Raw genomic sequence first — 288358 nt, 5'->3', positions numbered from 1 at the left:
CTGCACCCATCCAGGCAAGTGGCGAGTATTCCATCACACTCCTGACTTGTGCCTCATAGATGGTGGACAAGCTTTGGGGAGTCAGGAGGTGAGTTACTCGCCGCAATCAGAGGTAGCAGATTCCTATTGCCTCCAGTCTTTGAAGAATCCCGGCCTCAAGAGTGGTTCCTGTTGCCTCCTGTGTTTTGGGAGATCCTAATATCTCAAGAAAGCTTCTACTGCTAGACTGCTGCTTTGAAACCCAAGCAGACCTGTTGCCACACCTTTGCTGAAACACCTATGTGATGCCTGCTGCAGACAAATTGCTTTGAACGCTTACCCATCACAAACTGTTCATCAACCTTGCCTGGAGAGACTTCGAGTGGCATCTGGCTATTTGACTCTGGGCCACCTCACCAAACTGAAAACATCCCACCAGAACGTGATAAACTCAATAATGTTTTTTTCTTTTTATTCCTAAGAAACAGCTGTAAACCAAAAATCATTTTCCTCGGTTAACTTTTTTTTAAATGGATGTGTGAGTGCATGAGGGCAAAGGAACTAAGGAGCTTTACATATATATAGATTTATCTCAGAATCACAGAGTCACAGAATAATAGAGTGCAGAAGAGGCCCTTCGGCCCATCGAGTCTGCACCGATGCATTAAAACACCTGACCTGTCTACCTAATCCCATTTGCCAGCACTTGGCCCATAGCCTTGAATGTTATGATGTGCCAAGTGCTCATCCAGGTACTTTTTAAAGGATGTGAGGCAACCTGCCTCTACCACCCTCCCAGGCAGGGCATTCCAGACCGTCACCACCCTCTGGGTAAAAAGGTTCTTCCTCAAATCCCCCTTAAACCTCCCGCCCCTCACCTTAAACTTGTGACCCCTCGTAACTGACCCTTCAACTAAGGGGAACAGCTGCTCCCTATCCACCCTGTCCATGCCCCTCATAATCTTGTACACCTCGATCAGGTCACCCCTCAGTCTTCTCTGCTTCAGTGAAAACAACCCAAGCCTATCCAACCTCTCTTCGTAGCTTAAATGTTCCATCCCAGGCAACATCCTTGTGAATCGCCTCTGCACCCCCTCCAATGCAATCACATCCTTCCTATAATGTGGCGACCAGAATTGCACACAGTACTCCAGCTGTGGCCTTACCAAAGTTCTGTACAACTCCAACATGACCTCCCTGCTTTTGTAACCTATGCTTTGATTGATAAAGGCAAGTGTCCCATATGCCTTTTTCACCATCCTATTAACCTGCCCTTCTGCCTTCAGAGATCAATGGACAAACACACCAAGGTGCCTTTGTTCCTCGGAACTTCCCAGTGTCAGGCCATTCATTGAATACTTCCATGTCACATTACTCCTTCCAAAGTGTATCACCTCACACTTTTCAGCGTTAAATTCCATCTGCCACTTTTCTGCCCATTTGACCATCCCGTCTATATCTTCCTGTAACCCAAGACACTCCACCTCACTGTTAGCCACTCAACTAATCTTTGTGTCATCCGCGAACTTATTGATCCTACCCCCCACATGGTCATTTATATAAACGATATAGATGACTAACAATAGGGGACCCAGCACAGATCCCTGTGGTACGCCACTGGACACTAAAGTCACTAAAACAGCCGTCTGTCATCACTCTCTGTCTCCTACAGCTAAGCCAATTTTGAATCCACCTTATCAAGTTACCTTGTATCCCATGTGCATTTGCTTTCTTGATAAGTCTCCCATGTGGGACCTTGTCAAAGGCTTTGCTGAAATCCATGTAAACTGCATCAACTGCACTACCCTCATCTACACACTTGGTCACATGCTCAAAAAATTCAATCAAATTTGTTAGGCATGACCTCCCTCTGACAAAGCCATGCTGACTATTCCTAATCAAATTTTGCCTCTCCAAGTGGAGATGGATTCTCTCCTTCAGAATTTTCTCCACTAGGGCGGCACAGTGGCGCAGTGGTTAGCACCGCAGCCTCACAGCTCCAGGGACCCAGGTTCGATTCTAGGTACTGCCTGTGCGGAGTTTGCAAGTTCTCCCTGTGTCTGCGTGGGTTTTCGCCGGGTGCTCCGGTTTCCTCCCACATCCAAAGACATGCAGGTGATAGGTAATTTGGCCATTGTAAATTGCCCCTAGTGAAGGGAGGTGATAGGGAATATGGGTTAGTATAAATGGGTGGTTGTTGATCGGCACAGACTCGGTGGGCCGAAGGGCCTGTTTCAGTGCTGTATCTCTAAATAAAAAAATAAATAAATAGTTTCCCTACCACTGATGTGAGACTCACTGGTCTGTAGTTCCCTGGCTTATCTCTACAACCTTTCTTAAATAGTGGGACCACATTAGCTGTTCTCCAGTCCTCTGGCACCTTCCCCGTGGCCAGAGAGGAATTAAAAATTAGGATCAGAGCCCCGCAATCTCCACCCTCGCCTCCCACAGCATCCTGGGACACAAATTGTCCGGACCTGGAGATTTGTCCACTTTTAAGCCTTCCAAAACCTCCAATACCTTGTCACTCCCTATGACAATTTGCTCAAGAACCTCACAGTCTCTCTCTCTCAGTTCCATATCTACATCCTCATTCTCTTGGGTGAAGACAGATGTGAAGTATTCGTTCAACACCCTACCAATGTCCTCTGGCTCCACCCACAAATTTCCCCCTTGGTCCCCAACAGGTCCTACTCTTTCCCTGTTTATCCTCTTCCAATTGATATACTTATAGAATATCTTGAGATTTTCCCTACTTTTACCAGCCAGAGCTTTCTCATATCCCCCCTTTGCTCTCCTAATTGCTTTCTTAAACTCCATCCTACACTTTCTGTACTCCACCAATGCTTCCATTGATGTGCTCTCCTTGTATTTGCTAAAAGCCTCTCTTTTCCTTCTCATCGTACCCTGAATGTTTCTGGTCATCCGTGGTTCTCTGGGCTTGTTGTTCCTACCTATTACTCTAGAGGGAACATGTTGGGCCTGTACCCTTCCCATTTCCTTTTTGAATGCCCCCCACTGCTCTTCTGTAGATTTCCCAACAAGTAACCCTTTCCAGTCTACCTTGGTCAGATCCTGCCTTATTTTACTAAAATTCACTCTCCCCCAATCCAAAACCTTTTTTTGCAACTTGTCTATTTCTTTCTCCATAACAAGCTTAAATTGTACCATGTGGTCGCTATCACCAAAATGTTCCCCCAACACATCAACCACCTGTCCGGCTTCATTCCCCAGAATTAGGTCCAGCACTGCACCCTCCCTTGTTGGATCCTCTACATATTGAGCTAAAAAGTTCTCCTGTATACATTTTAAGAACTCCACTTCATCTAAGCCCTTAATACGATGACTATCCCAATTAATGTTGGGAAAGTTGAAATCACCTAATATAATTACCCTATTATTTTTACACACCTCTTCAAATTGTGCACATATTTGCTCCTCAATTTCCCGCTGACTATCTGGGGGTCTATAATAAACACCTAGCAATGTGGCTGTCCCTTTATTATTCCTAAACTCTACCCATAAAGCTTCATTTGATGCCCCCTCCAAGAAATCATCTCTCCTTACTGCAGTAACTGACTCCTTAACTAATATTGCAATGCCCCCTCCTCTTTTGCCCCCTCCTGTCTCGCCTGAAGATTCTATATCCCGAGATATTGAGCTGCCAATCCTGCCCCTCCCTCAACCATGTCTCCGTGATGGCTACTATATCACAATTCCACGTGTCAATCATTGCCCTTAACTCATCCGTTTTACCTGCAATACTCCTGGCATTAAAGTAGAGGCCTTCCATCTTGGTCTTACTCCCTTGAAACTTACTTCCGCTGTATTCCCTCTGACTTGTTCGCTTTCCTATATTTAGCTGTGTCCCTATTCTGCTCGGAGTCTGCACCCCTCCCCCTGCCAAATTAGTTTAAACTCCTCCCAACAGCACTAGCAAACCCTCTAGCAAGGATGTAAGTCCCCCTCTGGTTTAGATGTAGACCGTCCCACTTGTACAGGTCCCACCTTCCCCAGAAACGGTCCCAGTGGTCCAGTAATCTAAAACCCTCCCTCCTGCACCAACTTTTAAGCCACGCATTCATCTGTGCTATTCTCCTATTTCTAAACTCGCTAGTACGTGGCACTGGGAGTAATCCAGAGATTACAACCCGAGAGGTCCTGCTTTTTAGTCTACTGCCTAACTCCCTGAATTCTTGATGCAAGACCTCATCCCTCTTTCTACCTATGTCATTGGTACCAACATGTACCATGACCTCTGCTTTATTACCTTCTCCCTTCAGGATGCCCTGCAGCCGTACAGTGACATCCCCGACCCTGGCACCAGGGAGGCCACACACCATCCTGGAGTCATGTTGACGGCCACAGTGGCATCTATCTGTTCCCCTGACTATCGAATTCCCTATTACTATTGCTCTTCCTCTCTTTCCCCCTTCCTGTGCAGGCAGGCTGCTTGCGGTGCCAGAAGCTTGGCTCTGTCCGCACTCCCTGGAGGAACCAGCCTCATCAGCCTCCAAAATGGAATACCGATTTGCAAGCAGGACCCCAGGGGACTCCTGAACTACCTGCCTGTTTCTCTTGGACTGCCTGGTGGTCATCCATTCCCTTCCTTCCTCAAGTCCCTTCAGCTGCGGTGTGACTACCTCTCTATATGTGCTATCCACAATGCTCTCAGACTCATGGATGCTCCACAGTGTTTCCAGCTGCCGTTCCAGCTCTGAAACCCTAGCTTCCAGGAGCTGCAGCTGGACACACTTCCTGCACACATGCTGGTCCCGTTGACTGGAAATGTTTCCAGATTCCCACATGCAGCAAGAGGAGCAAACTACGGCTTCAAGCTCTCCTGCCATGACTAAACCCTTTAAATTTAAAACTTTAGAAGATTATAATAAAAAAAACAACTAAGTTTTGCTGAAGCAATGACTTACAATTCAATCCACTTTGAAAAATACCCACCAGGACTTACTCACCAGTCAGCTGTGCTCTTTGGAAACTCTCCGCTCCCCTCACTCTGAGGACAGGTAGGACGTGAAAGGAGCTCCTCGCTCCCTCCTCACCGAACTTCCTCAGTCACCAAACTTCTACTTTAACACTCTAATGCAACCCAAGTCAGCACTCTAGTGCAAGCAAGGTCAGCACTGTTAAGATGGCCCACTTTTATACTGACTGACTCTAGCCCCTGAAAACTGGTTTAAGCCAATTCTCTAATGAACAAGGTGCAGCTGCAAGCACCGCCTGAGTGAACTCTGTTTAAAGCTGGTCTAAAACTCACCTTCTCCAACCCGAACAGCAACTGTTCAGTTAATCTGCTAAATAAAAGACAGACTATTAGTAGTTAAGTTAGTCGTTAGTAGTTAAGATGTATTATTTCTTTTCTAATAAACAGTTAATTATGTAGTTGTTTAAAGAAACCTGGTTTGGTGTGTTTTATTCTGGTGGACTACTAGAGTGTCTAATTTGGCTATTCTTTGGTAGGTGGAAAACTTTCTTGATATGCTGTGACCTGTGGAATAGTGGGACTGAATTAACAGTGCATTACTTCCCGCTTAGTCATAACAGCTGTAAGATTGTATGATTCTCTCATGTTTTCCTCCCATAGCTATTCCTTTTTTGTTTCTCTCTCTACTTTTTCTTGTTTCCTGTTGCGTGAGAAATATTGGGTGGATGGCTTGAAATATGGACAAAAGAGCCAAAATCTGGGGAGTCAGTAAAGGGAAAAATATGGCAAATTCCATCAAAGTAGAATGAGGTAATTAACTGTGTCTGCTGTTGGAGTGCCTTTAAGAGTGATATCCCTTTCAGATCTTAGTATGCTAATGAGCTAAGTACCAGGACATAGTCATGTGACTCAAAGCTAGAGTCACTCTGCAACTGTAATACCAAGAGGAATGTTCTGTAAATCGTTTGCTCGTACTGTATATACTTGTTAGCTGTTAATAAACCTGCTAGAGATCTCCAGCATAACTGGACTCCACGCATCTCATTTTTGTTGCATCAGACAACATGAAGAACTGCCTTTATCTCTGTGTCTTTCTCTCTCCCTCCCTTTGGCTCAAAGGTGTTAGAAATTAGAATGTTGGTCTTGCAGGTAAATATGATCAGCATTGGCCTACGGTATCAACAAAAGACAGGAGCTGGTTTCAAATTTCAAAATTTTTTTTTCTGAAAGCATACCTTTTCTACTTTTCAACCCTTCCCCTGCATCACCATGCCTCCCTGACCCACGATACCCAAGAAGTGCAGCCTGGTCAGACCATGGAGAAACAGCAAAGAGACAGTGATGATGAAAACTTAACACCCTCACTCGATTTGACACTCTCAGCTACCAGCTTAGATACTCACACTGCATGTAATTCAGAGTCAGGTTTTTCAATCAGGGATTTGTGACCTCCAAGGGGCCTGTGAGAAGGTTTCAAGGGGTCTGTAATATTCTGTAATTACTGGATATAGATCATCCTTTGTCAATGGCAATTCTATCTATTAGTCCCAGAATCAGTTGCACTTTGTCTCTCGCCAGCCACAGGAAATGTCTTTTCTTAAAAGCTTACCAAACTGCTATATTTCCCTTGGTAATCTTTCTCCAATCACCAGAAATACCCTCTGCAAAGCTGTTTAGATTGTTTTAATACTTGAACCCAAACCTTTTTTGTCCTCGCCTTGCTACGCTTATTTTTTCCTATAAGTTTATCAAAACACATCCACCTCTGCTTTTAAAAACCGAAAGGAGTTGGATGAGATGGCATGATGGCAAGGTTGTGCAGCATATAGCAGACCATGAAGAATCTTGACACACACTCTGCCAAGTACTGCAGGCCTCCTTCAGTATGGCCAAAGCAGTGGGAACCTTATTTCATTGTGCCAATGGTGAACTCTATCATAAAAAGCATAAGTACAAACTGGCTAATTACCATATCATCAGTCTACTGTCAATCATCAGCAAAGTGATGGAATGTGTCTTCAACAGTGCTATCAAGCAGCACTAACTCATTAATAATCTGTTCACCGATGCTCAGTTTGGGTTCCACCAGTACTACTCGGCTCCAGACCTCATTGTAGCCTCAGTCCAAACATGCACAAAAGAGCTGAATTGCAGAGGTGTGATGACAGAGACTTCCCTTGACATCAGGGAAGCATTTGACTGAGTGGGACAGCAAGGAGCCGTAGTAAAATTGACGTCAATGGGAATCAGGGGGAATGCTCTCCACCGGTTGCAGTCATACCTAGCACAACAAAAGATGGTTGTGGTTGTTGGAGGCCAATCATCTCAGGCCCAGGACATCACTGCAGGAGGACGGTAGTATAGTGGTAATGTTACTGGGCTAGTAATCCAGAGCCCAGACTAATGCTCAGAAGACAATTCAAATCCCACCACAGCAGCTGGAAGAAATTAAATTTAATTAATACATCTGGAATAAAATGTTAATCTCATTAATAATCATGAAACTACAGGATTGTCGTAAAAACCCGCCTGATTCACTAATGTCCTTCAGTGAAGGAAATCTGCTCTCCTAACCCAGTCTGGCTTACATGTGACTTCAAATCCACGGCAATGTGGCTGATTCTTAACTGTCCTAGAGCCGCTCAGTTGTATCAAACCACTACAGAAAAGTTAAAGAAGAATAAAACCAGACAGACTACCTGTCATCAACCTAGGCACCGGAAACAACAAAGGCACACCCTGCTAAATCAACCCTGCAAAGCTCTCCTCACTAACATCTGGAGACTTGTTCCATAATTGGGATAGCATAATTGGGAAAGCAAAATACTGCAGAAGTTGGCAATCTAAAACAAAAATAGTTCTTGATATATTCAGCAGGTTTGGCAGCATCTGTGGAGAACGAAACAGAGTTAGCATTTCAGGTTGATGACCTTTCATCAGAACTGGCAAAGGTTAGAAATGTAATAGGTTTTGAGCAAGAGAAAAGGCAGTGGGGAGGGGGAAGAAGAAAAAAAGGGAAGCTCTGTGATAGCGCAGCGGGCGAGAGAGAATAAATGAAAAAGATGTCATGGAATAAAAGGCAAAGGGACAGTCATACTCACCAAATCATGCCTTACAGCCAATGGCCCAGACTCCTCCAACACCATCCCTGGGCATGTCCTGTCCCACCGGCAGGACAGATCCACCAGAGGTGAAGGCACAGTGGTATAGAATCAGGAAAGAGTTGCCCTGGGAGTCCTCAACATTGAGTCCAAACCCCATGACGTCTCATGGCATCAGGTCAAACATGGGCAAGGAAACCTTCACCCTGGTTCAACTGATGAATCAGTGCTCCTCCATGTTGAATGCCACTTGGAAGAAGCACTGAGGGTGGCAAAGGCACAGAATGTACTCTGGGTAGGGGAATTTCAACGTCCATCACCAAGAGTGGCTCTGTAGCAGCACTAGTGACCAAGGTGGCCGAGTCCCCTAAGGATATATCTGCTGGACTGGGCTTGCCTGCGATAAAGGAACATCTGTAATTATGGGTGACTTTAAAATCTACATATAGATTGGGCAAATCAAATTAGTCACAATACCGTAGAGGAGGAATTCATGGAGTGTATACGGGATGGTTTTCTGAACCAATACACTGAGGAACCAACTGGAGAACAGGCCGTCCTGGATTGGGTATTGTGTAATGAGAGAGGAATAACTGACAATCTAGTTATGCGAGACCCCTTGGGGATGAGCGACCATAATATGATAGAATTCTTCATCAAGGTGGAGAGTGACATAGTTGATTCTGAGACTAGAGTCCTGAATCTTAATAAAGGAAACTACGTAGGTATGAGGCACAAATTGGTTATGACGGATTGGGAAACGTTACTTAAAGGGATGACGATGGATAGGCAACAGCAAACATTCAAAGAGCGCATGGATGAACTGCAACAATTGTTTATTCCTGTCTGGCGCAAAAGTAAAATGGGAAAGGTAGCCAAACCATGGCTTACAAGGGAAATTAGAGATAGCATTAGATCCAAGGAAGAGGCATACAAATTTGCCAGAAAAAACAGACCTGAGGATTGGGAGCAGTTTAGAATTCAGCAAAGGAGGACCAAGGGATTTATTAAGAAGGGGAAAATAGTGTAAGAGAGTAAGCTTGCTGGGAACATAAAAACTGACTGTAAAAGTTTCTATTGGTATGTGAAGAGAAAAAGATTGGTGAAGACAAATGTAGGTCCCTTACAGTCAGAAACAGGGGAATTTATTATGGGGAACAAAGAAATGGCTGACCAACTAAATGCGTACTTTGGTTCTGTCTTCACAAAGGAGGACACAAATAACATACCAGAAATGTTGGGGAACACAGGTTTTATTGAGAGGGAGGAACTGAAGGAAATCAGTATTAGTAGAGAAATGGTGTTGGGGAAATTGATGGGATTGAAGGCCGATAAATCCCCAGGCACGGATAATCTACATCCCAGAGTAGTTAAGGAAGTGGCCCTAGAAATAGTGGATGCATTGGTGGTCATCTTTCAAGATTCTATAGACTCTGGAACAGTTCCTACAGATTGGAGATAGCTAATGTAACCCCACTATTTAACAAGGGAGGTAGAGAGAAAACAGGGAATTATAGACCAGTCAGCCTGATGTCGGTAGTGGGGAAAATTCTAGAGTCCATTATCAAAGATTTTATAGTAGAGCACTTGGAGAACAGTAATTGAATCGGATAGCATCAGCATGGATTTCCGAAAGGAAAATCATGCTTGACAAATCTACTAGAATTCTTCGAGGATGTAACTAATCGAGTTGATGAGGGGGAGCCAGTGGATGTGGTTTATTTGGACTTTCAGAAGGTTTTCGACAAAGTCCCACACAAGAGGTTAGCGTGTAAAATTAAAGAGCATGGGATTTGGGGTAGTGTATTGCGATGGATAGAAAATTGGTTGGCAGACAGGAAACAAACAGTACGAATAAATGGGTCTTTTTCTGAATGGCAGGCAGTGACTAGTGGAATACCGCAGGGATCGGTGCTAGGACTCCAGCTATTCACAAGATATATTAATGATTTAGATGAGGGAACTAAATGTAATATCTCCAAATTTGCAGATGACACAAAACTGGGTAGGAGGGTGAGTTGTGAGGAGGATACAGATAGGCTTCAGGGTGATCTGGACAAGTTGAGTGAGTGGGCAAATGCATGGCAGATGCAGTATAATTTGGATAAATGTGAGGTTATCCACCTTGGTAGCAAAAACAGGAAGGCAGATTATTATCTGGACAGCTATAAACTGAGAGAGGGAAATATGCAACAAGACCTGGGTGTTCTTGTACACCAGTTGCTGAAGGTAAGCATGCAGGTGCAACAGGCGGTAAAAAGGGTAAATGGTATGTTGGCCTTCATAGCGAGAGGATTCAAGTACAGGAGCAGGGATGTCTTGCTGTAATTATGCAAGGCGGCACAGTGGTGCAGTGGCTAGCACCACAGCCTCACAGCTCCAGTAACCTGGGTTCAGTTCTGGGTACTGCCTGTGCGAAGTTTGTAAGTTCTCCCTGTGACTGTGTGGGTTTCCGCTGTGTGCTCTGGTTTCTTCCCACATGTCACAGACTTACAGGTTGATAGGTAAATTGACCATTGTATTAAAAAAAATTGTCCTTAGTGTAGGTAGGTGTTAGGAGAATTGAAGGAAGGTGGGGAAGTGAGAAGGAAAAAATGGGATTAATATAGGATTAGTATAAATGGGTGGTTGATAGTTGGTGTGGACTCGTTGGGCTGAAGGGCCTGTTTCAGTGCTGTATCACTGTAGGGCCTTGGTGAGGCCACACCTGGAATATTGTGTGCCTGAGGAAGGATGCACTTGCTATGGAGGGAGTGCAGCGAAGGTTTACCAGATTGATTCCTGGGATGGTGGGACTGACGTATCAGGAGAGACCGAGTCGGTAAGGATAATATTCGCTGGAGTTCAGAAGAGTGAGGGAGGATCTCATAGAACCCTATAAAATTCTAACAGGACTTGACAGGGTAGATGCAGGAAGGGTGTTCCCGATGGTGGGGGAGTCCAGAACCAGGGGTCATACTCTAAGGATATGGGGTAAACCTTTCACAACTGAGATGAGGAGAAATTTCTTCGCCCAGAGAGTGGTGAGCCTGTGGAATTTGCTACCACAGAAAGCAGTTGAAGCCAAAACATTGTATGTTTTCAAGAAGGAGTTAGATATAGCTCTTGGGTCGAAAGGGATCAAAGGTTATGGGCGGAAAGCGGGAACAGGTTACTGAGTTGCATGATCATAATGAACTGCGGAGCAGACTCAAAGGGCTGAGTGGCCTACTCCTGCTCCTATTTTCTATGTTTCTATGTAGTGAGAGAACCAACAAGAAGGAAAAGCCTAGTTAGTCTCGTCCTCACAAACCTCCCTATCTTCGATGCATCTGTCCATGACAGTATTGATAGGAGTAGCCACAGCACTGTCCTTGTGGAGACCATCCACAAAATTTGCCCCATCTTCAGACTAAGGACACCCTGCATCGTGTTGTGTGGCACTACCACCATGCTAAATGGGATAGATTCAGAATAGATCTAGCAGTTCAAAACTGGGTATCCATGAGGCGCTGTGGGCCATCAGCAGCAGCAGGATTGTATTCAATCACTAAAATAAAAGCAAAATACTGCGGATGCTGGAAATCTGAAACAAAAACAAGAAATGCTGGATTCACTCAGCAGGTCTAGCAGCATCTGTGGAAAGAGAAGCAGAGTTAACGTTTCAGGTCAGTGACCCTTCTTCGGAACTGACAAATATTAGAAAAGTCACAGATTATAAACAAGTGAGGTGGGGGTTGGGCAAGAGATAACAAAGGAGAAGGTGCAGATTGGACCAGGCCACATAGCTGACCAAAAGGTCACAGAGCAAAGGCAAACAATATGTTAATGGTGTTTTGAAAGACAAAGCATTAGTACAGATTAGGTGTGAATATACTGAATATAGAACATCAGCAAGTGCAAACCTGAAGAAAAACAACCTGAAAAAAACAGTGGGTAAGCAAACTGAACAAACTAAGATGAAATGAAATAAATGCAAAAAATGTAAAAAGGAATGCAAAAAAAAAGGAAGAAAAAATAACTAAAAATGAAAGTAAAGTGGGGGGCTGTCATGCTCTGAAATTATTGAACTCAATGTTCAGTCCGGCAGGCTGTAGTGTGCCTAATCAGTAGATGAGATGCTGTTCCTCGAGCTTGCGTTGATGTTCACTGGAACACTGCAGCAATCCCAGGACAGAGATGTGAGCATGAGAGCAGGGGGGAGTGTTGAAATGGCAAGCAACCGGAAGCTCAGGGTCCTGCTTGCGGACTGAGCGGAGATGTTCCGCAAAGCGGTCACCCAGTCTGCGCTTGGTCTCCCCAATGTAGAGGAGACCACACTGTGAGCAGCGAATACAGTATACTACATTGAAAGAATAACAAGTAAATCGCTGCTTCACCTGAAAGGAGTGTTTGGGGCCTGGGATAGTGAGGAGAGAGGAGGTAAATGGGCAGGTATTACACCTCCTGCGATTGCAAGGGAAGGTGCCCTGGGACGGGGACGAGGTGGTGGGGGTAATGGAGGAGTGGACCAGGGTGTCGCGGAGGGAACGATCCCTTCGGAATGCTGACAGGGGAAGGGAGGGGAAGATGCGACTGGTAGTGGCATCACGCTGGAGGTGGCGAAAATGGCGGAGGATGATCCTTTGGATATGGAGGCTGGTGGGATGAAAAGTGAGGACAAGGGGAACCCTGTCACGGTTCTGGGAGGGAGGGGAAGGGGTGAGGGTAGAGGTGCGGGGAATGGGTCGGACACGGTTGAGGGCCCTGTCAACCACAGTGGCCTGGTCCAATCTGCACCTTCTCCTTTGTTATCTCTTGCCCAACCCCCACCTCACTTGTTTATAATCTGTGACTTTTCTAATATTTGTCAGTTCCGAAGAAGGGTCACTGACCCGAAACGTTAACTCTGCTTCTCTTTCCACAGATGCTGCCAGACCTGCTGAGTGAATCCAGCATTTCTTGTTTTTGTTGTATTCAATCACAATCTGTAACCTCATGGCCCAGCATATCCCTTACTGTACCATTACATCAAGCCAAGGGAAACCCTGGTTCAATGAAGAGTGTAGGAGAGCCTGCTAGGAGCAGCACCAGGCATACCTAAAAATGAGGTGTCAACTTAGTGAAGCTACAACACAGGACTACATGCGTGCCAAACAGCAGAAGCAGCATGCTATGGACAGAGCTAAGCAATGCACAACCATTGGTTCAGATCAAAGAACTGCAGTCCTGCCACATCCAGTCGTGAATGATGGTGAAAAACTAAACAACTAACAGGAGGAGGAGGCTCCACAAATATCCCCATCCTTAATGATGGATGGCCCATCACATCGATGCGAAAGACAAGGCTGAAGCATTTGTAACCACCTTCAGCAAGAAATGCAGTGGATGATCCATTTTGACCTCCTCCTGAGATCCCTAGCATCACAGATTCCGGTCTTTTGCCAATTTGATTCACGCAACGCGAAATCAAGAAACAGCTGAAGGCATTGAATACAGCAAATGCTATGGGCCCTGACAACAACCCAGCTGTAGTACTGAAGACTTGTGCTCCAGAATTAGCCGTGCCCCTTGCCAAGCTGTTCCAGTACAGCCACAACACAGGCACAGTACAACACCCAACAATGTGGAAAATTGCCCAGGTATGTCCTGTCCACAAAAAGCAGGACAAATCCAATATGGCCAATTACTGTCCCATCAGTCTACTCTTCATCATCAGCAAAGTGATGAAAGGTGTCAGCAACAGTGCTATCAAGTGGCACTTACACAGGAACTAGCTGCTCACCGATGCTCCGTTTGGATTCAGCCAGGGCCCCTCAGCTCCAGAGCTCATTTTAGCCTTGGTCCAAACATGGACAAAATAGCTAAATTTCAGAGGTGAGGTGAGAGTGACTACCTTTGACATTAAGGCAGCATTTGACTGAGTCTGTCATCAAGGAGCTTTAGCAAAATTGAAGTCAATGGGAATCGGGGGGAAAACTCTCCACTGGTTGGAGTCATACGTAGCACAAAGGAAGACAGTGTGCTTGTTGGAGGCCAATCATCTCAGCCCCAGGTCATTGCTGCAGGAGTTTCTCAGGGTAGTGTCCCAGGCCCAACCATCTTCAGCTGCTTCAACCATGGCCTTCCCTCCATCATATGGTCAGAAGTGGGGATGTTTGCTGATGATTGCGCAGTGTTCAGTACCATTCACAACTCCTCAAATATTGAAGCAGTCCGTGCCCTTATGCAGCAAGACCTGGACAACATTCAGGCTTGGGCTAATAAGTGGCAAGTAACATTCTCACCACACAAGTGCCAGGCTGTGACCATCTCCAACAAGAGAGTTTCTAACCATCTTCCCTTGACATTCATTGTGGAATCCCCCACCATAAACATCCTGGGGATTAGTTAACTGGACCAGCCATATAAAAACTGCGGTTACAAGAGCAGGTCAGAGGCTGGGTGTTCTGCAGTGAGTAACTCACCTCCTAACTCCCCAAAACCTGTCTACCATCTACAAGGCACAGGTCATTAGTGTGATGGAATACCTGAATGAGTGCAGCTTCAACAACACTCAAGAAGCTCAATACCACTCAAGCCAAAGCAGCCTGTTTGATTGGCACCCCACCCATTACCTTAAATATTCACTTCCTTCACCACCAGTGCACCATGGCTGCAGTGTGTACCATCTCCAAGATGCACTGCAGCAACTCATCAAGGCTCCTTCCCTATCACCTTGCAAATCTGCAACCTCCACCACCTAGAACAACAAGGGCATGGGAAAACCACCATCTACAAGTTTCCTTCAAGCCACAAACCATCCTGACTTGGAAATATATCAGCATTCTTTCATTGTCGCTGGATGAAAATACTGGAAATCCCTACATAACAGCAATGTGGGTGTACCTACACCACACAAAATGCAATGGTTGAAGAAAGAGGCTCACTACCACCTTCTGTTGGGCAATTAGGGAAGGGCAATAAATGTAGGCCTTGCCACCATCTCGGAACAATTTTTAAAAAAAAGTAATGCAGCATGGCTTTCATTGTATGCAGGCTGCACATGTGTGTGGGTTACGCACTGGAGTCATCAGCCATGTGATCAGTGGCTTGCCCTTGTAGCTGGCAGAGCAGACTGCCACAGAATAAAGGCAACATGACTCTGTCAGGATATCAGGCATTGACCTGCATGATTCTCCATGTACAGTCATACACCAGCTGGACATCTTGGTTGCAGTATAGGTCCAAATTGATATGTGGCACCCGTGTGTGCAATCACTGACACCTTGCACCATGGAGAAACCTGCAATCCTCGTGAAGAAAGAGACAATGAAATGTAGTCAGCTCTCAATGAATGGAGAGCATCAGTGACTTCCCTCACACAACTACAAAATGTTGCAAATATCTCTAGCTTCAGCCTGGAAGGAGTCAGGTGCATAAAAGTTCATTGCTACAATCACAGCCACTGGCAATGTAGTCCTTGCCCTGCTTTGAGGTTGCAGTTGTGGCTGCAGCAGATGACAGAGTGCAGTGAAAATGTCCTTTCTGAAATGCAGACATCACACATATTGTTGCTTCTTGAGGTTCTTACCCCCTGAACACCTTGGGTGGATATGGCCTCCTGCTAACAGCTTTTCTCTCCCACCTCCTCTTCCTCCTTCTGTCTCTTCCAACAGCTTGTCCTGCTCTGCGTGCCTTCTGTTCATTCTCCAAGGCATGCTGTATTCAAAGCGGATTGCCTGCTACTACACCCATGTCTGGGAGCAAGTGGTTTTTGCAGAAGCCTTGAAGCCAGCAAACATTCATTGTACACCTGCCACACCACTCCCTGTAGACTTTGGCAACTTTAACCAACAATAGAAAGCACAAAGATGTAGAATCGAAGCAACAGCCCAAAGAAATCAACCAGCAAAAGATCTGTAAGGAGTTGATGATCCCTTTAAATAGCACTCCTGGGGGAGTTCTTCCTGCTGCTGAATGTGTGTTCAGCTCCAAAATGGCAGTGCTGGTGTTTCATCAGCTGCCATGATCTGCCTGCTGTGCATACTTCCGGCAGCCATTCACTATGCACACAAACACCCTCATCAATATGGCATTTGGTACAAAGCGCCTCAAAAGTCTGCACAGCACCATGGATGTAATTTCTGGACATCAAACGTCACCCGTAGCAACAGGTGCTACAATCCAAATTTTGTGTTGAGTATTTCTTAGTATAGATAATTGTATGATACGAATGCATCCTGAGAGATAAGGTAGAATGCACATGCTCAGACTCTACACTCCAAATTCAGCCAAGAGTGTCACAAGGCTGGGAAAGAGAACCAAGTCTAAGTCCAGGCTTTTGGAAGAGCTGAGGCCATAAGTAAATTCTTTAATGAAGCTATTAAAAGACACAAAAAATAATTTAATGGATAAATGTAATCATGCAATTGTGAAATATGTATTTTAATTTTGGTCAAACCCATATTTTGGACATTTGAATGTTCAGTTATTGAGGGAAGAAAAAGTGAATGAAAATAATACAGAAAACATTTTAAGAGAATGAAGGGAACCATGCAACTAGGTTGTACAATTAAAGTGATGTGTTCACCCTAAATATGGAATTTTTAATGGAAACGTTGACACAAAAAGTGACAAAAATTTGATGGTTTGATACAGACAGCCGGCGGAATTTAGTGAGGCCATTAGGAGCAGGAATGGAGGCGTGGGGGGGGGGGGGGGGGGGGGGGCTGGAGAATAGCTACGGGCCATCGTGGCGGGAAAGCTCCAAGGTGGCATCTCTGCCCCAATATGACGGGACTGCAATTTGAAATGTTGAACAGCAATGAGGATCAGTGGATGCAGGAAGAGGGGGGAGTGGAGGCCATTGTCGACCTGCAATGATGTGCACTCTGCACAGGTGGGCTTTGTCTCGGGTGGCAGTGCTGGGTCAGCTTGGCCATAGCACTGGGTGAGAGGGTCGCTGGCCATAGTACTGGGTGAGAGGGTCGCTGGCCATAGTACTGGGTGAGAGGGTCTCCTGGCCATAGTACTGGGTGAGAGGGTCTCCTGGCCATAGTACTGGGTGCTGGGCTCTTTGCATGGGTGGGTACTGAGGGCCATTAGCACATATTCCGAGGGGAGTGGCAAAGGGAATGGTGCCAAGGCAAGATTGTCTCTGCAAGGACCGTGCTCTAGAGGGTTACTGATCAACTAGCATGGGTCTCATATACCCTGTCTTTGTGGACCCCCATGATGCAATGCAGTGCCTCCGAAGCAAGGAAGACATGGAGGCAGCTGCACCCACCTGTGAAGCTCCAAGAGGAGAGCGGCAGCAGACTGGCATGCCAAGAAGGGCCTACTTGCACCGTAGAGTGTATCAGACTCAACTCAGCTACCTCCAAATGTCCAAGCGGTAATGTCAACGAAGACAGCGGCTCTCCAGGGAGGCTAAGACTGACTTATGCGCCATGCTGCAGGACAGTTTCAGGAGACACCCAATGCCTATGGCCCTGAAGATCACCCTGGCACTTTATGCATTTGGCTCTTTCCAGGGATCCACAGGGGTCATGTGTGGGGTCTCCCAGGCAGCAGCGCACCGCTGCATCAAGGAGGTGACCAATGCCCTGTTCAAGAGGGCCAGTGACTATGTGCGTCACCATGACAGTCAGGCAGAGAGGGTCATTGGCTTTGGGGCCATCACTGGATTTCCCCAGGTGCAAGCTGCATGCATCGAGGCTCCTATGGAGCAGCCATCCACCTTCATCAACAGGAAGAGCTTCCAATCAATCAACGTTCAATTGGTCTGTGACTACCAAAAGCGTTTACTGCAGGTGTGTTCCTGCTTCCCGGGAAGCAGCCATGATGCCTACATACTTCAACAGTCCCAGGTGCCACAGGTTTTCAGGGCCCTCTGCTCACCTTCGGGGATGGTTTCAAAGGTGACTCATTGAAGACATGTTTACTGATGCCTGTGATGAACCCTCGCAATGCAGCAGAGGAGAGGTACAACACTTGCCACGGTTCCATCCGAGTGACTATTGAGCAGGCCATTGGGCTGCTGAAGATGAGATTTCAGTGCCTGGATCAATTTGTTGGAGCCCTTTAGTCGAGAGGGTTTCGTGTATCGTGGTGGTCTGCTGTGCTCTGCACAATCTAGTACTGCCTTACTAGAAGACGTCATGATTGATCTCCAGTCCTCAGCTGTCGGGGAAGATGTGGAGGACCTCTTCTTGCCATCCCTTGGAAAGAGGACCTCCCGCCTTTCCCTTGCAGCCTGGAGGAAAATCTCCAGGGAGGCATTGCTAAACTGTGAGGTCACTCTTGCTTTGGACGTGGTCCCAGTTTGATCAGGCTGTGTTCCAACCGTCAGCAGTCCTGGTGCAGGGGTGTCCAGAAGTTGCAGTTCAAGGAAACAGCAGCAGCAGTAGTGTTGCAGGGGGATCCAGTAGTTCAAAATACCATTAAAATATCAACAGCACTCCAGATTCATTGCCTCTCTGAAAGGCAGCAATACAAGCAGGGCTGGCAGTGCTTTAAAAATGTGATACCACCTGCGTTGAAGTCATCTGATGCTGCAATCTGTAGTATAAGGATCTGAAAGGGTTAATCTTGAGAGAGTGTAAAGAATACCTCCTACCATGATGATGTAAGCGATTACATGGAAGAGAGATTCGAAGAGATGTAGTGTGGCTTTTTGAGGAGTCACACAGACTAGCGTGGAGAGTAAACAATTATCATGTAATAAAGATTAATGTTTAACTACTACCAACTAAGAATCTCTCTAGCTAGACTAACTAAGGTGGCAGCATACTGAACAAACATATAACACGGTGATCAGCGGTGGGATCGAGAACAACAGAAGTTCTTACTGTCTTGCACCCAGAAGAGGAATTTGAAGCAATTAGCTGAGAAGGCCTGACCTGGAAAATAGCACCTGATACGACCGCTCAGGACAAAGCCCCCAGTCAAAATCTCTGATTCTGATTGTGGTGAGAGTAATTCACTGCCAATTCAGTCCCGTTGCTCCACAGGTCGCATCATATTTCTTTAAAATTTCCAAATCGAAGAAAAAAAAAGCAGCCAAATTGATTAATCTAGTAACCCCCGAATGAAGTGAACAAATCCAGGTATATTTAGATATCAACAAATTAACTATTTATTAAAAAAACTAAAATCTTAAACATCACTAAGATAAACCAATATCTAAAGACCTTATAACGTCTTATTTAAAAAATAACTAACTCCTGCATTCGCATACATGTACTCGGTTTTAAATTAGCTGACCGAGAAATAGAAAAAAAAATAGTCTTTGCAGATCATGTTCCTTACGAATGGAGTTTCCCAATATAACACAGTCAAAGTTCACTTGCAGTCTTCCAAGGCACACTGAAACAGAAGGTCCTTCCAAAGATGGAGTTCAGCAATTCGGCTTTTGTGATGTGAAATTCTTCTTTTTTCTTATTTCTTTATGGAATGAATTTGGCTAGAAGCTTTGTAGAATTTTGAGAGAGAAACAACACAGCTTTTCTTCCTTCAGTTTAAATTGTCTCAGGGAGCTCTCCTTCTTCTTTCACTTGCTGGAACAGTCTCTCAACTGACTGCTGTTCAGCTACTTTTTTAAAAGTCAAAATTGCCACATTGAATCTCTGTCCTCTCTGTGTTATTGCTGCTAGGCAACCAGAATGCACGTTGGCTCACTCAGCTGTCGGAACTTGCTGCCTTAAAGATGCACTGATTCTTTTACAGTCTTAGAGATGCACTGCAATATTTCCGAGGAGAGAAAAAAAACACAGGACCGTGCCACCTCCGTCTCTGGCGAAATGAAACGTCATTCCCGAAATGTGTTTCATTACAATGCAAAAAATAGAAATTGAAAAAACACTAGCATTTTTTTCCCGCATTTGCACACCATTCACTCTACTAATAATTTACAGCATTTTCTTTACACCATTGCCATCGACATAAGTTAACATGGTTAAATCTGTGACAAAGCATTGGAGATAACATGATTTTCCCCGATACATATATACAATTTTCTAAAATGATAAGACTACAGCAATAAATTCCATCAAAACATTTTTGGCTTTAAATTTTTTCAAAGGTTGTCCCAATTAGCCCATTTCAACCTTCCAAACATAGTCTCCCAGTTGTTTCATGTTTTCCTTCCAAGTGTCCCTATTGTCCATCACCTCAGCAAGGTGAACTGCACAGCTCGGAACACTGGCCACTACTGGGTTCACTATTCTCTGAGAAGTTTCTCAACTACCCCTTAACCTGTGTGGCATCACTTGATACTGGAAAACCCCATCCGGTGTAACAGAAGCTGATTTTTCCTTATCTTGGGATGTCAAAGGAATTTGACAGTATCCCGTCAACACATTTGTCTCTTTAAGACACATGGTGTTGGCCACTCTGTCCATACAGTCCTTTAAATGAGAATTTGAGTAGGAGTCTGCCTTTGTTACTGCAGTGACTTTTCTATAGTCAATGCAAATTTGAGCTGACCCACCACCTTTAGGCATCAAGACCACCTGCAAATTCCAGCTGTTCTAACTAGGTTCAACTAAGCTGCCCTTCAGCATGCATTGGACCTCTGCTTCCACTTGGGCCTGTCTGTCTGGACCTAAGCGGCAAGGATGTTGTTTTAAAGGAACGACCCCCGCTATATCCACATCATATGTGGCGAAGGTTGTACATCCCAGCTTATCCCTACAAACTCTTTTAAATATTGTGAAAAGTCTGGTTAGGTCTTCACGTTGTTTTGCCTCTAAGTGCAAAAGCATATTGTCTAATTCTGTATTCATTAATTTGATAGTTGGAGGTTCAATCTGAGAATTTCCTAGGCCTACTTCTGCCTCATCCTCACTATCCTTTTCCTTATCAACAGCCCCGATTACCTAACATACCTGTACTGGCTTATCCTCCTCCCTGTGGTAATATTGCTTTAGCATATTGATGTGACACAACCAGTTCTTCTTCCTGCGATTGGGGTGTCAATCAAGTACCCACTCTTTTGATCACTCTATCCGGGCCACTGAACCATGTTTTTAATGGTTCTCCCTGCAATGGTAGCAACATTAATACTCCATCCCCTGGTTGAAAATTGCGGACTTTTGCATTCTTGTCTGTCCATTTTTTCATATTGGCTTGGGATGTTTTAAGGTGTTCCTGAGCTACACCTCAGGCTTTTGTGAGACTTTCCCGAAACACAGATACACAGTCGGGTATCAAAGATTCATTATTTTGTTCCAAGAATCTGCCTTTTATAAGTTTTAGAGGACCTCTTACTTCATGTCCATAAACCAATTAGAGTCATAGAGTTACACATCACAGAAACAGGCCCTTCGGCCCATCGTGTCTGTGCCAGCCATCAAGCACCTATCTATTCTAATCCCATTTTCCAGCACTTGGCCCGTAGCCTAGTATGCTATGGCATTTCAAGTGCTCATCTAAATACTTCTTAAATGTTGTGAGGGTTCCTGCTTCTACCACCCCATCAGGCAGTGTGTTCCAGATTCCAACCACCCTCTAGGTGAAAAGTTTTTCCTCAAATACCCTCTAAACCTCCTGCCCCTTATCTTAAATCTATGCCCCCTAGTTATTGCCTTTGCTAAAGGAAGAAGTTTCTTCCTATCTACCCTATCTATGCCCTTCATAATTTTGTATACCTCAATCAGGTCCCCCCTCAGCCTTCTCTGCTCTAAGGAAAACAACCCTAGCCTATCCAGTCTCTGTTCATAGCTGAAATGCTGCAGCCCAGGCAACATCCTGGCGAATCTCCCCTGCACCCTCTCCAGTGCAATCACATCCTTCCTATAGTGTGGCAACCAGAACTGTACACAGTACTCCAGCTGTGGCCTAACTAGCATTTTATACAACTCCCACATAAACTCCCTGCTCTTATATTCTATGCCTCACCTAATAAAGGCAAGTTTCCCATATGCCTTCCTAACCACCTTATCTACCTTTGCTGCTGCCTTCAGTGATCTATGGACAAGGACACCAAGGTCCCTCTGACCTTCTGGTACTTCCTAGGGTCCTTCCATCCATTGAATATTCCCTTGCCTTATTCTTCTTCTTCTTCTTCGGCTTCCTTGTCTCGAGAGACAATGGGTTAAGCACCTGGAAGTGGTCAGTGGTTTGTGAAGCAGCGCCTGGAGTGGCTATAAAGGCCAATTCTAGAGTGATAGACTCTTCCACAGGTGCTGCAGATAAAATTGGTTTTCGGGGCTGTGACACAGTTGGCTCTCCCCTTGCGTTTCTGCCTTTTTTCCTGCCAACTGCTAAGTCTCTTCGACTCGCCACACTTTAGCCCCCCCTTTATGGCTGTCCGCCAGCTCTGGCGATCACTGACAACTGACTCCCACGACGTGATCGATGTCACTGGATGTCATGTCGCATTTGCAAACGTCTTTAAAGAGGAGCCATGGACGGCTGGTGTATCTGATACCAGTGATGAGCTCGCTGTACAATGTGTCCTTGGGGATCCTGCCATCTTCCATGCGGCTCACATGGCCAAGCCATCTCAAGCACCACTGGCTCAGTAGGGTGTATATGCTGGGGATGTTGGCCGCCTTGAGGACTTCTGTGTTGGAGATACGGTCCTGTCACCTGATGCCAAGGATTCTCCGGAGGCAGCGAAAATGGAATTAATTGAGACGTCGCTCTTGGCTGACATAGGTTGTCCAGGCCTCGCTGCCATACAGCAAGGTACTGAGGACACAGGCTTGAAACACTCGGACTTTTGTGTTCTGTGTCAGTGCGCCATTTTCCCCACACACTCTCTTGGCCAGTCTGGACATAGCAGCGGACGTCTTTCCCATGCGCTTGTTGATTTCTGCATCAAGAGACAGGTTACTGGTGATAGTTGAGCCTAGGTAGGTGAACTCTTGAACCACTTCCAGAGCGTGGTCACCGATATTGATGGATGGAGCATTTCTGATGTCCTGTCCCATGATGTTCGTTTTCTTGAGGCTGATGGTTAGGCCAAATTCGCTGCAGGCAGCCACAATCCTGTCGATGAGTCTCTGCAGATACTCTTCAGTGTGGGATGTTAATACAGCATCGTCAGCAAAGAGGAGATCCCTGATGAGGACTTTCCATACTTTGGTCTTCACTCTTAGACGAGCAAGGTTGAACAAACTGCCATCTGACCTTGTGTGGAGGAAAATTCCTTCTTCTGAAGACTTGAATGCATGTGAGAGCAGCAGGGAGAAGAAGATCCTAAACAGTGTAGGTGTGAGAACACAGCCCTGTTTCACACCACTCAGGATAGGAAAGGGGTCTGATGAGGCACTGCTATGCTGAATTGTGCCTTTCATATTGTCATGGAATGAGGTGATGATACTTAGTAGCTTTGGTGGACATCCGATCTTTGCTAGTAGTCTGAAGAGACCACATTGGCTGACGAGGTCAAAGGCTTTGGTGAGATCATTGAAAGCAATGTAGAGGGGCATCTGTTGTTCGCGGCATTTCTCCTGTAGCTGGCGAAGGGAGAACAGCATGTCAATGGTGGTACTCTGTGCTCGAAAGCCACACTGTGCCTCAGGGTAGACATGCTCAGCCAGCTTCTGGAGCCTGTTTAAAGTGATTCAAGCGAAGACTTTCCCCACTATGCTGAGCAGGGAGATTCCACGGTAGTTGTTGCAGTCATCGTGGTCACCCTTGTTCTTATCGAGGGTGATGATATTGGCATCGCATATGTCCTGTGTTACTGCTCCCTCATCCCAGCACAGGCAAAGCAGTTTGTGCAGAGCTGAAAGTATAGCAGGCTTGGCACTCTTGATTATTTCAGGGGTAATGCCGTCCTTCCCAGGGGCTTTTCCACTGGCTAGAGAATCAACGGCATCACTAAGTTCCGATTTTGTTGGCTGTACGTCTAGCTCATCCATGACTGGCAGAGACTGGGCTGCATTGAGGGCAGTCTCAGTGACAACATTTTCCCTGGAGTGCAGTTCTAGGTAGTGCTCCCATTAATGCCATCATACATTCCTCTGATGTTTCCAGTGTCGGAGGCCAGCTGAATCCGACTGCATAGGTGTTGCCAGTAGTCATTTGCACAGCGCCTGGCTATTCTTTGTGCAGCGCTTCTGGCTGCTTTAAGTGCTACGGATGTCAATTCGCTGGGGGCTTTCTTGTAGTTCAACAGTGCAATGCGCTTAGCGGCTCTGACAGGTTCCAGCTCTTCAAAGTGAGATTGAAACCAGTCTGCATTCTGCTTCACACGTTTGCCATAGGTGGTCATTGCTGAGTCATAGATGGCACCTCTGATGTGGGCCCACTTGGTCTCTGCATCCCCTGTAGGAGTGTTTTGAAGGGCTTTTTCAAGTGAATTTAGAAACTTATGTAACAGCTGTGGATAAAAAAAATCTGCTAGTGTTGATGTGCGGGCGGCCCTTCTGCTTGGAGTGATGCAGCTTCTTTGGTTTGAGTCGAACCTTGCTGCACACCAGGGAGTGGTCAGTGTTGCAATCCGCATTGTAGAAGCTGCATGTGATTTGAACGCTGTTTAAAGGGGCTCTGAAACAAAAACAAGAAATGCTGGATTCACTCAGCAGGTCTGGCAGCATCTGTGGAAAGAGAAGCAGAGTTAACGTTTCGGGTCAGTGACCCTTCTTCGGAACTGCATCCGCAGTATTTTGCTTTTAGTTTAAAGGGGCTCGCCTTGTGACAATGAGGTCCAGCTGGTGCCAACGACATGATCTTGGGTGCCTCCAAGAAAACTTATTCGTCCTCCCAAAATGCATCACCTCACACCTCTCAGGATTAAATTCCATTTGCCACTGCTCTGCCCATCTTATTAGCCCATTTATATTGTCTTGTAATCTAAGGCTTTCCTCCTCACTATTTACGACACCACCAATTTTCATGTTATCTACATCTGCGAACTTACTGATCATAACTCCTATATTCACGTCTAAATCATTAATGTACACAACAAACTGCAAAGGTCCCAGCACCGATCCCTGTAGTACAACACTGGTCACAGGCTTCCAATTGCAAAAACAACCCTCGACCATCATCCTCTGCCTCCTGCCATGAAGCCAATTTTGGATCCAATTTGTCAAATTGCCCTGGATCCCATGGGCTCTTATCTTCTTCAGCAATCTCGCATGCGAGACCTTAGCAAAAGTCTTACTGAGGTCCATGTAGACTACATCAACTGCTTTACCCTCATCTACACACCTAGTCACCTCCTCGAAAAATTCAATCAAATTTGTTAGACATGATCTCCCCTTGACAAAGCCATGCTGACTATCCTTGATTAATCCCTGCCTCACCAAGTGGAGATTAATCCTGTCCCTCAGAATTTTTTCCAATAGTTTCCCTACCACGGATGTAGGTGAGGTTTTAAATGATTACTTTTCATCTGTGTTCACTATGGAGATATAGTTTCCCTACCACTGGCCTGTAATTACCTGGTCTATCCCTACTACCCTTCTTGAATAATGGTACCAGTCCTCTGGCACCTCTCCTGTGGCTAGAGAGGATTTGAAAATTTGTGTCAGAGCCTCTGCAATCACATAACAGTCTGGAATACATCTCATCTGGGCCTGGGGATTTATTCACTTTTAAGCCCGCTAAAACTGCTAATACATCCTCTCTTTCAATGCTCGTTTGTTCAAGTATATATTCAATCCCCATCCCTGATCTCTACACCTATATCGTCCTTCTCCATAGTGAACACAGATGAAAAGTAATCATTTAAAACCTCACCTACATCCTCCGGCTTCTCACACAGATTGCCACTCTGGTCCCTAATGGGCCCTACTTTTTCCCTGGTTATCCTCTTGTCCTTAATATACTTATAAAATGCCTTGGGATTTTCGTTTATCTTGCCCGCCAGTGTTTTTTCATGTCCCCTCTTCGCTGTCCTAATTACTTCGGGTCCGCAGCTCTTGCTGCTCTGCTAGATGTAGGATCTGCATGTATCAGGTGGCTCTGCAAGGGGACTGTGTGTATCTCATGGCTCTACAAAGGGGTTTTGTGTATTTGGGGGCTCTGCAAGGGCTTGAGTGTAACGGGTAGCTCTGCAAGGGGGTTGTGTGTATCGGGCAGATCTGCAAGGGGATTGTGTGCATTGGGTGGGTCTGCAAGGTGCTAGGTTGGGTTTATCGGCAGTGGAGTCAGTGGGGGGGACGGCATTAGAGGATATCATAACTGCTGTGTTACTGTGTGTGGTGTCTCACACCGCTGGAAAAGATAGTAGCCCAGCAGGAACCTTTAATGTTGAGGCATATCAGCCATTCAGATGAGCAATATTGATAAGCACAGTTGCCAAGGCAGGCTCATCTCTACATCTGAAGCAATCTGAAGGCCCCAGGACACCTGCCATGGGTCTCATAAACCCTGTGTTTTTGGATCTGCTTGGCGTGTTGAGGTGCATTAAATGGAGGCAGGTCCAAGAGGCAGCTGCACTTGACCCTGAAACTCCACGATGAGAGCAGCGGTAGCCAGCCAAGCCAAGAAGGGCCCATGTACTCCACAGTCTACAGGACTCACATCACCTACCTCCAAATGTCTGAGCGACACTATCAGCTAAGACTACGGCTCTCCAAGGAAGCCGTCACTGACTTATGTGGCCTTCTGCAGGATGATTTGCGACCTATGGGATTTGGGGGTCACCCTATGCCACTGGCCCTTAAGATTACCATGGCACTAGACTTCTTCACATCTGGATCTTTCCAGCAATCCACTGGGGACATGGGTGGGGTATCCCAGGCCACAGCACACCACTGCATCATGAACATGACCAATGCCCTGATCAAGAGGGCCGGCAACTACATGTACTACCAAACCGACCCTGACAGTCAGGCCAAGAGGGCCATCAATTTCGGGGCCATCGTTAGATTCCCAAAGGTGCAAGGTACATTAGATTTCACTCATGTGGCCATCAAGGCTCCAAACGATCAGCCAGCCGCCTTCATCAATGGTCAACTGGTCTGTGACCACCGAAAGTGTTTCCTGCATGTGTGTGCCCACTTCCCAGAAGCAGCCATGACACCTACATATTTTGATAGTCCCAGGTGCCTCAGCTTTTCAATCTCCCGCTCGCCTTCAGGGATGAATTCTTGGGGACAAGGGCTACCCACTGAAGACATAGCTACTGACGCCTGTGCGGAACCCTCGCAAAGCAAAGCAAGGAGGAGGGGTACTACACTTGCCTTGGCTCCACTTGAGTGACCATCGAGCAGGCCATTGGGCTGCTGAAGATGAGGTTCCATCTGGTATGGATCAGTATGCCCCGTCGAGGGTCTCACATACCGTGGTGGTCTTCACAATCTAGCACAACAGAGGGGGTAGGCCTTACAGGAGGAAGATATGCCTGAGTGACAATCATCCTCAAATGAGGCATATGCAGAGGAGAGACAGGCGCAACCAGCAATGGATGATGATAACACACGTGTTGAGCGACAAACAAAGGAGGCATAATGACCCACATAATAACCTCATAGTGACCTGTTTTCAGCCACCCTGATGCCCGCTCAATGGGAATCCAATAAAGACTCACCTTCATGCATGTAGCCTTCTGCCTCCTTTCCATCTGTGTTACCTGAATGCCGATCAGCTGCAATGCATACTAGTGCCCATGGGAGAGCATATATTAATGAGATCTGCAGTTACATTGCCATGATAATGAGGCCCGTGGTCACAATGGCACTGCACTAAGGGATAGGGTGGAATTCAGAAGCTCACAATTAAGGCATATTGAAACATAGTTTTCAAACAATGGTGGCACATGATTGGCACAAAAGATCGTTTAATTACATTCCAAATAACATATTTGCATCACCCATGAATACCAGTGTGTGGCTAGATGCTTTTCTCAATACGCCTGCGGGTCCTCCCACATGGTGTGACCCCTGTGCTAGCAGCTGTGCTGGAGGCAGGCTGCTAATCATGATGCCCCTTGGCCCAAGATTACTTTGACGGTTGTCCGCTTGGTGCCTGAGGCCTGGAGGGCCCTGGCTACCTAAGGGATTCCTGCACTGGTGCTGGACTCTCCTCAGGCATCGCAGCTGCTGGAGCTGGGCTCACTGGTGGAGGCGCTGAGGAGCCAGTGTCCACACTCGGAGTGCCGTGAGGGGAGTCCCCGGATGTGGAGGGCAGCCTCTCCTTTTCCCTGTGAAGGCTCACTTAAACCTCCCTCCTCACCAGAGAAGGACGAGGAGTGGGAGAAGTCTCCAGGCTCCTGGTCCTTCACTCACTTTGCCACTGCTGATTTGAGCTCATAGCCAAGGTGATGGTGTGCAGGTCCTGACGCATTTGTGGAATCTGGCTCTCCAAGACGGTTGCCAACCTCTCAATGGAGGAAGCCATGTGCTCACATGCCGGAGCCATAGCAGCAGCCATGGCATGGATGGATTCCTCGATTGTCCACTCATCGCAGTGCATTGCCTTTGGCATCTCTGCCAGATGTTGCCTTACATTATCCTGCAACTCCAGCATGTCATACAAATGGCATAAGGGGATATGGGGATTGTGTGGGAAAAAGGCATTGAAGTGGATGATCAGCCATGATCATATTGAATGGCAGGGCAGGCTCAATGGGTTGAATACTCCTGCTCCTATGTTCCTACGTTCCTATGTCTTGTGTTGCCAACAACAGAGGCTCCTCTGACTGTCTGAAGCCTTGGCTATTTCAGCCTCAGCCCGCTACTTGGGCACTCATGCAGTTCTCTCACCAGCCAGTGGCCTTGATTCTAATGTTGATCGATTACCCACCGAGGTGAAAGTATCTGCACTGGTGAGAGGTGCAGGAGAGTGATGGGACGGTGCATCCTTTGAGTGGTCCTCCTCCTCAGAGGTTGACAGGTGTCCTTCTGGGGCTGCAATCACATATGAATGCCGACCTGCATGTTAGGCTGCACATATTCCATAATGACAAACATGCCTTAGGTGGCTCTCTATCAGTCATTAATTGTTCGATGAATGAAAATAATCACTTCCTAGTGCAGGGACTCCAGTCTCCCTGTCAGATATAATGCATTTGCCTTGGCTCCCCACCTAGTTCTAAGACCTTTTCCTCAGCCTGGCTGAGAGAATGTATGTCAGGGACACCTTGACCAGTTCTGGCCTCCTCCATCCTGTTATGGGGGTCCTCTTCTCCTGCAAGAGGAAGGATGCTGAAATTATAAATTGGCATATGTTTCACCATGACAATTCTGCTACTATGGGCCCCTTGTCACCAACTGGAGGATCTGATGTATCTCATGCTGACACACAGGCTGTCTGGAATTTACTGGGGCTGAGCTATGAATGAGGGTGGCATGTGTCCCAGATGCAGCATGCATCTGGCATGATCAGGTTATAACCTCACTGTCATTGTGCTGGCAGTGGCAGCCTTACCATGTCACACACACTTTAGTCACATGCAAACCCCAGAAAAGAGCATCAGAACATAGCATTCACCTTGGATGAATGCTGGAGGTCATTGACCCTTTTTCTGCACTGGACCCAGTTGTACTGGGTGACCCCATGGCTGCTGACCTCCTCTGCGATTTCCACCCAGGCTTGACTGGTCAGGAGGAAGGACCTCTTCTTGCCATCGCTGGGGAAGAGACCTCCCACCTTTCCCTTGCATCCTGAAGGAGAATCTGCAGGAAGGCATCACTGAAGCGTGGGGCCACCCTTGCTCTAACTTCTGTCATCCTCTCCACTCTTCCTAAGAGGGTTGAGTGTTGAAGGAAACAATGCTGTGACTTTCTATGCCGAACAGTAAACTGACCTTCTGTAGATTCCGAGGCAGGAGTGAATACAGGGCTGGCAGGCTTTTAAAAATTGCGGCAGCAGCCGATCTGATGTCAGTCGACACCGTGATTGGTACCTCACCTGCCGACCCCGCCAAGTGATTGGGGGTGACCGCCGCCTCCATTATGTAATATGGCCACCAGCCACATAATTGCAGCGACATACCAAAATACGTGACACATGGGAACACTGCCGTTTTTTGCACAATCGATGGCGGGCTCATTAAATTCAGCCCCTGATGTGCAACCACAAGAAAAGGTTCAAGCAGGTCTGCACCAGATTCCTTGGGAACTGTCATGATGCCTTAATACTGCAGCATTCCAACATTCCATGCCTTTCCATTCTAGGAAGCAGGCTTAATGGCTGACTCATAGGAGATAAGGAATAACCCTTTCAAACTTGGCTCATGACATCTATGAGGGTCCTTACCAATGAGACGCAAGAAAGCTACAAAGAGAGCCACATGACCATCAGATGTGCCATTGAGTAAGCCATTAGAATGACGAAGATGTGCTTCAGGTGCCTAGATAGGTCTGGAGGCATCCTTTAGTATTCACCAGCCAGGATGCTCAGAATGATAGTGGCGTGCTGAGTCCTGCTCAACATTGTGCAACCGAGAGGATTGTGGGTGAAGAAGGACAAAGGGCCTCAGAATTCATTGCATGAGGAGGACATAGAGGAGGAACAGAAAGAAGAAGAAGGAGCAGGAGGATAAAGATGGAGCACTCATCACCTTGTTAATTTTGTGTAATTGCATGCAGGTGGTGGGCATTAACTCGGGATTCATTTGTGCCCCTATAAATATAAATGACTAAAACTGGTTGGTTGGGTTAGGAGGTGCGTGCTTGTAATGTGTAACTCTGTAAATTGATGCTTATAAAACCGTGTAAAGATTGGCTCAGTTCTATCCTTCACCAACTGGATTTCAGAATTATAACACATCAGAATCAGCTGCTTATACCCAGGATGCCAGGGATGCCTTAACATTCTGAAGGTTCACCTAGCACAAATGAAATCCCCCTGTGGTCTGCTCCCACCCTCCCTTTGTACCAAACAATTTTTCAGCCACTCACCCACCCACTGCAATCGCCCAATGGGTATTGTGTCACACATACCAGAAGAGTGATGATACAACAATCATGGACTAACTCTGAAGAGTTGTAAAAAACTGACTTTGCCTTTAAAAGAAAATGAACCTTTTTATAAAAGTGAACAATGGTGGAAAATGGCCACCGAAGAAAAAGGTTTGGCCTTTTATGTATTCAAACTGCCTGACAAAGACAAATGACAAATCTTCAAAGCTAAGTGGTGCCAATTGAAACCATCCTGTACCTATCCTAAAACATTCCAGAATTTAATGTCTTCTTCTGAAACAAAGAAGGTGTGAAGTAGCCATATCCTGGGCCATGTGCGATCACCATGGGGGAGACCAGAGCTTCTCCTAACAGGAGGTCAGGAGGTGAGAGATAACAGCTTTACTTTAAAAAAGACAGCGAGAGAGAGAAAGAAAGAAAAGCAACATCCTAACAGCTTGTGTTCCAGCCAAGCCAGAAGGCACATGCCCTGCTGCAGAATCTTACATCTACATTATACGAACATACGAATTAGGAGTAGGCCACTCGGCCCTTTGAACCTGCTCCATCATACAATAAGTTCATGGCTGAACTGATTACCCCATTACCCCACATTTTCCCCTACCCCCGATAACCTTCCACCCCCTTACAGTGAGAGCTAGAAGTAACCCATTGTCTTCAATGGAACCTTCAATCAAGAGAGAAATCTAAATCACCTCAGGCCTGCATCCATCGAGAACTTGATTTCAAACAGAATTCAACAGGTTTATCATAACCTTCCTCCCCCAACTATAAGTCACCTTCCTTTTGCCCTTCTAAATCTGTCTCTTCTGTGTGTGTGAGCGAATGCGTGAGTGAATGAAGTTGCAACAATTTCGGGATAAGGCATATTGATCAATAAGCAATTGATTTTCTTTTCTTTAAAACCTGCAAGAAAACCTGTCACTGTCTGTTTATTTGAAAAATAAAACATCAAAGGGGCTAAACTCTAATACAAATACACTTGCTGCGGTCAGGTGGAGAGTTGAACAGTGGGAAATACATTGCACCACATGGTCGTAACAATTGCCATTCACCATGAAACAAGTGAAAGGGCGAGTTGGCACTTAGGATGTAATAATGGTCAAGATTTGCAAGTGGTGTTTATCAATAAGTTTTCTGTGGCATTATAAAAAAGGAAACAACGATATAACAATTTGTCAAACAAGCATACACTTGGTGAATTACTGTTTCTTCAACATACCCTTCCTACCACTTCTACATGATAACTGCTGAGAAGTGTGAGTGCTTTGAGTAGAGTTCCCACTTCCATGTCTCTTTTGCCATCATCTCTCTTTTGCACCAGTGCCACAAAACTCCTACCACTGCTGCAGACCAGATTAATGAAGATCAGTGATGCATTGTAAGGTGTCTGTCATCCTGTTTAAGGCTGCAGCTAGGTTTGCATCCAAAGTCTGAATGTCATGGTCATGGCCTGCTTAGATTCATTAGAGAGTGGCGCTTGAAGCACCATGGAGGTAGCCAATCTCTCCAAAGCAGACATTCTTGCAATTCCCTGCACCATCAATCCATTAGTGTTTGAGTTGGACTCCTCCATCTTCTCTGCTATTGTGGAGAGTGTGTCTGGCACATCTGTCAGTATCTGGCTAAGTTGCTGTGCACCTCGAACATTCTCCTTCTCAATGATAACCCCTGAGGCTCAGTATCTGTGTCCACCTGAGCAGAGCTTGCAGAGGATTGTGCCCTCAGTGTAGACTTGCCACAACTGTCACTGCCACTGGTGTCTGTTGCTGCTCACTTATGAGGGGTGAATCACTAGGTAAAAATCCAACTAACTGTCTAAGTGGACCCCAAGTGTGAGTTTCTGACTGGTGCATGGCTCTAAGTCCTATGATGGTGTACCCTCAGAAGGAAGGGGGTCTCTGAGGAATTGTCCTCAAGGATGTCCTGTGACACTTGCTGTACAGGTGAAGGCCCTGGAAGACAAAAGAAACTGATATGATATAGTCATAGCAAAGTCACAATCTTGACAATCACCATGCTCTGTCTTGTTATAGTCCAGTCAATAATGAAATAAAGTCAACATATGTGTGTCAGAGATATTTGTAATTCTATCACTAGTTAGCTGCGAGCTCCTGGTCTCTCCAGCTCTGACTGAGAGGGATGCAAATGTACCCTTTATCTCCAGGCTCTCCTCCTCTTTATCACTAAGTTAAACTATTTGTGGTGGTCCACCGCCAGTCTTCTCCCTCTCGCTTATGTTTTGCACTCTCTTGTCCTACCAGGGCTGACAAAACAGACCTGAGTGAGTGAGTGAGATATTCACACAACAGATGCAGTCAATTGGTGAGGGTGTCTATGAAACACATGCATCACATTGCATAAAGACTGGGATCAGTTTCAGTGGTGGATGAATAAATGGGAATGCAGTGAAATGCAACTTGAGCTCCTCCAAAACTCTGCTATTCATACCCTAAGTCACATTGGGCTGGATGTTATTTTCCCGCCACTGAGAGTGTCAGCAGGTGAAAAAAAATGCTGCCACGATCTAGCGCACAGTGTTTCATTATAATATGCAGGCGGCCGTCCCTCGCTATCACGTGGCAGGGGCGGCCTCGGCGATGCCATCAACGACATCACCTATTTCTGCGCTGGCGCCATTTTTAAAGGGCTGCCAGGCCTGTGTTGACAGATGAAAGTTGACCCCACACCACCCCCCAACTGCAACAAAAAATAAAGTTTGACCCATACCCCCAACTACACCAGAAAAGCCCTGATTACCCTTTTTCCACCCCAAATGCACAACTGTGCAGAGTTGACCCCTTTCACCTCCACAAATTACCTAACCCTTCCCCCCCCTCCACTACACTGACAATGCAGATTTGACCCTTTCCCCACCCCCACTTCACTACAAATGCAGAGATCCCCTTTATCCACCTTGGTGGCGTCAGCTGTCCCTGGGCACGAAAGTGAAGGCACAGGAGTGCTGCACGTCGCTCGGAAGATCTGGAACTGCCAGGAAGATCGCTCTTGCTTCCATTTTAAATGTATTTAAAAAGGTGATTTTAATATTCAAATCCAGGTCCTGCTGCAGAGTGGCAGATGTGCCGCCACGGAGCTTCCCCACCGCCTGGAAGATTGGGCCTGGCATTCCCGGTGTTGGGCTCCATTGGGGGCCGCTGCCACTCCGATCCTCCGACACCCCCTGCCACGGAACCCGGCATCGGGAGCTCAACAAAATCCAGCCCACTGTGTCTAACAGTACCATCCATATTAAATTTAAACTTTTGCCAAATTGCCGTAAATCTTTTGTTTATTCCATCGATATTTATTGGAAATGAAATACGATAATGTGGTTTGCTGGATAAGGAGACTCTTTAGGTGACATCATAACAGAAAACATTATTCAGTTAGCAATGGGCAGTTTCTTGCTGTATCATTAGCACATAAGGGGCAACCTGATGTTAACAGTTACTTATTTATTTTCAACCAAAATAATAAAGTAATTAATGACAAATGTCTTTCAACAATGACTGTTGGATTAATGCGATTACTTTTTTCCCCTCAAGTTTTATCGCAACTGCATCCCCTTATCTCTCCTGCAGTCCTTGAGGTGGTGCATCATGCTGTGGCATTGAGGCACAAGCACCACCAGCCTTGTCTAAGTGGCCATTCTTCAAGACAGGCAGTGAAAGTTGGAGGTCACTTGGTTAAGGGCCAACACAGCTGATCCCGTTTTCACTTCTTGTTCACAGATGCGGGGGTCATTGAATAGCAATTATGAGTGGAAATTTGAAACAAAGACAGAGAATGCTGGAAATACACAGTAGGGCAGTCTGAACCTGTTAAAAAAAAGATTAGCGTCTCAGGTATAGACCCTCCCACAAAATCCTGACGACTTTTCCCCACTCTAGATCAATACTCAAGGCTTTCAGCAACACTATTAATGTTACCTTGGCTGCAATCAGCTAATTTAGAAAGACAAGGAATTGAATCTGTGACCTTCCTGGTCTATATGACTCTGCAATGGTTATTTTTTAAATGTGTAAAATTGAAATTGCATAGTTTTGAGACTTTGAAACTTGAATTTGTTTCACATGATGCTCAGAATAAAGTAAATCTTCATCTTGGGAACAAAAACTAATTCTGTTTTTTCCAACTACTTTAGCAGCCTGAGAGTCACTTGCCTTCAACTGAACCCTTGCACTACTTCTTCATCCATTCATTGCCCTCAACACTACATGACATGGTTATTTATATCCATGCGTCATATGAAAGGTGTTAGAAACATGTCAAATACAAAATTATAAAAACCACAAAGTAGGAAACAGCTTGGGTTTGTAATGTTGTCACTCACTTAATCCAAAAGGTCCTGAACTCTCTATTCAAGTTAGTCTCCTTTATCTGTGACTTCTTAATTTGTCAGGAGAAGGGAAAAGTTGGATTTGTTCAGCATGTGCACTTAACCATTGGCACTGTCAATATTGTTCTTTGTTGACTCAAGCTGTGTCACTCAAACAGCAAGGAAATAGACACCTAATGCATTCCTCCAAATGTTGAACAAATCTAGTATAGACTGAAAGTGTAGCTAGTTCTGGAAGTTAGACAGCAGTCTACGGCAGCAGCTTCATTCCAGAATCTTGATAAAACACTGTCCACACCACAACATAAAGTCTATTGTGTAGGCCGGTAAAATGTTAGAATGTTTGCTGGGTTTAAGAACCTATCTGAAAATCTCTCAACATATTACTTCAATTGCAGTATTGTGCCTTGACAAGGTGGGAGGAATTTTATCAGATACTTATTTTGGTAAAAGTTCCATTTTATCTTCCCTTTTCCACCATATTTCTCCCCATCATGACCCTCCTCTCCTGAAGGCATTTTTCTTAGCTGGGATAAGGTTCCACATACAGTAATTATCCTTTGTTACTTTGCTATACTTTATTTATGAACTTGGCTATTGAGAATTGGTAGGCCTTTTAGTAAAGCTTTATTTGAAATCAGATTGGGTTTCCTCAACCCCTTTGATGCCACAAAATTATTACTGGTGCAATTAGGGAGTCCTCTTCTAAGATTTGGGTTTTATGAACATCATTGGAACTGAGTGAGAGAGGATTGCTTTGAATCTGGCAGGTGTTATACCAGAGAGTTCCTAATGCCACAAGAAAATGGATTGGTTGGTGAGTTTTAACATTTCTTTTATTTTCTCTAAACTAGGACAGTAGCTTAAACTGGTACTGGGGAGATATGAGTATTGTATTAAATTTATAGCTTAATTAGTAAAACTACTTAATATAACTACAAATAATCATTGAGTGATATTTCTAAACTTGAAACCTAATTAGTTAAATAAAACACAATAAAGATGGTGGTGCAGGTGATGTGTTGTAGCTGTAGCATATGGGAGCTGGTGGACACCAGTTTGATCCACTGCAACCACATCTGGAGTAAGTGTCTGCAACTCAAGGAAATTCAGCTCAGAGCTGATAAGCTGGAGTCCAAGATTCGGACACTGCGATGCATCAGAGAGTGGGAAAGTTACCTAGACACCTTGTTCCAGGAGGCAGTCACACACCTTAGGCTTGGTACTTCAGATTTGATGCATGGTCAGGAACAGAAAGGTGTGAGGACGGGGTATGGGGATCCAGAAGATAGCAATGGAGGAGCCTCAGCCTTTGCACTTGTTTAACAGGTTCGATGTTCTTGGAGCCTGTGTGGACGAGAGCAGGGACTGCAGGGAGGATGAGCAAACTGACCAGCACTATGGTACAGGGGGCCATTCAAGTGTGGGTAGTAAAAAGGAATGTAGTTGTCGTATGGGACAGTATAGTTAGGGGTATAGATACTGTTCTCTGCAGCCGACAGTGTGGGACCCGAAGACTGTGTTGCCTGCCTGGTGCCAGTGTTAAGAACATCTCCTCAGGGCTGGAGAGGAATGTGGAGTGGGAGGGGAAGGATCCAGTTGTTGTGGTCCATGTGGATACCAAAGACATAGTTAAGACTAAGATTGATGTTCTGCTGAGGGAGTATGAGCAGCTTGGGACTAAATTAAAAAGCAGAACCACAAAAACAATAATCTCTGGATTACGACTTGAGCCACATGCAAATTGACATAGGGTAAATAAGATCAGAGAGTTGAATATGTGGCTTAAAGATTGGTATGGGAGAAATGGATTTCAATTCATGGGGCACTGGCACCAATACTGGAGAAAGAAGGAGCTGTACTGCTGGGAGAGCCCTCCACTGAATCACATTGGGACTAGTGTCCTGATGAATCATATAACTAGGGCTGTAGAGAGTGCTTTAAACTGAATAGTGGTGGGGGAAGGGTTCATGTGAAGGGAAATTTTGTAAGTTAATGAGAAAGGACAAGGAAATAGTGCAGGATAGCAATACAGGTAATGATAATCAGACAGTGACAGGAAGGGACAGAGTGTACAAGCATAAAAGTACATCAGCAAATCAGATCACAGTAGGGAAAAATGGTAGAAAGGCAGAATTAAAGGTTCTTTATCTGAATGCATGCAGCATTCGTAACAAGATGGATGAATTGATAGCACAAATAATAATAAATGAGTATGATATGATAGCCATTACAGAGACATGGTTGCAACATTACCAATGCTTGGAACTAAATTTAAGGGTGTTTGACATTTCAAAAGGATAGGAAGAAAGGAAAAGGAGGTGGGGTAGCTCTGTTAATAAAAGATGAGATCAGTAGAGTAGTGAGAAATGACCTAGGCTTAGAAGATCAAGATGTAGAATCAGTTTGGGTGGAGATAAGAAATAGCAAGGGAAAGAAATCATTGCTAGGAGTAATTTATAGGCCCCTAACAGTAGCTACCTTGTAGGACGGAGTATAAATCAAGAATTAGTGGGGGCTTGTAAGAATGGTTCTGCAATAATCGTGGACGATTTTAATCCTCATATAGATTGGACTAATCAAATTGGCAAAGGTAGCCTGGAGGACGAGTTCATAGTGTCATGCAGGCCCCCATCTGCCAAGAATGAGGCATATTAATTTTGCCACATGGAAATTAAATTTCAAATTGTTACTGGGAAGAAAAGAAGGCCTGATACAAGAGGTTGCCAAGCCCCTGGCTGAAAGGACATTTTTGCCAATTAACAGACACTGCTTGAGACAAAGGACCATTCCCTGACCCACCCAATACACAAAGCCAGAAGTGGTTATACCAGTCATGTGACTACCCTCCTGGCCAACTTGGGGAGTTTTAAATTGCAGAGACAGTGTTTGAACTGGAGAAAGCTCTAGGCTCCTGGATTGAAAAGAGCCTCTCCTGTCAGCTCCCATCTCTTTCTCACAGAACTCCAAGGCCTATTGAAGACACATGAACCCCAAGAGAGAAAAGTCTCCTACAATGAACAAGGTTTAAGAAGATTGGACCCCAACGGAAAGCAAGGCCATAGCTTCAATCAAGGACACGACAGCGAGCCCGAAGCACAGCAACTAAAAACCCTCCTCAGAGATTGCCTCAAACCTTTCTATTTTATTTTTTCTTCTGCTCTTCTCTGTCCCTATCTGCATGTGTGTATCACATATGCATGCTAGTGTGGGTTCGTCATGTATCCGTAAGCGTTAACCGAATTAGAGTTTAAGTTTAAGTTCAAGAAATTTCACTTTTCTTCCTTAAACTTAAAAAAGCCTGTTTGTGCTAATTTCTTTGCCTTATAATTGGAAAGCGGTGAACAAGTATTCACCAAGGGGGAGTTCAAAACACGGTGTGTTTAAAATTAAACTCTGTTACAAGAAGACTAGGTGAAGGCTGAGAGGGACCCCTAGATACCTTTCTCACCTTGTGGGAACATTAGAATGTACTCGGGACAGTTTCTTAGAGCAATACATTCTGCAACCAAGAAGGGAACAGGCTACTTTAACCTGGTAATATGTAATGAGACAGGATTAATTAATGACCTCATAGTAAAGGCTCCTCTAGGCATGAGTGATCACAATATGAGGGAATTTCACATTCAATTTGGGGGTGAGAAATTTGGGTCTGAAACTGGTGTCATAAACCTAAAGGGGATTACAAGGGTATGAAGATAGAGTTGGCTAAAGTGGACTGGGAAAATAGGTTAAAAGGTAAAATGGTAGAGAAGCAGTGACAGACATTTAAGGAGATGTTCATAACTCTCAACAAATATATATTCCACTGAGAAAGAAAGACTCTATGAGAAGGGTGAACCATCCGTGGCTAACTAAGGAAGTTAAGTATGGTATCAAATTGAAAGAAAAAGTGTACAATGCTGTGAAGATTAGTGGTAGGCCAGAAGATTGGGAAAATTTTAGAAAGCAGCAAAGGGTAGCTAAGAAAATAACAAAGAGGGAGAAATTAGAGTGTGAGAGTAAACTAGCAAGAAATATAAAAACAGACAGTATAAGCTTTTACAAGTATATTATCATCCTTATGAGAAGTGCAGTGACTGAAACTACAAGATCTCACCCTGGAGAGTTATAAAAATGAAACTTTCTTTTAAAAAGTGAACAATGCTCTCCAAAATGGCTGCCAAAGTTTTAAATACCTGGTTTTGTATATTCAAACTGTCTACTGGCTGGTATGATCAAAAGAATACCTCAAAGCTAAGAGGTGTCAATTGCATCCATTCTAAACCCATCCTGAAACATTCCTGAATTGAATGGGTTCTACTGAAACAAAGAAGGTCTGAAGTGAAAACATCATAACTGGATTATTCTCATCCAGGCTATTATGTGACCACCATAGGGGAGAGACCAAAGTATCTCCTACCAGAAGATGATTTTTTTATTCATTCATGCGATGTGGGTGTTTCTGGCCAGGCCAGCATTTATTGCTCATCCCTAATTGCTCTTGAGAAGGTGGTGGTGAGCTGCCTTCTTGAACCGCTGCAGTCCATGTGGGGTAGATACACCCACAGTGCTGTTAGAAAGGGAGTTCCAGGATTTTGACCCAGCGACAATGAAGGAACGGCAATATAGTTCCAAGTCAGGATGGTGTGTGACTTGGAGGGGAACTTGCAGGTGGTGCTGTTCCCATGCATTTGCTGCCCTTGTCCTTTTAGTTGGTAGAGGTCGCGGGTTTGGAAGGTGCTATCTAAGGAGCGTTGTTGCAGTGCATCTTGTAGATGGTACACATTGCTCCCACTGTGGATCGGTGGTGGAGGGAGTGAATGTTTGTAGATGGGGTGCCAATCAAGCGGGCTGCTTTGTCCTGGATGGTGTTGAGCTTCTTGAGTGTTGTCGGAGCTGCACTCATCCAGGCAAGTGGCGTGTATTCCCTCACACTCCTGACTTGTGCCTTGTCGATGGTGGACAGGCTTTGGGGAGTCAGGAGGTGAGTTACTTGCCGTGGGATTCCTAGCCTCTGACCTGCTCTTGTAGCCATGGTATTTATATGGCTACTCCAGTTCAGTTTCTGGTCAATGGTAGCCCCTAGGATATTGATAGTGGGGGATTCAGTGATGGCAATGCCATTGAATGTCAAGTGGAGATGGTTAGATTCTCTCTTGTTGGAGATGGTCATTGCCTGGCATTTGTGTGGCGCGGATGTTACTTGCCACTTATCAGCCCAAGCTTTGGATATTGTCGAGGTCTTATGCATTTTTACATGGACTGCTTCAGTATCTGAGGAGTCACGAATGGTGCTGAACATTGTGCAATCATCAGCGAACATCCCCACTTCTGACCTTATGATTGAATGAAGGTCATTGATGAAGCAGCTGAAGATGGTTGGGCCTAGGACACTACCCTGAGGAACTCCTACAGTGATGTCTTGGAGCTCAGATGATTGACCTCCAACAACCAGAACCATCTTCCTTTGGGCTAGGTATGACTCCAGCCAGCGGAGGGTTTTCCCCCTGATTCCCATTGACTCCAGTTTTGCTAGGGTTCCTTGATGCCATTCACGGTCAAATGCTGCCTTGATGTCAAGGGCAGTCACTCTCACCTCATCTCTTGAGTTCAGCTCTTTTGTCCATGTTTGAACCAAGGTTGTAATGAGGTCAGGAGCTGAGTGGCCCTGGCGGAACCCAAACTGAGCGTCACTGAGCAGGTTATTGCTAAACCTTTGACAAACGTTTGATAAACTTTTTACTTTATAAAGGCAGCCCTAGAAGAGAGAGAGAGAGACCCCCAAAAAGAAACATTACCGAACAGCTTGTCCAGCTAAGGGCTGGGAGAAATTCCAGCAAGCCATAAGGGAGGCGCCCAGCTGTAAATTCCACATTTTTAGCTTATGCAGCAGTGAAATTGAAAGTGATCCTCTGTCTTCAAATTGAACTTTCAAACAAGAGAAAAATCTACAAACACCTCAGGCCTGTAAGCAATGAGAACTTGACTTCTGAGAGAATTCAAGAGGTTTACTGTGAACCCCGAAACCCTACCTCACCTGAAAACCATTTACCCCCTTTCCTCTCCATCTGTCTCTTCTTGTATGTGCGTGTGACAATTTGGGGATAAGGCATATTGCTTAATAAATAATTGATCTACTGTTTTAAAGCTACAAGAAAACCTGTCGCTGTCCGTTTTATTTGTCAAATAATACACAAAGCGGTTAAACCTTAACAACAACAAAAAAGTTGCTGCGGTCAGGTGGGACTTGAACAGTGGGAACCACCCAAACCCCTCACCATGTGGCAGTAACAATATAAATAAGAAAAGACTAGCTAAAGTAAGCATTGGTCCCTTAGAGGATAAGACTGGGGAATTAATAAGGGAAACAAGGAAATGGCAGAGACTTTGAACAAGTAGTTGCATCTGTCTTCACAGGAGAAGACCTAAAAAGCATCCCAAGAATACTACAGTATCAAGAGACAAAAGGGAGGGAAGAACTTAAAACAAACATGATCACTATTTTTTTTTATTCATTCAGGGATGTGGGTGTCGCTGGCTAGGCCAGCATTTATTGCCCAACCCTAATGGCCCTTGAGAAGGTGGTGGTGAGCTGCCTTCTTGAACCGCTGCAGTCCATTTGGGATAGGTATACCCACAGTGCTGTTAGGAAGGGAGTTCCAGGATTTTGACCCAGCGACAGTGAAGGAACGGCGATATAGTTCCAAGTCAGGATAGTGTGTGACTTGGAGGGGAACTTGCAGGTGGTGCTGTTCCCATGCATTTGCTGCCCTTGTCCTTCTAGTTGGTAGAGGTCGCGGGTTTGGAAGGTGCTATCTAAGGAGCCTTGGTGCGTTGCTGCAGTGCATCTTGTAGATGGTAAACACTGCTACCACTGTGCATTGGTGGTGGAGGGAGTGAATGTTTGTAGATGGAGTGCCAATCAAGCGGGCTGCTTTGTCCTGGATGGTGTTGAGCTTCTTGAGTGTTGTTGGAGCTGCACCCATCCAGGCAAGTGGAGAGTATTCCATCACACTCCTGACTTGTGCCTTGTAGATGGTGGACAGGCTTTGGGGAGTCAGGAGGTGAGTTACTCGCCTCAGGATTCCTATCCTCTGACGTGCTCTTGTAGCCTTGGTATTTATATGGCTACTCCAGTTCAGTTTCTGGTCAATGGTAGCGCCTAGGATGTTGATAGTGGGGGATTCAGCGATGGTAATGCCGTTGAATGTCAAGGGGAGATGATTAGATTCTCTCTTGTTGGAGATGGTCATTGCCTGGCACTTATGTGGCGCGAATGTTACTTGCCACTTATCAGCCCAAGCCTGGATATTGCCCAGGTCTTGCTGCATTTCTACACGGATTGCTTCAGTATCTGAGGAGTCACGAATGGTGCTCAACATTGTGCAATCATCAGCGAACATCCCCACTTCTGACCTTATGATTGAAGGTAGGTCATTGATGAAGCAGCTGAAAATGGTTGGGCCTAGGACACTACCCTGAGGAACTCCTGCAGTGATGTCCTGGAGCTCAGATGATTGACCTCCAACAACCAGAACCATCTTCCTTTGCGCTAGGTATGACTCCAGCCAGCGGAGGGTTTTCCCCCTGATTCCCATTGACCTCAGTTTTGCTGGGGCTCCTTGATGCCATACTCGGTCAAATGCTGCCTTGATGTCAAGGGCAGTCACTCTCACCTCACCTCTTGAGTTCAGCTCTTTTGTCCATGTTTGAACCGAGGCTGTAATGAGGTCAGGAGTTGAGTGGCCCTGGCGGAATCCAAACTGAGCGTCACAGAGCAGGTTATTGCTAAGCAAATGCCGCTTGATGGCACTGTTGATGACACCTTCCATCGCTTTACTGATGATTGAGAGTAGGCTGATGGGGCGGTAATTGGCCAGGTTGGACTTGTCCTGCTTTTTGTATACAGGACATAGCTGTGCAATTTTCCACATTGCAGGGTAGATGCCAGTGTTGTAACTGTACTGGAACAGCTTGGCTAGGGGTACAGCAAGTTCTGGAGCACAAGTCTTCAGTCCTATTGCCAGAATATTGTCAGGGCCCATAGCCTTTGCAGTATCCAGTGCTTTCAGTCGTTTTCTTGATATCACGAGTAAAGTATTAGGAAAACTAATGGGACTAAAGGCTGACAAGATCCCTGGACCTCATGACCTGCATCCTGGGGTCTTAAAAAAATGCTTGCAGAGATAGTGGATGCATTGGTTACAATCTTTTTTATTTCCCTAGATTCTGGAAAGGTCCAGTGGATTGGAAAACTGCAAATGTAACACTTCTATTTGAGAAAGGAGGAAGACGGAGTTCACCTAACATCATTGGGAAAATGCTGGAATCCATTATTAAGGAAGTAGTAGCAGGTCGAGAAAATCATAATGCAACCAGGCAGAATCAACAAGGTTTTATGAAATGGAAATCGTGCTTGTCAAATTTATCAGCATTCTTTGAGGATGTAACAAGCAGGGTGGATAAAGGGGAACCATGTAGTGTATTTGGATTTTCAAAAGGTATTCGATAAGATGCTACGTGAAAGGTTACTACAGACGATAATAGCTTATGGTGTTAGGTGTAATATATTAGCATGAATAGAGCATTGGCTAACTAACAGGAAACAGAGAGTTGTGATAAATGGGGCATTTTCAGGTTGGTAAACTGTAACTAGTGGAGTGCCACAGGGATCAGTGCTAGGGCCTCAAATAATTACAATCTCTGTGTGTCTGTTCCTGGGACTGTCAAGAGCTATTATATAGAGGTCTAGGATGCATAAGCTTGGTGTGAATGGTCTGTCCATCTTCATGCCTATGTTTATTGCTCTGGTAGATACCTGAGTGTCTATCGAAAACAACCATGTGATGACTGACCATTTGCTAGAAGCCTATTGTAACCAGTGGGTACAGCAGGAGATTCATAGCATCCTAGATCCAACTGGACAAATATGGGTGTAACCCAGAAATGATTTCAGTTTGGGTAGATCAAATATACTTTGCTATTGGCACCCTCTGAAAAGAACAGTGCCTGAAGATTGATGGTGACATCCAGAATAAAACTATGTTGTCAGGATGTTGCCAGGACTGGAAAAATGCAGCTATGAGGAAAGATTGCATAGGCTAGGGTTGTTCTCCTTGGAACAGAAGAGGCTGAAGGGAGATTTGATCGAGATGTACAAAATTACCTTCTGGGAGAGCAGCGGACAGGAGTCCAGGTACGCTGGAGTTTGAAATAACAAGTGAACAGTGGCATCACAGGAAAGCTGTAAGGTAGTTGGTTGATAAGTAACTGCTGTTAGGGAGTATCAGTAAATAGCTGGGTTAGTACACTATTGTTAGGGTGCGTATGTAAATAGCTGGGTTATAGCATCTCAACAACTGGCAGACTAAAAATGAGTAAAAATTGAGTATTAATAATAAGGAACAAGTGAGTAGCTGGTGAGTTTTTTTTTGAGGAAGGTTTATTTTAACTCGTGAACTGTATTGATTTTTAGTAGGATTTATCAGTACTAGTAAGGTTTTATTAATAATTTTAAGATGTTGTAACATTGGTAAGGTTTCATTTTTTTAGCAGTAGCAAAGGGTCAACTAATAAATAAAGGAATGGCAGGGGTGCTTCAACATCGAGAGTGCACCTCCTGTGCTATGTGGGAGCATCAGGATGCTTCCTGTATCCTGGAGAACCATTTGTGCAGGAAAGTCAATCGCAGCAGCTTGAGCTCCGGGTTTTGGAACTTGAGCGGCAGCTGGCGACACTGCGGTACATTCGTTAGGATGAGAGCTACATGGATAGCACGTTTATAGATGTGGTAACCCCCACAGCTTAAGAGAATGCACGGAGAGAGGCAATGGGTGACAGCCAGACAGTCAAAAAGAATCAGGCAGGTAGTGCAGGAGACCCGTGAGTGCATCTCACTCTCCACCAGGTATTCAGTTCTGAATACTGAGGAAAGTGATGCTTCACCTGGGAAGTGCAGCCAGAGCCAAGTCCTTGGCACCAAGGGTAGCTCAGCCGCGCAGTGGGGTACAGGGAAGACTGGAAGAGCCATAGCGATGTGATTCAATAGTCAGGGGAACGGACAGGTGTTTCTGTGGCGGCAGACATGAATCCAGGATGTTGTTGCCTCCCTGGTGCCAGGGTCAAGGATGTCACTGAGCGGCTGCAGAGCATCCTGAAGGGGGAGGGTGAACAGCCAGCAGTTGTGGTCCACATCGGAACCAACGACTTAGGCAGAAAGAGGGATGTGGTCCTGCAGTCAGAATTTATGGAGTTAGGTAAGAAATTAGCAAGCAGGACCTCAAAAGTAATCACCTCCAGATTACTCCCAGTGTCACGCGTGTGAATATAGAAATAGAAGGAGAAGACAGATGGTGGCTGGAAAGATGGTGCAGGAGAGAGGGCTTTAGATTCCTGGGACATTGGGACAGGCTCTGGGGGAGATGGGACCTGTACAGGCCGGATGGGTTGCACTTGAACAGAACCAGGACTGAGGTCCTTGCGGGATGTTTTGCTAGTGCTGTTGGGGAGGGTTTAAACTAATTTAGCAGGGGGATGTGGACCTGAGGGTAGACTCAGTTGGGACAAAATCAGAAGTGAAAATGGAAGGCAAAAAATTAATGGATGAGTCTGGAAGACAGAGGAAACAAAGGTTAGAAAATAAAAAAGAGAGTTTGGCTGTGCTCAAGGGTATTTATTTCAATGCAAGGAGTATAGCAAATAAAGCAGTTGAGCTGAGGGCACAGATAGACACGTGGCAGTATGATATCATAGCTATTACAGAAACTCGGCTTAAGGAAGGACAGGAATGGCAGCTCAACGTTCCTGGTTACAGGATTTTCAGTCATGATAGGGAGGAGGATAAGAAAGGAGGGGAGTGGTAATTTTGGTCAAAGAAACTATTACAGCTGTGAGGAGGGATAATATGTTGGAAAGTTCATCAAATGAGGCCATATGGATTGAGCTAAGGAACAAAAAAGGGGCAATCACACTGCTGGGAGTGTACTGCAGACCCACAAACAGTCAGAGGGAGATAGAAGAGCAGATATGTAGGCAAATCTCTGAGAAGTGCAAAGTGCATTTGCAACAATCTTCAGCCAGAAGTGCCGAGTGTATGATTCATCTCGGCCTCCTCCTGACGTCCCCAGCATCACAGATGCCAGTCTTCAGCCAATTCGACTCACTCCACATGATATCAAGAAATTACTGAAGGCACTGGATACTGCAAAGGCTATGGGCCCCGACAACATTCCGGTAATAGTATTGAATACATGTGCTCTAGAACTGGCTGCGCCCCTAGCCAAACTGTTCCAGAACAGCCAAAACACTGGCATCTACCTGGCAATGTGGAAAGTTGCCCAGGTATGCCCTGTACAAAAAAAGCAGGACAAATCCAACCCAACCAATTACCGTCCCATCAGTCTACTCTCAATCATCAGCAAAATGATGGAAGCAGTCGTAAACAGTGCCATCAAGCGGCACTTGCTTAGCAATAAACTGCTCAGCGATGCGCAGTTTGAGTTCCGCCAGGTCGACTCAGCTCCTGACCTCATTACAACCTTGGTTCAAACATGGACAAAAGAGCTGAACTCAAGCGGTGAGGTGAGAGTAACAGCAAGGCAGCATTTGGCCGAGTATGGCATCAAGGAGCCCTAGCAAAACTGGAGTTAATGGGAATCAGGGGGAAAACTCTCCACTGGTTGGAGTCATACCTAGCGCAAAGGAAGATGGTTGTGGTTGTTGGAGGTCAATCATCTGAGCTCCAGGACATCACTGCAGGAGGTCCTCAGGGTAGTGTCCTAGGCCCAACCATTTTCAGTTGCTTCATCAATGACCTTCCTTCAATCATAAGGTCAGAAGTGGGGATGTTCGCTGATGATTGCACAATGTTCAGCTCCATTCGTGACTCCTCAGATACTGAAGCAGTCCGTGTAGAAATGCAGCAAGACCTGGGCAATATCCAGGCTTGGGCTGATAAGTGGCAAGTAACATTCGTGCCACATAAGTGTCAGGCAATGACCATCTCTAATAAGAGAGAATCTAACCATCTCCCCTTGACATTCAATGGCATTACAATCACTGAATCCCCCACTATCAACATCCTGGGGGTTACCATTGACCAGAAACTGAACTGGAGTAGCCATATAAATACCATGGCTACAAGAGCAGGTCAGAGGCTAGGAATCCTGTGGTGAGTAACTCACCTCCTGACTCCTCAAAGCCTGTCCACCACCTATAAGGTACAAGTCAAGAGTGTGGTGGAGTACTCTCCACTTGCCTGGATGGGTGTAGCTCCAACAACACTCAAGAAGCTCGACACCATCCAGGATAATGCAGCCCGCTTGATTGACACCCCATCCATAATGTTATGGCCAGGTTAGAAAGGTTTCTAGGGGTCTCTTTCAACCTTGCTGTAATAGGGTTTAATTTTTTAAACATACTGTTTTCTGAGCTGTCCTTTGGTGAATCCTTGTTCACCGCTTTCCAATTATAAGGCAAAGAAACCAGCACACCAGGTTTTCTCAGGTTTAAAGAAGAAAAGTGAAATTTATTTAAACTTAAACTTAAACTCTAATTCGGTTAATGCCTACGGATACATGCCGCGCCCCACGTTACATACATACGCGATATGCAGGTGAAAATAGAGACAGAAAAGACCAGAAGAAAAGTAGTGGAGAGGTTTGAGGCAATATCAGAAGAGTTTCTTGTTACTGTGCTTCGTGCTCACTGTAGTCCTTTTGTCGGTAGTCTTGCTTTTCGTTGGGGCCCAGTATTCTTCTTAAACCTTGTTCATTGTAGGAGACTTTTCTCTCTTGGGTTTCATGTGTCTTCAATGGGTCTTCAGTTACATGAAAAAGAGATGGGAGCAGACAGGAGAGAGATGTTCTCAGTCCAGGAAGAAAGAGCTTTCTGAGTTCAAATTCTCTGTGGCAAGTTCAAATTCAACAAACTCCAACTGCCAGTTAGTCATGTGATTAAACTGGTCTGACCACGTCTGTTTGTGTATTCGGCCATCTTAGCAGTTAACCTGGAATGCTAACCTCTCCACCTTCAATGTCTGGTAATCAAAAGTCCATTGTGGATTAAACTGGAACAGGGAGTGGCCCCCTTGTCCTTTCCAAGCACTGTCTGTTACTAACCAAATGCCTTTCCACTCAGGGGTTTGGCAACCCCTCCTTTTCTTCACAGCAACTATTTTAAAATTTAAAGTCCATGTGGCGAAATATCTGTGCCCCATTCTTGGCAGGTGGGGGGCTGCATGACACCCTCCACACCCAGGGGAATGAAATGTGAGTTGAAAAAAAAACGGCGCATTTCACTGAAAGGTTTGGGAGAAATATAAGATACAGAAAGAAAAACCATGCATTTCTCTCATTCAATTCCATTCGGTCATAACTCTTAAAGCTTATTAAAATTGTCTTTTCTGGGTGCCAGTGCTGCTTTAACTTCCCTTTTTTGTTTTTGGCATCCCAGTAGCCATGTGCTTCTGTGGGGAATCTTTTCTTCAGTTTGCCCATTGCCATGACTGCTTAGAGTTTTGTTGCTGTTGAGGTAATGATTTTTTCCTCAGGAGAGTTAGTAGTGCAGGGGTCTATCCTGAACTCTCTGAGTCATGCAAAGATCTTTTTGACTTTGACTTTACGGGATGGGTGGTTCCCTTTTTCTCTGACTGTGGGGAAGGATTCTATGTTAATCTCCCCTTTGTTCTCTGGGACATTCCTACCTGCAGGTATGTGTGCAAACTTGACTGCACTCTCCTGTGGCACTTCGATTAGGTGAGGCATCACCCTCGTGGTTTCTGTGCCCCCTAGTGGACTCTCTTTGTCTCTGCAGGTTCCTGTAAATGCTGTTAGCAACTCTGATGGGGTGCTTCTAGATCTGCATTTACATAGGAGGATGTGGGGGTCTAACGTTTCAAATTTTTTGGGGTGGGCTGACCAGACAGTAGGGGTTTTCATCTGGGATTCCTCCCGGACTTCCTTTAACCTGCCCTCTTGGTCACTTTTTCCCCTTCCCTGTCTAAACCTTTGCCAGCCTTGTGCCTGCCTGTCCCCTTTTGTTCTTAGTTTGGGTCTCTTACAGTTCACCAGCCCTCTGCTGGAGGGTCCTCCTAACACTGGTACAGGAATTAGGAGTGCAGGTTTCACTGTGGGTTGGGGTTTCCCCTCAACCAACACATGTGGCAACATCTGCAGTACTCCACCACATCTTTGTGGAGTTTTGGCCAGTCAAACTGCTCTCTCATGCAGGCTTTGGTCTTTCGTATACCGGCATGTACAGCCATTGTAGTCTCGTGGGCCCTTCTCAATATTTCTCTCCGGTGCCTCTGTGGCACCACTAACTGGTGAACTACTGTCCACTCCTTGCTCTCAGGTCTGTGAGGAGAACTCCATTCCCTCATCACTACCTCATTCTTTAAATAGTAGCAATCAGGGACTCCCTCTGGGCAGCCTGTGCTAATTCTCACGATACTGGGTTGGCTCGTTGAGCCTCAGCTAGGGAAAATCCATTTAATTCATTCCCTGGCTCTCCTAACTTTCCAAAGAAAGTCTCAGACAGGCAGACCTCATGGTCATTTGCCTACAGTGCCAATGAAGTCTCCTCTGGGGGAGTTGGTTTGATCATGGCCTGATCCATTACACATTCAGGGAAACTGCAGGAATCTATCTCCTGCCACGGCCCTGCCTCTCTGACCTCCTGAGGTCTTTCTTTCACTACTGGGGGGCTACTACCTTCACGCCCGCCAGATCATTACCTACGAGCAGGTTAACCCCGTCCACAGGCAAACTAAGGACAATCCCACTGGTCACCAGTCCCGAAACAAGGTCGCACTCCAGGTGCACCCGGTGTCCAGGTACAGGCATACACTGCCCTCCAATACCATTCACCGCCATTTTGGTGTTCACTGCATACTCTGGGGGAAAGGTCAGGCCTTTTCCCAGTAAAAGGGTCTAGTGGCCCCTGTGTCTCTGAGAATCACTATGGGCTTGCTTGCCCCACTCGAGAGGTATGGGGTTACTTTCCTTTCAGACACAAAACCCTGATAATCTTCAGGAATCCTATTAACTTTTCCTGCACTGACTGTAGTAAGCTTCCTGGGTTGCACTCTTACTGCAGTTAAAGCCACAGCTTGTTTTGCTGTGGCTTTGCATCAGGTCCCTATCTTCACTGAACGGGTGTGCCCTGATTAACCCTCCCGGTTTCCCCTTTAGTTTCCAGCAGTCAGCTTTTAAATGCCCTGCTTTATTACAATGGAAGCACACAGGTCTTCGGGTCTGACTCTTACTCACAGCACCTTCCTTTTTGCCTGGAGGAGGGCCCCCTGTGTCTCCTGCTTTCCTTTCTCTCCCAGGACTGCCTGGGCAGAGATCACCTTCCCACCCTTTGTCCTTTTCAGATTTGTTGGGGTGATTAGGAAAGGTTCACCCCTGGGAAACCGACTTATAAATTAAAGCAAACTCATTGGCCAGAATGGCCGCTTGCCAGACTCTCTGGACTTGCTGCTCCTCTACATGGGTCCTTATTGAGAGTGGGAGAGAGTTTTTAAACTCCTCTAACAGAATTACTTCTCTGAGAGTCTCATAGTTGAGCTATATTTTAAGAACCCTCAGCCACTGGTCAAAAGCCAACTGCTTACTTCTTTCAAACTCCAGATAAGTTTGATTAGCTTGCTTTTTGAGGGTTCTAAACTTTTGGCGATAGGCTTCGGGTACTAATTCATATGCCCGGAGGATAACATTTTTGGTCAGTTCATAATTTGATGAACTCTCATCTGGCAACAGGGAATAAACCTCTTGGGCTTTTCCGGTTAGTTTGCTTAGCAATAAGAGAGACCAGGTCTCAGCTGGCCATTTTAGCTGCCTTGCTAGTTTCTCAAAAGACACAAAAAAACCTTCCATGTCCTCCTCATTGAATTTTGGAATTAATTGAGCAAGTTTTAGCAATTTTGTACCGATCCCTGAATTCTGCTCCTCCATATTGGCCATGCTTTCACTGCGGTTACTCTGTCGCCCCCTAGTTAACTTAAGCTGCTTCAACACTCTTTCTTTGCATTCTTTCTGGAATATTCTTTCTCTCTATCTCTCCTCTCTCCTGTCTTTCTCTCTATGTCCTTTCTCTCTCATTCCATCTCCTGTCTTTCTCTTTCTCTCTCCTGCCTTTCATTTTCTTCACGTTCCTTTTGGAAGGCTCTCTCTTTCTCTCTCCCCTGCCTTTCTCTCTCTTTTTCTCTTTCTTCTAATTCAAGTTTCCTCTATTCCAGTTGTATCTTTGCTAACAATACCCTGTCGGATTCTGCTTCTAAGCCTGTTTCTACTTCTTCAGATTCAAGGGAAAAATGGTGGGCCACTAGCCTTATGCGTTCAGACTTCCTAGCCTTGCCACATACAGTGATCCCACACTGCTCAGACATTTTTCTCAACTCCTCTATTGTTAGTGCTTTCAACTTATCCCAAGTTACTTCACCCTGGCTTGGAGTGCTACCAGTTTCAGTTGCAGATATGTTAGTATTCAATCACACACAACTGCTAGAAAATCTGTATTAATCTTCTTCTTTTGAATTTTTTTTTTGATTGGGAACAATTTGGCCTCCCACTTCCAATTTCTCATCTGTCTATGGGTAAAATTCAGGACGCTAGCACCCAAATTTCTGTTACGACCAGGTGAGAAAGGTGTCTAGGGGTCTCTTTCAGCCTTTACCTGGTTTTATTGTAACAGGGTTTAATTTTTTAAACACACTGTGTTTTGAGCTTCCCTTTGGTGAATCCTTGTTCACTGCTTTCCAACTATAAGGCAAAGAAACCAACACACCAGGTGTTCTCTAAAGAAGAAGTGAAATTTATTAAAACTTAAACTTAAACTCTAATTTGGTTAATGCCTATGGATACAAGCCGTGCCCCACGCTTGCATGCATACGCGATATGCATATGCAAATAGAGACAAAAAAGAGCAGAAGAAAAATAGTGGAGAGGTTTGAGGCAATATCAGAAGAGTTTCTTGTTACTGTGCTTCAAGCTCACTGTAGTCCTTTTGTAGGTAGTCTTGCTTTTCGTTGGGGCCCAGTATTCTTTTTAAACCTTATTAACTGGGCAGCACAGTGGCACAGTAGTTGGGTGGCACAGTGGCACAGCGGTTAGCACCGCAGCCTCACAGCTCCAGCGACCTGGGTTCGGTTCTGGGTACTGTCTGTGTGGAGTTTGCAAATTCTCCCTGTGACCGTGTGGGTTTCCGTTGGCTGCTCTGGTTGATAGGTAAATTGGCCATTGTAAATTGCCCCTAGTGTAGGTAGATGGTGGGGATATAGTAGAATATGGGATTAATGTAGGATTAGTATAAATGGGTGGTTGTTGGTTGGCATAGACTCAGTGGGCCGAAGAGCCTGTTTCAGTGCTGTATCTCTCTATGAAACTGTAGGAGACTTTCCTCTCTAGGGGTTCATATGTCTTCAGTGGGTCTTCAGTTCTGTGAGGAAAAAGATGGGAGCAGACAGGAGAGAGATGTTCTCAGTCCAAGAGCAAAGAGCTTTCTGAGTTCAAATTCTCTGTGGCAAGTTCAAATACAAAAAAACTCTGACAGCCAGTTCGTCATGTGACTAAACTGGTCTGACAACATCTGTTTGTGTATTCGGCCATTTTAGCAGTTAACCTGGAATGCTAGCCTCTCCACCTTCAACGTCTGGTAATCAAAAGTCCATTGTGGATTAAATTTTATTTTATTTAGAAATACAGCACTGAAACAGGCCCTTCGGCCCACCGAGTCTGTGCCGACCAACAACAACCCATTTATACTAACCCTACAGTAATCCCATAACCTACCTACACTAGGGGCAATTTACAATGGCCAATTAACCTATCAACCTGCAAGTCTTTGGCTGTGGGAGGAAACCGGAGCACCCGGCGGAAACCCACACGGTCACAGGGAGAACTTGCAAACTCCGCACAGGCAGTACCCAGAATTGAACCCGGATCCCTGGAGCTGTGAGGCTGCGGTGCTAACCACTGCGCCATTGTGCCGCCCTTGGAGCAGGGAGTGGCCCCTTTGTCCTTTCCAAGCACTGGCTGTTACTATGCAAATGTCTTTCCAAACAGAGGTTTGGCAATCCCTTGTAATAGGCCTTCTTTTCTTCCCAGCAACAATTTTAAAATTTCATGTCCATGTGGCGAAATATCTGTGCCCCATTCTTAGCAGGTGGGGGCCTGCATGACAACAAACATTCAAAAATCAAAAAAGAAATTAGGAAAACAAAGTGATGAATATTGAATTTTTACTATTGAATATTGAATATAAGATTATTGGCAAGCATTATCAAGGTGAACACAAAGATGTTTTATCAATACATTAAGAGTAAGAGTAAGGGGCGGCACAGTGGCGCAGTGGTTAGCACCGCAGCCTCACAGCTCCAGGGACCCGGATTCGATTCTGGGTACTGCCTGTGCTGTGCTGTGACCGCGTGGGTTTTCGCCGGGTGCTCCGGTTTCCTCCCACAGCCAAAGACTTGCAGGTGATAGGTAAATTGGCCAGTGTAAATTGCCCCTAGTGTAGGTAGGGAATATGGGATTACTGTAAGGTTAGTATAAATGGGTGGTTGTTGGTCAGCACAGACTCGGTGGGCCGAAGGGCCTGTTTCAGTGCTGTATCTCTAAATAAAATAAAATAAGAGGATAACAAAGGAGAGAGTAGGGCCCATAAAAGACCAAAAAGGTAACCTATGTGTAGGGGTGGAAGATGTTGGTATTGTTCTTAATGAATACTTTGCATCTGTCTTCACAAAAGAGTGGGACGATGCAGATATTGTAGTTGAGGAAGGGGGGTGTGAGGTATTAGATATGATAAACATAGGGAGACGGGAAGTATTAATGGAATTAGCATCCTTGAAAGTTGATAAATCACCAGGGCTGGATGAAATGTACCCCAGGCTGTTAAAAGAAGCAAGAGAGAAAATACCAGAAGGTCTGACCATCATTTTCCAGTCCTCACTGGATACAGGTGTGGTGCCGGAGAATTGGACAACTGCTAACATTATACCTCTGCTTAAAAAGGGAGTGAGTGCATACACCGAATAATTACAGGCCAATCAGTCTAACCTCAGTAGTGGGCAAATTATTGGAATCTATTCTGAGACACAGAATAAACTGTCATTTAGAAAGGCACAGATTAATCAAGGATAGTCAGCATGGATTTGTTAAGGGAAGATCTTGTTTGATCGACTTGATCTAATTTTTTGAAGAAGTAACAAGGAAGATAGATGAGGGTAGTGCAGTTGATGTGGTCTACATGGATTTTAGCAAGGTTTTTGACAAGGTCCCACATGGCAGACTGGTTAAAAAATAAAATCCCACGGGATCAAGGGAAATGCAGCAAAGTGGATACAAAATTGGCTCAGTGGCAGGAAACAAAGGGTAATTGTGGACGGATGTTTTTGTGACTGGAGGGCTGTTTCCAGTGGCGTTCCGCAGGGCTCAGTACTGGGTCCCCTGCTTTTTGTGGTATATATTATTGATTTGGACGTAAATGTAGGGGGCATGATCAAGAAGTTTGCAGATGACACAATGATTGGCCATGTGGTAGATAGCGAGGAGGATAGCTGTAGGCTGCAGGAAGATATTGATGATCTGGTCAGATGGGCAGAAAAGTGGCAAATGGAATTCAACCCGGAGAAGTGTGAGGTGATGATTTGGGGAGGTCAAACAAGGCAAAGGAATACATGATTAATGGGAAAATACTGAGAAATGTAGAGGAAGTGAGGGACCTTGGAGTGAATGTCCACAGATCCCTGAAGGTAGCAGGACAGGTAGATAAGGTGGTTAAGAAGGCATATGGCATCCTTTCCTTTATTAACCGAGGTATAGAATATAACAGCAGGGAGGTTATACTGGAACTGTATAGCTCATTGGTTAGGCCACAACTTGAGTACTGTGTGAGGTTCTGGTCACCTCATTACAGAAAGGATGTAATTACACTAGAGAGGATACAGAGGCGATTTACAAAGATGTTGCCAGGACTGGAAAAATGCTGCTATGAGGAAAGATTGGATAGGCTGAGGTTGTTCTCCTGGGAACAAGAAGGCTGAGGGGAGATCTGATTAAAATGTACCAAATTTTGAGGGGCCTGGATAGAGTGGAGTTGAGGGGCCCATTCACCTTATCTGAGAGGTCAGTGACTAGGGGACATAGATTTAAAGTGATTGGTAAAAAAATTAGAGGGGAGATGAGGAAAAATGTTTTCACCCAGAGGATGGTGGGGGTCTGGATCTCACTGCCTGAAAGGGTAGTTGAGACAGAAATCCTCAACTCATTCAAAAGGAGTCTGTATATGCACCTTAAGTGCTGTAATCTGCAGGGCTATGGACCAAATGCTGGAAGGTGGGATTGGAATGTGTGGATCGTTTTTCGGCCGGCAGAGACACAATGGGCCAACTGGCCTCTTTCTGTGCCTTAAACTTTCTATGATTCTAAATTGTGAGGGGCTTGGATAGAGTGGATAGTGAATTAGGACCAAAGGGTAAACATTAGTAGATATAGCATTAGAATGCATTAATAATTTTAGAACACTGTAGTTGTGAGGGACCCTTTGGTATGATGAGATACTTGACCATTATTCTGGGATTGAACAACTCAGGTCTTAATTACCTCAAACAGTCCGTGCAAACATTCTATCCTCTCTTCACTAAGAAAAGAGACAAGGGGAAATTAGAGACTAGACAGGCAACAATAAACCAAGGGAACTAGCAGCGTCAAGGTCGGGGGCTGAGATAAGAGGAAACATCTGTTGGGGCCATACAATCCAGTTTATTGGTCAAGTTCTAAAGCTGGTATGCGTCGGGGTAGTGTGATCAATGAGTAATGGCAATTATCTCCTGTAAATGTGTTCTATAATCATTGAGAAGGCTTTTGGAGGGGGGGGGGGGTTGTTGGGGGGGGGGGGGGTAACTGAAGTCTTCTCCCTTGCATATGCTTGAAATAAAGTCTTTATTTGCTTTAATCCCATGGACTCAAGGGTGGTTAGATTTTTCCACAATAGATGGGAAGGACTATTTACCTTAGCAGAGAGGTCAGTGACTAGAGGACATAGATTTAAAGTGATTGGCAGAAAGTTTAGAGAGGAGATGAGGAAAAGATTTTTAACCCAGAGGGTGATGGGGGTCTGGAAATCAATATCTGTAAGGGTAGTAGAGGCAGAAACCCTTACCTCATTTAAAAGTTGTCTGGATATACACCTCAAGTGCTGTAACCTGCAGGGCTACAGACAAAATGCTGGAAAATGGCATTAGGCTGGGTGGCTCATTTTCGGCTGGCACAAACACAATGGGCCAAGTAGCCTCTTTCTATGCTGTAAACTTTCTATGATTTTCTATGTCACCCACACCGGCTCATCAAAGATGAGTCTTGAATTACTATTTAACAATATGCATCCTTTTTGCTGATTGGGCAACTTATTTGGTTCCAGTCGTGCCTTCCTCTGGAGGCAATTTGTTCCAGTGCACTGAGTTAACCCAATGTCACTCCATGTGCCCAAGCAAAATACAGCCACCTTCACTAGCTCATCCAAAATAAACTACTTCTCAACTTTTGGTTACATTTTAGCAACATGTTCCTCCTGTTTAGCTGCCTGGCTAGAGAAGGAGTAAGTCTGAGGACCTTCAGGTGGGTCTGTTACTTGGCCTGAATGTAACAGGTATTTCTATGTGCACGATGGGTGGGTTCCTGCTTTCGGGGAAATTACTCAGCTGCCTGCCTGTCTTCTGTGGTCTTGTCCGTGCAGCCCTGAAGAGGGAGCATGCAGTGTACCTGGTACACTCGATGCCTTCCAGCACCAGTGGGAACCACAGGGTAGAGTACCTTACAGGCTCAAATAACAATATGCTGATTTAATTGAGAATGTCACCTTGGATTTGTTGGGACTTCGTTGCTTATGTTGAGCTTTTAGTTTTATTGGACCATGTTTCTTCCCAAGATGAGTGGTGCCCTAAATTTTTTTTTACATTTCTAATATTTGCCAGTTCTGAAGAAGGGTCACTGACCCGAAACGTTAACTCTGCTTCTCTCTCCACAGATGCTGCCTGACCTGCTGAGTATTTCCAGCATTTCTTGTTTTTATTACTCCGCTGTCAATCATCCCGGGAGGAGCGGCTTGGCGTGACCCAGTGAACCTAAGCTGTCAATCATCCCGGGAGGAGTGGCGGACGTGACTGAGTCAACCTCAGCTGTCAATCATCCCCGGAGGAGGGGCGTGGCCTGACCGGGTGAAGTGAAAAGTCACAAACAAATATGGCGGCGGCGGTGGACCGAGTGTCGCACTGACTGGGGCGTGGGATCGGACTTGTCGGCTGAAGAGGTAGGTCAAAGAAAAGAAAAACAAAGCTTTGTAAGCGTGTTGTCAGTTGCGGGACGGCTGGTTTTGGCTCCGAGATCTGTTCGACTTTAACTCCCACTTGTGACGCTTTCTTTTTATGTTGCTGCCGAGAGGCGGCGGCCGCCGCGGGAGCAGGTGAGGGAGGCGCTTTATTGGCAGCCACTCGTCAGGCCCGGTGCAATATGTGAGGATCGTGGTTGACTGAGCGGATTGCTTCCGTTGGTTTTATTTTGGAGTCTATCAAGTTGTGATGAGTAGCCAAGCCCCGGGCGGAGGCTTGATGCATGTTCAAGACACCATGAGGGGTTTCCTCCGGGCGAGCGGTTCCCGGGCCACAGCTGTTGGACAACGTCTCCGTTTCCAGCACCAGTCTCTCGGTTACGCTCACTCACTCACTCCGGCACCCACTCCCTCCAATAGTTTAATATCCTTTTAATTTCTCCTTCAAGGATTCCGGTAGGTGAGATCATAGTCACTACAGGTGAACCAACCTGTTGGTCGCTTCGGCTCAGAGCCAGAGATGACACTCTGCATGACCATCTCGAGTCTTTTTTAAATAATCCAAGCCTTTTTACGCAAGGGTTGCGGAGGGTTTGCTTCTATTTTGACAGTCAAAATGGTACTTTTTTTTTATCTGTTGGGGGTAGGGAGTGTAGAGTGGCATTGTTCTGATTGTCAAATCAAAATGGGCAGACTGAAGACAACAAATAAAAACAAAATGCTGGAAATGCTCAATAGGTCTGGCAGAATCTGTGGAGAGAGAAACGGTTAACGATTCAGGTCTGTGACTAATCATCAAAATCAGATGAGGTCACAGACCTGAAACGTTACCTCTGCTTCTCCAAAGATGCTGCCAGACATGTTGAGTATTCCCAGCCCTTTATGTCTTTATTTCAGATTGCTGCATCTGTAGTATTTTGCTTTTTTCTTTGAAGTGAACAAATGTTAATTTGACTTTGTTGCTTCCAAGAGGAATATGAATAACACCTGAATTATAATTACTGCAGAGAGAATGTGAGGAAGTACTTTTTATACGCAGCAGATGGTAATGATTTGGAACTCTCTGCCCATCAGGGTGGTGGAAGCAGAGACGATCAATGACTTCAAGTGAAAGTTGGATGGCCACCTGAGACAACGAGGTTTGCAAGGCTACAGAGATTGAGCCGGGGAGTGGGACTGATTGGATAGCTCCATGAAGAACTGGTGTTGTCGCAGTGGGATGAATGGCATTCTTCTGTGTTGTACTAGAGTGTGGTTTTAAATGGGTGAAATTGCTGAAAGTTTGAATGTGTTGTCGTTTTAAACTTATAAGTGTAAGTGTTTCAAACATATTGTGGAATTTTGATTGCTGGTGCACTGCTGAAAGATCACAATGTTAAGTATGAATGAGCTGCAAAGTCCTTTTAAGATCGCCTTTTCCAACTTTCTCCTTTTTGCTATCCTTGAAAGTACTGAATCTTGCTGTGGTATGAAAACTGGAAAAATTCAGCCCTCTGGTACTTTTGCCCATGTGACTATTTGTGAGTTGTGCAGACTTTTGGCCATTGAGGTAGATAGGATTCTGTTCTGAGCAGTGTGTTTCTCTGTTTTATTTTTAACAGGGGGATCTACTTCAACTGAAACTGTCAACAAATCCTTATTGGTAGTTCATAAGATATTGTGTGTCACCACCACAAACTGGCTTGTAGGCTTGAGGTACAGGATGGACTTTATTTGAATACATATGGAAGATTGTGGCATTATGTCACATCACTGAAGATTGATGAACCTTGGAAGCATAATTGGGAACCATGGTATTGTAGTTGACCACTTATTTGTACCATCACTAAGACCACTTTCTTTCACCTCTAACATTGCCTGGCTCCTCCCCTGCCTCTGCTTATCCACTGAAACCCTCATTTATGTCTGTTACCTCTAAACAGTGCTTTCCAAGCTGGACTCCCATTATCCATCCTTAATAAACTTAAGCTTATCCAAAACATGTATGCTAGCTAACACTGTCCCATTCACCCATCACCCTGTGTTCACTGACTTACATGAGCCAGCAGTTAAGGGGGATGGTAGCATAGTAGTAATGTTAGTGGACTAGCAATCCAGAAGCCTGGGCTAATGCTCCGGAGACGTGAGTTCAAATCCCACTGATGCAGTTGGAGGAATTTAAATTCAATTAATAAAACTGGGAGAAAGTCATAGTTATTTACAGTACAAAAGGCCGCTATTCAGCCCATCGCACCCATGCCAGCTATTCACTGAACTATCCAGCCCTTCACTGAGCTTCCTCTTCAGGTCATTGATCGTCTCCGCTTCCGCCACCCTGGTGGGCAGCGAGTTCCAGTTACCATCTGCTGAGTTTAAAAAAAAAACATTGCTCACATTCCTCCTGCATCTTCTGCCCAAAATTTTCAGTCTATGTCCCCTAGTCCATGTACCATTTGTTAATGGGAACAGTTTTTCCTTGTCTAACTTATCTAAGCCTGTCATAATCTTGTACACTTGTACTAAACCTCCCCTCAATATCTTTCGTTTGAAGGAGAATAACCCCAGCTTTTCCAACCTAAGATTGTAACAAAACTTGAAATTGGAGAGTTTTAAATAATCTAGACGCTTCCAGATTGTTGTGAAAACCCATCTGGTTCACTAATGTCCTTCAGGGGAGGAAATCTGCCTTCCTTGGCTGGTCTGGCTTACATGTGACTTCAGATCCACACTCACTCTTAACTACCCTCTGAAATGGCCTAGGAAGTGACTCACCACCACCTGCTGAAGAGCAATTAGGCATGGGCAATAAATGTTGGCCTTGCCAGTGATGCTCGCGTCCCAAGAACTTATTAAAGAAAAAAGTTGAGCAATGCCTTGATTTCCTTGTTTTCAAATCCTTCCATGGCTTCACCCCTTCTTATCTCTGTTAACATATTCAGCCCTAGAAATTTGAGCTATCTGTGCACTTCCAATTCTGGCCCGTTGCGCATTCTTGAATTTAATTGTTCCAACTTTGGTGGCTGTGCCTTCAGCTGCTGAGGTCCTAAGCTCTGGAATTCTACCGGCAAACACCCCCACCTCTCCCCCCCCCCCCCCCCCCCCTCCAACCCCAACCCCTCTGTCCCTCTACCGTTCAGTAACTTGGGCAAATATGATGTGTCCTTGTGGCCTGTGTGGGCCACATAAGGCAAATTGAAACTTTGAAACTACCTGTGTGGGTTAAACTTGGTTTGGAGACTGAGTATGGCAATGGATTCTGACATATTTTAGACATCAGTTTAACCAGATAAGGCCATCAAATTACTTATTATACTCTTGTCATATTTTGTTTTATAATGCTCCTGTGAAGTGCGTTGGGATGCTTCATTACATTAAAGGCGCTATATAAATCTAAATTGTAGTTGAGTATGATTGTGTACTCACTTGACGGCTGTTCACTCAACACAGATTGGCGATACAAGTGGAGTTGTTTTGATCTGCTTTGGTTAGTATCACTTAATTTTATTTTATCCAATGGGGAGCTTTCAGCATGTCAGTTGGGCACAATTAATTTGGATTTTTAAGGAGTAACTGGTGAGTTGGAGCCAAGTTGTCAATAGCTTATTTGCAATCTTTAAGTAGAAATGCACTTCGTCCTTTTTCCTGACAATGTTTCATCCTTAAACACCATGATTGGCAGAGTTGTGATTTGAGTGCAAGATGTACCCATATTTTTCAAGTGCTGTACTTTTCTATGACACAGAACAGAAGGAGGCCATTCAGCCCATTAAGTCTATGCTGGCTTGATTGAAGAGCAATCTCGTTAGTCCCACTCAATGCTCGCTCTTCACATCCCTGCAAATTTTTTCTTTTAAGTATTTCTTTTATAGAACATGGCGAACGCTGACATAAATTTAAGTCTGGGAAGCTAATTGGCTCCGATTTACGTCTTAAAAGAAGCCAACCATGAAACACTTGACCACTGCAGCTCAATAAAAACTCTGAAGCCTTGGGGTGGCGTGGGTGGTGGAGTCCATTTGTGCAGTCCTGATGGCTTTCCAGTGGGGGGTGACTGGGTTGGGGTAGTGGAGCTGCAGTGTGCACTTAAACTGATGCATCACACATTCCAATACTTGAACAACCTTGCCCTGGCAGGGCTTGTTACTCCTTCAGGTCTTGGTCTTGCCTTCTGCTCCATTCCCAGAGCTTGGATTTTTAAGCTGACTCTTGTGTTTTGTAACTGATAGGATTGCTGTATTTTCAACAAATACAGGCTGTTAAACAATATATTTTGAAGCTTATTACTGTTGATGTACATTTGATGGCTTCCAGTAGGTCATGATGCCTAGCCTCTTCACCACCTGAGTTCTCCCAGGCCCATATGCTACGTACCAGTCCTGCCAATTGGTTTTATCCACCTGCCACCCCAGCACCATTTCGACTTCGCAGTTTGTCCCAGTCCCCACATATCAGAGCTCAGTGTTTCTGCTCAGCAAATTCTATGTCTCACTCCCAACCCTTCCAGTGCTGCCAGGTATGAGTCTTGGTGTCAAAATTTAAATTAACATTCTTAGGTTGGGTTTTGAGGGAATCCATAGTGTAAGGATTTTAACAAAAGAAGTACTGCAATCATGAAATGTAGGAATCCAGTTCATATTTGCATTCCCTTCGAAGTAAGCTCTTTTACAACTTGCCATTTGCTGTAAAGTTGTGTGCGTAGAGTTTTCCGTGAATTTAGAATATAGGGTGTTACGGCCAAGGTGGAAGGAGTGCACTGTTTTTTCTAGGCCTACTTCTCCACAGATCACAACATATATTTAAATTTTCACACTTAACGATATGGTCATAAACTCTACTTTTTCCAGATTAAAACACGCCAACTATGTTTCTTTAATGAACAGTTTATTATAAAACAAATCTTAACCAGTAATGATCAGAAAAATAAAAGCCTATGGGAGACAGGGGAATGTGGCAAATTGGATCCAGAATTGGCTCAAAGACAGGAAATAAAGGGTGGTGGTCGATGGATGTTTTTGCAAATGGAAAGTGGTTTCCAGTGGCATTCCATAGGGCTCAGTGTTGGGACCCTTGCTGTTTGTGGTATATATTAATTTGGATTTAAATGTGGGAGGTATGATTGGGAAATTTGCATATGACCCAAATATTGGCCATGCGGTTGATAGTGAAAAGGATAGCTGTAGATTCCAGAATGATATCAGTGGTTTGTTTGAGTGGACGGAAAAGTGGCAAATGGAATTCAAGTGTGAGGTAATGCATTTTGGGAGGGAAGACAAAGCAAGGGAATACACAATAAACGGAAGGATATTGAGAGGGGTGGAAGAAGTGAGAAGAAGTGCATGTTCACCTGATGGTGGCAGGACACGTAGATGGTGGTGAAGAAGGCATATGGAATGCTTTCCTTTATTGACTGAGGTCTAGAATACAAAAGCAGGGATGTAATGCTGGAACTGTATACAACGCTGGTTAGGCCACAGCTGGAGTATTGCATGCAGTTCTGGTCACCACATTACAGGAAGGACATAATTTCTCTGGAGAGAGTACAGAGGAGATTTACAAGAATGTTGCCAGGGCTTGAAAGTTGCAGCTATAAACCTTAGAACAGAGGAGGCTGAGGGGTGAATTAATTGAGGTATACAAAATTATGATGGGCCGAGATGGAGTAGACAGGAAGGACCTGTTTCCCCTAGTGAAGAGGTCAATTACCAGGGGGCACAGATTTAAGGTGATTGGCAGAAGGATGAGAGGGGACATGAGGAAAAGCTTTTTCACCCAGAGCGTGGTGGATGTGTGGAATTCACTGCCCGGAACAGTGGTGGAGGCAGAATCCCTCAACTCATTTAAGAGGTATCTGGATATGCACCTGAAGTGCTGTAACCTGCAAGGCTATGGATCAGATGCCGGAAAGTGAAATTGGATTGGGCGGCTAGTGCAGACGTGATGGGTTGAATGGCCTCCTTCTGTGCCGTAACTTTTCTATGGTTCTAAGCAAAGCAGAAACGCATGGATTGAAATATTAAAGCCCCTTATTTATCTTAGCTCCTCTCTCTCACTCACACACAAATGCACTGGTTAACTGGAGAAAAAAAAAAGGGATTTTTGTTTATAGCACTGTTACAAAGAAAACAGGAAAAAAAAACCCTTGGGCTGAATACTTGCTCGTACTTCAAGAAAAGGTATAGAAAGATGTCCTTTGTTTTGGTTTGGTGTCCCAAATGCATATAGATGGCTGTCACTGGGATCTTAGAACAGTTCTTTCCAGGCAATGTTGAAGATCAGTTTGGGTAGGCTTTTTGAGTAATGCAGCTACAGAGGCTTCAGATAGGTCTTACAGCGGCAAATACTGCAACAAGGGTTTCAGTTCCCACACATTCGATACATAGGTATTCTTCAAAACAGGAGGAGATAGGAATCTGACACACTGGAAATGTAGGGTTTCTTTTCCAGAGAATGAACTGGGTCATCTTTCAGGCAAAAACTTACTGTCTGTTGTAACAATTCAAATTGAAACTAAAATCATTCCAGAAGTCAAGCCTCTTGACCTCTATAAATCTTGACCTGCCAGTTCTTTGTAAACATCGCAAGTCAAAAACAACCCCTGCTGGGTGATTATCCACAGACAGGTGCCTTCCAGTAAGACTTCTTTACAAACCAAGTACAAGAACCTTCTGGTGACTTAAAAAAAAAAATCACCAAGTTCAGCATCTCCAAGTTTCCAGATGAATCCATGTCCATAATTCAACTATAAGTCCTTAAAACATATTTGACAAAGAAAATAGATGCACTCTCGTAACAAGGGAAACTGGGCAATGATGGAGTTGCATCTCTGTGCCTAGCGTGAGAATGGTGACTTTGAACAGTAAAGATGGGATAAAAACTTGAAGTCGCCTCTTAGGCGTATATGAAGGCAATTGTAGGTAATGGCTACCATAATGTTAATTGAAATAAATTATATAGCAATCTTAGTCCAATTTCCAATTTAAGGTCCTACATCTAATTATAGGCAGGGATTTGTGTGGTTTGGGATTACTTTGCACAACATAATTGCAGTCAGGCTATTCCATTGTGGGTTTTGTTCAATTTTTAAAAAATGTTGCCTATGCTTGAATGCAAGGGAGGATAATACGTGCTCATTTCCCATTCAGTCATAAATCTTCAAGAGGCATGTTGGCATTTATTGCAAGAGATTGGAGTACAAGAATAAGCAAGTCTTGCTGCAATTGTATAGGGCTTTGGTGATACCAAAGTATTGAAGTATTGTGTGTGGTTTTGGTCTCCATTTCTAAGGAAGGACATAAACTTGCCTGGGAGGTGATGCGTTTCACCAGATTTATTCCTGGGATGAGAGTGTTGTCCTATGAGAGACTGAGTGGATTGGGTCTATATCCCCTGGAGTTCAGAAGAATGGGAGGTAATCACTTTGAAACATAAAAGATTCTGAAGGGGCTTGACGGGGAAGACACCAAGAGGTTGTTTCTGGCTGCAGAATCTAGAACATGGGGCCACAGCCTCAGGATAAGGAATTGATTAGGATTGAGATGAGGAGAAATTTCTTCACTCAGGATTGTGCATCTTTGGAATTGTATACTCCAGAGTTTGTGGATGCTCCATCATTGAGCATATTTAAGACTGAAATTGTTAGATATTGATCTCTCAGCGAATTAAACCATACGGTGAGTGGACGGGAAAGTGAAGTTGAGATAGAAGATCAGCTATGATGGTATTGAGTGGCGGAGCAGGCGTGAAGGGGCGTATGGTTTACTCTTAGTTTACAGTATGAACGTGAAAAATAAGAACATGCACAAAATATACCAGGATGTACTGATGCAAGAGTGGGGCAGTTATCCCCAGTGTCCTGAAAAATATTTATTCAATTAACATGACAAAAACAGATTTGATCATTATCACATTGCTGTCTGTTGGAGCTTACTATGTGAAAATTAGTTGCTGCATTTCCTACAATAAAACAGTGACTACACTTCAAAAGTACTTCATTGGCTGTAAAGCACTTTCGGACATCTTGAGGTTCAAATCTTATTGTCACGGACCACAGCTGAAGGAAACTTGAGCTTGTTTTCAGACAATAATAGTTGCCATGTGGAATGGAGTTGTGGGACTGTAACCTACTCAGAGGATTACCATTGACAGAACTCCTTGAATCTGAGTGCTCAGCATCTGCTTGCTATTGAATTACAGCCTTAAATTTCTGTTTGGACTTTCATTAAACAATCTTTTGCATGTGAGGTGGTCGAGATGCAGTTTACCATGTTTAGGTCAGTGTTCAATAGAAATTGCTAACTAGACATAGGCATGACCACGATGATGCAGTTTTAGCTACTTTCACTTTGAAACCTTGTCGTTTTTCTCTCTTACTGATTACAATTCTACCATAAATTTATCAGACATAGCACATCTTGGTGTACCTTCTAGGTTTTTGTCCAGTTACAGTTGGTACTTGTCAAACATTTTGATAAATGAAAATGTTGGCTGTCTCCATGGTACTCCAGACGTGGCCCAGATCTCCATTCAGAACATGGTTGGATGCTATTTTTACCTTTGCCATGGCGTGCTGTGTTGGAGCGGCTCCTTATTGCTTGGGCTTGCACTTTTATTTCTGGTCTGGAGCGGCTGTTGCGAATGGTTAAGCTGACCACAGTGACAGTGCCCTTTCGCATGCAGTGTTGAAGTTATTTTTTTTTCACTTGTTATACACTATTTTTGCTGATAATCAAAGATGACTGGATTCAGATTGCTTAAGTTTTGTCTTGATCTGATGCCTGGATTGTTGTTGGGTCGATCTAATGTTTCTCATGGTTCTGTTCTTCACATCTAAGTTATTTGCAAGCCTATTTTAGAGTGGCTTCAGGAGTCAACATGATGTTGGACTGGATTCACGTAGACCAGAATGGGTGGGTGGCAGGTTCTCTTCCCTTAGGACATTAGTGAACCAATTAGGTTTTTACAAAAAACAGCCAACTGTGATTTTCCCCCCCCCCCCCCCTCTATTGGACTAGCACATAAGTTGGCAGATTTATTGAATTCACTTTGACAACTTGCTATTGTGGCGTATGAACTTGTCCTTTGGGTTGCTAGCCTAGTACCTCAATGACCATTACCAATATGGAAGTCTTTGGGAGAATGTCCAAACCAAAACATCTCATCAAAATTCGTCATATTGCTATCCATCACAACATAGTCATTGAAAAGAAATGCAATTTACTTTTGGGCCTTTTGGAGGCAGCTGAAACATGCACAACATGCTGATCTTGCTCCAGTTTTCTCAGTTTAATTGTATGGTTTCAGCATAAGATCCACCAACCGGTCTCTTCAATAAAATTATTAATTTATTGTAAAACAAGACTTATTCAATACAGATGCAAAGCTTATTAATACAAGTTGAAATATGAAAGTTTCCTTCTCAATTAACCCAGCGCGCGTGCGCGCACACATACACTGGTTAAAGAAAAAATAAAGACAGCTTCTCTGCAGGGATCTCTACAAAAAGGGCAAGAAAAATACTTCCGCCAAATTCTTGTTAATTCTTGAAGGAAAAAAGGATGAGCTATGCCATGTTCTCCACTGGCCTTTTTAGTCTGGTGTCCAGATACTCGTAGGCGGCTGTCACTGGGATCTTTTTGGAGCAGTTCTCTTCAGGCGACGTTGAGGATTAGACTGGCAGGCTTTTCAGGAGAAATGCGGCATCAGTTTTCAGTCCCCACACTGGATTCTCAGGTTCTCTCAAAGAGGTCGAAAAGAATGAGATGGTGGCTTCTGTCTTAGCAGACTTACCCCCAACTGACTCTCACAATATCCAAAATGAAACCAACTCTTGACCGCCATAAATCTTGACACGTCACTTCTCTGTAAACAGCTCCCCTAGTCACGAAGACTACTGCTGTTTACTTAGCTTAACACAAATGACTTCTAGTAAGGATTTGTTTTTAAACAAAATCTCAAGTCCTTCCAGTGACCTTTCTTTAAAAAAAAAATGTCCAACATCTATGAAATCTCTTCAGTCTTTCAAATGAATCCATTTCCATAATTTTTAAACATGCGTCCTCCAAAAAATATTTTTAAAAAACTTTCATAACATAGTACAATCTCCTCATTCTACGAATCAGTGTAATGAACATTCATTGCATTCCTAGGGCAAATATATCTTTCCTTGGGTAATGTTATTAACAGGTGGTTAAATATGACAACAAATTTCTCTATATTTTCAACAACCTGTCGGTAAGCACATTGTTATTTACATTTTTCCCTTTTTTTAAAAAAAACGCTGATAGCATATTTCTCCACTCCCTCAGTTTGTGAACCCTGACTTTTATAGGATCACAACAACACTGTTGTTAAACCCTACTTTTTTAAAAACTTTATTAATGCATGCTCTTAACCCCCTCCCAAGTTTAACTTCGTAATGCATGCTCACAAACATACAACGAAAAGTAAAGGCATCAAAAGGGCAAGGACATTTACCAAGTAGAAAATAGCTTAATTATAAACTGATTGGAGGTCCCAGTTGAAACCAGAGTCTGTTTTTTCCTAACTTAAAATGCCAAAGCTGGAATTAATCGACTGGAAATGCACAGTGGAGTAGATGTCGTAGCAAATCTCTTCTCCTTAACTTGCTTATGCACTTTTGGAGATAAGCTGAGGCAGCTTAGTTTCTGATTTCACCTTTTCTGACGAGAGAGAAACTGGCAGAGAGCAGAGGCAGATTTCTTGCTGCTTTTCAGGCTGTGGCTTTTTCTTGCAGGCTCTGGAGATGGTGAGGTGCACGGCTTCAAGGCAGCTGTTTGTTGTACAAGCTGTTCTCTCCAACTGAAACTGTTTCAAAAATAGGCTAAAAAGGGTGACTTCTAGGTCATGTAGAATTCTTCAAGTTGCTGTCGCACCTCCTGTTGAAGTGATCTCCCCACACGCTCCCCTTCTCTTTTCCCCCCCCCCCCCCATTTTAAAGAAGTTGAATACAGAAGTAAAACAACTAAATATGTATGTATAGAGATCAGAGAAAAAATGGTTGTTCTCAAACTCAAAAGATTTTTCTGTAAAAACATACTGTACCCAGAACAAAAGGGTCAACATGCACATTAAGAACTGAGTTTTTAACTTATTTGTATCCTAATTCCAACTATTTTCTCTGTCTAATGGCAGCTGACAAAAACACCCAAGTATGCAAAAATGCTATAACTTATAGTTGGTTTACATCTGTTTGTGACAGTTAGGAGACCAAAACTGTAGACAGCACTCCAGGGGTGTTCTCACCAAGGCCATATATATATTCAGTAAAACTACTCGACTCTTGCGTCAGTCCCTTTGTAATAAAGGCTAACAGTCCAATTGCTTTCTTAATTGCTTGCTGTATGTGCATATCCACTTTGATTTATGTACAAGGACACCTCTTATTACCAACATTTCCAGTTATCTCAACATTTAAAACAAATTCTGCTTTTCTATTTTCCTACCAAAGTGGGTAACCTCACACTCCCCTTTTTATTTCCATTTGCTACATTGATGCCCACTCGCTTAACCTGTCTAATTCACTGTGCAGCCTCTTTACATCCTTTCACAGCTTTCTTTTCCCCCTAACTTTGTCTGCAAATTTGGATATATTCCGCTTGGCCCCCTCATCTAAATCATTGAAATAGAAGGTAAATAGCTAATACTTTTCTGAAGGTTCCAGTTTCTGTGTCAGTTCTTTTGAGCTACATGTTCTCAGGTGGGCTTGGGCTGGTAGAGTTGACTTTGGGATTCCTAGGCAAGAGGGGAGAAAATGGTCAGTTAGGGTTCCTATTCCAATGACCTGCTGGAAAGATATGTGGTGTTTACAACCATATTTGTTGAAGACACGATTGTGATGGGTATGATAGCTTCAGAATTGAATTGTGTGCTTATTCTTTCCACATTATCATGAATGGACAATTGGGAAAGGTATAGGAGTACATATACCCCTGAGGACCAGTGCCGACAGGTGGGAAAGGAGAGAAAATTATAATTGAATCTCTCCTTTCTCGGCTGTTGTTTGAACTAGTATTTTTGAAGTAAGTGGAGTGCTTCATGTGAGGGTGAACTTTTCGTCTTTCACAGTGATGATTTGAAGTTGTTTAATTCAGCAATTCAAATCAGTCATTAACTTTGCACTTTGGAGAGGTGGTGGGTGGAAGCCTCCAGTTCTGCTTTATTTTAATAAACTTGAATCACTGGCTAGCTTTTAACCTTAAAAGGGACTTTGAATTAATAGGTGTATATTATTGCCATGAAGAAGGGATCATGTTTGTGGGATGCACATCTGCAATTGCAAGTGTTGTATTTTTAAGATTATATGGCCTGGCAAAGATCTGGGATTTGGATTCAATTTTTATTACTTTGAACTGTGCTTTTTAGTTTTTCATTTGAATGTTTGCTGGAATTCCTATTGGAGCTATTCTGTCAGTACTGTAAAGTTTTAAATTGCTGTATTATTGTCATTTGTTTTTGCCTATGCTTGGCATATTCCTGTTTGTGTCCATCATATGCATCTGGCTTGGAATCACTTTTCAAGACTACACATTTTATGCAAAGCAGTGTGACCTGTTTATGTAGATTGCTTCGTCTAAATAACTGATTTGGAAGCTTCCCTTGTACACTATAATCTCTCAAATTTACCTTGAAGTATTCTGTTTACTGAATTCCATGGACAATTTGCAAAGGTACTCTGTCCTAAGGAATTGTGTTGCATCATGGGTAAGTTATGTAACATGTTGAAGCATTGATCCTTTTTGAATTTGTGCCAAATATTTAACAAGTATAGATGTACTCTGTTTTTGATTTCCCAACACTGCTCCAAGGCTTCCTACATAACCACCAAAGTTGGGCATAATGAGCAAGGTTGCTTCCAAAATGAATGCTGCATTCCATGCGCATTGCAGTTGATAACTCAGAAAATAATTTAAGACTATTTTTGGCGCTCTATGTTCAAACATTCAGTTTTGTGTAATCACTTTTGAAAAAACTTTTTGTAATTAAGTGTTATCGAAGAATACCAACACATTTCTTCAATAACTGTCACGATTCGAGTGGGGCAAGATAACACTATTCATACAAAGCAAAATGCTGGAAATCTGAAATAGAAACAGGAAATGGTGGAAATACTCAGCAGGTCAGGAGTCCAGTCAAAAGGTCATTGACCTAAAATATTAAGTCTCTTTGTCGCTACACAGATGCCCCTATTCATATCCTGGATGTTTGTCTAATCAAAAAGGCAAACTCAAATGTGAAGATATTATAAAACTTTTACCTGCACCAGACAGGCAGAGGCTGTATACTGTATGGCAGAAACAAGATCTATCTCACTGGTAGTCATGGGTATTCATTCTTCTTTGGCCTCCTTGTCTCGAGAGGCAATGGGTAAGCGCCTGGAGGTGGTTAGTAGTTTGTGAAGCAGCGCCTGGAGTGGCTATCAAGGCCAATTCTAGAGTGATAGACTCTTCCACAGGTGCTGCAGATAAAATTGGTTGTCAGGGCTGTTAGATTGTTGGCTCTCCCCTTGCGCTTCTGTCTTTTTTCCTGCCAACTGCTAAGTCTCTTCGACTCACTTATTCTTTAGCCCCGCCTTTATGGCTGTCCGCCAGCTCTGGCGATCACTGGCAAATGACTCCCACGACTTGTGATCAATGTCACTGGACTTCATGTCGCGTTTGCAGATGTCTTTAAAGCGGAGACATGGATGGCCAGTGGGTCTGATACCAGTGACGAGCTCGCTGTGCAATGTGTCTTTGGGGATCCTGCCATCTTCCATGCTGCTCACATGGCCAAGCCATCTCGAGTGCCGCTGGCTCAGTGGGGTGTATATGCTGGGAATGTTGGCCGCCTCGAGGACTTCTGCATTGGAGATACGGTCCTGCCACCTGATGCCAAGGATTCTTCGGAGGCAGCGAAGATGGAATGAATTGAGACGTCGCTCTTGGTTGACATACGTTGTCTAGGCCTCGCTGCCGTAGAGCAAGGTACTGAGGACACTCGGACTTTTGTGTTCCGTGTCAGTGCGTCATTTTCCCCACACACACTCTTGGCCAGTCTGGACATAGCAGCTGACGTCTTTCCCATGCGCTTGTTGATTTCTGCATCGAGAGACAGGTTACTGGTGATAGTTGAGCCTAGGCAGGTGAACTCTTGAACCACTTCCAGAGCGTGGTAACCGATATTGATGGTTGGAGCATTTCTGATGTCCTGTCCCATGATCGTTTTCTTGAGGCTAATGGTTAGGCCAAATTTGTTGCAGGCAGCCACAATCCTGTCGATGAGTCTCTGCAGACACTCTTCAGTGTGAGATGTTAATGCAGCATTGTCAGCAAAGAGGAGTTCCCTGATGAGGACTTTCCGTACTTTGGTCTTCGCTCTTAGACGAGCAAGGTTGAACAACCTGCCATCTGATGTGTGGAGGAAAATTCCTTCTTCTGAAGACTTGAACGCATGTGAGAGCAGCAGGGAGAAGAAGATCCTAAACAGTGTAGGTGTGAGAACACAGCCCTGTTTCACACCACTGAGGATAGGAAAGGGGTCTGATGAGGCACCGCTATGATAACTTGTGCCTTTCATATTGTCATGGAATGAGGTGATGATACTTAGTAGCTTTGGTGGCCATCCGATCTTTGCTAGTAGTTTGAAGAGACCACGTCTGCTGATGAGGTCAAAGGCTTTGGTGAGATCAATGAAGGCAACGTAGAGGGGCATCTGTTCGCGGCATTTCTCCTGTAGCTGGCGAAGGGAGAACAGCATGTCAATGGTGGATCTCTCTGTTCGAAAGCCACACTGTGCCTCAGGGTAGACATGCTCAGCCTCTGGAGCCTGTTTAAAACGACTCGAGCGAAGGCTTTCCCCACTATGCTGAGCAGGGAGATTCCATGGTAGTTGCAGTCACCGCAGTCACCCTTGTTCTTCTAGAGGGTGATGATATTGGCATCGCGTATGTCCTGTGGTACTGCATTCATTAATGAATGGGTATTCATTAGAACCTTTATTATCCATTCTTAAGTTATCTACCTTCCCAATAATAGGGCAGAATTTTTGCTATGTTACGTCTTGTGCGAAATGTCACCTAATTGCACAGCCTGTTACTGGAAAATATGTTATGCTTTGAAATCGATCCTGCAGCCCCAGCATATACACCTCACTGAGCCAGCGGCGCTTGAGATGTCTTGGCCATGTGAGCAACGTGGAAGATGGCAGGATCCCCAAAGACTCATTGCACGGCGAGCTCGTCACTGATATCAGACCCACCGACCGTCCATGTCTCCGCTTTAAAGACATATTGAAAATTGTACTGCTTGAAGTTATGCAGTAACAAAAGCACTTTGAAGCCTGACCAATGGTGTAAAAGTGTTTTCTGTTTGCTTCCTTCAAATTGCTGAGTGATTAAATGGACCACAGTTCAAAATTTATAATTGCTTGTTTTTGTCTGAACTGCATAAATATCATCACTGTAAAATGTGTTGGTAAATAAGGTTTAATAAATAACACCTTTTGCATAGCTAGTGCCTTGCATTTAGTTGTAAGTCCAAGATTGCCAGATCTCCCCCTCGCTTCCCCAATGTTATCTGGCCAATAAATACATCATGAAGAATTAAGGTGCTCTTAAATTTTCTACAGGCTGTTAAAAACTATGGCACTACCAAAAATTTTTGTTTGCTGATCAGATTTGTTAAAATTATTTGAATAGTTACTTAGATATGTGGGGGAAATGTCTTATTTTTTTAAACCTAAGTATTTGAGACTTTCCTGAAGTTGAAATGCATTTAAGTGCTTCACAGTGGAATAGGTACTTTGAAGTATACTCATTACAATAATGTAGACAAACCTGGCAGCCAATTTGTGCGCAGCAAGGTCCTAAAGATATCAGTAATATCAATGACCAGATCATCTGTTTCAGTCATATTACTTGAGGAATTTTGGTCACAGTAATGAGGGAAACCCCTGCTCTTTGAACAGTGCTATGAAATTTATTTTCCCCCAGCAGAGAACAGATGTAACCTGCAATTTAACATTCCAACTGAAAGACAACACTTCCAAAAGTGCAACAGTACCTCAGTAGCTTGTGTTCAAATCACTGAGGTGGAACATTATAAACTGCAACATTCACTCCCTTCCCTTCCACCACTGGCGCACAGTGGCAGCAGTGTGTACCATTTACAAGATGCACTGCAGCAACTCACCAAGGCTCCTTCGGTACCTTCCAAGCCCGTGACTTCTACCACTTAGAAGGGCAAGGGCAGCAGATGCACGGGACAACCAGCGCCTGCAAGTTCCCCTCCAAGCCACACACCATCCTGACTTGGAACTATATCACCGTTCCTTTTTTAAAAAATTTGTTATGTGGTATGTGGCTGTCGCTGGCTAAGCCAGCATTTGTTGTCCATCCTGAATTGCCCTTGAACTGAGTGGTTTGCTAAGCCATTTTAAGAGTCAGCCACATTGCTGTGGGTTTGGAGTCACATGTAGGCCAGACCAGATTTCCTTTCCGAAAGGGCATTAGTGAACCAGATGGGTTTTTACAACTATTGACAGTGGTTTCATGGTCATCATTAGACTAGCTTTTAATTCCAGATTTATAAATTGAATTCAAATTTAACCTTCTGCCGTGGTGGGATTAGAACCCATGTCAACAGAGCATTGGCCTGGGCTCTGGATTACTAGTCCAATGACATTACCACTATGCCACCACCTTCGCTATGATTGGTCAAAATCCTGGAACTCCCTTCCAAACAGCACTGTTGTACCTACACCCCAAGGATTGCAGCAGTTCAAGAAGGCAGCTGACCACCACCTTCTCGAGGGCAATTAGGGATGGGCTGGCCGAGCCAGCGACGCCCATGTCCCATGAGCGAATTTAAAATAAAAAGTCCTCAGTATTTGTAAAAATTTTCTCAGACTAGAACCTCTTGTTAGCTTCTTCAGCTGGTTGGGACCACAAAGGGTCGAAACTCCATGGCTGCATTGTCATAATGCAGGCCTCATGCACTGGGAAAGTGGTAAATGACATGAATAAATAGAATAATAAGTTGGTTCCACAAGTCTTGGGATGTGTCAGGCACCCTTAACAGCTGTTCATTCTCCATAAACTTGGATACCTCAATGTACTTTTCCAGTATTTTATTTTTATGCAGTAAGGTTTTTTTTTTTTTTGCTCCTTGTGTGTTTTCTTTCTTCTGTTGGACAGTGGCTGCTTGGGTGCTGGTGGCCTTCTTGTGTCTCCCCAGGTGGTTATTAATGTGAGCTTCAACTGAATTGAGCAGCTAACTGACTGGAGAAGGTATCAAAGCCTAGTTTGATCCTGACCTATGTTTAAAAATTGCATTGCAGTTCGAATGCTGTTGGCTCCACAGGTCTGAGATGCCATGTGTATCTCCTTGCTTCAATCAATAACTTATGAAGGCTACTTGAAGATGCTACTGGTTGACATATCTTGGTGTGTCTGCTTGTTGGGTTCAAAGGTGCTATAGAATTTGAATTAAAAAATTAATTTCACTATGGATGCTCTGATCAGATGTTAATTTGCTCTTTAAAACAAGTGTTACATGTGATAATTTGTAATGCCTGTACTGTTTGAACATGTTGCATCTTAATTGCCTCTTTGTTTGGAAAGTTGCCATGTCAACCTTAATTTTAAAAAAACTATCCAAATTGTTTTCCCATGTTTGGCCAAAAATAGGTTTGTGTAAAGTTTGTCATGAAACAGTAGTTAAGTTTTGATATTTCATGTAATGTTTCTACTTGAATTACTGAAGAATAATTTAAAAATAGAGCAAATTCTTGGTCCCACACATCCCATGTGTGACTAATTGTACTGCTGAAACGACAGTCATTGGGCAAGTTACCTGATGACTGATTTGTATGATCTATGCTTTAACAGTTTAATGGATCTGTTGGTAAAATGTTAAGACAAGACAAAAAGCAGAGAGTGCTTTATTCCTGAGTTACAGAATGGTGGTACATGTTAAAAATACATAGGATTCACCTGTATTGAGTGTTTATAAGGTGTTTTCTTCTATAATTAGTGCATGTGGCTAAATTGTTGTCACTAGGCACACCTGTGGTTAGTCAACAATCCCAATTGGACAACATTGGTTTCAGCTGATTTCAACCTCAACACAGCCCATTCGAGACAGATTGGATAGCAAACCTCATATCTTGTAATGTCTATAGCTTAGCACCACACTACATGGTGCACTTACCAACAGAAATAGCATAATAGAATCGCTTTCAGGTTTCTATTTTAACCGTGTAAAATGTGCAGTCAAATTGCCCAAATGTCTGAGGAAGCGAGAAATCTGGTGTAACTATATGGCCCTACTATTGAATGTACTTGATATTTGGGTGAGCATTGTAGAGAGAGTGTATGCAGTAAAATGTTGTACAGTATTCCAAACATTTGAATTAAGTTGCAGTTCAAGATTGGAAATTCCAGTTTATTCAAGATGAAACCCTCATGGCTGGCCTCCCAAACTTCCATTCTCCAGAAACTTGAGCACATGCAAAACTCTGGTGCCTTATGAATTCTTTACTTCCTTTGCATCACCATTGGTGACCATAACTTCAGCCATTTTCCCCGAAGCTTTGGAATTTCCTCCTCCAAACCTTAGTTTACCTTTCTACCTGTCCTCGTTTGATTCTGCTTTAAAGCCTACCTCTTATGACCAAGTGTTTGGCCATATGTCATAATGTCTTTTTTAGGCTTGGTGTCAATCGATGCCTATTTTATGCGTCTGAAATGCGATGGGACTATATACTGTGTTAAAGGCACTAAATAAATCCAAGTTAATGCAGGAACGTTTGTGCAAGTATTTCAGATGCCGGATCCCTGAAAGCTAAATTTATAGGTCTACTAAAGAGCACTTTGTAATGAGTTGCAACACAGCTCATTATAAGTAGAGATTTTCTTCTTTAAAATTTTAGCTTTTTTTACTACCATTTTCTCTTGACCCTTGAGCAAGAGGTCAGTTACAATCTGCAAGCTGTAGTTTACTGTGATATTTAGCAGAGCTGTGACTTGAAGCTTAACACTTTTAAATAGCATTTTAAAATAGCTTATGTTAATGTATTGTTGCACTTGGCTACTAGAATCTTTTAGGAACAGCAGATATTTAACTTTAAGCTTCACACAACTAAATGAAAAGTACAAAGTACAAAAATTCAGCAAATACAAGTATGATCTGTCAGTTTCATCGAGGAACGCTCAATTAATGGAAAGGATCAATTACCCCTTCATAAGAACTCCTGAATAACTTGGTTTGAATAACTCTGTTCTGGTTGCTGTTGTGACTTAATTTAATGGATGTAGCCGCCTTGTGTACCAGGATATAGTTGCAAAAAAATTGATTCAAGTTATTCATTAGCGTTAAACTACTGAAGTTAAACTACCTTCCTTCTTGAATCTGTTAATTATTTTGAACTTGAGCCTTTACAAAAACTTGACATTTAAACCTCCTTCATATACTGAATATATCGACATAAGATCAGTCTTGAAGAAGCCTACTTAATCGGTTTCATGCCACCTGAACATTTGTGTACTAGGATTTCTTCAGTTGACATTTTCAACACACGTCTGTTGACCAAGGAGTAAACAGGCATTCACAAACAACATACAATTTACTTGTTTGGAATGCAGCAATCATTTTGTTAAATCAGTTATTAGCAAATTTAATCAGGAAACCAAGCTGATTTAAAGCAAAAAAAAAATCTTTGGGTGGGAGGAGGGGAAGTCTAAATTTACCATAGCCTATTCAGAGAGTAAACTTAATGCTTTGGGAGGTTTTAAAAAACTTTATAGAGGTTTCCCCTTTGCTCCAGATTATATTAAATCCAAGTTTGAATATCACGTAAGAGGCAGTCCTCTTGTTACGTAGAAGTATTATGCATCTAATATAAAATTTTCTTTTTAACTGGAGTAAGTATACAAATGATTCCTTGTAATTAAAAACTTTTGTGTTTAAAATTGAATTGGCAAATAATTTGGGCAGCATAAATAACAGTCAAGTAGACATTTAATGATTAAAAATTTCAATTATCTGGTATAAAATGTTTGAATTAAAAGGTGAAGACTACATTACATTAGAGGTATAATTATACTGGTTAAGTAGCCAACTCAACCATTCCCTAAAAAGGCATGATTTTCCACGAGTGTAACCTGGGTCTATTTTGACTAAAAATCCTCTTGAAATGATATTTGTACTGACATTTGTAATTAAGTGTTTGCTTACCTGAAATTAACAATTTGTGATCTGCACTTCCATTTCAACAGTTACCATATCAATTTAAAACCAGATGCATTTAGAAGAACTAGAAAATATAAAGCTAAGTTGGCAGTTTGCAACTGAATTTGTGAAACCTAAAAGATTGCAAACTGCAGAAATTGTTGTTAAATCTACCCTAATTGTAATCTGGCCTGAGCAAGAATCTTTGTAGTAGTTTCATATTAGTTCCAGCAGTACAGTGTTCAGGAGTTCCATTGAACTCCAGCAGAAGTTGGTAACATGAGGGGCATAATGAAAATATTGGTGCTTTTCATCCAGGAAATTATGGTATTGAAGTTGGTGTGTTTATTAACACCTTTTTAAAAAGAAAAATCTTTGCTTGGAGAAATCCATCTGCTAATGTAGTCAAGGAAGTTCTAAAGATCATGATTTGGCTCTGACAATCCAGCACATCAAAGCTGGAATGATGTATTACAAAAGTATTGGAAAAATGTGCACACAAACAAGATTGACCAATGTCCTTTAGTGCAAGCTTGAAAATGGAAAACTGAGATTTCATTGGATACTCGACCAGACACAGCTTGCCTTTTTTCTTGTGTTGGATTACTAATTGCACAAGAAATACTTATGAATATGCTATGCTGTCCAAGATGTATTGCAGACTCTACAGGAAACAGTTTTCAGTATTGTAATATTTTTGGAGAAATGAATTGTGAAGGCAAATATATTTTATAAGTTATTCTGTGGAGTCTGCTATTTCCTAAAGTTAAAATTTGAAGCATACTGCACAAGTTTTAACTTTTTACTGGCTTTTTTATGCATTAGGGTGGTTGTGCTTACTAGCTATTTACATGGTTCATATGAGTGATAGAAAATTATGGCTTTTGGGACATTAAGCTTGAATATTGACTACTTAGAGTCTACCCCCTCCATGTATGTTCTCTCGCTCACATAATGAAAGTTTGTTTTTAAGTTCTCCTTCAATCTGTGCTGATGTTGAAAAGTGCTGAATGCAGCATTAAAACACATTATTTGTTCCTTTTGATTTGCAGATTGTTGTACAAGTTTCCAACTTATTCAGGGAGTTGAGCTTTTAAATAAGCAGTGAAGAATGCTTTTGGAAGTTGATCCATTTTTCAGCTTTCAGTCTGCATACCAATCAAAGCAGTTGTTCATCGCTATTTGATAAGTTAAACCTTTTTTAGGTTGTAGTTATGGTTGTAATGGTCATGGTACTAGTTTAATATGATGTTACCTGGGAGGTATGTCCATTCTGAGAGGACTGTATATCACATGACCAGAATTACTAATTCGAGCATTTGCTTGCTCCTATTTAAAACTATAAGTATGAATACAAGTCAAGGTATTGTCAGTCAAAAATTGGAAGTACTCCTTGTAGGTCAGCCTCTCCTTGGATTTCCAACATAATTTATTTTGCTCTTATGTAAGTGGCTATAATCTACATATATACAGTGCCATTTTATATGCTTGCTGACTACATTGGCTCATTGTAAGGCAGTCCCTCAATTTTAAGAATTCTCATCCTTGTTTTCATGGCCTTGCACCTCACCTATCTCTAACCACCTTCAACCCAAGAACCTTCTAAGTTCGCTGTATTCTTCCTATTTGTGCCTCCCGATTTCTATTGCTGCACCATTAGTGACCATGCCTTCGGCTGCTTAGGCCACAAGCTCTGGAAGTCCCTCCATAAATCTTTCTGCTTTTTCCTCTTTTAAGGTGCTCTTTAAAATCTACCTCTTAGAGCAAGCTTTTGGTCACCTGCCCTAATAGTGCTTGTTAACTTTAGGAAAAACTGTTTCTAGATTTATCATTTTCATTATATTGCATATCAGTATCTTCCAGGGCAAAATCTTGTATGACAATCTAACTGATTTTGCTTCTGCATTCCATCTTCAACTTCAAACTGTGGAAAATACTTGTTTCAAGATAGCCATGCTGTGATGATGTGGTTGAAATTGAATGTATTTGATTTGCAATTTTAAAGACCATTGCTAATGAGAACCTCTAGTAAGTACGGCCACTGTCATATTTCTAACACCTCACTATCGTCCGTGACATAGTAAGCTTATTTTTTGTGAGGGGGGAATAATAAAAGCTGGCAGGTTTTAAGACTCATGTGGTGATAATTAATTTGTTTAATACCATTTGTCTGGCAGGCTTTAGATTTTTTTAAACTTTCTTCATTGTCCTGCTTTTCTTCCCTTTGGACTGCAGTACAATCTAAAACTGCAAGGTCATTGGACTGGATGGCATAGTCCACCCTGAAGAAATATTGGTTTAGCATTCTACAAAATGATCTCAGTGAGTGAAAAGAATGTGTGCTTTAGGCAGACCTGCAACTTCAAGCAACACAAAATGATGTTGTTTCTTCACACATAGTATGTGGAGCATTTGTGTTTAGTGTTTGTGGTACATCTTCCTCTTCTGCCCATCCAACTCTTAAACAGATAATGCTGCCCCCAGCAAGTGATAGTTTGCTGGAGCAGGTTGGAAATCTGGTCCTGTTCATCCAGTACAATTTCCAGGTCTTGGCAGGCTTTGAACAATTAATAAGGTCAATGGCTAGAGTTTTGTTCTTGTGCAAAATGACTCCCAACTCCATTTTGCTGCTGTTGTATCCGTTAGCCATTTTTGAACTTGGGTACAATTGAATTTAATACTCCAGTGTGGATTGCATGAATTTTGTGTCTTTTGAGTGGAGATACTGTCTTGCAGACTGAATTTGAAATGCTGAGTGCCATCAATTTGTGCTTCTGGACCGTTATCTTGTAATTAAAATTACAACTATTATGAAATAATACTTAAATGTGTATTGAATGAAAGAACTTCATATTAAAATGGTTTCATTACTATTGGTGCACTTTTGGCAAATTAACTAAGGACCATGATTGTATATGTGTAACTTTACTTGCAGTACTGCTATGCATAGGTAGTGTGCACTCTGTTGACTTGTGTTGCATCCACAAGCCACAGGCATTTCATTTGAAATAGGTGAAGGTACATAAGGCCTCATTTGCTAAGTTTAAATTTTCTAGTGATTTGTTTCTGTTGCAGGCATGGGGTGCAGTATGAAACTGTCTTGGTGTGCAGTATAGCCGCCATATTTATCTCCCTTTCTGTCTTTCACCTGCAAACCTGGACAATAGTGTAGTTGGTTGGCCTGCTTCAAAGTTTCTGTTTATCCTATTTGAGGCAAAGCAAGACAAGTGGGAAGTTTTGTTTCTTCAATGTTTGCCCCTCAATGTTAGATTACATTGAGTTTTTTGGTCTGTTGAATGCAAATTGGTGCTTCAGAACTAAATGATGAATGCACTCGCACATGCAATTTTAGTAACTGTTTTGTTGTAGAATTAGGTAATTGCACATCTGTTTTCTTTAAAATACATTTACACAGTCAAGATTTCTAAGTCATATTTTTGAGGTGACTGGTTCATCAAAAGCTCTCTTTTTTTTTTGTACTATTTTTCCAGAAATATAGAAGATTATTTTCACTCATGGAATGATTCACCTAAGTTGAGCTCTATATTGTTGGCTTATAAAACCTATCAATAGACTAGCAGCAATAATTTGCTATGAACTCATCTTTACTTTCTCACTGAGCAAGGCGGTTATTGAGGCTGTATGCTTGCAGTTGTTGCAGTAAATAGGAAAGAGCAGAGTAACCTGAGTGATCATATATGTAATCTGTACAATTTAAGTTTGAAATGTTGGAATATTTTAACACCCAGGTATCAATGTCGATGTTTTACTTTAATCTCAAACACTAGTTTTGAAATGTGAAGTACTGAAACATCATCCCTTCATCCTGAGCCTCTCTTCTGGTAACTCATACTGAAGCCTTCTTTAAACCCTTGCATAGACTTGCCGCACCATACTCTGCATCTTTGAGTCGAGCTTATTCACTCTGCTCTTCTGATGCTGGCATAGTGTGTGCCCCATTTCCTTACACTGAAATTTGGTTTCAAAGCCATCAGCTATTATGGCATTGCACTTGGTATTTTTCATAAAACCATATCTGCTGAATGTGAGTTAGTCCTTTTTTCTTCCCCACCCCACCCCACCCCCCAAACCCCTTAAGCATTTTGGAGTGTTTTGCCTTTAGTGAGGTGTTAAACTTTTGCAAGCCATTGCTTAGGCCACAATTGGGGTGTTGTATACAGTTCTAAGCACCCTATTCTGGGGAGGTGGTGGCATAGTGGTAATGTCACTAGACTAGTAAGCCAGAGCCCAGGCTAATGCTCATGGGTTCAAATCCCACCATAGAAGATAGTGAAATTTGAATTCGATTTACAAATCTGAGAATTAAAAACAGCTAGTCTAACTATGATCATAAAATCATTGTTGTAAAAACCCATCTGGCTCATTAATGTTCTTCAGGGAAGGAAGTCTGCCATCTGGCTGGCATGTGATGGTTGACTCTTTTAAAATGCCCTCTCAAATGGCCTAGTTCAAGGGCAGTTAGGGATGGGCAGTAAATGCTGGCCTAGCCAGTGACACCCACATCAAACAAATAAAACTATGGATAATATTCACCACAATTACACCAATGATGAGTGGTTGTAGTTATTTATAGCTGCTTTTCTTTTTTGGGTACAGCAGTAGAAGTTAAGAGACCTACGTTTTTCATATATAAAGCATGGGATGCTTTGCTAAAGGCTACTGAGGGAGTTGCTGCAACACCATTTAAAGAATTGCTAACTCTTTGAAAAGCAAGAATGGAAAGGGTTTTTGATGAAAGGTTGCTGCAGTTAGTTAGTATTGGCACAAGTGAGATGGATCGAAGGGTCTCTTCCAATGTTGTAATTTCTGTAAGCCAAATTCAGTTGCTGCTTTTTGAGATTCAGCAGTAATTTGGGGTGGAAAAGGAAGTCTGTAACTAATAATAAAATACTGCAGATGCTGGAGCTCTCCCGCCCCCACGTGCTCCCACCCGACCTGAGTATTTCCAGCATTTTCTGTTTCATCAATTAATTTTTTCAAGGAGACTTCTTAGACTATGCCTTCTTGAAGGATGTAATGTTTTGCTATAAATCACTGAAGTAGAATGTGTCAGCTGTCAAATTGTATTTTGCTCCAAACTTGGCTTTTGGCCCACTCAAGCTGGAGGCTTCCTACAGTTTGCATGCTTGTAGACTGGACACAATTGGTGAGGTGGATAACAGGTAAAACTTGCAAGAAATAAAACCTTGAAATTTCTCCCTAAAAACCTAAATTAAATGTAGTCATGTAATGTGTTCCAAACTATTAAACTCTTGTAATTTATCTTTCCATAGCTTCTGTTAATGAGTTGCTACAGAAAATAAATTGTCATTAATACTAAACACCTTTAAGTAAAAAAGCGTATAAATGGAATGCCCAGTTAGCAAAAGGTCTCGTGTTTCTTACTTCCGAATACAAAAGGTATGATGGTGATTAGTGCAAGTGATGTGCAACCCCAGACAATTGCATCCCTCACTGGCATTTTAAACCATGCTGACAATTGTAAGCATCTTGACCTGCTTTCTCTGCTTGGCTTATTGGCACTTGGTGCATTCAGGCATTAATTGTGTGCCAATAGCATGAGCAACTGCACATCATCTTCACTCCTAGGTTAGGCTGACAGAGGCAGAACACAGGCACTTCAAACAAGTGTGGATGTTCAAAATACTGTGAATAAAGTAACAAAACTGTGCAAGTTAACCTGTTGGTTGATTTGTCACAAGATGTTGTGCCCGAACAAGTTTTGTCCAAATGATGAACTCTCTTTTCATGCACAATGGATCAGTTTATGCTGCAAAGTTTTTGAAGATGAAAAGCCTTGCAACCACTTGAATTTGCATTATCTGAATAGTTGTTTGGTAGTATAGAACTTGAGTATTGCTGAAAAAAGAGACAATTTGTTGAAGTTTTTTGTCTTGCACTCATCAGGATAATTCGCTAGAATATTAATCTAAGGGAAGCAACAAATACCATGAGAAGAGAGTGCTGATTGGTTGACAAGTGGACTCTGGTAGAGGCGTTGCCATGGAGAATGCAGCAGTATATGGTGACTGTTAATTGCCAAGCTTTGTTTGAAATTTAAACCAGACAGTTTGGCTGTGGTTAAGGTATTGCCCTGAGGAATGAACCAGCGAATTGCTGTCACTTATTTTGTTGAGCTGAAACAGGCACCATGTGTGTCCATGCTCTTTCTGTCTGCAAAGAACAGGGCCCTGTCTATTAATATATGTAGCTTCCAGCACACGCAAATGCGCCACACTGCGAGCCCAACTGACAATCATTCTCCCTCTACAAGAGTCCACTACCAACACATCAACACTCTCTCTGCTCATACAGTATAAATTTGTTGCGTTCTTGCATTGGTATTCTTGAGAATTGTCCTGATGAGTGCAAGCTGAAGGGCTTCAACGAAACGTCTGTTTTCAGCAATTATCTGAATAGCTAAATATGAAAGTGAGTGGGTGCTTCTGGGATGATTGTCAACAAATCTTTTTATTAGTGTATTGGTCTCCATTCAGCACTTCCTCATGGTGATGTGGTTGATGCTGGGAAATCAGTGGAGTGGCAATCAGACTTTCATTGCAATATTTTGTGTTTTGTTGCTCCATTGTGCTGCTGAATTTCTTGGAATTAGTCATGAGTTTAGCCCACATGAGCCTAATGAATTCTTGCTGGAAGACAGTTGACCTAAAACTGCCTGCTGTGCTGCACTTATTGAAGAGCCAAATTAGTACGGCACAGTTGACATTCTCTAAACCACTGACGACTAAAAGAAAAAGTTTTGACTTTGCAGATAAGTTCTCCTGTGTTTGCCTTTTTTGTGTTTGAGTTCACATAGAAGAAATAGTAGAAATCTGTGACAGTTTTGTTGCATTGTGCCATATTGTCTTTTTCCCTTTTGAAAATGGCAGCATTTTCATAACTTTCTTTGGGTTAAGCTGTTACCCTTTACAAAATGTGTCATCGTGTCAGCCATGGCTTAGTGGGTAGCACACTCGCCTCTGAGTCTTGAGGTTCCGGGTTGAAGTCCCACTCCGGGGTTTGAGCATGTGAATCAAGACTGAGGGTGTGCTGCACTCAGCGGTGCCATCTTTCGGATGAGATGTTAAACTGAGGCCTCATATGCCTCCTTGGATGGATGTAAAAGATCCCATGGCACTGTTTCGAAGAGGAGTTATCCCCAGTGTCCTGGCCAATATTTATCCCTGAATCAACATCTCAAAAACAGATTATTTGGCCATTATCGCATTTCTCTTCGTGGGAGTTGGCTGTGAGCAAATTGGCTGCCACATTTCCTAGATAGCATTAGTGACTACGCTTCAAAAGTATTTAATCGGCTATGAAACACTTTGAGAAATTTGGGCGGGAAAGGTGCTATACCGATACCAGTCTTTTTCTCTTAACTTTTATAATGCCTGGAGTTACGTGAACCAAATTGCAAAGAAGCAGTGTGCTTTTAAGTTTTTTTTAATTGTAAAAAAAAAAGTAACTCCTTGGTGGATTGATTGATTCCTAATGGATTGTGATAGCATATGTTATGAAAATCTAGTTATGATATATACTTGTGCTAATCATTAATTACTATTCAGGGCATTGAACCCACTTGTGGCATAAAATCATGTACCCATGGGTTTTCATAATCTATTTAACTGCTTGTACCAAGCAATTTTAATATCTACAAAATCTTAATGGTTCCATGCGATTAATTCTTTCCTGGCCTCGTGTTTATGGAATTTTTTCGATTGTGTATGAGGTTTCTAATTTAAAAAAAAAAATTTCTTAAGTGGTATTGCAACCAAATACATTAAACTTCAAATTTGTATATCTGTATTTTCTGGTGTAATTTTTATGTAAAGTAGAGAGGTGTGGCATGCATCTGAAGAACTGAAAATGCTAAATTCCTCTTTCTCCATGCCCAGTAATATTGCTAAGTGGCATGTTTTGATAACTCAGATGCTGAGTGCATGCAGCTTTTGTCTCTAAAAATGTTTTTTTTTTGGAGTTGAGTGTTAACTACTGTGGATTTGTTCTTGCTACCAGTTTTGATACCCAGTGTTGGTATTGGCCATAGCCAGGTAACAGGTTCTTCTTAACCTTCCCAACAGTATGCATCCTTCTTGACCTCTTCAAAGGCACAGAGTACCAGATTGAAGTTGTTTACCAGGCCAACCATGTTAATGGCCTCTTTTGAAACCACCTTTTATGCCATTAGTTCCTGAAGTGTGTGTCTCATGGAGCTGCCAAGAGCTTCAATGTAATCTCATTCAATTTAACAAGGCAGCTTTTATTCAAAAACAGAAGTGCTGTCTTAGCCACTGGATTTAACAAATTGAACATGTGTATTTGAGTGTTGCAAGCTACACAATCTTTCCATCAAGGGAGCTGAACAGGTGGCAGTATTGTAATATAAAAGGCCTGAAGCCAGCACATCGTCAGCAACGGCTTCTCTTCCATGCTGTCACCTCTGGGAGGCCCACAATGTACCTTGTTTCACATTTCTTAACCTACATGCAGCCTCTTGGTCAATTTCCACATGCACACTCGTGACATCCAGCTTTATCTCTCAATTAATTTTTTCAACCCTAAAACCACCTGTGTTCTAAGACTAAAGACTAAGTTGAAGATTAAAGCTATTGTTTTCAGCCCTCACCATAAACAAAAAAAAACTTGTATTTATATAGTACTTTTAAAGTACGAAAAACACTTAAAATGCCTGATCTACACCTTAAGATTCCAAATAAAAGATTATGGATTAGAAATTGCGATGCGTCTTGTACCAATTCAGGAATGCAAAGTAATGCATTGAAAAAGCGAGCAATGCCATAGTGTTTGGGTGCTCCATAGGTGTCCCTGGCAACTGCCTTCAGCAGATAGTCATCGAGTCATGACAGCACAGAATCAGACACTTCAGCCCATCAGGTCCATGCCAGCTGTCTGTAGAGCAATCCAGTCAGTCCCAAAACCCATCCAGTTTCCTTTAAAAGCATTAATCGTTTCTGCTTCCACTGCCCACGTAGGCAGGAAATTCCAGGTCATGACCACTTGTTGACTAAAGCAGTTCTTAGTCACAAACCCCACATCTCTTGCTCAAAACCTTAAATCTATGTACCCCTTGTCCTTGTACCATCAGCTATTGAGAAGTGTTTTTTTCTCCCCTACCTTTATCTAAATCCGTCATAATCTGTAGACCTCTATAAAATTGCCCCTCAATCTCCTTGACTCCAAGGAGAACAACGCAGCTTCTCCAACCTAACTTTGTTGCTAAAATCCCTCATCCCTGCAACCATACTGGTCAGTCTCTTTTGCACCCTTTCCAAGACCCTCACATCTTCCTTAAGTGTGCTGGCCAGAACTGGATGCAGTGCTCTCATTGCAGTCTAACCAGAGCCTTATGAAGGTTCAACATAACCTCCCTGCATTTGTACTCCATACCTTTATGAAACCCAAGACCCCATATGCTTTGCCAACTACTCAATATGTCCTACCACCTTCAGATTTTTGCACATAAACCCCACAGGTCCCTCTGTCCCAGCAAACTTTTAGAACTGTACCATTTCGTCTGTATTCCTTGTCACTTTTTTTCCAAAATACATCACTTCATTTCTCTATATTACATACATTCTGCCAGCCTATCTATATCCTGTTGCAGTTGGTTTGTATCATCCTAACTGCCACATTGAAGTTTGGTATCTCAACCAATTCAAGTTTTACTCTATCCAAATCATTTATGTATATCAGAAAAGCAGTAGTCCTAACACTGAACCTTGGAACACCAGTGTCTGCCATCCTTCAGTCTGAAAAACAACCACTTACCACGACTCGCTGTTTTCTGTGCTTGAGCCAATTTTTTTTTATCCAAGCTGGCACTGACTCTCCTATTTCATGAGCCTCAATTTTGGTTACCAGCCTTTTATGTGGTAGTTTGTCAGACGCTTCCTTAAAATCCATATACATTTCTTTCCCTTCATGAACCTTCTGTTACTTCATGAAAAAAGTTCAGTTGATTAGATAAGCACTTGTTATGAATGGGTGAGGAAGGGGTCTCGGGCTCCCCTCTTGCCCCTTTCCTGGTTTGTCTGTGATGGGTTTTATCTTTTAAAAGAATGACTTTAGCTTTCGCCTCAGTGAGTCTTTGCTCACTGCTCTCTAATTGCAAATGAACCAATCAGACAGGTGTTCTTTGGTTTAAACAAGAAAGTAAGTTTATTAGCTTTATTACTCTAAAATTACTAAAATACACGATGCAACCACGCTAGCATGCATACGAGATAAGCACACACATACAAATAGATACAGAGGGGGAGAAAGAATTGTGAGGGGGTGTTGAAGTAGAGTTTGTAATAAATAGAATTCAGTTACTGGGTGACCGTGTCCACAGTTGAAGTTAAGATCTTGGAGTTCTCATTGGGGCCTTGTGCACAATTTCAAGCTTGCTTCTCTGGTACCAGAAAGCTGAAGATGCGTTGTCTGTAGTCTTGAGGTGTAGAAACTGCCAGCGTGGTTTTCCTGGGACTTTGCTGGAGAGAAAGAGGGAGACCTGTCTTCTCCGTTCTGTTCAAATTGCGGTCTGTCCTTTGTGTGGCACAATGCAAAAAAAAAACCCCAGTCTGGCCAGCAGTTAGGTCATGTGTGAAACAGCAGCTTCTGGGAGGGTGTTGTTTTCAAACCTTTCCGGACACACTCGGTGGGGGTTGGAATTCTGGCTCTTACACAAACAAAGAAGGTTGATTATCAGTGTTACCCAGATCAATCTTGTTAATTGAATCAGTGAGCACTCCTATTGTGTCTCTATTCAATTGTGTCTCAGAATGCAAATTTTCAACCATATTTTCAGATGTTCAGCTCTGTTGCTTTTTTAAAAACAAGTTATGTGCAATGTCCAGTTTAAAAAAAAAAGGTTGAAGTAGTGTCCCATATGAGAAAATTAATACGTTTCCATTTGGCAGGTGTGATTTCCATCACTCAGTGCTGGCTCTTATTTCCTCAAACTTCTCCTGGTGCCTGTTTAATATCATCCCTGATTGTTTCTAAAACCTAACCCATCATTGACATTAAACTGACTGGCTTGTAGTTACTAGGCATGTCCTTGCACCCTTTATTGAATGAAGGTGTCACATTTGCCACTGTCCAATCCTCTGGCACCTCCCCTAGGTAAGAATGTGGCAACCTAGGATGCAAGCCATTTGGACCAGGTGACTTTTCTATTTGGTGAGAGTTGGGGAGTTTCTACGTGGGCTATGGAGCTTATGAAGGAAGGAAGTTGAGAGTCCCATCAGGAGTGTGTTGGAATAGCCAAATCTAGAGCTAACAAAAGTAAGGATGAGGCATATGTGCTGAGGCAGGGGCGGAGTCGCTTGATATTAGAGGTGGAACTAGTGAGTCTTGGTTGTGCAGATGTGGTCAGAAGCTCGTCTCCGGTCTACTATTACACCAAGAATGAGTACAGTCTGGTTCAGCCTCAGATTGTTGCCAGGGAGAGGGTTGGAATCTGTGGCTAATAAGTGGAGTTTGTTGTGGGGGCCCAATCCAATGGATTTAGTTGGAGGAAATTTCTGCTCATCTAGTACTGGATGTCAGACAAGCAGTCTGACAGTTTAAAGACAGTGCAGGGCTGGAGTGAGACGATGGTGTGGTCAAACTAGGTGTCGGTGTACATGTGAAAACTGCTGCTCTTTGGATGATGTCAGAGAGGCAGCATGTCGATGAGAAAAAGGAGGGGGCCAAGGTTAGATCCTTGGGGCACACCAGAGCTAACAGTGGGGGAGCGGGGAAAAGAAGCCATTGTAGGTGATGCTGTAGTTGCAACTGAGCAGATGAGAATTAAACCAGGCAGGTGCAGTCCCACCCAGCTGGATGACTGAGAAGCATTGGAAGATGGTGTGGTATGTTAAATTCCACAAAGCTTGTTATGGAAAGATAATGCTGGAGACTATATTTACTCGTTTCACATTTATTGTGCAGAATGAAAGGATTACAAACATGTAGCTCCTCAGTCAAAACCTTTACCAATCCCAGTGAGTGTCTACTTATAAGTGTTTAACTAAAACCCCAATTAACACCTTCACCTGCATATAATCAAACCATTGACACACAATTAACATGGTCAATCGTGTCAAAATGTGTGGACACATTGAGAAGGATGAGGAGGGATAGTTTTCCTTTGTCACAGTCATTGAGGATGACATTTGTAACATTCATGAGCCATTTCAGTATGGTGACAGGGTAGAAACCCGATTGGAAGGAACACTGTGGGCTTGCCATGGCCATTTGCTCAGACCATGCAAAATCATGAGTCTTTATCATTTAGGTCAGCTTTAGACACCACATCGTATCTATTCTGCTTCCTTGAATTGATGATGGCTGATCTTGAGCTGAGTTCTGAGTTGATGTGTTTCTGAACTCTGGTTTGGAATTGAGGATGCCTCATGTTTCATGTGTAGTGGTTGGGCCATAAACCTACCACTTTTTGGTATCATGATTACTGCTTGTTTGTCCTGGCTGCAAGAAAAGCAGTGTTCACCAAGTACTTCAAGCTAATGGTCTGTTTTCATCTCCGTGCTTTTAATTTTTAAACTTGCCTTTCATTTCACTGCAGACGGTAATACAAACTAGAGGCCTGCTTTAGGTCAGGAAAAAGAATCCGACCCAAACCCGACCGCACCACAGTGGACCCGAGCCCAACCCGGCCCGAATCTCAGATTTTGCCCCAAGCCCGACTCGACCCGAACCCGCCACTACTGGACCCCGACCCAACCATCCCTTTACTTATCTTCCTGACACCGAACCTACAAGAAGCTGCAGCGCATGCACGATGACATTATAGTGACGTCACTCGCTCACTGCGCAGTCTCTGTTTCGTCCTGGACTCCCAGCTCAGGTAATTTTTTTAAAATTTTCATTGCCTGGGTCTTGTGTGGTGTGAATATTAGTTGCCACCTACCAGCCCAATCCTGAATGTTACCCAGGTCTTTCTGCGTGCTGGCATAGAATGCTTCAGTAGCTTGAGTTGTAAACCGTACTGAACGCTGTACAAACGTTAGTGAACATTCCCATTTCTGACATTTTGCTGGGAAGGTTATTGATGAAGCAGTTGAAGATGGTTGGGTCTTGACACTAACCTGAGGAACTCCTGCAGTGATGTCCTAGCCTCCAACAACCACAGCCATCTTCCTTTGTACTATGCATGACTCAAACCAGTGGAGAGTTTTCCCCGATTCCCATTGACTTGAATTTTACTAGGGCTCCTTGATGCTACACTCAGTCAAATGCTGCAAGGCAGTCACTCTGATCTCACCTCGAATTGTTTGGACAAAGGCTGTAATGAGGCCTGGAGAAAATGGGCCCAGGCAGAACCCAAACTGAGCATCGGTGAGTAGGTTGTTGCTGAGTAAGTGCCATTTAATAGCATTGTTGATGACGCCTTCCATCACTGATGATTAAAAGTAGACTGATGGGTTGGTAGTTGACTGGATTGGATTTGTCTTGCTTTTTGTGGACAGGACATATCTGGGCACTTTTCCACGTTCTCTGGTAGCTGCTAGTGTTATAGCTGTATTGGAGCAGCTTGGCGAGAAGTGTGGCTAGTTCTGAGATCATGGGAAACATGTTTTCTATCCTCACCAACTCTTTTTTTCTTGAGGCAGTGATTCATGCTGAGCTACAGTTTCGAGAGTCCTGTTAGCCTTTTGTCAAAATGGCCTTTACTAATGTGTGACCCCAAAGGAGTATGTGGTGTAGAGGGGGATTTCATTGCAGCCAAAAACAATTTTTACTTGTCTTATATCAATAAAGTTGCACTTTCAGTAGAGTTGCTGATTATAATTACGAGTAGAAATTGACATGAATTGTCCTTTTTGAGCCAAGTGATCCTGAATCCCATGACTGTGTCCACTTAGTTTGTGGAAATCTTCAGAATCATTCGATTGGGTTATGACCCATCTATATTTCTGTTTGTCACTGAGGGCACACTCTAAGTCTGCAGAAAAGAGCATGACCAAGTGCCTTCCCATTGCACCACAGGCTTGTACGTTTCCAGTGAAGCAATTTTGCGTTCTAATTTGACAGTCTCTCGACCAGACTAAAAGCAAATTGGTAATGTTGATGCATTTTTTTTTTAAGTTGATATGACTGCTGTAGCAATTGTTCTGCAAAATGTCTTGAACAATATAACTGGAAGAACCAAATCAGGAAATACTTTTCCATTGTATACGGGGCATGAATTTTGAGAGTTTTAACTTTACTTACTCAGCCATGGGGGGAGTAATAGATTAAGCCTATGCTGAATTTCATTAAATGCTTTTCTTCGTTTTTATTGATTTCTTTGCTTTTACATCACACCCCTCCTGGACAATTGTGTCCCTAATCGTTCCTCCAAGGGCTGATGTTAGCACAGGGATTATGTTGCTGGATGAGTAATGCAGATGCCCAAGCTAATGCTTTGGAGACTAGAGTTCAAAACCCATCATGGCAGCTGGGGGAATGTAAATTCAATCAATTAATAAATCTGGAATAAAATGCTAGTCTCAGTAATGGTGACCATGAAACTACCAGATTGTCATCTGGCTCACTAATGTCCTTCAGGGAAGGAAATCTGCTATCCTTAACTGATCTGGCCTAAATATGACTCCAGACCCACAGCAATGTGGTTGACTGAGTAAGCCACTCAGTTGTACCAAACTGCTACAGAAAAGTTTTTTTTTAAACAAAAAGCTGGTGGACCACCCGGAATCTACCCAGGCACATCCTGCCCAGTCGACCCTGTGAAGTCCTCCTCACTAACATTTGGGGACTTGTGCCAAAATTGAGAGAGCTGTCCCACAGACTAGTCAAGCATAGTCTTACTCACAGAATCATACTTGTAGAGCCAATGTTGCAGACTCCTATGGCTATCCCTGGGTATGTCCTTTCCCATTGGCAGGACAGACCCACCAGAGGTGACAGCACAGTGATATGCAGTCAGGAGGGATGAGTCCTGGAAGTCTTCAAGATTGACTCCAGACCCCTTGAAATATCATGGCATAAGGTCAAACATGGGCAAGTAAACTTCCTGCTGATTGCCACCTACTACCCTCTGACATTTGATAAATTCATATTCCATGTTTAACGCCATTTGAAGGAAGCACTAAGGGTAGCAATGGCGCAGAACATACTCCTGGGGGACTTCAGTGTCCATCACTAAGAGTCCCTTGGAAACACCACTACTGATCAAGCTGGCAGAGTCCTCAAGGATATATCTGCCAGACTAGGCCTGCGGCAGGTGGTGCAAACCAACAAGAAGGAAAAACCTACTTAACCTCCTTACCAATCTTCCTGTCGCAGATGTATCTGTCCATGATAGTATTGTTAGGAGTCATCACCGCACAGGGAGGCTGAGACCGTCTTCACGCTGAGGACTTAGCTGAGGGAGTCTGGAATGGTGGCGGACCTGCTTGGAGACAACTACCTCTACGTGCTGGAGTTTGAAAAAAAAAATCAAACTGTGACATCACAGGACAGCCATGAGTTGATTGGCTGGCAAGTATTGCTGTTTAGGGGCTGAGTCGAAACTGGGATTTATAAAAATTAATAAATCCAGTATCAATAACAAGTGAGTAGAGGGTGAGTCTTATTTAATAGATAAGATTTATTAATAAGGTTTATTACTACTATCGGTAACATTTTAGTATGGGTACTAAGTGTATTAATAATGCTAAGGTAGATTAGTATTGGTAAAGTTTAATAGCAGTAGTAAGGTGGTTATTACTATTGGTAAGGTTGTTAGTAATATTGGTAGGGTCATTAATAGCAGTGGGGTTTATTATCTAATAAACAGAGGATAGCATGGCAGGGCTGCTCCAACTTCTGGAGTGCACATACTGTGCTATGTGGAAACTCTAGGATGCTTCTCGTGTCCTGGATAACCATATGTGAAGGAAGTGTCGTCAGTTGCAGCAGCTTGGGCTCTGGGTTTCAGAACTCGAGCAGCACCTGGCGTCACTGCGGTGTATCCGTGAGGTTGGGAGCTTCATGGATAGCACGTTTATGGATGGGTCACCCCACAGCTGGTGTATGCAGGGAGAGAGGGAATGGGTGACCGCCAGGCAGTCAAGAAGAAATGGGCAGGTAGTGCAGGATACCCCTGAGTGCATGTCACTCTCTGGGGAGTACAGCCGGAGTCAAGGCCATGGCCCCATGGGTGGCTCAGCTGTACAGAGGGGCACAAGGAAGACTGAAAGTGTGATAGTGACAGGAGGGTCAATAGTCAGGGAACAGACAGGCATTTTTTTTTTGGCTGCAGATGTGAATCCAGCATGGTGTTGTGTTTCAACAAAAACAAGAAATGCTGGAATCACTCAGCAGGTCTGGCAGCATCTGTGGAAAGAGAAGCAGAGTTAATGTTTCGGGTCAGTGACCCTTCTTCGGAACTTCCGAAGAAGGGTCACTGAGCCGAAACGTTAACCCTGCTTCTCTTTCCACAGATGCTGCCAGACCTGCTGAGTGATTCCAGCATTTCTTGTTTTTGTTTCAGATTTCCAGCATCCGCAGTATTTTGCTTTTATTATGGTGTTGTGCTTCCCTGGTGCCAGGGTCAAGGATGTCACTGGCTGCAGAACACCCTGTGGGTTGAAGGGTGAATGCCCAGTAGTCGTGGGCCACACTGGTACCAATGACATAGACTGGAAGAGGGATATGGTCCTGCAGAAAGAGTTTATTGAGCTAGGTAAGAAATTAGCAAGTAGGACCTCAAAAATCACAATCTCCAGATTACTCCCAGTAACATGCACAAGTGAGTATAGAAATAGTTTGATAGTACAGCTGAATGCTTGGCTGGAAAGATGGTGCAGGAGGGAAGGCTTTAGATTCTGAGGACACCGGGGCTAGTTTTGGAGAAGGTGGGACATGTATAGGCAGGACGAGTTGCACCTGAACAGAGTTGGGAAAAATTTGTGGGGCAATGGGGTAGTTTTCAACTAACTTGGCAGGGGTATGGGAACCAGGAGATAATACAAGAGAAGAACACCAAGGGACACAGAGAATTAGAGACAGATAGCACTAGAGTTGGGAAAAGCTAAGTATTGGGTGGGATCAGAGTGAGAGTGTTGGAGAGGGAGTAGTTCCATATTAGATTGGAGTGGACTGATGAGGACTACGAGGAATGCAAAGACCGGATTACAATGCATGTGTGTAAATGCACAAAGAGTGATGAATAAGGTTGGTGTGCTGCAAATGATATGGGAACATGATGTAGCAATAACAAACGTGGTTTCAACATGGTGAGGACTGGGTGCTTTTCATACAAGGATATAAAGTGTTCAGAACAAATAGAGAAGGGAAAAAGCTGGCAGTCCTGATTAGGGAAGACATTGCAGTGCTGGAAAGGAAGGATGTCCTTCAAAGAGCAAGGTCAGAATCCATTTAGTTACAGTAGAGAAGCAAAAAGGGTATGATCATGATACAAGGGGTATTCTATAGGCCTCCAAATAGTGAGAGAGAGGAGCGAATCTGTAGAGAAATCAGGTGAACAAGATCTATAGAGTGGTATTGGAGGATTTTAATTGCCCAGATATCGATTGGGGTAATTTTAGAGTCAAGGGTGTGATGAAAACTCCACATGCCAAATGGAAAACATTAATTTCCTCGTGTGTAACTCTGCCTGAGTCTTCGACCAGAAATTGTTACAAATAACTTTTAAAACAAAACAGCTTGCAGCCAAGATGGCCACAAACATTTGCAAATGAAAAAAGCAAAGCATTAGACTAAAGACAGACATGGTTGATGCAACCTAGCCAGAACAATGGGATGCCCTCTGATTAAATAATCTGAGATAGCCTTGTCAATGTTGGTCATCAAAAGCCATCGACACCCATTGACTGCATAAGAGCCAACACCCCACCTTGTATGACCAGGCAGGCTGAGGGGAGAGCCTTGAATTTCAAAGACCATTCCAGAAGATTCTCGTTCAAATACAGAGGTGGTCATATTCTGTTAGGACCAGGTTAGAAAGTGGTCTAGGGTTCCCTCAGCCTTCACCTGGTCTTAACGTAACAGGAATTTTTTTAAGCTCCCCCTTAGTGAATCCTTGTTCACTAACTTCCAATTATAAGGCAAAGAATCGAGCCAAACAGGTTTTCTTAGGCTTAAAGAAAAAAGGTTGAACTTTATTAAACTTGAGCTCTAACTCGGTTAATGCCTATGGATTTGTGATGCGCCCACGCTAGCATGCATACGCGATACACGCATGCAGATAGAGACAGAAAAGAGCAGAAGAAATCAAGTGGAATAAAGGCCTGCTCAGTTTGGGGAAAAAGAACCCAACCTGGACCCGAGCCTGACCTGATCCGAATCCCTCCGATTTTGCCCCGAGCCAGACTCTACCCGACCGTCCTTTTACTTACTTTCCGACTTGGAACTTCCAGGAAGCTGCAGCACGTGCATGATGACGTCATAGTGACGTTACTCCCTCACTGCGCCGACTCAGTTTCATCCCGGACTCCCAGCTCCGGTAAGTTTTTTTTAAATTTTCAATACTTACTGGCAGAGCACTTACTGTGTGTGTCGGCCCGACCCGAACCCATTTCGGGTCCCTTCGGGTTCGGGTCGGGTAGCAGGCCTTTAAAGTGGAAAAGTTTGAGGCAATATATGAAGATGGTTTTGGTTACTGTTATTTGAGCTCGCTGTAAAGTCCTTGATAGTGGGTAGGTCTTGCCTTTGACTTGGCAGGTGAGGGCCTGCATGATAATATGAAAATAGAAATGCACTCAACATAAAAGGGAACCCAAAGATCTTCTACCAGCGAGTAGTGAGAGGAGGAGTAGGGCAGATTAGGGACAGAAAGGGTAATATATGCTTTGAGGCGCAGGGCAAAGCTAATATACATAGTGAAAACTGATACAAAGTACTCAATAAGGAACTGGAGGCTGACAAAATATCGGTAGAAGCAGATAGAGTAGGTGCAATGGATAGGATTAAAAATTGGGGGTATTACTAAAAAGGTTGGTTATGCTTTGGGTTGATAAGTCACCTGGTCCGGATGGCTTGCATCCCAGGTTGCTAAATGAAGTGAGTAGAGAAAATGGAAGGGCTTGCCAAAATCTTCACTGGATATGGGGGAGGTGCCACAGGATTGGAGAGTGGCAAATAACACCCTTGTTAAAGGAAGGATGTAAGGACAGTCTGAGCAACCACAGGCCAGTTAGTTTTAACATCAGTAGTGGGTAAGGTTTTGGAAATAATATTCAGGAATTATCAGGGACACTTTGGAGAGGTTTGACTTAATTAAGGATAGCCAGCATGGATTTGTGAAAGGCAGATCAAGCTTCTCTAATCTAATTGAATTCTTTGAGGTAATGGAGAAGGTTGATGAAGGGAATGTGGTGATTGTTCATTTGGATTTTAAGAAAGCATTTGATAAGGTATCACGTAAGAGTCTGGTTAACTAAATTGAAGCTCATGGAATAGGAGGATCAGTGTCCAATTGGACCAAAAAATTTGATTAAGAACAAAGCAGTGAGTCGTAGTAAATAGTTGCTTCTCAGACTGGAGGATGGTAGACTGTGTTGTTGCCCAAGAGTCACTGCTGGGACCACTGCTTTTTTGCTATATATCTTGAATCTTAGAATACAGAGTAGAATCTCAAAATTTGTTGACACCAAACTTGGAAGTGAGACAAGCAGTGAGGATGATATGAACCACCTTCAACAGGACATGGGCTAGCAGAATGGGCAGAGAGGTGGCAGATGGAATTTAATGCTGACAAGTGTGAGGCGTTCCATTTTGGCTGAAGGAATAGGGTGAGGCAATATATATGCTTATTGGACAGTTCGAAAGAGTGTGCAGGAACAGAGGGACCTGGGGGTGCATGTGTATAGATCTTTGAAGGACATATTGAGAGAGTGGTTAGTAAAGCATATGGGATCTTGGGCTTCATAAATAGAGGCATAGAGTACAAAAGCAGGCACGTTATGCTGAACCTTTATAAAGCTCTGGTTAGGCCCCAGCTGCAGTATTGTCTAATTCTGGTGGTCACACTTAAGGAATGATATGAGGCCCCTTGAAAGGGTACAGAAGAGAATTACTAGATTGGTTCATGGGATGGGGGATTTTAGTTTACAAGGTTAGGTGGGAAAATCTGGTGGTCTCCTTTAGAGCAAAGGAGATTGAGGGGAGATTGAATGAAGTGTATAAGATTATGACCGGCTGAGATAAGTTAGACAAGGAAAAACTGTTCGCATTAACAAATGGTACAAGGACTAGCAGACACAGATTGAAAGTTTTGAGCAAAAGATGCAAGGGGAATAAGAGGAAGCACTTTTTTTACGTAGTGGTTGGTAATGACCTGGAACTTGCTGCCCACAAGGGAGGTGGAAGCGAAGACTGTCCATGACTTCAAAAGGAAGTTGGATGGCCACCTCAGAGTAATAGACTTGTAGTGCTACAGGGATCGAGCTGGGGAGTAGGACTGACTGCGTCGCTCTGTGAAGAGCTGGCATGGACGCAATGGGCCCAATGGTTGCTTTCTGTGCCGTAAATGCTCCATGACTCTAGGGCATTCTCCATCGTGTTGTGTGGCGCTACCCCCATGTTAAATGGATAGATTGAGAACAGATCCAGCAGTTGAAAACTCAAAAACTGGGCACTGTGGGCCATCAGCAGCAGAATTGTACTCAATCACAATCTGTAACCTCATGGTCTGGCATATCTTGGACTCTATCCTTAGCATCAAGCCAGGGACAAACTTGGTTCAATGTGACGTGCAGGAGAGCATGACAGGAGCAGGCATACCTAAAAATGAGGTGCTAATCTGGTGAAACTAAAACACATGCATGCTAAACAGCAGAGCAGCATGTTATAAACAACGTTCAGCGATCTCGCAACCAATGGATCAGATCAAAGCTCTGCAGTCCTGCCATATCCAGTTGTAAATGGTGGAGGTCAATTATGCAATTAATGGGCAGAGGAGGTTCCATGAACATTTCCATCCTCTTATGGTGGAGCCCAACATGTCAGTGCGAAAGACAAGGCTGAAGTGTTTGCAACCATCTGCAGCCGTAAGTGCAAAGTGGATGATCCATTTTTGCCTCCTCCTGAGGTTCCCACATCATAGATGCCAATCCTTAGCCAATTTGATTCACTCCACACAACAGCAAGGAACGGCTGAAGGCACTTGGTACTGCAAAGACTATGTGCTTGACATCTTGACTGTAGTACTGCAGGCCTGAGCTCCAGAACTAGCCGTGCCTCGAGTCAAGCTGTTCCAAACTACCACACTGGCATCTACCAGAGAAAGTGGAAGATGGCTCAGCTATGTCCTGTCCACAAAAAACAGGACAAATCCAATTCGGTCAGTGACTGCCCCATCAGTCTACTCTCGATCATCAAATTAATGGAGAGCGTCATCGACAGTGCTATCAAGCAGCACTTATTCACCAATAACCTGCTCACCGACGCTCAGTTTGGGTTCTCTCAGGGCCACTTGGCTGCCGACCTCATTAAAGCCTTTGTTCAATCGAGGACAGAAGAGCTGAATTCCAGAGGTGAGGTGAGAGTGACTGTCCTTGACATCAAGGCAGCATTTAACCAAGTGTTGCATCAAGGAGCCGTAACAAAATTGAAGTCAATGGGGAGGTTGGCGGGTGGGGCGGGGCACTCCACCGGTTAGTCATGCCTAGCAGAAACAAGGTGGTTGTTTGTTGGAGGCCAATCATCTCAGCCCCGGGACATTGCTACAGGAATTTATCAGGGTAGTGTCCTCGGCCCAACCGTCTTCAGCTGCTTCATCAATGATTTACCTTCTGTCATGAGGTCAAAAGTGGGGATATTTGATGATTGCACAGTTTTCAGTACCATTCGCAACTCCTCAGATACTTGAAGCAGTTGGTGCCTGCATGCAGCATGACATGGACAAAATTCAGGCTTGAGCTGAAAAATGGCAAGTAATATTCCTGCTACAAAAGTGCCAGGCAATCGTTTCCAGCAAGAGAATATTTAGCCATGACATTCATTGGCATTCATGATTGTTGTTGTCATTGTATTCATCATCATCGTGTTCATCCACTGTTGGATGTAGCCCTCCTTCTCATGCCTTTTCCATCTTTCTCCATCCGTTGCTGTTCCCACCCATGTGGTTCTGAGGTATGTTATGTCCTCTCTCTATCATCTTCCCGGTCTCCCCCTTTTTCCTGTTCTTGGCTGCCACTCATTAGCCTTTTAACCATTTGTTACCATTTCTCTGAGCAACATGCCCAGCCCCATATCCATTTAGCTTCTTTTGTCTTCTGAATAATATCTTTAACTCTGGTTTTCTGGCAGATTTCATTAGACCTGATTTTATCATGAATTGGCATGTATAACATTTGCCTTTTCATTGCTCTCTGAGCTGTATGCAGTTTTGGTTCTATGTATTTTGTACTTATCCACGATTTCCCACCCCCCCTGTATAGAGTCATTTACAGCACAGAAGGAGGCCATTCGGCCCATGTCAGCGTCAGTTGCTCACACTGATCATCTGCAAAGCTTAAGTCTTAGCTTTTCTCCAATATTTAGTACTCTGTCCTCTCTCAGGGTATCTCCGTGAATCTGTCTTCCATTACTGTGAATATTTATTGTGAAATTGTATCCCCTGTCTCACTCCTCTTTCAGTGTTCTTCAACTGTGCTATGTCTTTGTCGATGTGTATTCTAGCTGATGCATCGTCACATATTTTTATTCATTCATGGGATGTGGGTGTCGCTGGCTAGGCCAGCATTTATTGCCCATCCCTAATTGCCCTTGAGAAGGTGGTGAGCTGCCTTCTTGAACCGCTGCAATCCATTTGGGGTAGGTACACCCACAGTGCTGTTAGGAAGGGAGTTCCAGGATTTTGACCCAGCGACAGTGAAGGAACGGCGGTATAGTTCCAAGTCATGATGGTGCGTGGCTTGGAGGGGAACTTGCAGATGGTGATCCCATGCATCTGCTGCCCTTGTCCTTCTAGTTAGTAGAGGTCTAGTTTGGGAGGTGCTGTCTTAGGAACCTTGGTGCCTTGCTGCAGTGCATCTGGTAGATGGTACACACTGCTGCCACTGTGCGCCGGTGGTGGAGGGAGTGAATGTTTGTAGATGGGGTACCAATCAAGCGGGCTTCTTTGTACTGGATGGTGTCAAGCTCCTTGAGTGTTGTTGGAGTTGCATGCATCCAGGCAAGTGGAGAGTATTCCATCACACTCCTGACTTGTGCCTTGTAGATGCCTCTGACCTGCTCTTGTAGCTGCAGTATTTATATGGCTGGTCCAATTCAGTTTCTGGTCAATGGTGACCCTCAGGATGTTGATAGTGGAGGATTCAGGGATGGTAGTGCTATTGAATGTCAAGGGGAGATGGTTAGATTCTCTCTTGTTGGAGATGCTCATTGCCCGGCACTTGTGTGGCGCGCATGTTACTTGCCACTTATCAGGCCAAGCCTGGATATCTGGATACAGGCAGCTTCAGTATCTGAGGAGTCTTGAATGGTACTGAACATTATGCAATCGTCAGCGAACATCCCCACTTCTGACCTTATGATGGAGGGAAGGTCATTGATGAAGCAGCTGAAGATGGTTGGGCCTAGGACACTACCCTGAGGAACTCCTGCAGTGATGTCCTGCGACTGAGATGATTGACCTCCAACAACCACAACTATTTTACTTTGTGCTAGGTATGACTCCAACCAGTGGAGAGCTTTCCCCCGATACCCATTGACTTCAGTTTTGCTAGTATTCCTTGATGCCATACTCTGTTGCATGCTGCCTTGATGTCGAGGGCAGTCACTTTAACTTCCCCGCCCCCCCCCTGGAGTTCAGCTCTTCTGGACAAAGGCTGTAATGAGGTCAGGATCTGAGTGGCCCTGGCGGAACCCAAACTGAGCATTAGTGAGCACATTATTGCTGAGCAAGTGCTGCTTAATAGCACTGTCGATAACCCCTTCCATCACTTTGCTGATGATCAGGAGTAGACTGATAGGGCACGAATTGGCTGGGTTGGATTTGTCCTGCTTTTTGTGCACAGGACATACTTGGGCAATTTTCCACATTGCTGGGTAGATGCCAGTGAATTAGCTGTACTGGAACAGCTTGGCTAGGGACGTGGCTAGTTCTGGAGCACAAGTCTTTTGTATTATTTCCGGAATGGTGTCAGGGCCCATAGCCGTTGCAGTATCCAGTGCCTTCAGTCGTTCCTTGATATCAGTTGGAGTGAATCGGATTGGCTGAATACTGGCATTTGTGATGCTGGGGACCTCAGGAGGAGGCTGAGATGCATCATCCACTCAACACTTCTGGCTGGAGATGGATGCAAATGTTTCAGCCTTGTCTTTCGCACTGATGTGCTGGGCTCTCCCGTTGTCGAAGAATGGGGATATTTGTGGAGCCACCTCTTCCTGTTAGCAGTTTAATTGTCCAACACCATTCACGACTGGATGTGGCAGGACTGCAGAGCTTGGATCTTCACGAGCATTATACAACAAATCTGATGCCGAGCCACCTGAGATGGGTCAGATGGTCAAAAGCTGGTCAAAGAGGTAGGTTTTAAGGAGTGTCTTTAAAGGAGGAAAGCGAAATAGAGAGTCAGAGGTGTAGGGTGAGTATTGCAGAGCTGAAGGCCGAGGCAACTGAAGGCACGGCCATGAATGGTGGCGATTAAAATCAGGGTTATTAACAGGCCAGAATTGGAGGAGCGTAGATATCTCTAAGGTTGTGGGGCTGGAAGAGATTCGAGCGAGAGAGAAGCAAGGTTATGGAGGGATTTGAAAACTCGGACAAGAATATTAAAATTGAGATGTTACATGAGCTGGAGACAATATAAGTCAGCGAGCACAAGGGTGATGGGTGAATGGGATGGTGCGAGTTAGGACACAGGCAGCAGAGTTTTGAATGAGTTTAACTTTACAGAGGGTAGAATGTGGGAGACTAGCCAGGAGCATGTTGGAATAGTCAAGTCTGGAGGTAACTAAGTTATGAATCAGATGAGCTAGGACGGATGAAGTTGAGCAATGTTTTATAGGTGAAAATAGGCAGTGTTGGTGCGAATATGAGATTGAAAGCTCATCTCTGGGTCAAATGTGCCACCAAGGTTGTGAACAGACTTGTTTAATCTCAGTGGTGCTAGGGAGAAGGATTGATTCGATTCAGTCGTTAGGCATCGGAGTTTGGAGCGGGGACTGTAAACAATGGTTTCAGTCTTCCCAATATTTAATTGACTAAATATACTAAATACACTAATACAATAAATGAAATGGATGTGGACCATTTCAGCTCTGTTCCATGTATGGCTAACTGTACTTAATTGCCAGACTTATTCAAAGTTGCTGCCAGGGCAGTTGGCATGGAAAGTTGAATTGTCTCGCCAATGCATTTTGGATTTGGTTTTGGTCTAGTTGGGATTTGATGTTGAGGAAACAATTACATATGTTAATCAAGTGTGGGGTGGAAAGAACAGGGGGGCAGCTACTGAAACTAGCGCTATATTTGAGTGGTACTGATTTGCTAAAATGAAGGAAGAAATATCCGCTCCATCATAGAGACCACTTATTTCCACCTCTATAATGTTGTTTTGATTCCGACCTGGCTCAGCTCACCTGCTGTTGAAACCCTCAACCATGCCTTTTGTTACCTCCCTGGTCTTGATTTATTTCAGTCAATGAACTTGAGCTCATCCAAAACTCTGCAGCCCGTATTCTAACTTGCATCAAGTCCTGTTCACCCATCATTTCTGTGTTCACTGACCTACATTGTCTTTTGATTTGAGAAACACCTCAATTTTAAAATTCTCAACCTTGTTTTTAGATCTCTCCAAGGCCTTGCCCCTCCCGTCTCTGTAACCACCTCTAGCCCTACAACCCTTAGATAATTGCACTCTTCAAATTCTGGTCTCTTGTTTATCCCTGATTTTAATCACTGCACTACTGGTAGTCATGCTTCCTCCCTGATTCTTTCTGCCACTTTATCTCTTTTTTGCTAAGATGGTTCTTGAAACCTAGCTCCTTCAACCAAACTTAGTCATCTGCTTGTGTGGGTTTGTGTCAGATGTTATCAAGACTCCTATGAAGTGCCTTGGGATGTTTTACTATGTTAGGCACTAAATAAATGCTCCTTGTTGAAAAGTGACTGCTAAAGTGCAAAATGCATGTTTTACAGCTGTACAATGTTCTTGAGCCTGATTTGGATCAGGATGTCTGAAGTGGAAAATATTGCTGTATAAACCACATCAGTTCCTGTTACCCATTAACGTAGACACAACCTTATAATCAAAATAAGTGGCCTTGTTTTTTTTAATAAGATGCAAGATTCTGGGGAAAATATTTGGGTATAAGCTGATAGGAACCCAGCCAGTTATGGGATATATACTCCATGTCCTTTCAAATCAATAAGGCTTTCTTAAATTTTGGCACAAGTATTGTAAAAACGCTTCATTTCAGCAAGTACTTTTTTTTAAAAATAAAGCTATCAAAACACAGTAAAACCACTGGCTCTGTACTGTTGATGACTCATAAGTAAAACAAAATAAAAGGGATAACATTTACAGTATAGTTTTTCAAGTCAGTGCAATAATTGACTTTAAATTGATTTTCTGTTTTTGGTTATTTGGAAGCTGCAGCTACCTAGCTCAAATTCTTCAATTTTATGAAGATGGATTCATTTAAATGGCAGTGTTTTCTGCAGTCTTTTGATCAGAATCTACAAAATGGAGTTGTCTGATTCTGAAAATGAGTTTAGTGTTGACAAAAAATAATGCTATCCATTTTGTACTGTTGGAAACAGTTACGCAAACTATAGTTGTTAAATGAAGTCTCATGTTTTGTTTGTGGCAACTGTTGGACTTTGTGTGCTTGAACAATTCCAGTCGTAATAACTGCAGGATTTGTGCTGAAAACATAGGATAAAATAACAATTGAAAACATTTTGGTTGCTATATCTGTTCACAAATGAACATGACCCCTTTTTTTTTGTAATTGGATATCTGATCTAGTTCAATTAAGACTTGGCTCAGTCTGGGAAGTACTGATGAGCAATTCTTTCAAAGGTTAGGTTAGCCTTTTTGGTTCCGTTGAGATGGAGAAAAACCGTTGTGTACTTGCATTTTACTTAACTCCGATATTGGTGCATCGTGATCCAATTCAAATAATACTCTAATGTCGTAGGAACTTGAACATAAGCACTATGTAGTTGAAAATCCATCCACTGCCCTAAACTAGCAGTGTTTACACAAAGTACACGTTCAATTTTGAACTAGCTGTTGGCTAACTCTGGCATTTCTGTCCTTTCACCAACTGATTTTATAGAAATGCGATCAGACTGCAGAGAGTTTTATTTGTAATATAAAGTCAATCCAATATCTTGTATAACTGAAGTTCTTAGTTGCATGGTTGGCTCAGCTGTTTAAGACAGTGAGCAGTTGAGCTGTAGGCCAAGGAAAGCATCATTTTCTGACTTGGGTAAGTTAACTTACCCAAGGGCGGCACAGTGGCGCAGTGGTTAGCACTGCAGCCTCACAGCTCCAGGGACCCAGGTTCGATTCTGGGTACTGCCTGTGTGGAGTTTGCAAGTTCTCCCTGTGTCTGCGTGGGTTTTCTCCGGGTGCTCCGGTTTCCTCCCACAAGCCAAAAGATTTGCAGGTTGGTAGGTAAATTGACCTTATAAATTGTCACTAGTATAGGTAGGTGGTAGGGAAATATAGGGACAGGTGGGGATGTTTGGTAGGAATATGGGATTAGTGTAGGATTAGTATAAATGGGTGGTTGATGGTCGGCACAGACTCGGTGGGCCGAAGGGCCTGTTTCAGTGCTGTATCTCTAATCTAACTGGTCCTGGGGAGTTCGCTGATGCAACCAGAGCAGGAATTCATTGTGTGGAATTGACCTCTGCACCCTTGAATCATGGAAGAAAAAGAATTGTTCCTGCTCACGATCTTAATCTAGCTTTTGGCCAATCTGTGGTTGTATTGCACTGTGTCCCTGAATGCCTTCGCCAAGCTGTATGGAGAATGTGAAGCTTATGTTGAAAACATTTTTCAAGCATATAATTAGGTGTCTCAGTCACGAGTATAAATCTCAAACCCCTCGTCTTTATATCTGTATGCAGCAGCCTAATTTGTAACTTGTATGCTTGTAAGATTTTCCCCCTCGTTTGTGGATCATGAACATTTAATTGAGGTGTAACCTTTACATGCAAGGGTTTTAGAAGGTGAATGAATGAGTCACGCTGGTGCATTTTTGAATTCCTAGAAGTGCTGTTCTGTGGTTCCATTTTTTGAAAGTCATTTGCTATTAACCCTTGGGGATTACTGTAATAAAGTTTTCTTTGATAGGCAGCATTGAAAACTTAATTTCCTGCACTATCAGTAAATGGCCTAATTTTAGTGTGTTTCAGTTACAGAAGCATGTATCTATCTCAGGTTATTCAAGCGTATTTTTCTAATGTCGCTAACCCAATATTGCATGACTGTGTGCTGCAAGTATTAATAGGAATGCTAACTTAAATTTCTGACATGTTAGGGACAGGTGGGAGGTCGTGTGGGTGACTTCGGTTTTTCACCTCTCAACTGGCCACAATAGTGGCCGGAATTTTACATGAACAAAGAACAGTACAGTACAGCACAGGACCAGGCCATTCAGCCCTCCAAGCCTGCGCCGATCTTGATGCCTGCCTTAACTAATACCTTCTGCACTTCCAGGGTCCGTATCCCTCTATACCCATCCTATTCATGTATTTGTCAAGATGCCTCTTAAACGTCTCTTTGGTACCTGCTTCCACCACCTCCCCCGGCAACAAGTTCCAAACACTCACCACCCTCTGTGTAAAGAACTTGCCTCGCACATCCCCTCTAAACTTTGCCCCTCTCACCTTAAACCTATGTCCCCTAGTACCTGACTCTTCCACCCTGGGATAAAGCTTCTGACTATCTACTCTGTCCATGCCGCTTATAACTTTGTAAACCTCTATCATGTCGCCCCTCCGCCTCCGTCGTTCCAGTGCAAACAATCCGAGTTTATCCAACCTCTCCTCATAGCTAATGCCCTCCAGACCAGGCAACATCCTGGTAAACCTCCTCTGTACCCTCTCCAAATCCTCCACGTCCTTCTGGTAGTGTGGCGACCAGAATTGCACGCAATATTCTAAGTGTGGCCTAACTAAGGTTCTGTACAGCTGCAGCATGACTTGCCTATTTTTATACTCTATGCCCCGACCGATGAAGGCAAGTATGCCGTATGCCGCCTTGACTACCTTATCCACTTGAGTTGCCACTTTCAGTGACCTGTGGACCTGTACACCCAGATATATCTGCCTGTCAATACTTCTAAGGGTTCTGCCATTTACTGTATACTCCCCACCTGCATTAGACCTTCCAAAATGCATTATCTCACATTTGTCCGGATTAAACTCATCTGCCATTTCTCCACCCAAGTCTCCAACCGATCTAAATCCTGCTGTATCCTCTGACAATCCTCATCACTATCTGCAACTCCACCAACCTTTGTGTCGTCCGCAAACTTACTAATCAGACCAGCTACATTTTCCTCCAAATCATTTAGATATACTACAAACAGCAAAGGTCCCAGCACTGATCCCTGCAGACACCACTAGTCACATCCCTCCATTCAGAAAAGCACCCTTCCACTGCTACCCTCTGTCTTCTATGACCGAGCCAGTACGGCCCCATCCCTAGTTGGACTATCTGTGTATTGTATCAAGAAGCCCTCCTGGATGCTCCTTACAAATTCTGCCCCATCCAAGCCCCTAGCACTAATTGAGTCCCAGTCAATATAGGGGAAGTTAAAATCACCCACCACTACAACCCTGTTACCTTTACATCTTTCCAAAATCTGTCTACATATCTGCTCCTCTACCTCCCGCTGGCTGTTGGGAGGCCTGTAGAAAACCCCCAACATCGTGACTGCACCCTTCCTATTCCTGAGCTCCACCCATATTGCCTCGCTGCATGACCCCTCCGAGGTGTCCTCCCACAGTACAGCTGTGATATTCTCCTTAACCAGTAATGCAACTCCCCCACCCCTTTTACATCCCCCTCTATCCCACCTGAAGCTTCTAAATCCTGGAACATTTAGCTGCCAATCCTGTCCTTCCCTCAACCAAGTCTCTGTAATAGCAACAACATCATAGTTCCAAGTACTAATCCAAGCTCTAAGTTCATCTACCTCACCTGTTATACTTCTCGCATTGAAACAAATGCACTTCAGACCACCAGTCCCGCTGTTCTCCGCAACATCTCCCTGCTTGCTCTTCCTCTTAGTCTTACTGGCCTTATTTACTAGTTCCCCTTCATTTATTTTACTTGCTGTCCTACTGCTCTGTTTCCCACCCCCCTGCCACAATAGTTTAAACCCTCCCGAGTGACGCTAGCAAACCTCGCAGCCAGGATATTTGTGCCCCTCCAGTTTAGATGCAACCCGTCCTTCTTGTACAGGTCCCATCAGTCGCTGAAGAGATCCCAATGGTCCAGATATCTGAAACCCTCCCTTCTACACCAGCTGTTCAGCCACGTGTTTAGCTGCACTATCTTCCTATTTCTAGCCTCACTGGCACGTGGCACAGGGAGTAATCCCGAGATTACAACCCTAGAGGTCCTGTTTTTTAACTTTCTACCTAACTCCCTAAACTCCCCCTGCAGGACCTCGTCACTCTTCCTGCCTATATCGTTGGTACCAATGTGTACCACAACCTCTGGCTGTTCACCCTCCCCCTTCAGAATGCCCTCTGTCCATTCAGAGACATGGTGGTGGTGGCCCTGCCCACTGGCTCAGAAGACTAGGGTGGGCCCATCTCTGTTGGGCCTGGAAGCCACGCAGCGATTTTGTGAGGCCCAGGCCATTAATTGGCCTTGGCCAGACTGGCAGCTTCTTCATCCCAGAAGCACCACTGAGGGAGGTGGCCACTGCTGGGACTGCACCCAGTGAGAATAGCATCTGGGACGCTGGCCCAGAAAAAGCTAAGTGGGGAATCGGGCCTCGCTGGGGTCTGTCGGCTGTGCCCCGATGAGGGATGCGGGTTTGATCAAGAGGGTGGGAGGAGATGCATCAACAGGGGCAGCTTGTCCTGCTGGTGGGGGGGGAGGGTCCTCTGTGTGGCATAGGGTGCCCGATCAGGAGGCGCCCCTCCCCAAGCCCACAAGGAGGCTGCCAGATTTAACTGGGCGGCCTCCTCAGCTGCCGAAGTACCCGTCCGCCACTTGTAATATACTGGTGGTGGAAGGAGGCTAATAAGTGGCAATCAGTTGGCCACTTGACCTCAATTGACATGGGGCAGGTGAACCGTTTGCCACCTCCCACCTTGCTGGTAAAATGGCAGTGGGGTGGGTAGGTGACAGAAATGGTAACCCCGTCCACCACTCTATTTTATACCCTCCCCCCTTCCCGCCTCTAGCCTGCTCCTGGGGGGGTGGGGGGGGGAGGCGGGCGGGGGCGGGTGCAGCATAACATTCTGGCCGGTGTTTTAGTCAGTGTTTTAAGCGTCAAATGAACAGACAAATAGGTTTTCTTATGTTTAAAAAAGAATGAAATGAATTGTACACAATAACCAGAAGTGTTGGTGACCTCACCCACTCACTTTTTCACCCACACACACAAAGAAAAGATATAGTGGTAGCATGCCGTTAAAGTGCAATTGTGGCAAAAGAGTTCGTTGTTTTAAGAAAACCTTCCGAAACTTTTGGGGAGGATTTCTTTCTATGGTGCATACCTGAAGAGGATGAAGTGTTGCAGACTCCTTATGGTTAAGCCTTAATCTGAAATCAATTGTGGAAATCTTGGTTCACCTTTGCAGGTGTTGGAATTCCAAAGTCACCTTATAATTTACTTGCTGCAGTAGTAAAAAGGTATTGTCAGCAGGACTCTTGCTTAGCTGGAACTGTCCCTCAGCTGTTCTGGCTGGCAAAAAACCTGTCTGGCTGTTCTGCTGTGCTTTCTCCTCTCTTTCTCCTCTTCTCTTTCCGCTCCCCCCAAACCCCTGTGCACATGTCTTCTCCGCCGCCCCCCCCCCCCCGCCCCCGTTCCCTTCATTAGCGTGACACTCAAAATAGCAAAAACATGAAATGAATGCTGGACACTTTTCAAAATTCCTTTATTACTATTTTAAATAGTAAATCTACCATTGACTACAGTATGCATCTTGTTTTATGGGCAGTTACCTTGTATTTAAATCCACCCCCCTCGGCCCATTCTCAGTTTTAATGGTACTCTTGTCAATTTAGGGCCCATATTGTCTCTTGCAAATGATTTCCAGTTCAGTTCTCAGCCTTATGAAACTCCCGACAAACACTCTAAAGGTAAAACAGAAGCAAATACAGAAACAAAAAAAAAATCCTGCTTTTTGCTGTTGCTTACTTTGAGAGAAACTGATCTAGTTTTGGGTAAAGTTTTCGTAGTTACTATAATAAAAGTGGCAGAAATTACTCTGATAAAGTATGTCAGTGCAAGATTGTGGTGTGATGGCTTCCAACTTAATAGGAAGTGGCAAATGCTCAGCGTGCATATAGCACTTCCTGTGATTTGAACCAGATATTAAACCAGTTTCTGTCATTTTAATGTGACTGCCTACTTTTTTTTTCTCTCCCTTGCCATCAAAATAATTGGTACAGTATAGAAGGCAAATTGAACTGTTTGTGTTCCTAAGTCACCTGATGTGTGGCTTAGTTTACCAAAGTGGAGTTGTATCATGTGACTTGCATCACTATGAATGAGGTGAGCAACCAACTCTAAATTGAGATAACAAATTGGTGGTAATACTCAGCAAGGCAGGCAGCATCCATGGCGAGAGAACGTAAGAAATATTTGGCTCTTCAAGCCTGTCCCACCATTCTGTCATGCTCACTAAACAGTTATGAACTAAAGTGAACTGGAGCAATTATGAACTGTAAAAATGAACTTGTGAATTAATCTCCAAAAGATGTACACATTTTGCAGCAGGTAAGATGGAGTAAGAGGTCAGGTGACCCCTCTTGTACTTTAAAATACATCCTGACTGTTGGAGACTAAACTCATCACGTCTGGACTAGTTCTGGGGAATTCAGTGCTAAATGGCTCCTCCCTTCAAGAATTGGGCTGACAAAGTCCTTTGCAGATAGTGACTTTGGATGCAAAGCTAAAGTAATGGGTAGGAAATAATACTACTTTAGCAAGATAAACCACATTCCAATCCCCATTGTGTAACCAAGGGCCCCAGGTTCAAGGGAATTGAATGGGCACTCCAGGGGAGAGCATCTATGGTCACCTGACCAGTACCCAGCCTGGTGAGGGTTTTTCTTAGATCTCTCAGCCAGCCAATGAAGAAGCTAAGGCATCCATTTCAGCCAAGACTAAGGTCCTGCCTGTAACATCTTTAAGTTACTAAGGCAGAGACTCCAAAGGTGACCTTGAAAACTATGCAACTGAGAAACTTGAACAAAATTGTCCACTGACTTTGTCTTAAATAAGGGAATCTGCAATACTTAAGTGAAGCAAGACGAGGAACATCAGGCCTGCAATGCTGTTTTTAAAAAAAAAAAAGTCCTCCTGGAAATCCAGCAAGGTTTCAAAGTGAACTCTTAAATAATCGGACTTAAATGCACGCTATTCTGTAATCTTTATCTTGTGTGTGCTTGTGTAAGTGGGTGAGGTCGTGAACATTTTCAGGTATTGTTTAATATTTTGTCTGTTTATTTGACCCTTAAAACACTGGGGACTATCATGCTTTTTTTCTTAAAATAGCACTATCTGAGGTCCGTTAAGAGGTGCAAAGTGGAAGTCATCCACGCCTCTCCCACCTGTCCATAACAATTCAATAAGGTCATTATTAATCTTTTATCTCAGCTGCACCTTCCTCCACTGTTCGCACATTCCTTGGTAAGCAAAACTCAGTTCGCCTCTGACTTGAATATAAAGCAGCCATAGCTTTCTTCAGTCAAGAATTCTAAAGTTTCTCAACCTTTTGGAGTGAAAAAATTTATCCTCCTGTTAGTCCTGAAATGGCTGACGTTATTCTGAGACTGACCCCTAGTTCTTTACTCCGCTGCCAAGGGAAACGACCTCCCTAATAAGCCCCTCAAGAATTTTGTTTTAATGAGATCACCTCACAAATGCCTGCTGTGATCTGGATAAGTTGCTGTCATTTCTGGTCAAGAGAGATAAGATCTAGCAGGTCTGTTGTGCCTCCACTGACTTGCTTTGCACTCTGCTGATTTGCATTTTTTTGGTGCAGTGACATGGAAAACAATGCTTGGAAATCCAATTCTCTACTGCCCAATAGAGTGTGTAAATAATTAGACAAAAATTTGTTTTTATAAAGCATTTTTAACTTAGTATTATGTTGTCCCAAGATGCTTTACAGGAACATTATCAAACTTCATTTGTCAGCACTACATACGGACATACAGGTGAAAAAAAGCTTTCTCAGAGGTTTTAAGCAGTGTTCTGAAAGAGTAGAGATTTAGGTAAGGTATTTTGGCTATTGGGCATAGGCACGGCCTCCAGTGGTGAAGTTATGAAAATCAAGGATGGCAAAAGAGGCCGCTATCAGGATTGCAGGGCTGGAGGAGACCAACGATAAGGAGGGGCGAGGCTATGGAGGGATTTGAAAAACCAGGGTGAGAATTTAAAATTTAAGGCATGGTCAGACCAGGAGCCAGTGCAGGTCAGCGAGTGCAAGGGTGATTCGTGAACTGGACTTGGGTGCAAGTTAGGATACAGACAGCAAAATGTTGCATGAGTTCAAGTTTATGGAATGTGCAAGCTGGGAAGCTAGCCAGAAGAGCATTGGAATAGTCAAGTGTAGAAGTAACTGAGGCACGGATGAGGGTTTGCATAGCAGTTGAGCAGAGGCTGGGGCATTGACATGCAATGTTAGAGGTGGAAGTAGGCAGCCATGGTAATCGAGAAAATATAGGGTCTGAGGCTTAGCTCAGGATCAAATCGGACACGGGTTTCTGCTCCTCGAATATTGGATGTTGGATAAGCGGTATGAAATCGTCAGACCTGACTGTTATACACTGTTCTCAATGAGGTTTAACAGGGATCAGGAATAGGTACCATCAGGTAAAATGGACTCTCTCTTGTCTCAAAAGTCACTGTGGCCAGGACCCATCACTTCTCCTGTTGCAGATCTCCTCTGGGCCAATTCAGTATAACAGGTTAAAGCAGGTCTTCTTTGGAGGAGCCTCTGAACCTAATCAAGACAGTCTTCTGACATTTGCAGCAAGGGTGAAGGTTCTTTGGGCTTGGGAAGGTCCAGTTTTTTTTGTAGTATTCTTAAGCAAGAGAAATTTGCATGATTATGGTCTATGTTTGTGGATTAATGCTAGTCATGTGCCAATTTTGCATCACCCTTACTGGGGCAGTTTTGTTCAAGTTTCTTGTTAGGACTGAGCTGGAAAAAATCCAAGTCCAGTTGAGATGTTAAGAATTTCTTGGGGGTTGGTGTATTCAAATCCCTTCACCCAATTTGATCTACAGCTAAATTATGAAAGACTTCTGTTTTGAGAGGTTTTTTGATTTCCCTTGAGATGACGCAAATAAATCCATTGATACTCCTTGAAACCTTCCCTTCCCCATCCTTGCAGGCCTTGTTAAGGTGCCTTCAGATTTTCTGGACATCCACTTTATCTTGCTTACAATGCATGTGTCTGTCTTTTTTACCCCGCTACCACCTTGCTGAGCTGAACTGAAAGTATAGTGTCTTGAAATATATAGATCAAGAAAGCCTCTGCTCTATTGCTGGTTTCTGCTGAGTTGCCTAATCTGAGCTAGAATGGCAGCCTAGCTGCTACAGTTGCCTATAGGCAGACGGCTAGGGAAAGGAGCATAGGTTGTGGTTGCCACTTCTGATTGCTATCCTTGCTGGAAGTGTGCCAGTGTACATGGATGGTTCAATTGGACTGTCCTCCACAGTTTGACTTGTTGATATTTAATTGAGGTGCAACATTAATAATGGCCTCTTGGCAGGAACATCTAATCGGAATATATTCCAGTAAGATTAGATGCCTTCAGGGCACCAGAGATAATAACTCTTGGTAGGAATTCATGACATGATTTTATAGCTGAAAACAAATGAGGTTGCATTGAAAAGAAATAAGATTTTAAAAAGAAAAATGTTGCCATGTTCATCTGAAATGGTCTAACAGATAAGTGCTCTGTGCAGTGCATTTTGTAGCTGTATTCTGTCTGAATATTACCTTCAGTTTTGAAAAAATCTTCACATCTGTACCTTGTGCAGTCTAGTCATGTACTGTGAAAAATTGCTGACTTCTACTATCCTCTCCCTTTTACCTTCAGGAACACCCAGCCATGATTGAAGATAAAGGCCCAAGAGTTAGTGACTACTTTGTAGTCGCAGGGCTAACTGACACATCTACACCGTTGGAGCAAGAAATTACAATATCAGAGACGAAGTCAACAGGACCAAAAGCACCAATAATAGATCTTGCTGTCATAATTAAATCGGCAGGAGAAAATGTTCCTGAAGGTTATACTTGCATTGAGAGCACCCCAACTGGACTTCAGGCAAACTTGAATTTTGGGAGCTTGAAAAGTCCGGAGATGTATCTTTGCTACAAAAGAGGGCGGGAGAAACCACCTCTTATTGATATCGGGTAAGTCACTTTATCTTTGAAAATCTTGGCCTAAATGTGGGGCTAAAATTTTCACTTTACCACTGTTCAAGTTCTGCAGATGACAATCCTGAGTCAAGGACTGCAAATTAGTGCAGTTTTTTGGTGATCTTGCTGCAGAAACATGATGCGATGATGAGTAAGTTAACATGCTTGATTTCTTCTTTTGTTAACTTCTTGATCTCAACTGTGCCACTTTAAGTGGATCGTGTTTTTGAGATCCTTAAGGGGGAGGGGGAGCAGCCCCAAGTCATGGTCCACATAGGCACCAACGACATAGGTAGGAAGAGAGATGGGGATTTAAGACAGAAATTCAGGGAGCTAGGGTGGAAGCTTAGAGCGAGAACAAACAGAGTTGTTATCTCTGGGTTGTTGCCCGTGCCACGTGATAGCGAAGCGAGGAATAGGGAGAGAGAGGAGTTGAACACGTGGCTGCAGGGATGGTGTAGGAGGGAGGATTTTGGTTTCCTGGATAATTGGGGCTCTTTCTGGGGTAGGTGGGACCTCTACAAACAGGATGGTCTTCACCTGAACCAGAGGGGTACCAATATCCTGGGGGGGAGATTTGCTAGTGCTCTTCGGGGGGGTTTAAACTAATTCAGCAAGGGAATGGGAACCTAAATTGTAGTGCCAGTGTACAGGATGTTGAGAGTAGCGAGGTCAGGGATATGGTTACAAGGACGCAAGAGGGCACTGGCAAGCAAGAACTTGGTTTAAAGTGTGTCTATTTCAACGCCAGGAGCATCCGGAATAAGGTGGGTGAGTTTGCAGCATGGGTTGGTACCTGGGATCTCGATGTAGTGGCCATTTCGGAGACATGGGTAGAGCAGGGGCAGGAATGGATGTTGCAGGTTCCGGGATTTAAATGTTTCAGTAAGAACAGAGAAGATGGTAAAAGAGGAGGGGGTGTGGCATTGTTAATCAAGGAGAGTATTACAGCGGCAGAAAGGACGTTTGAGGACTCGTCTACTGAGGTAGTATGGGCCGAGGTTAGAAACAGGAGAGGAGAGGTCACCCTGTTGGGAGTCTTCTATAGATCTCCGAATAGTTCCAGAGATGTAGAGGAAAGGATAGCGAAGATGATTCTCGACAGGGGCGAGAGTAACAGGGTAGTTGTTATGGGGGACTTTAACTTTCCAAATATTGACTGGAAATACTATAGTTCGAGTACTTTAGATGGGTCAGTTTTTGTCCAGTGTGTGCAGGAGGGTTTTCTGACACAGTATGTAGACAGGCCAACCAGGGGAGATGCCACATTGGATTTGGTACTGGGTATTGAACCCGGCCAGGTGTTAGATTTAGATGTAGGTGAACACTTTGGTGATAGTGATCACAATTCGGTTAGATTTACCTTAGCAATGGGCAGGGACAGGTATATACCGCAGGGCAAGAGTTATAGCTGGGGGAAAGGAAATTATGATGCGATTAGACAAGATTTAGGATGCGTAGGATGGGGAAGGAAACTGCAGGGGATGGGCACAATCGAAATGTGGAGCTTATTCAAGGAGCAGCTACTGCGTGTCCTTGATAAGTATGTACCTGTCAGGCAGGGAGGAAGTTGTCGAGCGAGGGATCCGTGGTTTACTAAAGAAGTTGAAGCGCTTGTCAAAAGGAAGAAGAAGGCTTATGTTAGGATGAGACGTGAAGGCTCAGTTAGGGCGCTATGGAAGTATGGGGTTGAAGGTGATTTAGAGCTTTGGATCAGAAATTGGCTAGCTGAAAGAAGACAGAGGGTGGTGGCTGATGGCAAATGTTCATCCTGGAGTTTAGTTACTAGTGGTGTACCGCAAGGATCTGTTTTGGGGCCACTGCTGTTTGTCATTTTTATAAATGACCTGGAAGAGGGTGTAGAAGGGTGGGTTAGTAAATTTGCGGATGACAGGAAGGTCGGTGGAGTTGTGGATAGTGCCGAAGGATGTTGTAGGTTACAGAGGGACATAGATAGGCTGCAGAGCTGGGCTGAAAGATGGCAAATGGAGTTTAATGTGGAAAAGTGTGAGGTGATTCACTTTGGAAGGAGTAACAGGAATGCAGAGTACTGGGCTAATGGGAAGATTCTTGGTAGTGTAGATGAGCAGAGAGATCTTGGTGTCCAGGTACATAAATCCCTGAAAGTTGCCACCCAGGTTAATAGGGCTGTTAAGAAGGCATATGGTGTGTTAGCTTTTATTAGTAGGAGGATCGAGTTTCGGAGCCACGAGGTCACGCTGCAGCTGTACAAAACTCTGGTGAGACCGCACCTGGAATATTGCGTGCAGTTCTGGTCACCGCATTATAGGAAGGATGTGGAAGCTTTGGAAAGGGTGCAGAGGAGATTTACGAGGATGTTGCCTGGTATGGAGGGAAGGTCTTACGAGGAAAGGCTGAGGGACTTGAGGTTGTTTTCGTTGGAGAGAAGGAGGAGGGGAGGTGACTTAATAGCGACATATAAGATAATCAGAGGGTCAGATGGGGTGGATAGTGAGAGTCTTTTTCCTCGGATGGTGATGGCAAACACGAGGGGACATAGCTTTAAGTTGAGGGGTGATAGATATAGAACAGATGTTAGAGGTAGTTTCTTTACTCAGAGAGTGGTGGGGGCGTGGAACGCCCTGTCTGCAACAGTAGTAGACTCGCCAACTTTAAGGGCATTTAAGTGGTCATTGGATAGACATAGGGATGAAAATGGAAGAGTGTAGGTCAGATGGTTTCACAGGTTGGCGCAGCTTCGAGGGCCGAAGGGCCTGTACTGCGCTGTAATGTTCCAATTCTAAAGTGTAGAGTGGAAGACAAATGCTTTCACAGGGAGATGTGTACATGAGTCTGGACTGTGTGCTCAAACCACAGTGCAGGCAATTGACTTCCCAATATTAAAACTCTGGTGTCACGCACCCCACTCTGAACTTTAAGTGTGTTTTATCTGACATGTTGCTGATTTTTGGCAGCTGAAAATAAACTGATGGAATCTTTAAAAAAAAAAATATTGGGCTCTCCATACTGGCACAGGAGCAACAATATTTCCTGGCTTTTTTTCCCCTTCTGTTTATTGCTCTAACTTCCAAACACACATGAACACACAGCATTTATCTTGCTGGCACAGAAAAACAAATAACGTTGTTAAGGAAGCTCAAATGCGACTTGATTAGCTGCGGTTCTGTTTTTTCTGAAACCCAGAATTGCAAATTTCGTAGTTTGACTTTCGCATCCTTGCATCTGTTTGCACATTCCAGTCTTGGTGCTGTGCAGTTTATAGTTGTGTAAGGTGCTAAACTGTGCGTAGTTTTGGTCCCTTGCTTGATTTAAGTTTAAATTCATTTCTTTAAATTATTTATTCTCTGACCTTCAAAATGTTGTTCGGGTCTTGGGAGCTTAAACGTCTAAAGAGACTTCAGGAAATGAACTTGTTTTTATTGAAGAATATTAGTTCAGGAGGGATGTAAAACAAGTCCTTAAAATGCCAAGAAGCAGAGATCATGATGAGACTAGGCTATTCAATATGGACTGGAGAACACCAATCCAAAATTCATCAGGCTCCAATGTAAGCAGAGCTGATGATTTTTTGGTTGTTTCTTCCAGATTATTGCATACATCAAAAAGACAATCAGTCAAATACCTGAAAGGACCAAATTTTCTGGATCGTACTTGGACCAAAATTACAACAGATTGTATTCCAGTTCCTGTGCCAATCTTGCTGAAGAGAATTTCCTGTTTAGTTAGTTTGTCTACCTTTTTAAAAAAAAAGTTGGAAAACAAGCGTAAATGCAGTATCACCCATCCATTGCCATTTGGGACTGATGGAACATCGTTCTTGCATTGGAGTTACACCAAAGCTTATGCATCTCAGTTTCATTTGCACCGTTTCTCTCATATCCCTTAAGACTCTTAACTAACAGAAAAAACTATTGATCTTGACTTCAATTGCCTCGCATTCCCAGTCTTTTGAAGGAACAAGTTTTAGATTTCCACTATTGCTGGTTGGAAAAAGTGCTCCCTGATTAGACTACTGAATGGTCTAGCTCTAATTTGAAGTTTATGCCTTCCCTAAGCTGGATTATGTATTAGAGGAAGTACTTTTTCTGTACCTATCCTATTAAATCCCTTTAATTATTTTAAATACCTCAATCTAGATCTCCCCTCTTCTAAATTCAAGGGAATAGAAACAAAGCTAATGTGACCTGTAATCCTAATATAATCCTTTAAACCCTGGTGGGATTCTGGCAAATCTGCACTGTACCCCGAAGGCCTGCTCGGGTCTGCAAATGAAATCTGACCCAAGCCCGACAGAACCACATCTGGCCCGAGTCCTTTGACTTTCTCCCGCACCTGACCTGACCACCGGAATATAATCAAATTTATTGAAGTGGTTGTGCTCTATCTTGGATGCAATCGCTCACTGCAGACTGGTGCAAAGTCCAAATGCTCGTTTCCTGCTTTGACGTCCTGGCTGTCACTGTGTCTGACCCGACCCGACCCCGAATGCCGGACCCCGAACAGCGATCCGACCCGAACCCAACACATCGCCTGGCTGGGTTCGGGTCGGGTAGCCATTCTCTATTGTACCCCTTTCAAGGCCAATGTACCTTTACTGAGGTTTGATGCCCAAAACTTGGAGTCTGACTACAATTGAAGCATCACATATTCACTTTGAATTCCAGCTGCCTTAAGATAAAGGCCAACATTCCAATAGTCTTTCAGATTTTTGGTATCTGTGAACTAGCTTTTAATTTATACACGTGAACATCTAAATTCCGTTGCTGTCCCACAGTTCCTATGTCTCAAATGTTGTGACTTGTCTTTCTCTTATCCAAAGTGGGTAACTGTACATTGCCTCAAAACTCCAACTGCAGTAGTTTTGCTTATCTATTTAGTCTATGTCCCCTTGGAACTTCGTCCTTCCATCCACGCAACTTACTGTGCCTCCTAACAATGCTACCTATAAACTTGGATATCGAGCACTCTCTTACTTTATCCAAGTCATTGATATTTGGTGAAAAGCTGAGGCTCCAGTATGGATTCCTGCGAGAACACCACTTGAGACGTACCACCAAAAGAGAACAAACCCTTTATCTTTACTCGCTGCAACCACTTAACGCCTAACTCCAATTCCACACATTTCCATTTTTGCAGCTATTCTTATGTCCAGAGTTGTTAAATGTCTTTTGGAAGTCCATGTAGGCAACAGCCATAAACATTGCCCTATCCAGCATGCTAGTGATTACACAAGAAGAAAAAATTAACTACATTGATCTGACATGATCTACCCTTCACAAATTCATGCTGCTTCTCTTTGATCATCTGATACTTGACGAAGTATCCTGCTTTAGTCACTCCGATACATTCCAGTAACTTCCCCACACTTGATGTTGAACAGACAGCTTTAGAGTTAATTGGTTTCTCTCTAGTGTCATTTGCAATGCAAAGATATGATTCCTGAATCAAGAGCGTTTGGAAAACTGACTAGTGTATTTTAAGTTTCCTCACGTATTTCTTTTAATAACCCATTTTGGAAACCAAGTCCTGGAGATTTGTTTAATGTTCCATTTTTCCTGTTGGTATTTTTAACATTGGATTCATTAAGTTCCTGCTTGTGACCTTTTATTAGCTTTGTTTGCACTGGTTGCATTTTTGAGTTCTGTGTTTCACAGGGTTAATTTTTAAATATTTCAAAATGTAATTTGGACAGACTTGATTAAAATGCCAAAGCACAGAAGATGTATTGCATTAGAATTTTCAGTAAAGTTTGGACATTTTGGGCTACCAGTCAAGATTTTAGATTTTGTTTCTGTTGGCTTCAGTGCTTTGAACAAGAGAATATTTTCAAAAAGAAAATACAAGCTAATGCTTAGAATGTGAAAGACTTTAGCATGCATGATTTGTATTTTGCTACATAGTACTTTTCCAGGTACTGCATTATAATTATGAAGTTTATCTTTTTCTGCCAGTTGTAATTATGGTGACAGCAGCTTACCATACACCATGACGCCTCATTTGCCAGAATTTAATACTAGCTTCTGATGACCCCCATTAAGAACCAGTAGATTGTTTCGAGGCGGCAACTTATCTTGGGGTAAAGTGCCATTAACTCCTTTCTGTACCACCTCGCTGCTTCCTCTGCATTGCCTACCTAATTGCGTACATAGTTGCAGTGAAGAACTAGGTGGCTTGCTTGTGCAGAGTAGAAAGTAGAGGTATGTATGTACGTCATAACTAATGTAACAAGTCTTCACAAGGAAATTGTGTATAAATGAAGTTCAAATTAGTTCGAGATAATATAAATATGAATGGGAGTAGGCTTTGAGCCCCTCAATCCTACTCTGCCATTCAATAAGATGGTCATGGCCGATCTGATTGTGGCCTTATCTCCACTTTCCTGCCGTCCTTGTAGGGATATTCTGAGAAGCATTTCTGCCCGAGTTAAAAGACATAAATGTTACGATGCCTATTTATTCTAGGAAATACTAATTATTTCACTTTGAAAGTAACGTGCAAGTATAAATTGCTAATTTGGATATCAAACACATGTCTACTCTACTGTAGCCAACTCAGGTCTTCTATGAACTGTGGACATTAAGCTACCTCAAACACCAAAACAAAGAGACTGGGGACTGTTTTAAATTTGAAGACAAAATGACATATGGCTTTAAATGGACCAAGAAAATTTTCCATTTAAGGCATAATAGAACTCTACTTCCATATGATACCCTTTACAGCCAAGACATTGGCTATGGTAAACGCACCAGGAAACAGACGTAGGTACTAACAGCGTGCACCAGGAAATAGATGTAGGTACTAAAAGCGTGAAGCAGGATACGAATAGTGAAGGTTGTGAATTGGTTGTTGCCCAAACTATTGCACTTAGAGGCCCTAATTACTCCTTATGTGGCTCAGTGTCAAATTTTGCTTTATAACACTCCTGTGAAGTGCCTTGGGACATTTTATTGCTTAAAGGATGTAGTATGAAGTTTTCCATTATGTAGCAAATGTAATTCAGTTCTCCTCTGAAGACTTGAACATTTGAAGCTACTTGCACATAAACAAATATGCTACTTTGTTTAATCAAGGCTCCGATCAGAAAATCTCCCACTATTTTATTTTATTTTATTTAGAGATACAGCACTGAAACAGGCCCTTCGGCCCACCGAGTCTGTGCCGACCAACAACCACCCATGTACACTAACCCTGCAGTAATCCCATATTCCCTACCATCTACCTACACTGGGGGCAATTTACAATGGCCAATTTACCCATCAACCTGCAAGTCTTTGACTGTGGGAGGAAACCAGAGTACCCGGCGAAAACCCAAGCGGTCACGGGGAGAACTTGAAAACTCCGCACAGGCAGTACCCAGAATTGAACCCGGGTCTCTGGAGTTGTGAGGCTGCAGTGCTAACCACTGCGCCGCCCATGACAATTTTGTCATAAAATACAGGTGGTGAGAATGTAAACTATTTAATTCAATTCAAAAAAAAGTGTCATTAAAAAAATCTTTAAGGATACAAAATTCATACCTCAATATAAATGATATGTTCATTAATAAACTCCTAACACTATTTCAATGAAAGGCTATTATGATAGATAATTGTACAAACTTACAAGGCATTGCACAATGATGTTAAAGCTATTGGTTTAGGGTTGTGTGCAAGTTGCTGCTGTCATCTTCTCTTCCTCTGGGTCACTGAGGTTTTGCCTCCCTAATTTGGCTGGGGAGGCTGTGAGGTAGCCATGGGGTGGGCTACACATGCAGGTTAGGGCTGGTGGACTAATAAGGAGAGTTTAGATTGCTTGATATTTCCTTACTTCCAGGCTGTAAAATATTTTTTTAAACATTTGCCAGTCAGAGCTGATCCATACGGGAAGGGCCCATGTTCAATCCCTATTATTAGAGGTATGGTACTGGAGTGGTTATGGTACTCTACAAGCACTCCAGTGATTAACAGTTCAAATCCCACTGCAGCAAGTTGTGAAACTAAATTCAATAAATCTGGTAATTTAATATTGTGGGCTAGCTATCTCAAGCTAAGTTCTTAACACAAATCAAATCCTTAAGCATAAAATAAAAGCATGTCCCTTACAGATTGTTTGAGTGCCGCTATCAATTTTGCCCAGGCATCTTATTGCTTAGAACATCCTTGATGAGATTGTTGAGAAGAAACCTGTCTGTGAGACTGTATCCTAACCCAAACTGCATCCCGATCCCGGTTGTGCGCTCAAGCTCCAACTTTGGCATCCTCCTTGACCCTGAGCTGAGCTTTAAACATTGCATCCTTACCATTGCCAAACCTAGCTTCCAAACATTGCTTCCTTCACTCGCTTGATTACCCTTGCTGTCATGGAAATTCACCTGTGTCTTTGCCACCTCTCCACTTGACTTCTTTCATTACTACTTGCACTTTCCCAGCACACATTCCAATATTTCCAATTCTGATATTGACTTTCTCTCCATCAAGTCCTCCATCCACCAACACATTCTGAAAAATCTTTGTCCTTGTGTGCAGATCCCTCCATAGCTTTCTACACTCGACTGTTGCAACTTCCTCAGCCCTATACCTCAGTTCACAGCCTTCACTATTCGTATCGTGTTTCACGTTGGTACCTACCTCTGTTTCCTGGTACGCTTAACATAGCCAATGTCTTGGCTAACAAGGATATCATATGGAAGTAGAGTTCTATTATATTTAAATGGAAAATTTTCTTGGTCCATTTAAAACCTCATCTGTCGATGTGTCTTCAAATGAAGCAGTCGCAAGTCTCTTTGTTTTGGTGTTTGAGGTAGCTTAATGTCCACAGTTCATAGAAGACCTGAGTTGGCTACAGTAGAGTAAACAATGTGTTTGATATCCAAATTAGCAATTTATACTTGCACCTGGTTCAATGAAGGGTAGCTGAATTATTAATACTCAATGTCTTGCAAATAATTTGTGTTCCAGTCTCCAGCCACAGAGAATGACTTTTCTGGCTATAAGCTGTCAAATGGTTGGAGAAGTAGTTTTCATGCTGCAAGTAATGCTGCAAGTGTTCGAAATAGCTAACAGTTTGGTGGGCATTGGCAATGGTAAGGATGCAATCTATTAAGCTCAGCTCAGTCAAACAGAATGCCAAAGTTGGAGCTTGTGCTCAGGTTGAGCGTGTGCAGCAGGAATGGGGATGCAATCAGGGCTAGTAGTCTTTCAGACAGTTTTCTTCTCAACAATTTCGTCAAGGATTATCGAGCCAATAAGGTGCCTGGGGAAAATTGCTCGCGGCAGAGCATGGCTACCCGACCGGACCCGACGACATGTGTCGGGTTCGGGTCGGGTCTCTCTTCCAGGTCTGGCATTCAGGGTTGGGCCGGGTCGGGCACATTGCTGTCTTTTGGTCAGGGAGGGAAAAGCTTCAAAATTTGAACAGGACGTCAAGGCGGGAAACTTGCATCCGGACTCCGCACTAGTCTGCAGTGAGCGATTCCATCCAAGGTAGAGCACAACCTCTTTGATCAACTTCATTCCGGTAGTCGGGTCGGGTGTGGGAAAAAATCCAAAGGGGTTGGGTTCGGGTTGGATGTGGTTCTATCGGGCTCGGGTCGGAATTCAGTTGCAAACCCGAGCAGGCCTTTCGCTCGTGTCACTCAAATTATCTGTAAAGGACATGCTTTTATTTTAAGCTTAAGCATTTGATTTGTGTTAAGAACCTAGCTTAATGTGGTGCAAAGTACTGTTGCAGAAAGTATGGTATGCTATCCAATTCATGTCCTATATAAGGTTGCAAGCTTTAGTGCCCAGAAAATGCAAGGCTGCTACAGAAATTGCCTTTTTCCTTGAAATGAGTACACGAAAAACCGTAGTATAAAGGAACAGTCTCAAGAGAATTAAAGGCAGTAATTCAATTTTCCTTATTTTTTGAGAGAAAATGCATGCAATTTTAACTTGACAATCAAGGATTTGCCCTTGGTAAACAGAAATAACAAATTTTCTCATGTTGCCTTCCTCCTCTTTCAAAGGCACCCAAACCTGTTTGACTTACTGGAAGACTGCAAACCTTCCCAGAGACGACTTTTCTTATGACCCTAGACAGTGAATTTTAGCTAGCTATTTGAATATGGTGGGCATCATTAGATGAATACAATCCTGTCTCATCTGAAGCCCGTACACATGCACTTTTAGTGAGTCACTGGTGATCAGGATTGATAACTGGCAGGCTTTTTATTCTGTGCAGTGGAGCTTGCAACCTTGTATAGAACATGAATTGACTAGCATACGCTACTTTTCACAACTGTATTTTGCACTACATGTGGGCATGGTGTTGAGATGAATTGTAGTGCCTCAATTGCTATTTTGGTCGAGAGGCAGTTCAGCACAGATCTCGGAATTGAGCATTTTACCCTCTGGTCTGTATGGCTTATTGCAGCATTGAGAAGTGCCTTTGCAAATTAGTATGTCAGTAATTTGGTATGTAAGTTAGTCTGGTTAAATCCATTGGTCTTGATGCAGGATATGGATTTCTTTTTGTGATCTGGGGTGGACCAGGGGTGAAAATGAATTGGGGTTGCATTTAAACATGGAAAGTTGTGGATGCGTTGCTGAGAAAATTGTTTTAGTTTGTGTGGAACTGCAGCCATGAAATGTGCAGTAATCTGATGTAAAGATCGAAGGTATTTGATTTTTGGATTAATCTGATTTGTTTTGGACATCAGGTACATAAACAACTGTTGTCCTAAGAATTTTATATTTAAAATTTAGTAATGGCTCCCTTATAGATTCCAAAGTGGTATTCCTCTTGGGCTTACTGATTATATAGCTCTACAGTTTTGCGTCTGGTACACGTCTTGTCTTGTATCTTTCAAAGACTTTGTGTCAAAGGGTTGCTTCTAAGGTCTTAATTTAGGATGTCACCAGTCTGTAGGCTTAAAAACTGTGGTTGAAGTGAGCGTCATTCATTAAATTACTGATCAATGTCCAAATGATGAAAGATGTAGTAATTAACAGAAGCTTGCTTCGATCATGAAATACCAGGTTAAGGAACATTATGCAGCAATCCAATCACCCAAATTCTTTCCCTAGTTACCAATCTTAGGGAAATAACAAACATCTGATAGAGGCTTAAATTTGTGTAACTTTGATTTGCCATCCAGTCATTGAAATTTACGGCACATGAAGCCATTTGGCCCATTGTGTCTATGCTGGCTGAGAAAGAGCTATCCAGCCTAATGTCACTTTTGTGCTCTTGGTTTGTAGCCTGGTAGGTTACAGCAATTCAGGTGATATCTAAGTACTTCTTAAATGCGCTGAGGGTTTCTGCTGCTACCATCCTTTCAGGCATTGAGTTCCAGACACCCACCACACTCGGGGTGAAAACAATTTTCCTCAGCTCCCCTCTAATCCTTCTCCAATTACTTTAAATCAATGCCTTCTGGTAATTGATCTTCTTGCTCTGGAAAATAGGTCTTTCCTATCCACTCTATCGAAGCACCTCAATTAAATCTCTCCTTGGTCTCCTCTGTTCCAAAGAAAATAACCCCAGCCTCTCCAATCTTTCACCAGAGCTAAAATTCTCCATTCCTGGCAGCGTCCTCATAAATCACATCTGTACACTCTCCAGTGTGATCACGTCCTTCCTGTAATGCGATGACCAGAACTGTAGACAGAACTCTAGCTGTGGCCAAAAATTGTGTTTTGTGCAGCTCCAGCATAACCTCCCTGCGCTTATATTCTATGCCTCGTCTCATCAAGGAAGGTATCCTGTATGCCTTCGTGAGCACTTGATCTATCTGTCCTGCTACCTTCAGGGATCTGCGGATGTGTACTCTGTTCCTTTAGACTTCTCAATATCCCTACATTTCTTGCGCATTCACTCCTGAAATGCATTACTTCTCACTTCTTTGAATTGAATTCCATTTGCCACTTTTCTGCCCACCTGACCAGTCCATTGATATTTTCCTGCAGTCTACAGTTTTGTCCTTCACTATCAACCACGCAAGCTTCTTAATCATGCCCCTTACATTTAAGTCCAAATCACTGATATATACCACAAAAAGCAAGGGACCAAGTACTGAGCCCTGCAGAAACCTACTGGAAACAGCCTTCCCAGTCACAAAAACACCCGTCAGCTATTATCATTCGGTTCCTGTCGCTTGCCCTTGGATCCCATGGACTCTTGCATTTCTGGCCAGTCTGCTATGTGGGACCTTGTGTAAACTCCATATAGACTATGTAAAGCATGCTACTGTCATTGCTCTTCCTTGTTACCTGTTCAAAAAATTGAATCAAGATGTTCAGGCACGACCTTGCTTTAAATTCATCTTGACAGTCCTCAATTAATCCTGCCTTTCTAAATGACGGTTGACACTGTCCCTCAGAATTTTTTTTCCAACAGTTTGCCCACCACTGAGGTTCGGCTGACTAGCCTATCATTACTCTGTCAATCCTTTCCTCACTTTTTAAACAATGGTACAATATTAGTAGACTTCTAGTCTGCTGGCACCATGGCTGTAGCTTGAGAGGGTTGAAACCTCTGCTTTTATTTTCTTGCTTAACAGCCTGAGTCAAGTCATTCGGGCCTGGTGGTTATCTACTTGGAAATTTTTTCTCATGTTTATATTTTTGTATTATATTATATGTTTAACATCGTACATTCCTTAATTGCAGTTTCTGCATCATACCCTTTTGTGAAGGCAGACCAAAGTATTCATTAAGAACCGTGCCTATGTCTCCTGCCTCCACACACCGTTTACCTTTTTGGTCTCCAATTAAGCCCTACTCTTTTTCTTCGTTATCCTGTTCCACATAAGTATTTCTACATCATCTTTGGGTTTTCCTTGATTTTTTTTTTTTTTACTTGCCAATATTTTTTTCATGCCCTCTTTGTGCCTAGTTTACTTTTTTTTATTTCACCCCTGCATTTGGTATACTCTAAGGCTTCCTGAAGTATTGAGTTCTCTGTGCCTGACATAAGCTTCCCGTTTTACCTTTATCATACTGTCTTTGCTCCTTGACATCCAGGGGGCTCTTGATTTGGGTATCCCACCCTCTTTTTTTGTGGCAACATTTTTGTTCTGAACCTTCACTATCTCTTAGAATGCCTCCCACTGCTCAGATGCTGATTTGCCTTCAAGTAACTCTTTTGCCAAATCACATCTCTGCTTAGTAAAATTGGCTGAGCCCCTATTGAGAACTTATCTTTGTCCTTTTCTATAACTGCACTAAATCTAACTGAACTATGATCGCGACCACCAAAATGCTCTCCCACCAATATCCCTTCCACCTACCCAGCTTCATTCCCTATGACTAAATCCAGAACTGCCCTTCTCTTATTGGGCTTGCTATGTGCTGGCTTAAAAACAAGTTCTGCTGAATAATTTCACAAATTTTGCGCTCTCTATCTTTCACACTCCTCCTCGCCTTGCAGTTAATTGGGTGGTTGTAATCTCCTATGACTGCCCAACTGTTTTTGCACCACAGCAGTTGGCCAATATATTTGCTCTTCTATCTCCCAAGACTGTGGAGGTGTTCCTCACTTCAACCCATATGGCCTCATTTGATCCTCTTTGCAGGTCATACCTCTTCATAGTTGTAATTGTTCTTCTAACCAATAATGTGCCTCCCTCCTCCATTTTTATCTGCCCCTCGATCTTGCCTGAAAAGCCTGTAACCAGGAATATTTAGCTGCTCTTCCTGTCCTTTTAGGCATGTTTCAGTAATAACTAATATTATACTTCCAGGTGTCTCTGTCCTCAGTTGATCTGTCTTATTGACGAGACTCCTTGCATTGACGCATATATCATGAAGTACTGCAAAATGCCTTTGTCTGTTTTCTAGCCTTTGTTTCTTGAGTATTCCACACTCACTAGCTTTCTGCATTCCATTCCGCATTTTGCTTCTCTCACTTCAAAATCTCTACTCAGGTTCCCAACCTTCTGCTAATCTAGTTTAAACCCTCCCCAAAAGCATGGTTAGCAAAACTCCCCATGGTGATATTGATCCAACCCCTGTTGAGGTTCCTGCACATGTAGTTGTCCAGACACAAAAAGCGTCCCGGAATTTTCACATGCCATAGGGTGTACATCTGACAGAATTGAGGTTCCCTGCCGTGCCTCTGTTAGACGACCGTCTCAACTTAACAAATAAAATTAAGATTTGTCGCTGATCAGGACTGAACAAAAAACACTCTAGCTACTCAATCAGTTATTTCCCTGATGTCACTTCAGTTTTTTTTTTAAAAACATCTCTTCCTAATGCTCGTGCTCCCTTCACTCTGGGATCTCTGATTGAGGCCTACTCTCAGGGACTCGCTACTTTTGACTCTCCTGCCGCTCCGCTGTTCTGTCCCTGAACTCCCTCTGGTCTATGCTCCCTTACCTCCAGGCTCTGCCATTGTTCGAAAGTGACCTCTGAAAGATTGCGATACTAAAATAGTAAGTTTACTAAAGGCATTGGAAATGATGTCCCTCAATCTAATCACAACAGAAACTACCACCAGTGAATTTCAACAAAAAAATGAAAAATTTATTAACACAAACCAACAAACTAATCTTTCCCTGTTATCAACCAATCTACTTACTCTGCAGCAATGATGTACGTCACTTTTGAATTCCTTGCTCAGTGTTCTTCAGCTCTTGCTTTGGCTTTCGCTTACCCTTCTCGCTGATTCTCTGCGACCATCTTTTTCATCGACTTTGAATTGTGCCCATTTAAGTCATTATTACAAGAAATCCACAAAAAACTGAAAAGTTACGCTTACCTGCTTGTGATTTCAAGTTGCTTGTAGAGTGTTGTATATCTCCAATTTTTTCTCAGAGGACAACTGCCATCTTGGGAGCCTAGGACTCAATCTAGACAGTTCGATTAGAGCTTCAGTTACTTAATTGGCTGCAGTCCAAGGCTTCAGAATGTAAGCCAAGGGCTTTCTTCCCTCTAGATGTAGCTAACAGCAAGATTGTTCTTTGATCGTGTACCTAGAGGCTTGCTGTTTCTAAGCTCCCCCATCCAAATGGAAATATACTGATGACTGAGGGCACTGAAGTTCAGAGATCATTATTAGTACTATGAAGCAGACTTTAATTTTTTGTATCAAAACAGTATAAAATGAACTTCATCTGAGGTAATTTGACAGTATGATATGATGATCCATGTACAAAAGTTGTCCTATTAAAGCAGTTTTGTGTTTTACTGTTTTAAAGACTGCCTCCTGCATTCCCCTGGCCACACTCATTTTCTTTCAAGGATACCATTCATTTATTTTTTTTAACACTCAATATGTAGACCTTCAGTCTTGTCTGATGCATGGGCTCAGTTATTCAACACTAAGTAGGTGTAATAAAAACAAGAAATGCTGGAACCACTCAGCAGGTCTGGCAGCATCTGTGGAAAGAAGGGTCACTGACCCGAAACGTTAACTCTGCTTCTCTTTCCACAGATGCTGCCAGACCTGCTGAGTGGTTCCAGCATTTCTTGTTTTTATTTCAGATTTCCAGCATCCGCAGTATTTTGCTTTTATACTAAGTAGGTGTATATCTTGCACACATGTATAGAGAAGTAACATACTGCTATTTCATTCTCATCTCCTCTGCCATTTCCCTGGACAAAAGAATGAGGTATCCTTATGATTCTGAATGCCTCCCACCCCTAAACCCTCCCTCCTAAGAGCAGACTATTTTCCCCCATGTTACACGTGTAGAAGGTGGTATGTGTATGAAGGCAACAAGCTTACTAGCTTAAATAAAAACAGAAAATGCTGGAAATACTCAGCAAGTCTGGCAGCTCTGATGAAAGGTCACAGACCTGAAATGTTAACTCTGCTTTTCTCCCCACAGATGCTGTCAGACCTGCTGAGTATTTCCAGCATCCTCAGTATTTTGCTTTTAATTAAGTTTAGTAACTTATTTGCAGCAAGTAAAGAGGAATTATTTGCTTCACTGTTCCTGAACAAGTCAAAGCTGTGGAACCTTAATGTATCTGATGTATCCTTGCACTATCGTAGAATGGTTACAGCACAGGAGCAGGCCATTCAGTTCATCATGTCGTGCTGACTCTCGGCAAGAGCAACTCAGCTAGTCCCACTTTCTTGCCCTTCCCTGTAGCCTGGCGAATCGTTTACTTCCTACATGTGAAAAAATATTTTGATTTCATCAATAGAGGGAGGAAGTAACATAAGCATTCCCACCTTAAGGCTTATCTTAAATTTAATATGCTTTTTGTGATTTGGTTTTTGTAATAAAGATACTTCAGATTTGCAAATGATTTTCGACGGCAAAATTCAACATAATGTGAGATGCATCTGGCAAGATTGTTGAACAAATATTTTAATTTGTTTGTATGGTACAAATTTTTATTGAAGATTTTAAAGCAGTTTTACATTTGGTTGTTGTGCTACATTAAATGATTTTTACCCCTGTTTTTCTTTCAATTCTCCCCGTTTGTGAAGACATTATCTCCTCGCAGTATAGTTGCATGGGAGCCTGTCACAATGCAGTAAAGCAAGATCTTTGTGCTGCTTTAGCATTTAAAAGACTCAAACTTTCCAAAGTGTTTCACAGCCAATGAATTATTCCTGACATATTGATCCTGTTATTTTATTGGCATACTTGTTAGCCAGTTTGCGTGCAGCAAGGTCCCAAAAAACGATGGTTGTCAAATTTTGGTTGAAGGACTTCTTTTTTTTCAAATGTATTAGTAGTCACACACGCTGCTCCTCCCCCACCCCAAATAATTTGTAATGCTCTCTTCATAGTCCAAATGCAAGTATTACATGCATGGAGTGTTCCAGTTTTCTTTTTAAGAGAACAAGTATTTACCTGTAGCTATCAGTGGGATGGATGTGCCTGTTTCTCACTGCACAGTCTGCCTACCCTTGGTAGGAGCTCCGGGTGAGCAAAGCATGCCTGCATCCCACTCACTCACTCACTCTTGACCATGGCACCCTGAGAGTTTGCCCATGTCATGGATCCCCGAAAGGTTTCTGTGGACCCCAGTTTGAGAACCGCTGCCATAAATGGCAATGATTTTTTTAGTTTGTTGGATGAACTTTGGTCGATACTGAGATACCCTACTTTGAGCAGCTGTCAGGAGAACTTTTCTGACCATTTGAACAGGTAGACAGAACTTTAAGTTAGTGTCCTATCTGATAATGCAGCATTCCCTGATACTGCACTGGTGTCAACCTAAAGTTGTATACTCCAGCCCTGATGTGACCCTGGATCCTTCTGATTTCACATGTGTGCGCCAGCTCTAGGCCAAGCCGATAGTTGGACCAGGAGGAGTACTCTTGCCTCTGAAATGGCTGAGAGCGCCAACATGATCATCTTTAGGGAGTTTTGAAGCTGAGCCTGATCTTGTCCACGTGTCAGCTTCATGGATGGACAGTTCCAGTCATAGTCGCAAGATAGCGGTCAGGTACACAAACTGAACTAGATTTTCCACTCCCTAAATGGGGTGCTCAAGGTAGTTGTAATGCTCAGGCTGGTGCCCAGCTGAGCTCAGTAAACTGTTGCCTATCCACCAACTCAAATCGTCCTGACCACTGTCTGAGGCTGAACCAGATTTTTCACAACCTCAGCATCCTACTTGCCTCTGAGATGAGCTTCTTACCCCATTTTCTTGCCATCACAGACCACCTATAACATTTCCCATATCCATCCTTGCCTCAGATCATCTACTGAAATCCTCATCCATGACTCGAGAGTTGAACATTCCAGTGCTCTCCAAGGCAACTTCCCATATTGCAACTTTTATAAACTTGAGCTCATCCAAAACTCTGCTTCATGCATCCTAACTCACGCCAAGTTCTGTTCGTTGATCACCCCGTGCTTGCTGACAGGTAATGGCTCACGGTCCAGAAAGACCTTTTTAAAAAAAAAAAAATTCTCATGCTTGTTTTCAAATCCCTTTATGGCTTCACCCCTCTCCAGCCCAGCAATCCTCCAAGATCTTTGTACTCCTAGTTCTGAGCATCCCCCGTTTTGGTCAGTCCTCCATTAGTGGCTATGCCTTCAGCTGCCTTGGTCTTAAGCTCTGGAATTCGCTCACTATGTCTCTATACTTCTCTCATTTTTAAGGCTCTGCTTAAAACCAACTTTACCTGCCTTTATCTTGTTAGATGACTCATCAAATTTTAATAACACCTTTCTGAAGCCCCTTGAGATGCCTTACGATGTTAAAAGTGCTTTACAAATGCGTGTTGTTGAACTGAACTTGTGGCCTCACTGGTCATTGACTTATTTTCTCACTAGGTAAACTCACTCACTCAGCCATCAAAGGGATTGTTTGCTTTTCTTCCCTGTCCATTGGGTAACATGGAGCATGTCAGTTATGAAGTATTGAACTGTTAGTGCTGCCACAATATTGTGAAATTGTATTCAATTGTACCCTTCAGGGAGCTGAGTTTTGTTTAACTGTTCATTTGTGTGAGCTGCAGTAAAGCTAATCATGCTTTATATCAATGTGCTGTTCTGCAGTGGCATGCATGAGTGATTTTAAAAGAAAAATCAAAAGCATCATGTTGTGGTGATGAATACATTTTGTACATGTCTTAAGATTCTCCTTTGCTCTCGTCTGCCTTGTAGTATTTGGGAATATTTAGGACGTTCTTGAACCTTGGTTTTTTTAACTTTATATTTTGGGGTTTTAATACATTCCAACTTTTAAATGACGTTTGAAGTACGGAACAACTATTTTGCCAATATCGTGCTTGATGTACATCCACAGATAGTTATTGAGATTACTTTATGGCAACATTTGCTTATCTATAACTTTCATTGAACTCGCTCAATGAAATTAAGGTACACTTGAACACTTGATGGCATGCATGTTGAAGTCGATCTGATCCATGTTTTCAGTGTATTGAGATTATTTTGGGAGGGCACTGCTTGACCTGTTAACAGTTGATTTTAATGTTGATTTACTGTGTCGTTAATTGTCAGCTTAAATTTTGTATGAGATGAATGTTTGAGTGTTAGTATCCTTCTGTATGAACTGATCTCTTTGGTAAAAGTGATGAGCAGTAATCTCATACTGATTGTTGTCTTCAGTTAGCTCGATCCAGATGTGTTTGAGATAAATTTGGAGCACATTGTGCTTACTGGCACAACTGAAATTGTAGAATCGCTCTGTTTTTAACTGTTTTCCAAATGCTCTGTACTTGTTTCACTGAAGTCACAATGATGGAATAATTCTAAACCAAGTTTTGCTTTCTCATTTTAGTGTTTTATACGAAGGGAAGGAACGTCTAATTCCAGGCTGTGAAATCTTGCAAGCAACTCCTTTTGGCCGTTGTGCCAATGTTAACAATAGTTCAACCACCTCTCAGAGAATCTTCATAACTCATCGGAGGGCATCGTTGAACAGACCTCAGAATTCTTTGGCTGTGACAGATATCTGTGTTATTATTACCAGTAAAGGAGAAACTCCACCTCACACTTTCTGCAAAGTGGATAAGAACTTGAACTGTGGCATGGTAAGGATAATATTTACAGTTTTCTGCATTATGGGTATCTGAAAATGATACAGTACTTATTTCATGGTAATGTGTTGTGCAGATGGACTGCAGCTGAAATTTTGCTTTGATGATCTTATTATTTGGTTACTATTTATTATATCTTTCTGTTTTGTTAGAGACCCTTGCATATAAATACAATTGCTTTTTATGATGGAAAGAAAAATACTTGTCTCCCTTAGACTTTAAGGTGTACAGGAGGTTGTGGGCACAAGCCAAAATTACACTAGTTTGTCATACATAAGGTCTTTTTAAATAATTTCAACATTTGTATTTTTAGTTTAAAGAATTCAGACTGTAATCTGAAAGTGCAGCAGAAGTGTAGCTTTACTGAACTAAATTTGCAAAAAGCCTGATTTAAAGACTGCAGTTTCTGTGATAAGTTCTGTCACAAAAATACTCTAATAATGGCCTTTTATATAATAGGATGTGACTGCCAGCTTCCACATTTCATAAAGATGCCATCACATTCCAATTAATGAAACTATTTTACTTTCCAACATTCTGTTCATTCTAAACCCACATTTTAGAATATAATAACACAGTTCATTCACTTCTTCTTTGGCCTCCTTGTCTCGAGAGACAATGGGTAAGCGCCTAGAGGTGGTCAGTGGTTTGTGAAGCAGTGCCTGGAGTGGCTATAAAGGCCAATTCTAGAGTGACAGACTCTTCCACAGGCACTGCAGATAAAATTGGTTGTCGGGGTTGATGCACAGTTGGCTCTCTCCTTGCACTTCTGTCTTTTTTCTGACAAATGCTAAGTTTCTTCGACTTGCCACACTTTAGCCCCGCCTTTCATTCAGTAATGTGCAAGTATACAGTAGGTTCAACATTTTTTTTAATGCATCCTGTTCAATCTAGGAATTTTTTAGGCTCTTCTCTGATTATTCTTCAATGCTGCAAAGGCCACTCTCATAAATAAGCCCTTGCTCTCTGCAAACAGGATTGTAACCTGAAATGCGCAAGAAGTCAAACCAAGTCTCCATTGCTATATTTCACATAATACTATGACTAGGAGAAGAGAATATTTTTCCAAATCAGACCACAATTAGGCTATATATTTGGGTACTGGCTTATTTCAAGTCATCGTTGTGATAATACATCGGCATGTACTTTTTCATAAACTTTTCAATTTGTCTGAGGTGACAAAAATACTAAGACGTGACACTTGGCTAATTCTACTGAACGCTAAGCCAGACCAACATTAAAAATTTATGCTTGGAGTCTCGTATGCCTACTATGGGCACTCTTCCACCAACAGTATATGAGCTGCAGTCCACTAGTCTGAGAAGAATAGGAAGCGTGTTGCCTGGAATGTACGTTTTTGTACTTTTAAAAAAAAAACTTTATTGGTTTGACTTCTTATGCATTTCAGGTTACAATCATGTTTTACTTTTTTAATGTGGAAGCATTTGAAAACTTAGTGATTGCTCCTTCTCCAAAGTAGATTAAAGATGTAGATGCTGACATTGAACATCTTGTGTTACTGTATGCGAGAGTTGTCTGAACAAAGGCTAGGCATTGAAGACTTGATTGGTGTGGGAAGGGTGAAGTAAGCAATTTTTCAACTATGGATACATGATTGCATCATGCAATTGTGTCGTCTAAAAGCTACTTAACAATGGAAGTACTATCTAATGGAGCTAATAAGCATGGATACTAGAAAATAATGAACCTTGCATATTGTGGCTTGGAAATGCAGAAGTTTGTTCATTTACAGAGAACTGCTACTGAGACGTTTGTCCTGTAACATACTGTGGTGGTGGATAAGCAGAAAACAAAAACTGCAGAGATGTTTAATTTTTTTTTCCAACATGATTTGGTTTATTTTGAAAACCTGTTTCTCTAAAACTATTCTTTCACAAGTTGAAGACTTTAATGTATGAATGGTATTGATCAAAAGCCATAAATATGATTGCGGACTTATTGAACAACTTGAACATTTCATTGAATTTATTCTTAACCAAACTTGGGAAAATAATTTCAGGGGACCTGGTTCCACTCCATGCAGTTGAAACAAAACTACCTGTTTGTAAATTAAAACTGAAAATGCTGGAAATACTCAGCAGGTCTGGCAGCATCTGTGGAGAGAGAAAGTCATCGACCTGAAATGTTAACTCTGTTTCTCTTAGCAGATTCTGCCAGGTCTGCTGAGTATTTCTGACATTTACTGTTCATATTTAAAATTTCCATCATCCGCAGTATTTTGCACCTGTTCTTAACGATCTATGTTAATGCATTGAACGGGTTAGTTTTAGTTTAGTTTAGAGATACAGCACTGAAACAGGCCCTTCGGCCCACCGAGTCTGTGCCGACCATCAACCACCCATTTATACTAATCCTGCACTAATTCCATGTTCCTACCACATCCCCACCCGTCCCTATATTTCCCTACCACCTACCTATACTGGGGGCAATTTATAATGGCCAATTTACCTATCAACCTGCAAGTCTTTGGCGTGTGGGAGGAAACCGGAGCACCCGGAGGAAACCCACGCAGACACAGGGAGAACTTGCAAACTCCACACAGGCAGTACCGGGAATTGAACCCAGGTCGCTGGAGCTGTGAGGCTGCGGTGCTGTGCCGCCCTGTGGGTTACTGTGGCAGTCCAGGGAAAGTTACTAGGAAGCATGTTTCTCTGCTGTCACGAGAGCCATCTGGTGATGCATTTGCAGAATGGTTCTGCTGCAGCTGTTAAAGCCAGAATGTTGGGTCTTGAGTAGACTGTTGGAAGTGATGCAGCATGAAATTAGCCCTGATAGATGGGAGAATAAATTTGAAGACTTGTAGGGAAAATTAGGACTGCATCTAGAAAAAGCTAAAACTCTGTTTTGTCTTTTGGATATTCTTCCAAATTGTTTATGAATCCTTGAACGTATGTTACTTAAAAGCCAGGCGCCAAAGCTTGAGAGAACAAGGTTATCAATAAACAGATAATTATAGGAAGCTGTAGAAAAATTTTCTTGTATATCCTACTACTTAGTATGCTGCAGGATTAAAACTTAGAAGTTTCCTTGTTGGAAAATCTCATTTCTGTTTGGTTTCTGTTGTTGACTAGTGGGTCAACTTCATTTTCCCCTCCTATTTACCCCGCCCCAAAATCTTGGATTAATGAGTATTGATAAGTTTTTAAGCAAGAATTTGATCTGAGTAACTTTATTTGAGGGCCCAAGATAATTTGATACACACAACTCAATTGAATCACCCAAGTGATAAGGGCGGCGCAGTGGTTAGCGCCGCAGCCTCACAGCTCCAGGGACCCGGGTTCGATTCCGGGTACTGCCTGTGTGGAGTTTGCAAGTTCTCCCTGTGTCTGCGTGGGTTTTCTCCGGGTGCTCCGGTTTCCTCCCACAAGCCAAAAGACTTGCAGGTTGATAGGTAAATTGGCCATTATAAATTTTCACTAGTATAGGTAGGTGGTAGGGAAATATAGGGACAGGTGGGGATGTTTGGTAGGAATATGGGATTAGTGTAGGATTAGTATAAATGGGTGGTTGATGTTTGGCACAGACTCGGTGGGCCGAAGGGCCTGTTTCAGTGCTGTATCTCTAATCTAATCTAATCTATTGCTGATCGAATTTGGCATAACAGTATACCCTCTGTTAAGACCAGGTGTGAAAGGTGTCCAGGGGTCTGTTACTATCTTTACCTGGTCTTATTGTAACAGGGTTTTATTTTAATCAGTGTTTTGAGCTCCCTTTTTTATGAATCCTTGTTCAGTCTTCCAATTATAAGACCAAGAAACCAATTCACATAGGCTTTCTCAGGTTTAAAGAAGAAAGATGAAATTTTATTAAAACTTAAACTCTAATAAGGTCCACGCCTACAGATATCCGACGCGCACACGCTAGCATGCACACGTGATACACACATGCAAATAGGGACAGAAAAGATAAGGTGGAACAGTTTGAGGCAATAGTGTGTATATTATTTTGTGCAAAATCAAGTCTATATCCCATGTAGGTAATAGAGGTTGGTTATGAAAAATTGCATTCCCTGACTGATAACAGAACCCTAACATTTTAACAGCCAGCCATTTGGTCCACGATCTATCTCATGTCCTTCTCTAAAGCAATCCAAACTAATTCCACTACCCTGATCTCCCTCTGTTCCTAATATTTTACCCCTTTTCCTTCACACAACATTCCTGATTCAACTGAAGGCAAAACATTCCGAACCCCAGCTTTAAAAGAAATGTCACCTTCTAGCTGACTGTAGTCCTTTTGTAAGTAGTCTTGCTTTTCATTGGGGCCCAGTAGTCATCTTAAAACCTTGTTCACGTAGGAAACTTTTTTCTGAGTTTCATGTGTTTTCACAAGATTCAGATCCGTGGGAAGGAGATGGAAGCAGGCAGGAGAGAGGTCGTCTTCCTTCAGTTCCGGGAGAGATCTTTACTCCATGAGCACACTGCTTTGTCTGAGTTCAAAATCCTTTGTTGGAAGTTCAAATTCTCTGCAACAGCCAGTTAGTCATATGACTAAAACTGGTCTGACCACTTCTTCTGTGTATTGGGGGAAGCAATGATTGGATCCCCATTGTTCCAACATTGCTAGTGCTATGCAAATGTCCTTCCAGTCAGGACTTGTAATTTTAAGTTTTAATGTTCATGTGGCGAAATAATGTGTGTCTCAGTCTTGGTAGGTGGAGGGTTGCCTGACCCCTCGTTATGAACTTTGAGTACCTGTGATTTGAAATATGCGTTGGAATGCTTTATTAGCTGCTGCGGTGCCTAGCATTAGAAACATTCAGTATCTGATTTAGCCTTTATAATTTGGCATGGTGTGGTTCATTGTACCAGTTTGCTTCCAAAGTTTGTTGCATTTAATTGAGATTAAGTTCTGCCTCTCATCCCATTTCCACTATAAATGTGCCCATAGGGCTGTGCCATATTAAGTAGGCAGCATCCAGTCCATCGGTCAGTCACCTCAACTGATTGTTTGACCCCCCAAGTAATTGATAAGCTGGTAACTGAACAGCGACGTGCTGTTCACTTACGTAAGGCAACTATTTCTCAATTCCTGGCTCCCATCAGTCTGGCATTCCTGATCTTGGGCCACCTGGTTTGGAGTGGGGTGGGCAAGTCGGAAGACTGTCTTGTGGGTCTGCTCCTGGACCTGGATAAAGTGACCATCTGTCCAAGTCGAAGAATAGCATTACCCGGGTGGGAGTTGAATGCCGATGTGGCTATCTTCCGCTCTTCTGCACCTGGTACGTTCCAGGCATTGCAACAACGAGCGTCTTTTATGACACCAGGAATAATGTAATCTTGAGTTTCTCTGTTTCCTTCAAAACTATTAGAGAAAAGTAAAAATTAGTTTGCTTAGGTGGCCTTAATTCTGCAGTGCTATGATTTCCAGTAGAAAATGCAATGAAAAGTTATTAAGCTATTTGCTGAAAATCTGAGACCATTTTCCATCGAAAGACCTAATGTAAAGCAGCTAACTAGCGTAATGAACAAGGTAAGCAATGCTTTTCCAGAGGTAGCACTATTTAAGAGGTCCTTCTCCATGTGGATCGTTTTATCCAGCGAGTTTTAAATATCTGTGGCTGCTTTATGTAGTCATTAGTCTTCAACTGCGATTATTTAACAGTGTAGTCCACTGAAGCAGTAAAAACATTTATGAAAGCTAGTTTGGGACCCACTAAGATATGTATGAAGACTTAAAGGGAGTCGTATATGATGGCTTTTAGAGTTTCAGCTTCACATACTGTTTGCAAACTTAGCCATATTTGACCCTGAAATGGGCTTCTGTCCACTGATCACATTACCCAGCTTGGCCCCTGCCTCTGCTCATCTGCTGTTGAAACCCTCATTCATGCCTGTTGTTACCTCTAGGCTTGACTATATTCCAATGCACTCATGACCAGCCTCTGACATTCTACCCTCTGTAAGCTTGAATTCATCTTGGACTCGGCTGCCGTGTTCTTCCTCGCACCAGGTCCTGTTCACCCATCACTCCTAGTGGTCGCTCATCTACGTAAACTCTCGGTTAAGCAGTGCTTCGATTTTTAAAAAATTGCATCCTCATTTTCAAATCCTTCCATGGCCTCACCTGAGCTAGCTCTAATTCTCCAACCCAACAACCCTCAGATATCTGTGCTGCTCTGATTCTGGCTTACTCAGCATTCCTGATTTTAATGGTTCTACTAGTGGGGGGGCTGTATCTTCATCTACCAAAACCGTGAGCTCTGGAATTCCCTCTCCAAACCTCTCCGCTTCTGTTTCCTTCTGTCCTGCTTTAAGACGCTCATTAAAACCTGCTTCTCTTTGGACGCAATGCCACAAACCTGGTCAAATATCGCCATATGCAGCTTGGTGTCAAATTTTATTTGCTCCTGTCAAGTGGCTTGTGACATTTTATTATGTTAAAGGCGTCATTTAAATATAAGTAGTTACTGTAGAAGTAAAAGATGACGCATCCTTAAGGAATCACTCAGTATATAAGGCTATTCCTCACTGGTCTAACAAAAATGAAGTTTTTTTTCTAGTATTGGCTTGGTACTTGACATAGAATCATAGAAAGGTTACAGCACAGAAAGAGGCCATTTGACCTAGCATGTCTGTGCTAGCTCTCTGCAAGAGCAACTGAGCGGATCCGACTCATCCGGCCTTTCCCTGCAGCCCTGCAAATTCTTTCTTCTTCAGGTGTGTATCCAATTCCCTTTCTGACAGCCCCAATTGTACCTGCCTCCACACTTGCCCTCATGATTTAGTCATTGAAGCCCAAGCACTATTCTAGCAAATTTGTGCTGTACCCCCTCAAGTCCAAGATACCTTTCTTGAGTTTCGGTGTCCAAAACTAACACAGTATACTTACTTGGGTGTGACCAAGACTCTGCACAACTTGAGCATTACTGATTTCATTAGCCTTTTTGGTTACTTTTTGTACCTATGCATTAACTTTTAGAAATTTATGTACACCTAGTTCTCTTTGCTCCTCTAGAGCTCTGAATCTCTCACCAAGAAAATATTTTTATTTGTCAAATTGAATGGCAGAGCAAGTTCAAGGGATTGAATGGCCTATTCCTGTTGCTGTGACCTCCTTTCTCGTACCTACTAAGGATAAAATCCGATCGCATTATGATCAGTATTTGCAAGATACATCTTAACTCGCGTATTGTAACTGGATTTAAAAGCCAAGTGCAGCCAGAATCTTGCTCTAAGTCTGACTCAATCCGAGTGCTTGAATTTTAGTTTAGCTCTCTGTAAAGCTTGCGGCAAGAGTCTGTGAATTATCCAGTTAGAGGTATAAGTTATTTTTAAATGTGGCCAACAACCCAGGATATCTTGCTAATTATTTTATAATATTTTATGCAAAAAAGGCTTAATAATGCAAACATAAAACAAGGTCTGAAGTTGTAATCCTTTGCTCATCATTCTATTGAAGCACAGGATAATTCCACTATCTAAATATTGAAGGAAAATTTGCTCTGATACTCTGGAGCACATTGCCTAAAGCTTGCCTAGACATCTGGGCTAGTGTAGATGTTTTTGATGGTGTAGTGTGTTGGGACTTGCCCATGAGTGTAATCAGCAATGAGGCCAAAATATAATGTTAAAAGTGTAAAACAAGGCCAAAAATCTAGCAGTCCTGCCTCAGGCCTTGAGCTTGAGAAAACCTTTTGCTCTTCTGCCCACTTAATAGGGCATGTGTCATTTAACATACCATATGTTCATTCCACGGAGCACACTGATGAATTGGAACAAGTCCAAACAGATGCCAGTAAAGGATGCAGTTGATGTTATTTGTACGTTCCTGCCTTAATCACATTGCAAGAAAAAATGCCTAGTCTTGCTGAGCAACAATTTGAAATCCATTTCTTATCCCTGGTTTTCCCTCTTGACATGAAGTTGTTCTGGACTACAGTTGCATCAGTGCATCTTTCTGCCATTTTGCCCAAGTGGCAATTCGTCATGCATGAACCAAGGCAGTGAGTGGAAGCAGCTCCTTTGAAAATGGGGTATTACTTTGCTAAATTAACTCCTGTTTGTTCTTGGTGTTTACACACTCTTTTGCGTTTTCTACCAGAAAACATAAAATAATGAAAACTGCCTTTCTGCCTCGTGCAGAATTCTTACAAGATGGAAAGGCCTTTGGACTTCCCCATTATCCAGCTGAGATTAGCTAAAACAAGATCTACAAAAGTAGGCATCAAATGTGTAACCTTACTGCTCAGTGCCAGATGCTGCCAATCTGGGCCACCTGGGTAGAAACATTTTTCAAGTGTACATGTTCAAATTTTGTTCAGTTGTTATGGTAAGTTAAACTACCTTTACATTATGAAATGAATACTTGAATACAATGGTGACTGGTAAGTCAGTACCATTTATTCCATAAGAGTATAAGAAATAGGAGCAAGAGTAGGCCATTTAGCCCCTGAGCCTGCTCTGCTATTCAGTAAGATCATGGCTGATCTGATCATGGCCTCAACTCCACTTTCCTGTCTGCTCCCCAAAACCCTCGATTACCTTGTAGGTGAAAAATTTGTCTTACTCGGACTTGAATATACTGGACCCAGCCTCCACCCCTCTCTGGTGGAGAATTCCAAAGCTGAACAACCCTCCAGAAATTCCTCCTTATCTCCAACTTAAATGGGAGGTCCCTAATTCTAAAACTGTGCCGCCTAGATCCAGGTTGCCCTATGAGGGGAAACATCTTCTCAAGTCCCCTCAGAATCATATGTTTCAATAAGATCACCTTTCATTCTTCTAACTCCAATGAGTAAAGGCCCAACCTGCTCAACCTTTCCTCATAAGACAACCCTTTCATCCCAGGAATCAACCTAGTGAACCTTCTCTGAATTGCCTTCAAAGCAAGTATGTCCCTCCTTAAAATGAGACCAAAATTGTATGCAGTCTTCAAAACTATTTCCCTTTTGTAAAACCATCTTGGCTGTGCTTGATTGTATGATGATTTTCTAAATATCCTGCTCCTACTTAATAGGAACCTAGAAAATAGGAGCAGGAGTAGGCCATTCGGCCCTTCGACCCTGCTCCGTCATTCATTATGATCGTGGCTGATGATCCAACTCAGTAACTGTTCCACTTTCGCCCCATATCCTTTGATCCCTTTAGACCCAAGAGCTATATCTAACTCCTTCTTGAAGACGTTGTGTTTTGGCCTGAACTGCTTTCTGTGGTAGTGAGTTCCACAGGCTCACCACTCTCTGGGTGAAGAAATTTCTCCTCATCTCCGTCCTGAAAGGTTTACCCCGTATCCTTAGACTATGACCCCTGGTTCTGGACTCCCCCACCATTGGGAATATCCTTCCTGCATCTACCCTGTCAAGTGCTGCTAGAATTTAATAGGTTTCTATGAGATCCCCCCCTCACTCTTCTGAACTCCAGCGAATATAATCCTAACCGACTCAATCTCTCCTCATACGTCAGTCCTGCCATCCCAGGAATCAGTATGGCAAACCTTTGCTGCACTCCCTCGAGAGCGAGAACATCCTTCCTGAGATAAGGAGACCAAAACTGCACACACTATTCCAGATGTGGCCTCACCAAGGCCCTATATAATTGCAGCAAGACATCCCTGCTCCTGTACTTGAATCCTCTCGCTATGAAGGCCAACATACCATTTGCCTTTTTTATCGCCTGTCGCACCTGCATGCTTACCTTCAGTGACTGGTGTACGAGAACACCCTGGTCTTGCTGCATATTTCCCCCTCTCAGTTTATAGCCGTTCAGTTAATAATCTGCCTTCCTGTTTTTGGTATCAAAGTGGATAACCTCACATTTATCCACATTATACTGCATCTGCCATGCATTAGCCCACTCACTCAACTTGTTCAAATCACCCTGAAGCCTCTCTACATCCTCCTCCACAACTCACCCTCCCACCCAATTTTGTCATTTGCAAATTTAGAGATATTACTTTTAGTTCCTTCATCTAAATCATTAATATATATTGTGAACAGCTGGAGTTCTAGCACTGATCCCTGCAGTACCCCACTAGTTACTGCTTGCCATTTGGAAAAAGACCCATTTATCGCTACACTTTGTTTCCTGTCTGCCAACCAATTTTCTATCCATCGCAATACACTATCCCCAATCCCATGCGCTTTAATTTTACACGCTAATCTCTTATGTGGGACTTTGTCGAAAGCCTTCTGAAAGTCCAAATAAACCATGTCCACTGGCTCCACCTCATCAACTCTACTAGTTACAACCTAGAGGAATTCTAGTAGATTTGTCGAGCGTGATTTCCCTTTCGGAAATCCATGCTGACTCTGCCCGATTCTACCACTGTTCTCTAAGTGCTCTGTTATAAATCTTTGATAATGAACTCTAGAATTTTCCCCACTACCGACGTCAGGCTGACTGGTCTATAATCTCTCTCCCTCCCTTTTTAAATATGGGGTTATATTAGTTACCCTCCAATATGTAGGAACTGTTCCAGAGTCTATAGAATCTTGGAAGATGACCACCAATGCATCCACTATTTCTAAGGCCACTTCCTTAAATACTCTGGGATGCATACCATCAGGCCCTGGGGATTTATCGGCCTTCAATCCCATCAATTTCCCCAACACCATTTCTCTACTAATATTGATTTCCTTCAGTTCCTTTCTCTCACTTAGCCCTGTGTTCCCCAACATTTCTGGTATGGCATTTGTGTCCTCCTTTGTGAAGACAGAACCAAAGTATGCATTTATTTTAGTTTAGAGATACAGCACTGAGACAGGCCCTTCGGCCCACCGAGTCTGTGCCGACCATCAACCACCCATATATACTAATCCTACACTAATCCCATATTCCTACCACATTCCCACCTGTCCCTATATTTCCCTACCACCTACCTATACTAGGGGCAATTTATAATGGCCATTTTGCAACCTGCAAGTCTTTTGGCTTGTGGGAGGAAACCGGAGCACGCGGAGAAAACCCACGCAGTCACAGGGAGAACTTGCAAACTCTGCACAGGCAGTACCCAGAACTGAACCCGGGTCCCTGGAGCTGTGAGGCTGCAGTGCTAACCGCTGTGCCGCCCATTTCTTTGGTCCCCATAATAAATTCCCCTGTTTCTGACTGTAAGGGACCTACATTTGTCTTCACCAATCTTTTTCTCTGCACATAGCTATAGAAACTTTTACAGTTAGTTTTTATGTTCCCCGCAAGCTTGCTCTTGTACTCTCTTTTCCCCTTAATCAATCCATTGGTCCTCCTTTGCTGAATTATGAACTGCTCCCAATCCTCAGGTCTGTTCTGGCAAATTTATATGCCTCTTCCTTGGATCTAATGCTATCTCATCGCCTTTGTAAGCCATGGTTTGGCTACCTTTCCCATTTTACTTTTGCGCCAGACAGGGATAAACAATTGTTGCAGTTCATCCATGCGCTGTTTGAATGTTTGCCATTGCCTATCCACCGTCATCCCTTTAAGTAACGTTTCCCAATCCATCATTGCCAACTCGCGCCTCATACCTTCGTAGTTTCCTTTACTAAGATTCAGGACCTTTGTCTCAGAATCAAATACGTCATTCTCCATCTTGATGAAGAATTCTATCATATTGGGGGGGGTCTCGCACCACTAGATTGTCAATTATTCCCCTCTCATTACACATTACCCAGTCTAGGGTGGTCTGTTCTCTAGTTGGTTCCTCAACGTATTGGTCCAGAAAACCATCCCGTATACACTCCAAGAATTCCTCCTTTACAGTCCTGTGACTAATTTGATTTGCCCAATCTCTATGCAGATTTTAAAGTCACCCATAATTACAGATATTCCTTTATCGCGTGCGTCTCTAATTTCCTGTTTAATGTCATTCCCAACATCACCACTACAGTTTGGGGGTCTATATACAAACCCCACCATCATTTTTTGCCCCTTACTGTTTCTCAGTTCTACCCATATATATTCCACATCGTCAGAGCTAATATCTTTCCTCACTATTTATTGTGTTGATTTCCTCTTTAATCAAGCCATGCAACTCCACCGCCTTTTGCTTTTTGTCTGTCCTTCCTAAATACTGAATACCCCTAGATGTTCATTTCCCATCCCTGGTCACCCTGCAGCCATGTCTCCATAATCCTGACTATATCATACCCATTTACATCTATTTGCATGATTAATTCATCTACTTTATTGCGAATGCTCTGCGCATTAAGGCACAAAGCCTTAAGCCTTGTCTTTTTAACATTACTTGTCCCCTTTCCACTATTTTTCACCGTGGCTTTGTTTGATTCTGGCCCTTGATTTCTCTGCCTATCATTTTTTTAAATTTTCCCTTACTGTCTTTTGTTGTTGTCTTTGATTCCTTGTAAAGGTTCCCATCCCTCTGCAATTTTAGTTTAAACCCTCCCCAACCACTCTAGCAAATACTTCCCCCTAGGACATCAGTCCCGGTCCTGCCCAGGTGTAACCCATCCAGTTTGTACTGGTCCCACCTCCCCCAGAACCAGTCCCAATGGCCCAGGAATCTAAAACCCTCCCCTTCACACCATCTCTTAAGCCACATATTCTTCTAATATATCCTGCTATTTCTACTCTGACTAGCACATGGCACTGGTAGTAATCCTGAGATCACTACCTTTTGAGGTCCTACTTTTCAATTTAATTCCTGTCTCCCTTTATTCTGCTTTTAGGACCTCATCCTTTTTTTTAAACCTATATCGTTTGTACGAATGTACCATGACCACTGGCTGTTCACCCTCCCCCTTCAGAATGTCTTGTAACTGCTCTGAGACATCATTGACCCTAGCACCAGGGAGGCAACATACCATTCTGGAGTCTTTTCTGCGACCACAGAAACGCCTATCTATTCCCATTACAATTGACTCCCCTATAACTAATGCATTCCCACACTTTTTACTCCTCCCCTGTGCAGCAGAGCCAACCGTGGTACAACCAATAATGGACAGCATTTTCCCAATGACCGATGCTAGGCTAACTGGCCTACAGTTTACTGCTTTGTCGTCCTCCCCCCACCTTTGAATAGGGGTGTTAAAGTTTGCAGTCTTCCAATCCACTGTGATCTTTACAGAATTTAGGGCATTTTGGAAGATTATAACCAATGCATCCACTATCTCTGCAGCCACTTCTTTTAAGACCCTAGGATGCAGGTCATCAGGTCCAGGGACTTGTCAGCCTTTAGTCCCATTTGTTTTCCTAATTAATACTTTTTCTCTAGTGGTAGTGATTTGTTTTAACTTCTTACCTCCCTTTTGCTCCTTGATTCTTTACTATCCTTAGGATGCTTTTTAGTGTCTTCTACTGTGAAGACAGACACAAAATGCATCAGAGTGTCTGCCATTTCTTTGTTTCCCATTATTAATTCCCCAGTCTCATCCTTTTAAGGAACCAACACTTACTTTAGCTGCTGTCTTTTTTTTTATATATACTTGTAGAAGCTCTTACTGCCTGTCTTTGTTTCTTGCTAGTTTACTTTCATTATAATTTTTTTCAAGTCATCTATTGCTGGTTTCTAAAATCTTTCCGGTCTTCTGGCCTGCCACTGATCTTGGCAGCATTGTATGCCTTTTCTTTACATTTCATACCATGCTTAACTTCCTTAATTAGCCATGGATGTTGAGAATTATGAAATATCTCTTCAAATGTCTGCCACTGCTTATCTACCATCTATTTTCCCTGTCTACTTTCAGCCAACTCTGACTTCATACCTTTGTCATTGCCTTTACTTAAGCTTATAACGCTAGTTTCAGAGCAAATTTTCTCACCTTCAAACTGAAGTTCATCATGCTGTGATCACTGTTGCCTAGAGGATCCTTTACAATGAGGCTATTAATTAATCCTGACTCATTACGCATTGCCAGGTCTAATAGATCCTGTTAACGTTTCAGGTCTGTGACATTTCATCAGAACTGACAAACATTAGAAATGTAATAAGTTTTAAGCAAGTAAAGCAGGGAGTGGGGGGGGGAAGAGAACAAAAGGGAAGGTGAGATAGGACACCGGGCCGAGGATGTTAACTGATGAGATCATGGGGCAAAGGCAAAGAGAAGGTGCTAATGGTGTGGTGAAAGACAAAGCATTAGTGCAGAGAGAGTGTTAATGAGAGAATAACGAACAGCTCTGTCCGGAAGCACAAACCTGAAAAACCCAGTTTAAGGCAGGCTCATGGTTTAAAAAAAACAGTAGAAGAAATAATTTTTAAAACGGCCAGTCGTGCTCTGAAATTATTGAACTCCATGTTCAGTCTGGAAGGCTGTAAAGTGCCTAATCGGAAAATGAGGTCCTGTTCTAAGAGTTTGCACTGATCACTGGAACACTGCAGCAAGCCAAAGACACAAATAGGGGCATGAGAGCAGAGGGGTGTGATGAAATGGCACGCAACCGGAAGCTCGGGATCACACTTTCGGACTAAGTGGAGGTGTTCCGCAAAGCTGTCACCCAATCTGCGTTTGGTCTCCCCAGTGTAGAGCAGACTGCATTGTGTGCAGTGAATACTAAATTGAAAGAATTTCAAGTAAATTGCTGCTTCAGCGGAAAGGAATATTTGGGGCCTTGGATGGTGAGGAGAGAGGCGGTAAAAGGGCAGGTATTATACCACCTGCAATTGCATGGAAAGGTGCCGTGGGAAGGGGACGAGGTATCGAGGATAAGGGAGGAGTGGACTAGGGTTCCGCGGAGGTAAAGATCCCTTTGGAATGCTGATAGAGGACGGAGGGGAAGATGCGTTTGGTGGTGGCATCACGCTGGAGGTGGTGGAAATGGCAGTTGACAAGGGTGGTGCTGTTGTCTGGCGTACTGACCTCTACCTTGCAGATGCTGAGCACCAACTCTGATACTTCTTCCGACCTCCCTTGGACCATGACCCCACCACTAAACCTCAAGTAACTGTCTACAGGACTGTCAGTGGCCTCATCTACAACGGAGATCTTCCCTCTGCAGCTTCTAACCACAACCCCAGACAGCCTGCTTTGCAAAATCCAAAGCAGGACTATCCTGGGAGGACCCATTGTTTCAGCCTGTTCCTGTCCCACTGAACTTCTTACTTCCTTTCTTGACTCTATTCTCCCTTGGTCCAGTCTCTTCCCACCTACATCTGTGACTCTTCTGACGCCCAACGTCATTTGACAATTTCCAGTTTCCTGGCCCTAACCATTGCTTCTTCACTGTGGACGTCCAATCTCTTTACACTTCCATCCATCACCAGGATGGGCTGAGGGTTCTCCGCTTCTTGCTTGAACAGAGGTCCAACCAGTCCTATCCACCACCACCCTCCTCCCCCTGCCTGAACTTGTTCTCACATTGAACAACTTCTCCTTCAACTCCACTCACTTGCCTCAAGTTAGAGATGTTGCTATGGGTCCTAGTTATACAGTCTTTTTGTGGGGTATGTTGAATATTCCTTGTTCCAGTCCTACTTGGACCCCCTCCCCCAACTCTTTTTCCGGTTCATTGATGACTGCATTAGTGCCGTTACCTGCTCTCGCCCCGAACTGGAAAATTTCTTCAACTTTGCTTCCAATTGCCACCCTCCTGTCACCTGTACATGATCCATCTCCGACACTTGCCTTCCCTTAAATAAAAGCAAAATACTGCGGATGCTGGAAATTTGAAATAAAAACAAGAAATGCTGGAGATACTCAACAGGTCTGGCAGCATCTGTGGAGAGAGAAGCAGAGTTAACGTTTCAGGTCAGTGACCCTTCAGAACTAGCAAATATTAGAAATGTAAAAGGTTATAAGCAAGTGAAGTGGGGGTGGGGCAAGAGATAACAAAGGAGAAGGTGTAAATAGGACCGGGTCACAGAATAGCTGATCGGAAGGTCGTGGAGCAAAGGCAGACAGTATGTTAATGGTGTTGAAAGCCAAAGCATTAGTACAGATAGGGTGTTAACGGACTGAAAATTGGACAGCCGCAAGTACAAACATGAAAAAAAAATTGGGTAAGCAAACTGAACAAACTAAGATGAAATAAAATAAAATAAACATAAATTTTTTTTTAAAAAGGACCATCCTCCGCCATTTCCGCCACCTCCAGCGTGATGCCACTACCAAACGCATCTTCCCCTCCCTTCCCCTGTCAGCATTCGCAAGGGATCGTTCCCTCCGTGACACCCTGGTCCAGTCCTCCATTACCCCCAACACCTCGTCCCCTTCCCATGGCACCTTCCTCTGCCATCACTGGAGGTGTAATACCTGCCCATTTACCTCCTCTCTCCTCACTATCCCTGGCCCCAAACACGCCTTTCAGGTGAGGCAGCGATTTACTTGTAATTCTTTCAATGTCGTATACTGTATTCGCTGCTCACAATGTGGTCTCCTCTACATTGGGGAGACCAAATGCAGACTGGGTGACCGCTTTGTGGAAGACCTCCGCTCAGTCTGCAAGCAGAACCTCGAGCTTCTGGTTGCTTGCCATCTCAACACTCCCCCCTGCTCTTATGCTCACATCTCTGTCCTGGGATTGCTGCAGTGTTCCAGTGAACATCAACGCAAGCTCGAGGAACAGCATCTCATTTTCCGATTAGGCACACTGCAGCCTGCCGGACTGAATATTGAGTTCAATAATTTCAGAGCATGACGGGGTCCCCCATTTTACTTTTATTTTTAGTTATTTTTTTTCTTTTTCCTTAAAAAAAATTTTTTTTTTTCTGTTTATTTTATTTCATCTTCGTTCAGTTTGCTTACCCACTTTTTTCATGTTTGTACTTGCTGCTGTTCAATATTCAGTCCGTTAACACCCTATCTGTACTGATGCTTTGTCTTTCAACACCATTAGCATATTGTTTGCCTTTGCTCCACGACCTTCTGGTCAGCTATTCTGTGACCTGGTCCTATTTACACCTTCTGATTTGTTATCTCTTGCCCCACCTCCGCTTTACTTATAACCTTTGACATTTCTAATATTTGCTAGTTCTGAAGAAGGGTCACTGACCTGAAACGTTAACTCTGTTTCTCTCTCCACAGATGCTGCCAGACCTGCTGAGTATCTCCAGCATTTCATGTTTTTGCTTGCCTTCCCTTCCTCGACTTCTCTGTCTCCATCTCTGGCGGTAGTCTGTCCACTAATATTCATTATAAGCCCTCCGACTCCCACAGCTACCTCAAATACACCATCCTCACACCATGCTTCCTGTAAGGAGTCCATTCCTTTCTCCCAGTTTCTCATTTTCAGATGCATCTGTTCTGTTGATGCAACCTTCCACAACAGCGCTTCTGATATGCCTTCCTTTTTCCTCAAAGGAGAATTCCCACTGTAGTTGACAGGGCCCTCAACTGAGTCTGACCCATTCCTGCACTTCTGCCCTCACCCCTTCCCCTCCCTGAACCAGGACAGGGTTCCCCTTGTCCTCACTTTCCACCCCACCAGCCTACACATCCAAAGGATTATACGCCGCCATTTCCACCACCTCCAGCGTGATGCCACCACCAAACGCATCTTCCCCTTCCCTCCCCTTTCAGCATTGCAAAGGGATTGTTCCCTCAACAACAGTTTGGTCCTCTCCCCGACACCTCGTCCCCTTCCCATGGCACCTTTCCATGCAATCGCAGGAGGTGTAATATTTGCCCTTTTACTTCCTTTCTCCTCACCATCCAAGGCCCCAAATACTCCTTCCATGTGAAGCAGCGGTTTACTTGTACTTGCAATTTAGTATACTGTATTCACTGCTCACAATGCAGTCTGCTCTACACTGGGGAGACCAAACGCAGATTGGGTGACACCTTTGCGTAACACCTCCATTCAGTCTGAAATCATGACCCCGAGCTTCCGGTTGCATGCCATTTCATCACACCCCTCTGCTCTCATGCCCATGTTTGTCTTTGCCTTGCTGCATTGTTCCAGTGCACATCAACGCATGTTCAAGGAACAGGACCTCATTTTCCGATTAGGCACTCTACAGCCTTCCAGACTGAACATTGAGTTCAATAATTTCAGAGCATGACTGGCCCTTTTTTTTGTTTTACCGTGAGGCTGCCTTAAACTGGGTTTTTCATGTTTGTGCTTTAGGACAGAGCTGTTCATTGTTCTGTCATTAACACTCTCTCTGCACCTTCTCTTTGCCTTCGCCCCATGACCTCCTTGTCAGTAATCTATCTGGCCCTCTGTCCTTCCATTTAGTTCTCTGTTCCCCCACCCCTGCTTAATTTGCTTAAAACCTATTACATTTCTAACCTTTGCCAGTTCTGATGAAAGGTCTCAGACCTGAAAAGTTAAATCTGCTTCTCTCTCCACAGATGCTGCCAGACCTGCTGAGTATTTGCAGCACTTTATAGTTTTCTTCAGGTTTTCCAGCGTCCACAGTATTTTGCTTTTATTCTAATAGACCCTGTTCTCTGGTTGGTTTCACAATGTACTGTTCTAACAAACTGTCTCATATATACTCCAGCAATCCGTTCTCGAGGCTACCTTTGCTAATTTGATTTGTCCAATCTATATGAAGTTTACAATGGTTGATTATTGCAGTACCTCGCCCTCTCACATCCCACACTTAAGTGTTAGCTTCTTTTTCGCAGTACCACAGCTCGCACTTTCAGTAGAGTAGATGAAATGCAAAAAGAGCAGGAAGGATGCTCCAAAGATTGGGCTTAATCCTAAATCACATTCTCATCCATTCATGGTGCCAAACGGAGGAAATTAAAATCTCATAATCTGGTCTCATCCATTATCCATTGACCTAGATGGCTCCGCTTAACCTGCGGTTTCTAGGCTGGTGTACGTGGCTCAGTCAATGGTACGGGCAGATGTTCACTGGCCCTTTTCGCCCTTGCCTGCACACCCCCTCCAATCGCAGTTTCCCTTTTCTCTGTAGCTGGCTGTTCCTCCAGTCGCAGTGCCTCTTTGCATCTTTTTCTGCCATCACGTTATTGCTGTTGGGATCTAATGTTGAGCCCCTCCCGATCGCTACTGTAAGCGCCTATTTGTCATTGTGCAGGATGTTTGAGATTATTGCACAGCCAGGCACTCATGCACCTTCAAGTAAAGGCCTGCTACCCGACCTGGACCTGACGTGTCGGGCTCGGGTTGGGCCCCTCTTCCGGATCCGGCATTCGGGCTCGGGCCGGGCCGAGTCCAGGTCAGGCCGGACACACAAGGTAAGTCCTCTGCTGGTAAGTATTGAAATTAAAAAAACTTACATGAGCTGGGAGTCTGGAACGAAACTGGTCTGCGCACTGAGCGAGTGATGTCACTATGACATCATCACTCATGCGCTGCAGCTTCCTGGAGGTTCCAAGTCCGAAGGTGAGTAAAGGGATGGTCGGGTCGGCTTGGGCACGGGGCAAAATCGGAGGGGCTCGGGTCTGCTGTGCTTCGGTCGGGTTCATTTTCTTGACCTGAGCAGGCCTTGACCTTCAACGGAACATTGGATGCGGCACTTGTAAAAGCAAAGTTTCAGTGCCTGTGCGGTTGTTTGGTAACAGTTCAGACAACGCACCATTAAATTTTCCATTACACTTGAATGGACAAGCCCTAACTTTTTCTAGCGTGTTTAGTCGTTAGCTTGTGGGTAAGTACTGCAACTTTACACCTTCACGTGTTGTAATGACAAGGCTTTTGGCAAGTTATCAGTGTAACAAAACTTGTGGAGGCACGGCATCTCGGACAGCAACGTCCTGATTTACCCATTTAACTGCAAATTTGTGGACACCATAAGTTCCTGTCCGTTTTACTCCTTAACAGTGAGTCCTGATAACCTTACTGGAAAGTCTGACCCATTAAATTGAGGCCCTGTCCTCCCTCCTTGGACATAAAAGATCCTACAATACTATTTGAAGAGCAACAGGTGAGTTCTTCTGGTTTCCTAGACAATAATTGTAAGTAAAGCAAAAGCAAAATACTATGGATGCTGGAAATCTGAAACAAAAATAGGAAATGCTGGAAATACTCAACAGATCAAGCAGCAATTGTGGAGATTGTAACGGTTAATGTTTCAGGTCTGTGACCTTTCATCAGAACGGGGAGAAATTAGAAATATAATGGGTTTTGAGCAAGTGAAGTGGGGAGGGGAAAGAACAACTCAAGGGAAGGTCTGTGAAAGGGTGGAGAGATGAAAGGATAAAAGGTTTTGTAGTTCAAAGCCAAGGTAATGGGACAAGTAAAGAAACAAAATGTGTATCTGGATGAGATGTAAATGGCAAGATAGCTATCCAAATACCGTAAAGGGATTAAGAAAGAACCGGGGTGGGGGGAGAAAGAGAAACGAACCAGCAACAGAAAGCACAAAGAAAAAAAATGGGGGCAGAAGTTGTGATCTAAAATTATTTAATTAAATGTTGAGTGCCCAGTTGAAAGATGAGGTGCTGTTCGTCTGGCGTCGAGCTTCATTGGAACACTGAAGCAGGTTATGGACAAAAGTCAGAGTGGAAGAAAGGTGGAGAATTGAAATGACAAGCGACAGGAAGCTCGTGGTCGCACTTTTGGACTGAACGGAGATGTTTAATCTGTTAAACACTCTATTTAGTCTCCCCATTGTACAAGACACCACATTGTGAGCAGAACTAAGTCATCATAAATTGAAAGAAGTACAAGTAAATTGCTGTTTCACTCGGGAAGGAGTGTTTGGGCCTGGATGGTGAGAAGGTTGAGGTAAAAGGGCAGGTTTTGCATCTCCTGCGCTTGCCTGGGGAGGTGTGGAGGTGACTGAGGAATGGACTAGGGTGTTGTGGAGGGATCAGTCCCTTTGGAATTTTTACACTAAGTAAAGCAGTTCATTTTGTGATTGGTCTGCTTGTTTGTGCAACTGTGTGTAAGTTTCCACATTTTCTACATTGCAAGAGTGGCAGCAGTTCCAAAGTTATTTAATTCATTAAAACACTTGGATATATCCAAGTGTTTTATTCTTCAGTGCTGGCAGTAAACCAGAGTTGAAACTGCTGAGAGGATCTTTGATTGGCTGCAGACAAAACCTATTTTTAGCAGGGCTTGCATGCTACTAGGCTTGGTGCGTCCTGGCAATTTATGCATAAATGAAAAATGTTGTAAATATGTGGGTCAGGCAGCACCTGTAAGACAAAAAGACTTATTTTCGGTGTAGACTCCTCTGAACTGAAGAGTAAACAAGCTCTTTTGTGCAGCTGAATGTAGTGGGAGGAATGTGGGGAGTTGATGTGGAAATGGGCTTCGACAATAGTTAGTCCAGAAACCAAAAGTGAGTTGGTGTGTTGACTGACTTGCAAATTGCCTGTAGGAAAGCAAGAAACTATTAAAAACATGATTTCAGAGAGATAAAATAAAAGCCTGCAAATAGTCAAGATGAGGAGAAAAGCAAGAAATTGGAGGTGCAGGGATAATCATTCAACCCCTTGAGTTTCCTCTGGAATATCGGTTTCTTCATACCCCCATTTCCCCTCTTCCATACTTGGTTAATTGCCATTTGTCAGTTTTAACAAATGGCTTCCACCCAACATCTGCCTTTTTCCTTACAGATGCTAACAGACCTGTGTATTCGTAACATTTTCTGCTTCTATGTCTGACAGCTTGCGGAATCCAGTGGCCCTCACACAGTATAAAACACCTTTACAGTTCAGTTTATAGTTTTAAGCTTAACACATCATTATAACCTAGAGTAATTATAATAGGGTTTTGTTCATGTTGAGGAATTTAGTTAAAGTCTTTTGCCCCAGTAGTTTGAAACTGACTGAAGTGCTCAACCTGGAATGCTCATGGAGAGGCAGTGGCAAACCTTGTCCATGTTGAAGCTTATATGGACACATGTAATTTGTCACGAGGGTTATTGAAACAGCTGGTGTCAAATCTCTCATTTTAAATGCATTTTTTTAATTAACTGAAGCATTTTATTTGGTTCACCACTTGCTAGTGGCAGCAGCTGAGCTCCGGAAGAGAATATTGAGTATATTCAGGATCTTCAGCCCTGTGAAACACATTTTTTGCTTTTGCCTTTGGGTTACTTAACTGCAAGTATTTTAACCTTTTTTTAATGTGGAGCTTTATCTAGTTTGTAATTATTTGTTTCTATTTACAGTGGGGTTCCAGTGTGTATCTTTGTTACAAGAAGTCTGTTCCTGCATCTAATTCAATTGCATATAAAGCTGGTATGTAACCCAACTAATACACTTTAAAAGCTTTTAGCAAAAGTAATTAGCATACGTTTCATGTATGCAAATTGTGAGGAAGTGAACTTCAAAATAAAAAATTTAATCGCCATCTTCATTCGAGCCACTGCTTTACTACCTATTGGGTGAGAGCCTAGACTTAAAGTCGCTGGGAGAAGTTGCAGCAGAGCTCAAGTCTCAACAGATAACTTTATTAACTCTTGAGGTCCACATCGTCATCAAATGAGCACAAGAATTTTCTTTGATTTCCCAACTTGAGATTTAGCTTTTCCACAAATGACATGATCCCAGATGGTAAAGGCCTGCTCCGGTTGGGAAAAGGAACCAGACCCGAACCCGACCGATCCACAGTGGACCCGAGTCCCTCCAATTTTGCCCTGAGCCCAACTCGACCTGACCCGACCATCCCTTTACTTACTTTCCGACTGGGAAGCTTCAGCGCACGTGTGATGTCATAATGACGTCACATGCTCACTGTGCAGTCTCAGTTTTGTCCCAGAATCCCAGCTCAAGTTAATTTTTTTAATTTCAATACTTACCGGCAGAGCACTTACCGTCTGTGTCCGAAAGCCAGACCCGGAAGAGGGGCCTGACCCGCCCCGGACCCGACACATGTCGTCTGGTCCCGTCGGGGTCGGGTCAGGCCCCTCTTCCGGGTCCGGCTTTCGGGCACACGTGGTAAGTGCTCTGCTGGTAAGTATTGAAATTTTTAAAAAAAATGTTTTAAAAAGTGGCAAATTATTCAACCTTTATTCTCTACCAATATTCAACAAATTGTCAGAGCTTGATTCATATTTTCCCTCCAATTTAAAGAGACATTTGGCACAGCTTTTTACTTAGAAAGTGAGCACTCCACAAGAACATTTTTTCTGGCATCAAGCAAATTTTTCCTTGAAAAAACCTGTCCTGTACGCAGAGGAAAGCTAATCTTTTTCAGTCTGCAGCTCATTTCAGGTCATTTAAAGCAGTTTAGAACAAGTGATCATGACTGTTGTACATTTAGGCATTCTAACAAAAATACACAGTGCATTTTTCAGTGAGGTTACAATGTGTATTTTTGTTAGAATGCCTAAATGTACAACAGTCATGATCACTTGTTCTAAACTGCTTTAAATGACCTGAAATGAGCTGCAGACTGAAAAAGATTAGCTTTCCTCTGCGTACAGGACAGGTTTTTTCAAAAAAAAATTTGCTTGATGCCAGAAAAAATGTTTTTGTGGAGTGCTCACTTTCTAAGTAAAAAGCTGTGCCAAGTGGCGGCGCAGTGGTTAGCACCGCAGCCTCACAGCTCCAGCGACCCGGGTTCAATTCTGGGTACTACCTGTGTGGAGTTTGCAAGTTCTCCTTGTGTCTGCGTGGGTTTTCTCCGGGTGCTCTGGTTTCCTCCCACAGCCAAAAAACTTGCTGGTTGGTAGGTAAATTGGCCATTATAAATTGCCCCTAGTATAGGTAGGTGGTAGGGAAATATAGGGACAGGTGGGGATGTGGTAGGAATATGGGATTAGTGTAGGATTAGTATGAATGGGTGGTTGATGGTCGGCACAGACTCGGTGGGCCGAAGGGCCTGTTTCAGTGCTGTATAACTAAACTAAACTAAATTGGAGGAAAAATATGAATCGAGCTCTGACAATTTGTTGAACATTGGTAGAGAATAAAGCTTGAATAATTTGGTACTTTACAATAATCAAAATCAGTGACATTATTTCAATATCTAGTATTATTGCTGAAGTGTTGGAAATGTGGTCATCTAGGAGGTAGTTCATTGTTAGAAGGCCCCTCTGAGCTGAAACCTGTCTACATTTACTGTTTAGATTTTAATGTCTCTGGGAAATGGAAATCGGCTTCTGTGTATTTGATTTGGCAGATCTGTTAACTCTTTTCTCATTTATCTTCACACCATCCACTGTGATCCTTGCTGATGCTACTACAAAATGATCATTGGTTTCAATGTCATGAATGCTGTTAAACATTTTTCTGAGACTTGTACCAAGTGGGGATTTTCCTGTATCTTATTACAAGAATTTTAGAAGTACTGTTTGGAGTTACAGGGTGGAGATTCTGATTTGGCTGCAGTTGGTGATTCAGGTGAAAATTATGCTCAAAATTGCCAACGTTTTTTGAGAACCTATTTTTGTGATTTTTCTGCTCAAGTTTATTTGCGTTTCACTGAGCACACAGAGCACGCAATCTGCCAAGGAGCAGTGCAATTGGGCAGTGTGCCGAAATATTTTTTTTTAATTGTTGTGAATATGGATTCTATTTGAGTGCTGATTTGGTGCAGTTTAATTACCGGAGCTGAAAATGGGTTCATCACAAAAATAATCATTTTTAACCATGTCACTCCACCACCTGTGAGTAATCAGACATTTAATTGCTAAAATATCTTTTAGAAAAATTTACAGAACTATTTTCATTATATTGGGGTACAGTAGTCAGTTTCTTCAAATAAAGAGAATTACATTGAAAAGCCTTTAAAATGTGCCCATTAGTGCTTTTGAGCCTAGAAGAGCCAGTTTAACTTGTGAGCCTTCAAGGAGGCTGTAAAAGTGAGAGCAATTAGTGGAAACTCCCAGTGGTGATTAATTCATCCTGGGTGTTTAGCTAGTTTTATGGGCAGCAGCAGCATCTAGCACAGTTTTTAAACTAACATAAAATGGTAGCAATGCAATTTGCGCTTAAAATTCTGCTGTTTGTGTGTTTTTGGGGTGCTTTGTGCTAGAAAAAAAAGTGCAATTGAGCAGAAAAAAAAATTTCTGCAAAATGGCTTGCGCAAGGGCTTCATGAACTGTGTTGACTGAAAATGGTCCTAATGTTACAAAAGACAAATTAAGGCTTCAGTTGTGTGATAGGTTAAACTGGCATAGTTGCCAAACATTTTAGTTTAGTTTTCAGTTTAATTTAGAGATACAGCACTGAAACAGGCCCTTTGGCCCACCGAGTCTGTGCCGACCATCAACCACCCATTTTATACTAATCCTACACTAATTCCATATTCCTACCACATCCCCACCTGTCCCTATATTTCCCTACCACCTACCTATACTAGGGGCAATTTATAATGGCCAACTTACCTATCAACCTGCAAGTCTTTGGCATGTGGGAGGAGACCAGAGCACCCGGAAGAAACCCACGCAGACACAGGGAGAACTTGCAAACTCCACACAGGCAGTACCCAGAATTGAACCCGGGTCGCTGGAGCTGTGAGGCTGCGGTGCTAACCACTGCGCCACCTCTTCTTAAAAAAACCCAATTCCTGCCTCTTGTTAGCAGCAGATAAAGAAGCCCACACACACTAAGTACCAAATGACCTCATGCTCAAGTGTCTCTCATACTGACTCCAATACCAGTGTGCATTATCCATGAGCTTTCATGTTCACGACCAATGCCCTACAGCACATGAACTCTACATTCCAACTTCCTTCTCCTTCAAGTCTTCAATTAGTAAGAATAGCCCTTAGATCTTCAGCTCCGATAACAACAAACATAAAACACTATGCACGAACCATTCTGCTAGTTCCATCTTTACACCCTTGTACAATTGAGGTGCAGTCTTCTGCCATTATAAGCCCTGCACCCTGATATTCTCCCCTGAAACCCCTCTGCCTTGCTACACCTCTCACCATCAAAACCCATCTCTTCATCTATTCACTGTTCATTCTCCCCTTTTTGAAGAACCTCAGGACATTATATTAATGATTTATATAGGTGCAACTTATTAGTATTGTTGTTGAGACCCTGATCGCAACTTATTTACAAATGTCTGTCTTAAAATATCCCTTACACAATTAAAGTTCCTTTACTTAATATAAAGTTGGCTACAGCAACTATTGCCAATATAAACCAACTTTAAAGAACTCACCAAATGAATCTTCCATCCCTCCTAAATTAAGCAAAATCTAGCCAGCACTGACTGAAATGAACTTCTGATGCTCTTCAATTTCTTCTTCATTCTTCCCCAATAAAACTCTACTCCCATTTTGCTAAAATGTTGCCATCACTCAACTATTTTTAAGCCTATGTGTTATTGCAGAAAGGTCCAGGTAATACTCTGTTAATACTTTTAAATATATTTCAGAATGTTATGTGTTGGGTATTACAATTCAGGCACTTGAGATTAGGTTGTTAAATGTGGGAAGTATTAGGTTGCTTGCCATACATCTTGGGAGTTCATCTTTTCCACAAATGTATTTGTGCCATGTGCTTGGACAATTGAACATGGTAGCTTTTTACACAATTAACATTGTGTCTGGAACTAATCAGGTATGCTGACTCTGCCAGAATAGTTTTGTAGATAATATTTCTGTAACTAAATCATTTAAGGATGAAAAACTGGTTTCAAGAGCAGTTGATGCAAATCGTTTCTTCCTCTTAACTGTGAAAACATAATAAAAGCAAAATACTGCAGATGCTGGAAATCTGAAATAAAAACCAGAAATGCTGGAAATACTCAGCAGGTCTGGCAGCATCTGTGGAGAGAGAAGCAGAGTTAACGTTTCAGGTCAGTGACCCTTCTTCAGAACTGACAAGTATTAGAAATGTAATTGATTTTAAGCAGGTAAAGCGGGGATGGGGCAAGAAATAACCAAAGAGAAGGTGTTGATTGGACAAGGTCGCAGAGAATAACTAACCAGGAGGTCATAGAGCAAAGGCAAACGGTATGTTAATTGTGTGGTGAAAGACAAAGCATTAATGCAGAGAGGGTGTTAATTGACAGAAAAATGAACAGCCTGGCCCTAAGCACGAACATGAAAAAAAAAGTGGGTAGGCACAGTAGAAACAAACTAAAATAAAATAAACTAAGGAAAAAGAAAACATAACTAAAAATAAAAAAGGGGGGCCTGTCATTCTCCCAAAAATATAATACCTTGCTACTATTGAATATTGTGGCACTTCTGGAGCAGTTACTGAAGTTTTGTTTGGCTATGTTGGAATAAGTAATCTACAATATTTGCAATACTTAAGTCTTGCTGATTGGAAAAATAAATGACATTTTAAAATTGAGATGCTTTTTACTTGAAGTTGCATTTTAACAAAAAAAAAATGCTTTGCCTACTGTGCCTCTTTTTCAGGATTAATATGCAGATATCCTGAAGATGATTATGAATTATTTCCACTGTCTGAATCAGTTCCGCTCTTCTGCCTTCCCATGGGAGCTACGATTGAATGTTGGGCTCCCCAAACCAAATATCCACTGCCAGTTTTCTCTACTTTTGTGTTGACTGCGTCATCAGCAGAGAAGGTAAGCTTAGAGGGGGAAAAAAACTTGAATATCTCTCGTATGTGAGACAAATAATCAGTTTTGCAAAAAGCCACTGTAATGGTTAGGTTTTTGAAATTGGTGATTGGCTTATGTGAGGTGGTGTCTTTCCATTGAGATGTTAAACTGAGGTCCCTTTTGCCCTCTTGGGTGAATGAGAGAGATTGCATATTATTTGAAGGAGAACACTGGACTTCCCTCTGTGTCCTGACAATCATTTATCATTCAACCAACACCATTAAAATACTTATTTGGCATTTATTTCGTTACTGTTAGTGAGATCGAACTGTTTGCAAATTGGCTGCTGTTTCTTTAACTTGAACAGTGATTTCACTTAGTAAAGTACTTAATTGTGAAGGGTTTTGGACATGGTGAGGTTGTGGAAGGCGCTATATAAATGAGACTTGTTTTACATTCTAACTTAAGATTTTAGGTACTTAGCTGCATGTATTTGCTATGCTCTGAATCTCAGGCATGCTTGCAGATGATGTGCACCGTAGAACTGCAGTATACAACAGGAAACTGAGTAAGTATGTATTCTGAGGTTTGTAACAAGATGTGAATTGGCAGTTGACACAACAGTGATCGTGTCCACATTAAGGGACATTAAGGTTTATAATTAAGGCTGAAATACAGTGCATATCTTTGGAATATGATGTCCTAATATCCCCCTTCAGAAGAATCCAGAAATGCAGCTGTCTTAAAATCTTTTATAATAGGCAGTTTGTGTCTGTCTGCACATCTCTGATTAGTTGGTGGGTGCTGCAGAGGCGTGTGGAGGGCTGGAGTACAAGGCACTTGTATTAATTTGGGGATCCTAGAGAGCAGCTAAATTCAGGCATCGTGAAACAACCTGTTATATCTTTATTGGGTTCAAGTAATTTTATTGTCTCTTTATTTTCTGGCTGATTAACACTCTGCAGCAGAGGGGGCCTCAAAACTGCCTCCCAGCTTCTACCAAAGCCCCTGTAACCAGGAAAGGCCAGAGCCCACTTGATGTGACTCTCGCATCTGATTTTTTTCCCCCCCCCCACTCTCCCTGATGCCTTTCTTCCTTTCTCATCACCCCCCTGCAGATGGGAGACATTTCAGCTTCTGATGAATGTAGGTCAAGATCAGAAACTCAGAGAAGCAGGGCTTAAAGCTTTCTGTCCTTCCACTTGCTGTTTGACAACTCCCCTCAAAAAGAGAGCCTTGCTTTTCTGTGAGCTTTAGTTAATGTTTGCTGTTCTGAGGCATTGCTCCTCCAAAGTTATGTCAACTGGAGCGTATGAGACATGTGTGGCTAGCAGCAGTTGCTGGTGACAATGGCAGGGTTGTTACAATGGGGCGATGTGGGTGGTGAAGAATGGGAAGTAAAGGGAGCCCAAAAATTAAGTTACCCTGACTGGAGGGTTTGAGAGTTTATTGCGGGGAGGGAGGTGAAACAACATGGGAGGGACAGTTGGTAGCGGTGACCGTGCAGAGGACTGGTGCGCTTGAGGCACGCAGGCTGCCAACTGTTGGTGGCGGCAGTGGATTTTGGGTGTTTGGTGGTGGAAGAAAACAGCAGAATATGACAATTCTGTAGATTAAATCTTGGGTCCAGCCCTGAAAACGTGTTCAGAATATACGAACAGGCCACTCAGCCTCTCGAGCTTGCTCCGCCATTTGATAAGATCATGGCTGATCAGATTGTAACCTCAATTCCACATTCCTGCTTACCCCCAATAAACTTTCACCCCCTGGCTTACCAAGAATCTATCTACTTCTGCCTTAAAAATATTCAAAGACTCTGCTTCCACTGCCTTTTGAGGAAGAGAGTTCCAAAGACTGACGACCCTCCGAGAAAAAATTTCTCTTCATCCCTGTCTTAAATGGGCGACCCCTTATTTTTAAACAGTGACCCCGAGTTCTAGATTCTTCCACAAGAGTAAACGTCCTTTCCACATCCATCCTGTCACGACCCCTCAGGATCTTGCATGTTTCAATCAAGTCGCCTCTTTCTCTTCTAAACTCCAGCAGGTACACGCATAGCATGCCCAATCTTTCTTCGTACAACAGCCTACCCATTCCAGGTATTAGACAAGTAAACCTTCTGTGAACTGCTTCCAATGTATTTACATCCTTTGTTACAACTGAGGCGGGAGGCGTGCACTGTTAATTCAGTCCCACTTCTCCACAGCTCGCAACGCATCAATAAATGTTCCCACTTACCGCAACAGTCAGTTAGATACTCTTTGTCCCCAGAATAAAGCACACAAACCAGGCTTCTTTAATCAACATGAAAATTACTGGTTTATTATTAACAATGTCTTAACCAATGATTAAGTAAATATATACGCGAATTGAAATATTAAAGCCCCTTTTTTATCCTAGCCCTCATACACACTCACATGCACAACCGGTTAACAGGGAAAAAAGGATTTTTGTTTACAGCTGTTACACTGAAAAGAGATGGAAGTCCTTTGCTCTGTCGAGGTGTCATAAAATTGAATAGGTGGTTGCCACTACAAATCTTTCCAGGCAAGGTTGATAAACAGTCCGTTTGGGTAGGTGTTCAAAGAAATTCAACGACAGAAAACTTCACATGGGTCTTCCAGCAGGTGTGCAACATCAAAGGTTTCAGTTCTCCCACATTTGCTGTAAAGTCCTTTTTAAAGATGCAAGGTTTCTGCAAACATTCAGGATATCTTCAAAATATAGGAGGCAGCAATACAAGTTTAATACAGGCTTTTGCTTTTCAAGAGCAGGGATTCTTCCAAGAGAAGTAACAGTTGTCTGTTTTTTCTTATCTCCTGGGAGGTCAATATCCGGATCTCCAATAGCCTCTTTTTGTCCAAAAACCAGATGCCTTTTAACAGTTCAAAATGAAACCAAAGATAGTTCAGCAACAGTATATCATGGTCTGTCATTTCCTTGTAAACATCTGTCCCCTTCAGGTTAGAAAACCTGCTGTGTTTACTTGCAATCACATGTTTTCCAGTACTTGTTTACTGGTCAACCTTTTGTTACTCTTTAAAAAAAAAAACACCCAAAGTTCAGTAATCGCCAGATGATTCATTGTCGATTAAATATTTTGCAGTTTTAAAAATATAGATTCTTAGCGTTTCCATTTTCTTAGTTAAAACTTAACATCTTTAAATAAGGAGACCAATACTGTACACCGTACTCCAGATGTGGTCTCACCAATGCCCTATAAAGATGAAGCATAACCTCCCTACTTTTGTATTCAATTCCCTTCGCAATAGACAATAACATTCTTTTAGCTTTCCGAATTACTTGTACCTGCATACTAACCTTTTGCAATTCATGCACTAGGATACCCAGATCCCTCTGCATCTCGGAGCTTTGCAATCTCTCACCATTTAGAAAATATGCTGTTTTATTCGTCATGCCAAAATTGACAATTTGATGTTTTCCCACATTATACTCCATTTGCCAGATCTGCCCACTCACTTAACTTATCTATATCCACTTGTAGCCTCCTTATGTCCTCTTCATAACTTAATTTCCTACCTATCTTTGTGGCATCAGCAAATTTAGCAACCATACCTTCGGTCCCTTCATCCAAGTCATTTATCTAAATTGTAAAAAGTTGAGGCTCCAGCACTGATCCCTGTGGCACACCACTCGTTACATCTTGCCAACCAGAAAATGACCCATTTATGCCTACTCTCTCTTTCCTGTTAGCGAGCCAATCTTCTATCCATGCTAAAATGTTACCCCCTACACTGATCTTTTATTTTCTGCAATAACCTTTGATGTAGCACTTTATCAAATGCCTTCCAGAAATTTAATTACAGTACATCCATTGGTTCGCCTTTATTCACAGCACATGTTACTTCATGTTGCGGTAAGGGAGGTGGTTTGAAACACACTACCAGAGACTGGACATCCTCTCCCGCGAAAGGAATTCCAGGAAGGTCCTAGCGGGAATGCAGAACCTAGAAGATACCTTTTGATGCATTTTGCTTATGTCAATCCAATACAGACCTTCTGACTGGCTTATGTGGAGGATGATCGATATCTGTGAATGTCAAGGGGTCTGATCAGTTGGGTAGGGGATGGTGGGGAGAAGGGAAACTGCATTGGAAGAAGGCATCAGATGGGCGGTGGGGGGGAGGGAGGTGAATGACATAGGATGGGGATGATAGATGAAACAAATGGGGTGGTATGGTGTGAGGGGGATGTCATGGGAAGGATGGGATGGGCATTTAAAGAATTACTGTTGAAATAAAGATACAAATTTTAGTGTTTTGCACATCTTTGCGAGTACATACATCTTTTAGCAAAGGCAGGACAGTGACCAGTAATTTTAGCAACCAAGGTGAACCTGAATTATTCTCTTATGAGCACAAGTTCACAGCTTGAATATTAGTTACATATTTGTACCATTAAATTTGGACCCCTTGTTTTGTCATCTGCAAATCTACAATTTCTCATGTTACTTCCCTCAATTCATAGTTTCTCAGTCCCATTCACCACAGATATCTAGGATATGTTGGTGAATGGTTCAATCCTTAAGAGTCCTGTTTAAGAGCATTCCTGATTCGAGTGATCTGTATGATCTAATGTTGTCTTTGTATTTTGAGGAACTAATTGTACATACTTTTGTACTATGATCTAACAAAACAGGTATATGGTGCAGCTATCCAGTTCTATGAGTCTTACCCAATGGAACTGCTCACTGAGAAACAGCTCATGCAACTGGGCCTCATCACTGCTGTGGGCAAGAAACTAATCACATCCAAGACTGTGCACACCAATAAATGCATCTGTCTTCTCTCGCACTGGCCCTTTTTTGAGGCATTCCGCAAATTCTTGATGTTTTTGTACAAGCTTTCTGTCTCTGGACCTCATCCTTTGCCCATTGAAAAGTATGTATACTTTCTAATATGGATCTGCTTTACTAAGTCTGAGGTGTATCAATAAGTACAAAGTAAAAATAACCTAACAGCTGATGTGGTCATATTTCCACTATTGGTATTAATGTAGAATTGAACAAGCCAAAACTGATCCCAGATGGGAAATGGTAATGGCAGCATAAAGAAGATTTGTACCCAAATCTGTCTCAACCAGATGTCCACACAGGCATATGTTTTCCAGCAGTCACTTTGAATAGTGGATTAGGTTGGGTAACTTTGCCCTCCCTGCCCACCCTCCTTCCACATCTTTTTGGATTTCAAGCTGCTGGATAATTTCATTATAGAGGAAAGATTCTACTTGATTGACTCCAGGCACTGTTCTGTTCACCCACAATGAGCTTAGTGCTTCAATTATTTTGTAATCTTTCAATCAAATAGCTGGTTTAACTTGTACTGGTTCAAAAACTAGTTTTGACATGTTCTAGCATTTTGCCAAAAAGGTCTGTTGTTTGAATGACTGCACTTCATAAATGTTTTAAAAATTGAGGCACCATGGAATGTGAAAAGGCATAATTAGTAATTAACTGCTGAGTCTCCAGAGGTAGCTTGTGTTTCAAATTCTGGTCATTATAGTTTGTTTGACAAATATTCAGCCACAGTGTATTTTGAAATCTGGTCTTTTCCAGGAGTTAGAATTATATATCTTGATAAGTTATGGGCAATAGGTTTGAATTGGAACGTCAGTTCTATTAAGTGTTCCAGGAGTGTTGTCAACCAGTGTCTAAAGCAGCTCTTGCTTAGATTTCTTTGAAGCGTTCCCATTAGTTTCAAGCTACTGCAGCCTACTGTAATGCAGTGATAGTGGGGCAAGGGTTAGAGAAAAAGTTGTAGCCACAATATTTTGCAATGCTGTTATAACTCCTTGTCTGTAACCACAGCAATGTGATTGACTCTTAACTGCCCTCTGAAATGGCCTAGCAAAATAATCAGTTGTATCAAACAGCCATGATAAAGTCAGTAAAGATAAAACTGGATGAACTACCTGGCATTGACTTAGGTATCAGAAACAACAAGGCACCCCTTCCTCATTAACATCTAAGGACATGCCAAAGTTGAGAGCTGTCCCACAGACTCATCAGGCAGCAGTATTTCATAGTCATATGCACAGCGTTCAAGCCTTTTAGCCAACTTTCCAGACTCCTCCATCACTATCCCTGGCTATGGCCTGTCAGGACAGACTAAGCAGAGGTGTTGGCAGCAATTTACAGTTGGGAGGGAGTGGCCTTGGAAGTCTTCAACATTAATTCCGGATCCCGTGAAATCTTGTGGCATGAGGTCAAACATAGGCAAGGAAACCTTCTGCTGATTAGCACCTATCGCCCTTCCTCAGCTGATGATTCAGTACTGCTCCATGTTTTTTAAAAATCATTCATGGGATGTGGGCGACGCTGGCCAGGCCAGCATTTATTGCCCATCCCTAATTGCCCTTGAGAAGGTGGTGGTGAGCTGCCTTCTTGAACCACTGCAATCCATTTGGGGTAGGTACACCCACAGTGCTGTTAGGAAGGGAGTTCCAGGATTTTGACCCAGCGACAGTGAAGGAATGGCGATATAGTTCCAAGTCAGGATGGTGTGTGACTTGGAGGGGAACTTGCAGGTAGTGTTCCCATGTATTTGCTTCCCTTGTCCTTCTAGTTGGTAGAGGTTGCGGGTTTGGAAGATGCTGTCTCAGAAGCCTTGGTGCATTGCTGCAGTGCATCATGCAGATGGTACACACTGCTGCCACTGTGCGTCGGTGGTGGAGAGAGTGAATGTTTGTAGGTTGGGTGCCAATCAAGCGGGCTGCTTTGTCCTGGATGGCGTCGAGCTTCTTGAGTGTTGTTGGAGCTGCACCCATTCAGGCAAGTGGAGAGTATTCCATCATGCTCCTGACTTGTGCCTTGTAGATGGTGGACAGGCTTTGGGGAGTCAGGAGTGAGTTACTCGCCTCAGGATTCCTAGTCTCTGACCTGCTCTTGTAGCCACGGTATTTATAAGGCTACTCCATTCAGTTTCTGGTCAATGGTAGCCCCTAGGATGTTGTTAGTAGGGGATTCAGCGATGGTAATGCTGTTGAATATCAAGGGGAGTTGGTTAGATTCTCTCTTGTCAGAGATGGTCATTGCCCAGCATTTGTGTGGCGCGAATGTTACTTGCCACTTATCAGTCCAAGCCTGGATATTGTCCAGGTCTTGCTGCATTTCTACACGGGCTTCTTCAGTATCTGAGGAGTCGCGAATGGTGCTTAACATTGTGCAATCATCAGCGAACATCCCCACTTCTGACCTTATGATTGAAGGAAGGTCATTGATGAAGCAGCTGAAGATGGTTGGGCCTAGGACACTGCCCTGAGGAACTCCTGCAGTGATGTCCTGGAGCTCAGATAAACACATCTAAGAAGAAGCACTGAGGGGAGCAAGGGCACAGATGTACTCTGGGTGGCGACTTCAATCTCCCATCACCGAGTGGCTCGGTATTACCACTACTGGCCAAGTCCTGGAAGACATAGCTGCCAGACAGGACAGGTTGATAAGGTAGTTAAGAAGGCATATGGAATCCATTCCTTTATTAGCTGAGGCATAGAATGTGAGAGTCATGAGGTTATGCTGGAACTGTATAAATCATTAGTTAGGCCACCGCTTGAGTACTGTCTGCAGTTCTGATCACCTCATTACAGAAAAGATGTAATTGCATTAGAGAGGGTGTAGAGAGGAGATTTGAGGATGTTACCAGAACTGGAAAAATGCAGCTATGAGGAAAGATTGGTTAGGCTGGGGTTTTTCTCTTTGGAACAGAGGAGGCTGAGGGGTGATTTGATTGCGATGCACAAAATTGTGAGGGACCTGGATAGAGTGGATGTGAAGGGCACAGAGGTCAGTGGGCATAGATTTAAAGTGATTGGTTGAAGGATTAGAGGGGAGGTGAGGAAACATTTTTTCATCCAGAGGGTGGTAGGAGTCTGAAACTCTGCCTGAAAGGGTAGTAGAGGAAGAAACTTTGAACTCATTTAAAAGGTGTCTGGATATGTACCTCAAATGCCTGCAGGGCTACCAACCAAATGCTGGAAAGTGGGATTAGAAAAAAATGAGGTGTCAACCCGGTGAAGCTAACAACACAGGATTACTTGCATGCCAAACAGCGGAAGCCGCATGTGATAGGCAGAGCTAAGCAATCCACAACCATCAGATCAGATCAAAGCTCTGCAGTCCTGCCACATCCAGTCATGAATGGTGATGGACAATTCAACAACTAACAGGAGGAGGAGGGTCCACAAATATCTCCATCCTCAGTGATGGGAGAACCCAGCACACCGGTGCAGAAGAAAAGGCTGAAGCATTTGTGACTATCTTCAGCCAGATGTGCCCAGTGGATGATCCAATTAAATGAATAACTGAAGATAAAATGCTAGAAAATAAAAATTTCTATACACAAATCCCTTTTCTATCTTTCCAATGATATCCCAGATATCATTGGCACATCTGGCTGAAGGTGGTCACAAATGCTTCAGCCTTTTCTTCTGCACTGGTGTGCTGGGGTCCCCCACCACTGAGAATGGGGATATTTGTGGACCCTCCTCCTCCTGTTAGTTGTTGAATTGTCCACCAATTGTCCAACGATAGCTGTTCCTGTTAAATAAATAACTTAAATGAATAAAATATTTCAATGAATTTCAAAAGAGAGGGTTTATTCATTTATGCATTAATCTGCAAAAAGCCAACCAGTTCAAGTATTTTTGCCAGTTGGTGTATTTATCAGCTGTTTTTAACAAGTATTTTGCCTAGGTGTGAAAATAACCTAGTAACGAACTCTGAGTATTTTTAATTTAATCAGATGCTAGGCCTCATTTTTGGGACAAATTCAGGTATGAAACCTGCTTCATCGGGCATCAATTGCTCAGGCTTGGTGATGCTTTTCATATGAATTACTGTGGCGTATAAGTGAATAATCTGTTTTTTTTTATATCAAGTCCTTTTTTTAAGCTAAGTTACTTTGTACTGAAAGATGTATATTGTAATGAAGCAAATGTATCTGGGCATCATTAAGAGCAGAAGGGATTAGAGATGGGAAGGAGTGAGACCATGAAGAGATTTAAACACAAGGATGAGAATTTTAAATTGGAGTTCTTCGAAGACTGGGAACCACTAGAGGCGATCGAGGGCAGGAGTGAAGAATGACTAGAAGTTTAACAGGAATATTGTGGAATAGGATAATGGAATTAGAGTTTTGGTTGAGTTAAAGGTTAGAACATTGGTCAGAGATTGGCCATGGGAGCATGAATAATTAAAATTTATGTACTCCTAACTAGACATTTCTAAATGTTCTCTGGATGTAATTGTACTATTTTGGTAATTTTTACCATTTAAAAAAAAAAAAAAATTGAGTGCTGTGCTGTTCCAGGTGAGATAATGTTCGTAGGGAGTGGAACACTTTCCAGATCAGGCAATTTGGGAGCATCAAGCAATATGTCATGTCAGGCATAGTTTAGTTAGAGCTAAAGTAAATTACCCTTACTTGGCTTCAACAATGTGCTTCAGAAGAGCACCCACTATTGAACCAGTGTCATATTTTCCTTTTCCCACGCCAGCCATCCAGTAGCCCATGACTGAAACTGACAATTTGTGCTGAATTGTAAATAAATGTGTGCTGGTTTGGAAATGCTTTCATAGGGTAATGCTGACGCTGCACACTATATTGGGGGGCTTGGATGAGAGGCAGCACCAAACACACTGAACTGTAGTGCCTGTAATTTTTATCATTTAACTTGACATAATTATCGTTTTCTAGGACAATTATTCCATTGGTTATTGAGTTCAGTCAGTTATGTTGGGCATTTTGTGGAAAAGTAAAATAGGAATTATTTTCATTCTAAAGCAATAGTAAACTGGGTTTCAAGAGCCAAGTGCAATCTGTTAATGCAGTTGGAGTAGTCAGTTTCTTGAGCCTAAAAACTACAGCCATGTTTCTAATAATCACTGTTTTTGTATTCGTTTACCATATTTTGACTTTGCTTATGCTATTATCTAGCCATGTTTTTTCTTTTCATCGATAAGTTCTTTAAATTTATTTGAAATTCACACACAGCAGAACAGTCAGTATCAGAATTGGGTCACAAGTAGGATATTAATGTTGGTACTGCCTGGAGACATTTGCTGTGGTAGTACTGTTTTCTGTTTGCACTTCTGTTTAATGCATACTAATATAATTGCTTTTGTTTTGCCATTTATCATTTTTTGAGACTTTTCTTATATTGTTTATAGGCATATATCCCACTTCATGCATAATGTTCCCTTCCCATCAGCCCAGAGGCCAAGAATCTTGGTTCAGGTAATGAGTATGCACATTGCTAGTAGTACAAAATTAGCTGTAGAGAGTTGGAACTTTTTTTTTAATACATAAAACAAGAATGCTGTTACTTCAACTTAAGTTCAGTTGATACTGAACAGTTGTAATTTTTTTTGTAGCTGTCAGCACTTGATGCCTTGATCCTGTCTCAACCGGTTTCAACCCCCTTGCCTTTAAGGTAAGCTGGAATAAGAAAAGCTATGGTAGCAATCGTTGATTTTTCTTCCCCTAACTTGTGTAACCTAATGAGGCTCCCTTGCTTTAACCTTTTTACTTTTTTGCTTTTGTCACTTTTCTGTTTGCCTCATGCTTTCCCATGTCTGTATGAATTTTTCTTTGACTTTGTGTAAATCAGTTAAAAAAAATTCAAACAGTTCAGTTTAATTTCTGTTAAAACTTTAGAAAGTAAAATATTTGCAAATCCATAATCCTCATTAATTGTATGTACAATTGATTAGTTATAAACTTGTTGAGCAAGAATGGTGTATGGTAATCGTAAAATATCATTTCTGCTCGTACCCAAAAGCAAGTACAGAGCTGTTTTAATAGCTACTTCTATTCTTCTCTCCCCTTGCCCTGTTTCTCCACTGCCCCTCCCACCCCTCACCAGCACCACCATTATCTTACCCTGAGGTTGCTACCTGTCACTAAGAAATGATTTTGAGTACCTGCAACTCTCCAATATCTTGCCCAATGTCATAATTCATGAATGAATCATGGTATTGAATGATACTAAGTGCACCTGATTTGTCTTCACCCAGCCTCCCTGTAATCGTAACTTGCAGCAGGATTCCCTTGATGCGATTAGGAGCATCTTAATCTCCACCCTTTCACTAGCATAGAAACACTGCTCATTGTAGCAGTGCTACTGTGAACCTGCTGACACTGGCAAATTCTGCATATAACCTGGAAAGTTCCATTTTTTTTGTTGTATTTATACACTAAACCATACACAAATTTTTGTTAAATGGTTTTTGTGAAGGGTTTAATTTTTTTTGTGTTCATGTACGTGCAAGATGTCATGCTGATGGAGTAATTTCTCCACTTTGGATACCCAGTATCAACATTCGGCACTTAAAGGTAAGGTATAGCAGAATGAAAGCTTTCAAGTCAGCCCTGACCCCATGCTTAGACCTCTTGTTATTACACTTAACTTCCCGCAGCAGCAATTGTGGATTCTGAATGAGATTGCCAATTCACAAATAATTGAACAAAAAACAGTTTTGTCCTCTGATTTCGCGCACACTCGAAGTTTGTCCAAACTCAGTGCAAATAGGAAATATTAGAATTAACCGAGTGAAGAATTCGATGCTTGAATGGGCTCCATTTGAAAAAAGGGTGTCAGTCCATTGTGCCACCTAATAGAGCAATCTACTGAAATTTAGAAAAATGTAACAATAATAGATTAATATAATGAAGAATTGAGAGTTGGCCCATGAGCTGAAGGATGAGGCTGTTGGCCAGAATTTTGATGGTTCTGCAGCAAGCTTATGTATTATTGGTTAATTGTTAGTGAACCAAATTTTTGTTCTTTTACATTTGTTTAACTAGACAGTTGCATTGCGTTCATCTGTGTGTCAGGGAATTTGAATTGGTCATTGTATAGTATAGGAATATTGCTAACTGTAAATTAGTTTGACATTCTTATTCCTTTGATTGGAAGACTGGTTGAATGCTGCTCAAGAGTTTGAACATTTTTTTGCAGCATTGATTCCATGAGCCCATGCTTACTTTTCATTGGATGTACCATAATGAAAGAGTTGAATTTTAAAAGTTGATGCTGGAAATGACCACTTATGAAATTGTTGTTGCTGCCCTGATGTAGAGTATGCACATCTTTGTCCACAAATTACTGCTGTGATTGATCACATACAAAGAGACATCTCTGCATTAAGATTTATAGACAAGCTGGTAGCTGTTAAGCAATATTCTGCCTCAACAAATAACATTCTGTAATGCAAAATTGCACACTTGATTGTCTTCAAACTGTCTGCTATCTCACTTGCATATGTCATGTATATGCAAAGTTCCAAAAATAAGCATAATTTTTGGGAAGGGGAATAATGAAAAAAATTAAGACAAGCTAATGGAAAGAAGGTTTCAGAAAAACTTTGGTCTTGTCGGATAATATTTCATGGTTTTTGAACTCTTAATTGTTTTGAATATGTTACGCTACAGCATATTAACGGACAAACTCTTCCTCATACTATAATTGTTCATTGCAGCAGTTTGCAAAAGCCACTTTGTTAACTTAATTTTATGCTTCCCCTATTGGGCCAGGAATAGTGTGAATAATAGCTTGACTTGGGAAGCTTTTTTTCTGTTAAATGCTTCCAACCTTAATCTGTGGAAACACGTCAGGTTATTCGTCAGACTTTGCGTTTTCGCTTGAATTCATGACCGTGCTAGAAAATCACCAATTTGCAACCATGTTGTGCACCTACATTTTTAAAGAAGGCTTACGAAATATTTTGACATGAAAATATCTATAAACATTTTTTTTATCCCTACTTAGAGGAGCAAACTTTAGCACTTTGCTAATGAACTTGGGTGCTGAGAACTGTGCAACTCTACTATATTTTGTCTTGATGGAAAACAAAGTTCTGCTGCACTCGCTGAGGCCTGCTGTGTTGACAGGTGTGGCTGAAGCTGTTGTAACTGTAAGTATTGGTGTGTTAGCCTAAAAACTATTTGGATTTCTATAAAAATAGTAATCTTTAAAAATAAATTCGCTTATTAGTTTTTTTGTTCTCTTTTCAGATGATATTTCCTTTCCACTGGCAATGTCCATATATTCCACTTTGTCCATTGTCCCTAGCTGGAGTCCTCAATGCACCGTTTCCATTTATTGTAGGTGTTGATTCACGCTATTTTGATCTTTATGATCCGCCTCTGGATGTTGTATGTGTGGACCTGGATACAAATACGATATATCTGTAAGCATCTGTATTTGTCTCTTGTAGCTGTCTTTAAGATTTAGTAGTTTGTAAGATACTTTTTGGCCTCACGTAGTTCACTTCGCCAGGGACGTAATGGAAGTATGTTAGTATTGTCAGCATTGAAATTGAAGCCTTGAAATACTTTGTTCTACTATCAGTTTAATCCAAGAAGTCATTTTTAAGGAGCATCTTAGAGGAGCAAGAATCAGAGATTTTAAGAATTGAGTTCAAGAGCTTGGGACCTAGGTAGCTGAAAGCATGGCTGCCAGTGGTGGGGCAAAAGAAGTTGGGGGTGCACTAGAGGCCACAATTGGAGAAACACAGTTCTTGGGATTGGTGGGGTGGGGCTGTTATTAAGGCTACAGGAGGTTGTAGAGATAGGTAGGGGAAGGCCATCGAGCAATTTGAACATGAAGATGAGAATTTTAATTTGAGGCATTGGTAGACCTAGAGCCAGCCAGTCTAGGTCTGAGGGGCAAAGGGTGAAGTTGCAGGGACACAAACTGGGAAGGCTCAAGAGTCATACAAAATTCAGTTGAGGATAGCTAAAATGAATGTAAGGTGAGGGGGGGATGAGGGTGACTGGGTGACATAGTTGGTCTCAATCCAGGTGTCATTAGATTGAAATTGAGGCGCATTGTTGGAGCAGAGTAAAGGAAGCTTTACTGTACATCTGTGTCCAACATGACCTAGAATGCTTGTTATTGTTTGTTTTGGCTTTTGTTTCCTAGATCGGATGACCGGAAAAATTTGAGCTGGAAGCAACTTCCAAAAAAGCCTGGGAAGAACCTCTTCAGTTCCTTAGTGAACCTACAAAATCAGCTTTCATTGAGTAAGGAAGCTCAAGAATAGTTCCTTTTTTGAGAAATTATAACCTCATTTGTAGTTTGGAGTACTTATTCAGAGATGTTTTGACTTTTCTTTTTAACTGACGAAGAATTGGTTATTCTGAAAGTATATTTTGTTAATTTAAAAATTTTAGTTAAAAAAAAAAATCCACCCCCCCCTTTTGTACTCCAATGTTATGCTTTTGTAAGGCGCCTATTTTTTTTAAAGAATGTAGATAAATCTTTTAGTGCCATGGCATTAGTTCTACATTCAGGAGAAGTATTGGTTCATTGGTGATTCCACTGATAGTGAAACCAATTTTGTGGCTGTATCATGTCAGCAAATTACATGAACACGCCTGTTGCCAGGCTCCCAGGAGGGTTCTAGACACAATAGCAAGCCTAGTGGTATAGTTAGTCCAAGAGATCAGCAAGGAATATAAAAGTCAGCAGGGTTTGAGGTGCACTGCGTAGTCTTTGACGTTTTGTTTTTCTTTAAAGGTACCTCCTGCTGTTACAATGTCACTTAGAAGCTATTATAAATACCATATACTAATTCCAAGTTTTGTGCTAAAAAATTGAATTATTCGTTAGTGTTGCTTTTGCTTCTTTTACTTTTAAGGCTGCTTTTGCTGACCATGCAACCACTAGGTGGCGCAGTGCTTGCACATGCACAAATGCAGGCTCTTCAGTTAAATGTCAGTGTCTGTGACATTCAGGCAGCTGCCAGGATTAAAGATGGCGCTGCTCAATTTATCACAGGAAATGATGATGGCTAGATCATTCTAGCAAGCTAATGTTACATTAAGTTTGTTGGAAGCCGAGATGTAGTTATAGGATGCCAACTCTAATCCTCAGATCCATTTAATATTCCAGTAATCCTATTAAATACAAAAGGAATTCCATGATTGAATTTCCATTGGAAGATAATGAATTGGCACCCTGATAGATGGAAAAGAAAATTGGGCAGAGTATAAAATGTGCTGTCAATTCGTTCTTGCGATTCGTTTATATGACTGAGCAGGACTGATTTCACCTGAGCGCAGCTACAACCCCCGCCCCACTGGCTGCTCTCCCGCCTCGGCAACTCGCTTTCTCCCCCTCCTCCCCACCGGCTGCTCCCCTACCCACCACCTGCACCCCCCCCCCCCCCCCCAACACCCCAACCTTCAGCTGTTAGCTCCAGACCTCGCTGCTGCCCCGCACTTCCCTGGCCGATTGTTCCCCGTTTGTGCCAACCCGCTCTCCGGTTGACCGCTCGCTCCTCTCCCCCCCCCCCCCCCCCCCACCCAAAAGCCGTGAGCACTGGACCGCGCTGCTTCCGTCCTCTCACTCCCACATTTCATCGATCTCCACGCACCATCCAAAGAAGGAAGGGGTGATGGGGCAATGTAGGAGTGAGTGGCTGAGAGAAGGGAAGCGGCACGGCCTAGAGCTAGCGGCTGGAGGGGGCGGAGAGCGGGGTGGCGCGAAGTGAGGAACAATCTGCCAGTACATTGGAGGGGAGCAGCGAGGTCTGGAGCGAGCAGCTGAGGGGAAGGAAGGGTTGAGGTCTGGAGCAAGGGGGGAGAGCTGCAGCCTTAACGTCTCCCATTCAGCCGCTTCCTCCAGCCGAGTGATGGGCTGGATACCCGACGACACTTTATCGCACATGCACAAAGATGGACCTGACGCGGATACGCGATGATGTTAATGCGATGTGATGACATCATCCCGCGCATGCGCCACTAAGTCCTGGCAAGATGTAACTACGCATGTGCAAGGCTTGGCACACTCTGACGTCAGCAGGCCGCTGCATCGACTGGAATCACTTTGTTACTTTAAATCTTTATCCTCTCATTCTTGACCTGTTCATGAGTGGGAACCGTTTCTTCCTATCTTCTCTGTCCAGGCACCTCATGATTTTAAATACCTTTATCAAATCTCCTCTTAGCTTTCTCTTCTGCAAGAGAAACAAACTGTCCTAGCTTCTCCAATAACTGAAGTTCCTCATTCCTGGAACCATTCTCGTGAAACTTTTCTGTACTCTCTCCAATGCCTCACGTCCTTGGACAGAAGCCTCCAGCCGAGGCCGAACTAGTGTCTCAAACAAGATCATCTTAACCTCCTTGCTCTTGTACGCCATGCCTCAAGCGCAGGATACTGTATGCTTTATTAACCCGCTCTCAACCTGTCCTGCCACCTTCATTGACTTATGCACATATACACCCCGGTCCCTCTGCTCCTGCACCCATGATAGAATTGTGCCCTTTACTTTATATTGTGTCTCCATGTTCTTCCTAACAAAATGAATCACTTCACATTTCTCTGTATTGGATGTCACCTGCCACTTGTCTGTCCATTCCACCAACTTGTCTGCCATTTTGGAGTTCTACACTATCCTCCTCACAGTTCACAATGCTTCCAAGTTTTGTATCATCTGCAAACTTTGAAATTGTACTCTGTACACCAAGGTCTAGGTCATTAATAGATATCAGGAGGAACAAGGGTCCCAACACTGACCCCTGGGGAACTCCTACAAGGCTTCCTCCAACCCGAGAAACATCCATTAACCACTACTTTGTTTCCTGTCACTCAGCCAATTCTGTATCCATGTTGCTACCATCCCTTTTATTCCATGCATCTTGTTTCTTGGTAAAGACTGATGCAAGTCTGTTGTGGCACTGTATCAAATGCCCTTTGAAAGTCCATGTATACCACATCAACAGCATTGCCCTCATCAACCCCCTCTGTTACCGCTTCAAAAGACTCCAGCAAGTTAGTTAAGCATGATTTTCGCTTAAGAAATCCATGCTGGCTTTCTTTAATTAACCCCTATTTGTCCATGTGACTATTAATTTTGTCCCGAATTATTCTTCCTAGAATTTTCTGCACCACTGAAGTTAAACTGACTGGCCTGTAGTTGCTGGGCTTCGCTTTACACCCTTTTTTGAACAAGGGTGTAACGTTGGCAATTCTCCAGTCTTTTGGCAGCACCCTGAGTCTGAGGAAGACTGAAAAATTATGGCCAGTGCCTCCGCAATTTCCACTCTCTCTTCTCAGTATCCTTGGATGCATCTCATCTGGTCCTGGTGCCTTATCCACTTAAGTACAGACAGCCTATCCAACACCACCTCCATCAATTTTAAACCCTTGTGTCTGAATTACTTCCCCTTTCACCATTGCCAGGGTTGCATCTTCTTTCTTGGTAAAGACTGATGCAAAGTATTCATTTAATACCTCAGCTATGCCTTCTGCCTCGATGCATAAATCCTCCTTTTTACCACCCTTTTGCTATTTATATGTCTATAGAAGACTTTGGGATTCCCTTTTATGTTAGCTGCCAGACTTTTTTTTTTCATGCTCTTGCTTTGCTTTTCTTTGCTTTTTCACTTCCCCTCTGAACCTTCTATATTCAGCCTGGTTCTCAATAGTGTTTTCTCCGTGACATCTGTCATGAGCACACTTTTTCTCCTTTTATCTTAATTTCTAACTCTCTTGTCATCCAGGGAGCTTTGTTTGCCCTACCTTCCCCTTTTGAGGGAATGTACCTTGACTGTGCTGGAACTATCTCCTCTTTTGAAGGTAGCCCATTGTTCAGCTACCGTTTTTCCTGTCAACCTTTGGCTCCAGTTTATTCATCCCAGATCCATTTTTACCCCATTGAAGTTGGCTTTCCCCCAGTTAATTTTAGTCTAGATTATTCTTTTGTCCTTTTCCATAGTCAGCCTAAACCTTATGATACAATGATCACTGTCCCCAAAATGTTCTGCTACTGACATTTGATCCAACTGGCCTGTCTTATTCCCAAGAGCCAGGTCTAACAACGTCTCCTTTTTCGTCGGACTGGACACATACTGCTGCAGAAAATTTTCCTGAATATAGCCTAGGAACTCTTGCCCATCTCTGCCCTTCACACTACTACTATCCCAGTCTATATTTGGATAATTCAAATCCCTCATTATAACTACCCTATAATTTTTGCACCTCTCTGTAATTTCCTTGAAAATTTGTTTCTGTATGTCCTTCCCACGAGTTGGTGGCCTATAGACAACACTGAGCAATGTAACTGCACCTTTTTTGTTCTTTAGCTCTAGCCTATTCATTTCTGTCCTCAATCCTTCTGGACGTCCTCCATTAAAACAATGTAAATACAGCAAAATAGCAATTAAATACTTTTATTAAAAAAAAATCTAATTTGAGTTAAACAACTTCAAAATAGACTGTCATACTGTTAACTGCACCTATGACTTAAGGTTGAAAACATGCAGAATTTAAATTACCGCCTGCTGTTTGATTTGCTCATGCTTAGTGAGCATTTTAAATTAATGGGCCTTCGTATTCACTCCCCAACCTTAGGAAGTAGTCTATCCCTATTTGCCCAATGGAAATGGCACATAATTTTAAAACCCCTTATTAAATCTCTAGGCCTGTTCTGTTTAGTGGAAGAAGTTCCAGTATTTCGTCTCAACTATAATTTCTTCACCCTGCTATTGTGATGAATCTACATTACACACTCCAGGTTTAAGGGTCTTTCTGTCATGGTATCCAAAAGTGTATATGCTATTCTAATTGTGATCTAAACATTGCCTTGTGCAAAATAATCATAAACTCTTGTTTCCTATTGTCTGCTCAAGTTATAAAACACAAAATATTATTGGAATTTTTATGGCTTCCATCACCTGAATTATTTGCAGCCCCAGGTATCTGTTTCTTAGCACCCTTCAGTATCTTTCCATTGAGTTCATATTCTGATGGGCTAAGTTTCAAAGTGAAGTCAAGTGCAGACTCTTATGATGAAGAAAATTAACTGCTTAAGATTCTTGACATGCTTTGAGTTTTGCTGATTCTGTAGTTCACAGGAGAGCACAGGAAGGGTCTGCTGTAGAGATGACACCTATAGAGGCTGATTTTTCTTGGCATAAAAAGATGATTTCACTGGAAATGGAGATCCAGGAGGCCTTTCTGCGTTTCATGGCATCAATTTTGAAAGGATATAGAACATACCTCAAACCAATAACCCAGGCGCCTTCTGAAAAAGCTACTTCTGCAAATTCACTATATGATTTGCAAGGTATTTTTTAAAAATCTTATATATCTATTGTATTGAATTCAGCATCCCAACGGGCAAGTTATTCAATTCTCATGCTATGAGTTGAAGGATGAAATGCGGAGCCTAGCTCAAGTACAGTTTTGGCTTGTTTCTTCTGTAATTTTTTTAAAAATGTTTTATTCATGAGCTAAAAATACAGTGTGTGAGCCTGACTGTGCCTATTAAATTACTATTTGAGGCTTGCACCAGTTGGTTTGATGGGTTTGAATTTCAGTGAAGAACTTCTTTATTTTGCTGGTTCTGTTTTTGTTTATCGTGAACATGAAATTTCTATTTCAGGGTGTGAAAAAGGGCCACTACTTTTTTAATGGAAGAAAAATATAAACATGCACATGTGTGCTGCACAGAATATTAAGTACATGTTCTCTGGATCCCTGCTTCTGATCACTGGCCAGTAACTTTTGCTAGAAATTGCACATCTTTATGCTAGGTGAAAATTCAGTTTGGTTTACTTGGATTGCCCCCACAATCGAGTTGTTGCCTCAGCTCACTAGAATCATCACTTGAGTGAAGTACTGGATTGTTTGTTAGACTGCAACCTTGTCTGAAATGACACCTGTAGGACAGGAAGAATAGAACATTGGAAGGGTAATATAATATCTCCAGCACCATGTTAAGGTGATTGGAGAAAACTCAGTGGGAATGTTTACACGATTGATGCATTTCTTAGTAAAGTAAAGAGATGGGCAAATGCTCACAGATCTCTCCCACCACCAGTTAAACTGATCACGAGGATGTACTTTGGAGCAGCCAAGGTGTGATGCCTGGAGATTGTATTTAGTTTCCTCCTCCTCTGCTGGAATGCACCTACTCCCAGTTCGTTAATTGTGGTGGCATCGCTGTGATCTGACGAGTGGACATTTACAGGAAGGCATCCACATGATCCTACCCTGTGTATTGATGGATCGGAACACTTAATATGTTTTATATTCCTTTCTCATTCTCTTTTCACTTAGTTGCTTTCCCATTTATCTACAGATTCTTTAACGTTTGGATTTATGCTGGAATTAAGTAGTGCTATGTCTTACATTGAGATAGTGGGATTAATGTAAAAGGGAATCTGTTGGATACATTTTGGAAGATGATTTCACTGTCGTGTTAGGGTCAGAAGTTGCTCTTGACTCGTGTTTAAGTTTCCTGTGGGCCAACGTAGGGACAGCACTGACCTATTTGAAGAGGGTCTTCAGAAATATTTATAGAGTTCCTCCTTAGTTACTGGAACTGGTGTCATTATTTTGAGGATCTTTTGAGCAGGGGTGAAAGAAATAAAAAAAACTTTGGCTCCCGTATACGGCCATCGCTTTTGTGACGGCAATGTTCAAGAAGTGAAAACTGTTGAATTAAGTTGACAGAGAACCGTGCTTAAAATTTGGGAGGCTCAATTTTTGCCTTGGGAAGCTCTTGAGTGTTGGAAGACGTGTGGTCTTTTGGCAACTTGTGTTAGCTTATTGAGGTTTTAATTAAAAATATATTTTGAGAACGCAGATGTTAAAAAGAGTCAATATGCAGACTGTAAATTTGTCTGCATTGCCGCAATGAAGTAATCCCAAGGAATGTCATTTGAGTTTGTGTTTTAATGCAAATTCAGTCTTCCCCAATACCATTCTGCCTATGTGAAGTTTAATCACTCTTCTCACATCTTTGCAGTTTGAGCTGGTTGCCTGTTTTTTTTAAAATCAGAGCTCAACAGTTTGATTCCCTAAACTTTAGTCATTTTTGATTTTGGTTTCCGCTTGAGATAATGCACGCCAATTTACTTTTCCTGATTATAATACTACAAACTGCTTTTGTACCATTGTGAAATTAAGACTCCCAGCTAGCATATCAATACATTGTGTGAACTCATTGGAAGTTGTTTTCATCAAGTGCATAAAATGATGGGTCTCCGCACTGTGACTTTCTACATCTTAAATATTGTAATCGCTGTTTTTCCTGCGTGCTTTGTGTACTTCCATGCTCCAAAAGTGCAGATTGGAAGCAGAGAGAGCAGACATTGGGCTGTCAACTTCAATTTCTGCTGGAGTGACCTTTTTGGTAACACTGAGAATTTAATATTAGTGCAAATTCGAAAATATGCTTCTGGACTTGCAGTATAAAACACTTGTCCATCTCTGTTGTGCAAAAAAGATCTGTTGAAAGATGTTGATTTTAGCGAATCATTTCCCTCCTCTTGTGACCTTTTAACTTATGGCTTTGTGTTATTTGTATGGTACCCACGTGACAGTAACTGCACTTGGTATCTCCAGTTCACCTCTAAAACATCAATTTCTGGTTTTGTCAAAGGCAGTTGTTCTGAATCTTTTTTTTTGGCTGAAGGAGCCCTTTTTAAATGGTTTAGCAATCTTTGACCGCCCCACCACCCAATCTAAATTATACTATATTCTCATAATATGAGAATGCTACATGTTAGAAGTATTTTGATAATGCTTCTAAGATAACAGATATTTTCTTAATGTTATCAGAGAAATGGGTATGCCTGCTTCTTGCTGCAGACTCTGTTTATCCTTGGCCGAACACAGATCTGCGTGAGCTGCTTCTATTACTCTTGAACAAGATGCCCTAGGCAGTTGCCCATCCATAAGTCCCACCAGAAAGTCTCTGCGGGTCTCTGCTTGAGAACCACTCCTTAAAAGGAACTGTTCCAAGAGGCACCTGTTACTTCTACTTCCTAAGCAACTCTCTGCTTGAGATCACCTGAAATTATTGGACATCAAAGGAGAAAAGATTAGCAAGGAACTCGCCAATACCTGTTAGAAGGCAATTTAGAACAAACTTTCTTGATTCACTCGTTGAAACACGATGCATGGAGGGTTTCGTACAAAATGTCCATTCTTTATTTGGTTCTGGCGACTTAAAATGGTGTGTTATGTCTTGAGAGAAACAAGTAAGTGTTGAGGTGCCCTTTTTTGGCAGCTGATGTGATGTGGTAGTTCTGGATACAGTTACCCTTCAGTATCTGAACCACTCAGCTGTGCAGCTGGAGTGTTGTACTGAAGCAGCTTCTAGCAGGTTGTACTGCTGTATTTTGGGATCTTATTGCAGTGTTTTACTTTTGGTAGGGTTCTTGAAATCCCGGGATCGGGCACATCAAAAGTTCTACATTCAGTTGACTAAAACACAGATGTTTATTCGCTTCATTGAAGAGTGTTCTTTTGTGAGTGACAAGGATACTAGCCTAGTGTTTTTTGATGACTGCATAGATAAGGTAAGAACTTACAGTTTTTCTAGTACCGTAGCTGCTTTTCACAAATACCTGAAAAATTTGCTTTTTTGCATATTAAGAACAAAGAACAAAGATAATTACAGCACAGGAACAGGCCCTTCGGCCCTCCAAGCCTGCGCCGATCCAGATCCTCTCTCTAAACATGTCGCCTATTTTCTAAGCTTCTGTATCTCTTTTCTTCCTGCCCATTCATGTATCTGTCTAGATACATCTTAAAAGACTCCATCGTGCCCGCATCTACCACCTCCGCTGGCAATGCGTTCCAGGTGCCCACCACCCTCTGCGTAAAGAACTTTCCACGCATATCCCCCCTAAACTTTTCCCCTTTCACTTTGAACTCGTGTCCTCTAGTAATTGAAACCCCCACTCTGGGAAAAAGCTTCTTGCTATCCACCCTGTCTATACCTCTCATGATTTTGTACACCTCAATCAGGTCCCCCCTCAACCTCCGTCTTTCTAATGAAAATAATCCTAATCTACTCAACCTCTCTTCATAGCTAGCGCCCTCCATACCAGGCAACATCCTGGTGAACCTCCTCTGCACCCTTTCCAAAGCATCCGTATCCTTTTGATAATGTGGCGACCAGAACTGTACGCAGTATTCCAAATGTGGCCGAACCAAAGTCCTATACAACTGTAACATGACCTGCCAACTCTTGTACTCAATGCCCCGTCCGATGAAGGAAAGCATGCCGTATGCCTTCTTGACCACTCTATTGACCTGCGTTGCCACCTTCAGGGAACAGTGGACCTGAACACCCAAATCTCTCTGGACATCAATTTTCCCCAGGACTTTTCCATTTACTGTATAGTTCACTCTTGAATTGGATCTTCCAAAATGCATCACCTCGCATTTGCCCTGATTGAACTCCATCTGCCATTTCTCTGCCCAACTCTCCAATCTATCTATATTCTGCTGTATTCTCTGACAGTCCCCTTCACTATCTGCTACTCCACCAATCTTAGTGTCGTCTGCAAATTTGCTAATCAGTCCACCTATACTTTCCTCCAAATCATTAATGTATATCACAAACAACAGTGGTCCCAGCACGGATCCCTGTGGAACACCACTGGTCACACGTCTCCATTTTGAGAAACTCCCTTCTACTGCTACTCTCTGTCTCCTGTTGCCCAGCCAGTTCTTTATCCATCTAGCTAGTACACCTTGGACCCCAAGCGCCTTCACTTTCTCCATCAGCCTGCCATGGGGAACCTTATCAAACGCCTTACTGAAGTCCATGTATATGACATCGACAGCCCTTCCGTCATCAATCAACTTTGTCACTTCCTCAAAGAATTCTATTAAGTTGTTTAGACATGACCTTCCCTGCACAAAACCATGTTGCCTATCACTGATGAGCCCATTTTCTTCCAAATGGGAATAGATCCTATCCCTCAGTATCTTCTCCAGCAGCTTCCCTACGACTGACATCAGGCTCACCGGTCTATAATTACCTGGATTATCCCTGCTACCCTTCTTAAACAAGGGGACAACATTAGCAATTCTCCAGTCCTCCGGGACCTCACCCGTGTTTAAGGATGCTGCAAAGATATCTGTTAAGGCCCCAGCTATTTCCTCTCTCGCTTCCTTCAGTAACCTGGGATAGATCCCATCCGGACCTGGGGACTTGTCCACCTTAATGCCCTTTAGAATACCCAACACTTCCTCCCTCCCTTATGCCGACTTGACCTAGAGTAATCAAACATCTGTTCCTAACCTCAACATCCGTCATGTCCCTCTCCTCGGTGAATACCGATGCAAAGTACTCGTTTAGAATCTCACCCATTTTCTCTGAGTCCAAGCATAACATTTCTCCTTTGTCCTTTAGTGGGCCAATCCTTTCTCTAGTTACCCTCTTTCTCCTTATATATGAATTCATGCTTCTTCGCTAGTAACTGAAAATCAAATTCAATATACAAATTTGAGTGCCATTTTTATCAATTAACAATGCAAGTTTGCAGTAATGCCATATATTAGAAAGTAGAATTTTAATAGCTAAACCTAGTTTGTAGTCCATTTCAGATTAGTTTGGTAAATGTCCTTTTTTACTGTGCATTTTTTAACACTGGTCACCTGTGAATGTCTGGTGTTGTGTAATTGAAATTAAAAAGTTTCTGGAATTACTGTTTACAACTGTGTTCCAGTGTACTAAAATGTTAATGTTGTATGTGTATTTTTTTTCAGTTCCTTTAAATTTCCACATTTTACCCCGCAGCTTTTTCATTCTGATAAAGGCACGGAGAAAGGAACTAAGGTTCGTATGATTTGTTCAGTTTCTTCTTCTTAGTTTTTTTTCCCCATAAGCAACAGCAATTCACTTTCAGTGGTTCAAGGTAACTCTCTATTGGATTGGTCTGCACATCCAGATTAGTATGAGAGTAGTACAGGAATTATTAACTGATTTTGAGCACTAGGTCAAGAAGAACAGCTAGTTTGGTTAAGCAAGTGAGAAGGGCTCATGGGTCATAGTATGATCATGGTGTAAAGTGAGAGAAAGAAGGATTTTATTTTCACCAAGGTGATGTATTCAGGCTAGGAAGAACTGGAACTGGTGGTGGGAAAGCTAAGACAATAATCGGGAAAAAGTCAATTGGCATTTGAGAAGTTATAGTCAAACACATTGCTTCTGTGACTTGATTTGAGTTCTTTGAAGTAACAGAGGATTGATGACATATGGACTTCCATATAGACTTGTTAGCAAAATTCATGTCCCTGAGATTAAAGGGGCAGCGGCAGCATGGATTCAAAATTGGCTGAGGGACTGAAAGCAGTAAGTAGTGATGAATGGTTGGTTGTCAGACTGGAGTGATTTGTTGTGATCTGGGATGCACTGCCTGAAAGGGTGATGGAAGCAGATTCAATAGTAACATTGAAAAGAGAATTGGATAAAACTGGATAGGAAACATTTTCAGGGCTATGGGGAAACAGCAGGGAGGGAGTCGAGCAGTGAATAATTGGATCGCTCTGAGAGCTGGCATAGGCATGTTGGGCCTAATGGTCTCTATCATGTAGGCCCTTCACCTGCCAAGAACGTTGTACGCATTATTTCGCCAGATGAACATTAAAACTTAAAATTGCTGCTGGGAAGAAAAGAAGGCCTATCACATGGAATTGCCAGGCCCCTCACCCGAAAGACATTTGCGTGCTAGCAGACAATGTTGGAACAAAGGACCCAGTCCCTGCTTCTCCAATACACAAGACCTGGTCAGGCTGGTTTAGTCACATGACTGACTGGCTGTTTGAATTTGAACTGGCCACAGTGTGTTTGAAACTCAGAAAGCTGTTTGCTCCTGGACTGAAAAGATCTCTCCTGTCTGCTCTCATCTCTTTCTCACGGAACTGAAGACCTATTGAAGACACATGAACCCCCAAGAGAGAAAAGTCTCCTACAGTGAACAAGGCTTAAGAAGAATACTGGCCCCAACAAAAAGCAAGACTACCTACAATCAAGGATTACAGCGAGCTCTAAGCACAGTAAAAACCCCTCTTCAGAGATTGCCTCAAACTTTTTAACTTTATTTTTCTTCCCTTTTCTGTCCCCATTTGCATGTGCATATCGCGTATGCATGCTAGCATGGGGCATGTATCCGTAGGCGTTAACCAAATTCGAGTTTAGGTTTAATAAATTTCACACTTCTTTAAACCTAAGCCTGTGTATGTTCATTTCTTTGCCTTATAATTGGAAAGTGGTGAACAAGGATTCACACCAAGGGGGAGCTGAAAATGCAGTATGTTTAAAAATTAAACCCTGTTACAATAAGACCAGGTGAAGACAGTAAAAGACCCCGAAACACCTTTCTCACCTGGTGGGAACTGCTTCCTTCTGTGATGTATCCTTCTATGATCCTGTGGAAGAACAACACATTTCATGGGGATGATCAATGACTGTATGATACAAGGCTAAGCAGAGTTCCAGCACATCAAGAACAGTAAACTTGCTTTTGCATTGTGGTTTTAAAAAGGAAATACATTCCAATGCTTGTTTGAAGATGAAATTTAAAGAAGCTATTAAAGCAGGACAGGCAGGTCAAGAGGCGGAAGGGGCTAGAGTTAGAGGAATGGTGAGCTAGCGACTCCGCCCCACCCCTGTTCCCAAGGAGCTTGTATTTATGTAACGTCTTTCATGATCTTGGGACATCCCAAAGCACTTAATGGCCACTGAAGTACTTTTGAAGTGTTGTCACTGCTGTAATGTAGGAAAACATAGCCAGTTTGCGCACTGCAGGATGCCACAAACAGCTTGGAGGTAAATGACCAGATCATCTATTTTTATAGATATTGGTTGAGAGATAAATATTTTCCAGGACACTGGGGACGATGCCCTTGCTCCTATTAAATAGTGCCATGCATCTTTAACTCCCACCTGAGAGGGCAGATGTGGTCTTTGTTTAAAGTTTCATCAGAAAAATGGCACCTCTGACAGTACAGCACCCCCTGCACTACAATGCCATGCTAAATATCTGTGCTCAAGCCTTTGGAGTTTGTCCTGCAGTAATGATTGAGGAGAATAATGCATGAGTGTGCTGGACACAGTCCTGCTAGATTTGACAATTGGGGCACTTGTGCCCCCGACTTGGACAGAAAATGGGGGCAATACCAGTTGGGAATAACAGGTGGACAAGGGTGTAGAAATTAGAGGAAATAATTAAGTAGGTTGACGGTGGCAGAGCTCTTGCCACAGCTGGACAGCCCTGCGCTGGGAATAGGGAGTTTATGATCTTGAAGCTAGAGTTTTATCCAATGGACTGATGTTAAGAATAGTGAGATTGGAGGAGGGGCATGGTTGTTAAGCGATCCAAGAAGCCTGTCAGGGCATTGCATAGTGTGCAGTCAAGGCTTCTAGTAGAGAGAGAGAAGGTTATCCAACGATGTGTGGAGGATCTATATGAAGGGAAGAATGAGGGCTGACAGTCGGGTAATGAAGTCGGAGAAAAAAGTGCTAATTTTCTGCATTTATGCACACCAAGGTTGATGCTGATTACACTGAAGATACAAGGCTGATTGAGTTGGATGAGTCACAGAGAAGTGAGCACACGGTGTTTATAATGCCTCTGGAACCTCCATTGTCAGATGGAAAAGATCCACCAGGAAAATTTAGGTATTGTCATAGTTCTGGTCAAAATCAATTTTGTGTGCACAAGCAGAAAGAGAAGCCCTTGGAAGTGATACGCTGGCTGCTTTTGGGTAAGAATGAAATCAAGCGAGTCCAGTCGCAGCCAGCTGGGCAACACTGGGGGAGGTGTTGGAGGAAGATGGTGTGATCAACTGTGTCAAAGACTGCAGACAAGTCAAGAAAGATGAGGTGGGGTCGTTTACTTATGTCACAGTTACATAGGATGTAATTTGTGACTTTGCTAAGAGCCTTTTCGGTACTGTGGCAGGGATGGAAATCAGATTGGAGGGATATAAATGTTGAGTTCCAGAAAAGAAGGGGTTAAATTTGGGAGGCGACAACATGTTCAAGGACTTCGAGAGGAAAGGGAGATTGGAGATGGAATGATGGTCTTCAAGGATGGAGGAGTCAAGGGTTGTTTTTTTGAGGAGATGAGTGTTGAGGGCAGATTTAAAGGAGAGAGGAACAGCACCTGAAAAGAGAACTCAACAATATCCGCTAACATGGGGACCAGGAGGAGAAGTTGGGTCGTCACTTTAGTGGGAATAAGGTCGAGGGAACAGCAAGTCGGCCTGATGGACAAGATGATCTGTGAGAGAAATGAGAGTAAGATGCAACTTCAGGGCTAGGACAGGTGAAGTTAGAGGTAGTTTAGCCCCGTGGGCTAAAGGAAGGGAGGGAAGTGACGGGCAGCTCATCAGATGATTTCAGTCTTCGTGACAAAGTTGTCTGTGAGCTCCTTGCACTTGTGGTTGGAGGAGATAATGGAGGACAATGGGGTGGGGGATTTAAGGAAATGGTTTGCAGTCGAGAACAGAAACTGGGGGTTATTTTTGCTTTCCAGGATGATCCTGGAATAGTGAGCAGTTTTAGCAGATGAGAGCAGGACCTGCGATTTGTGGTCCCGCCAGATCTGGCAGTAAATGGCTAAACCAGTTATCCGCGATATCTGTTCAAGTGGGCGTCCCTTGGATTTAAGGGAGCAGAGATGAAGGCCATATTGGGGGAATGAACAGGGTGAAAGAGAGCAGTGGGAATCTGGCGTCAAAGGTGGAGGTGAGGGTGTGATTGAGCAAGTCAGTAGCTGCAGAAATCACTGAAGAAAATTAACTCATTTGGTAGAGATCACCAGAAACAAAATACGAGGAACAATAAATAAGGAGTAATAATGGATTCCATATAGATTCTTTTATATTGAAGCACAAGGTTTTGTAAAATATGGGACAAATTGTGCACTGTTGGGATTGTTTACCTGTTCTATTTCGTTTTGTTACTTTAAACAGCAGAGTACACAGACATCAATTGTAACAACCACAGAATCAGGTCTTTAACAAATTCATGTTACACGATCCAATATGAATACTCAGGTATACCATTCCTTATTGAGTTTGTGATTCAATATAAGAACTCTGATACATCGCATTCCACAATCCACATGACTACAACATAGTGGTTTATTCAGAACACTTATACCAATTCTACTGTTGATATTTATAGTTCATGCATACTACCACTAAATCACAAATCAAAAGGAACACAATGTCACCTTGAATATATCAACATGGAGCCATGACAGTACACATAGTTCATCTCGACCTCTGCTAATCTTTCTGTTAGCATGGTTATATGGTCCACTTAAGCTCTTCAGTCACTTAGTATAAATGCAGTGACCAGAACAACATTGTCCCAGACCCTCAGAACATGGATGAATGACCTTCACACATTCCTTCAATTCCTCGTCCTTGCCTTTGGCCTACTTCACAAAGCATCCCTATTCAGCGAAGCTAAAGGCTGTTTTAACTCATTAACCTATTAATTTTAAATGAGATGGTATCTCTTGAAGCAGGTAATTTCATTTCTTGGCTGTTAAGATGTTAATTATATTGTAACATTGGTATAATTTCACCTTGTTTTGTTAAACTATATAATTGAATTGGAATATACAAGAAAAGCTTGTAGTGAACTTGTGTTTGAATTTTATTCTTAGCTATAAAACTTTCCCAGTGCTGAAACCAGAGCTGTTCGACAGACCGCAGGAATTAAAAATGCCAGTCAGACTTTTAATTGGAGCTACTGTCCCCAGCAGTCCAGCACTCATGGCAAAAAGAACTAAACAGGTGAGGGAAGTTTTGTGAAGGTTTAAACAATAGTAGTGTTTGTACAGATACCTGTTAAAATAGCATTTCATCTGTGTTCCACAGTAACTTTTATTTACATGTACTATTGCTGCATGTTAAAAGGTAGCAGAATGTTGTGTAGAAATTGGGCTTTATAACTCAAATACAAAGTACAAAAACTTAAAACAGACTTTGGCCAAGTCTGAAGGTGCTTATGCTAAGTTATTAAAGCTGAGAGCGAGCTAAAGAATTGTAAACCACAGTGAGAATTTTTGGAAGGAGCAAATAAATTGTAACATTGTTTTATTGCTACACAATGGAGAAATGATCAATACTTTGCTTTACAGGAAATAAAAACTGCCCAGAAAATTGCAAAAAAATACTTCTCAGTCCCTGCACTTTGGGCCAAGTGCTTGTTCAGCCATTGTTACAGCCTTTGGTTCATTTGCTTACCAGCATATGTTGGGGTTTCCCATTCCAAGGTCCGAGCACTGCAGCAAGCATACAGTGTTCTCATCAAAATGAGAAATATGAAGGTGGATCCACTGGATGAGGCAAGTGTGCATTTTGCTATAGTAAAAATGATACTCAGTTAAGTTGAAGGAAGCAGCAATGTAAGTTTACACATACTACAGATTTGTTCGTTATCTTTGAGTAGCCACCTTTAGAAATGTCAACGTTAGTTGGTTATGCAATATAATGAAATCCAACAAAATCCAGTGTGCTACAATTTGAGTGCTATCACCAACTCAGATGTTCCAGGAATTTTTCTCTGTTTTGCAACAGGCTTAACAGGACTGAATACCTACTCCTGTTCCTATATTATTAGATTTATAAAGGTTTCAGTAGCAGTGAAGTAAGAAGCAGAGTTGTACTTGTCAATGGGCGGCACAGTGGCGCAGTGGTTAGCACCGCAGCCTCACCGCTCCAGTGACCCGGGTTCAATTTCGGGTACTGCCTGTGTGGAGTTTGCAAGTTCTCCCTGTGTCTGCATGGGTTTCCTCCGGGTGCTCCGGTTTCCTCCCACAAGCCCAAGACTTGCAGGTTGATGGGTAAATTGGCCATTAGCAATTGCCCCTAGTATAGATAGGTGGTAGGGAATTATAGGGACAGGTGGGGATGTAGTAGGGATATGGGATTAGTGTAGGATTAGTATAAATGGGTGGTTGATGGTCGGCACAGACTCGGTGGGCCGAAGGGCCTGTTTCAGTGCTGTATCTCTAAACTAAACTAAACAATGCTGTTTCTGCTCACTATTTTCATTCTGTTCTGTGCTTGTGAAATTCACTTTTTTTTCCCTTTTAATATGTATAGGTGTGCTACAGAGTTCTGATGCAGTTATGTGGACTCTTGGGCCACCCAGTACTTGCAGTTAGAGTTCTGTTTGAAATGAAAAATGCAGGTGTGCAACCGAATGCCATTACTTATGGTTATTACAACAAAGTAAGTTGAAAGCTAAATCTTTTTGCATTGTGTGGTGTGGAAATTTTATGTCTAAGCTTTTCTTGACCAGACTGTTACTCCAAATTATGATGGGCCAAGTGGCTTTCTTCATCTGTAAAAGACCTTGTGAATTGTGAGCAGCTTTTAATTTTGGGGCTGTCACCAGAATGTAACTGGTACTTGCCAATGTCGACGTATTTTTTTTTTTGAAGGATCATTGTGGCAAGCAGAAAAATTATTTTCTCATTCTGGGCTAGCTTTACTGTGCATGCCTTGGGTAAAAGAATTCAGTGACAACTAAGTGCTGTTGAGGCAGAGAATTGAACGTCATTTAAAAGGCAGTGGGATATATTTGACATGTGCAATATGAAATTTTTTGGATAAAACTCAATTGGAGGAGAGCTGGCTAGCTCGAGGAGCCAAATGGCCTCCTGTGCTGTAATTTCTTTCATTCTTTGAAAACTCCTCTTGACTGCGTCGGAGCATAGGGAATGGAGTAGCAATGTTAGGGCTGAGCAGAGTTTAGAATGATATGTACCCTGTGAGAGACAGCCCAAACAGAGCCTGTGGCCCTTTATGCGATCTCTCAGTTGTGGTTCAGGTTGCTCTATGCTGGCCATGTTTAAAGTAGTCACCTTGGTACATGACCTGAGTCCAAGGAAAATGGGAGAGGTATGGGCCCTGTTGAAAATGGCATAGAGTGGGCTTTGTGTAGGTATACTTGCTTGTGTAGACTGGATAGACCACACCTATTCCAGAGCAGGGGGTTCCTGAGTGTAGTTTGTGAGTGACTATCAGCATGTTATAGGACAAAATTACAAGGGGAAACAAGATAAGTATATCAGGATGAAAGGAATAGAAGGATCGGACAATGTGAGATTATGTAAGGTAGGAAGAGGCTTATGTGATGTGTAAACACGTTTACTACTAATCAGTCAGATATTGGGGTATAATGCCTGTTAATATCAATTGCATGCAGACCAACCATGATTTATTGTATACCATTTGGTTACGAGTAGAATCTGAGTGTACCGGCATTGTTAGTTATTAGTACAATTTCAGTGAGTTACTTTTAGTTACTAGTGAATACAAATTTCTTCCAGCTCTAAGTTCCCCTTGTAATTCCCTTCCTTGTCTCTTTTTCCTCTTCTGCTCACGGGTAGCCTTATGGTTTACAGAATTTCTCGCAACAGCTGCTGATGCAAAAGAACAAGCCATGATTCTTAAACTACAGTGGCCCAGCTTTTAAGGTGACTGCAATAACGTTTGCAGACTTCACATGGTCAGACCTCCAGGAATACCCCCAATCAGAGTTGGTAGCCGTTCACATACACGTAAGGGTCATGGAGCAAAAAGAAAGCAGGCATTTGAAGAAGATGTCATCTGATGGGTCCCTGTAAAAGACTGTGGTTAGCACGGACCAATCATAAGTGACAAACGATTGTATGTGCTATTCACATCTGGAAGTAGGTTTGACATGATTTTGCAGAGCTTGGATATACATAAATTCTGGAACATTAAGTTCCAGAACTGTAGGTTAGCCAACACACATCCCTAGGATATGTTTTCTTAGGCCTCACTTGCTTCCAATGTGGGAAAAGTAGGTAGAGATATTTTCTGGTCAAGCAAAACTCTCTTTTTTTTTGTATGTATATTTACATGTGCAGAGCTTTTCTTGCAGACATTCAAATTCTGACAATATTGTAAACTTTAAGAAGTTAGTTACATTTTCATTGCCAGGAAGGCCAGGTTAAGGACACTCAGCATTCGCAACAAGGCAGATGATGTAAAGGCAGAAATAGAGCTAAATGGGTCTGATCTAATTGCCATTGCGGAAACATGGTTACAGGGTGACCAAGACAGGGAACTGAATATTCAAGTATATTCAACATTTAGGAAGGACAGGGAAAAAGGAAAAGGAGGTGGTGTTGGGCGGCACAGTGGTTAGCACTGCAGCCTCACAGCTCCAGCAACCCGGGTTCGATTCTGGGTACTGCCTGTGCGGAGTTTGCAAGTTCTCCCTGTGACCGCGTGGGTTTTCGCCGGGTGCTCCGGTTTCCTCCCACAGCCAAAGACTTGCAGGTTGATAGGTAAATTGGCCATTATAAATTGCCCCTAGTATAGGTAGGTGGTAGGGGAAGTGAGGGAAGGTGGGGATGTGGTAGGAATATGGGATTAATGTAGGATTAGTATAAATGGGTGGTTGATGGTCGGCACAGACTTGGTGGGCCAAAGGGCCTGTTTCAGTGCTGTATCTCTAAATAAATAAAAAATAATAAGGGACGGGATCAATACATTGGTACGGGAGGATCTCAGATCGGAAGAACAGAATGTGGAATCTGTTTGAGTGGAGCTAAGAAACAGCAAGGGGCAGCAAACATTGGTAGGAGTTGTTTATAGGCCACCAATCAGTAGTGGTAGTGTGGGGCATGGTATTAATCAGGAGATGAGCACTAATGATGTGGAGGACGAGTTTCTGGAGTGTGTTGAGGATGGTTTTCAAGAGCAGTATGTTGAGGAACTGACTAGAGAACAGGCTATTTTAGATCTAATATTATGTAATGAGAGAGGGCTAATTAATAATCTTGTAAAGGAACCTTTAGGGATGAGTGACCATTATATGCTAGAATTTTACATTATATTTGGAAGTGAGGTAGTTCAATTTGAACAAAGGAAATTATGAAGGTATGAGGGGCAAATTGGCTGAGGTGGATTGGGAAAATACATTAAAAGAAAGGACAGTGCAAAGACAATGGATAGTTTTTAAAGAAATATTACACAGTTTACAGCAACTATACATTCCTTCAAGGCACAAAAACCCCAAAAGTAAAGGCAGTCAACCGTGGCTAACAAAGGAAGTTAAGGATTTTATGAGATTAAAAGAAAAAGGCCTATAAAATTGCCAGAAATAATAGTTTTCCTGAGGATTAGGAGGATTTTAGACTACAGCAAAGGAGGACCAAGAAACTGATGGAGAAAATAGAATCTGAATTGTAGACTAGCAAAAAAACATAAAAATGGACTGTAAAAGCTTCTATAGGTACTTTAAAAAGGAAATGTTTGGCTAAGACAAATGTGGGTTCATTACAGGCAGAGTTAGGAGAATTTATAATGGGGAATAGAGAAATGTCAGCGAAACTAAATGATTACTTTGTGTCTGTCTTCACGAAGGAAGATGCAAGAAATCTCCCAGAATTAGAGATCCATGGGGCTAGGGAGAATGAGGAGTTGAAGGAAATTACTGTAAGTAAGAAGGTTGTATTGGTGAAATTAATGGGGCTGAAGGTCGATAAGTCCCTGTGACCTGATATTCTACATCCCAGAGTGTTGAAAGAGGTAGCTTTGGAGATAGTGGATGCATTGGTGATCATCTTCCAAAAATCTATAGATTCTGGAACAGTTCCTGCAGATTGGAAGGTAGCAAATGTCACCCCACTATTTAAGAAGGGAAGGAGAGAGAAAATCGGGAACTACAGACCTGTTAGCCTTACATCAGTAGGGAAAATGTTAGAATCTATTCTGAAGGATGTGATAAGTGGACACTTGGATAATCTGATTGGACATAGTCATTTATGGATTTATGAATGGGAAATCATGTTTGACAAACCTGTTGGAGTTTTCTGAGGATGTTACTAACAGAATTGATAAAGGGGTGTTAGTGGATGTGGTATACTTGGATTTTCAGGAGGCTTTTGATAAAGTCCCCCACAGGAGGCTGGTTAGCAAAATTAAAGCAAGTGGGATAGGAGGTAATATACTGGCATAGATTAAGGATTGGTTAACAGGCAGAAAATTCAGTGTTAATAAATGGGTCATTCTCGCGTTGACAGGCTGTGACTAGAGGGATACTGCAAGGATCAGTACTTGGGCCCCAGCTGTTGACAACATATATCAATGATTTGGATGTGGGGACCAAATGTAATATTTCCAAATTTGTGGATGACGCAAAAATAGGTGGGAATGTGTGTTGTGAGGAAGATGCAGAGTGGCTTCAAGGGGATTTTGACAGACTGAGTGGGCAAGAATGTGGCAGATGGAATATAATGTGGAAAATGGGAGGTTATCCATTTTGGTAGGAGGAATAGATTTGCAGAGTATTTCTTAAATGGCAAGAGATTATTAAGTGTAGATGTAGAAAGGGACCTGGGTGTCCTAGTCAATAAGTCACCTGAAGACTAACAGGCAGGTGCAGCAAGCAATTGAGAAGGCTAATGGTATGTTGGCCTTTATCATGAGGATTTGAGTGCAGGAGTAGCGAAGTCTTGCTTCAATTGTATAGAACCTTGTTTCGACTGCACCTGGAGTACTGTGTGCAGTTTTGGTCTCCTTATGTTAGGAAAGATATTATTGCCATAGAGGGAGTGCCATGAAGATTCACCAGACTTGTAGATGCAGGTGAGATGTTTCCCCTGGTTGGGAAGTTTAGAACCAGGAGGGACAATTTCAAAATTAGGGGGAAGCCACTTAGATGAGGAGAAATTCCTTTACTCAGAGGGTCGTGAATCTTTGGAATTCTCTACCCCAGAGGGCTGTGGAATCTCATTCATTGAGTATGTTTAGAGCAGAGATTGACGGATTTCTAAATACCAATGAAATAAAGGGATATGAGGATAGTGTGAGAAAAAGGCATTGAAGTGGATGATCAGCCCTGATCATATTTCAATGGCGGAGCAGGCTCGATGGGCTGAATGGCCTACTTCTGCTCTTATGTTCGAATGAATAATAAAATTTGTTTAACAAGTTTAATTATACTGCATCTGGTGCTGTACACGAGCTCCTCCTTGAGGTAGTAGCATGCCTTTTGCCAGAATTAAGTGTGCTTTTTAATCTCCAAATATTGCAGTCTTTGCTAACAAAACAGCAGTTTGAATCATTGCATAAATGGCAACATAAACTGTGGTCCACTGGTTATTCTGCATTAGCCATTCCTGTCAAAGTGTAGGCTGACTGTAATTGTCGGGGCTGATGGAACACATATTGAGTGAGAAACGGTAAAGTAATTGTGTAGCAGGTATTAAATTTTAGATAAGACTTATTGTAAAGCTCTTCCCTCTGAACTTTTGTGCGATGGACTTTTTTTCAGGCTGTTTTGGAGAGTCCGTGGCCCAGTAGTAATCGCAGTGGTTGCTTTCTTTGGACAAAAGTGCGGAATGTGGTTCGTGGTGTATCTCAGTTTCGCCAAGCGTTTAAAAAATCGAGCTCTTCGAATGCCCAAGTTCCACTGATCTCAGGTAACTTTTTTAAAAGAGATAAGTTGATTGTTGTATGTTTTTTTTTGTGTGTTTAAAAGTGGTGGAGTGACTCCGGTGATTTTTAGTGGGTGGTTTTGGTGGGAGGTGGGGGGTGCGCTGCGCTGGTGAGAGGTTCTGCTAGTCTCTAAATTATGCAGCTGTTTGGTGACTTGAAAGACCAATAGCAGGGCCTAACCAAATCATGTCTCCTGGTTTGTTGTACAACATTTTATGTAGTATGTTGAAAAAGAAAAAAAGTGCAGATCCAGGACATTATAATATGCAGTACACCAATAAATGCATGAGCCAGATGGCAAAAGCAGAGTTGGATATTCATCTTACAAATTTTCCAAATCTTGTCATACATTTCACTAAGATAGTAAATCTCACTGAAAATTACTTTGCCGATTAGTCACGTGATGAAGACAATTTTTGTACCATTTAAGCTAATGTTTGAAAGCAGCTCTGTATATTCCAGCTAATCAGTTGCATTGTTTGTTGAGATGATTTATGCAGTGGAAAATTACATATCAGTGGCTGATTAAGATAACAAGCTGATGACTATCCTCAGTCCTGTTGCAAGGTTGTAGAACTGAAGAAATGTTTTACTATTTTTTAATTTGTTTGAGTGCACATTGCTGCCAACATACTGGAAGTGAACAGCAGAACTGGGAACTGCAAAACTAAAATGTAGATCATAAAATTTGACTGAAATAGAAGCAGCAGGTTTAGGGGAGAAAGTGAATAATTAAATTTGTTGATGTAATGGAGTCCAGTTATGGTCAAGCTAAATGGATTTCCAAACGATGACCATGAACAGTGGCTTGAGCAATACGCCAGAAATCTAAACGTTGATTACACTACCTAAATTGGTACTGAGAAAGAACAAAGGATTTACCACCACTTTTCCCTCTGTCATCTTTCTGGGGAGTCCTGCACAAACTGATCAGGACACAGTACCATTTACTGGAAGTGTGAGCTGAAAATGATCATATGACCGTTTAGGACTTGAATCACAAACCAACAGTCTATATCCTTAACCAATGAGATTTAAGGATGAAGAACCAGGAATGATGGAGAAGGAAATAGGTATATTTCAACTTAAATTAGATAGCGAGCAATAAAGAAAGAAAAAAATTGCATCGAGGGGGCAGAGAAGTAAGAAAAAAACACATGGAAAATTTAATAACCACCAGGAACAATTTAATACCTGTCGGAATGAAATTTCCATTTCAGTTCCTTTTTTGGGCTGGAGAGGTAGAGAGGCACTGCAGGATCGTAAATCTCATCATTAAAAGGATCCTTATATAGTTGAGTGCCAGACTCTACTTTCTGCAGCCAGTTTAATTTGTTTCAACAATACAAATCCAGCTATTACCTGAAATTCAAGGGGAGGTTGATGGCGCGCTCCTGTTTTCCTGAAGCTGTGTACAATTTTGGTCTCAATATTTATGGAAGGATATACATGTATTGGAGGCAGAACAGCAAAGGTTCACTAGATTGGCCCCTGGGATGAGAGGGTTCTCTTATGTTAAAGGCTGAGTAAATTGGGTCTAATTTCTCTGGAATTTAGCAGAATGAGAGGTGATATTGAAACATCCAAGATTATAAAGAGGCTTGACCAGTTAGGTACTGAGAAGCTGTATGCCGTGACTGGAGAATCGAGAACAAGGGGACACAGTTTCAGGATAAGGGGCTGATCATTTAGGACTGAGATGAGGGGAAATTGCTTCACTCAAAGGCTTGTGAATCTTTGGAATTGTCCACCCCAGAGGATTGTGAATGTTGAATATTTTTAAGGCTGAAATAGACAGATTTTTGGTTTCTCAGGGAATCAAGGGATATGGGGAGCGGATGGGAAAGTGGCTTTGAAGCCCAAGATCAGCCATGATCATGTTGAATGAAGGAGCAGGCTTGATAGGCCATATGGTCTAACTTCTCCTGTTTCTTATGTAAGCTAGCTGTAGAGTGATGCAAATATTTCAGCAATTTCTGGTGATTCACAACTCACGGCTTATCTTTTCCATGCCACAAATTGCTGGGTTTTGGACACACTAATAGCTGCATGCGCATTAAACTTGTCTTTACTTTCCCAGCAAATTCTGGGCCGTTGCCTTTTTCTTAAAAGGAAATTGAGGATATCCAGGTAATGAAAAGATGCTAGGCCTGAGTGATTTTTCTTTTCTTGAAAAGGGAGCTCCGCTGTAAAGCGAGTGAAGAAATTAACAACGAACAACATGTAGGTTTTAAAAATGGTTTTATCGCTATTTGTGGTTTTTCTGCTGGAGTGCTGTGATACAAAGGAAAATAGCAGGAAATGTTCACCTGGAGTGCTTTATGACCATTTAGCTTCGCATTGGTGGAAACCTTGGAAGACATTGCCTACCCATATCCTTAATGGTGGTTGGTGCAGGGAAATTCAGCAAGATGGTGGAAATTAACAAGTCAGGGCCAAAAAGTATTTTTTTATGATTCGAAGCATTAATACTGTGGCAGTATCTGGTAGGTGGTTCACACATGCAATAATCTCCAAGATGAGATGGACATCTTAATTCGGTTATTGGAAATCATGAGCAAAGATGATTTGCCTCTCTTGAAGGAAGCTAGATTCAAAGGCTCGTCACCTTGGACCAAGTTCGCATACTGCCCTGAGACCAGCCATGGAGCAACATACGAACTAGGAGTAGGACACTCTGCCTCATGAGCCTGCTGTTCCATTCAATAGGATCATAGCAGATCTGATTGCAACTTCAACTCCGAATTCCTGCCTACCCCTGATAACCTTTCACCCCCTTGCTTATCAAGAATCTATCTACCTCTGCCTTAAAAATATTCAAAGACTCTGCTTCCACTGCCTTTTGAGGAAGAGAATTCCAAAGACTCACGACCCTCAGAAAATATTTCTTCTCATCCTGGTCTTAAATGGGTGACCCCTTATTTTTAAACAGTGACCCCTAGTTTGAGTTTCTCCCACAAGGGGAAACATCCTTTCCACATCCACCCTGTCAAGACCCCTCAGAATCTTCTAGGTTTCAATCAAGTCGCCTCTTACTCTTCTAAATTGCAGTGGATACAAGCCCAACCTGTCTAACCTTTCCTCATAAGACAATCTGCCTATTTCAGTTCTCTGAACTGCTAACGCATTTACATCCTTCCTTAAATAAGGAGAACAGTACTTCTGATGTGGTCTCACCAATGCCCTGTATAACTGAAGCATAACCTCCCTACTTTTATACTTGATTCCCCTCGCAATAAATGATAACTTTCTATTAACTTTCCTAATTACTTGCTGAACCTGCATATTAACTTTTTGTGATTCATACACTAGGATACCCAGATCCCTCTGCATCTCAGCTCTGCAATCTCTCACCATTTAGATAATATGTTTTTTTATTCTTACTGCCAAAATGGACAACTTCACATTTTTGCACATTATACTCCATTTGCCAAATCTTTTCCCACTCATTTAACCTATTTATTTCCCTTTGTAACTTCCTTATGTTCTCTTCACAACTTACTTTCCTACCTATCTTTGTGTCATCAGCAAATTTAGCAACCATACATTCGGTCCCTTCCTCCAAGTCATTTATATAAATTGTAAAAAGATGAGGCCCCAGCGCTGATTCCTGTGGCACACCATCTTGCCAACCAGAAAATGACCCATTTATGCCTACTCTCTGTTTCCTTTTAGCTAGCCAATCATCTATCCATTCCCAAATGTTACCCCCTGCATTTTTATTTTCTGCAACAACCTTTGATGTGGCACCTTGTCAAATGCCTTCTGGAAATCTAAGGGCAGTACATCCACCGGTTCCGCTTTATCCACAGCACGTTACTTTTACAAAGATCTCCAATAAATTGGTTAAACATGATTTCCCTTTTACAAAACCGTGTTGACCCAGCCTGATTACTTTGCCTTTTTCTAAGTGTCCTGCTATACGTCTTTAATAATAGCTTCTAACATTTTCCCGATGACCGATGTCTTAAGGCCTGACCAATTTCTTTTTAAGCTGGGCTTCTTAGTTGGAAATCTTGTATTTAAATCTTCCAAATTAAAAAAAAAATTGGAATTAAAAAAAAAATAAAGCTAGTCTAACTGTGACCATGAAACCATTGTCGATTGTTGCAAAAACCCTTCTGGTTCACTAATGTCCTTTTAAGGAAGGAAATCTACCATCTTTACCTGGTCTGGCCTACATGTGACTCCAGACCACAGCAATGTGGTTGACTTTTAAAATGCCCTCTGAAATGGCCCAGCAGGCCACTCCGTTCAAGGGCAATTAGGGATGAGCCATAAACGCTGGCCTCAGCAGTGAGACCCACATCCCACAAATGATTTTTTTAAAATAAAATAAATTGAAATAAAATGTCCTGAACATTAAGAATTTAAATGTAGGCTGTGCATTGTTTACAACTTTTATGTCTATTCCTTAAGCTGGTATTAATTCTTAACAGGAAACTTCACTAAGCAGCCACATATTTATTTTTTAGAACTATTATAATAATTAATGTAGTGTGCAGCACAAAATTGTTAAAATGTCCTCTCCCCTCCCCCTGCCCATCCTCCACTTTGTCATCTGTGGAGGCCATTTGCTGCCATCTGTAGTCCTCCAGTTGGCTAGATAAGATAGTCTGGATTGTGGCCCAAGTTGAATCATTCACTGAAGATGCTCTTTCTAAAGTTCTCCTGTGACACAATAAACTACCGTTCCAGTCATTGTTCAGAAGCTGTAGTCACTTAAATGTGGGGTCACATGGCTGCTTTGAGTGACAATTGGGCTGCCTCAGTGTTTGCCATTGGGTGCTACTTACAAATTTTGTGCTGTTCATAAGTTTTACTTATTACCCTAATTGTCATAAATCATGCTACTGCTTAGTACACAGGCAGGAGAATTGCTGCCTACTGTTTACCAGATTTAGTCAACGCACTGCTGTATATTTCACAAGACTGCTCCTGTATGGTAATGTTTTGTGTTCTGTGTTTCGCTCTATTTTGTTGGGCTCGATTTTACTGTAAATGTAATAGTAAAGCTAACAGTGCTCGCTGTTGATTCTATGCAACTCGGCAAATTCTGGTGACCCCCACATGTGTAGTTAAACATGGAAATCCCAAAGTTACTTTTAGATGTGACAGTCCTCCCATAAGCTTCTCAAAAATGGAATTTCACAGTCTAACTCGCCATTCCCAATGTATTGAACATTGTAAAGTTCATGTATCAGCCTCTTGGACATGGAATAAACTCACCAGAAAAATTTGGGGCTTGTCCATTCCAGTTTAAATACCCTTTTAACAGCTTATGTCTTGATTACTGCCAAACAACCTATCAGGCATTGAAAATTAACTCTCGGGTGTGGCTTCCTATTCCTTCAGCTTTCATTATTATTCAAGATTTTACTTTTTTTTTCCTTTGTGTCTCTTCTGTCTTTTTCTTCTTTCAATCTTGCCCTCGCTTTTGCTTTCTGTACCTAATTTGACATTGAATTCACTATTCTAATTGACACTTCCTGTTTCAAATTCTGCACTGCTTACTAATTCTTCAATCTGGTTAAGAAAGATACCAGTTATTTTCCCTGTTGTCCCAAATGCCCTGTAAAGAGTGCTATACTTGATAGATATTGGTGTGATGATAACTTGCAGTGCAAAATCCCATAAAGAGACTTTGGGCAAGGTTGCCACCATTCATTCATTCATTGGTCAGAGCAAAATGCGGGGTCAGTATGTTGTAAGCTGAACAATGGGTTACCTTCAAAGAAGAGGTAGTTCAGGCACAGTCAAGGTATGTTTCCTCAAAGGGGAAAAGTAAGGCAAACAAACCCAGATCTCTCTGGATGACGAGCGGTAGGGATTAAGATAAATAAGCAAGTGTGCTTATGACAGATGCTAGGTAGAAAATACTATTGAGAACCAGGCTGACTATAGAAGGTCCAGAGGGGAAGTGAAAAAGCAAATAAGAGAAGTAAAGAGAGAACATGACAAGAGACTGGCAACGAGCATTAAAGGAAATCCCAAAGTTTTCTTTAGACATATAAATAGTAAAAGGGTGGTAAAAGGAGGAGTGGGGCCTATTAGGGACCATAAAGGGGATTTACACATAGTGGCAGAGGGCATAGCTGAGGTATTAAATGAATACTTTGCATCTGTCTTTGCCTGGGTTGCAACTTCTTCCTTGGTAATGTTGAAAGAGGATGTCATTCAGAAACTAGAGGGTTTAAAATTGATCAAGAGGGTGTATTAGATAGGCAGTCTGTAATTAAAGTGGATAAACAACCAGGACCAGATGAGATGCATCCAAGGATACTGAGGGAAGTAAGGGTGGAAATCGCCGAGGCTTTGGCCATAATTTTTCAGTCTTCCTTAGACTCGGGTGGTGCTAGAGGACTGGAGAATTGCAAACTTTACACCTTTTTTGAACAAGGATGTAAAGATAAGTCCTGCAGCTACAGACCAGTGAGTTTAACTTCGGTGGCGGGGAAACCTCTAGAAAAAATAATTCGCGACAAAATTAATTGTCACATGGACAAATGCGGGTTAATTAAAGACAGCTATCATGGACTTCTTAAGGGAAAATCATGTTTAACTTGCTGGAGTTTTTGAGGAGGTAATGGAGAGGGTTGATGATGGCAATGCTGTTGATTTAGTGTACCTGGACTTTCAAAAGGCATTTAGATTAGATTAGATTAGAGATACAGCACTGAAACAGGCCCTTCGGCCCACCGAGTCTGTGCCGACCATCAACCACCCATTTATACTAATCCCACACTACCATATTCCTACCAAACATCCTCACCTGTCCCTATATTTCCCTACCACCTACCTATACTAGTGACAATTTATAATGGCCAATTTACCTATCAACCTGATACAGTGCCACACAACAGACCTGTGAGCAAAGTTGCAGCTCATGGAATAAAAGGAATGGTAGCAACCTGGATACGAAATTGGTTGAGGGACAGGAAACCAAGAGTAGTGGTTAATGGATGTTTTTCAGGTTGGAGGAAGGTTTGTAGTGGAGTTTCCTAGGGGTCAGTGTTGGGACCCTTGCTTTTCCTGATATATATTAAAGACCTAGATCTTGGTGTACAGAGCACAATTTCAAAGTTTGTGGATGATACAACACTTGGAAGCATTGTGAACTGTGAGGAGGATAGTGTAGAGCTCCAAAAGGACATAGACGAGCTGGTGGAATGGGCAGACAGGTAGCAGATGAAGTCCAGTGCAGGGAAATGTGAAGTGATTCATTTTGGTAGGAAGAACTTGGAGCGACAATATAAAATAAAGGGCACAATTCTAAAGGGAATGCAGGAGCAGAGGGACCTGGGTGTGTATGTGCATAAGTCATTGATGGTGGCAGGACAGGTTGAGAGAGTGGTTAATAAAGCATGCAGTATCTTGGGCTTTATTAATAGGGGCATAGAGTACAAGAGCAAGGAAGTTGTGTTGACCTTGTATAAGACCCTAGTTTGGCCTCAGCTGGAGTATTGTGTCCAGTTCCAGGCGTTGCACTTTCGGAAAGACGTGAGGGCATTGGAGAGAGTACAGAAAAGGGATGAGGAACTTCAGTTATGAAGATAGGTTGGAGAGTATATAGGCAATGGATAGTCTTTAAAGAAAGATTACATAGTTTACAGCAGCGATACATTTCTTCAAGGCACAAAAACCCCAAAAGTAAAGGCAGTCAACTGTGGATAACGAAGGAAGTTAAGGATTGTATGAGATTAAAAGAAAAAGCCTATAAAATTGCCAGAAATAGTAGTAAACCTGAGAATTGGGACGATTTTAGACTACAGCAAAGGAAGACTAAGAAACTGATCAAGAAAGGGAGAATAGAATATGAATGTAAGCTAGCAAATATATAAAAATGGACTGTAAAAGCTTCTACAGGTACGTAAAAAGGAAACATTTGGCTGGGGTGGCGCAGTGGTTAGCACCGCAGCTTCACAGCTCCAGCGACCTGGGTTCAGTTCTGGGTACTGCCTGTGCGGAGTTTGCAAGTCCTCCGGGTGTTCCGGCTTCCTCCCACATGCCAAAGACTTGCGGGTTGATAGGTAAATTGGCCATTGTAAAAAATTGCCCCTAGTGTAGGTAGGTGGTAGGAGAATTGAGGGAAGGTGGGGATGTGAGAGGGAAAAGATGGGATTAATGTAGGATTAGTGTAAATGGGTGGTTGATGGTCGGCGCGGACTCGGGCCGAAGGGATTGTTTCAGTGCTGTATCTCTATGACTCTAAGACAAATATGGATCCATTACAGGCAGAGTCAGGAGAATTTCTAATGGGGAATAGAGAAATGGCGGGGAAGCTAAATGATTACTTTGTGTCTGTCTTCACGAAGGAAGATGCAAGAAATCTCCCAGAATTAGAGATCCAAGGGTCCAGGGAGAATGAGGAATTGAAGGAAATTACTGTAAGTAAGAAGGTTGTATTGGAGAAATTAATAGGACTGAAGGTTGATCAGTCCCCAGGACCTGATGTTCTACATCCCAGAGTGTTGAAAGAGGTAGCTATGGAGATAGTGGATGCATTGGTGATCTTTCAAAAATCTATAGATTCTGGAACGATTCCTGCAGATTGGAAGGTAGCAAATGTCACCCCACTATTTAAGAAGGGAGGGAGAGAGAAAACGGGGAATTACAGACTTGTTGGTCTTACATCCGTCGTTGTAAAAATGCTAGAATCTATTCTAAAGGATGTGATAAATGGATACTTGGATAATAATGATCTGATTGGGCATTGTCAACATGGATTTTTGAATGGGAAATCATGTTCGACGAACCTGTTGGAATTCTTTGAGGATGTTAATAACAGTACTGATAAAAGGGGAGTCAGTGGACTTGGTATACTTGGATTTTCAGAAGGCTTTTGATAAAGTCCCCCCACAGGGGTTTGATTAGCAAAATTAAAGCACATGATATAGGAGGTAATATACTTGCATAAATTAAGGATTGGTTAACAGATAGAAAGCTGAGAGTAGGAATAAACGGGTCATTCTCGTGTTGGCAGGCTGTCAATTGTGGGGTACCGCAGGGACCAAATGTAGTATTTCCAAGTTCGCAGATGAGACAAAACTAGGTGGGAATGTGTATTGTGTGGAAGATGCAAAGTGGCTTCAAGAGGACTTGGACAGATTTAGTGAGGGGAAGAACATGGCAGATGGAATATAATGTGGAAAAATGTGACGTTATTGGAAGGAGGAATAGATGTGCAGAGTATTTCTTAAATGGTAAGCGATTAGAAAGTGTATGTGTACAAAGGGACCTGGGGTCTTTGTCAATAAGTCATCGAAAGCTAACATGCAGGTGCAGCAAGCAATTAAGAAGGCTAATGGTATGTTAGCCTTTTATCGCAAGAAAATTTGAGTGTAGGAGTAACGAAGACTTGCTTCAATTGTCTAGAACCTTGTTTAGACCGCACCTGGAGTACTGTGTGCAGTTTTGGTCCCCTTACATTAGGAAAGATATTATTGCCATCGAGGGAGTGCAGCGAAGGCTCGCCGGACTTGTTGCCGGGATGGCGGGACTGTCCTACGAAGAGAGATTGGGGAAACTGGGTCTGTATTCTCTAGAGTTTCGAAGAATGAGAGGTGATCTCATTGAAACCTACAAAATACTTCAAGGGATAGACAGGGTAGATGCAGCTGAGATGTTTCCCCTGGTTGGGAAGTCTAGAACTATGGGACACAATTTCGAAATAAGGGGGAAGCTACTTGGGACAAAGTTGAGGAGTAATTCCTTTACTCAGAGGGTTGTGTATCTTTGAAATTCTCTACCCCAGAGGGCTGTGGAACCTCACACTGAGTATGTTTAAAGCAGAGTTTGACACATTTCTAAATACCAATGACATAAGGGGATATGAGGATTAGTTTGGGGAAAAAGGCATCGAAGTGGATCATCAGCCATGATCATATTGAACGGTGGGGCAGGCTCGATGGGCTGAATGGCCTACTGCTGCTCCTATGTTCCTAAGTTAGGACTGTTTTCCTTGGAGAAGAGAAGGCTGAGAGGTGATTTGATCGAGGTATTCAAAATCATGAGGGGTCTGGACAGAGTAGATAGAGAGAAACTGTTCCCATTTGTGAAAGGGTTGAGAACAAGAGGGCACAGATTTAAAGTATTTGGTAAGAGAAGCAAAAGTGACCTGAGAAAAAACTTTTTCACGCAAAGAGTGGTTAAGGTCTGGAATGCAATGCCTGAGAGTGTGTTGGAGGCAGGTTCAATTGAAGCATTCAAAAGGGAATTAGACTATTATATGAAAGAGAAGAATTTGCAGGTTACGGGGAGAAGGCGGGGGAATGGAACTGAGTGAATTGCTCTTTCGGAGAGCTGGTGCAGACATAATGGGCTGAATGGTCTCCCTCTGCACTGTAATGATTCTGTGATCGGAATGAATTTGAATATAACCTTGAAATAGTTCATAAATGTTTGGCCACTTTAGGGACTTAATTAGTCTTTGCTTGGCAATTGCCATGGTGATCGGACTTTGTTTCAGATTGAATAATGCAAGAATTGATCCTTTGGTTTTCAGAGGATTCAACTTTGCTACATTCTTAAAACATTTTCAATGCAGGCTAAGTTAAAAAGTAATAGAAAATACTGGTAATAGCTCAGGTCAGGCAGCATATGTGGGGAGCAGAACAGTTAACGTTTCAGGTCGATGATCAGGTCAGATCAGCTGATAAAAGGTCATCGACCTAAAATGTTAATTCTGTTTCTCTCTCTCCACAGATGCTGCCTGATCTGAGTATTTCCAGCATTTTCTGTTGGTATTTCAGGTTTCCAGCATCTGCAGTATTTTTCTGTTATTTAAAAGATATAGGTTAGAAGGACGGTGCATGGGAGAGAACCTTTCTTGGTTAGATTTATGAACAAAGTGAAAAATGCTCCCTTTGTGTAACCAGCAATAATGGAGCTAAAACCTTTGGACATCCATTTTACTTGAAAGCTACTGTTTTTAATAAGTGATAGCTCTGGTGGCTTTCCTCCCTTGAAGGTTTCTTAGGGAAGTTTTTTCATTTGTTTAAACTTTTCCGCACCACCCTTTGTTATGAACAGGTGGAAGTGATACAGATGCTGTGAGCCATGGTAGCGTGGATAGTTCTAACGAAGCTAACAATGGAGAGCATATGCTGTTCGTCCGAGACCTAATCAGACTAGATTCCACTGATAATCACGGTAGCACAGGTATTGGCTTCTTTGTTGCACTAGCTCTATTAGTGCTCTTTGTACAGTTTGCAAATTATTTGTGTTTTCTTTAACCGTAACATCATATGGCACTTGCTCTCCTAAAGATCCGTTATGTTTTCTTTTACTGAGCACTGATTAGTTACCTCAAATGTGGTAAGCTCTTTGATCTGGACTTCTCATTTTTGTTGTTTGTGCTACTTGTCACTGAATTTTGCTGCATGCCGTGTATATTTCCTGTGATTGCAAAGCCTAGTTTGCAGTGAGGATTTAACTTTCAACTTGGGTTAATTCCTGCTAATTTGAATGAAAGATTTGTATTACCATCTCCTTTTCACTTTATTATTCTTGGTCACTTGCAGTATTTCTCACTTCCGTTTCCCTCCGTGTTTGCCCCTTTCTGTCTGTATTTTTCGTCATTACTGGAGCACCTTGATTTTTGCAATATTTTTACCTGCAGAATAGCACAATTCAAAATTGTTCAAATTTCTGACCAAGTTTGACTTATAGGTGGGTGGAAGTTGACAGATCAGAGTAAATGTCATTAATATTTGCAGAGCAATATATCTTTGATAGTAAAACAGACTGTCAGAAATTAAGGTGTTCTGCCTTGGGTTCAAAGGAAGTGTAAATAAACTTTGTGTCGCACAGTACAGAAATCTTGCACAAATGACTTGCCATGTAACAATAACTTCAGAAAGACTTTAAAATATCTGAAAGATTGGCAACTCCATTAAACTGAAATGTAAGTAGTATATGCTGTATGTTCAGAAGGGTGAACTCTGTTTATAGTCTGAAGCACTCTCAATTTCCAGTAAATATTTAAAATTGCTTTCTTTTTTCTGTGCTTGGATGGCTCACACATGGGAAGCATTTTTGTTCAAACTGTGGGTTAACTTTCTTATAGGTGCTCAGTCAGACCAAGGGTATGGATCTAAAGATGAACTTCGACGTGATGACACTGAAGAAACACTGGTAGACATTGGCTCATCTGGTACAATTAAAGAGCAAAAAGGTGAAGATTATGAGGATCAAAGTGACTTTTATTTGAACATTGCTGAAGTGTTTTCTTTAAATTTGTAGAGACTCCTGGATGGTGACATATTGGAGTTCATGTTGACAATTTTTTGCGTACCACCTCCCAGTATCAGCTGTGCTGTTAGAAGTAGTAGTCCAGCAGCTAAGTACTTCGCCATTGTGGGGTAAACAACATTAGGGAAGGCAAGACATTACACAGATTCCTGCAGCAGCTTATGATCATTTTGAGCAATGTTCAGCCCCTGAAACAAGGTGCATGGCATAGGGAGGTTCAAGATAGGAAATGCTTCTACAGTAAATAATTGTTAACCAGTTGCATTCCATTAATTAGATGTATATTTGTCCCAAGATTATGTGTAGTGCCGGTTTGCACGATTCCCTGAAAGATCACTTTTTTAAAAAACTGAATACATGGAAATGTTATCCAAGTGCTACTGATTGTCACCTTATTTAGCTATTGGGTGAGAAACTTTGTTTCAGCTTGCTAATGTGCTTTGTCTAAGCTCATTTCAAGAATTACCACATGGGTGAGGTACTGCAGGGTGGCTGGTGCAGTGAGGACAGAATTATGACGCTTTACCAGGGAAAGAGGAGAAAAGGCAACTGGAGGATTTTGAATAAATTCTTGGCAAAATAATTTATTTTGAAAAAACATTGATAAACCAATTTTAGTTCACTCAATTAAAATAACATCATTAGTTTGATTCTGTTGTATCAACATTAGAACCTTACAAAAATGCACAAAGTCTACCTGTGATATCACAAGGTTTGAAAACTAAAGCAATTTCTTTAGCTGTTTGGAGGTCCTGGTAGGTTCCACCAGGAAGGTTACTCAGATTGCTAGCCTCTCTTCTGTGGTTTGTGCGCATCTGGGTGACCTTGAAGAGGTATCATGCAGTGTCCACCATTGTGGTTGAAGTCTTTTACAACCAGTGAGCACCACTGGATATGGTCTGATTAGATATATAATAAATGACTTTTTTTCTTTTAGTTTGTTGTGGTCAGCTGTAATAATGGTACTGTCCTATACATGGGGAGGACCCTTGTAAACTATGTTCCTTTTATTTTAGGCACTGGGTAAACTCCGGTGTTGCCCTTTTGGCCCTTCAAGAGAGTCTTGAATGGCTAGAGGCTAGATAATGCAGGAATAAGAACATTTTCTTCACCTATGCAGGACATTGGTGAGATTGCACCTAGAGTACTGTATACAGTATTAGTTCACTCACTTAAGGAGAGATATACTTGCATTGGAAGCAGTTCAGAGAAGGTTCACTAAGTTGATTCCTGGAATGAGGAGTTTGTCTTATGAGGAAAGGTTGAGCAGGTTGGGCCTGTACTCATTGAAACATGTAAGATTATGAGGGGGCTTAACAGGGTAGATGCTGAAAGGATGTTACCCCTCATGGCAGAAATCTGGAACTAAGGGGCACAAGTGTAAAAATGAGGCCTCCTTTTTAAGATGGAGGTGAGGAGGGGTTGCTTCTCTCGGGGTTGTTCAGCTTTGGAATTCTGTTCCCCAGAGACCAGTGGCGGCTGGGTCAATTAATATATCTAAAGATGAATTGGCAGATTTTTAATCTACAAGGGAGTCCAGGGTTATGGGTGGCTGGCAGAAAGGTGGAGTTAAGGCCGCAATCAGATCAGCCATGATATTGAATGGCAGAGCAGGCTTGAGGGGCTGAATGGCCACTCCTCCTATTTCTTATGTTCTTAATAGGTTGAAGGTGCTAAGCTTTTAATTTTTCTCTTTTCATGGGCCATGATGGCTACCTCAATTTTGGGTTGAATACTTTTCCCCTCCCCCAGAGAACTACTACCACCATCCTGTCTGCCCTCCCCCAGATCTATTCCTGCTTCCTAATCAAAATGAATTAACATATGTTTATATCTTTACAAACATCAGTTCAATATTGATCTCATCCTTCTATCAATTGACAAATTACCTATTTTTCTGGTGTTTACTCCCATATCAACTATCTGTAGAAGGGAGAATTTCTCAACTCTAAGTACATAGAGGAGCAGGTGTAGACCATATAGACCCTCGAGCTTGCTCCGCCATTCAGTGTGATCATCGCTGATCTTCTTGAACTTTGCTTTCCCATCCAAGGTCTGGGTTTTTTTTTTGTACTTGTATTTGTGTTCTGTATTCGGGCTCTGTCCTTGTCTTTATTGTATATGTAGATTTGATTTTGAGTTTAAATCCTTCACTTGAATTTGAATTGGAAACCATCTTAAAGTTTACATTGCATTTCATCGACAGAAAAAAGCAAAGACACCACTGGTGAGGAACCAGCAGTGAGTAACAAAATTAAGAATTCTAGCTCACTAGAAAGATTTCATTCAAGTAGCAGCATTGTAAAGCTACCATGTGCTGCTGTTGGCAGCAGAGAAAGCAGTGGTAAGCAATTGTTTTTATTCCTAGTTGTCGGTATTTTATTGGATTATAGTGTGCCTTATTGTCATTTTTTCACTTTATCTGTTTGATTCTTTTCAATGGATTTCAAATTTTTTGGAGTTCCACTAGAAGTGGTGAGGGGACCAGACAACCATTTATATGTAGTGAAATGCCCAAGACCCTTCAAGAGGGGGAAAATCCGAATCAGATTTTAAGGCCAGAGGGAGAACTGAGCAGTGTCCAATTATGTGACTATTAACCTATTGTAATTTTTTTGAAGAATCATCTAATTTATACCCAACTTGACCATCTATTACTAATTTCTTGAGAAAAGAAAAGGACTGATGAATGGTATGTGGTGGGAGGGGTTATTGTGTTGAGAATTATCTGTCTATTTTCAGTTTTCATAGTTTTTTATTTTACAACGGAAATGCTTTATTGAGAATTTACAGAATCAATAGTACAGCGCAGAAGGAGGTCGTTCGGCCCATCAGGTCTATGCCAGCTGTTTGAAGAACAGTCCAGTTAGTCCCACTCCCCTGCTCTTTCCCCATATCCCTTCAGTTCTTTTCTCCAAGTATTTATCCAGTTCCCTTGTAGGAACTCCAGTTTGTAGGTTACTATTGAAACTATCAACCACCCTATAAGGCAGTGCATTCTGAATTCTAACCACTAGATATGTTAAGTTTTTCTCAGATCATCTGGGTCCTTTGTCAGTCACCTTAAATCTGTGCCCTTTGGATACTGACCGATCAGCCATTGGATACAATTTCTCTTTGTTTACTTTGTCTAAACCCTTCATGATTCTAAACACCTCCCATCAAATTTCCCATAAGCTGCCTTGCTGTTGAAATGACTTGACTTTGTCTGGCAAATTGTACTTCATATGTACCATGTAAATACAGCAACTTCATGGCATTCAATGCATTTTTCTTCAGGTTCAATCAAATATTACTAGAAAGCACATCAATTTACACTGAGCCTTGTTTTCAAAATGCAACCAATTTACATTGGAGCATTAAAATAAAAGCAAAATACTGCGGATGCTGGAAATCTGAAATAAAAGCAAGAAATGCTGGAACCACTCAGGTCTGGCAGCATCTGTGGAAAGAGAAGCAGAGTTAACGTTTTGGGTCAGTGACCCTTCTTCGGAACTGGGTTCCGAAGAAGGGTCACTGACCCGAAATGTTAACTCTGCTTCTCTTTCCACAGATGCTGCCAGACCTACATTGGAGCATTGTTGTATGTGAAACATTCAAAATTCTCATGCTATTGGTTACCATTTTTACCTTGTCAAATGATTCTACCAGAAAATGGAAATGTCAATAGATTTAAAGAATAGAATCGACCACAGCTTACTTCTGACATGTTAACTGCATTAAAGTATATGCTTCTAAAATTAAAAATAAAATTGTATGCAACTTAGTATACCACCTCAAAATTTCCAATTTTGAGATTGTCAACTTGAACCACAAGACAGTCACTTAAAAATATTTTACCTGTTTTAAAAACAGATTTTGAAACTCTTCAATGTTGCTTTTAAGTTATGCAATACAGTTAATTCTCTATGCATAGCTCTGTCACTAAATTAGGAAGGATCTGAAAACAGTCAAAATTAGTAGGAGTTTCGATCTCAAAGAACTTACTAGCTATAAAATTAAACCAGACTTCAGAATTATGTGGAACAAGTGTAACATTGACACTGAACAGGAAGGAACTTTACCATACTTTGGTGCATCTAAACTATTGAAGGACTTGTATTTAGTGGCCCAAAAATATAGGTCATATGACTATCCAAGTCATTAACTAAGCTTTTTTTTTAAAAAGCAACTTGGCTTTGAACTTGAAAAGAAAATATACTATTTCTGTATCAATTTAACCATAAAATGTGTGCATGGTTTTGTTCTACATCAATTAAAATTTCATAAAATTCAATTTTTTCAAATTGAGCGATTGCATGGCTGTACTTTTGGAAAAAAAAATGCAGATACTGTATCCCATTTTGCTTTGAAATTCCAGTTGCATGATCGCATCTACTTAATTCATGGTCGGTCTTCCCTCTCTACCCTTATGGCACTGGCCCTTACTGGGTGGAAAACACTCTCCAGGACCTCTCAAATTATCACATTGAGTGCTATCAGCTATTGAGCTGTGATTGGCATCTCTACTGACCCTAACTCTGTACTCTCTGAATTCCCCCACTTGTGCCTTTACTTTAGAAATCGCTTGTCATTTTCCCTTTCCTGAATTCAGGTGCTGTGGCCAGTTAGAGTTCCCATCAGCTGAGATCAACTAATTCAGGATAATACTTGTAAGGAGATACTTGAATTAATTCCACAGGAGCAGAGGAGGTTGAGGAGATTTAAGATATGAAGGGTTTTTCTGTAATAATGACGAGAATTATTTCTTCTGGTTAGTGAGTTAGGTCACTAAATTGAAATCCTCAAGAATGAGAAGTGAAGTTAGGAGAAATTTCTTGAAACAGATCATTGTTGGAGCATGAAATGCTTTGCCATAGTGTGTGTGGCTGGCCAGCTACCATGTTTGGGTGAGAATCTGACTGGCATGTCATGAAGTTGGGATGATTTGCCATCCCTTCTGAAAATGCACACCTAATTCACATCCCCAGTTCAAATCATGGTTAGTGTCTTTGCTTCTATGGCACTGGTTCATGTCCAGATTTTATGTATGTCTTCTGAAAATAACAATGTGAATGAACACCTTTGTAAACTTCTGCTTTAGATTGTGATTTTTTTTCTCTGTTACTGTCACCCTTGGCACAGGGATTGAACTCTTCTGAGTAGGGAGATCATGGGTTCAAGCTCCGTTCCAGAGACTTGAGGACATAATCTAGGCTGATAGTTTGAAGGTTCCTCTTTTTAATAAGACACTAAACTGAGGTATTATCCCGTGGCACTATTAAAAGATCAGGAGAATTGTTCTGGCCAATGTTTATCCCTCAGCCAACATCACTAAGATAGATCACCTAGTCTTAATTCTCATTTCTGTTTTAAACTTCACTGTGCCAATTGGCTGCCATGTCCGAAAACATTTAATTGGTTATTAAGCGCTTTGGGCATCCTGAGGATTTGAAAGGTACTACATAAAAGCAAGTTCATTCCTTTTTCCATATGATTTATTTCAGTTGTTAGTGCTATTTCTGTTGGAGTGTCAGTGCAATTCTTACAGCTCGCTCTGAATGGATGCTTAAAATCAGTGTAATATTGTAACAGCACTGCAAAAAGTGACCACTTCATTTACTGCAGATTTTTGAAGAAAATCTTGTCAAATTTATTCTATGCACCAAGTGTAATGAAATCATAAACTTACTAATAGACAATAGTTGTACTATTTCCTACACCTAATGCACAGGTTATCTTTTGTCCCTGGTCTCGGTCATCACTTGAAGCCTTATTGAACTTTAAAGGCTGAGCTCATATAATTGGAGAACTTGACACCTGTCTGTTGAAATAATATGAAAAGGAACCTTTTTACTAAAAAGGAAAGCCAATACCATTTCCACTGAGCAAATCTCAACAGGAATCTTTGTGGTTCACAAGGATACCATGTCCTATAAGCTCATCTTTGAGTCTCTAAACTGATACATTCTGTAATTATATTTTGAGAATGTTAACACTTAAGGATGTGGCCGCTGAATCCTGTAATTTGTTACTGGTAAGTTAACAGGAATGGCTAGGCAAGAATGGCAGTTCAGTTCATACAGTTGTAATTTGTGACATTCTGAAAGAAAAATTGCATTTATATTATGTCTTTCACAACATCAGGACATCCTATATCCTGTTACAGCCAATGAAGTAATTTTTGAAGAGGGGTTACTATTATGGCCTAGGGAAAGGTGTCAGCCAATTTGCACACGGCAGTGTGATAATGACTAGACAATCTGTTTTTAGTTGTTCATTGAGAGGTAAATATTGGCTTGGACACTTCAGAAAACTCCCGTGTTCTTAGGCAAGTACTAAGGGATATTTTACGTCCACCTGAAGGTTTAATGTCGCATCTAAAAGTTGGTACACCCAACAGTGTAGTGCTTCCTCAGTATTGCACTCAATTGTTAGCCTGGATTTTGTGCTCCAGCTCTGAGTGCAACTTGATCTCGTAGCCTTCTGACTTGAGGCAAGCGTGCGACTACTGAAACAATTTTTTTTAACTGTTTCTTGACTGTTGGTTATTTTTCAAATGTCATATGCTAAATTTGTTTCAAAAGTAGTAGAAAATGGTTCAATTGTCTTTTTTTTTGTTGGACTGGGTCCTCTCCCATCCTTCTCTCAATTTGCTCCTGGTCTTCTGCCGGGAATGCTCTTGAACCTAGGACATTAGAAGACTAGCTTAAGTTGACATTCTATCTCTTCTTTCTTCGCCCAACCCTCCTTACATTTGATTCCTTTGAATATGTGTCTGAGATCAGGATTATTTGCTGTCAAGAATATGCTAAGTTGTATTGTTTGTGATGTCAACCACTTACTAAGCACTCCAGACATGAGGCTCCCTTGATTATTGTACTAGTTTGTATATTAGCTATCATACTAGTTCTGACTATGCTGTTTTTAAAAATTACCCTATCCACTCAAGATATTGCAATTAATAAGTAATCCTTAAATGTAATAGCTTCCTCACACCTCCACACTTATTTAATTTTAAGGCACAGCTGTTTATGTTTTGAAATAAGGGAATGATAAATTGTATGACTTGTCAGTATTAATCTTTTACTTTCACTATCTTTTCAATGCTAGGTAATTTGGCTAGCTTGCTGCTGATAGATAATTATCAAGATGGTGATGGAGTTGGTGACCCTAGTACTCGAGCACACAGAAAGAATGGCGAGAAAAGCCAGCAGCGGCAAAAGCTCTGGGCAGAAAGGAGCTGCAGTTTCAGTGCTGAAACGCGTTCGAATATGTTACTTCAAAAGGGAAACCTTGAAACTGATCCAAATGAGATAGCTGAGACGATGGGTGCTGATGCTAGGATCCTGGCTGCTGCTCTGTGCAGTGCCAAGGAGCTATCAAATACTACGAGTTCTCCAATCTTGAATCATTCAGCCAATCAAACAGGCGAGTGTCAAGGTGATGACAGAACTACTTTTGATAAATACTTGGGTGTTTCAGAGAACAGAGACTCATCTGAAGTGGAAGTATCAGATAAACACCTTGTTGATGCTGAGACTGCAGTGGCAACTAAAAATTCAGTATTCATAATGGAGGAACTTCAGGTTGAGCCAGATACTGTTCTTCCATTTGAAGAAAATGAAGTTGAAGATCCCATGCAGAAAAGGAATAGTCTGCATCTTGCAATTAAATCTGTAGAAAGAGAAGATGTTAAGATAGGTTTTGACCCATTATCACTGCTGGCCTCAGAGACTGAAAAGAAAATTCCTTCCAAAGTTGAGGAGAAGAATGTACCACCAGTTGTCTCTCGAAAGCTTGCTGATGAAATTGAAATGTATATGAATCTTAAGAGCCCCCTTGGGGGAAAATCAGCCAGTATGGAACTGCACAAGTCTGAGAATGAAGAGAAACAGTCAGGTGACACTGATGGCATACATGGTCATGCATCAGAAAGAAGATCAAGCCTCCCGTCGAGCCCTGTTCCACCTGAAGATGTACAAACAACATCAAAATCTGTGTCCAGGTCAAAAACGTTTGCTGGCCAGCCGAAAGTACAAAAGCCTGTTTCGCAAAAAATGCGTTCAGCTTCATTAACTGCTTTAGTGCGGAACACCCAGCATGGCTCCTTAGGTTCCATTGTTACATCAATTTCAGGATTTAAGTTGGATAATCTGCTCTCTGGACCCAAAATGGATGTACTTAAGTCTGGCATGAAACAAGCAGCAAATGTTGCCAGCAAAATGTGGGGAGCTGTGGCATCAGCATACTCCTACTCTGATGATGAGGTTAGATACTATATATGCTCACTGCATTGTGGATGTGCTTGGGTAGCATTAGGATAGGATAGTTGTTTCATAAGTCAGTTGACTCCATTATTGAGAATTATAACCCATTTTATGAATGTTTATGTAATCTAACAGCAAGTTATACAATCATTGTATTTGCAGTAAGTGGTATTGTGAATTTTTGTAATTTCTTACTAAGGCGAACTTGGTACATCTGGAAGATTCATGATCTTACTGCAGAATGAAGATTAAATTCCCGTACAAAAATGTATTTAAAGATTTTATCAATTGCAACTATTATGTGGGTGAAAATATGCAACTTTTCATTACAAAACAGGCTTGTCAGCAAAGTTAAAGCTCATGGAATAGACGGTACAGTGGCAGCGTGGATGCAAAGTTGGCTGAGTGTATAGGGAACAGAGGGTAGAAGGCAGTGGTGAATGTTTGTTTTTCAGACTAGAGAAAGGGATCAGTGTTGGAACTGCTGCTTTTGATATGTTAATGACCTAGACTTGGATGTACAAGGCACAAATTTCATAATTTGCACATGACACAAAACCTGAAGGTATTTTGAAATGTGAGGAGGATAGAGATGGTCTTCAAGAGGACATAGGCGAGTGGAATGGGCGGACACGTAGATGCAATTTAATGCAGAGAGGTATAAAGTGATTCATTTTTTGGTCGAAAGAATGAGGGCAGGCAATATAAGCTCTAGGGCACAATTCTAAAGGGGGTGCAGGAACAGAGGGAGGGGTTATACGTGCACACATCACTGAAGATGGCACAGTAGGTCAAGAAGTTGGTTAATAAAGCATACAGGACTCTGGGCTTTATAGATACGGTTAAGAGTATAGCGCACAAAGCAAGGAAGTTATGAGGAAGCTTGGTGAAACACTGGTTTGGCTTCAACTGGAGTATTGTGTCCAATTCTGGGAACCACACTTTAGGAAGGATGTGAGTGCTTTAGAGAGAATCATTGAATCATAGAAATTTTACAGCACGGAAGGAGACCATTTGGCCCATTGTGTCCGCACTAACTGAAAAGTAGCCATCCAGCCTAATCCCACTTTCCAGCTCTTTGTCTGTAGCCTTGTAGGTTACGGCATTTCAGGTGCCTATCTGAGTACTTTTTTAATATGCGGGTTTCTGCCTCTACCACCTTTTCAGGCAGTGAGTTCCAAATCCCACTACCTTATGTTGAGAAAATCTCCCCTCGAATCCCCTCTAAACCTCCTAAATCTAAGCCCCCAGTTATGGATCCCTCCACCAAGGGGAATAGGGCCTTCCTAGCCACTATCTAGACCCCTCATAATTTTATACACTTCAATTAGGTTTCCCCTAGGCCTTCTCTGTTCCCAAGAAAACCACCCTAGCCTGTCAAATCTTCATAGCCAAAATTCTCCAGTGCAGGCAACATCCCTGTAAATCTGCTCTGTACCCTCTCTAGTACAATCACATCTTTTCTATTGTGCAGTGATCAGAACTGCACACGGCACACGGTACTCTAGCTGTGACCTCATTAATGTTTTATACAGTTCCAGCATATCCTCCCACGTCTTATATTCTCTGCCTTGGCTAATAAAGGCAAATATCCCATATGCCTTCTTGACCACATTCCCTAGCTGTTCAGCCACCTTCAGGATGCCGTGGACTTGCACTAAAAGATCCTTCTGTTGCCGTTTACGAGAATGGTTCCAGAATGTGATGGGTGGGCAGCTGGCTGAGGCCTAATTGGTGGGCAAGGAAGCTGTCCAAACTAATAGCTTTTTATTCAACAGTTATCTCAATTTAGTTATGGATTTTATGATGGGCACAGAGACTAGTCCAAGGTACTTTTGGCAAGTTAGTGCGCAGTGCTTTTGGTCAGTTGTATCACTTTCTGGTTGCTATCTAGTGGAAAAGGAGATACAGTTGCTGGTTATGACTTAAATCAGTGATCTGTGTGATGCATGGGTGGGTGCAACTTTGACTGGTACAGAAAGGAGAGGCAAAAACAATTGAGGGTTCTGTTGACTTTTCCTGCTACAGGCATTGCCAATCATATGGTTCAGAGTGTCTATAGCTGTCTTTGCATTTGGTTTCCTCCTGAACTAGGTGGTCAAACCAAGTAGATGTGCAGAGCATGAACCTACAGGAGAAGGCCATTTAGCTCTCGAGCCTGTTCCTCCATTCATTTAGATCATGGCTGATCTGAGATCCAAGTCCACAAAACTGCCATTAGCCCATATCCCTTTAGAGCTTTGGTTAACAAAAATCTGATCTATCTCAGTTTTAAAACTAACATTGGTCTAGCATCAATTGCTATTTGTTGAAGAGAGTTCTAAACTTCTACCACCCTTTGCATATAGCAGTGCTTTTCTAATTTCACTCCAGAACTCGAAGACTATGTCCCCTAGACCTATACTCCCCAACCAGGGGAAGTTAGTTTCTCTCTACCCACCCTGCCTGTTTCCTTAATATCTGTGGGGGTGCTTTCAAAAAAAAAACCTTCCTGTAATAAGGCAGCATAAGGCCCAAAGGTTATTGCTGTTAAAGTAGTTTCCATGCAGATGCTGTGGTACATGCTGAGGTGTGAGGAGTGTTGATACTGGGGAGGTGTTGTACAGATACCATCTCCTTCAAGGATCTTCCTGCTGTTGGAAAGAGTTTCTGTCTGGTCAGCTTGTTACTGATCAATTCTGCTGCTTCTCTAATTTATATAAATTCTAATTATGGTTTGATCATGAAAAATTCAGGAATATTGACTGGAAAAATGAAATTCATACAATAAAGTTTTGCAAAATAAATTTAGCTGATGAAAAATCTTGCTTTATATAATGTCCCAAAGTATGTCAGAGGAGTAAAGATAACAGTATAATTTGGAGAGTTAAAAGTACCAAAGTTTTGGTTAAATAGCTGGGTTTTGAAAAGTCATTTAAAGGAGGGGAGGAAAAAAGCAAAGTTCATGGAGGGAATTCAGGATTAGGGTCTAGAAAGCTGAATGCTCTGTTATTTCTGGTGAAATGAGGAAAAGGGAAAATGTACAGAGTTGGAGGAATAAAGAGTTTGAAATAAAATATAGGGGTGGAGAGGGTTGCTGAAGTTGGATGGAGAAAGGTCATGGACAAATTTGGAAAATGGGATTTAGGATTTTAAACTATATGTGCTGGATAGGGAGCAAATGTGAGTTGGAATGATCATGTAGGGCAGGGTGCAGTTCATCAAATTTTGGATGAGCTGGTGTTGGTGGAGGTTGGGAACCTGACAAAACCGTTAAAGAAATAAAGTCCGGAGGTGACAGAATTGTGGATTAAGGCTTCAGCTTTGGTGGGAGGAGGCGGACGCTGTTGCAGAGGTGGAAGGAACCGTTTTGGTGGTGGCCAGAAAATGTAGTTTGAGACTTTGTTTTGGGTTCAAGCAGAACATCAAGGTTGAGTTATTTGGTAGATGCGGTCACTGATGAGACAACTGTTTTTGCAAGGACCTAAATTAACGCTGGAATATTTCAATTGTTAAGTTGGACAGGTAGTCTGATGGTCTGATTGTAGAGCTGGTCATTAGCACATGTATGGAAGTTCACCCGATGCCTACAGATGACGTCACTGAGGCACCTGTATGAAGAAAAGGAAGAGCATTAGGCTGGATCTTGGTGCACACAGGAATGGCCATGTTGGGGTGGGAAACTAAGCTATCGCTGGAGATGCACTGAATATTCAAGATCAGGCAGTTCCAGGGAAGTGGACTTCAGAAAGAGGCAGTGGATAAGAGTGTGAGGATTGGCAAAAAGGGCAATCGGGTATATTTTTGGTAGCTGTAGCTACTGCATTTATAATTACAGATTTGCAGGGAGAGAACAGGGCCAAGGAATCAGTTTGTGAATTGCTCCAGCAGAAAGTCACATGCAGAAGGCTGAATGGCCTCTTTCTGTGCTATAAATTGCTGTCCTATAATTAGTGTTTTCAGTCTGGTCTGGCCAGCTGCAATTGTTTTTTGCCGATGAAAAGGTACAATTGAAATTTCTCTTTCCTTGCACAGAAGCGCAGAATAGAAAACAATAGCTAAAATTTACTTGCTATAGAAGTCTATTTGACTTGGCCAAGAGTAAGTAGAGAGATTTGGAGCAGCCTTGTGTAACAACCCTGGCAATAGTTTTTGTTCTGTGTAGGGAGGCATAAAGTGTCCATTTGCCAATTCTAATGACATGACTTCTGTCAAAGTGTGAATGAGTCAAAAGATGCAAGCTTCCATATAACTGTTCTCTGGGGTAATGAATACTTACAGCAATACTACCACTAGTTCTAGTGTCCACTAGTAACTATAATACAACAGTTGCTTGTTCTCTTATCCTTGTTTCTTTTCTTAGTATTTCCTTTCTGAGATGAATGACTGTTCAATTGGTTATTTTTTATAAATTGAATTAATTGTTTCTTTCCATGTTCAGGATGAACAGTTTGATAATTCAAGATTCAACTTTCCTTCTGGTATTCAGGATTATAGCAGTAGTGGCAGTCCAACTGAGAGAATAGGTCTGTCTACAACAATGGCTACAAATGGCCTTAATCAAAGCAGCACGAGCCTTGGTGGTGGCAGCAGCAGCAGCAGTGATACTGGTAAACACCCTCTGACTGGTTAGTTACAACTAACAGAATGTTATGTTTGCTCTCTTTTTTTTAATCTAGAAAATGCTTTCTGAACAAACCATGTAGTTTCTATGTACCGTAAAAGTTATTTTTAATGCTTTCATTAGATTTCTAAATTGCTGCTTCATGAAATTTATTGATCACATTATTTTGAGCTTTGCCTTTTCCTGCTTACTCAGTCCCAATCTCTTGAATATATGTTTGATATCTCCTGTGTTTCACTCATACAGTAATTATAGTCAAATTTTACTTAATTTTTAAGCAAGTCAGTTATTGTGCTTTGTAAAATACAAAAGCAAAAGACTGCACATGCTGGAAATCTGAATTAAAAACAACTCTGGAAATACTATGCAAGTCATAACATAAATACTAGCAAGAGTAGGCCATACGGCCTCTTGAGTCTGCTCTGCCATTCAATAAGATCATGGCTGATCTGATCTTGGTCTCAACTCCACTTTTCTGCCTGTTTCCCCAAAATCATTCACTCCCCTATAGTTCAAGAATCTGTCTCTCTCAGCCTTGAATATGTTCAATTACTCAGCCTCCACAGCACTCTCGGGTAGAGAACTCCAGAAATTCACAAGCCTCCGAAGCAATTACTCCTCATCTCTGTTTTAAATGGGCAACCTTTTATTCTGAAACTATGCCAGTTCTAGATTTCCCACATGAGGGCTAACATCCGCTCAGCATCTACACTGTCAAGCCCCCTTGGCATCTTGTATGTATCAATAAAATCACCTCCCATTCTAAATTGCATGAATATAGGCTCAACTTCTCCCTGTACTAAAACCCTTCATCCCAGGGATCAACTGAGTTGAACCTAATCTTAACTGCCTCCGATGCAAGTACATCCCTCCTTAAATAAGGAGACCAAAACTGTACCCAGTACTCTCGGTGCAGTCTCACCAATGCTCTGTCCAGTTGTAGCAAGACTTCCTTACTTCTTTACTCTCACCCCCGCCCCTTTGCAATAAAGACCAATGTTCCACTTGCTTACTTAATTACTTGCTGTTGCACACTAGCTGTGATTCACATGGAGGACACCTATATCCCTCTGTACAGCAACACTCTGCTGTCTCTCTCTATTTAAATAATCTTTTGCTTTTCTGTTCTTGCTACCAAAGTGCGTAACCTCACATTTTTCCACATTGTACTCCATCTGACAATTTTTTGCCCACTCACTTAACCTATGTATAGCCCTCATAACTTGCTTGCCTACCTATCTTTGTATTGTCAGCAAATTTGGCTACAATACACTCAGACCTTTCATCCATGTCACTAATATAGATTGTAAATAATTGAGGCCCCAGCATTGATACCTGTGACACCCCATTAGTTAGCGTGCCAACCTGAAAATTACCCATTTATCCTAACTCTGCTTCCTGTTAGTTAGCCAATCCTCTATCCATGCTCATATATTACTCCCATGACCATGGACTCTTGTCTTGTGTAGTAATTTTTTATGTGGAATCTTATCGAATGCTTTTTGGAAATCCGAGAGCATCTGTAGAGCGAGAAATAAATGTTTCAGAATGATCTTTCATCCAAATTGAAAAAAGTTGGGGATGTAACAGGTTTTAAGCAAGTGCAAAGGCGGGGAGAAACAAACAAAAGGGAAGGCCTGTGATATGGTGGAAGGCAGGAGAGATTAAAGGACAAAAGAATGATGGTGCAAGGCCAAAGGGGGTGGTAAAAAGACAAGCAATGAAACAAAAGATGTCTGTAGAAGAGGTATGAAGGGGAAATACAATGAGCACCAACAGCTGCCGTTGAAAAAAATGGGAGCAGAGTTTATGATCTGAAATTGTTGAACTGTATGTTGAATCTGGAAAGTTGTGAAGTGCCTATTCGAAAGATGAGGTACTATTCCTTGAGCATGAGTTGAGCTTCATTGGAACGGAGTAGCAGCCCGAGGACAGAGATTTCATAGTGGGATGGAGAATTAAAATGACAAGCAGTGGAATCTCGGGGTCACATTTGCATACCGAATGGAGGTATTCCACAAAGCAGTCACCTAATCTGTGATTGGTGTTCCTCATGTAGAGGAGTTCACATTGTGAGCAGCAAATACAGTATATTAAATTGAAATAGGTATTAATAAATTGCTGTTTCACCTAGAAGGAATGTTTGGGGCTCTGGATGGGGAGAATGGAAGAGGTAAAATGACATTTGTTGCATCTTGTGCACTTGCATGGAAAGGTGCTATAAGAAGGGGAAGGGCTGTTGGAAATGATAGAGAAGTGGGCCAGGATGTTGCAGAGGGGCTGGTCACTTTGGAATGCTGAAAGCGGGGTGTGGGGGGAGATGAATTTGCTGGTGTAATGCTGGAGGGACTGAAGTGAGAGGATGGTCCTTTGAATGTGGCAGCAATTGGGTGGAAGGTGAGGACAAGGGGACCCCAAACATGGTTCTAGGGGGAAGGGGTGAGATCTGAAGTGTGGTAATTAGAATGGACACGGTCGAGGGCCCTGTCAACCATGGTGTCAGGACTGTCATCCATGCTTGTAAATTGCTAACTCGCAGAGACCCGCAAAACATTTAGGGTGAAATTAGAATTTTTATTGCAACGATACTTGTTTTAAATCCTATTCCAATGCCATCCCTGTTATGCCATACCTACCCCATTCCTTTATTCCTCCAATGCCATCCTCCATTCCATACCTCGCATGCATTCCCAACCCCTGTGCCATCCTGTCCTGTTGTCTCCCCACGTTCCCTCCCGTCCACGTACCCAAAAAAAAATCCCTCCAACCAGGGTAACTTTAGCAAATACAAGGAGAGCAAATCAATGGAAGCATTAGTGGAGTGCAGAAAGTGTAGGATGGAGCTTAAGAAGGCAATTAGGAGAGCAAAGAGAGGATATGAGAAAGCTCTGGCTGGTAAAAGTAGGGAAAATCCCAAGGTATTCTGTAAGTATATGAATGGGAAGAGGATAACCAGGGAATGAGTAGGACCCATTAGGGACCAAGGGGGAAATTTGTGGGTGGAGCCAGAGGACATTGGTAGGGTATTGAATGAATACTTCACATCTGTCTTTACCCAAGAGAATGAGGGTGTAGATATGGAATTCAGAGAGAGAGACTGTGAGGTTCTTGAGCAAATTGTCATAGGGAGTGACAAGGTATTGGAGGTTTTGGAAGGCTTAAAAGTGGACAAATCTCCAGGTCCGGACGATTTGTGTCCCAGGACGCTGTGGGAGATGAGGGTGGAGATTGCAGGGGGCTCTGACCCTAATTTTTAATTCCTCTTTGGCCACGGGGAAGGTGCCAGAGGACTGGAGAACAGCTAATGTGGTTCCACTATTTAAGAAAGGTTGTAGAGATAAGCCAGGGAACTACAGACCAGTGAGTCTCACATCAGTGGTAGGGAAACTATTGGAGAAAATTCTGAAGGAGAGAATCTATCACCACTTGGAGAGGCAAAATTTGATTAGGAATAGTCAGCATGGCTTTGTCAGAGGGAGGTCATGCCTAACAATTTTGATTGAATTTTTTGAGCATGTGACCAGGTGTGTAGATGAGGGTAGTGCAGTTGATGTAGTTTACATGGATTTCAGCAAAGCCTTTGACAAGGTCCCACATGGGAGACTTATCAAGAAAGCAAATACACATGGGATACAAGGTAACTTGATAAGGTGGATTCAAAATTGGCTTAGCTGTAGGAGACAGAGTGATGACAGATGGTTGTTTTAGTGACTGGAAGCCAGTGTCCAGTGGCATACCACAGGGATCTGTGCTGGGTCCCCTATTGTTTGTCATTTTATATAAACGACATAGATGACTATGTGGGGGGTAGGATCAGTAAGTTCGCAGATGACACAAAGATTGGCCGAGTGGTTAACAGTGAGGTGGAGTGTCTTAGGTTACAGGAAGATATAGACGGGATGGTCAAATGCGCAGACAAGTGGCAGATGGATATTAATGCTGAAAAGTGTGAGGTGATGCACTTTGGAAGGAGTAATGTGACACGGAAGTATTCAATGAATGGCCTGACTGGGAAGTTCCGAGGAACAAAGGGATCTTGGCGTGTTTGTCCATAGATCTCTGAAGGCAGAAGGGCAGGTTAAATAGGGTGGTGAAAATGGCATATGGGACACTTGCCTTTATCAATCGAGGCATAGATTACAAAAGCAGGGAGGTCATGTTGGAGTTGTACAGAACTTTGGTAAGGCCACAGCTGGAGTACTGTGTGCAATTCTGGTCGCCACATTATAGGAAGGATGTGATTGCATTGGAGGGGTTGCAGAGGCGAGTCACAAGGATGTTGCCTGGGATGGAACATTTAAGCTATGAAGAGAGGTTGGATAGGCTTGGGTTGTTTTCGCTGGGGCGGAGACTACTGAGGTGAATACCTGATCAAGGTGTACAAGATTGAGTGGCATGGACAGGGTGGATAGGGAGCAGCTGTTCCCCTTAGTTGAGGGGTCACAAGTCTAAGGTGAGGGGTGGGAGGTTTAAGGGGGATTTGAGGAAGAATGTTTTTATCCAGAGGGTGGTGACAGTTTGGAATTCCCTGCCTGGGAGGGTGGTAGAGGCAGGTTGCCTCACATCCTTTAAAAAGTACCTGGATGAGCACTTGGCACGTCGTAACATTCAAGGCTATGGGCCAAGTGCTGGCAAATGGGATTAGGTAGACAGGTCAGGTGTTTTAATGCATCGGTGCAGACTCGATGGGCCAAAAGGCCTCTTCTGCACTATTATTCTGTGATTCTGAACTTTAGGCTCCCCTTACTCCACATAGCTTCTATTTCACTTTCTCCACCATCCTCCCCTCTTTTTTTTTTTCTCCTCCCACCTCCCACCGTTCTTTTTCTCCACCAATCCCACCCCACCCAGCCGTCACCACCAACCGTTGGCAGCCATATGTGCATCATGCTGCAGTCCACCTTGTGCCTATGTGCCTCTGTGTGCCAGGCTCTGCCCACCAACTCAACCCAAGGACCAATTGGAACAGTGCAGACAGACAAAAACTGCATTTTATTATTAGATTGTGTTATCTCATTAATCATGCCTTACTTGTTGCCTATTGGTAAAATAATCCAGTTTTATCATAATTTCAAGTAGTCCTAATTTTAAACCCTACTTTAACAATGACATTCCAGTTCCCCACAAACTGTCCTCGTGGTAAATCCATTTTTAAAATAATTCACTATTACCAGATTAAAGGAAGCTTTGTGCCATTTGTCTGCTGAGATCTGAACTAAGATTGCCAGAACTGATGTCACTTTTTGCAGTTTAAGAAAGCTGTAATGGAGCCCATCAGTCTAGGGCCAATTGTCTGCAAGACTAATGGCCATATTGGTCTGAATTTTGTGGTGGTCATAATGGTGAAATTGTATGCATTCTACTGCTCTGAAATTCGAGTCTATGCAAACACAGTGTTGTCAGTGATTTTATGTTTTCCCATTGGGTGTGCTGTTCGTGTTTCTCCCTCTCCCTCCACCTGACTGTTATTGAGTAGAAATCACTGAACTGACAAAAACCTGCCCTTTTACACTATTAGTCTTGCTGTAAAAGTCCTTGAAGTTGTACCTTGTTGAATCAGATGTAACTGAGGTTTTAAACAACATACTAAACTCATAATTAATGTTAAACAACCTCACTGGCCTGGAAAAGCTAATTTTGTATTTGTGGAATGTCAAATTTCTCAATTATGATTTTAAAAAAAACATTTTTAAATTTTTTTAAAAGTTTGATATTTCAGCTTCTAACTTAATCCCATGTGTATGTCCCAGTCACTTATTTGGTGTACTTAAATTTAATTCAAATTGAAGGATATCAGTGGCATTTTACTTCTTGGTTTGTTGTTTGAGAATGCTTCAACATGCTTACCCTGTGTAATGACACTACTGTTGCTGGATACCTGAAGATCCACTTGTCTTGGTGGCAGATTCAAACTGACATTGGTGTAAAGGAAGTCCACGCCACAGATGACTTGATCTTTGTGGGCAGCTTTCTTCAAGGCCAGCAGTGAGAGCTGTTTTTTTTGCTGCTGACTGCAAAATCCAGGCCATTATAACTTGCTGTGCAAGCTAGTCTCTGATCATTTATGTATGTAAAATACTTTGTATATAAAGTGGACTCCATTACGTATGAGTGAAATTTTTCATGCTGTTTTTAATAATACATCTTAATATTCTACATAACTAGGTGCTGCACATTTATCTAAAGTAGGAAAGGACAATGACCCTGAGAAATCAGATCATGGATCCTCCCAGTGTGCCAGTACATCAAGTATTTTCCAGAATTGTGCAATGGAGGTAAGAAAATTATACTTGACTCTTGTAAAAGGCATAGCAATCATTCTTAAAACTATAAACCAAAAAGTTAAAGCTACAGTTCTTACAAAAATTCTTAAAATTAGGTAGAAACTCATGCTTACATCTGCTTGAATAGACAAATGATGCCTGGTATTATTCTTTCATCTGAAAGATGGTGCCTGTTGCAGTGTAGTACTCTCATTAACTTATGAATTGAAAGTTTCAATTGGCTGGTAGCTGTTAAACTTCTGAATTTACATTAATTTGGTCTGAGGCAATCTTTTCTGTTTTGCTGAGCTTTGGGAAATCGTGTTGCAGACACCAACTTTTGTCAAAATAAGAATAAACAAACTGCCATAGAGGATGGGCATATATAGGTTCAATTCCTGCTTAGCTCAGCACTGAGGAGAGACTGTTAGTAAAAAGTAAAATTGGAAAGTAGAGCCATGTCCAGAGAATACTTGGTGCTTGTTAATGGTTGTATGTTGCTATCTTGGAAGTACTTTTGACTGCAGATGTCAGGCCAGGTGAGGAAAAAGGAAAAAAAAATAACCGACTTTGACAATGGGAATTTTAACATCAAGTTCCTGTTTTTAAACTCTGTTCCTTATTCTAAAATCCTTTTTTGTAACATTCCAGTATATCTACCAACCTAGTCATAGGCCATACACCATGAGCATCAGGTAATGACATCGCCAACCCTAGACTGAATTCAGATTCATTTATTGTTTTTTGTATGGATGCAATTACCTATCAATGCTGAGCTCACAGGTATTTTTCTTTTTGCGATGGCATCTACTTCTAAGAATGTTGGAATAGAAATTATACCAAAGAGTAATTTATATGGCAATAACTTCACACTTAGAAAGGAAAATTCTTGCCATTCGCAATTATCTCACCTTCAGTCACATTCCTGTTTTGTCACCAGATGTGGTAGTGTGGACTGAATTTTGTACTTGAACATTAGCTTCAGTTGTTATACGTTAGTTATTCTTCCATAGAGCTGTTTAAATGTGCATGCCTTAGGCCTATTATACTTCAGAATATTTTGTGGTACTGCATAATTTTGATTCTGATGAAATTAGAGGAACATCTTGTTTTATTATTTATTTGACTAAATCAAAATGTACATAATTTTTTTTCTAAAGGAACAAACAGAGCAAAGATATTTGATTAATCTGTTATATTGCACTTTTTTCCCCCAAAGGTATTGATGTCCAGCTGTTCTCAGTGTCGTGTCTGTGAAGCTTTAGTTTACGATGAGGAGATTATGTCTGGCTGGAGTGCAGATGATTCTAACCTTAACACCACATGTCCATTTTGTAAAAATACTTTTTTGCCAGTTCTAAATATTGAGTTTAAGGACCTACGAGATGCTGGAAGGTACTGAATTGTTTGTATTTTTTTTGCTCCCGTTCATAAAATATCGTGGTTGATATTAAAAAATGTACTATTTCTCTCCAAGCATTTGGACAAGGCAGCAAGTAAGTGTTGGAGAGTAGACAGGATGGAGGCACCCTGGCATCTGCTTAGTATATTCTCCCCCCTGTTCAGTTGGTATCAGGAGCTTGCTATGCTTTGGTGTCCTGAAAATATGTGCAACAAAGTGGTAAAATTGATTAGTCTCTTTGGATATACCACTGCTTTTCTTTTGTGTTTTAAGAAAAATATTACAGATAAGTGTATCAAATATGTTTCTAAAAGTAATGAAGTGCTTTTATGCTTTCCTGTTGGCGTTTTTCAAGTCATAGTCATAGCATTATACAGCACAGAAACAGGCCCTTCGGCCCATCGTGTCTGTGCCAGCCATCAAGCACCTATCTATTCTAATCCCATTTTCCAACACTTGGCCCGTAGCCTTGTATGCTATGGCGTTTCAAGTGCTCAGCTAAATACTACTTAAATGTTGTGAGGGTTCCTGTCTCTACCTCCACTTCAGGTAGTGCATTCCAGATTCCAACCATCCTCTGGGTGAAATTTTTTTTCCTCTAAACCTCCTGCCCCTTACCTTAAATCTATGCCCCCTGGTTATTGATCCCTCCGCGAAGGGAAAAAGTTTCATCCTATCTATGTCCTTCATAATTTTGTATACCTCAATTGAGTCCACCCCCTCAGCCTTCTCTGCTCTAAGGAAAACAACCCTAGCCTATCCAGTCTCTCTTCATAGCTTAAATGCTCCAGCCCAGGCAACATCCTGGTGAATCTCCTCTGCACCCTCTCCAGTGCAATCACATCCTTCCCATAGTGTGGTGCCCAGAGCTGTATACAGTACTCCAGCTGTGGCCTGACTAGTGTTTTATAAAGTTCCATCAAAACCTCCCTGCTCTTATATTCTATGCCTTGGCTAACAGAGGCAAGTATCCCATATGCCTTCCTACCTACCTACCTTAGCTACCTGTGCTGCTGCCTTTAGTGATCTCTGGGCAAGTACACCAAGGTCCCTCTGACCCTCTGTACTTCCTAGGGTCCAAGTGATGGTGAAACATGCAGCAAAATTAATATTGATTAGAGATAAAACTGCTTAAGTATCCTTGAAAAAAACATTTTGGTAGAAATGCACATTTTTTTGTCAAAATTGCAAACATTGCTGCCTGCACGTTTATGGTCAGTACATGAATTTGAAGTCTGACTTTTTTTCAGTTTTTTCTTGAAATCCAGTGTGTCTGGAGACAGTTTGCACAGCAACAATGTAACCTCAGCAGCTGAACATGTGCAGAAAACTGACTGTGTTCCTGCAGCATCGACTCTAGTAAACTTGGCAGATTCACCTGTTGCCACAGTAACCCAGGCAGAATCCTCTTCTGATAAATGGTAAGGTTTCTGTAACATTCAAATGTGCTTAATTGCCTTCTCGTTAGCTTCTTTGTCTAACCATAATGTTTTGCTTATCTCCCTCTTTGAACCACACACTATTCCAAAAAAATGTCTTTGGGAGAATTCTGGGAGTAATGTACTGCTGAAACTGGTTGCAGGTGCATGAGAGCAACCCAAAGATTGACTGGCTATGTTTTATTCTTCTTTCCCATGTTTTGTGTCGTCACTTGGGGAAAGGTTGAAAGCACAAATCTGTCTCTTATTACTGTCTACTATTGAGAGTTTGAAGTTTTAAATGTGCCTCACTCCCACTATCACCCATTTCCTCGTGACCAGTCTTGCACAGGCATTTGTAGAGGCTTGGGAGTTCTGTGCTGTCAGCAAAAACTTGGTATGTTGCATAAGAAGATTTAGAGGAACAGCAAAATGCATTTATTTTGAAGGCATTAACAAAATATAAGTTTGTTTAAAAAAAAAAGACAAAATTTGGATGTGTATACAAATAAGGTAAAAGGAGGTGAGGAGGGCTGGATCTAGCAGCTAAGTGTCTTTATTACAAGTGGTTACGATTTGGAATGCGTTGCCTGATAGGGTGGTGGAAACAGGTTCAAAAGTAGCTTTCAAAAGGAAATTGGATAAATACTTAAGAAGGAAATATGCTGTAGGGATATGGGGAAATGGGGAGGAGGACTAACTGGATTGCTTTTCCAAAGAGCCAGTGCAGACTCGATGGACTGAATGGCCACCTCCTGTGCTGTACTATTCTATGATATGATTTTATGAAGGGTATTTTTTTCCCCCCTTTTGGACCAGTGCTTTATCAGAGAACTCCCAGGAATTACTAGACAATGGAAATGATGAACCTCCAAAACGGACAGCATCTTTGATTAGAAGTTACAGTGTTGGTGGTCCATTGCAAAACTTAAATGTGTCTCAGCAGCCTACACATGGTATTTCAACAACCAGCCTCCCAAATAGTCTGCAGGAAAGTGTGGTAAGTAGTTAATGCAGCCAGATATGCAATGAATTGATGTAATAGCTTGTTTGGAAAAGAAACTTTTGGATCCACAGATTTGTGCACTCTGCAATGAATTATTTCCTGAAATAAAGTTCAAGATTTAATTTTTTATTTAAAATATAAGTACAGTATAGCTCAGTAGGAGATCATGACAATTGATGGAAATCCCCACTTGAAACTTGAGTTCCTTTCTGTAAGTAGGTAAGTCCATCAAAATAATTCTGCCTGTATATAAATTATTTTCATGTTGGAAAATTGATTGAGTGTGTTAATTGACAACTTATCCACATTGATGAAAGAGGCTCAAACTAGGAGACATTATTTAATGTTTAGGAAGTTGATACTGAACTATTTAACCCACAGTGGTAAAGATAAATGGAATAAAATTACCAAAGGAGGCCAAGTGTTATTAAAGAAACTGAATTGAAGGATGTGGTGAGGAAGAAGGAAGGTGTGGTTAAAATCAACTAAAATGGGATTGACCCAATCAGCCTATCCCTTTTCTAAAATTGCCTTTATGTACTATGTAGAAAAATTAGTTTTTTTGACAAAGCACCACCTGGTGGATTTCTAAACTACCTTCTTAGTTTCTCTGTAGTTATTCCTATCTAAACAGATAAGGGCCTCTCCAGCTGTAACTTTCTGAATTTTTGGTAAGACACAGCTGGCACAGTTGTGTGGCTTTCAGGCATTGGAACTTTTTTCTATTCTAACTGTTTTTAAAAAAAAAATTGGGTGATATCAACAGATCATGAATGTTTTTTTGTAGCAGTTGAATTCAAATTCTCCCATGAAAAATTGTGCAATTTCAACAGGAGTTTTTTCTTAAAAAAACTGATTCATTAACGTCCTTGAGAAAAGACTGTGCACTTCATGTAAATTGAGTCTCTCACTAAGTGACTGTTAATGCCTTCAGACATGGTACAGCAAGTCGCTCAGTTATACCAAGTTCCTACCACATATTTAGGCAATTGACAATAGATAATATGGCTTTGCTAATATTACCTACATCCCACGATGTTTTTTGTAATCCTCCATTCTTTCTAAATCAATTGTATACAAGTAAGTGAATGTGCTGTGTGACAATGTTTGAGGTATGCTTGGATAAAAACTCACAATCTTATTAAATTGAAAACAGAAATTTTAATCTTTCAGTAATTTCCCTGTTAGATTTCAGGTGTGTCTGGTGCATCTTTTTATATCTGCTTGCTTAGGCACTAAAAGCGTCCACACATTTTGGAGGCCAAATTTCCATGTTTCTCTCTATTCCTGCTTATAGTGTTGGACTGTAAATGGAATGATTCTGTCATTTAGATTTGTTTTGTCTTGACGGACTTTGATCAGGTCAGATGTCTGCCATGTGCAGAAACCCATCACTGAGCTTCCAAATCAGACAACTGAGGTTGCAACTTTTCTGATGCAGAGCTCTTGCACTCTCTTCCCTGCCCCCAATTTGAACACAGGCCACCTAACTGAAGTTGACTGATTAGGTACAGGTTAATAGCCCAAATTTTGGTGGTGCCACCACCCCCACCTTCAAATGTATGCAGGACCAACTGAAATTGCTCAGCGTAAACTTCCCACTGCTTGTCTATCCAAGACCACTCTTTGTTACAACGTTGGTTCCAAATCTGCCTGAAATCTGAAGAGGACAATCCAAGAACTGGTCTACCCCCTTCTACCCCCATTAATGAGCCAGGCTGACTTAATAATTAACATTAACTTGATTTATATAGTGTCTTTTAACATAGTAAAATGTCCTAACGAGCATAATCAAACCAAAATCAAAGGAGGAGACAGGGCAATGGGAAACTAAAAGCTTGGTCAAAGAGGTAAGTTTTAAGGAGTAGCTTAAAGGGGGAGAAAGATGGAGGTTCAGGGATGGAATTCCAGAGCTTGGGGCCAAGACAAAACAAGGCACAGCTGCTCATGGTGGGTCAAGCAAAGTGAGGAATGCACAAGAGGCTAGAGTTGTTGGAAGATTGTAGGACTAGAGGAGGTTAGTGTTGGGGAAGAGCAAGACCTTGGAAGGTTTTGAAAATAAGGATGAGAATTTTGAAATATGTGTTGCTGGATCTGGAACCACTGTAGCTCAGTGAGCACAGGGGTGATGGGTGAATGGGATTTGGTGCAAGCTAGTGTACAGCCATCAGAGTTTTGGATGAGCTCAACTTCATTAACTGTTTCCTCAAGTGCTTTGACTTGACCAGCTCACGCCTTGATTTATCTAATCCTTTGCCAAGGCTTAATTTGATTTTCATGTTCCCAGTGTGTCACCTTGAAGCCATCTGGACTTCTTCCCCTCCCTCCTCTTCCCTCTGCTTCCCTCAGGAGGTTAGAACTTAATTTTGAATGTTCCTGAATCTGGTTTCTGTTTCAATTTTTCTTTTGAAAGTGGTTCTACGTATTTAGTTTCTGATGAATATTTTAAATGAATATGAATTAATTGTACACCATTTTATATTTGTTCATTAGGATCCTGTGGGTCTCAAAAGCAGACCTAATCCAAAGCCTGTGTCAGTACCATATCTGAGTCCTTTAGTGCTGCGTAAGGAGTTGGAGTCCTTGCTGGAGAATGAGGGAGATCAGGTGATTAACAGCTCCAAGTTTATCAACCAGCACCCCATCATATTTTGGAATCTTGTTTGGTATTTCAGAAGGCTGGATTTGCCAAGCAACCTGCCGGGTCTCATCCTGACTTCTGAACATTGTAATAAAGGAATACAGGTACGTAGATGATTAGTGGCTGCTGTATTTTAAGAGGTAACATTCATAAGTTAGACTTGACAGCACAATTTCAGCATACTAAATCATGTGTTCAAACGAACACATGCTAGTCACTAGTATAACTCTTTACTTTCTTAACAAGATGATAACTAAACTAATCAAAATCTTGTGTATACAATGCAAATTTGGTTAGTGAAAGGGCCATTAAGATTAATCCTTGTAGCATCATGGTACGTTGGTGTGATCAAGGGTAGTTCTACAAAATGTTTGTGAGTTGGATTCAGTGTTTACTTATTTTATACGCCACCTCTAATCATTGAAATTCCTTCAGCTTGGGAGAAATTTTGAAAACTCTAATGAGAGTCTGAAAATGCAATTGAAGAATAGTCATGTTTTCTTCACCTTGTCAGCTTCCATGTCATTCATGGGAAGGAATCTTTAAGTAATTTTTGAACAAGTGATTTAATCCCCATTTTGTAGTATGTATGACTGGGTTGTCTGAGCTATAGTCCATAATCCACAAGCTACCCAGTTTTTGGCATGTGAGCCCACAAAGCCCAAGCAACTTGGTTCTATTTGTGCTTATTTTTTTTAAAGATATTTCTTTCCCTAAAGGGCATTAGTGAACCAGATGGGTTCCCTCAAAGGAGGGAACACCGATATCCTGGAGCATATCAACATTACAAAGGAGGAGGTGTTGGAGGTTTTGAAGCGCATTAAGGTGGATAAATCCCCAGGGCCTGACCAGGTGTATCCTAGGATGCTATGGGAAGCAAGGGAGGAGATTGCTGGGGCCCAGGCAGAGATTTTTGTATCATCGTTAGCCACGGGTGAGTTATCGGAAGACTGGAGGATAGCTAATGTTGTGCCTTTATTTAAGAAGGGCAGCAGGGATAAGCCAGGGAACTACAGGTCAGTGAGCCTTACATCAGTGGTGGGAAAGTTATTGGAAGGGATTCTGAGAGACAGGATTTATATGCATCTGGAAAGGCAAGGTCTGATTAGGGATAGTCAGCATAGCTTTGTGCGTGGGAAATCATGTCTCACGAATTTGATTGAGTTTTTTGAGGAGGTGGCCAAGAGGATTGACGAGGGCAGGGCGATGGACGTTGTCTACATGGACTTTAGCAAGGCTTTTGACAAGGTCATGCATGGTAGGCTGGTCCAGAAGGTTCAAACACATGGGATAGCAAATTGGATACAAAATTGGCTTGGTGATAGGAGGCAGAGGGTGGTAGTGGAGGGTTGTTTGTCATATATATTAATGACTTGGATGTGAATGTAAGGGGCATGATTAGTAAGCTTGCAGATGACACCAGAATTGGTGGTAGAGAGGACAGTGAAGAAGGTTGTCTAAGGTTACAGCAGGATACAGATCAACTGGGAAAGTGAGCAAGGTAGTGGCAAATGGAATTTAACGCAGACAAGTGTGAAGTGATGCATTTTGGGAGAGTTAAACCAGGGCAGGACATATACAGTGAATGGCAGTGCCCTGGGGAGTGTTGTTGAGCAGAGAGACCTTGGGGTGCAAGTACATAGTTCCCTGAAAGTGGCAACACAGGTAGACGGGATGGTGAAGAAGGCACATGGCATGCTTGCCTTCATCGGCCGAGGCATTGAGTACAAGAGTTGGGACATCATGTTACAGTTGTACATAACTTTGGTTAGACCGCATTTGGAGTACTGTGTGCAGTTCTGGTCGTCGCACTACAGGAAAGATGTGATTAAGCTAGAGAGGGTGCAGAAAAAATTCTCAAGAATGTTGCCTGGTTTGGAGGGCTTGAGTTATGAAGAGAGATTGGATAGGCTGGGTCTGTTTTCCCTGGAGCAAAGGAGGCTGAGAGGGGACATGATAGAAGTATATAAAATTGAGAGGCATAGATAGGGTAGATAGCCAGAGTCTATTTCCTGTGGTAGGGGTGACTAAAACTAGAGGGCATAGATTTAAGGTGAGCGGGAGGAGGTTTAAAGGGGATCAAAGGGGTAAATTTTTCATACAAAGAATAGTGGGTATCTGGAATGAGCTCCCTGAGGAGGTGGTGGAGGCAGGGACAGTAGCGACATTTAAGAGGCATCTGGACAGGTACTTGAATGAGCAAGGCATAGAGGGATGTGGAATTAAGTATAGATAGGCATTATGGTCGGCATGAACGCAGTGGGCCGAAGGGCCTGTTTCTATGCTGTACGACTCTATGGTTCAACAGTGTTTTCCTGGTCATCATTAGACTATTTCTAATGCCAGATTTATTAATTGCATTCAAATTTCACCATCTGCTGTGGTGGAATTCGAACCTGTATCTCCAGAGCATTAGCCTAGGTGCTGGATTACTAGTCCAGTGACATTACCACTACACCACCGCCTCCTTTATACAAGGCTTACTCCTAATGGCACTAGGTCTTCCAGTCTTTTAAGAGCAGTTTATTTATGTTCCAGTGTCCCTAAATCTGTGTACTTCACAAGCTGTTTTAATGAATTTTTAATGAACTTTTGTGTTCAAGATGAAGGATTTTCATGTAAGGGAATGGGACACTTTCATTTTGGGCATTGTCCATATCGGGTATAGCACAGTTAAATGCGGAGTGATGTTCTCTGTACTTGCGAACTCTGTCACACTGATATTTTTACATATTGTGCAACAGCCATTGAGAGTTTGCTACCTCTATGCTCTTAAGGTAACTTGAAGTTTGGTTCTGTCTCCCATTGACTCTGCTTTCATAAGTTGGTTGAGCAAATCTAAAATGATTATGTACAACTGATGTGGTTAACCTTGCTCTGAACAAGGTTCAGCCTGCACAATTTCCTACACTTTGTTTTTTTTCTGACTGACCTAGTGTGACTTGGAGCTGTGTTTGTATTTTTTTGGTAGAATTTACAGCACAGGAGGTCATTCACCTTATGGTGCATGCTAGCTCTTCAACTGGAGTTGTTTATACTAATCCCATTTTTTATATTTTTAAAGTGGAAGATAGTCACTGGCAAGGGCAGTGATGAAACTAATGTATTCAGTCTTTCCAATATTTCAAAATTATGCCTCTTCGATATAATTTACAGTTTATTCTTTCAGGTTGAGCTGGAACCTTAGTTAATTTCAGGACAGCTTCAACTCCTAAAGTACACCATCTTTCAAATTCACCAAGCCCACACTTGCAAATAATGAACAGTAAATTCTCTGTTTAAGAGACATTTGTTCTTTCCCCTAAAATTGTCCAATTTATCTATTAACATAAGAACTAGGAGCAGGAGTAGGCAATTCAGCCCTGCGAGCCTGCCCTGCCGTTCAATACGATCATGGTTGATCTCATCTCTGCCTCAGCTCCACTTTCCTGCCCGTTCTCCATAACCCTTCAAACCACTACTAATTAAAAATCTGTCTATTTCCTCCTTAAATTTACTCAATGTCCCAGCATCCACCGCACTCTGGGGTAGTGAATTCCACAGACTTACAACCCTTTGAGAGAAGTATTTTCTCCTCATCTCTGTTTTAAATCTGCTACCCCTTATCCTAAAGCTATGACCTCTCGTTCTAGATTGCCCCACCAGAGGAAACATCCTCTCTACATCTACTTTGACAATCCCCTTAATCATCTTATATACCTCAATTAGATCTCCCCTTGTTCTTCTAAATGCAAGAGAGTAAAGGCTTAAATTGCTCAATCTCTCTTCATGAGACAAACCCCTCATCTCTGGAATCAATCTAATGAACCTCCTTTGAACTGCCTCCAATGCAACTACATCCCTCCTCAAGTAAGGGGACCAAAACTGTACACAATACTCCAGGTGGGGTCTCATTAATGCCTTGTACAGTTGCAGCAACATTTCCCTACTTTTATAATCTATTCCTTTAGCAATAAATGCCAGAATTCCACTTGCCTTCCTTATTATCTGTTGCACCTGCATTCTAGTTTTCTGCGATTCATGCACGAGGACACCCAGATCCCTCTGCACTAAAGCACTCTGAAGTTTTTCTCCATTTAGATAATTTGCCTTTCTATTCTTCCAACCAAAATGGATAACCTCGTTTATCCACGTTAAACTCCATCTGTCAAATTTTGACCCATTCACCTAACCTATCCATATCCATTTGTAAATTTCTTATTTCTTTATTGTAACTTACTATCCCACCTATTTTAATGTCATCTGCAAATTTGGCTATAGTACCCTCTATCCCTGCATCCAAGTCATTAATATAGTTTGTAAATAGTTGGGGCCCGAGGACCGAACCCTTTAGTTACATCTTGCCAACCAGAAAAGGACCCATCTCTGTTTTCTGTTGGTTAGCCAATCCTCTATCCAAGCTAATAAATTGCCCCTAACCTCATGTGATCTTACCTTGTGTATTGACCTTTTGTGCGGTACCTTATCAAATGCCTTCTGGAAGTCCAGATATACTACATCTACAGGATCCCCATTATCTACTTTGCTGGTTACATCTTCGAAGAACTCTAGCAAATTAGTCAAACACGATTTACCCTTCATAAAACCATGCTGACTCTGATGGATTGCATTTTGACTTTCTAAATGTCCTGTTATTACTTCCTTAATAATGGATTCTAACAATTTCCCAACGACCGATGTTAAACTAACTGGTCTATAGTCTCCTACTTTCTGCCTCCCTCCCTCTGCGGAGAGTTTCATCTGTTGACTTTTTCTTATTAAAATAAAACCACCCAGTTTGAATAACGGCGTTATTTTAGCATTTTTCCAATCCACTGGAACCTTTCCTGCAATCGGAATTTTGGAATATTATAACCAATGGATCCACTATCTCCGCTGCCACTTCTTCCTTTAAGACCCTAGGATGTAGGCCATCAGGCCCTGGGGACTTGTCTGCCTTCAATCCCAATAGTTTACTCAGTACTTTTTCCATAGTGAAGAATGTTCTACGTTTCTCCCTTTCTATAACCTCTGCATTACCTGTTGCTATTGGGATGGTACTCGTGTCCTCCACTGTCAAAACTGAGGCAAAATACTGATTTAGTGTGTCTGCCATTTCTGTGTTCCCAACTATTAATTCCCCAGTTACATCCTCCAAGGGACCAACCTTCATTTTAGCTACTCTTTTCCCTTTTATATACTCTTAGAAGCTTTTGTTATCCGTTTTTATATTTTGCACTAGTTTTCTTTCATAATTTACCTTTGCTCTTTTTATTACTTTTTTTAGTAACCCTTTGTTGATCTTTAAAAGTTTCCCAATCTTTCAGCCTGCCACTGGCCTTTGCAATATAGTATGCCTTAGTTTTTGTCTTTGTTATCCTTAACTTCCTTGCATAGCCATGGATGTTTTCCCCCCCTCTTACAATCTTTCTTCTACTCTGGAATATATTTTAGTTGGGAGGAATTGAATATCTCCTTAAACATCTGCCACTGCTCATCAACTGTCTACCTTTTAGTCTTCCTGCCCAGTCCACTAGGGCCAAATCTGTCCTCATGCCTACCTTTATTTAACTCCAGAATGCTAGTGTGGGACTCCAGTTTTGCATCCTCAAACTGAATTTGAAATTCTAGCATGCTGTGATCACTCTTCCCTAGAGGATCCTTTAACTATGAGATCATTAATTAATCCCACCTCATTACATAATACCAAATCTAAAATAGCCTGCTCCCTGGTTGGTTCTGCAACATATTGCTCCAAAAAACAATCTCTCATACATTCAATGAACTCTCCCTCGAGGCTACCCTCATCAATTTGATTAATCCAGTCTATATGCATATTAAAATCACCCATGATTATTGCCGTACCTTTCTTATATGCCCCCAGTATTTCCTAGTTTAACTGTGCCCCACTGCGGAACTACTGTTGGGGACCATGGACTTCTTTCCCTTGCTATTTCTTATTTCTACCCAGACTGATTCTACATCTTGATCTCCAGTGCCTATATCATTTCTCACTACAGCACTGATCTCTTCATTTACGAACAAAGCTACACCACCTTCTTTTCCTTCCTGCCTATCCTTCCGAAAAACTGAGTACCCTTGGATATTCAATTCCCAAACCTGGTTTCCCTGCAACCACGTATTAGTAAGCACCACTAAATCACACCCATTCGTCTCTATTTGCGCCGTTAACTCATTAATTATATTCCGAATGCTTCGTGCATTCAGATACAAAGCCTTTAAGTTTGTTCTATTATCAAATTTCCCTACTCTTGTATGATTCCTTGGTGCAATATGATGTTCACACATTCTGTCCCAACCTTTTATTTTCTGGTAACAATCAGCCTCATCAGTAACTGCACTCCTACCTTCTCCTTTTAACTTTGACTTCCTAATTTTCCATGCAACTGAACCCTCCCCGCACTGCCCCCCCACCCCCACCCCAATTATTTAGGTCAAAGCCCTATCTACAGCCCTAGTTATGCAATTCGCCAGGACTCTGGTCCCAGCATGATTCAGGTGGAGCCCGTCCCATCGGAACAGCTCCCTCCTTCCCCAGTACTGGTGCCAATGTCCCATGAATTCGAACCCATTTCTCCCACACCAATCTTTGAGCCACGCATTTACCTCTTTAATCTTATTGAACCTGTGCCAATTAGCTCGTGGCTCAGGTAGTAATCCGGAGATGATTACCTTTTTGGTTCTGCTTTTTAATTTAGCCCCTAGCCACTCATATTCCCTCAGCAGAACCTCTATCCTCGTTCTTTTTATATCATTGGTACCTACGTGGACCATGACAACTGGATCTTTCCTCTGCCACTCCAAGTTCCTCTGCAGCCCAGATGAGATATCCTGAACCCTGGCACCAGGTAGGCAACACAGCCTTCGGGACTCACGATCCTGGCCACAGAGAGCAGTGTCTTTGCCCCTAACTATACTAGCCCCGATTACAACTACATTTCTCTTTTCTCCCCCCACTTGAATGGTTCCCTGTACCACGGTGCTATGGTCAGTTTGCTCATCCTTCCTCCAGTCCCTGCTCTCGTCCACACAGAGCAAGAATCTCGAACCTGTTGGACAAGAACAAGGGCTGACGCTCCTGCAACACTACCTCCTAGATCCCTCTACCTGCCTCATTCATAGTCACACCCTCCTGTCCTTGACCACTGGCCGAATTCAAGGTAGTTAATCTAAGGGGTGTGACTGTCTCCTGAAACAAGGCATCCAGGTAACTCTTCCCTTCCCTGATGTGTCGCAGTGTCCAAAGCTCAGAATCCAACTTGTCAACTCTGAGCCTGAGTTCCTCGAGCAGCCAACAGTTGCTACGGATGTGGTCACTAGGAACCACAATGGGGTCCATCAGATGCCACATCATGCAGGTACAGCACATCGCCTGGCCCTTCATCTCTATTTTATTTAATTAGATTTTAATTTGTTTTTTAAATTTCCGACTGGTCTTTAGTTTTTAATCTAAAATATTTCTCTTATTCACCTTTAATCTGAACTCAACTTAGAATAGGTAATTCAAATTAGCAGTTACTTACCAACCAATGAACTTACGGTTTTCCTGTGATGTCACTGTTTTTTTCAGTTTTTACTCCCTTAAAATACCCAAAAATTAGATTATTTACACTAAGAACCTTGATTCCCTAAAAAAAAAAAACCGACCTAATATATTTAAAAAAAAAACTGTAGGCCATTCTCTTTAGTTACTTACCGAGCTAGTTAGAGTTATTCCCTAACAGCTGTTACTCACCAGCCAATCACCTTGCAGCTTTCCTGTGATGTCACGGTTGACTTTTTTTCCCAAACTCTGGGTTTAGTCATGGCAGGAGAGCTTAAAGCCGTGGTTTGCTCCTCTTGCTACATGTGGGAATCCGGGAACATTTCCAGTCCCCAGGACCAGCATGTGTGCAGGAAGTCTGTCCAGCTGCAGCTCCTGGAAGCTCTGGTTTCAGAGCTAGAATGGCGGCTGGAAACTCTGTGGAGCATCCGTGAGTCTGAGAGCATTGTGGATAGCATGTATAGAGAGGTGGTCACACCGCAGCTGAAGGGACTTGAAGGAAGGGAATAGGTGACCACCAGGCAGTCCAAGAGAAACAGGCAGGTAGTTCAGGAGTACCCTGAAGTGCCACTTGCAAATCGGTATTCCATTTTGGAGGCTGATGAGGCTGGTTCCTCCAGGGAGTGCAGACAGAGCCAAACTTCTGGCACTGCAAGCAGCCTGTCTGTACAGGAAGGGGGGAAGAGAGGAAGAGCAATAGTAATAGGGAATTCTATAGTCAGAGGAACAGATAGGCGCTACTGTGGCCGTCAACATGACTCCAGGATGGTGTGTGGCCTCCCTGGTGCCAGGGTCCGGGATGTCACTGGCTGCAGGGCATCCTGAATGGGGAGGGTGATGAGGCAGAGGTCATGGTATATGTTGGTACCAATGACATAGGTAGAAATAGGGATGAGGTCTTGCATCAAGAATTCAGGGAGTTAGGCAGTAGACTAAAAAGCAGGACCTCTCTGGTTGTAAACTCTGGAATATTCCCAGTGCCACGTGCTAGCGAGTATAGAAATAGGAGAATAGCACAGATGAACGCGTGGCTTAAGAGTTGGTGCAGGAGGGAGGGTTGTAGATTCTTGGACCACTGGGACCGTTTCTGGGGAAGGTGGGACCTGTCCAAGCGGGATGGTCTACATCTGAACCAAAGGGGGACTAACATCCTTGCTGGCAGGTTTGCTAGTGCTGTTGGGAAGAGTTTAAACTAATTTGGCAGGGGGAGGGGATGTAGACTCCTAGCAGAATAGGGACACAGCTAAACACAGGAAAGCGAACAAGTCGGAGGGAATACAGCGGAAGTAAGTTTCAAGGGAGTAAGACCAGGATGGAAGGCCTCTACTTTAATGCCAGGAGTATTGCAGGTAAAACGGATGAGTTAAGGGCAAGGATTGACACGTGGAATTGTGATATAGTAGCCATCATGGAGACATGGTTGAGGGAGGGGCAGGATTGGCAGCTCATTATCCCAGGATATAGAATCTTCAGGCGAGAAAGAGGAGGGGGCATTGCAATATTAGTTAAGGAGTCAGTTACTACAGTAAGGAGAGATGATTTCTTGGAGGGGGCATCAAATGAAGCTTTATGGGTAGAGTTTAGGAATAAAAAAGGGACAGCCACATTGCTAGGTGTTTATTATAGACCCCCAGATAATCAGCGGGTAATTGAGGAGCAAATATGTGCGCAATTTGCAGAGATGTGTAAAAATAATAGGGTAATTATATTAGGTGATTTCTACTTTCCCAACATTAATTGGGATAGTCATCGTGTTAAAGGCTTAGATGGAGTGGAGTTTGATTTAGATTTAGAGATACAGCACTGAAACAGGCCCTTCGGCCCACCGAGTCTGAGCCGACCATTAACCACCCATTTATACTAATCCTACACTAATCCCATATTCCTACCACATCCTCACCTGTCCCTATATTCCCCTACCACCTACCTATACTAGGGGCAATTTATAATGGCCAATTTACCTATCAACGTGCAAGTCTTTTGGCTGTGGGAGGAAACCGGAGCACCCGGAGAAAACCCACGCAGACACAGGGAGAACTTGTAAACTCCACACAGGCAGTACCCAGAATTGAACCCGGGTCGCTGGAGCTATGAGGCTGCGGTGCTAACCACTGCGCCACTGTGCCGCCCATTTAAATGTATACAGGAGAACTTTTTAGCTCAATATGTAGAGGATCCAACAAGGCAGGGTGCAGTGCTGGACCTAATTCTGGGGAATGAAGCAGGACAGGTGGTTGATGTGTTGGGGGAACATTTTGGTGATAGCGACCACATGGTACAATTTAAGCTTGTTATGGAGAAAGAAATAGACAAGTTGCAAAAAAAGGTTTTGGATTGGGGGAGAACGAATTTTAGTAAAATAAGGCAGGATCTGGCCAAGGTAGACTGGAAAGAGTTACTTGTTGGGAAATCTACAGAAGAGCAGTGGGGGGCATTCAAAAAGGAAATGGGGAGGGTACAGGCCCAACATGTTCCCTCTAGGGTAATAGGTAGGAGCAACAAGCCCAGAGAACCATGGATGACCAGAAACATTCAGGGTACGATGAGAAGGAAAAGAGAGGCTTTTAGCAAATACAAGGAGAGCACATCAATGGAAGCATTAGTGGAGTACAGAAAGTGTAGGATGGAGCTTAAGAAAGCAATTAGGAGATATGAAAAAGCTCTGGCTGGTAAAAGGGAAAACCCCAAGATATTCTATAAGTATGTCAATGGGAAGAGGATAACCAGGGAAAGAGTAGCACCCATTAGGGACCAAGGGGGAAATTTGTGGGTGGAGCCAGAGGACAGTGGTAGGGTGTTGAACAAATACTTCACATCTGTCTTCACCCAAGAGAATGAGGATGTAGATATGGAACTGAGAGAGACTGTGAGGTTCTTGAGCAAATTGTCATAGGGAGTGACACGGTATTGGAAGGCTTAAAAGTGGACAAATCTCCAGGTCCGGACGATTTGTGTCCCAGGATGCTGTGGGAGGCGAGGGTGGAGATTGCAGGGGCTCTGACCCTAATTTTTAATTCCTCTCTGGCCACGGGGGAGGTGCCAGAGGACTGGAGAACAGCTAATGTGGTTCCACTATTTAAGAAAGGTTGTAGAGATAAGCCAGGGAACTACAGACCAGTAAGTCTCACATCAGTGGTAGGGAAACTATTGGAGAAAATTCTGAAGGAGAGAATCTATCACCACTTGGAGAGGCAAAATTTGATTAGGAATAGTCAGCATGGCTTTGTCAGAGGGAGGTCATGCCTAACAAATTTGATTGAATTTTTTGAGCATGTGACCAGGTGTGTAGGTGAGGGTAGTGCAGTTGATGTAGTTTACATGGATTTCAGCAAAGCCTTTGACACGGTCCCACGTGGGAGACTTATCAAGAAAGCAAATGCACATGGGATACAAGGTAACTTGATAAGGTGGATTCAAAATTGGCTTAGCTGTAGGAGACAGAGAGTGATGTCAGACGGCTGTTTTAGTGACTGGAAGCCAGTGTCCATTGGCGTACCACAGGGATCTGTGCTATTGTTTGTCATTTATATAAACGACATAGATGACTATGTGGGGGGCAGGATCAGTAAGTTCGCAGATGACACAAAGATTGGCCGAGTGGTTAACAGTGAGGTGGAGTGTCTTAGGTTACAGGAAGATATAGACGGGATGGTCAAATGGGCAGACAAGTGGCAGATGGATATTAATGCTGAAAAGTGTGAGGTGATGCACTTTGGAAGGAGTAATGTGACACGGAAGTATTCAATGAATGGCCTGACACTGGGAAGTTCCGAGGAACAAAGGGACCTTGGCGTGTTTGTCCATAGATCTCTGAAGGCAGAAGGGCAGGTTAATAGAGTGGTGAAAATGGCATATGGGACACTTGCCTTTATCAATCGAGGCATAGATTACAAAAGCAGGGAGGTCATGTTGGAGTTGTACAGAACTTTGTTTGAGTACTGTGCAATTCTGGTCGCCACATTATAGGAAGGATGTGATTGCATTGGAGGGGTTGCAGAGGCGATTCACCAGGATGTTGCCTGGGATGGAACATTTAAGCTATGAAGAGAGGTTGGATAGGCTTGGGTTGTTTTCGCTGGAGCAGAGAAGACTGAGGGGTGACCTGATCGAGGGGTACAAGATTATGAGTGGCATGGACAGGGTGGATAGGGAGCAGCTGGATATGGTCACAAGTTTAAGGTGAGGGGCGGGAGGTTTAAAGGGGATTTGAGGAAGAACTTTTTTTACCCAGAGGGTGGTGACAGTCTGGAATGCCCTGCCTGGGAGGGTGGTAGAGGCAGGTTGCCTCACATCCTTTAAAAAAAAATACCTGGATGAGCACTTGGCACGTCATAACATTCAAGGCTATGGGCCAAGTGCTGGCAAATGGGATTAGGTAGACAGGTCAGGTGTCTTTAATGCATCGATGCAGACTTGATGGGCCGAAGGGCCTCTTCTGCATGATTATTCTGTGATTCTGTTATGCAGTTTCATGTGCAATATACATTTCATTGAAATTCTCAAATGAACTGAATGGAAGCAGTTATTTTTTCCATTGACAAAAAGTTTAAAAATGCATATTTAACACGTGAATTGAAGATGTCAAAAATAGTTCTCAAATCATGTACTTTTTCCCCTCTCCTAGATGTCTCAGTCAAGTCTTTCCCAGGACAGCAAATTGGTCTACATACAGCTACTTTGGGATAACATTAATCTTCATCAAGAGCCTGGTGATCCCCTGTATATACGTTGGAGAAACAGGAGTAAGTGACTGAGATGGACTGCATATGATGGCTTTTCTTTCTCTGTACTTTTGCATTCACTTGGTGTGTTCTTTATTGCTTAATTTGTAGGCTAGTAGTAGTTTTCCTAATAGTAAAATATTAATGCAACAGCAGTAGATACAGTTCTCCCACACCCTCATCACAATAAGATACTCAATTTAGAAGAAATACTGATGTACGTATCACTTATTTTATATTGCCACTCAGCTGTGTTGACCAACAAGGGCCCAGAAACAGTAAGTGCTTTTGTAATCAAAGTTCAGCTTGACTATCTTAATTTGTTGCTAATTGGATCAAAACCCCAAACTTGAAATGTACAAATGTGAGAATTGGATCACAACAGATGGGAATATGTTCAAAAAGGAACTGTTAACACTGGAAATAATGGACCAAAAATATCACTGGATCAGTAGTCATTTATGTGCAAAAGAGGTTAACAAATGTTCAAAGTTTAAGTTAATGGCAGTACCTATACTTTAAGAAAGCTGTGTCATGGCTTATAATGTAATAAAAGACCTGTGCAACTTATTATCTGAACACTGATAATGCCATAATGATTTCATATAAATTAGAGTAAGATAGTTTGACAAGTGAAATTATCAAAGTTTCTGTCTAGAATATTGTCTGTGTTTTATTCAATGATCTGTTGAGTTTCACAATCTAGTGTGGGTTTGGGTCTCTGACAAATTGAATTCAGTATCCATTGTATTGCTGTGATCAACTCACTCCCATTGTCTATGCTCCCAACTTCTCTGTACATTCTGACTTTTAGAAAGGCAAGATGGACATTTTCTAAGTTGCTTCTCATGTTCAAATTTTGTCACCAAACCCCTGCAAAACAGCATGTATGATGATGGATTTTTTGTTGTTGTTGATGTGCCCTGCATGGGCATAAAACAGTAAGATATCTAATAGTCATCAACCTGAATGCTTGTGTATTTAAAGTATCATATTAATCTTTATTTGCAGACAAAGATTTGGCTGGTAGTTTAACTCCAGATAGTCAGGTCGAGAAGAATCCCCTACACATTATTGTGAGAAGTATCCAGACCAATGATGTGTTTGGACCTATATGCCTACTGCTGAAGGAGTCCAGCAAACACCCTGAAACGAAGCGACAAAGGTCAGAAACTCATGATCATGAGAGCCCTCTACCATATGTAAATGCTGAAAACAGAAATAGTCTCTTTCATAAACCTGTTTTTTTTAATATGCTGATACCTAATCTTCAATAACTGACAACCAGTCCAGGTGTGATGCTACTCTATGCATCTTGCTCCTGTAGTTAAATTTGTAGATTCTAATGCCTGTGAATGACTGCTGGAAACTGCCATTGCCTCTGTTTGTAATAGTGTATACACTAAAATCAACATACACTATGACAGATTTTGATTCATTAGTAGTTGGATAATCATTGGAATTATTTTCTTTATCCACAGGAGTATGTACAGGGAAATTATTTTTCTTTCCCTGGTGGCCCTTGGGAGAGAGAATATTGATATTGGTAAGTAAGGCTGGATTCCATGACTAATGTGTAGGAAGAACTTTTCAGATTTGTTGCAGCCTTTAGCCTCTTACCTTTGGAAATGAAATTTTAAGATTAAAGCAATCCTAATGTACAGCTGTTAGCTGTCATTCATGATGTGTGTAATGTATTAACTGATGCTATGTGCTGTGACAATGGCATGCATTGTACATTAGGCTATCCTAAAACTTTTCTCCCAGAGCTGCAAGTTTCCATGTTAACTCCTGAATATGTGCTGAGCAGCTCCTCCTGAGAGGAAAGTATAGAAAATGTCAACAAAAAATTTGAAGCTGCTAGTACTTACAGACTAGAGTGTGCATGAAAAATACTTTTCTGCTCTACTGAAGCTCTTTGCAAAAGATAAACTAAACTTAAAACTTCATCTCCACAATTGAAACTTGAGGCTGTTTTCCCAACTCCAGTAACACAGCATTGGCTAGTTTTGGAAATATCCATGTCTGAACGACTCACCATTGCTATCCTGTACTAGAAGTGTTGCTGACCTGCATTGAATGCTAAAGAAAAAGACTTGCATTTATATACAGGCAAAATACTGCAGATGCTGGAAATCTGAAATAAAAACAAGAAATGCTGGAAATACTCAGCAGGTCTGGGAGCATCTGCTGTGTATTTATATAGTGCCTTTCACAACCACAGGACGTCTCATAGCATTTTACAGCTAATGAGGTACTTTTGAAGTGTAGTTACTTTTGTGATTTAGGAAACATGACAGCCAATTTGCGCACAGCAAGTTCCCACAAACGGCAATATGATAATGTCCAGATATTTTCTCTTTTGTGCCATTGATTGAGGGGTAAATGTTGTCCAGGGCACTGCTCTGCTGCTCTTCAAAATAGTGCAATGGATTTTTCTTTTTTACATATGCCTGAGAGCAGATGGGGCCTTGTGTATAAAGGCAGCACCTCCAACAGTGCAACACTCCCTCAGTACTGCACTGGAGTGTCAGCCTTGATGTTTGTGTTCAAGTCTTGGAGTCCTGGCACTTGAACTGAACCCACAACCTTCTGACTCGGGTGAGAGTGTTAACCACTGAGTCACAACTGACATCTAAATGGTGTTGGTGCTGCTTCTGCTTGCTTGACACAACCTGAGCAACTTTTTGGTAAGTTGCAAAACTCAAAATTAATGTTATCAAATCAAGTTGCAAGATTTTTTCAGATTAACTTTGTATTTGTTTTCAAAGCTTTGTGTATTCTTTATCCAGAAACAGATGTTGTATTGATGTAAAAGCAAAATACTGTGAATGCAGGAAATTTGAAATAAAAATAGAAAATGCTGTTTCACAACAGTAACTACACTTCAGAAGTACTTCATTCGCTATAAAGTGCTTTGGGACGTCCTGTGGTTGTGAAAGGCACTGTATAAATGCAGGTCTTTTTCTTTAGCATTCAGCGCAGGTCAGCAAGTCAGGCAGCATCTGTGGAGAGAGAAAGAGTTAATGTTTCAGGTCTGTGACCTTTCATCAAAACTGGGAGAAGTTAAAAATTTAATATGTTTTAAGCAAATGGAGGGGGAAAGGGTGAGAAGAACATCATAAGGGGAGTGGAGGACAGGAGAGATTAAATGACAAAAGGGTTCACGGTGCAAGGGCAAAAGGAATGGAAATGGGACATGTTAAGAAACAAAAGCTGTCTCTAGAGGGTGTCTGAATAGCAGGACCCTGAATAGCTGCCATCTGAAAGCAAACTAAAGGAAATGAGAGGGAAAAAAAACAAACCCAAGAAAACCAAAAGAAAATGGGGGCAGAGGTTATGATCTAAATTTGTTGAACTCGGTGTTGAGTCCAGAAGGCTGTAAAGTGCTAAGTTGAAAGCTGAGGTGCTGTTCCTCACATTTGAACTGATCTTCATTGGAACACTAAGGTCAGAGTGGGAGCAAGGTGGAGAATTAAAATGACAGGCAACCGGAAGCTTGGGTCACGCTTGCAGTCTGGATGGAGGTGTTCAGCAAATTGGTCATCCAGTCCATGTTTGGTCTCCCTAATGTAGAAGGGACCACATCATGAGTAGCAAATACAGTAAACTAAACTGAAAGAAGTACAAGTAAATTGCTGTTCAACCTGGAATGAGTGGGGCCTTAGACAGTGAGAAGAGGGGAATGTATAAGGGCATGTGTTGTATCTCCTGTGTTTGTATGAAAAGGTGCTGGGGGTGATTGAGAAATGGACCAGGTTATCGTGGAGCGAACAGTCCCTTAGGAATGCAGAGAAGGGAGGGCAAGATGTGTTTGATGGTGGCAGAAATGACATGATCCGTTGAATATGGAGGTTCATGGGCTGGCAGGTCAGAACAAGGAAAACCCTAGTGTGGTTCTGGGAAACAGGGGAAGGGGTGAGAGCTGAAGTCGTGAAATAGAACAGACATGGTTTAGGGCCCCGAGAACCACGGTGGAGGTGAATCCTTGATTGAGAAAAAGGGAAGGCATGTCGGAAGCACTAGTATTGAAGATTGTATCGTCTGAACAAATGTGATGGTGACGGAAAAACTGAGACTGGAAGAGTCCTTACAGGAAGCAGCATGTGAGGAAGTGTAGTTAAGGTAGCTGTGGGAGTCTGTGGTCTTAGTGAATATTGGTTGATTGCCTCACCCCATAAATGGAGACAGAAGTCAAGGAAGGGATGGGTTGGAGATGAACCATGTTAGGTCAAGACAAGGGTGGAAATTGGAAGCAAAGTTGTTGAAATTTTCCAGTTTGGGGTAAGAGCAGGAAACAGCACTGAGAGCCATCAATGTACTGGGAAAAAGAGGTGAGGGAGGGAGCCTGGTGAATAGGACTGGAACATAGAATGTTCCACATATTCTAAAAAGCAGACATAGCTACAATCCACTCGGGTATTCATAGAAACGCCTCTTATTTGAACGAAGTGAGTGAAGTTGAAGGAGAACTTATTCAATGTGAGATGTTTGAGAGTTACAAGCTAGCCAGGAAAGATCTAAAGGGAGAGCTAAGAAGAGCGAGGAGAGGACACGAGAAGTCATTGGCGGATAGGATCAAGGAAAACCCTAAGGCTTTCGATAGGTATATCAGGAATAAAAGAATGACTAGAGTTAGATTAGGGCCAATCAAGGATAGTAGTGGGAAGTTGTGTGTGGAATCAGAGGAGATAGGGGAAGCGTTAAATGAATATTTTTCGTCAGTATTTACAGTAGAGAAAGAAAATGTTGTTGAGGAGAATACTGAGATACAGACTACTAGGCTAGATGGGATTGAGGTTCACAAGGAGGAGTTGTTAGCAATTTTGGAAAATGTGAAAATAGATAAGTCCCCTGGGCCAGATGGGATTTATCCTAGGATTCTCTGGGAAGCCAGGGAGGCGATTGCAGAGCCTTTGTCCTTGATCTTTGTTGTCATTGTCGACAGGAATAGTGCCGGAAGACTGGAGGATAGCAAATGTTGTCCCCTTGTTCAAGAAGGGGAGTAGAGACAGCCCTGGTAATTATAGACCTGCGAGCCTTACTTCGGTTGTGGGTAAAATGTTGGAAAAGGTTATGAGATAGGATTTATAATCATCTTGAAAAGAATAAGTTCATTAGCGATAGTCAGCACGGTTTTGTGAAGGGTAGGTCGTGCCTCACAAACCTTATTGAGTTTTTCGAGAAGGTGACCAAACAGGTGGATGAGGGTAAAGCCGTGGATGTGGTGTATATGGATTTCAGTAAGGCGTTTGATAAGGTTCCCCACGGTAGGCTATTGCAGAAAATACGGAAGTATGGGATTGAAGGTGATTTAGAACTTTGGATCAGAAATTGGCTTGCTGAAAGAAGACAGAGGGTGGTGGTTGATGGCAAATGTTCATCCTGGAGTTTAGTTACTAGTGGTGTACCGCAAGGATCTGTTTTGGGGCCACTGCTGTTTGTCATTTTTATAAATGACCTGGAAGAGGGTGTAGAAGGGTGGGTTAGTAAATTTGCGGATGACACGAAGGTCGGTGGAGTTGTGGATAGTGCCGAAGGATGTTGTAGGTACAGAGGGACATAGGCTGCAGAGCTGGGCTGAAAGATGGCAAATGGAGTTTAATGTGGAAAAGTGTGAGGTGATTCACTTTGGAAGGAGTAACAGGAATGCAGAGTACTGGGCTAATGGGAAGATTCTTGGTAGTGTAGATGAGCAGAGAGATCTTGGTGTCCAGGTACATAAATCCCTGAAAGTTGCCACCCAGGTTAATAGGGCTGTTAAGAAGGCATATGGTGTGTTAGCTTTTATTAGTAGGGGGATCGAGTTTCGGAGCCACGAGGTCATGCTGCAGCTGTACAAAACCCTGGTGCGGCCGCACCTGGAGTATTGCGTGCAGTTCTGGTCACCGCATTATAGGAAGGATGTGGAAGCTTTGGAAAGGGTGCAGAGGAGATTTACTAGGATGTTGCCTGGTAAGGAGGGAAGGTCTTACGAGGAAAGGCTGAGGGACTTGAGGTTGTTTTCGTTGGAGAGGAGGAGGAGGAGAGGTGACTTAATAGAGACATATAAGATAATCAGAGGGTTAGATAGGGTGAATAGTGAGAGTCTATTTCCTCAGATGGTGATGGCAAACACGAGGGGACATAGCTTTAAGTTGAGGGGTGATAGATATAGGACAGATGTTAGAGGTAGTTTCTTTACTTAGAGTAGTAGGGGCGTGGAACGCCCTGCCTGCAACAGTAGTGGACTCGCCAACTTTAAGGGCATTTAAGTGGTCATTGGATAGACATATGGATGAAAATGGAAGAGTGTAGGTCAGATGGTTTCACAGGTTGGCGCAACATCGAGGGCCGAAGGGCCTGTACTGCGCTGTAATGTTCTATGTTTAGCTGGGCGGAGGAGGGTGGTGCTGGATGGGGACAGGTTCCATTCAAGAAAGAACCAGGGAGCTCTGGGACTGTTTTGGTGGGGGATGGATGTGTGGAGGGATTGGACATCCATGGTGAAAAGGAGATGGTTCAGGCCAGGAAACTGGAAACAGTTAGTGACTGAGGGCAGAGGCATTGATGTAGGGTGGGAAAAGACTGGACAAGGAAGAAAAAACATTCTTCCAGTCCTTTTCAAGCCCTGCCCCCCAACTGTTTTTCCAGTACATTGATGGCTATCAGTGCCACTTCCTGCTCTCACCCTGAATTGGAAAATTTCAGACTTTGTTTCCAATTTCCACCCTTGTTTTGCCTTCACATGTTCTATCTCTGACCCTTCCCCTCAACTTCTCAGCCTAACCCCAGAAATGGAGACAATCAAACAATATTCACTATGGGTAAATTGGCCATTATAAATTGCCCCTAGTATAGGTAGGTGGTCGGGGAATATAGAGACAGGTGGGGATGTGGTAGGAATATGGGATTAGTGTAGGATTAGTATAAATGGGTGGTTGATGGTCGGCACAGACTCAGTGGGCCGAAGGGCCTGTTTCAGTGCTGTATCTCTAAATAAAATAAAAATAAGCCCACTGACTCCCACAGCTACCTTGACTACACTTGCTCACATGCCCCTTTCTGTAAGGACTCTCTTCCGTTCTCCCCAGTTTTTCCATTTGTTGCATCTGTTCTGACGGTGCCACCTTCCATACGTGCACTTCCATTGTGTCTTCCTTTTTCCTCAATCAGGGAGTCACCTCCACCATGGTTGACAGGCCCTTTAATTGTATCCATTCCATTTCACACACTACTGTCCTCACCTTCCACCCCACCAGCCTCTGTATTCAACAGATCATCCACTGGCTTTTCTGCCACCTCCAGTGTGATCACCTTGTCATGTCACTACACCTTCCCTTGTGTCTGGCTGAAGAAAAAGTTGTGTAGCATTGTAGAAGGATTCGCAGGCTAAACATAGCCTGACGAGGACTGTGACATGGACACTTCTTTTGTGCTTCCTCCTCCCTGCCCCCCCCCCCCCCCCCCACCTCACCCCAGTGTGATGCTACCACCAAACATGTCTTCCCTTCCCCTCCCCTTCCAGCATTCAGAAGGGACCATTCCCTCCACGATATCCTGGTCCCCTCCGTTACCTGCAACGCACCCTCCTTTCTTATGACGGCTTTTCTTACAAGTGCAGGAGATGCAGCACCTGCCCTTGTTACCTCATCCCTTCTCACTCTCCGAAGTCCCAAACATTCTTTCCGGTCGAACAACAATTTTACTTGTACTTTCAATTTAGTATACTGTGTTTGCTGATCACAATGTGGTGGTCTCCACATTGGGGGGACCAAATGCAGACTGGGTGACGACTTTGCTGAACACCTGCATTCAGACCACAAGTGTGATCACGAGCTTCCAGTCGCCTGTCGTTTTAATTCTCCATCTTGCTCTTATGCTGACCTCTGTCCTTAACCTGCTGCACTGTTCCAATGAAGCTCAAGGAACAGCATCACGTCTTTCACAATAATTTCAGAGCATGACAGCCCCCCATTTTACTTTCATTTTTAGCTATTTTTTCTTTTTTTTACATTCTTTTTTACATATTTTACAATCTTTTTTTTTTTGCATTTATTTCATTTCATAGTTTGTTCAGTTTGCTTACCCACTGTTTTTTCAGGTTTGCATTTGCTGCTGTTCAATATTCAGTGTATTAACACCTAATCTGTACTAATGCTTTGTCTTTCAACACACCACTAACATATTGTTTGCCTTTGCTCCATGACCTCTTGGGCAGCTATGTGACCTAGTCCAATCTCGACCTCCTTTGTTATCTCTTGCCCCACCCCCACCTCACTTGCTTATAACCTGTGACTTTTCTAATATTTGTCAGTTCCGAAGAAGGGTCACTGACCCGAAACGTTAACTCTGCTTCTCTTTCCACAGATGCTGCCAGACCTGCTGAGTGGTTCCAGCATTTCTTGTTTTTATATCACATCTTTCCACTGGGCACTGGATTCAACATTAAGTTCAAGAATTTTAGATCATAAGCCTTTGCCCCCATTTTGTTTCACTTTTCAGTTTGGTATTTCTCTTGTTTCTCTTTCTCTCTCTCTCTCTCATTTCATTCACTTTTCTTTCGGATGGTAGCTGTTCAGGATCCTGCCATTCACACCTCTAGAGTATTAGACCTGCTGCTCTTTCTTTATCGCATTAGTGCTCCCTTTGGCCTTGCACCAGTGCAGAGAAGTGTGATGTGACACATTTTGGTATGAAGAACAAGGAGAGGCAATATAAAATGAAGGGTACAATTCTAAAGAGGGTGCTGGAGAGACCTGGAGGTATATGTGCACAAACGTTGAAGGTGGCAGGACAAGTTGAAAAAAATGGTTAAATTGACATATGGAATCGTGAGCTTTATAAATAGAGGCATAGAGTACAAAGGCAAGGAGATTTTGATGAACCTTTTAAAAACACTAGTTTGGCCTCTTCTAGAATATTTTGTCCAATTCTGAGCACCACACTTTCAGAAGGATGTGAAGGCATTAGAGGGGGTGCAGGAAAGATTCATGCGAATGGTTCCAGGGATGAGGGATTTCAGTTACATGGATAGGTTGGAGAAGCTGTGGTTCTTTGAGAACAGGTTGAGAGGAGATTTGATAGAGATGTTCAAAATCATGGGTCTGGACAGAGTAGATAGGGAGAAACTGTTCTCTTTGACAGAACGGTCAAGAACCAGAGGACACTGATTTAAGGTGATTGGCAAAAGAGGAAAAGCTGTTTTATGCAGTGAGTGGTTAGAATCTGGAATGTACTGCCACAGATTGTGGTGGAGGCAGATTCAGTCACGGCTTTCAAAAGGAAATTGGATAAGCATCTGAAAGAAAATTTGCAGGGCTGTGGAGTGGAACTAGCTGAGTTTCTCTTGCAGAGACTGGCCAAATGGCCTCTTTCTGCGCTGTAACCATTCTGATCCTATGGGGAGTGTTGCCCTTGACCAATGTACTCGTACTCCTAGGAACTGACATTTGGAAAAGTATGAGCTAATAAATGGGAGTCTGCGCAGATTTGATGAAGGCAAGTTATATTTCAGCTGATTTGCTTTCTTTGAAGCGGTAACAGAGTGGGTTGAATTGTATATGGATTTCCAAAAGGTGTTTTGTCAAATGCCACATATTAGATTTGCCAGTAAAGTTAAAGCCCATGGAATTGAAGCTACAGTGGCAACATGGATACAAATTGGTTAAGGGACAGAAAGCAGAGAGAGGTTTTGAACGGTTTTTTAAGACTGGAGGAAAGAATACAGTGAGTATTAGACCTGCTGCTCTTTTTGATATATATTAATGACCTGGACTTGGATATGCATGGTATATGTTCAAAATTTGTAAATAATACAAACTCGTATAGTAAAATGATGACAGACAACAAACGCAACAGACTGCAGGAGGGCAGGGACTGATAAAATGGGCAGAAACAGCAGGTGAAATTTAATGCAACAAAGTATGTCATGATACATTTTGGTAGGAAGGATGAGAGGCAATATGAAGTAAATAGTACAGTTTTAAAGCAGGGGCAGGAACATACATCTGGGGATGTATGTAGATCTTTGAAGGTGGCATGACAAGTTAAGAAGGCTGTTTAAAAAGCATATGGATCCTTTTATTTGTAGAGGAACCGAGTACAAAAGTAAGGGACTTGTGATAAAACTTTTATAAAACACTAATTAGGCCCCAGCTGGAGTATTGTATCACAATGGCTACCACACTTTAGATAGGATGGCAAGGCCTTAGAGAGGGTACAGAAGAGATTTACTGGAATGGTACCAGAGATGAGGGACCTCAGTTCTGTGGGAGACTGGAGAAGCTGAAGGCTTGTTGGAGCAGAGAAGGTTAAGAGATTTGATTGAGGTGTTCAACATCATGAAGGATTTTGAGTGGCAGAAAGGTCAGTAGCCAGAAGGCACAGATTTAATGTGATTGCCAAAATAACAAGAGGTGACATGAGCAAACATTTTTCATGAGTTGTGGGATGATCTGGAATGCACAGCATGAAAGGATATTGGAAGCAAATTCAATTTTAAAATGCAAAACAGCATTTAATAAATACTTGAAAGGAAATAAAATTACAGCACGATGGGGATATAGAATGAGAGTGGGACCAAAGAGCCACCACAGGCACAATGGGCCAAATGGCTTCTTTCTGTGTTGTATTATTCTAACAGCTCTTTTGGCTTCAGGTATGTAGAGGAGTTAATACATTCAAAATGTTTTGTTTTTGAAGATGTTACTTGAGTGCATCCTAATCTGGTTTACTACTTGATTACAGATGCTTTTGATAGAGAATACAGAGCAGCTTACGAGCGCTTGACAGAAGAACAAGTGAAGGTGGCACTCCCGATTGATTCACCACCCTGCACCAGGATCGAGTGGTGCCGGAAGTGTTTTGAGCCTCCCTTCATCTGAAAAAAACTGCAATATGGTTATGGAATTGAACCACTATAATTTACGTCCAAAGTATGAATGTACAAACTTCAAACTAAGCATATGTGCCGAGGTGATTAGAATTAAGATGTTGATGTATGTGGAGATATGGCTGCACAATTTGAGGTGCTGTTGCATTGTGAATAACAGGGGGGGGGGGCAAAAAAACTGTTCACTGTTTCTAAGCTTCTATGGAAGGGAGATTTAATCAAAAGGAACTGCTAAACACTAAATGTCTTAAGGCAGATCTGCCATTTGCTATCAAAGCTCTAGTTGTGCAATGTTTTGTACAAATATGACAAAGGATGGTTCTGACTTTTGTATTCCTGAGTATCAATGACTAGATTTTAAGTTGTTTTGCTTGATTTTCTTTCGATGTAAATGAAATGTTGAGATTCTACAGTTCAGATGAAATCACTAGCTGTACTATAATAAAATTAGGGGATCATTCTCTTGAGTTTTTTGTAGGAAAAGTGTAAAGCATCACCTGATTGGGGAATTGGAGGGTGCTCATAATGAACAGCCTGATTGACGTGTCTCTGAGCTGTGCTCAGCTGATGCTTTATGTCCAGGTGATGAAGATGAAAATTGACCTTGTGTCCTACAGTGCAGTTTTAGTGCTGCAGTTATAAAGGGATGCTGTAATTTTATGCTGAGATTTGATACATTCTGAAGTAGAAGCACAGTTGGACTTCTCCCGTTTTGTCTGTGTATGTTTAAAAAAACCAGAGTAATTTTATTGAAATCAGAAATATTGCTGACATTGGTTCTTTAGGATTTAGGTCTGAAAAATTATAAAAGCACTGGGTAAACTGTGGCAGTACAAATACTATTGAAGGACAGAATTTCTGTTCTGATATCTGTATGTAATCCTGTATTAAAGACTTTACCACATTGAGCTGTAAAATAATTGATTTTATATTTTAACATTTCTAGAAAGGCAGATTGCATCTATGGGCCAAATCTTGTACAGCTACACAGTTTTATGTTAGTATGATTCTCTATATAAAATGTATGTGAACATATTAAACAAAATTACTTGTTCAATAAAGGATAGTTATTCAAAATTGTCATTTTTTTATTGTAAAGAGATAAAGTATATAAATTAGAGTGTGCAGCAGAAACAAGCCGTTTTGCCTTACTAGTCTGTGCTGGTATTTACACTTCGAATCTCCTTCCATTCCATCTGCCTCATCTCAGCCTATCATTGTATCTTTTTATTCCCTTTTCTCTCATGTACTTGTCTGGTTTCCTTTTAAAAGCATCTAAGCTATTTGCCTCAGCCATTTGCTGTCGTCATGAGTTCCACATTCTAACCACTGAGTACAGAAATCTCTCCATCTGCTTACTGGATTTATTAGTAACTATCTTGTATTTATGGCCTCTAGTCTTTGATTCTCCTGCAAGTGGAAACCTGGTCTCCACATCTGCCCTGTTCAAAACATTTATAATTTTGAAGACTTTCAAGTGTCCAAAAGGCCCCAATGAGTTCAATCTTTGACAGCACTTTTCCAGTGCTTCTATGTCCTTTTTATAAAATGGAGACCAAAATTGTTGATTCATTCACGTGAGTGCTGCTCATAAGGCCAGCATTTATTGCCCAGCCTAGATGAAGCCTCTTCACCTGGCTATAGCTTCCACCACTTGCCCCCTGGTGTGTCACATCACCAAATCACACCTTAGACTAACTCCCTACTGCTTTGGAACTTTCTCCTCCTTTGAGCATCTCAGCTTGTTCTACCTCTCTCACATCATTCAAAGTCCATGTTCTATACGGTCTAACCAAGTACAATAAGTTTTCTCAGATATTTTCACAACTTTCTTTCCAGACTCTGCACCAAGTGACCCCTCATCCTCGGTGATTTCAACCTTCATCTCAACTCATCATGTCTGAGTTCACAGCCCTCCTGTCCTCTCTAAATCTCTCCCTCCATGTGATCTCTCCAATCCCTATTGAGTAATGAACCCCCCACACACACCTTTGCCATCTCGTGTTTCTATTCCCACAGTATCGATAATAGCTGAGGCCTTCTCTGATTGTTTCCTCGTATCATTCTCCACCCAAATCCACCTTCCACATCCTAACCCTACCTCTTGCTGTATTCACCTCTGGAAAAACATAAGAAATAGGAACAGGAGTAGGCCATTCAGCCCGCTCTGCCATTCAATGAGATCATGGCTGATCTACTTCAACGCCATTTTCCTGTGCCATCCCCGTAACCCTTGATGTTTTTAATATGTAGAAATCTATTGATCGCCATCTTGAACAAACCCAATGCCTTGAGCCTCTACAATCCTTCGGGGCAGAGAATTCCAAAGATCCACCGCCAGCTAATTGAAGAAATTCCTCTCATCTCAGTCCTAAATGGCCTACCCCTTATGACTGTGTCCCTGGTTCTGGACTCCCCAGCCAGGGGAAACAGCCTTCCTGCTTCAACCCTGTCGAGCCCTGTAAGAATTTTGTATGTTTTTTTTTTAGAGATACAGCACAAACAGGCCCACCGAGTCTGTGCCGACCATCAACCACACACTTATACTAATCCTACCCTAATTCCATATTCCTACCACATCCCCACCTGTTCCTATATTTCCCTACCACCTACCTATACTAGGGGCAATTTATAATGGCCAATTAACCTATCACCCTGCAAGTCTTTGGCATGTGGGAGGAAACCCACGCAGACACGGAGAACTTGCAAACTCCACACAGGCAGTACCCAGATTTGAACCCGGGTCGCTGGAGCTGTGAGGCTGCGGTGCTAACCACTGCGCCACTGTGCCACCCTTTGACTAAAGCCGTTTGAATGAGATCACTTTCATTCTTCTAAACTCCAGAGAATAAAGGCCCGGTCTATTTAATATTTCCTCATAGGACAATCCCTCCATCCCAGGAATTAGTTTGGTGAACCTTCATTGCACTCTCTTTATGATAACTTTCCTTAGTTGAGACCAAAACTACACACAATACTCCAGGTGCGGTCTCATCAGGGCTCTATATAATTGCAGTAAGACATCTTTACTCCTATACTGAAATCCTTTTGTAATGAAGGCCAACATATCATTTGCTGCCTTAATTGCTTGCTGTACCTGCATATTCTCTTTCAGTGACTTGTGAACAAGAGCACCCAAGTCCCTTTGAATTTCAACACTTCCCAGCCTCTCGCCATTTAGGAAATACTCTTTATTTCTGTTTTTCCTACCAAAGTGCAAAACCTCATTTCTCCACAATGTATTCTATCTGCCAAATTTTTGCCCACTCGCCTAACCTCTCCAAATCCCCTTGAAGTTTCTTTGCATCTTCCTCCTAGTTTTGTGTCATCTGCAAACTTGGAAATATGAAATTTAATCCCATGTCCAAATCATTGATATAGATTGTGAACAGCTGGGCCCAAGCACTGATGCTTGCGATACCCAACTAGTCACAGCCTGCCAATCTGAAAATGACACATTTATTCCTACTGTTTTCTGTCTGTTAACCAGTTCTCAATCCATAACAGTATATTCTCCTCCCCTTCCCCCCCCCCCCCAATCCCATGTGTTCTAATTTTATTTACTAAGCTCTTGTGTGGGACATTAGCCAAAGCTTTCTGAAATCTAAATATACCACATCCACCCATTCCCCCTTATCTATTATCTACATCCTCAAAATATCTTTGTTAAACATGATTTCTTTCATAAATCCATTGTTGACTCTGCCCAATCCAGCCATTATTTTCTAAGTGTCCTGTTATCACATCCTTTATTATAGATTCTAGCATTTTCCCTATGACAGGCTAACAGGTCTGTAGTTCCCTGTTTTCTTAAATAGTGGTTATATTTGCCAGTTTCCAACCTGTAGGAACCATTTCAGAGTCTAGAATTTTGAAAGATGACCGCAAATGCATCTATCTCTATAGCCACCTCCTTCAACTCTGGGATGTAGATCATCAGGTCCTGGGAGTTTATCTACTTTTAAGTCTCATTATTTTCCCGAGTACTTTTTTTTTAACATATCTTGCAATTCCTTGTTTACATTAGTCCCTTGATTCTCCATTATTTCTGGGAGGTTTTTAGTATTTTCCTCCATATCCCTAAACTAACCCCCAATTTACTTCCAACTGCACTTTAAAAATCCCAACTATCTGGCCATTGTCCCTGTTTGCCACAACATTTCTGCAGCTACTCATTTCCACAGCCACACCCTTGCCTCCACCTTTGTTGTCCTAATCCCCAATAAAAGCTTTACACTCTCACCCTGGCACTCATCTCTGCTCCCTGACATCCAAGGGACACAGACTTGAAAGGATATGGTTTAGCCATTCACTGCCAGATCTGGTTGGAACACATAAAGCATTCTCTGGTCCTGCTCTTATCTGCTAAAACTGCTCACTATTCCAGGATCATCCTGGAATAGAAATGTAACCCTTGGCTTGTTGAAAACCGTCGTCTTAAACCCCTCTCCATTGTCTCCTGCACCCTTCCCTCCAACAATGAGCTCATATGTTACTAAGATAAAACCATCTGCTCAGTGGCTTCTGCCAGTTCCCTCCCTTCCATTAGCCCACTAGACCAAACTTCCTCCTAGCCCTGCACTTGTATCTTTCTCTAATTTCTCTCCTGTCTCCCCTCATGCCCTTTCCAAGTTCATTTGTCCATGCAACCCACCTCCTGCTCTTTAAACCTTATTCCCACTAAATTGCTGATCACCAACTTCCCTTCATGGTGCCCATGTTAGCTGATACTCTCTTCAGGTGTTGTCCCCCTCCTTTAAATCTGCTGTCATATGTCCTCAAAAAACCAACCCTTGACCGCCTCTGTCCTTGCAAACTGCTGCCCCCCTCTCCAATTCACCTTTGCTCTCAAGTCCTTGAACATGTTATTGCCTTCCAAATCCGTACCGGTCAGTCACTATGACACAGACGGAAGCCATTGAGTCCATACTGGCTCTCTGTAGAGCGATCCAGTCAGTCCCATTCCCTTGGTCTATCCCCCAAGGTCTTTCAAGTTTATTTCCAAGTGCCCAAACAATTTCCTTTTGAAAACATTGATCGACTCTGCTTCCATCACATTTGTGGGGTGAGTTTCCAGTAATTACTTTTTCACACCTCCCTGCACAACTTGCCTAAAACATTGTATCTGTGTCCTTTAATGGCCAATTAATGGGAACAGCTTTTCCTAAACCTGTCATAATCTTCGACATCTTGATCAAATCTCCCCTTAATCACGTTTGTTCCAACGAGAACATCCCAGCTTCTCCAATCTCACCTGTACCTGAACTCCCTCATCCTTGGAACCATTCTGGTGAATCTTCTCTGCACCCTCTTGAGGACTCTAACATTCTTCCTAGGAATGTCCTTACACCCTTTCTCAAATAAGGGTGCCACATTTTTTCCTTTCCAATCCTCTGGCGCCTGGCCTGCACCTCGGGAAGATTATGGCAAGTCTTTCCGCTATCTACCGCACCCCCCCCCCCCCACCCCCTTCCTTTAGCAACCTGGAATGCATTCCATCTGGATCAGGCAATTTATCCGTTCTAAGCTTGGCCAGCCTTTCCAGTAATTCTGCCTATGAGTTTTCACCCTACCCATTACCTGTACTATCTCCGCTTCTGATATTTTGTTAGCATCCTCTTCCTTAATAAAAATTGATATAAAGTACTTAAGTATTCTAGCCTTGCCTTGCACCTCTAAGCATATATCACCCTTTTTGTTCTTATTGGACCCACCCTACCTCTTACTACCCGCTTACTATTTACATGCCGGTAGAAGATTTTTGGGTTCCCTTTTTCTGTTGACTGCCATTCTATTCTCATATTCTCTCTTTGCCAGTCTTATTTTCCTCTTCACTTCCCCTCTCAACTTATTGTATTCGGCCTGGTTCGCACTTGAATAATTCACCTGGCATGCATCATACACCCTTTTTTTAAAATCATATCCTCTATCTCCCTCGTCATCCAAGGTGCTCTGGCTTTCCTTCTTCTTGGAATGTACCTAGCCTGTACCTGAAACATCTCCTCCCTAAATATCACCCATTATTCAGTTACAGTTTTTCCTATTGGTCTTTGGTTCCATTTTACTCTGGCTAGATTCCCTCATCCCATTGGAGTTTGTGTTTTCCAATCTACTTTAGATTTTTCCCTGCTCTACTCCATTACTAATCTAAACCTTATGATACAATGTTCACTCTTACCCAAGTGATCTCGCATAGACACTTGGCCCACCTCATTCCCGAGCACCAGATCCAGCAATGCCTCCTTCATAGTTGGACCGAGAACATACTGGTCAAGTTCTCCTGAACACATTTCAGAAATTCCTCCCCATGCTTACCCTTTACTCTTAACACAATCCCAATCTATATTAGGGTAATTAAGGTCCCCAAATATCACCATAGAAAGTTTAAGGCACAAAGAGGCCACTTGGCCTATCATGTCTGTGCCAGCCAAAAAACGACCCATCTATTCTAATCCCACCTTCCAGCATTTGGGCCGTAGCCCTGCAGATTACAGCACTTGAGGCGCATATCCAGACTCCTTTTGAATGAGTTAAGGGTTTTGGCCTCAACTAACCTTTCAGGCTGTGGGTTCCAGAGGACAATGTAGGTGTAGAGATCAGGGAGGGGGATTGTGATATGCTTGAACAAATTAGCATTGAAAGGAAGGAGGTATTAGTGGTTTTAGCGGGCTTAAAAGTGGATAAATCCCCAGGCCCAGATGAGATGCATCCCAGGCTGCTATGTGAGGCGAGAGGAGATAGCAGGTGCCCTGACACAAATTTTCAAATCCTCTCTGGCTACAAAAGTGCTGGAGGACAGTGAATGTGGTACCATTATTCAAGAAGGGATAAACCAGGTAATTACAGGCCAGTGAGTCTAACATCAGTGGTTGGAAAACTATTGGAAAATATTCTGAGGAATAGGATTAATCTCCACTTGGAGAGGCAGGGATTAATCAAGGATAGTCAGCATGGCTTTGTCGGGGAGAGATCATGTCTAACAAATTTGATTTAATTTTTCGAGGAGGCTTTTGATAAGGTTCTGAATGGGAGATTGGTTAAGGAGGAAAGAGCCCATGGGATCCAGGGCAATTTGGATCCAAAATTGGCTTAGTGGCAGGAAACAGAGGGTGATAGTCGAGGGTTGTTTTTGCGATTGGAAGCCTGTGACCAGTGTTGTACAGCAGGGATCGGTGCTGGGACCCTTGCTGTTTGTAGTGTATATTAATGATTCAGACTTGAATATAGGAGGTATGATCAGTAAGTTTGCAGATGACACGAAAATTGGTGGTGTCGTAAGTAGTGAGGAGGAAAAGCTTAGATTATAGGGCGATATAGATGGGCAGAGCAGTGGCAAATGGAATTTTATCCTGAGAAGTGTGAGGTGATGCATTTTGGGAGGACTAACCAGGCAAGGGAATATACAATGGATAGTAGGACCCTAGGAAGTACAGAGGGTCAGAGGGACCTTGGTGTACTTGTCCATAGATCACTGAAGGCAGCAGCACAAGTAGATAAGGTGGTTAGGAAGGCATATGGGATATTTGCCATGTGGGACCATGTTAAAAGCCTTGATACAATCCACGTAGACCACATCAACTGCATTACTCTCTATCTTCCTTGATACTTCTTCAAAAAATTCAAACAAGTTGGGCAAACAAGATCTTCCCTTAACAAATCCATGCTGACTATCCTTGATTAACCTGTGCCTTTCTAAGTGACAGTTTATCTTTTCTCTCAGAATAGATTCCAATAACCTGCCCACTACTGAGGTTAGACTGACTGACCTGTAATTATTCGATCTATCCCTCGCTCCCTTTTTAAACAGGAGTTCAATGTTAGCAGTTGTTCAATTCTCCGACACCACACCTGTATCCAGTGAGGACTGGAGAATGATGGTCAGACCTTCTGCTATTTCCTCTCTTGCTTCTTTTAACAGCCTAGGGTACATTTCATCAGGCCCTGGTGATTTATCAACTTTCAAGGATGCCAATTCCATTAATACTTCCTCTCTCCCTATGTTTGTCACATCCAATACTTCGCACTCCTCCTCAACTACAATATCTGCATCGTCCCCCTCTTTTGTGAATACAGACGCAAAGTACTCAGTAAGAACCATACCGATATCTTCCGCTCCTATACATAGGTTACCTTTTTGGTCTTTTATGGGCCCTACTCTCCTTAGCTATCCTCTTAACGTATTGATAAAACATCTTTGGGTTCACCTTGATTTTGCTTGCCAATATTCTTTCATGCTCTCTCTTAGCTTTCCTGATTTCCTTTTTGATTTCACCCCTCCACTTTCTATACTCCTCACGACTTTCTGTAGTATTGAGTTTTCGGTATCGGACATAAGCTTTACTTTTCTGCTTTATCTTACCCTCTAAGTTCCTTGACATCCATAGGGCTCTAGATTTGGTGGTCCCACCCTTTTTCTTTGTGGGAACATGTTTACTCTGAACCCTTGAATCTCCCCTTTGAATGCCTCTCACTGCTGACACTGATTTACCTTCAAGTAGCTGTTTCCAGTCCACTTTCGCTAAATTACTTCTCAGTTTAGTAAAATTGGCCTTGCCCCAATTGAGAACTCTAACTCCTGTTCTTTCTCTGTCCTTTTCCATAATTATGTTACAATTGACTGAATTATGATCACTACCACCAAAATATTCTCCCACTGTCGCTCCTTCCACCTGCCCATCTTAATTTCCTAAAACTAAGTCTAAAACTGCACCCTCTCTTGTTGGACTTGCTACATACTGGGCAAAAACGTTCTCCTGAATGCACCTCAAGAATTCTGCTCCTTCAATTCCTTTCACACTAAAACTATCCCAGTTAATATTGGGGTAGTTAAAATCCCCTATTACTGCCCTATTGTTGTTGCACTTCTCAGAGATTTGCTCTATCTCCCTCTGACTGTGGGTCTACACTACACTCCCAGCAGTGCGATTGCTCCTTTTGTGTTCCCTAGCTCAATCCATATGGCCTCATTTGATGAACCTTCCGACATATCATCTCTCCTCACAGCTGCAATAGTTTCTTTGACCAAAATTATCACTCCCCTCCTTTCTTATCCTCCTCCCTATTGCGTTGAAAGCCCTGCAACCAGGAACGTGGAGCTGCCATTCCTGTCCCGCCTTAAGCCATGTTTCTGCAATAGCTATGATATCATACTGCCATGTGTCTATCTGTGCCCTCAGCTCATCTGCTTTATTTGTTATACTCTTTGCCTTGAAATAAATACCCTAGAGCACTGCCAAACTTTTTATTTTCTAACCTTTGTTTCCTCTGTATTCCGGACTCATCCATTAATTTTCTGCCATCCATTTTCATTTGATTTTGACCCAGTTGAGTCTACCCTCAGGTCCCCATCCCCCTGCCTAACTAGTTTAAACCTTCTCCAACAGCACTAGGAAAACGCAAGGAACGAAGTCCTGGTTCTGTTCAGGTGCAACCCGTCTTGCCCGTACAGGTCCCATCTCCCCCAAAGCTGATCCTAATGTCCTAGGAATCTAAAGCCCTCCCTCCTGCATCATCTTTCCAGCCATGCATTCATCTGTCTTCTCCTTCGATTTCTATACTCACTTGTGCGTGGCACTGGGAGTAATCCAGAGATTACTACTTTTGAGGTCCTGCTTGCTAATTTCTTACCTAGCTCCCTAGATTCTGACTGCAGGACCACATCCCTCTTTCTACCTATGTTGCTGGCTGTGATGTGGGCCACGATTGCTGGCTGTTCACCCTCTCCCTTCAGGATGCTTTGCAGCCCTCAGTGATAACCTTGACCCTGGCACCAGGGAGGCAACACACCGTCCTGGATTCACGTCTGCCACCACAGAAACACCTGTCTGTTCCCCTGACTATTGAATCACCTATCACTATTGCTCATCCAGTCTTCCCTGTACCCCGCTGTGCAGCTGAGCTACTCATGGTGCCATGGACTTGGCTCTGGCTGCACTCCCCAGGTGAAGCATCACTTTCCTCAGTATTCAGAACTGAATACCTGTTGGAGAGTGAGATGCACTCACGGGTCTCTGTACTATCTGCCTGATTCTTTTTGACTGCTTGGTAGTCACCCATTGCATACTCTTAAGCTGTGGGTTGGCCACATCTATAAACGTGCTATCCACATAGCTCGCATCCTCATGAATACATCGCAGTGTCGCCAGCTACCGCTCAAGTTCCAAAAGCCGGAGCTCAAGCTGCCGCAATTGACAACACTTCCTGCACAAATGGTTCTCCAGGATATGGGAAGCATCCTGGAGCTCCCACATAGCACAGGAGATGCACTCTTGAGGTTGAAGCAACCCTGCCATTCCTTTATTTATTAGTTGACCCTTTGCTATTCCTAAAAAAAACCTTACCCTACAATACCTTAGAATTTTTACCTCACTTGTGCAGATAAATCCTACTAAAAATCAATACAGTTCACTCGTTAAAAGAAACCTTACTCAAAAAAAAATACTTCCAGCTACTCACTTGTTCCTTATTATTACTTCATTTATACTCTTTTTAATCTGCCAGTTGTTGAGACACTATAACCCAGCTATTTATTGATACTCCCTAACAGCAGTTACTCACACCTTGCAGCTTTTCTGTGATGTCACCAGTCTATAGTTTTTGGACATCTCTTAGATTTCCCTGCAGATCTGCTTCTCGAGTGTGCTCTCTCACCATTAAGAGGCCTATAAAATACCCCCGCTTGTGTGATCATACACCTTTTTGCTTCTTTTCCAAAGCTCCATGTTTGAATCCCTCCAATCAAGCTTCTGGTCCTGCAACAATATCAAAACGTGTCTCATCAACATCACACAACATCCTATATGACTGACAAAAGTAAACCATCCCTCCTTGTCCTTCATGACCTGTCTGCAGCCTTTGACATGGTTGATCACACCATCATCCACCACGGCCTCTCCACTGTTAGAATTAGAACAATTCTAGCTGTGGGGGAGTGCACTTGCTTGGTTCCATTCATATCTAACTGTAGCCAGAGAATCATTTTCAATGGCTTCTCTTCCCACTCCCGCACTACTACCATTGGTGTCCCCCAAGGATCTATCCTTGGCCCTCTCCCATTTCTCATCTACATGCTGCCCCTCATCTGAAAGCGCATTTAATTTTTACAGAACACGATAAAACAAAATGCTGCTAAAACTCCACAGGTCTGGCAGCATCTGAACTGGGTAAAGTTAGAGATGTAATAGTTTTTAAGCATGTGAAAGGAGGGAGGATGCGAAAAAGAACAGGAGGAAAGGTCTGTGATAGGGCAGAGGCAGGAGAGATTAAATGTCAAAATGTCATGGTGCAAGGGAGCAGTAATGAGTCAAGTAAAGAAACAAAATATGTGTTGTCATGCTCATGCAAGGAGTAACTATGAACTCTCTACTGAATTTATGAAACAAACTCAAACACTTGAGTGGCCCGGATTCAAACTGACCAATCAGGAGAAAGGATTGTGGCAGCATGTTCTGGAACAGTCGGAGTGGAATCAGTTTTGATTAATTCAGTTATTAGTTCAAAATTGAAGATTCCATCTATTCCAACAAAGAGGAAGGACCCTGCCTAAGATCACCATCTTTAAACTACATGAAGGCAGACCTTGGAGCTTGGCCTTGAATTCCCTACCTGAGAATTTGTACCTGGACTTCACCATTGATCTTTGGCTGGAATGTAACAAGAGCAGTTTGCAACAACGCTAAAGGTCTGCAAAGGAAACCCGACCCGAGCCCAAATGCCGGACCCAGAAACCCGACCTGAGCTGACCCGAACCCGACACGTCGTCGGGGAGTAGGCCTTTACATCAGTACATGGGTAAAGGCCGGCTACCCTACCCGACCCTGACGGGACCAGACGATATGTGTCAGGTTCAGGTCAGCTCAGGTTGGGTTTCTGGGGCCGGCATTCCTTTGCAGACCTTTAAACAGCGCATCCGTCTTCCTGAACCTCTCAAGTCTTTCTTCAGTAAATAAGGGAAAAGATTACAGGCCTGCACCATTTCAAGTCTTCACCCTGGGGAAAAGCAAGTTTAACAGAGAATTCTTTACAAATCATCAGACCTAAAGCATGTTATTGTTATAATCTGAGTAATCTGATACACGTTATTGTGTATCTGAGTATGAGAGTGGGAGCTGTTGCGTACATTTTTGGTGTTGTATAATAAACATTCATCTTTCTTTTAAACTTACATGAAAACCTGTCATTTGTCTGATTGTTGACAATTAAAACACTGAGGGGTTAAAACACTTTTTTAAAAAACAGGCTGTCTTCAGTCAGTTGAGAGGTGAAAAAGTGAAAATCATCCCTCTCATTTCCCAACTGTCTGTAATAGATTGAGGAGCTTGTCATTCAAAATCTGAACTATTAGATTAAACAAGTGAATTGGACTCGGACGGTAAATTGATTATAAAAGTGTAAAAAAGTAAATCAGCAGGTTTTCTCATATTGTTACTGTGCTAAAACACTTAAGACATGGCCAAGTTCGATGCCAACGCCGTTGTAAAACAGGAAGGGTTATCGTGGGGAACATTAAAGTTATTAAATGTTGGGGAACTAAAAGCTGTCGCTAACCAGGTGAGAGTAACTTTAAGGCTGAAAGCAAGAAAGCCCAAGATCCTTAAAACTCTAGCTAGTCATTTTTGTATTGACTCAGAACCAGAAGAAACAGGCATGAAACCTAAGCCTTGGCTCGAATTCAAATGGAAAGAGAAATTACTGTGCAAAAAATGGAATTAGTTTCAAATGCAAAGGGTAAAAGAGCTAGGCACCGAAAACAGCAACAAAAACCCAGCCCTGTCAATCCTACAAAGCTACTTGCATGCTAAACAGTGGAAGCAGCATGCAATAAACAGTGCTGAACGATCCTACAACCAACAGATCAGATCTAAGCTCTGCAGTCCTGCCACATCCAGTCATGAATGGTGGTGGACAATTAAACGACTGACAGGAGGAGGCTGCTCCACAAATATCCCCATCCTCAACGATGGGGGACTCAGCACATCAGTGCCAAAGACAAGGCTGAAGCATTTGCATCCATCTTCAGCCAGAAGTGCCGAGTTGATGATCCATCTCGGCCTCCTCCTGAAGTTGGCAAGACAAGTTAAAAAACAAATTAAGAAAGCATATGGGATTCTTGGCTTTCTAAACAGAGGCACTGAATACAAAAACAAGTCATGTTAAACCATTACAACTCACTTTAGGCCTCAGCTACAGTATTCTGTACAATTCCATACTACAATACACTTTAGAAAAGCATTGGAGATGGTACAGAAGTGGTTTAACAGAATGGTATCAGGGATGAGGGACTTCAGTTATGTAATGGAGAAACTGGGATTACTTTCCTTGGAGCAGAAGTTAAGGGGAGACCTAAGGGATATTCAAAATTATGAGGGGTTTTGATAGAGCAAGCAGGGATAAACTGTTTCCTCTGGCAAGGATCATAGATTTAAATAACTCTGGCAAAAGAACTATAGGGGCAAGTCTTGTCTCCACACAGAAGGCTGCTGAGATCTGCAATGCACTACCTGAAAGGCTTATGGCATCAGATATCACATGAACAGTTAAAAGGCAAAGACATATATTTGAAGAGGCTAAATTGGATTGCTCTTTCAAAGAGCCAACCAGCACAAGCATAACGAGCTAGACTTCTCCCATGCTGTAAGATTCCATACCTCATTTACTCTTATTTTCCAAGAAGTGCGTGCCCTCTTTATTCCTACCACTGAAATGCACCACCTCATACCTATATTGAAATTTATCTGCCGTTTACATGTCCTTTACGCAAGTTCAATGTCCTGTATCTTGTCGCAGTGCTGCTCAGTATTAAAGTAAGGCAATACATTAAATCCATCACACTACAACATCTCAGAAGAACAAAACGTGCAGTGGTATCAGCTCCAATGAGAGAGCTCATTATAAATTGCTGGTCTTGCTCAAGTATCACATTTGGATTCCAGACCCAAAGGACCATATATAAGAATTACTTCAAATGAAACTATGAATATAAAATTAAAGACATTATGCAAGATTTCTCTACTCAATGCGATATTAAAAATAATCAGCTAGATGTAGGAGGTTGAGGACATGCAATAACATATCTAACAAATGAAAGCTCGATATTAAATTGTCACCCCCATGCTGAAAGAAAAGAACTAATGTATTTATCAATCATCGGTTGTTTTTGGAGGACCTTATTCTTAACTTTAAACCAATCCTTCTTGGGCAGTGGCTTGTTAACTGTTGTAAACCTAAGCAGCAGTTAAGAGTAGTGAGAGACTCAGCTTATTCATGACTGCTTCAACCTTATCTGGAATCATGACTGCTTGCTACCTCGTGTCTCAATGCAGGCTTAGACTGCCTGCAAAGCAGATGATTTGGCTACAAGAGAAAGCCATGCTACACTACAACAGTATCTGTCAAAACAACTCAAGTATAAAACTTTTGTTTTGGGGTTAATGTAAGATAGACATTTGATTTCCAAAAAGTTGTGTACTTTGGAACTTCAGCCGTTTTACTGTTAAAGCAATTGACCACAAGTCAATTTTTAAAGTTTACAACAAAGAATTGTTTACGCCCTCAAGAATTTTCTTCAATAAACACGAACCCATAAAATGAAATATAATCCATGGAGATTTCCCCAAACTTAAGTGTAAAATCAGTTCATCCTTTTCTGCTCCTACAAATGTTTAAAGTTCTGAAAATAAACACTATTTCCTCCCTCCATTGATCCACCAAAATCAATAATTCATCCTTTCGCAAGGCAACGATTGTTGAGCAATGCAGGATCTTTTGTTTTCAATATGCAAATAATGAAAGCGGGAGGTTTCAACAAAAACGGTTTATTTTGTCTACCCCAACATTATTACTTTTGGCTAGATTCAGATTTAGATGTGGAGGCCCTCAGTGAAGAAAGACGACGTCTCTTTGCAATCTGCTCCTGACGTTTTTCCTTAGCCTCCTGCAAACAAATTGAAATAGGTCAGATTAGTGCCACAGTACTAACACACCCCACTCATTGCTGTTTACTGAAGCAACTCCTCTTTGAACAAATGTTTAATTACAACATTTATGCAGCGTCTATAATGTAGAAGAATGTTTCAAGTGTCTCACAGGCTGAAGGCAAAAAAAAAAAGGAATCAATGAGAATGAGATATTAGTCGGGATGATCAGAAGTTGGATGAGAGATAACATCAGGACTGTGTAGGTTTGAGGGAATTTCATAGCTTAAGGCCAAAGGTTATAAGAACGGAGAGCTTGGGATGTGATGGGGGAGCGGGGGAAATTTAAGAGAGGGGGGTGGGGGCGAGGATTTAAACACAGGGATGCGTGTTTTAAATTGACGTCCTTGCAGAATTTGCGGCCAATGTAGGTCAACAGGAATAGGGTGGTGGGTGCGAGCGGGACTTGGTGATGGAGGGGATACAAGCAGCAGAGTTTTGGTTGAGCTGAAGCTTACAGAAGGTCGAGGAAAGCATTGAAATAGAGCTGAAGATGTCCAAGGTGCATGGATAAGGGTTTCTGCAGCCGATCCCACACAATTTAAATGCTGCAGAGGAGAATCCCAATCCAAGTACAACTCTTTAAGACTAAATGTCAACATTACCAAGGGGGCCTTGTACAACTTTAGTGTAACCAAAGCTGTGGGTCTGCATAACCAAGATGCAGAGAACCAAGAAATCCCTCAAAACACAGAACTACAAACTAACCTTCATTCTCTTGGCTAGAAGCTTGGCATACTCTGCTGCAGCTTCCTTGTTCTTTTGGGTGCGATGTTTCTTCAGGGCAATGCGCCTCCGTTTGTGCTGCAGAACCCGGGGAGTCACCAAACGTTGAATCTTGGGAGCCTTGGTTCTAGGCTTCTTACCTTGGAATTGAAAACAAAATGCAAAATAAATGTACAAAAATAAAATTGCATCAGAGCACCTAAACATTTACAAAACAGGAATCCCACTGAGCAGATAGTCTGCTTCACTAGTCTCAAAGACAATCCTTATATTTTGAACATTTTTTAGTTCCACACCACCCACAATATCAAGTTCCAGATCTAAACTGCAATTGGTGCATGGCAGACAAAAACAAGATTCCAAAACAGCACAACAATATTTTGAAGAAACTCTACTGTTTTTCTGAACCTTGTTTGGGATATAACTTCAACAGCAACTTGCATTTATATAGCACCTTTAACGTAGTAAAATGCCCCAAAGGGCACAGGACCATTACCAAACCAGGATACTGGTATAGATGGTCAAAAGCTTGGTCAAAGAGGTAGGTTTTATAAATCATTTTAAAAGGAGAGAGAGTCAGAACTTGGGACCAAGGCAACTGAAAGTGTGTCTGCTATTGGTGGAGTGATTAAAATTGGGAATGAACAAGAGGCCAGAATGGGAGGGCCGCAGAAGTGTAAAGCTTGTAGGACTGAAGGAGGCTGCAGAGATAGGGCGGGGACGGCCATACAGAGATATGGAAACAAAGATGAGAATTTTTAAATGAGCATTGCCAGATTGGGAGCCAGAGTAGATCAGCGAGTACAGGGGCGATGGGTGAACAGGACTTGATTTGAGTTAGGATACAGGCAGCATAGTTTTGGAAGGGCTCAGGTTTATGTAGGGTAGAAGTTGGGAGGCCAGAGAGAATGCTGGAATAGTCAAGTCTGGAGGGAACAAAAGCATGGATGAGGGTTTCAGCAGCAAACAAGCTGAGGCAGAGGTGGCTTTGGGTGATGTTAAAGGTGGAAGTAGGCAGTCTTGGTGATAGAGTGGCAATGTACTCAGAAGCTCACTTTAGTGTCAAATGCAACACCAAGGTTGTGAATGATTTGGTTCAACGTCAGACAGTTGCCAGGAAGAAGGATGAAGTCAATGGCTGGGGAACAGAATTTGTAGTGGGGGCTTCCCAAAAATTCAATTGGGAGGAAATTTCTGTACATCCAGTACCGGATATTGGGTAAGCAGTTTGACAAATCAGAGACAGTGAAGATGTTTGAAAGAGGTGATGGTGAGGCTGAGCTGGGTGTTGTCAGCGTACACGTTTATGAATGATACTGCCGAGGGGCAGCATGTAGATCAGAATTAGGTGGGCCCAAGGATAGATTCCCAGGGAACACCACAGGTAATGATGTGCAGCATGGAGAGAAGCCATTGATGCCAATCCGCTGGCTACAACTGGATATATAAAAAAGGAACTAGGCGAGTTCAGTCCCACCCAGCTGGCCAGATTGGAGGAGGATGGTGTGGTCAACCATGTCAAAGGCTGCAGAGAGGTAAAGAAGGACGAGGACGAATAGCTTACCACGGTCAGTCAAATAGGATGCCATGTTAACTTTTAGTATTGCGTTGGGGCAGAAACACAATTGGAGGGATTTAAATGTGAAGCTGCAGGAAAGGTGAAAATGGATTTTCTCACAGTCATTCACAGGATTTGGGTGCCGCTGTCAAGGCCCGCATTTATTGCCCATTCCCAATTTCCCTCGAGAAGGTGGTGGCGAACAGTCTTCTGGAATACAACTAAATGGCTTCTTAGGCCATTTCAACCACATTGCTGTGGGTCTAATGTCACATATAGGCCAGATCAAGTAAGGACAGCACGCTTCCTTACCTGAAGGACATTACTGAACCAGATGGGTTTTTAAAAATAATAATCCAGTAGTTTCATGGTCACCATTACTGATACTAGCTTGTTATCCCAGATTTAATTTAATTAGCTCGATTTAAATTCCACCAGCTGCTGTGTACCCCCATTTGGGAGGGAACATCACATTCAAAGACTTTGGAGAGGAAAAGGGATGACGTCAGTACCTGAGGAGAGGGAGCCATTAACAGTATTAGCTAACGTGGGGACCAGGAAGGGAAGATGGATGGAAACAGAAGTTGATGACTTATAGAGGTAACATATATAATACAACAATCCAGTATAACAGGGAGCAGGAAGTGGGTCTCATGGACCTGATGAGTTCAGAGGAGATAAAGAGAAAGAGAAAGATGCAAGTTCAGGGCTAAGGTGGGTGTTGGGGAAGTTTGGCCTGGTGGGCCAGAGAGGAAAGTGGCAGGGGCAGCTGAACGGATGGTCTCATCCTTATTACAAAGGAGTCCATCAGCTCCTCGCACTTGTTGGCAGCAAGAGTGGAGCAAATGGGGTAGGGATTTAAGACAGTTCCAGAGTATGTGGAAAAATGTACAAACACTTTTATACACACCTTCCTTGCTCAGAGGTCTCCTCACAACATACTGGCGAACATCATCTTCCTTGGACAGGTTGAACAGTTTGCGGATTTTGCTAGCCCTCTTAGGTCCAAGACGGCGGGGCACAGTATTATCTGTCAGACCAGGGATGTCCTTCTCACCTATTGAGAAAAAAAATCTTTAAGAAGTTGCACCGTCAAACACATTTCTATATAAAGCTATAATGCTGTCACTCAGTATTAGTATAGACATTCTATACATGCAGAAATCTATTTCTTCTTTTCTTGCCAGTTTCCCCACTTCTCCCGAAGAAATCTTCCACACATGTCCTCCGGCACTCTGCTCAATCAGCAATTCTTCACACTCATGTGAACAATGCACATTAAACTAAGGGATCATGCAGGCTTCACAATCAGAACTGCTCTTGCCCTCACCAGATGTCTGTATAACCATACCTACAGCACAGATTACTGGATAGCAGACAGCAGTGGGATCCTGACCAAAGCCATTCATTCCAACTGGCAACAGGAAGTGTAGCGTACAACATACTTTTACAGTACAAGCCACTGCAGTGAGTTCTTTTCTTAATGATGTAGGACATAACACCAGCTGCACTGCTCAGGATTATACAAGTAGCACAAAGCGGCATACAACCTAAACCATCCTGTGCTTATACACAGGGAGAATAAAGCTCCCATAACATTAGACTGGCACTGATACTGCTGACCACCTGGCCAATGATGGGGCAGCACATGCTTCTGACACTTCAGCACCAAAATAAACCAGAGTTTGCCTTCACATTATCTGATTCAAATACAAAGTTGAGCAATCCCAATATAACTGACCAATCACTGTTAATCTATTCAGCACTATTGTTCTAAGGAAAGCTTCCACTAACACCAACTGGAAAATGTACGTGTGTAAATATCAGCTGAAGTCAGATTAATGGCAGTGATGCTATCCCCACTAGTTTTTTTTTATTTAGAAGATGAGATGCAAGAGCCAAAGCCCATACTGCAGAATATCTCCAAGGTTCAAAACCGTAATAAACAAGGTAGCAGTGGGCTTGCAATTCAAAAGTCCGGAGCATGTAGACAGAAATATCACAAAAGTAGTGAGCCACATCTTGAATAGTCAGGATGATGCAAGTATGTAGGATGGAGGTGTATTTGTAACTGTAAATTCAGGATCATAGACCATAATAGCATCAGACAGAGAAGCCTTTTCTAGTATTCTATCCAAAAGCACAAGATCGTGGGTAAGATAGTGTTCAAAACTTGAAAAAGAATGGGTTTTAGACAGAGGGAAAAGGTGAAGGGGGAATGACATGAGGAAAATAGGTCTTGTGGAAAATTCTGGCAATGCATCTGCAATGTAGTCCCCACCACTTATAATTTAGAACAGGTACGTGCTAATTGAATCAAAGATGTGATAATCCTTAACCATTTGCATCAATGTCAATTTTAAAGTTGCAGTGAAAATGCCTTAAGTGCTCCATTTGTTCCAAACAGTAACAGCTGTGCTCACTCACTAGTGTGTATCGGGCTATATATTTGTTATATTTCTCTGGTTTTTATTGATGTTTCAGTTACATATATCTTTAGCATACATTGGAGGCTGAATTTTAACTGTCCTTTCTCTGGAGGTACATTGTCTAATTTACTGCGCACTTATATGTGGAGCAAAGCAGTGCACATAAGAACACAAGAGCAGCAGTAGACCATTTAGCCCATCGAACCTGCTCCGCCATTCAAAACGATCATGGCTGATCTTAGGATTCAACTCCATGTTCCCGCCCGCGTGCCATATCTCTTGATTCCCTGAATTAATTAATTGAATTTAAACTCCACCACATACTGTCGCAGGATTTGAACCGATGTCCCCAGGATTGAGTGCAGTGACATTACCACGACACCACCGTCTCCCACACGCTCTGAGGCACAGTGCTTTGTCAAATATACCCGCTCATGGTTCAATTAGCATACAAAACTTACTGTGCCACTGGAACTGAAATGATTTTTTATTTTATTTACACTGCCACTTTATACCAGCCATCTCGTATAGTGCGCAAATCACGACTGTGTGCTGTAAGCAGTGGGGTCTGCAGTTAGACTGTGGACAGGGGTCACCATTTTTATGGTTAGGATGATCATTTTCAAGTTAGTACATTCAGGAGGTAAAAGTACTATAGCAATACATCTAATGTCTCACAGTCGTACACAACAGCAAAATGCTTACATCACAAAGGTTTTACAGGACTCACATCACCGACAACCAACTAGACAGCAGGATAGCTACTTAAGTTACACAAACCTCAAGTGTTTGAGGAGAGACAATGTCTGCAAGAACCAGAAAGGCTCAAAAGATTATCTAATTGCAACACTATACCAGTTACTTTTCTGTTTATACACCTTTATGAACCTGTTCATTAGGTAGGTTAGTCAGTACAACAGGAACCACATAACAATTTAGAACTGTACATTCACTTTGGTTTTAGTTATTACAAAGACAGATACCAAAGAAAGTATCAGAAGCTCAGAAAGGAATTTAACAGATCACCATTATTTCAGCATATTGTTTTCATTTTTTAATTAAAAGAAATCCATATTTGACAGCAGCAGCTCTTATGGCAACTTTAGCCAACATGCTGAAGGGTAAATGATCCTGTTACTGACAGTAGGCCCAACAGAAAACATATTAGAAAAGATGGATATATACGGAACAAATTAAAACAATGAGTAAGATCAAAGCTTAAAGGGGTTTCACCACCAAAACCATGAAATGGCACTTTACACAAGTGTATTTTACAACCTATTTCTCTTAAAATATCATTGTATATTGCAGGGTTTAAAATAAAATTTTGGCCAACTTTTCCTTTCCCTAGGCTTTTGGCCCCAGTGTCTCTATAGCACCAAACTTAGATCAGCTAACCTAACAAATCAGGAATCAAAGCTGGGACTGTCTGGCCTGTATAGCTTACTAACTATACAATGTGGTCTGTGAGACCTTAGCTGAATTATCACATCAGACAGAATCGGTAGACTTTGTCCCATGCAAATACCATCAGATTTTGGAAAAGGATAGAATGTCAAACCATTACATCATTTTATTGGAACAATTTTTGTTGTTGTTTCATTGTAAGGAAATAGATTTAGCAAATCTTCAGTATGCACAAGTGCAGGCAGCAGATTCAACATTGATAATTGTTTAATAAATCTCTTCAATCTACAGTATAAACTGACTGACTTCCACTCACCTTTCTTAATAATAACTAAATTCAGGACACTGAGGTTTGCATCAACGATGCACCCACGGACAGATTTTCGTTTGCGCTCACCAGTCCTCCTGGGGCGATAGCAGGAATGCCCCTTGCTGAGCAGCAGGCGGACACGACCATTAGTCAAGATGCCTTGTTTCATGGGGAAGCCCTGCTTGTCGTTGCCACCACTGATGCGCACAACATATCCCTGAAAAAAAAAATCCAGAACTAAAAAGAATGAACATGGGATTTCATACAGTGCCTTTCATGTCCTTGGGACATCCCAAAGGGCTTGACAGGCAATAAAGTACCTTCGAAGTGTAGTCACCAGTTTGCACACAGCAAGTTCCCACATACAGCAATGTGATTAAGAGCATTAGATATTCTGTTTTCAGTAATGCTGGTTGAGGAATAAATATTGGCCAGAAGATTAGAGAGAACGCCCCTGCCCTTCTTTGATTAAGGGCATAAGATCTTTTATGTCCATCTGAGGGTGTAGACAGGGCCTCAATTTAATGTCTCATCCAAAAGATGCCACCCCAACACTGCTGCATTCTCCCAGCACTGCACTGAAGTGCCAGAATAAATTCTGGAGTCTCTGGAGTGGGACCTGAATCCACAACCTTCTCACTCAGAGCAATTAGTGAACTAAACCCTGCTTACTTACAGCTACGTAGACTTGTTAATGGAATATGCCAATGGCAGCGTTTGCTGACAACGCAAACATCAGGTGGCGCATTACTGGCACATGTGCAAATGCAGCCTCACAGACTGAAAAGTCACTGCCTGCGATGTTCAGGCAGCTACCAGTAATAAAGATGGCACTGCTCAATCTGACACAAAGAAATAATGGAATCCAAATCCCCTAACCTCTCAATGGCCTCGATCACCACCTCCACCCTGAACAGTAACCGCTCCCTCCCGCGATCGCCGCATTCAGTTTCCCCGCTCCCTCCCACTGCTCCTGCCTGCTTGCCGTCCGGAGAAGCAGCAGGGAGCGGGATCGAGCGGCGAGTGAGGGGGAGCAGCTGGGAGTGTGAAAGAGCAGTGAATGGAGGCAGCAATTGCAGCCATTGAGGGGTGAGGCAACACTCGGAAGTCATTACGTGTGAGGTCATTATGTGATGACGTCGCCACGTGCATGAGCGGATTCATAGTAGTAAGCTGACAAATGTTCAGACACACTGATGTCAGCGTTGTCACGAGACACTCCGTGTTCTAATACGTTTACTGACATCAAGATGAATGATAGAATTACTGATGTGATGTTTCCTTTTTTTTGGAAAGTACAAGAAAAGCCACTGACTTCACAACACACAAAACCAGTAACCATATCATTTCTATCCCTGTCACACAAAACAGTGTAAGCTGCACTGATCTCAGGGGAATAAAATTCTCCACACAAGAGACATCTAGCCCAATAAAAAGCAAGTTAAAAAGTTGTGTGTGGACATTTCCATACAGGGATCTTGTCAAATAATATTCAACCAGTAATTATACAACAAGTACCACTTTCTCACTGACTGTGCTACTCCACAACCAAATCCTAATAAGAGAGAACAGTAAGTGCCGGAAATACTCAGCAGGTCTGACAGCATCTGTGCAGACAGAAACAGAGTTAACGTTTCAGGTCTGTGGCCTTTCATCAGAACTGGATGAAAGGTCACAGATCTGAAATGTTAACTCTGTTGCTCTCTCCACAGATGTTGCCTGACCTGCTGAGCATTTCCAGCACTGTCTGTTCTCAGAGTTCCAGCATCCACAGTATTTTGCTCTTACTGAATCCTAACAAGTACTTTGTTTTACCATAAAACATGCATTAACAACCATAAAAAAGACAGCACGTCAAAAATCACTGCTACGTTTTACTGCATGCCGAGGATCCCACTGCTATGGAACCCACACCACAACATAAACTAGGGGAAATCTGCACCAGAACAGTTGCTGACTGTATTTCGGACAGCTGTAACTCCCCTGAAAACTACAAACAGTCCAACAAACAACCACATTGATGACCAATGGTTTCATTATCAAATGGAAGAGATGCCAGTCGGGAGACACCAATAAAAACCAACTTAGGTCTGGAGACAGCAAAGGTAACTAGAGGTTACAACAACAAAGTACACGTAATAGTACAAACCTTTCAATTAAGAAATCCTACACCCAAAAGAACATCCCTTCTGGGTGTTTTTATTAAACACATTAATAAAGTTCCAACACTTTACAAAATAAAACACATGGCTCCGACTTACCTTCCATTCGTCTCCAAGACAGTCAGCAGCAACCTCGGTGGCCATGCGTTTTTCATAGAAAGTCCGCAGTTTTCGCTCATCGTCCACTTCGATAAGCTTCTGGCAGCCAGTGGCTGGGAAAGAGATGTTGAGCTGGAAAAGTTAAATCAATCGCTTCAGTTTGTGGAAAACATGAACACAAAAGGCTACCAGGCCCAAGCAGCCCATTGCCAATAAAATAGAGCCCGTCAACGTTCCACCGGGCAGAGTTTCTCGCGTACACGGCAACTGCCGCATGGAGCGGAGCCGGGCTCACCCACTGACCCCGGGGAGAGCGGAGCATTGACAGCCCAGCAGACCAGGCCCTACCGCGGCCACACGAGCGGGAGGCCGAGCCGTGCTACTATCCCCGTCCCCCCAACAGGCCCGAGGCCTGGCAAGTCCTCCTCCAGCCCGGGGCACCCCACTCTCAATCCGCTGCCATCCAAGCCGCAGAAATCGGCAGGGACTACCCCAGCGCCGCGGCCTGTTGTAGGGGAGATGACAGTGTGAGAGCAGCCGATATGGGAGGTCGACGAGCAGCTATTGGCCGCGCTTAGGCCGCCGGCACCTCACCTTCATTACAAATCAGCCGCGCCCGCCGCCACCGCTACACAGGGAAAGAGGCCGCACTTCCGCTCCGCGAAGCCACATAGCAGCAACTCTCGCGGGAGCTGATGGCGGCGCCGCACGCGTGCGCGGGATTTGGAGGTTGAGCCCGTGGCTCCTGTGTTTGTGTCTGAGGGAGGGAGAGTGTGTGTGTGTGCGCGCGGGGGGGCTGGGCATGGGCTACACAGTGGCGCAGCGGTTAGCACGACAGCCTCACAACTCCAGGGAGTCGGGTTCGGTTCTGAGTAGTGCCTGTGCGGAGTTTGCAGCGGATCCGGTTTCCTCCCATAGCTAAAGACTTAGCATGTTGATAGGTAAATTGGCCATTGTAAATTGTAGGGAGAATTGTGGGGATGTGGTAGGAAATATGGGATTAATGTAGGATTAGTATAAATGGATGGTTGATAGTTAGCACAGACTCAATGAGAGAGTATGTGGCAGGATAGGTCAGAGGGAGAATGTTTAAAGGTAGGAGTGTCAGGATAGGATACAGTGTGTGTGTCTGAATAGGAGAGATAGGAGGAGGGAGAGAGAGTCAGGATAATTGTGTGGAGAAGAGAGAAAGAATGTCAGGATAAGAGAGAGGCAGGATGGGAGAGGGTGTCTGGATAGGACAGAGAGTGTGTTTGTCGAGAGAGAGTCTATCAGCATAGGAGTGAGAGGGTTGATGGTTTGCACAGACTCAATGAGAGTATGTCTCAGGATAGGAGAGAGTGTCTCGGAGGGAGAGTGTGTGTCAGGATAGGGGAGAGGTCAGAGAGGGAGAATGTCTCAAGATAAGAGAGTCAGGGTAGAGGATGGGATGGGAGAGGGTGTCAGGATAGGAGAGAGAGAGTGAGTGTGTGTGTGTCAGGATAGGAGAGAGTCAGGATGAGAGATAGTGTATGTCAGGATAGGAGAGCGAGAGAGGGGGAGTGTCAGGATAGGAGTGAGAGTCTTAGGATCAGGGAGAGAGTGTGTGTGTGTCAGGATAGGAGAGAGTCAGGATGAGAGATAGTGTGTGTGTCAGGATCGGGGAGAGAGAGTGAATGTCAGGAAAGGAGGGAGAGAGAGAGCTTGTCAGGACAGGAGAGAGAGAGAGTGAGTGTCAGATAGGAGAGAGTGCGTTAGGAGAGAGAGAGGGGGAGTGTCAGGATAGGAAAGAGAGAGAGAGTGTCAGGATAGCAGAGAGAGAGAATGTCCGGCTGAGAGAGAATATCCGGCTAAGAGAGAGGGAGAGGAGAGAGAAAGAATGTCAGGATAGGAGAGAGAGAACGATAGGAGAGAGAGAGAGAGAGAATGTCCGGCTAAGAGAGAGAGAGAATGTCCGGCAGAGAGAGAGAGAATGTCAGGATAGGAGAGAGTGAGAGAGAGAATGTCAGGATAGGAGAGAGAGAGCGAGTGTGTGTCAGGATAGCAGAGAGGGAGATTGTCAGGATAAGAGAGAGAAAGAGGCAGGGTCAGGGTAGGAGAGAGAGAGTGTCTCGGAGGTAGGAGAGAGAGAGGGAGATTGTCAGGATAGGAGAGAGAGAGGGAGATTGTCAGGATAGGAGAGAGAGAGGGAGATTGTCAGGATAGGAGAGAGAGAGAGTGTGTGTCAGGATAGGATAGGAGAGAGAGAGAGAGAGAGTGTCAGGATAGGAGAGAGAGTGTGTCAGGATAAGAGAGAGAGAGAATGTCAGGATAGCAGAGAGAGAGTGTGTCAGGATAGGATAGCAGAGAGAGAGTGTGTCAGGATAGGAGAGAGAGAGAGAGAGTGTCAGGATAAGAGAGAGAAAGAGGCAGGGTCAGGATAGGAGAGAGAGAGAGAATGTCAGGATAGGAGAGAGAGAGAATGTCAGGATAGGAGAGAGAGAGAGTGTGTCAGGATAGGAAAGAGAGAGAGAGAGTGTCAGGATAGGAAAGAGAGAGAGAGTGTCAGGATGGGAGAGAGAGTGTGTCAGGATGAGAGAGAGAGAGAGAGTGTCAGGATAAGAGAGAGAGAGTGTCAGGATAAGAGAGAGAGAGTGTCAGGATAAGAGAGAGAGAGTGTCAGGATGAGAGAGAGAGTGTCAAGATGAGAGAGAGAGAGAGAGTGTGTCAGGATAAGAGAGAGAGAGAGAGAGTGTGTCAGGATAGGAGAGAGAGGAGAGTGTCTGGATGAGAGAGAGTGTCTGGATAAGAGAGAGAGAGAGTGTCTGGATAAGAGAGAGAGAGAGAGTCTGGATAAGAGAGAGAGAGAGAGTCTGGATAAGAGAGAGAGAGAGAGAGTGTCTGGATAAGAGAGAGAGAGAGTGTCTGGATAAGAGAGAGAGAGAGTGTCTGGATAAGAGAGAGAGAGAGAGAGTGTCTGGATGAGAGAGAGAGTGTCTGGATAAGAGAGAGAGAGAGAGAGTGTCTGGATAAGAGAGAGAGAGAGAGAGAGAGAGTGTCTGGATAAGAGAGAGAGAGAGAGTGTCTGGATAAGAGAGAGAGAGAGAGAGAGAGTCTGGATAAGAGAGAGAGAGAGAGAGAGTGTCTGGATAAGAGAGAGAGAGAGAGAGAGAGTGTCTGGATAAGAGAGAGAGAGAGTGTCTGGATGAGAGAGAGAGAGAGAGAGAGAGAGTGTCTGGATAAGAGAGAGAGAGAGAGAGAGAGAGAGTGTCTGGATGAGAGAGAGAGTGTCAGGATAGGAGAGAGAGAGAGAGAGTGTCTGGATGAGAGAGAGAGTGTGTCTGGATAAGAGAGAGAGAGAGAGAGAGAGTGTCTGGATGAGAGAGAGAGAGAGAGTGTCTGGATAAGAGAGAGAGAGAGTGTGTCTGGATAAGAGAGAGAGAGAGTGTGTCAGGATAAGAGAGAGAGAGAGAGTGTGTCAGGATAAGAGAGAGAGAGAGAGTGTCAGGATAGGAGAGAGAGAGAGAGAGTGTCTGGATGAGAGAGAGAGTGTCTGGATAAGAGAGAGAGAGAGAGTGTCTGGATAAGAGAGAGAGAGAGAGTGTCTGGATAAGAGAGAGAGAGAGAGTGTCTGGATAAGAGAGAGAGAGAGAGAGTGTCAGGATAGGAGAGAGAGAGAGAGAGTGTCTGGATGAGAGAGAGAGTGTCTGGATGAGAGAGAGAGTGTCTGGATAAGAGAGAGAGAGAGTGTCTGGATAAGAGAGAGAGAGAGAGAGAGAGAGTGTCTGGATAAGAGAGAGAGAAAGAGTGTCTGGATAAGAGAGAGAGAGAGAGTGTCTGGATAAGAGAGAGAGAGAGAGTGTCTGGATAAGAGAGAGAGAGAGTGTGTCAGGATAAGAGAGAGAGAGAGTGTGTCAGGATAAGAGAGAGAGAGAGAGAGTGTCTGGATGAGAGAGAGAGTGTCTGGATGAGAGAGAGAGAGAGAGAGAGAGTGTCTGGATAAGAGAGAGAGAGAGAGTGTCTGGATAAGAGAGAGAGAGAGAGAGAGTGTCTGGATAAGAGAGAGAGAGAGAGTGTCTGGATAAGAGAGAGAGAGAGAGAGTGTCTGGATAAGAGAGAGAGAGAGAGAGAGTGTCTGGATAAGAGAGAGAGAGAGAGAGAGTGTCTGGATAAGAGAGAGAGAGAGAGAGAGAGTGTCTGGATAAGAGAGAGAGAGAGAGAGAGAGTGTCTGGATAAGAGAGAGAGAGAGAGAGTGTCTGGATAAGAGAGAGAGAGAGAGAGTGTCTGGATAAGAGAGAGAGAGAGAGAGTGTCTGGATAAGAGAGAGAGAGTGTCTGGATAAGAGAGAGAGAGAGAGAGTGTCTGGATAAGAGAGAGAGAGAGAGAGTGTCTGGATAAGAGAGAGAGAGAGAGAGTGTCTGGATAAGAGAGAGAGAGAGAGAGAGAGTGTCTGGATAAGAGAGAGAGAGAGAGAGAGAGTGTCTGGATAAGAGAGAGAGAGAGAGAGTGTCTGGATAAGAGAGAGAGAGAGAGTGTCTGGATAAGAGAGAGAGAGAGAGAGAGTGTCTGGATAAGAGAGAGAGTGTCTGGATAAGAGAGAGATGAGAGAGAGTGTCTGGATAAGAGAGAGAGAGAGAGAGAGTGTCTGGATAAGAGAGAGAGAGAGAGTGTCTGGATAAGAGAGAGAGAGAGTGTCTGGATAAGAGAGAGAGAGAGAGTGTCTGGATAAGAGAGAGAGAGAGAGTGTCTGGATAAGAGAGAGAGAGAGTGTGTCAGGATAAGAGAGAGAGAGAGAGTGTGTCAGGATAAGAGAGAGAGAGAGAGAGTGTCAGGATAGGAGAGAGAGAGAGAGAGTGTCTGGATGAGAGAGAGAGTGTCTGGATGAGAGAGAGAGTGTCTGGATAAGAGAGAGAGAGAGAGAGTGTCTGGATAAGAGAGAGAGAGAGAGAGAGAGTGTCTGGATAAGAGAGAGAGAGAGTGTCTGGATAAGAGAGAGAGAGAGAGTGTCTGGATAAGAGAGAGAGAGAGAGAGTGTCTGGATAAGAGAGAGAGAGAGTGTGTCAGGATAAGAGAGAGAGAGAGTGTGTCAGGATAAGAGAGAGAGAGAGAGAGTGTCTGGATGAGAGAGAGAGTGTCTGGATGAGAGAGAGAGAGAGAGAGAGAGTGTCTGGATAAGAGAGAGAGAGAGAGTGAGTGTCTGGATAAGAGAGAGAGAGAGAGAGTGTCTGGATAAGAGAGAGAGAGAGAGTGTCTGGATAAGAGAGAGAGAGAGTGTGTCAGGATAAGAGAGAGAGAGAGAGTGTCAGGATAGGAGAGAGAGAGAGAGTGTGTCAGGATAGGAGAGAGAGAGAGAGTGTGTCAGGATAAGAGAGAGAGAGAGTGTGTCAGGATAAGAGAGAGAGAGAGAGAGAGAGTGTCTGGATAAGAGAGAGAGAGAGAGTGTCTGGATAAGAGAGAGAGAGAGAGAGTGTCTGGATAAGAGAGAGAGAGAGAGAGTGTCTGGATAAGAGAGAGAGAGAGAGAGTGTCTGGATAAGAGAGAGAGAGAGAGAGAGAGTGTCTGGATAAGAGAGAGAGAGAGAGTGTCTGGATAAGAGAGAGAGAGAGAGTGTCTGGATAAGAGAGAGAGAGAGAGTGTCTGGATAAGAGAGAGAGAGAGAGAGAGAGTGTCTGGATAAGAGAGAGAGAGAGAGAGTGTCTGGATAAGAGAGAGAGAGAGAGAGAGTGTCTGGATAAGAGAGAGAGAGAGAGAGAGAGTGTCTGGATAAGAGAGAGAGAGAGAGAGAGTGTCTGGATGAGAGAGAGAGAGAGAGTGTCTGGATGAGAGAGAGAGAGAGAGTGTCTGGATAAGAGAGAGAGAGAGAGAGAGTGTCTGGATAAGAGAGAGAGAGAGAGAGAGAGTGTCTGGATAAGAGAGAGAGAGAGAGAGAGTGTCTGGATAAGAGAGAGAGAGAGAGAGAGTGTCTGGATAAGAGAGAGAGAGAGAGAGAGTGTCTGGATAAGAGAGAGAGAGAGAGAGAGTGTCTGGATAAGAGAGAGAGAGTGTCTGGATAAGAGAGAGAGAGTGTCTGGATAAGAGAGAGAGAGAGAGAGAGAGTGTCTGGATAAGAGAGAGAGAGAGAGAGTGTCTGGATAAGAGAGAGAGAGAGAGAGTGTCTGGATAAGAGAGAGAGAGAGTGTCTGGATAAGAGAGAGAGAGAGAGAGTGTCTGGATAAGAGAGAGAGAGTGTCTGGATAAGAGAGAGAGAGAGAGAGTGTCTGGATAAGAGAGAGAGAGAGAGAGTGTCTGGATAAGAGAGAGAGAGAGAGAGTGTCTGGATAAGAGAGAGAGAGAGAGTGTCTGGATAAGAGAGAGAGAGAGAGAGAGTGTCTGGATAAGAGAGAGAGAGAGAGGGAGTGTCTGGATAAGAGAGAGAGAGAGAGAGAGTGTCTGGATAAGAGAGAGAGAGAGAGAGAGTGTCTGGATAAGAGAGAGAGAGAGAGAGTGTCTGGATAAGAGAGAGAGAGAGAGAGTGTCTGGATAAGAGAGAGAGAGAGAGAGTGTCTGGATAAGAGAGAGAGAGAGAGAGTGTCTGGATAAGAGAGAGAGAGAGAGAGAGAGAGAGAGTGTCTGGATAAGAGAGA

The 288358-nt window shown here is 42.6% G+C and overlaps 2 protein-coding genes across 5 annotated transcripts; one reads left to right on the top strand and one right to left on the bottom strand.

The window, feature by feature from the left end:
- Positions 1-57324: 57324 nt before the first annotated feature.
- dennd4c (DENN/MADD domain containing 4C) lies at positions 57325-259190 on the top strand. 4 transcript variants are annotated; one of them, XM_068030281.1, is made up of 33 exons: positions 57325-57420; positions 113892-114208; positions 133375-133627; positions 155564-155633; positions 160724-160893; positions 165529-165770; positions 171056-171122; positions 171260-171318; positions 173656-173800; positions 173901-174076; positions 174811-174911; positions 179741-179959; positions 183058-183203; positions 185438-185476; positions 188190-188320; positions 190323-190452; positions 190800-191006; positions 191767-191895; positions 196979-197126; positions 208174-208302; positions 209210-209317; positions 211601-211738; positions 216487-217643; positions 222064-222232; positions 228412-228521; positions 229729-229904; positions 231162-231332; positions 232149-232329; positions 234829-235080; positions 247144-247261; positions 248252-248405; positions 248722-248786; positions 257969-259190. In XM_068030281.1, the coding sequence occupies exons 2-33, from the start codon at positions 113904-113906 to the stop codon at positions 258103-258105; spliced, it is 5802 nt and encodes a 1933-aa protein (XP_067886382.1). In that variant the 5' UTR covers positions 57325-57420; positions 113892-113903; the 3' UTR covers positions 258106-259190. The 4 variants fall into 4 exon arrangements, with proteins under 4 accessions (XP_067886382.1, XP_067886379.1, XP_067886383.1 ...); XM_068030278.1 differs by having other exon boundaries at positions 222064-222250; XM_068030280.1 differs by lacking the exon at positions 57325-57420 and adding an exon at positions 90277-90519 and having other exon boundaries at positions 222064-222250.
- A 13720-nt stretch (positions 259191-272910) lies between these two features.
- Positions 272911-282465, bottom strand: rps6 (ribosomal protein S6). The gene is made up of 6 exons (XM_068030277.1): positions 282371-282465; positions 281777-281908; positions 279522-279732; positions 276280-276426; positions 273794-273951; positions 272911-273045 (listed from the first exon to the last, which is right to left on the bottom strand). The coding sequence occupies exons 1-6, from the start codon at positions 282374-282376 to the stop codon at positions 272950-272952; spliced, it is 750 nt and encodes a 249-aa protein (XP_067886378.1). The 5' UTR covers positions 282377-282465; the 3' UTR covers positions 272911-272949.
- Between the last annotated feature and the right edge of the window lie 5893 nt (positions 282466-288358).

This window comes from Heterodontus francisci, chromosome 4 (genome assembly GCF_036365525.1).
Source record: "Heterodontus francisci isolate sHetFra1 chromosome 4, sHetFra1.hap1, whole genome shotgun sequence".
Lineage (NCBI taxonomy): Eukaryota > Metazoa > Chordata > Chondrichthyes > Heterodontiformes > Heterodontidae > Heterodontus > Heterodontus francisci.
Note: the sequence above shows the minus strand (reverse complement) of the source record. Positions and strands in the feature narration are given on the sequence as shown.

Excerpts from the sequence above, each read along its gene's own strand:
- rps6 (XM_068030277.1), bottom strand. Across the intron at positions 279,733-281,776 it reads GTCTTGGAGACGAATGGAAG|GGATATGTTGTGCGCATCAG; the intron begins GTAAGTCGGAGC and ends TTTTTTTTTCAG. Across the intron at positions 276,427-279,521 it reads TTTAGTTATTATTAAGAAAG|GTGAGAAGGACATCCCTGGT; the intron begins GTGAGTGGAAGT and ends TTTTCTCAATAG.
- dennd4c (XM_068030278.1), top strand. The coding sequence starts at position 113,904 with ATGATTGAAGATAAAGGCCCAAGAGTTAGTGACTACTTTGTAGTCGCA. Across the intron at positions 133,628-155,563 it reads AGAACTTGAACTGTGGCATG|TGGGGTTCCAGTGTGTATCT; the intron begins GTAAGGATAATA and ends TTCTATTTACAG. Across the intron at positions 183,204-185,437 it reads TTGATGACTGCATAGATAAG|CTTTTTCATTCTGATAAAGG; the intron begins GTAAGAACTTAC and ends TTTACCCCGCAG.